The sequence below is a fragment of the Erithacus rubecula genome, assembly GCF_903797595.1.
Source record: "Erithacus rubecula genome assembly, chromosome: 1".
NCBI classification, from domain to species: domain Eukaryota; kingdom Metazoa; phylum Chordata; class Aves; order Passeriformes; family Muscicapidae; genus Erithacus; species Erithacus rubecula.
Window position 1 is genome coordinate 68,903,132 of NC_136658.1, and position 288,358 is coordinate 69,191,489.

The 288,358-nt window shown below is 39.8% G+C and overlaps 8 protein-coding genes across 15 annotated transcripts in view; 4 read left to right on the plus strand and 4 right to left on the minus strand.

The window, feature by feature from the left end:
• Positions 1-36,075: 36,075 nt before the first annotated feature.
• On the minus strand, positions 36,076-56,005 carry SUCLA2 (succinate-CoA ligase ADP-forming subunit beta). Its single transcript, XM_079318940.1, has 11 exons — positions 55,771-56,005; positions 54,344-54,527; positions 46,168-46,267; positions 45,809-45,971; positions 43,000-43,128; positions 42,431-42,569; positions 40,940-41,101; positions 40,716-40,858; positions 38,298-38,418; positions 37,907-37,995; positions 36,076-36,891 (listed from the first exon to the last, which is right to left on the minus strand). The coding sequence occupies exons 1-11, from the start codon at positions 55,855-55,857 to the stop codon at positions 36,817-36,819; spliced, it is 1,392 nt and encodes a 463-aa protein (XP_079175066.1). The 5' UTR covers positions 55,858-56,005; the 3' UTR covers positions 36,076-36,816.
• Positions 56,006-61,663: 5,658 nt separating this feature from the next.
• Positions 61,664-64,576, plus strand: NUDT15 (nudix hydrolase 15). Its single transcript, XM_079319037.1, has 3 exons — positions 61,664-61,887; positions 61,995-62,185; positions 62,709-64,576. Exons 1-3 carry the CDS (start codon positions 61,733-61,735, stop codon positions 62,852-62,854), a joined length of 492 nt encoding a protein of 163 aa, XP_079175163.1. The 5' UTR covers positions 61,664-61,732; the 3' UTR covers positions 62,855-64,576.
• A 2,059-nt stretch (positions 64,577-66,635) lies between these two features.
• MED4 (mediator complex subunit 4) lies at positions 66,636-74,614 on the minus strand. Its single transcript, XM_079318997.1, has 7 exons — positions 74,467-74,614; positions 72,274-72,340; positions 71,758-71,928; positions 71,332-71,389; positions 70,312-70,398; positions 69,428-69,559; positions 66,636-67,410 (listed from the first exon to the last, which is right to left on the minus strand). The coding sequence occupies exons 1-7, from the start codon at positions 74,586-74,588 to the stop codon at positions 67,238-67,240; spliced, it is 810 nt and encodes a 269-aa protein (XP_079175123.1). The 5' UTR covers positions 74,589-74,614; the 3' UTR covers positions 66,636-67,237.
• Positions 74,615-102,826: 28,212 nt separating this feature from the next.
• On the plus strand, positions 102,827-131,256 carry ITM2B (integral membrane protein 2B). 2 transcript variants are annotated; one of them, XM_079319014.1, is made up of 6 exons: positions 102,827-105,307; positions 121,846-121,974; positions 124,058-124,264; positions 126,221-126,331; positions 129,384-129,534; positions 130,535-131,256. In XM_079319014.1, exons 1-6 carry the CDS (start codon positions 105,209-105,211, stop codon positions 130,621-130,623), a joined length of 786 nt encoding a protein of 261 aa, XP_079175140.1. In that variant the 5' UTR covers positions 102,827-105,208; the 3' UTR covers positions 130,624-131,256. The 2 variants fall into 2 exon arrangements, with proteins under 2 accessions (XP_079175140.1, XP_079175141.1); XM_079319015.1 differs by having other exon boundaries at positions 105,040-105,307; positions 124,061-124,264.
• Positions 131,257-138,760: 7,504 nt separating this feature from the next.
• RB1 (RB transcriptional corepressor 1) lies at positions 138,761-209,338 on the plus strand. Of its 2 annotated transcripts, XM_079318883.1 has the most exons (27): positions 138,761-138,963; positions 139,102-139,219; positions 148,330-148,442; positions 150,373-150,507; positions 151,417-151,455; positions 152,017-152,084; positions 153,574-153,684; positions 155,880-156,028; positions 156,746-156,823; positions 160,398-160,507; positions 161,430-161,501; positions 164,086-164,173; positions 164,614-164,730; positions 165,420-165,476; positions 165,561-165,592; positions 165,671-165,747; positions 165,966-166,168; positions 201,964-202,082; positions 202,465-202,610; positions 203,285-203,430; positions 203,989-204,093; positions 205,114-205,227; positions 205,312-205,478; positions 206,353-206,383; positions 206,707-206,852; positions 207,092-207,141; positions 208,126-209,338. In XM_079318883.1, exons 1-27 carry the CDS (start codon positions 138,875-138,877, stop codon positions 208,197-208,199), a joined length of 2,754 nt encoding a protein of 917 aa, XP_079175009.1. In that variant the 5' UTR covers positions 138,761-138,874; the 3' UTR covers positions 208,200-209,338. The 2 variants fall into 2 exon arrangements, with proteins under 2 accessions (XP_079175009.1, XP_079175010.1); XM_079318884.1 differs by lacking the exons at positions 138,761-138,963; positions 139,102-139,219; positions 148,330-148,442; ... (13 more) ...; positions 165,966-166,168; positions 201,964-202,082 and having other exon boundaries at positions 202,469-202,609; positions 203,283-203,430.
• On the minus strand, positions 179,451-182,370 carry LPAR6 (lysophosphatidic acid receptor 6). 2 transcript variants are annotated; one of them, XM_079323789.1, is made up of 2 exons: positions 182,091-182,370; positions 179,451-181,978 (listed from the first exon to the last, which is right to left on the minus strand). In XM_079323789.1, exon 2 carries the CDS (start codon positions 181,731-181,733, stop codon positions 180,711-180,713), a length of 1,023 nt encoding a protein of 340 aa, XP_079179915.1. In that variant the 5' UTR covers positions 181,734-181,978; positions 182,091-182,370; the 3' UTR covers positions 179,451-180,710. The 2 variants fall into 2 exon arrangements, with proteins under 2 accessions (XP_079179915.1, XP_079179914.1); XM_079323788.1 differs by having other exon boundaries at positions 179,457-182,363.
• Positions 209,339-211,067: 1,729 nt separating the features above from the next.
• LOC306808368 (RCC1 and BTB domain-containing protein 2) lies at positions 211,068-243,151 on the minus strand. 5 transcript variants are annotated; one of them, XR_013776001.1, is made up of 14 exons: positions 242,968-243,151; positions 234,761-234,821; positions 232,671-232,829; positions 232,040-232,190; positions 230,351-230,517; positions 229,541-229,699; positions 228,462-228,569; positions 226,223-226,365; positions 224,300-224,490; positions 221,230-221,356; positions 218,662-218,798; positions 217,958-218,088; positions 212,585-214,747; positions 211,068-212,384 (listed from the first exon to the last, which is right to left on the minus strand). XR_013776001.1 is itself a non-coding variant. In XM_079318907.1 (13 exons), the coding sequence occupies exons 2-13, from the start codon at positions 234,797-234,799 to the stop codon at positions 214,607-214,609; spliced, it is 1,653 nt and encodes a 550-aa protein (XP_079175033.1). In that variant the 5' UTR covers positions 234,800-234,821; positions 242,968-243,151; the 3' UTR covers positions 211,068-214,606. The 5 variants fall into 5 exon arrangements, 4 of the variants coding, with proteins under 4 accessions (XP_079175033.1, XP_079175035.1, XP_079175034.1 ...); XM_079318907.1 differs by having other exon boundaries at positions 211,068-214,747; XM_079318909.1 differs by lacking the exon at positions 242,968-243,151 and adding an exon at positions 238,383-238,942 and having other exon boundaries at positions 211,068-214,747.
• A 40,849-nt stretch (positions 243,152-284,000) lies between these two features.
• CYSLTR2 (cysteinyl leukotriene receptor 2) overlaps positions 284,001-288,358 on the plus strand; it is an 8,188-nt gene continuing 3,830 nt past the window's right edge. Inside the window, exon 1 of the mRNA XM_079312144.1 lies at positions 284,001-284,250. Coding sequence (XP_079168270.1) covers positions 284,246-284,250 — 5 coding nt within the window. The 5' untranslated portion in view covers positions 284,001-284,245. The remainder of the gene's footprint in view (positions 284,251-288,358) is intronic.

Genomic DNA, 288,358 nt, shown 5'->3' on the forward strand with positions numbered 1-288,358 from the left:
CTGGTGGGGAGCTGATGAACTGTGAAGAACAGACTGATCCCCAAAGGCTGGCGACTAGTTTACTTGGACAAGGAGCAGGGAAGTGTCTGCTGGATGTGCAGTCAAGAAACAGAGCTCATTCACTAAAAGGCACAGAAAATGCTGATAAATATTTTTCTAAGTGTGATTTTAAAATACCTTTTAAAAAGAGGATATATATATATACATTAGTTAATTATATGAATAAAATACAGAAATGGAAGAAGAAATTTATCCTTTTCAATGGAATGGAGACAGTGCATTTTATTGTAACTAGAAGTATTATCCTGTAAAAAGGAAGATGAATATTTTGTTGAATGTTAAGAAGTAGTAAATGCATTAAACATTCAGAGCATTAAAAAGAAAAAGAGCAATACATTTCAAAATTAAAAGTCAGACAATTTGGCTTCTGCTTGTCCAGATTACATTTTTTTTTTGTGCTTTTTTGCAAGCTGCAATTTTTGCAGCAAGTGATTAGAATTGCTCCTCTCACACCAGCTGTGATCCGATCTCAGACAAAGCCCCTAGAACTCATGACTCTCCACATTGTACTCTATAGTGCAGTAAAAGAACCCCCAGCTTCCTCCACATGCAGATGAGTTTGTCACAGTCAGCCCAGTTGGCTGCCCCAGAGTGCTTGTGATCATACTTGACTGCTTTCTATATCACATTACATCCCATTTATAAAGCTATACATCATTGCAGCACTTTAACTGCTATCAGGGCCAGATGAAACCCATTTCTCCTTAAAGAGGGTGCTTACCTTGAAAAAAATTTTGAAGATGGAGCCTGTCATAGAAGAAAACTATAAAGGATTTTATAAAAGACATCGTATCTGCACACAAAGAATGCAAATGGCTGTATTATTAACATGGCTTTCCCCCTCCATAAAATAGCTTAAGACCTGCTGAACACTTTTAGGAGAGGGGAGGAGGCAGCTCTACTCACATATGAATGAAATTATGTCATTACATTGAGATAGGTTCCTTAATACCTCCCCACCCTCCAGGTTCTTTTCCATTGTTTTCCTTCTGCCAACAAAGAAACAAGTCACCTACACCCTCTTTTCAGGCTGTTTATCTCATTTATCCTCATCTTCCCACTATTCAAGTCCAGACTCCCTCCAGTCCTTGAGATAAGGCAAAGCCAGGTGTTTTTCCAGGCATAGGACAATAAATTCAAATGAAGAAAGAGGCCATTATAACTATTGCTTTCTAAAGTGCTTTCTCTTCCTTTTTCCCCTTGAAAATTTATGAACACAACATCCACTAAGAATTACTTTCACTGCTGGCTAACTCAAATCTGCAATGTTATTTTTAATTTAACTGGGATTTTTTTCCAGCTAGCCCTCTTTTTGAGCAGGAAAATGGACTTGATTCCTCCCAAAGTCACTTCCAAACTGAAGTATTCTGCAGTTCTGTTTGGGCTAGTGCTTGTCATGCTGAAGCCAGTGACTGTATTTCAGATGTGCCTTTTTTTGGATGAATTACGTAGAGAGAGGTGCTCATTCTAAGCAGGTCTGCATTAAGAAGAGCTGGGAAGAAGACAGCATTGAACAGCTGCAGCAGCTTGCAAGTATTTGTGCTAAACTTGTGTCAAGAAAGATAACATGCAACCTCCAAAGTGGGACTGTTACGAAATCTTTTCCAACCCAGTTAGCCTCTGCTTTAAATTCTTTTTGTTATAACACAATTACATTTCATCCATGGTGCTTTCATTTTATGTTTTTTGGTCTTCATGAAAAATTAGACACCAATCTTAGACATAAACTTTCTAATGAAACAAAGGACTTTCCTCTCAAATTGTCCACAATAAAAAGACAATGCAGATGTTGCAGCATATAATGAGATGGGAAACGAGATGGTATGTGTCCCTCATGAAATATCTAGTCTCAGTCCTTTTTAATAACTCTTGACTGGGCTGCATGATTGATAGTAGAAAGCATCATCCTGTCAGCTGCTGCTTTGCTCTCCATTCACAGGCCCAGGCTCTCCTGTTAAACTAACACTGTTCCCTCATCTTTGTCTTCCCTGTCCCTCCACATATATCCATCCCTACTCTAAATCTTTAGGCAGTGCAATGCCCAGCACGTTTTGGAACAGCTGTCCTAAGGCAGAGAGGTGTTTTGTGATGTATGCAGGCAGCACTGTGAGAAATGTGACACAGGTTGTGTGCCCCTCTGACAGACATCATCTGTCATTCAGCTGCAAAAAGCACCAGAGTAGCTGGAAGGGGAAGAATTGATGGACTCTACATGCTAGAAAGAGTATGCACCTGATGGTTCCTGCATTGAGCTTTTTCTCAACTTGGAAAATTCCATGGACCCTTGAAACAGTGGCCAGTAGTTTTTAAAGTCTTTTGTGCATACAATTTCTTTTCTGATGTGCCAGCATTCTTTCAAACCCACACTTGAAAGCTTTAATGAAAAGTGCTGTTGTGTTGGAAACCCCCAATGTGAGAAAGGTAAAGTTCATCAGACCCTCTCCCTTCCCTGCCTTAGTTATGCCTTTGGCTGTAAATGATGGCAGAGGAACTCAGGATTTCAAAAGCAAAGATTTCCAAATGCATTTCTGCTGCTTTTCTTATCATGCAACTCTGCAAAAATAGCAGATGGGAAGCAAGCCAGTAAATTGCTTTCCTGCTGTAGGTACAAGGAAGGGGGAAGAGCAGATTGACAGCAACCATCACTATTTGTGTCACCAAACAACCTCTGCAGATGCAGCCTTCACACCTGCTCCTACCCTGTTCAGAATTTATCCTGTTTAGGAGGTTCACAATTATTTTGTGATACAAAAACAGGTCAGTGCATTAATACAGACTCATCATAATTAATGACTTCAGCATGTGCTGCTTTTGGCTGGGATGGAGTGAATTTTTTTACTAGTAGCTGTTATGGAGTTGTGTTTTGGGTTTGTGGCCATCAGAGAGCGGATAGCACAGGAATGTGTTGGTTACAGCTGAGCAGGGCTGACACAGTCAGGGCCTTTTCTGCCTCTCACCACAACAGTGAGAGGGCTGGGAGTGTGCAAGGAGCTGGGAGGGGACAGCCTGGACAGCTGACCCCAACCAGACAAAGGGATCTCATCATAGTCAGCATATAGGAAGGGAAGAAGGAGAAAAGGGGAGGCTGTTTGGATTGATGGCATTTTATTTTCCAAAGACACTGTTACATGTTTTCCTGGAACACCTGCCTGTCCATGGGAAGTGTTTTGTTTTGCTTTGCTTGCGCTTGTGGATTTTGCTTCACCTGTTTTTATTTCAACTGTCTTTATTTCAACCACAGGTTTCCAGGCTTTTGCTGTTCCAGTTCTCTCTCCCAGTCCACCAGGAGAGGTGTGAGTGAGCAGCAGCATGCTGCTTAGCTGTCACCCAAGGCTGAAATCATGACAGGAGTACCAAAATCTTTCCCTCATTCTTCAGGGTGTCATCTCCAGCAGCATCCACAGGCTCTGCTAAGATGCAAAGTTCCAAGGACAGGGAGCTCTTGTTGTACCCTTGCAGAGGCCATAGGGCTGGGAGAGGTTTTAAAGTACAACATATACTATGTTCTGTTTACTGAAAACCAAATTATCCTCTCTTGTAAGGATGTAAACTCTTGAGGAAAAATATTTAAAAATTTTTTAAAACCCCAACAAACACAACTTTTTGCAGTCTAAAACTTTCCCCACACACATATTTACATGTTTATAGACAAATTTAACCGTTCACACCATAAAAGAAGTTATAAACTTTTGATGAAAACACAAAGTACTGAGTATCCAGTTGTATGAAATTCTTTCACTCCTCTACTTCTCCTGGAGGAAACTTGTGGACTATTCTATGTGGTTTCAGTATCACATATACAACACCATGGTATTTCTGCTTTCCCCTTTCAAGTTCCCAGGAAATAACCTACAGTTTTAGTATATCCAAAAAGCCTGGGAGAAGGCAAAACAGATGGAATGGGATTAGAATTGTTTATGAAATGAAGTGCTCAAAGATAAACCCTTGGCAAGGCAGAGCAATTTCTGCTATTTATTGGGTGAGTAAACTTAAAATTAAATGCTATATAAGTCCCAGTCCACAGAATGGTCTTTCACAGAAATGTCAGCAAATATATTCATGCCAGGTTTTTAGCAGTCGATTTAAAGTACACCACAGAGCAAAGGACATTTTAAGAGTTACTCTGAGTAATGTCATGCCTTTTACCTCATACTTTCACCTAAGCTATTTCATTTGTGAGTTGATGGCATGAGATAATAGAAAACATGTAATATAAATCTTGCAATTGTGCACTTGCTGCCTTCTGAATGTGAATGTCACTGAAATTTGCAAAGTAGACAAATGCTTTAAATAAAAGTGTGAAGGTCATAAAAGGCTAGAGAAGCAGAGCAACAACTTCAGTTGCTTCTAAAACCCTGAGACAGAAATGGCTAAGGTTGTAAAAATGCATTTGCAGTTACTGCTGATTATTCAGTAGGACAAACAACCGTGTAGAATCTGTTTATGCCAATAAAAAAGTGTCACTTCAGGGGAGGTCAGATCCTTGTGCTATTTCTAACACTGCATACTCCTGAGTCATCTTCTCTGCTGTCCTGTCTTTCTCATTTGCCCCTTACAAGCTCTTAATAGCTTCGCAGAATGCATTTCTTTCATCCAGTCAGAGGCTCTGCCATGCCTACCTGGGCATCAGCACTTGTTTCTCACTTCTGATGATTTTAGCAGTCCTCTTACTTGTATTTTGTTCCTGCTTCCAGCTGCCTTGCTCCAGCCTATGGTGGCATGGGGTGAGGCTAAGCAATAGTCTAATGTGCTTCATTAGAGACTTAACCCTCCTACTTTGCTCTGTGTTCAGCAGCTATCTGTGTGTATTACTTTAGGGCTTACATTCTAGATTTTAATCACTTCTGTGATGTCCAGATAACAATACTTTAAATTTATTCTCAATAGCATTTGAGTCAAAACCACTTCATCTCAAGTACAGCTATTATTAGTTGCCTATGCTATGCAACAACTTCAAACTATTTCAGTGAGCAGGGAGAAATAAATGGAGCTATCTAATCAATACAGCAGGCTGGACTTGAAGTACCTATCCTTTATTTAAGCTTCTTTGCTGACAGTCAGTGTTTTATTAATCTTAATCCTGAGAACTGGGATAAGTTGAAAGAAAGTAATTACTGACATTTGCTACACTTATCCAGGAAAGTATTTCCATACTGGGAGTTCTGCAGGAATATAGACACAATTTGAGGAACAAAGGGTCTTCATCAAAAGGTGTTTCTCATTTGAAAAAAACTAAAATACAAGCAATGAAAACCAACATCAGGCTGCAAATAACCATGGAGAACACAGCCCATGCTTGGTGACTGTGTACAGCCACATTAGTGTTTCCATACATACATAGCTCCCCATCTGGAAAATATTCTCAGGATCACACTGTGCAGGTGAAGAGAAAAATGCCAGGTGTTCAGATGTGTGACTTTTAGCCAGGTGTTATGTCAGTGCAATTTTCTCTGCAAAGGTATGAAACCACCACCCCCAGAGGTGGGCAATCCTAGGAGTAAGTATTTGTGCAGCTGTAATTGCCAAGCTTATGTTTGAACCTAAAAAGGCTTTGCATCATTTTCCCCCTTCTTTTCACCAGTGCAAAAGCAGAATCAGATCCTTATCCTGACATTTCAGCCCATGGAAACACAGCCCACTCTGTTGTGGCTCAGCCTTGAACATGATGTCTCTCATAACAGCGTGGAGGGATTGCTGTGTGTGGGTACAGAACATAATAATTCTGCTAAGTATCTGTTTGCAGATCAAATCACACTGTGATTTGTTCCTCCAGAATATTAGTTTAGAATGGTGTAACACAAATGCTTCCAAAATAACCAGTTACCTTCATAGTCATTTCCACATGTAGCTCAGACCCAGGGTTAGAAAAAAGCTGGAGCCTGCCTGACCAATGGTAGCTTTGCCATGAAAAAATAAGATGAAGTTGTCTATGAAACAGTATCACAAACAGATACAATTACTGCAGTTACAGCACCCCACCTCTGTCATGTCTGTTTGGGATAGTTGGCTTTTTTTCCTAGTGCTTCAGGGAACTGGTGCCAGACAATACCTTTCCCATCTGAGTGCAGGCTGAGCTTGTAATAGTTATGGATGTGTGGGGGTGGAATATAAATGAAATGCCTTAAAAAACTGCTTGAACTGCCTACAGTTGTGTTTGTCTCATGCCTTTACAAACGACCTGCTTTACTTTCATATCACTGATTTTCCAGAGAAGCTGGAAGTCAGCCAGGAAGGAAGGAAGGGTCCATCTTTGCACATCTGTAAGCACAAAGAAGCACTGGTGCCCATCCTCTTCACTGTGGTACTGTGTGTGTGACTGATGACAGCCTGAACAGAAAAAACACTGGATGACTCACATTCCAAAAGGATCTTGAGAACTTCCTTTTTGTGTGGATGTGTAACAACGAGCTGCTATCCAAGTGCTTGTTTCTCTGGTAGTACCACAGGCCACAGCTTGGTGATCATCTAGATATCTGGGACTGGGAACCAGCTGATTTGCAGAATTCAGTCCTAGCACCATGGCTGTCTCTGCAGCCCAGACAAGGCTGGAAAACAAGGAGCAAGATCATGAAAACTTAGACAAGCTCACTTTTATTCCCTTTTACTGGGAAAATCATGTTTATGCATTTAAATCTAATGGACCACTTCTTCCAGTCCCCTGTGATCAGGCAACACCTTGAATGACTAAGACATTGGAAAGATTTCCACCACACTGCAGCCAGCAGGATTCATAGAACCATAACACAATTTGAGTTGAAAAAGACCTTTAAGAGCATCAACCTAACACTGCCAAGTCCACCACTAAACCATGTCCCCACATCTTTATCCATCCAGAAAGTTCAGTCTACACCTATTATCTACATTTATCACGTTTATTACATCTACAGCAGGTTCTCATCTCATAACCTAGGACAGGTGGGATGTCTTCTCTCTGAAACTGCTCATCCCTGCTTTGGATTATGGAGGAGACTGAGAAAAGTGGTAGAAGGCAGCTGCCTGACCCTTATACAGAGCTGGCCAGCAAACTCTGGTCTTTACTTGTCATTAAGTAGCTGAATGTTTCCCCAGTTGAATGTTCCTCTCTTCCTGGCCATGCTGTTTATTGCCAGCTGTATACAGGAGCACAGCCTGAGCTGCTGCAAACTGAGAAATATGTGCTCATGCTGTGGGATAGGACTGGGAGAGAGGAGGTTTGTTGCCATATTGCGTTATGAATGTTGATAAAAGCAAATTGAACATTATCTTTGGCAAAAAAGGTCTTATTCAGTGTCCTGGATCTCCTGCCAGAGGCTGCTAAATAAACTTAAAGGATGTGTTGAAGCCATAGCCACCAGGAGCTCAGTCCTGCAGTACAGTGCCATACAGCTCTGTTTGTGGAAAGCCAAGTTCCTACCTTGTCTGTCTGCACACAGGGCTAGGAAAATCCATGGGATGCTGAAGACACCATTTTCTTCCTCTCCCTGCTCCAGCTCTCCACATGCTCCCACTCACATTTCACACATTGTCTCACCATCTCTTCCCCAGCTCACTGCTGCTGGCTCTCTCAGACCATTTCTAGTTTGCTGCCTGGTCACACCTGCAGGAAGAAAGAGTTAGGTTCTGCATGAGCACTTCCTGGGGCCAGATCTTTGTGTCACCATGGGTGTGAAGTTCCTCTTAGTTAGGATAGCACATCTGTGATCCTGGAAGGATGAGAACAGCAGCAAAGACAATTATCAGCCCTGCAACCCCATCCTTATGTCTGTTGCCTTCTGGACCAGAAAGCCAGAAACCAAATCCCTTTACCCATTGCCTAATCCCACAAGCTTCAAAGAGTAACAAGCCTCTCTCTCACTTCTGCTGTGTTAATAATTCTGTTTCTCCATATGCTGAATGTTTCACACTCATTCTGGGATCTAGGAACTAAAAAATGTTACACAGATATATAAAATTTCAGCCAAAAAAGGTTGGCATGCCACAGAAGCCAGAGCACAAAAGTACCCTGCTTTGACTGTTGTGGGAACCAGGAGGGAAATATGAAATTAATATTAAACTTTCCAAAGTCCCACATGGCACAAAGTGAGCCAGTTGCCCTACAGGGTAGCAAAGCTAAATTTAATTGCAAATTACATTACTTTCTGGAGGAGAATGCAAAGATACTTTACTGTACCCAGTGAATAAAACCTCCTGAAACACCCAACCTGATGCTTCATTTGATGCTGGCATCAAATGTTGCAGTTGAACTGGATTCCATGTTGCAGAACATCTGATATCCTAAGTCACAGGATTTACCAACTTCCATCTTATTTACCTTGTTTAAGTGAGAGTGCAAGGTGCAAGTTCATTCCAGAAAGCCTAAGTCGTCCCAACTAGGAGGCTAATGGAAAGGCATGAGGTTCTTTAGAGGACAATTCAGACCTCCACTGAAGTGAGCCACAGTCCCTAGAGGGGCAGAAACAGAACAAGCTTTTGTAAAAATTCCTGTGACAGATTAGGAGCTACTGTCTGGAAATGATCTAACAAATTTACCACCAAGAATTGTTGTCAGCATAAAATAGAAATGTGATATTTAGAAAAGCTACAATAGCATGTTTATGTTTATTTCTTACATCCCCACTTTCTGATTATGTTTTGTATTCTAAGAGTTCTTCTTTCACTCACCCTCTTTCCCTCCTTTCTAACACTCCTTTATTTCTGTCATCAGATGCCTCTTCAATTTCTCATGTTCTCATATTCCCTCTCCTCCCTTCTTTTTTCCTTTTGCTATGAAAGCTGAGGCTCTCAGCCTGGTTTGGTGCACCTGTTCCTTAACAGTGGTTTTTGGAGCAGTTTGTAGAAATGTGCTCTGGAGAGCACACAGTCCCCTTTCATAAAGCCTTCCATGGAGAAGGAATAGTCACAGGTAGAGCATCAGGATGAGAGGTAAGAAAATATTCTGCACAGCCATTGTCCCTAATGTGCAGAAATTCCCGAGCTGATCTCCACAGCAGTTCTTTTCATATACAAAATAATGAGACACCTACACAGAGTATTAAAAGAAATACAGAGAAATTCGATTTTTCTGTCATCCCATGAGGTCCAAGGCAGGGGACAAGACTCTCAGGATTTTTTTCCCACATTCCTGGGAATCATATTGAAACCAGCAGCCCTCCTCATAGACAGCAGCAGGGGCCATTGTCCTATCCACTCACTGCCATTCACTCTCAAGCATGAGCCCTCCACAGTGCAGGATGAGTCAGCTTCTACATCTTTCTCTCATTCACCACTTTTCTCATCTTCCTACTCAGACCATCACAGTCAAAGAATTCCTGCCATGGCATTACAGGCATGCATTTATGCAGTATCTATATAGGGCATACAGTGAATCCAGCTCTACCATTCATCACCAGCACCTGGCAAGCCTTGGATTTGTGTCACTACCATCAGCCCCTGTTTCTCTGTGACCTATGAAACTTAATCAGATGGGAAAGATCTTCAGTCTGAGGAATTTACAGACCACTTCAAGAAGTTGAAAGCAAAACAAAGCATCTGAGCAACAGTGCAGCAGTGCTGTGGAAAATTACATTTCCCATTTCAATAAGTGGGGTTTGATACCCACAGGCATCCTGGCAGCAAAGGAGCTGAGACTGGAAAGTGCTCTCACCGTTGTAAACAGATGAGACCATGCCACAGAGAAATAAGAGAAGCAAGGCAGAAAGGCTGGTCTTGTCAATGGTAAAAATGGACAAGTGTTAGGAGGAACAGGAAGAGGATGGAGAAGATAGAGAAAGGCATATTGGTGGGAAGCTCTCAAAATTGTGGCTTTCAAGGTCTGGAAGGAAGAGGAACTCTAGACTAGGTCTATCCCACAGGAAAAAGAGTACATCCACAATTCCACTGTGTTTTTGTGTTAAGTTACTGCATAACCTTGCAGAGTGGTGTGACCTTCTATCACCTCAATTACCACCCAGGTACTACTGCTTCCAGCGCAACAGAGAGAAGAGACAAGGGCTGGTGCTTGGTGGTGGAAATGTGACCATTTGCACTCACCTCACAATGAGAGAGCCACTGTGCTTGCCAGATGGATCAACACTTGCCTCTGCCCTCAGCTCTTAACAAGCCCATCCTGGGAAGAGGGCACAAAACCTCTGCTGACAATGTCCATGAACTCCCCAAGAGAACCTGCAGTGCCCAGCAGCTTTGTGCTCTGTGTTCCTCAGGAAAATCTCTAATCCAAGGAGGCAGAATCCAGAGGACAGGAAGCAGAGGAGAGGAGGCAGCACGTGATACAACAAGGCAGCACACCCATGGATGTGCCTTCAGCAAGGAAAAATGTCAGTGTGGGGAAACATTGGCTGAACTGGGTCCTTGCTGCCTCCACTGTAAAGACTTACCATGGCATTTGCTAAGGCTAAATGGAAATGAACAAAACAGAAAAGTTGGTGAAGCTAGCAAGGAATCATCTATCTGTATGCATTAAAAATGAATAACCATCTAAAAAGGTTCTCTCTTCAATGAGAAGATAATGATGGATGGTCAGATAAAAAATGAGTAAGAAGACAGAAAAGAAATTTTCAGTCCCTCCTGCAGCTCAGCAGTTTTAAGTCTTCCATTAATTTTAGTTACAGAGAGATGATGTATTAATTAGGTTTTGCCCAAGGCATGTCACTTTAATTAAATATCTATTCAAACTAGGAAAACAGGAAAATGGTTTATTTTCATTCCTAATTCCTCATCAAGAGCTTAATATTTTCTTACATAATTTCAAAGATTAACAAACAACTTTTATTAGAAATGAAGTCTGAAATCATTAATGAGGCACAGAAATTAAATCACAGCACAGAATTGTAGAATACGTGGTCTACAAAAATCGGTCACATATTTAATTGAGAAACTATCAGCTTGTTTGAATAGTTGTATATTTTATATGTGACATGAGCTGAAATCCACTACAGTATTTGAAATACCACAGTGCTTTCTGTGAGCCTGCAATTGCAGAATTGTGTAAATGACTGGTGCCATATAAATGCTTCCAGGAGGATCTGACCTGTTTCAAAATAATGAGATAGCCTGCCAGGTAGAAGCAGAGTTCAAATTGCTGGGATATGACTCAGCTCCTTCATTCCTGCTGCCCTTGGCTATAAAATACAGAAATTCAGAAGCAGTGGGATGAACTATTTCACATCTGAGTTGTAGGTGCTTGAACTAGCTCACCAAAACAGATGCCAGAGTTCCCTGCCTAGAGCACAGAGAAGGTGTCCTCCAAGGTCTTCAGAGGAAGAGGATGCTGCCTGCACATGTCTGTCTTACCAGTGACATCAGAGAGAGGGAATATCCCTGTGGAGATCCTCAAATTAAAATATTTTTTCGTCTTTGGGGCTTCCCCAATCATTTTACAAGAGCACTTTGCTATCATTCCTGTTCAGCAGAGAGCAGTGTCTCTGAACGAACAGTCTGCCCAAGAACCCTGTTCCTGCTCCCTTGCCCTATATACTATGAAATACTGTTAATCATCCAGAAATCATCTATAAGAGGAGGAGATGAAGGCTCCTATTTAGAGGAATAAAATTGAAACTAAGGTAATATGTGTACAAGGTGCCCAAAAGCCATACTGCTTTTTTGAGCTGTTCATTGATGGGGGGTGGGGGCAACCTGTAAAATAATAAAACTTTTTTACATAGAACCTTGTGTAATGGAGCCAGGAATCCTACAAAGGCATATACACAAGTCAAGGGGTGTAGTCCTGAACCTGAACTCTTACAGAAAGCTTCAGTTCATTTTTAACAGATTCCCACCAGCAGGAACATGAAAAAACTTTGAATAGAAAATAAATGTGGTTCTGGCTGTTCTGTTCTCGGGGGGGGAAAGGGAAGGACAAAAAAAGAAAAAAACATACATTATATGTAGAAAAATTACTGTCACTGATTAGAATAAAACTCTTTAGAATGAAAGCTGAAGAGGGCCTATCCAAGGAGCCTGGTTACAATGTCTATGATAAATTGCATCTTTTCATATTTTGCATTTATTTTTGTAGTCCAATGTCATTCATTTGGTTCTTGTGATTCATGCCCTTCAAAAAGTAGTTTGATTATTTGTGTTTATTCCTTAGTAGGGGGACTTCAGTAAAGTTCATGGAAAAGAAATAATATAGTGATCTGATCTTTTTGGATAACTTAATCAAAGCTGATTTTGAAAGCTGTGTGCAAAAAAAAACCTGGCAGCTCAAGGCTTATGAAGAAGATTAATACATTTTCCACAACACATCAACCACTGTCACTTTTCCCATGCATTTATCAGAAGGGAAGCAGTATAAAATCTTGTTGATTGTCAGTCTTATTAAACCACCTAACAAAGAAAGTCTCTTGCCAGCAATGCAGTTGAGCTCTGAAACACTCTGTGTCTTTCTCCAGCCATTGCAGTATTGTGAATTTGCGTGGGAAGTTTCCTCCTGAAGAATTATATATATACACACACACACATATATATACATATATATGTGTGTGTTTATGTTTATGTTTGCTCTCAATAGGGCTGGCCATATGCATCAAGAAAAGAGAAGAGAAGAGAAAATCAAGCAATGTCTTTTCTCAGACGATTTTACTGTATAAAGATACTATATGTGTGTATGGTGCACCTAGCCAGCAAGTTAGCCAGGGCTGCCCCCTACTCCTTCTTGCTTTTGGTTTTCTCCACTTCCCCTGAACTTCTGGCTTTTCACATTGGTAAGCAAGAAATCAACTTCATCTCGCTAGTACTGCACTTGTCTCCCTGACTCCAGGACTAGCTGGACTGACAGCAAGACCCTTCAGCTATTCCTCATCTTTATTCTCTCAACTACACTGCAAAGCATCAGTGATGAAAAATGCCATAAGACCTCAATAGCATTGCACATAGCTTCAAATGAAGCAGAAAAACTGAGAGCAATGCCCATGCAGGATATGTTGTGGTGCCATGACTAGGCAGTGACAGCCTGGAATTTTTTGGAACCTGCTGGAGGGACTTCTTTGGGGCACCTGAGAGAAATATTTATGTATGCATCCTGAAGTGTCACTTCCTAAAACCTACATGCCTGCAGACACAATAAGTCACTGGAGTTAAAAGAGATTGTGCCTACCTGAGATCACAGTGGGAACTCATGCCTGTGTGGCTTCGCTCAAAGCACCTCAGTTTTTAAAAACTGCTGTAAAACCACCATGGCTTTCCTGCAAGAGTGCTGTTTTGACCAGACAACTTTTCAGAAGTAGAAAGGACCTGGCCATCATAACAGGACATCAGCTAAATGCAAATCCAGATCTGTTCTGCACAGCAAGGTCAATCCAGAGGCTGAAAATCAGCACCAACAGCTGCACTCAGCTTCAGGGAGGATTTACTCACCTACTCACAAAATCACTATGTTTGTCCTCAGATATAATTGAGTAGGTAATCAATGCCACTGAAAACCCGACAAGATACCATGAGTACTTGAAATGGAGCCATCTCTGAGTGAAGAAAGAAGATTAGGCATCTTCATTTTAATCACTCTAATCTTTGAACCTCAGCAGATGTGGTGAGAAAAGAGTAAATTGAGTGTTGAGAGGTTTTAATTTTCAAAGCTGATTGATCAAGAAGCGTGGAATTGTCTTACATGGAGATTTTCATTATTTTTTGATCTAAAAGGAACATCCTTAGGAAACAACTCTGTTGGTTATTATTTGGTGCAAGGAATTGCATAGTTGGGGATGTGATTGTGGTCTCTGAAAAAGTTACAGGAAAGAGGGAGAGAGATAACTCTTTTCTTTTGCTTAGAATATCTATTTTTAAAATTATCTACTACCTATAATGAAACATCCCCAACACAGGCTAGCACAAGAGTCCCAGATGTAATAGTGCTTGCCTATTAAGTTAATCAAACCAGGAATGCTTGCTACTGAATGAAATATAGACTTGTGCAAAGGATTTTGTCAGATATTTGCAGAATTGTTAAGGTCATACATTTGGACATGACCTCATTACACAGATGTCCCAGAGTTATGATAAGAAATAGATTCCTTGCTATAAACCCCATAATGCTTCAAAACTGTTTTTTTTTTTTTTACTGGGCATTGCTGATGACTATATCTAATCAAAGCTGCTTCTCCTCACCAGTTGTACAAGAATCCTCTTCTTCAGATATATTATTTGTAAAGCATTAGGGATCCAGAATTAGATCAGCTGTTCTTGAAACAGGTACCATCTATACCCTTACCAATATGGACACAGTTTTCCCTCCATTCACCTTCCACCTCTGAACACTCTGTATGGAAGTAAAACAAACAAAATACCTGACACAGCCGGCAGCATTTTTCCTCTTGTAACTCAGAGGACAGGAGTTTTACTATAGAGAGGTACAAAACTTTCAAGAGTATGTAATTATCATGACTATCTTAGTTCTTTGTGGCCAACTTCAGATATTTCTTACAACTCTGATGCAAACATTTTGCCTTAGAAGCCAGACCCTCCAGGAGATCACAGAAAGAAATCCTAACTCACACAATAGAAATAGCTGCTGAATGGCAGCTTGTGCTTGTCCACACTCATGCAGGGGAGATGACCAGTCTTGACCTTAACAAAAATTTCCTTTTGAAAAATAATCAGTGAGGGGAGAAAAACAAAAACTAGCTAAATTGTGTATAATATGAAAGTGATGACCTTGCTTTGAGAAGGAGGTTGCACTAAAGAACTCCAGAAGTCCCTTCCAGCCTGCATCATCCATGATCCTGTGCACAGCTCCTAGTGATACCTCTGCTCGACTCTCATGGATACCAGATACAAAATCAAGGAAATTCACCTCCAGTCAGCTCAGAACAACAACTCTTGCTAGGCACAGTGTCTGCCAATGCAAATGAAGAACTGGAGGGAAACAGATGAAGCTAATTAGGCCAAGCTATGGCAAAGGACGTGGAGCTTTCATCACTTGGAACACATTTCCAAGTTAGGTCAGCTTGCAGCAGAGTCCCCTGACTGGCAAAAGGGTCAAGTGAGAGACAGAAGAAAAACTGCCCTAGACTTTGAGACTGCCCTAAGTGCTTCAAACTCTAACACCAGTTAGTGTTAAACTCTAACACTCACCTCTAGGTTTCCTAGTGAAGGCAGGTGCTTTGTCTTAATTTGGCACTGCTTAGTGACCTGCAGTGCTGACCTTGCCAAAGAGGGAGTTGCATTTCAGCTACAAACAGCTTATAAGGGAGAAAATAATAAAGCCACCTTTATTAGGACACAAATATCTTCCTGAACAAAAAAAAAAAGATGATTCCACAAAATTGGCATGGCTTTATTCCCACACTGCTCTTCTACTTCAAACTCTATTGTACTTGTTAAAGTTTGATCCACTGGGGAACAAATTGTGTTTTAAGTGAGGTGGAAATCAAAGTAATGATTCTTAAAGAGAAAGTGGCTTCTGCTTTGGTTCCAGGCAATGTAGAGAAAGATGAACACCTCTGCAAATACTGTTGCTAAGAAAGCTTTCAAAAGGAAATAACTGAAAACAAAAGTTGTGATTTAATCCAGTCTGGCATTTAAGTACCAAACAGCCATTCGTCATTCCTTCCATACCCTTCTCTCTGGTGGACAGAAGAATCTGAAAGAAAAGGTTGTGATGAAAACAATAACTGAATTAATATCTGACACTGAAGATAATAATTATAATAATTATTGTAATGATGAGGAGAAAGAGAGAGAGTAAGAAAAGCAAAACAAGTAATGCACAATGTAATTGCCTACTACCCACTGACCAATGCCCCAAACTGAGCCTGGCCCCAACCAGTGATCAAAACCCTTCAGGTAGCTCTCCCAGTTTGTGTGCTGGACATGATGTTCGGTGGTGTGATATTCTGATAGACATGATATTGTGTGGAATATCCCTTTTATCAATTCAGGCCACCTGTGCTGGCCATGTTCCCCCCCCAGTTTATTTGGCAGCTCCTCACTGGTCAAGCATGAGACACTGAAAACTCTTTGGCTTAGGATAAGCACTACTCAGCAACAGCCAAAACATCAGTGTGCTATTAGCATTATTCTAGTATTGAATCAAAATCACAGCACTGCAGCAGGTCCTAAGAAGAAAATGAACTCTGGCTGATCCCAAACCAGGATAGTAATCTAGGATAACAACCTTGCTTACATATGCCACAGGTGGCCTGAGAAAAACTTCTGTATTCTTTTCTTGGAAATATTTCTGTTGGACCTAGAATAGCTTTTTTAAAAATAACATTTTTAATTACTTCTCTTATTTTAGTAAATCCATCTTCGTGCCTGTGCCTGTAAGAGGCAGATGCTTTATGCTCTGCTCTGCCAGGGAATACAGAGAGAACACATGAGCAGGTTTCAGGAAGAATGAAAACAAGCACCCAAGGCTGGGGCCCACCAAGCAATGCAGGTGCCATGTGTCTGCAAAGTGAGGAACTGATTTGCAATTCTGTAAGCCTTCACAGAAATATACTAAAAGGGCAGAAGACAGAAAAGGACAGAAGATTAGAAAAACTTTAAGAAAAACTGAGATGTCATAAAAAGAGATGCATATTGGATTTCTCTTTTTTTTTTGCTAATTCTCTTCCCAGTCCCACCTCATTCGGGGAACTGAGCAGCTGCCAACAACTAAAAGTTAAATGTGTAACTAAAGAGTTATCTCAAGAACACAGCTGCAGTGGAAAGTGTGTTACTCTTGCAAAACGTTTGAGGAATACTAGTTTAGACCATAAAACTCATTTGGGTGCACACTTAGAAGCAGTGATGAATGCATTCACCTATGTGCTTTGTCACCACAGGCAACAGAGAGAGTTGGGAAAAGGTTAAGTCTTGTATTTTCTTAGCTGCCTTGATTACTGTTATTTTTCTAGGTTATTATTAGAGTTATGTTAGGAAAGTCCAATTTAGAGTTAGGTTAGGAAATTCCAATTTAAGTGTGGGTTTTCTGGACAGTCCAATCTACCCTTGGATTGGCCTGGCAGCAATCAGAGTTCACCTGTTACTAGTTAAGTGGACACCCTATGAAGAGACTTTTCTGATATCTTTTTCCAGCATCTTTGTGAAAAGATGTTGATTTCAGAATGGCACCTGGGATTCCAGTGTGTGCCTGACAGGTCAGGCACTGGTAATGACAAGTCCTGATCTGCTGGTGATTTCAAGGATTACCCAAATTCCCATCCCTCCCCTTACCCATGGATCATGATTGTTTAGAGCCAGGTTGTTTCTTTCCTAGAACAAATTGAAACTGTTCTTAAAGCGTCCACTTTTTAATAGTAGTAGTAGTATTCATTATTCTGAATTCTCTAGTAATGTTTGAAAAAAGCACTAAAACCAGAAAGAAAACTTTGTAATTTCCAAACTAGTCAAACTATGTCAGCATGTACTGCAGAGCATCATTTTGAAATGACAGCAGTCTATAAGGGTAAGGCATAGGGCCTTGTGGACTCCTCCACCCCATCCCTATTGAGGGACAAATCCTTATAAGTGCAACAATGTCATTTTTTTTTCAACTTTTCCTAAGGACACTCTGTAAAAGAAGTTTATTTCCTTCTCTTCAGCAGTGTTTCAGAGTGAACTGTAGCATAGTGCAGCTTTATAGGACAGCAATTTCAGTGAGAAGTTTACAACAGATGGAAACCATGAGCTCCTTACCCTTTTAATATCCTTATTTGAAGAATCAAGAGTCTTGCTTAAAATACAAAGAAAACAATAATCCAGAAGAAAGTAGTCATGTGCCATCAAGGATGAGTGGGAAAATGAAAGAGTAGCAAAACTCACCATGGTGAATAAATATAAAGTGTTTTTATTAAAAACAAAGAAAGAAATAAACAACAACCAAAAAAAAAAACAAAAACCACCAAACAAACCTTTCTGAACAGTTTTAGGGGAAAAAGACTTCAGATATAGATAGCAAAAAAAAAAAAAGTAAAAAAAGCCTACAAGCCTACAAGACAAATATACAGCCATGTACCAGTCTGTTTGCAACCATAAGAACCTAGATGAAGTCAACACAAAGTAAATAAACCCATAAACTAACTTCAGGACACACTTCACTTCCTCAAGCACCTTTTGCTGTCCTAAGGGAGAACAGCTGGGGAACACACAGCAGCATCCTGAGAAAGATGCACAGCCTCAAAAAATCTCCTGATCAAAGTTTCAGCTCTTAGCATGCTGACTCTGACCCACACTTCAGCTATATAGAAAATAAAGAGCATAAGAATAGGGCAAACTTGACTGAAATACATTCATATGTTGCATTTATGGCAGAGGCAGGGCCAGGATGCAGCTCTCCAAGGAAGCACTGGGGCTGTTGCTGCATGCTCCCTGTTTTGTCAATTGCACACCAGCCAACATTTCCCACAAAATGCAGTTTATAATCCCAACCTTATGGTCTTTTCATAAAGTATTGCAGAGATTTTGTCTTCAAGGTTTTATATGAGAAATCCTAGAAAGTATGTATAAAGCATTCCCTGCTGACTTTCACTGAATGCAAATATAGAGTTTCTGGCTAGAATTAAACTCTTAATGCACAGATAAAATGAGAATGGGGAAACACTTCTAAAATTTGGAGAATAGGGAAATAACTTGGAATAATTCTACCTCACAGAGCATTAGTCTCTGCCACTACTACACATACAGGTGGTTTTTGCATGCCATCTGTATTTTTATTTCTGTGGCAGACAAATATAAACATCTTCTGTCTTTCAGTGGTTTCTGGTCAGTTCTCACCATGAGATGATGCTCACTATATAGAGAAGGAAAGGATCCTAATTCCATCCTGAAGACACTTCAAAGGCCTCTCAGCAAACAGATGTTTGGCACCTCTGCATCCAGCATCTACCAGTGTTTGAGTTAAAAGAAACAAGGCAAGTGATCACACTTCAGCAATAACCCAAAATTTTACTCTTGCCTTTGCAACTGCAGGAGAGTGGAGGCTTTGCCTGGACTTCAGTGTATTTTTTTGTGCAGATATCCTGGGATTTGTGTGCTGTAGTAAACAGCTTCTTTGTTCATCCATTTGTGTGAATAATACATGAATGAAGGACACTAGAGGCTCCTTGTGCCATAATGAAAATATGTCCATTATAGCTTGCTGATTGATTCTTGAACTTCAGCCTGGCAACCCAAACAAACAGGACAAACAGAGCAAAAACAACACCAAAGCTGATCAGTTGGCACTCCTCCACTACCAGCCTTCCCAAAAGAGTGCTGACATATATTATTGCTGCAAGTCTCTCTCCAAGCCCAAATCCAAAGTTATTATGTAGACTTTGGAATGCTTTCAGTGATGCCTTATTATTCACAGACTTTACTACTGAATAGCATCCTCAAACACCATTGTATGAACTTTGCATCCAAAAGCATCTAATTATTCAGTCCAACAGCCCACTCAAGCACATAGCAACCTCTCTTCCAGTGTTTGCAACAAGAGAGGCACAGGAGAGCTACTTTGAACTGTCAGCCTTGGGTTTCCACGGCTGCTTTAAAGTCCTAATGGGAAAGCAGGGAGCTATATAATGCATGGCCATGGGCTGAATTTTCTCTGAGGACACTACTCAGACAACAATGAAAAAGGCAGAGCAGCTGTTGTTGCAAAAACTCGTCTCCAGGATGAAGAAGGTGCTGGTCTCCTTCAAAGGAATGAACACAAAGAAGTTGGGAGTGCTCAGTTCCTTCGATGAGCCACCTGCACCATGGGTCTTGTCAAAAAGAAAAAGAAGACCCACTTCCTTCCTAGTCATGTGATTTTTCTAACTACTTCACACTGATTGTGTCCTTTGGGGTGTTTGGCACCCAAAGCTGCATGTTGTAAATCAAGTCATGTTTCATGGCCAGTAAATCAAAAATGTCACTCTGATGAACGAGTCAGTGAGCCCACACAGCATGCTGTAAGCCAAACTAAGGTTTATAATCCTTTTCAATTGCAATTGTGTCTTATGCCTCTCATAAAGATAGGTCATGCAAACCTTGATCTGCATGCAAACTGTAAAGGTCAAGCAGAGGATGCTGATAAGCCATCCTCACTACAGAAGTGAATCATTAACTACACTCACCTTCCAATATTAAATTTTCTGCCTGTGAAAACCAAACCAGGATATGATTGCATGATGTGGCACATACTCCCTGTACTGCCCACAGCCAGGCTGCTGCTTTTCAGTCAAATATTCTTGCCACAGGATGCTCCTGCTGTTCTTTGTTAAAGGGAGCTCAGTACCTTAGAAGGACAAGAGTTGTCTTCTCTGTACATGGGAGCCTTGAACAACCAGCAACAGGAGCTACTAATGTGGGAGAACCTCCCTGCTCCTCCTCCTTCCTAACTCCAGCTGGCACCTGTGTCAGAATCAAGCCTTCCAAGCAGTTGTCAGCAGCATCTTCCTTCTGTGGAAGCATCCATCTTAGGGACAGTCATGGCAACAGCTCCTGCTCAAGCCCAGGGCAGCTCCTGAGCCAAGCCCTCATTCCAGCAGTGCACTCTGTGTCACATTTTGTGGCTTGGTCATCCTGTTCTACCCCTCTAGAACTGAGAGCAGTCAGGTTTTGGGTTAAATATCCTGATGGATGTAGATGTTGAAGAAGGTCTGATCTTTGCTGATAACACAGCAGCTCTCCTGAGGGTGGCTTCTGTCACCTGCTGTCACAAGTTTCCATCTCTTGAAATCTCTTTACAGTTGCAACGATATCAAAGTGTAGCCTTTGTAGACAGCTTTTCCATGGTATAAATGGATAGCCCTGAGTGGATGTTTTTTCAGTTCTTGGTGTCTGAAAGTTTTAGCAAAATATGAGAAAGGGGCAATATAGGTTCAAGTCTTCACAGGTTGAAGAGGATGTAGAAAACATCTCTTATTTCCTGACCAAGAACTTAAATAAACTTTACTAATATAATCTTTTCTCACAATCTCTCTTCTAAAGAGCAGAAGAGAAGGATCCAATTTATGCACATCAAAGACCAGGTGTAAATGCCACGGTAGCAGGTAGAGAGTTATTTCAGGAAGAGCTTCAGTTCTTTCTCATTTCCCCACTCAGACTGATGAAGGATGCTAATCCCACTTTGAGGCACCCAGCTCTCCCTCCTTCCCTGGTTAGGTGCCACTCAGCCTCGTGAATTCCCCTCCTGGAGACATCAGCTCTGTTCTGGGCACTGCAGCACTTGAATATCACACCATGAAAAGTCCGCTTTTCACACCTTTCTTCAGACAGCCACAGGAAGAGAGCTTTATTTTTGATGCTAAAGATGCTCTAAAGTCTTCTGGCTTGAAGAATGTTGGCAAGGTCTACCAACCTTCATGCTAGAGAGACACCAGAATAGAATATAAAAATTCATGAAATGGCTGAGAAATATAAAAGACTGCTTTAAAAGGAAGTAAAGCTGGTCTGGAAGAACACCACAAGCTCTTCTGGATAAGTAGGTTCTTGCTGCATTTTTTTGCAAAGTGCACTTTTTAAACACTGTTTCCAGCTATCAGGGAAATAATATTGTAAATGCAAAGACTTTGCCAAAGAAAAATGGGGCAGGTGACTAAAGGATCTAGAAGAGGGAAGAATCAACAATAAACTTTGTATTAACAATAACCTCTAATAAACATAGCAATTAAGCAAGAGAACTTCTAATATGTTTATATGAGCTGCCTTTCTCCCTTGTGCTGTGTCACAGCAATAGCTGCACATTTCCTGATGATTCCTTCCTTGTGCCTTCTTTCTTAATTATGCTGTCTCTGTGCCATGGTTTCAGTTTTCATTAATTTCCTTCCTTTCTCCAAGGGAAGTTACATTCCCACTGCCTCTTTTCAAAGCATGCATTAGGTTATTGTGCCCATAATCTCATTTTGCACTACTTCTTTTGGACTGTGATCCACAGTCCCCTTGGAATGGAAGAACTCTTTGAACCATGTTATTTAGCTCTTGCTTGATTGCACTTAAATGGGAAAAAACCTGAAGGAGCACACAGCCTCTCAGTCCTAAACTCATATCTCATGTAGTGCTCCACTGCATTATTCATAAATAATGACCTCCTGCAGTGTGGTCAGGAGCAGAGCTGTACATATAATGCTGGGATGTGCCACAGTGGAACAATGAGGCTCCAGCACAAAACCTTTAGAAAAAGGTGAACTGGAACCTCACTGATGGACAAAACTGATGGAGGGGAGAATAGTGGGGGTGCAAGAAAACAAGAGGAAGGGTAATGAATTAAAATGAATTCATTTAAATATACAGGAATTTAATCATCCATGTTTGACTATTTTCTTCCAAGAAACCAGAGACATGGGACTTCTCATTTCTTTTATTGATTGGGGATCTTTTATCACTTGAGTGAAAATTACATTGACTTTATATACAGAACCTGAGAAACCCTGTGTGCCACATAGCTCTAGCAGAGCAGAGTAGAAATCCTCCAGTAATACTAAAAGCATTAAAAATGGAGTTTTTTACTGAATAAAACATGACGATGAATAATGTAGTCTGCACAGTATTTCTTGTGTTATTAATTTGATGGTAAGTTTAATTAACTTAATGCTGCCCTAAATTTTAATTTTCATTCTGCTGCAGAATCTCAAGCTGGAAAAGCCAAAGGGCTTTACAGAAGTTTTAGAGAAAACACTGATTATTGGTGAGAGTGAAAAGAGGACAGCAGCAGTTTCTGGGGATGTAAGGCATGGGCAACTGTGCAGGAAAGTGGAGCACAGACTTTGGTACTGGGTCTTCCAAAATCACCAGTAATTAAGCAAAATGCAAGGTTAATGTTGGGAAGGCAGGGGGATGCACACCACAGAATTTATTTCTTACACCAGCTGCAGCAAGCTGAGGTAGACCAGAAGGATGTGGAGAGCCTCGTGAGCCTATGCTTTAGGAGGGTTGCCAACTGAGATGTGTGTTATTTGAGTCACATGAGGATTAATATTCCAAGGAAATTTACATTTCTGAGCCCAGTTTGGTGGCCAACTCATCATGAACCCAACAGAGATGACAGGTGTCAGCAGGCAGGAGGGCCTTTTTCATGAGGAGAATTGCCAAAAGGAAGCATGCTCTAGCAGCAGGGACTATCATTAATAAAATGTTCTCTTCCCAGTTGCTTGGATGTGAGTGTCCTGCTGATGGAGCTCTGAGCTCTTGGCAGTGCTGGATCTGACAGGTTCTACTCCTCAGAGGATTTACTCACAGGGCTGAAATTGTCCTCCTGTAGCTCACACTGGTGTCTTTGGGTACACACATCCAGGCTCTAAAGGTCTGCTGTGGAGATTTTTTCACTTGTTCTCTAAGCACTGAGATGCATCCCAGGAAGGAACATTCAGAAAATTACTTTTTTATCTGTATGTTTGTTTGGTAGGGCTCCAGCCATGTCAGGCTAGAGCCAGTCTACCCTTACACAAAGGGCAAGAGCCTGACTGCCTTTAATTCAAGGAGGCCCAAGGTGGTCCAAGAGCTGGCATTCAGAAGAGAAGGGCCTGAGGTAAATGCAGAATTGCTCTGTGTGCTCTATTCTAGCCATTAATTTTGATACAGTTCAGTAAATCTGAGTACACAAAACATATTTATGTGATCCTTCAAATCTTTCTTGGATTTTCTGCTGCAAGGAGAAACACAGCCTGCTGTATTGCAGACCTACTTTCTAGCAAACTTCCCCATTTCTTCAAAGTTTTCATTGGTAAATTAAGTAGCTCTGCTGCTGGCTGGCTGCCAAGCAGCTCTTTACATTCGCAGTTACAAAGCAGGATCTTCCTAAAAAGATCTTCACTGACAGCCAAGAAATAACTTCTATCTCAAAAACAGTACATTTGGCTTTTTGAAGAATCAACCCTTTTGGCCTGGTTTTCCAGGCCAGTGGAGCACAATTACAGCATGCTCATGCACATCTGTCTTGCAAGGTTTTGATTCCCAGCCTTCATCCTTTCAGCATCACATCAAAAATCACATCAGAAATGTTTGTTTGTCCCCATGTTCCGCCAGTTGGACTCTTTCAGGTCCTCCCAGAACTGGAGTATTACTCCAGTTTAGTGAGGGAGAAAAGCCACCACAGTTGTCTCCCTGTTCCTCTCTGTCATGGGATATATCCCTCTGAGACAGACATGGCCTGGTTGCTGCTTCCATGAGCAATGGGATAACCAACATGCCTGCTCTCAGCCAGAAAATAGTGAAAAGCCTCTTCTATTAATTCCTTGCATCCCATATGACTTATAGCTTGTACAGTAATAGGAAATGTAAGGTTAAAAGCTTAAAAAGTTTCATTTGCTATTTCCACTTTGCCTTCTCAGGAAAAGAAGAACCTTTCAGCTCTTGGTGGATTAATGATTTGTTTGTGATCTCATAGAGAATTTAAGAGATCTGACAAAGCACTGTGAGCATTTCCCTGTGAATGAGGCATGACATTCCCATGCTTAGAGATCTTTCAGGAATGGGGGTGAAAGGGGGACCTGAGGAAGATTAAAATCCAAAGGGGATCACACAAAGATCTTAAAGAAGGGTTTGAATACTAGTCTGTTTAATCTGTCTTGGAATGTGAAGTGTGAGCTAGATGAGCAAGCATGGCCAAGTACAGAGCAAGAAGGAAACATGACTTTGGAGTAAATCAGAAAAATTTAGTTTTCTCCTGTTTTAAATGTATTTCTATAAACCCATATGACAGATTTTTCTGGGTTGGGTCCATTAATTAGCTACTTTTATTTGCTGTAACTATAACCTGGCTTCACTTTTAGGGAATTTCATTTTCCACCAGCAGAGGAATTGACATTTTGAGAGTGTTCATGTAAAGCTCCCGAGGTCTCTCCCAGACATCCAAGGGCATCACATTACATTTCCACCTGGCCAGATCATTTGGAGTACTTACCTCTGCGCCAGGTATTTGGTGTTCCCTTCTCCCCCTAAGTACCAGAGTTGTCTCCAGTAAATGGGTGGAGTTCACAGTAAAACCAAAAAAGAGCAGAGGGCCTCCCTGTTAAAGACACTTAGCTCCCCAAATAAGCTGCCAGACTGGTGGTTGATGAAATCAAAGAGAAGCACTAAATCTGATGCTGACAGTCTCTCATATCACCAAGAGAGACAGGCTCCTCTTAAGCACAGATTAAGAACAGAGGCCTTTTGGAAACCCCAAAAGGAGGCTGCTGCTCCCCTTGATCAAGCTCAAACTTACCTGCTGATTATCAACAGGCACTGGCCTCCTGCTTCTGAAATTGCTTTTTGTCTCTTGCTCTTCCCAGTATGGCATCTTGCAGGTGCAGAGATATATGCTGTGTGCAAACAGCCCTCACACCTTGAAAGCAGACTTTCAAAATCTGCAATGAATATGTTTTAGCTCAATAACTTAAATAAACTTGTCATTTAGGGTCACTCTAGTATTAACTCCAGTGTGAGCAGGTTCCTTCCAGAGGAGATCTATCCATAGCAGTGCTTTGCATTTTGTATTTCAAGCCATTCTGTTTGCAGGGTTATCCTAGCACTGGCTTTCCCTAAAACTAATGACTGCTACTTCTTTTAAAATTTATAATTTTCATTTAATTCCTCTTTCATGAAGCTGATGGGTATTCCTTCTCCTCACCACTTGCACTGAAAGGTGAATAGCTCCCTCAAGTGCCCCATTCAGTCCTTCATCTGATGGAAAACTAGAGCTGACACTTTCCTTGGGAATCCTTCCCTCTGTTCTGCAATTCAAACTGCTTCTTATACTTCATCAGACAGAATATGAATAAAGAACATAGCCCAGGAGAGCAATTACCATTCAAGATGCAGCGTTTCCTTCTCTCCTGTTTACATGCAATAAAAATGGGGAAAACACTCATGCTAAAACCTGGAATTTTGAAGAAGGACACTTGGCCCCCAAGTAGGCAAAAAAACCCCAAAACAAACCACTGAGGTAATTTTTTTTTTTTTCACTGCACATAATTTTTTCTGTATCTTATTTTGCAAAATTTCATCTTGTGAAAATGACATTACAGACATCAGTGGTGTGCAAATCCCACACTTTAAGCTAAACACTCTTGGTTCAGTAGGAAATACTGGTAAAACAGGTATGGCAAATAACAAATACTTTAAAAAAAAATTTAAAATGCTATTTGTTTAATTGGAAAAGTATTCTTGATTTCAAGATTAACTTATCAGGGTGCCAATATGTTTTTACAATAAAATTCCTTTAACCCAACAACTTCAGAGGTTGCTCAGCATATGTCCTGGCAGGTTTTTAATACCTCCAAGACTGAACCTCTCTGAGCAACCTGTGACTGTGTTTGACCATTCTCACAGTAAAAATGTCTTCTGTTTAAACAGAATTTGCTGTTTTAAATAGAATTTGTGTCCGTTGTCTCTTGTTCTTTACCTAAGCACTAATTAGAACAGCCTGACTCTGTCTTCTTTATTCTTCCCATCAGGCATTCATCCACATGGATAAGACCCCTTGAGGCTTCTCTTCTCCAAGATGATGTGCCAGCTCTCCAGACCTCTTGTTAAATCAGAGATGTTCCAGTCCCTCTATCATCTTTGTGGCCCTGCTCCAGTATGTCCATGTTTCTCCTGTACTGGAGAGCTCAGTACTAACCACAGCCATTAAGGTGTGCAGTAGGGGAGTTTTCCTGGAGCAGGCACAGCTCAGATACCCCTCACTGCTGTTCAGATACCCCAAATAAGGAGACAAGATATGTCTCTGCTTTTTCAATTGCTGCCTAGCTGCTGTGTGAACTTGGGGCTTTTGGTTTATTTTCATTATCACTCTCAAATTGACTCCGTTTGCTCAGCATGTGCATGTGAATGTCTCTGAGGATCAGACTTGGTATAATACCAAGAAAAGGCAGTTGCTGACAAAAATCTGACTCTGGAATGTGATCAGAAGCTCAGTCTTGAATTCAGTCACGATTTCAGTTGTTTGAACAAGACGAAAAACGCAAAGGAGGCAAGTGTCAAAATTTCCTTCTGGACTTAGTCAGTTTGAACACTTATATTTGCAAGCACATTAAAAATTCATCTGAGCATCGTTGTGCTTTGAGTCACTCAGCATCATGTCATCTCAACTCCTGTCTTGGGGTCAGAGTCTCTCTCTTCACAGCTGTCATGGTTTCACCCCAGCTGGACACAAAGCAACACACAGCTGCTCACTCACTCCTCCCATGCCAGGATAGGGCAGAGAACTGGAAAAGTAAAAGTGAGAAAACCCATGGGTTGAGATCAAGGCAGTTTAATAGCTAAAGCAAGAGCCATGCTTGCAAGCAAAGCAAAACAAGGAATCCATTTACCATTTCCCAGGGGGTGGCAGGTGTTCAGCCATCTCTAGGAAAGCAGGGCTCCATCAGATGTAATGGTGACTTTGGAAGACAAACACCGTGATTCTGAATGTCCCCCCTTCCCATCTTCTTTCCCCAGCTTTATGTGTTGAGTATGGGATCCCTGTGGTCAGTTGGAATCAACTGTCCAGACTGTCCCTTCCCAGCTCCTTGTGCATCCCCAGCCCTGCTGCCAGGCATGCCACTGGAAGAAGGGAAACCTCAGCCCAGCAGCTGCTGTGTCCAGAGGGCTGCATGGACAGAGAGAACTGGAGCCAGAGAGAGAGTGCTCAGGAACAGCCAGTTGCTCTCAGACATGGTCACAGGTGCCTACACTGAAGAACAAGGTGGGCTGGGAAGATAGGAAAAAACTTCAGTAAAACATTTGGACAGTACAACCTGAATACGATACAGTTAAACCCAAGGGTCGTCCAGCTGCAGTTCCAGTCTGCTCACCTCAATTTTTTCTGTATAATTTTCTTTTTACATTACAGTGTTTCTCTCTCCCGCTAAATCCTCTGTGATTAGGGAGCGCAGACTGGGTTTTTAAGAGCAGCAGTCTCAGGGGACTTGAGGGAATTTAATTTCTGCTGTCAAAGATGCTGAAAACCTGAGGGAGAAAATGAGCTTTCCTGCCTGCTAGAAACAAGGAAGCTGAAGCATTTTTGAAGAAAGAGGGATGTGTGTCGGGGGGAAGCAAGATCTGATGTATATCTGCTCTGCTAAACCAAGTCAGGTTGAGAACCTCTCACTGCCCACCCTGATTACTTTTTAAGTTGCTGCCTTTCTGTTTTGGACTGCTCTGAACAGCTTCCTCCAAGATGTATCTGCCCTGAAGGAAAGCAGCCCTAAGAAGGGTCAGTGCAAAACTATCCCTGACTTTTAATAATAAGCATAGATATAAACATGGAGGTCAAACTGTCTTCAGCAATGCCCACTCTGGAAAATAAAGATAGTCTAGGATGAAATAAATGCAGTTTCATGAGGAGGTTGCTCAGAATCTCTCAGCCCTGAGCTACAGTCTTCATCTGGAGGATGGAGACAAATCCACCCCCACAGCTAGGAACATTCCATACATCCCTTAAAAAAATGGAGGTAAGGGATGGTTGTCTTATCAGCACCAGCAAGGAAACAGTTCCTCACTGCAGTTAAACACAGAAAAACAGGGATAGAGGAAATTTGGCAAGGTCTACCCCACCTCCTCTCTACCTGTTTTTATAGGTCTCTGCAGGAAAGACCCAGCAGAGCCCCAGTCAAGCTGTGCTTACCAGGAAAATCTCTTCCCAGTATCTATTCACAATCTGAGAGGTTATACTTTTAACCTGGTCTCCTCATTCCATCTACCACAAACATGGAGAACAGATTATTCCTTAACCCTCTTTCTAATAGTCTTCATAAACTTTGTATGGCCTCACATTTCTTCTCTAGCCTAAACAATTCCAGTGTTCTTCTCCCTCTCCTCCCAGGTCAGATTTGCCAGACCTTAGATCACTCATGCTGTCCTCCTCTTCACTCTTTCCCACAGAGCTACATCTTTCCAGATAATCTGGAAATTGCCTATGTTACCTCATTGAAGATTCTGAGTAGAGTAATACTTCTCTTTATTCATCCCTGCAGCTGCCATCTGGCCACTGCTTCTCTGGTGTTTGTCAGCACTGTTCAGTAGAAACAGCTTGTTTTGTCTCTCAAATTTCACCCTTTAAATTAATTTTGAATTTTGCTCTCATCTTCAAGTGCACATGTTTATGCCAGATTTATGCTATCTATGCATTTAATGTGAACATCCTCTCTTCACAAATGCAGGTAAAGTTAGCCCAGGATAGACCAGAGCATGACCTTGCTCCCTCTTGAGCAGGATGTTCCTCAGAGAATACACATCACAAACCACCTGGAGCAGTTACCCACCAGCAAGGGAAGCCAGAGGGATTTTGGGTGAGACAGCGTTTCAGAACCAAAGGTGAGTGACCTGGCTTCAGCTTTACTTTTAAGAAAGGACAAAGAAAGTGGTTGATAAACAAACAGAGTGTAGCTGGGAGATGCCTTGACTTGTGAGGATGAATGCTAAAAATTGAAGAAAAGTCATCTGCAATGAAACGTGAAGAGAGCAGGAACAGCTAAAACAAAGGGGCTGGGAAGAAGGCAGCATGTTCCTATTATTGTCCCCCATCACTCCCTGGCATATGTTTCTTTTGCTCCCTCTTTATTGTAGTTTAATTGAAAATAAATGAGCAGGAACTGTGTATTCCCATCTATGTGCTATGGTTAAGTAATACAGAGCCTTGATTCCAACTAGGACACCCAAGCAAGTTCATCACAAAGATATGAAACAAATGAATACATGATGGTGTGGTCAAGCATACAAAAAAGAAGAGAGAAAACACTCTTGATGCCATATCATCTAGCACAAAACTCAAGCACACAGTGAGATGGACAGGTCATGTTCAAGTGTGGGTCAATTGCTATAAAAATAAGCAATTCAGATCTCAATGACCCAGTCTGTGCCAAGTCTTAGGTCAGGGGAGTTAAGTAATCATTTTCCCTTGAAACATAGCTTGTGACTTCAAAACAAACGGAGAGCACTAGTGTCTAGAAGCTTAACCACTTACAAAAAGCTAGGTAGGAAACAGGCATTTTTCTTTTGACCTGAGAATCACACCAACAACTGCTGTGTAACCTAATAAATTTTTAAAAATCCAAAAAGCCAAATCAGGAACCTTTACTTTAAGGCACAGCTGTACATATTTAGGAGAAAGCCTTTTTTAACTTAAATGGGTCTTCACAACATACTTATTCCAAGTGAGCTTTGAAGAAACATGCTTTCTGATGGCTGGAGCAACACATTTCAAGCAGGATGTTTCCACATCTTCACAAGCATCCACACAGCTGCTCAGGCCCCCTCCCCAGTGGGAGGGGAGAAAGAACAGGGTGAAGAAAAGCAAAACATTTCATGAGGCAACACAGAGACAGTTTAATAAGTGCTGCAAAGACAGTCACTCACCACCTCCCACAAGCAGACTGATGCCCAGTCATGGAACAGTGGTCAGCTTGGGAGACAAAATCTTGACAGATGTGGGGGAAAAACAATCAACAAAGCAACACAGAGGTCACACAGAGCCAAGCTGCCAGAAAGCAGCAGGGAAGTCAAGGAAAAGAGCAAGCAAGGAGAGTAGTGTGCTTTAAACATACAGAACATGTAGTGGAGCCTCTATAAATGCAAGGAACTAAGACCAGAAAGCAGTCACACGGGAGGGGGTTGGGAGTAGACAGGTTTTTCCTGTTTTTCCTTTTAAAGTAGAACAGTATCTAGCTGTAACAGTGTCTGACAGAGATCTGTGCTGTACTGGCATTAGTTTCCTTACAAGAACACCGAGAACAGGAGCTGCGTTAAATCCATTTTCTTTGAAATGGATTTGTTCCAAGTGATTTTGTTTCAAGGACCCAGTCTGATTAGAGGTCATGACTGCAATTCTCTTGGAGGAAAGGAAATGGCAGGTGTCAGAGGTAATCATCTGTGATCTGCAGACACTGCTCCTGGGGCTCCAAACTGCAGCAGACCTGTCATGACAGTGATAGGTTGAGGTCATGCCAGGGAGACCAGGAGGGCAAAGGGTACATCAGTCTTGTGACAGTAATGAGGGCACCATTCAATATCCCACAGTTGCATGTTTCACTAGATTTAGCTCCTTTTCTTTTATTTTTTTTCTTATTTTTCTTGCTTCTATTGCAAGACACCACTGCAGATCACTTACCTTTGGGATCATGGTAAATAAAAGGGAATATAAGGAAAATATTAGAAGTGCTATCTTCCTGAACAAGTTACACGATTAGTTCAGAGAAAAGGGACAAACAGCTAAGTAAGTACTGAAAATCACTGCTGGAGTTTGGTAGCCAGGAGCTTTAGGTCTTTCATCATCACCCAACCTGGCAAAGACCATGAATGCTGCCCAGCCATAGTGGGTAGACCCAGCCAAGTCAAGCAACCAGATGACACCCCATACCTGGTGTGAGTCCTTTTAGTGAAAAGATTTGATGTTGCCTAGTTCAGGAAAGGTCAAAAGTGAAGAAAAACAAGATGAGAGCTCTCTCACTGCTAACTCATGGAACTGAGGACCTCCAAATCTGGCTTTGTCTTTCATGTATGATGTTATTTTCCAGTGAACTCCATTCTTGTTACAGCCTGGACTTCCCAAGTGCTGAGCACACTAAAAGCTACCAACAGCTCTGCCAACCCACATGCGCTGCAAGCAGCACTTAAACAGGTAACAAAGCCAGCAGGAGCAGAGATACACATGAAAACAGATAAACTGTTCACAAATTCACATGTGTTAATCTCAGCACCTTTATGCATACACATGCACAGACACATGCTCATATATGCACACAGACACACAATTATAAAACTACTGGCATGTTCTCACACTCAGAATCTGGGTGAAGTATAAAAACAGTACAAATACAAACAGTAGTTTTATGTTATTTGCAGTGAAGTCTTTTATTCAGGCTGTACCCACTCGGATCCCTTCTCATTTCCCTTGGACATTGCAGAGACTGGCCACCATTGCAAAGAAAAGGACAGGCTGGAAGATTTCAATCAGCAGCAGAAGCCACAGCAGGAAACTGCAGGCAAACAGGAACACAGATAAGGCCCCTCAGTGTTATTGAACTTGGGTGCAGATGGAGACCAAGTCCAGAAGAAAGTGAGAGTTAGAGAAAAAAAAAATACCTAAACAAAAATAATTCCAAAACAAACAAAAAAATCCAACACCGTGAATTTCCCTTTAGGAAACTGAATTATCAGAAATGTTGTAAAGTCTAGCACATAATGCCCTAGGCTCTCTTCCTGCACTCTGAATTTCTGCCTTCCTAGAGCCAAGGAGCTAATTACTGCCTGTGAAACCAAAGACACCATCCTGAAATAACCTGCCCTGCAGACACAAAAGACCACAACTCTTTATCAGGGAAAAACTATCCCTATTGCTGTGTATCTATTGCTTGCACACTTGCTCTGTCTCTTAGACAGCTATGAAGTTTCTTCTATTCTAAGACATTAAATTTGGAGTCAGGTAGAAACAAATAAATCAAAAAACCCTCTGTCAAAAATCAATCCACAGTAAGTTCTGTTCTTTAGATTTTATTTTGTGAGTAAAATTTTTTACTGGTCTCATGTCAGCCACCACAATTGAGCAACTTTACTCCTTTGTTCCTGTCCTTTATGATAAAAAACATGATTGCCTCAGGATTTCCTGCTCATTAAAGTAAGTTGCTCAGGTGTAAATGGAAGAGGAGGAAAAAGCAACAAACCAAGCAACAGAACTATGTGCATGAGCCCTTCACTAGCTTCTTGCACTTTACACATACTTGAAGAAAATCTTTCACTACATTTCAAGAAATTATGCTTAATTTTGACATACCATATCTTACAAAACGAATGATCCTGTCTTTTAAAAATGTAATTTGTTTTGCAGGGTGTTTCAGCTATTCACTGGAAATGAAAATAAACATTCTTGATGTGCTAAAGCTCACCTGCAGAATAGAAACTCCAGGGTGCAGCCAGTGCCAGTTTGAGTGGGTTTTGCCTCATCTGTTTCTATCTCTGACTAACAATACTCCAAACCCCAAACCACTGCTGAACGGGAGAGTGTGTTTGTGAGGCATCATTGTTACTTATCTAGATCTAACACCTTTCTGTGGCATCCCCTACTATGGCAGCATTTCACCTGACCCTTGAAGTCAGGCCCCGTGATGCAGAACAGCAGTAACTCAATTTCAGTGATATTTACAGTTCATATTAAGTTTTGCAGTCAGTATGCACCAAGTATGCACCAGGCAGGCTGGAACAGCCAGGCTTCAAATTAAATCTAGTGATGAACTCCTCCTTTCTCAGGTGTTTAGTACTGCAACCGCAGGCAACTTGCTGGGAAGAAGAGAACAGTGGATGGCTCCTCCTCCTTAGCCCCAAGCCACTGTTCATTAGGGAGGTCAAGCTGCACCTTTCTCTCTTCCCTATCTTCCCTCACAAGATGGAAACTATCTAACACATCTTTCTCAAAACCCCAGCCAGTACAGACATTTTCTTATACTTCAGCTTCCCTCAAGTGGGGTGCAGCAATTGAAGACACCACCTGCAGTGACAGCCTGTTAGGCAAAGAGGTTAGTCAGGCAGAAGGAAATCAGGATTTAGAAGCAAGCCTTGCTAGAGTGAGGCACAGGTTCCTCACCATAAAAGAGCAGCAATTCACTACTTTCTGCCTGCAGTCCCCACACAGCTCAAAGGTGAGCTGCTGCTTCATGCACATCCTACATTGACTTTCTCCTTTGTTTGTAACAGCTTGAAATTTGAATTTAAGTAGTTATTTTCCAATAGTGTAGTCTTAGCTTGCAATTAAGCCTCCATTAAATCCAGGGCTACTCTTTTATCTGCACATGGTAAGAAGCCAGCTAGCTACTTGAAGTTTAAGTTTCACTTCCATGAAACAGGAGTTTACATCCTTGCTGCAGGGAGTTTTTTTCAAGGTGTTATTATACAGCCCTTTCCCCACATTAAATGTATTAGACCCATTAGTAGTTTGAAATGCAGCTTTATTTCCCAACTCCTCCAGAGCTTCATTTTTTATACTTTTCTTCCCAGATGTTCAACACTGGAATCATAAGAATTGTTTTAACCAAATTTGACTACATCCCCCAACAGCATCTATACTACCACTGCTTAAAATCCTACTATCTGTTTTTCCATGAAGGTTAACTATTTCATCAAAGCATCACAGTAGAAAGTGAACTAATACATTAAATAAAAATTGGTGGAGTAGAAAACACACTAAAAAATATACTCAATATTTTAAGAAGTAATTTAATACATAATATTTAGGAAGTATGCTTGACCCTTAAGTTTCACCAGAGCTGTCTTCAAACACATTGGCCACAAAGTGCCCTGAGTCCAACACTTGGGGTTGCTGTGGAACATGAGACCAGCTAATTTTTGAATTTTAAGACTGGTAGTGGTTACATTACTCTTACGAAAAGATATTTGCTTTCATGGTATTTCACAAACAGTTACAAAAAGCCTGCACTAGTAACAACTGCATCAAAAGACAGCAAATCATGTAATATAAACTAGTGCCATTAAAATTCCTGCTCCTCTGAAGCTCTCATCTGTAAGAAGTTGTTTACACATTTTTCATGTTTTGATTATGTTGTTAGGAATTTTGCTTCTGGCTGTACAGACTAATTTTAGCAAGTCTCTGTTCCTACACACCTTTTGATTATTAACATTGCAATACAGTATGGGTAAGGAGGTTGTCTATAAGGCTTTAAATAGATTCTGATACATCAGCTTTGGGCCTTTAAATTATTAACCACACACCAAATCAACTAACATTGCTTGGTTGCAATGTGCTTTGATTTAGGCAAAACAGTCTGAAGAATGTTTAAAACGTATATGCAATTAAAAGGTCCCATAGCACCCTACGGTCACAGGTGTGTATGCTGATCACAGTCTTTCCTATTATTGGTCACACATTTCCCATGTCTCTCATTCTGTCTGTAACACCATCTGTAGTCCCTTACTACCAATTCCAAAGGGAAAAGCCTCTTTTTCCGGGTAGGAAGTATTTGGACTACAAATATCCCACAGCTATTCCATATCCATTGTTAAAGGAATACTATAGGCTTTATAAATATCCTAATTCTAAAATACTGCTTTGACAAGTCTGCTACTTGTAAACACATTACTGAGAATGTCAGTTATTTTACATTCCTCTCAAATCTGGACATGATTTGGCCATGGCTCCCTCTCCCCTACTCAACACATTTAACAAACAGGGTATAAGCAAATTCTGCATCAATAGCAGGATCTAGTTTTGCCTCCATTCCACCACAGATTTGTGTGAAAATATAATTTCCATTTAACATTAGCAGTTCACAGAGATTTCAAAGTAAATTTTAAAAAGCTAGAGGTAAACACACATGCTAAAAATTAATTATATTCTCTAAATTATTCAATGCTTAACAGATGTATTCAAACCAGTCATCTTTGCAATTCAATTCAAGGCTACTGAATAAAAGCAATTCCAAGCACATCCACAAGGCCCATTTAGCAGGCTGGATCAACAGCACACAGTATTTAGTTGTGAGAGAATAGTCAGGATCAAAAACAATCCAACCGAAATTTGGAGAGAGTTTAACTTCTGCTGATTTTCTTTACTACAGCCAAAACAAGATCACTGAAATACACCATGCTAGTATAAAGTTCTTATTTAATACCCCACTTTTTCATAACCACACAATTGATTTTCCCACATTTCATATAATCCTTTTTAGTCCTTAGTTCATAACTGTACAATTTCCCATTCTGAATTCCCACCAGAGGCGGCTTCATTATTTCCAGATAAAACTACACTACCATTAGCCAAGAAAATAACATTTCAAACAAAAAAGCCTAAATACAAACAAAAATGAGTGTTCATTTGGAAACTAAACAGTAAATGGATCATCATCCAAGTTCCAAAGCCAGTGTAACGTGGAAATGCAAAGTCACAAAACTAATGGGATATTTGTTAGTAGAAGCAGTACTTCCCCAAGAAGTAACATTTTTCTGCATATTTATTTGTGCAGAGATGAGTTATATTTTAGTAAGAGTTTATGTATGGTATCTGTCCAAGCTTTTCAACAAGAGTTCACATGGTTTTAATCACACAGTGCATTTCAGGGAGGAAAAACATTTACATGTGGCAATACAACTTTACTCCTAAAAAGGTGTTAGTTTGCTGTCTTAAATTGCATATAGTCAGGGATTAAACCATAATTTATCAAAATGGTAACATATGAAAGAAAGACAGTAAAAGTTTTTAGAGATATTTTATTCATGTACAATTTTATTAGCGATGTACAATAGACATTTTAATTCTCTATTTATCCTGTCTCCTTGAAGCTTGGTAAATGCTTGCTTGTATATAAAACTACACAATGCTCTTTCATGAGGACCAGAAATTGTGAAAATCTAAGTGCTACAGTATATTTTGTAGTGATTTAACACGTTGTCCAGAAGAGTTACCAGCCACTTCAATGAAGGACTTCCAAAAATATTTCTGATCAAGTTCAAATGCATCTGTTCATAAATAATGATTGGTTTGCTCATGTCCATTATACTGCTAAGTACAAATGTCTCCAACATAAAATACCGTTTCAATACATTTTTCCACATGGACAACTAGATAATCCAGTCATATTTACTTTTAAAGAAGGCTAATACAAATTTACAAGTAAAGTAACTTCAAAATTTATTCAGAATAATTATTTTTTTTCAACCAGAAGCTTTACTTTGGACAGCGCAGAAGTATATTGCAAGTGACATTCTGCAGCAGAAGCTGGAGGCTTGAGAATAACAACTAAGAAAGAGTAAATATCAGCAATACACACTTTTACAAGAATTCTGACCATTCTGAATGTTAACATGAAAGACCACATGCTTCAGTTTGTGCGCCTGTCAATCAAAACCTCCAAACAAAAGAAAAATTAAAAATTTCCCACAGAACACAGTATTTCAGAAAACGTGTTAGACACTGGCATGACATTTCCCAGATCAAATTGGCAACTGAAATTTAACATCCACATGAGCTTGTTTTGCTAAGCTTACTATTTCAGACAGCTTCACCACCTGAAAAACAGAAAATAAAGACTAAATTTCAAAACAATTCTAACTTGACTTAGCTGGATCAATCTTTTTAAACTAAATAATACCAGTAAGATACTAGAGGGAATTAGGGGTGGGATTACTATTTAGCTCAGTACTTCTTAATCGCTTTTAAATGAAAGATAATCAAGTCTTCTAAAAAAAATCTCATGGAGTTAAAAAAATCTGCTTCTCATTTATAACAAGGTATCTTGATAAAATGCTAAGTTTTAAATTTAGTGTTCCACCTTGTTATTTTGCAAGGTATTGAGGTGGTCACTCAAGAAATTATATATATCTAGAAGCCATTTCTCCCCTGAGCTTTTGTTGCAAGCATTTCTGTATCCTATTTTGATACCTTAAGGAGCCTCATCTTCTCCTGCATAATGACTCTAAATCTGTTGGAATTACTTCCTGCTTAGAATAAAATGTTATAACTGAGTAAGTGGTTCTTTGGGAAAAAAAAATCCTAAGCTTTCCCATGACACAAAATCCACCAGGTATCGTCTAATTTTTTTGCTATACATTTCTGGTACAACTTTCTTTTTCATAAACAAAGCAAAGCAACACACACACATACGAGACAGCATATCTGAACATCTGAATATCTAATTATCTTATGAGGCCACACAATGATCAACTATAATTCATGCACACTGAAATACAGTGGTTGATAAAAGAAAGTGCTACATTGCATTTCTCAGCCACCTCAATTTAAGTATTTTCTCCCAATTAATAAAGTTAAGCTCTAAGGGGAGTGGCTGACCTGATCATTGATCCAGTTTTGGTTTGTGAGGTTTAATAGCTTTTGACTGCATAGTTGCTCCCCTGACAAATAATGCACCTACTAACTTGTAAAATATTTGCTTCAGGCACTGGTGGCAATAGGCAATGGGATTTATCCTGAGCTATCTGTAGTTGATTGAATGGAGTTTTGACTTTCCAATCCTCTGCAACAGATGTTATGTTTGAAAGGAATAATCATAACCAGCTCTCTTACCATTTTTGCAGCTTCATCCAAGTCATCACACGCAAGGATTTTGAGGCCACTAGCTGTTATCAAAGCTTTGGCATCATCAACTCGTGTACCTACAGAAACAGGTAAAATGCCATTCTTACTGAACAGGAGATTACTACTGCTACTACCTACTAGTCTCATACTTCTATGAAGCCTGTTCCAGAAGTTAGTTAATAAATCTGGAAAACAACACTAGTAGTTAAAAAGCAGGAAGTCTCTTTATTAACTTTCCAATCCTCACCATCTAAATTCAAGGTTTGCTTTATTTCTCCATTGACTTCAACTCACAGGCAGCTTGCTATACAGTATGTAAGCTCAGTAACATCTGCCAATTAGAGAGAAATACATGAAAATATATATGAAGCACACTCACCTTGCAACCGTACCACAATAGGGACTTTCAGCTCCAAATCCTTTACTGCCGTAACGATGCCTTGTGCTATAACATCACATCTCATAATGCCACCAAAAATATTTACCAGAATAGCCAGTACCTACAGAATCAATGACAATATTCACATTAAAAATGGCCAGAGACACATCAGGTGAAAACAGCCCACAGCCTTCAGTCTAAGGATAATTCAAGATCTTTAACTGCATTAAGGAACTCTGCAAAAGACAGAACATTTCTGCTCTACAGAACACCATCAACCAAGTACAGTACTGTAGAGTGACATACAGCAGAGCAGGTACTTCAGGAAATGGTATTTGTCAACTCTATCTTTCCATTGTTAACAGTACTCTAACAGAGGCACCCCCACACTAGTAACTCCAAATACTGAAAACAGAAAATTTTTAAAACTCATACACAAGATCCTGTTTACACAGTTTACTTAAAAGCCAACATGTGTAGAGCTAAGATATTTGAAAAACATTTTATTCAGCAGGGTTTAGCCAGCAGTTAAGGGAACTGAAGTGGTGGAAAAGAAGGGTAAAAAGAACCATGGTCAAGAGATGGAAGACGAAACAAAGCAGGAATCAAAATGGGTAAAGAGCCTTAGATGACAAAACAAACTCAACAAAACATTCCTGTGCAACTGGTTCACGAACAGTAACTTGGTTCCCGTTATCTTGCAATTATATGAGATAGATCAGAGCATCTCATCTGTGTGACATTGTTCTTGCTCCTGCTACTAATGGGCAACTTAGACTGGCACCTCAGAAGGCTGTTCCAAAAAAGCCCTGCACTGATCCCTGAGTGCAGGCTGTGACACCAGTGGGCTGCACTGCTCTGAGTTTCAGCACCAGAATCCCAGCTATAGCTTTTTGTTGCTGTTTTGTTTCTGGTTTTTTTTGTAAAATAGTGTGTAACTGAAAGAAAGCAGAAAGGAAAAGTTGTCTTAAGAAGTCTTTTTTGGACACCCTCTGTCCATACATCAGCAGAGAATCTGCATTGCAAAAACTTTTCCCAAATCAGCAACCCTCAGAAGGCTTTTTGTTTCTTCTCTTCTCGCTGTAATTCGGGTGCTCTGTGACTGTGTCCCTCATTGCTCCCTCAATCTGCTGAAAAAACATGACGAAAGAACAAGGCTTATGAGGATGAGCTGATGGAGCTGGAGGTGTTTAGCCTGGAGAAAAGGAGGCTCACTCTCTACAACTGCCTGAAAGGATGTAGCAAGGTGGTGTTCTCTCTCCTCCCAAGTAACAAGCAGTAAGATAAGAGGAAATGGCTTCAAATTGCACCAGGAGAGTTTTAGATTAGATATTGGGAAAAATTTCTTCCCCAAAAGGGTTGTTAATCATTGGCACAGACTGCCAAGGAAGTGGCTGAGTCACCAACCTTGAAGGTATTTAAGACTTGTAGATGTGGTGCTTAAAGACATGGTTTAGTGCAGGACTGGGCAGTGTTAGACTTATGGTTGGACCCAATTTTAAAGGTCTTTTCCAAATGATTAAATGATTCTGTAACACTCTTGGAGTGTGTTTTAGACCCTGCACTTTATAATAAATCTTCCCACTGAGAAAGAGACTAATCTCCTCTGGAATATCATTCACTATTTGTTTCTGGCCCTTTCCAAAGATGAGCAAGTGGTACAAAAGCAGCATTATCATTAGCAGGTCTCACAAGTCATTCCCACCTTTTACAGTTACCCCTTTTAATATAATTTTCTTTATTTTCAAAAAGCCATAAATTGCCAAGTTCCCCAAGGATAAATATCTCTATGTAGACCATCAATCCAGCCTTCATATTATTTTCATGGGAAAGCCATTCTTCTAGTTGCAACTAATTTATTATTTTAATAATATTCAAGCACTTCTGATAAATTTTAATAGGATAAGTATTAAAGCCCTTCCAAGCCCCTTATGAAGTTATTTTATCTTACATTACATAGAACCAGTACCTTAGAAACTTGCTTGTGCACAGCACAGCAAATATTCATCTCTACAACTCTACACAAAACACAGACCCAGCTGTAAAACTGGTCCAAAAAAAAAAAAAAAAAAAAAAGTGCAAAACCAACTGAATTCTGATTTCTGTTTAAACAGCAGTGAGAGCTTCAGACTCCAAGGTTTCTGGGAAGATTCAAATACAGCTGCAATTTCAACCAGAAGATGTGAAACTGTCAACTCACAGCCAAAAACCCAATTACTTAAAAAGGTAAAAAAATTCAGTAGATCATTAGGCCTCCTTCATCTGCACCAAGATTAAGCTAAGATTTCCACCTTCTTTCTTTCTAGTTCTGTGCTTATAAAAACATGTTTTCTGGAGAACATGCACTAAGCATTGTCTTCCAGATCATTGCCTGTTTTAGCACTGTGTAGGACCTTGATATGCCAACTCTTCCCTCACCTTTTTATCAGAGGTAATAAGCTTAAAGGCTTCTGTCACTTGCTGCACTGTAGCACCACCACCAACATCAAGGAAGTTTGCTGGAGTTCCGCCGTGAAGTTTAATTATATCCATTGTGGCCATAGCCAAACCAGCACCATTGACTATATGAGAATAAAGATAACATTTAGGAATTCAGTTTATACATTCACTAGGCCATCTAAAATTCATTAAAAAGTACATACCTAAGCAGCCTATGTTTCCATCCAACCCTATATAGTTGAGATCTGCTTTTGCAGCATCCTTGTCTCTTTGGTCTTCCTGTGTCCAATCCTGCATATCAAAGATCTTCTTCTGACGATAAGCTGAATTGCTGTCAAAGTTTATCTTTGCATCCATACACATCACTGAAAGAGAAAAAACTTATCATTACTAACCATCACTTAATATTAGAATACATGAACATGTCGAAGTATGTTAAGTCAAACTTGGCATGCAGTCCAAACACAAAGTTTTGCTAAAAAGACACAGGTACCACTGTCAATAAATACAAGATTCTCTCCAGTTTCCCCATATAATCAGTGACTCAAAAAAAGGGAAGATAACTGTTTCCTGAGACACTCTAAACCCAAAAAGGCTTACAAGCTGTTTGTCAAATCTTGGCAAATTCTCTCACATTACACTGCAGCCTGGAAAAGAAGGGGGAAAATGCACTACCATAAGCAATTAGCATAAAACCAATCTTTACAGAAGGTCTCTAATTTTTTAATCCATCTTAGGTTTTTTCTTTTAGAATAAACATATGTAATGTGTGCATGACTGCAAGCACACAGAAACACAATGAAGAAGTGTCTGAGCTGGAAGAAAAAGTGTTAGCAAAAAGCACAGAGAAGTAAATTTACTTAAGATTTAGCAAGCAGAAAACCTACAGTATTCTTTACATCAGAACCAAGTTCCTGTCTGTACAAATGTATCACTTCATTTCTATCCCTCAGTGAAAATGATATAAAAACAACAGGGCATGAGAAACAGATGGGAAAGACTGGTCTGTACTGATCACTGAAGCATTATTAAAAAGAAAATTACTGTTACCCCAGTAACAGTAATAGCACATTTCCTTGAAAGAGATACTTTCATATTTAAATTTCAAACAGTTGTATCTGAATTCAAGTACCAATACTCTCTACAGGTTTATTTTTTGTACAGTGGAATTGGCTGTGATTGAACATTTAAATAACTTCTGCAACTGGATTGCTAAAATCTTGATAAACATCAAGATATTACTTAAAGCCCTACAGTCTTTCAATATATCACACTCCATCAGTTATTCAAACGCCTGAGTCATAAAGGCAGGAGATTTCTCATAGTTGCTGCTATTCTGGTTATCATCACAGTACCAATTTTGGATACATAAGATGGCTCAAGTTTCAATTTATGAATTTTGAAAACATCTGATTTCTAGGAATCCCTCATCCTGGGTAAATGCACTCTTTATTAAAAATTTAAAAATTAGAAAAGGAAGCTACTTACACTTACGATCATACTCATCAATTCAGAGCAGATTCCTACTATATTTAGATTTTTTAATTTATCTGTTTATTAAATTTGTCTTTTTACACATCATGTTAATGCTAACCCCTCTTGCTGTATACAGCTGAAGTTTCATCAATAAGAAGCAACCAAGATTTACAAAAATGTCAAGGTGTTACATGAAGAGTAGGAATAAGAAACATTACCAACTCCTGATGCATCTTCCACCATAGGATTTATTTCTATCATGGTAGCATCATATTTCAGAAAGAGATTATATAATTTGATCATATTTTCAGCTGCTTCATCCACCAGATTAGGAGGAAATCCCATTTTCTGGGCAAGCTGAAAGTAAATGAATGGTTATTGTTAACTCATGTTAGGGTGTCTCAGGTATCTCTTTAGGTATTATCTCAATGTCATTTGGCTTTTTTTCCCCCAAAAGACAAGGCAGGTTCTACATCTACAAATCCAAACTCACTTCCGTTTGAACAGATTGTTTTCAATACAGAATACTGCACTTATCCTAAAAATTGGCTAATAAAAATTTATCCTGATGTGCCTTTGCACAGCTGTACAAAAGCTAAATAAAGTACTGCCATGCAGTTGGATTTACACTGATTTAGCTCAAAACACTTAAATATCTCCTAGTTCAAATCTGTTTCAAACAAGGGTTTAAGACAACTCAGTAGTTGAATGCTCTCTACACCCTCTACAAAAATTAGAAGCAACCCTCCCATCCTCAGTAATGGGTACTTTCCCACTAAACAATTACCCTAACAGCTTGCTCCTTTTTTATGCCTTCTACTATATCGATGGGTTCCTTAATTATCGCCTCAGGATTCTCTGCAGCAACATCTTCAATATTAACACCACCCTGAGAACTGCCTATCAGCACAGGACCCTAGAACAAAAAGCAAAAAAAAGGCATAAGTACATTTATACCACACAATTGAAACACAGTTCTTCCCATTAGATACCATAGGATACTTCACAGCAATAAAACCTTTTTTGTTGGAAAAAAATTTATTTGAGCACTTTTGTTCTATGCTCTGAAGAGAGTGTTACTATCTATTCAATACCTCCATACAAAACCTTTTAATACTTTCCAAATGTAAAGTGTATGTGAGGTCCACTTTCTTTTAACAAGGAAAAATTTCCTCTATAAAGCATAGCAAAACAATTAACACCGACACACTATTTTCAAATTTTGATAGAAAGACTCAACTTCATAATCACACACATTTTATCTTTCAGGTGTCACCAGAGAAAGTGTCACTACCTTCTCACCTCCATCTTCTTTACTCACTCCTACACAAACACAGATTGAATACCAGGCATTCATTCATTCTTTCTGCCATGCTTCAACTCCAAGGACAAATGGAGGTCTGCAGAACTTAGTGATAAATTAATGTAAACCATATCTGCTCAGTAAGATCACAACGTCCAGTAACAAAAGTTACTGAACTGAAAGTAAGTCATAGCAAAACAAAATAGCTCTCAATTACCCATTAATAAAAAGAAATTAAGAAACCAGCACTGACAGCATTTGCAGCTGAGTTTATTTTTTAAAAAGCCAAATCTCAACAAAAACATGAAGGACTCACTACCATGGAACCTAAAATCTCTTCTCCAGTTCACAGTAAAGACATACTTGGATCCCTTGAATCAACCTTCCCTTATCACCACCCGTGCATGGATTATGACCATGGGTGTACTAAGGCAGCATTTCCTATCAGCTGAACTCAAAGACTAAAGTATAACTGCTAACAATTAATTATAGAAAATGTGACACCAGCTCAGAGAACATGCTTAATAACCATGCCACTCCTCTCCCACTACCATCCTTCCAAATGGAAATACATAGCTGGCATAAATATCCTGCATCTAATAACAAGCTTCAACTCAATGAACATTTTTGGATATTCTTATCTTGAACTATTAGTCAGCTACAAACTGACCATAAAGTAACTCATCGTTCCATGGAACTGACCAAAGTGAACAGTTTGGCTTAAAACACAAACCTCTACAGGTGAACAATATCCAAGTCATAGAGTCCCAGTTTCAGCTGACTATTTTAATCATTTTTCCCTCCTTAAAGGAAAAGGTTTTCAACAACATCAGGAATAAACACTATGTGCTATTCAACCTTCATACTTTCTTCTTTTGAAAGGCATTTCCTCATCCTAAGCATCCTATACAAGTTACAGTAAATACAAGCACATCTAAAAACATGACTTATAAAGTCAGCAGTAAAAACAAAGCACATCCCTATCAAAAGGCAACAACCCACACAGTATGATCAATATGTTCTAATAAGATTTCTTTTATACAAGAGCAAGAACAAGTCATGAAAACATGATTCCCTTCTTTACTTAATTTGCTTCAATCAGTTACAGTAAATTTTATTTCCATAAGCATCCTTGGTTATTGCTTACATAATTTTAATTCTAAAGTCTGTTCATTTACAGCATTTTAATGCCACCTGGTGGTGCATACGGTAACTTTTGAACCTTCCCTGCTCTATTCCAGCACACATCACAACAGAGGTGCTCAAGTCACATAATTCAACACAACTGATACTTCCCTATCAAAAAGAACACTACTGAGGAAGAAAAACGAACAAATATTAATTCCTAATATGGCTACCAAAAAAGAGTAAGACTAGATTTCTCATTCCTCCACAGGAAATTATTTCGTTCATACCTAAATATCCCCTAATTACCAAAACCACTGCCTCTGCAAACTCTTAAGCATCTGAACAGACCAAACCCAGTTTTTCTGAGCTTCAGCAAATAAAGTTCCAAGATCTGTTCCAAATCCAGGCTTCATTAAAGTTAGCAATTTATCTCCTATGCTCCAAATAGAACACTTGCCTGTCAGAACACAGACACATTTCAGTAACCACATTTGAACTGCAGCCTAAAAGACTATGCATCCACACATACAGCCCATACATGCAGAAAAGACTGACTTTCAATTTCCTAAAAGCTCTGAAGACAGACCTCTAGGCTCAAATCTCCTTAGCCATTTCCTGGACAGCATTAGTATAACAATTAGCTACTAACACTCTCAAAATCAAGGGACACATCACTGCACCTCTAGGAACCTTCACACATTGGAGAAAAAGTATGCTGGATTTATGCAGGACCATTTGCTCTTCCACAACACTGTCTCTGATCTTGTTTCTGACACTCCAAAATAGGGGGTACATGCACATGCACATGTATAGCTCTGTTTTTAAACTAAATTGCATAATCTGGTAGGCAAACGCACATTAAAACCAAAATGAAAATTATCCCCTTATTCTGCCCATCTCCCCTTTGGCCATGTGTCTCTGAATTTCAGTTGATGCTACCAATACCCATTTATTATTCTGTAAATTCAAATTGTAGTGTTACATCTTTATAACATTTAAAAACAAAGTCAGTCATATAGTCAGATACACTGGAAAACAAAATTTAGCTTGTATGCTTCTAATTTGCAAAAGCAAGTGAACAGTACAATAAACAGTTTTGCTTATTTTTTAAAAAATCCAGTTGTAACAAGTTCATTAGTTTAGTTCTATTTCTAATATTACTCACCTGAAAAGACCTTTCCATTGTTATTGCAAAATAGTATTCTCTCCTGGGATATCTGCGCTCACAGATAAATACTTGATTGCATATCCTGCCCTTCTCTCCTGTCTGCTTGGTAAACAACTTCTTTCCAATCATTTGGGAGGAGACAGCTTTTGCTTCTTCTGGACTAGAATAAAAGAAGGTCAGAATGTGACAAAGAAACTGCTGTAAAAACAGAAGTAGCAATAAAAAAGTCTTCTCTAATTTTTGTTATTTTAAGGTTAATTATTAAACACTAGTTTTAAAGAAAGCAATAGGTTCAATCCATAATGTGAAACATTGAAGTTTTTTCCACTGGATTGGATAATTTAGAAAGAACTTACGAAAAAACTATTTTCACTCCTCCTTTGAGGCCACCTTCAAATGTTCCTTTTCCTCTACCACCAGCTAAAACTTGTGCTTTTACCACAATATCTTTTGAACCTAGAATGAAAGAAAATCCAAAAATTTGTCATCTGACTACTAAAACAAATTACTTCAGGTAGAATAACAAAGGCAGCTTTAATTTTATCCCCCTTCTCCAAGCCCACCATTCAAAACATACACATGTGAATCGATGCCTATATTGTAATTCATATAGATTGTTCCAAAAATCTCAAACAATCCACAGTTTGCAGCTTTAGGCTGTTCTGTGAACAAACTTTGGTGAGTTAGTACCCAAAAATGCTGGTGTTCTGATCATCTTTAATACATGTTGGAGTCATGGATGATTAAGCACCTGGTAAGAAATAGTAAGCACCTCACAGATTTTTAACAAGATCAAATTGACTGTCTGACACACCATATGCAAGGTTTTCCTCAAACACCCTTACCTGTAAATCATAACCTTCCCAGCAATGGTATGTAACTATAGCACTTAGCCAAGCCTGCTTGCCAGGTCCACTCTGGCTTACATAGAGCATAGCACTAATGCATAGGCTTGAGAGCTTTGCAGAAGTCAGAGGCCTAAACAAACCCACTGGTTTCCCCAGAGAAGGGAAAGTAAGCCCTTTAGTTTGCTTTAACTGTTTAAAAATCCTTTACAAAATATTCTTCTAGTTAGGGGAAACTGGGCATTTGAGTTTAAACAGTAAAGTGTGAGAATATAACAAAAATCAACTGGAATATTCTGAATCGTCATTGAAGGACCAAAAAAAGCAAAGAAAAAGAGTTCATCAAGTCAAAAAAAACCAAACTAAACCTGAAGTTCTGAGTTATTATTCAAGTCTGCTTACACAGAGTACAGACAGCAGCTAGACTGCAAAATGTTTAAGAGCTTTCCCACTGACATTTGTTCAGCACATCCCATTTTTTCTCATTCCACCATCAGCTGAGCCACTCTGATATTCCCAAGCCAAAAACGAACTTGCTGTTCCTTTGGATGTTAAAAGGGAACCATGGAACTGCCTAAGAAAAATTAGAGTATTCAAGCAAAACTAGCACATAAACCAAGCACAGACCAAAAGTTGTGCTGGTTCCTATTTTGACCCATGTCCTGCCTGGACAGGTGAAACTGAACTCAAATCACAACATATGCTAGGGTGGCTATAAGCAGAAGACTCAAGTCACTCTTCCCAATTAGCTATCTGTTGATTTTACTTCTTGAACGTCTACCTAACAACAGATCTCTGAATTCACACATGATTTTAAAGCTCTTTTGCAAAGGAGGAATAAAGGTTATAAACACACAAGTACATACTGATTTACTACAATGTATGACTCTAATATTTAATTCAGTTCCTGAAGATAACTATTTTTTACTGACAATCAAGTTACAATACTTTGTAACAGTCACACAAGACAACTTTTATGCAATTACTTTAAGTACAAAGTTTGTTTTCCATCTCCTACACTAAGCTGAGAAGATAAAAAGGTGCATCTACAGAGTTTTCAGAAAAGCCATGAAGTTCACCCCCAGGCACCTTCTCTGCAGCAATTATTCCTCCTAGTAACAAACACCAGAATCTGAAAAAGTCAAATGAGATCCCAACTAAAGTTCTGGCAAGATCTCAGCTGGAACATATTTAGGTCTGGGCATAAAAGTAAATTAGTACCTAAGATGATCACTGAAATGAAGAGATTCCCTTACAAGATTATGAGTTTAGCACATCCTTAAATCTAACAAAGGAGAAGAAAGCAAGAACATGATTTTGGTCTTCAGCCATACCTGTGATGGACAGAGCAAGAACACACGACTACATGTAAATCATTCACTGGTTTCTGCTCTACACCATCCAAAAACAAACACTATCTACCAAGGAAGTCAGTTTTTTAAAAGTGCAAGCGTAAAAGACCCTTCTTTATATAAAATATAAGGAAGCCTGCCAGAGAGATGAACTGGGCGGAGGCATTCTCTCTGATATTCTTAAGACAAAAAAATACGAATGCTGAGGGAAAATGCAGAGTAATGGACTGCAAAAACAGGCAGGCTAAGAATTGCCTTAAATAGTACATTCTTTTGTTCTTAGGCAGAGTAGCAGGCTAAATGCATCAATTCTCTGATCCTGAAAAGTATCTCTTTAAAATGTTATTATTATGCATTATAGTATTTTGTCAACACACATCCAAAAGAGTGTGAGAAAAACAACTTTTAATTTTTCACAATCAGTTTTGGCTGTAACATCATTGGACTAACCCTTATGCAACAACTGAGTCATTAAATGAGCAGATTACTAATGATCTGCAAATTGTTTTCCTCCAGCACTGAAAACTAGCTGCTTGATTGCATAAACAAGTTAGAGGTTAATTTGAGCAGCTATGCTTACAAGCAATTAAGCTGCACAGATGTACCTGAAACAAATTTAAGATAGTCCCAAGAAAACCATAACCCATCACACAGAAAGTTCATTGTTCAATAAACATTTTTCCCCATAGCTCCACAATCGAAAAGTACTCTAAATGAAGAGGAAGTGTTTGGTCACAGACCTCATCTGCAGTGTTCCAGCAGCAGCACTGTCACACAATCTGACACAAGAAAGAAATGTTGATACACAGCAACCCAAGAAAAAAATTTGGAGACCAGCACCTACCATGGTTTTCTACTCAGTATCAACAGTTGTGTCCTTGTTTTTTGCTTATGTGGCTTTGAAATACTGCTAGGCTTGTGTTTCAATGAAAAATAGTGGTTTCTGCCCTAGAGCAGATACCTACACAGTTTATGCCAGCAAACACATCACTAGAAGTCCCATCCTGCCTCCAGCCCTCAGCTTTTCACTGCAGCCTCATTTCTTGTGCCAGCAGAAGCACTTGTGCTATCATGCCTTGAAGCATACCAGAACAGTGATTCCCTGAAGGCAAATGCTCATCCAGCAGACAGACAGTGCTTCTGCAGATTTGTGCACCATGTGACAGGCACACACACAGGAACTTCAGTGAGCAGGACTTCAGCTTTCAGCAGGAGTAACAAATTGTAAAGCCTTAACACAGGGCACAAGAATATCAGTAGAACTCATGTGAGCAACCAAGCTAAAGGCCACGATTCTCAGAACAAGCATCTGGTAAGCACCACATTTCCATGTAAATGGCAGTCAACCCTAAAAGCATATATAAGTACAATAGCCTGAAAAAACTAAGAAATACTTAGAAAATTAAGAGTAGATACCAATGAGAACAGCTGTCTGAAATCAGAACACTGATTTAGCATTCATCTGTTCAGGACAACAAAAATATATACATTTACTAATACTACAGGTTTCATCTTCAACAATCATTAACTAGACAGTGAGAGAGTTACACAGTCAGCAAACAAAACCATTTTCACTTCTAACAATACTATTACCTATTTTTTTGTAAGGAGAAATTCTATAACTTAACCTTTCAAACTGAGAGAAAGAAAGAATCCATGCAGGCAAGCAGAAAGACACCCATGAAAAATACAATATTCTAATAAACTTACTAAGAGGCAAGAAGGGTCATTGTCCTACTGTATCTCTGAAGTTTCCTGTGCAAGTAGAAAGTCCAATGATTACAGCAGATAGGCCTGATTAAAAGGTTCTGCTTTCAAGTTTCCATTTTGACTTTTGTCAAATGACATTAATTGTCACTTCTCTGCCCAATACTATCTGTAGCACAGGTACTGCTTTACACACATTACAGACACCTTCAGAAGAACCAGAGAAGCCTAATTTCTTCAACAGTAAAGGGCAGTGACAGATTAGCAACGCCAAGTGTCAATCGATGAAGTTCTCAACCACCATTCACCTGCAAACTTATCCTGAGAGACAGACCTGTAACTTCTGCTTCAGTCTGTTCTTTAAAGTTCTTGTATCAGAAAAGGTAATCCTCCATTTATAATACAAACTAATATTTTCTTGTTGCACAGATACAAAAATCTAAGTTTAAATAATACAGGTGTATTTATTGGCATTTAGGAAGAGAAAAAATGGATTTTTAACTAAAAATAGGAGTGTCAACATAAATAATATGCTGACCCTAATTCTGTCAACAGAGCAGAGAATCTCTTCAGAGTACACTCTCTGCATTTCCTTAGTAAGTACAGCTATGGGGAATTTTAATTTCAAAATCACGTTTTTTCAGCATTTTGAAACTTTGAGTGTTGGAAAACACACTGCATGGAAATCAAAAGCATAACTATTGAAATGATTATGTGCCAGGAACCATCATACTTTCACTGAAAGGGCCATACCAGTCAGGAGACTGAACAAGATGCTGTGCTATTACAAAATATCTTCTACACAAATACTTCCTGACATTAAACAACTGCAAAAAGCTTGTCATCAGCTCACAAGACAGGTTAGGTTTTGGCAACTCCTTAAGAGGAGCAATTAAAATACAGAGGTCAAAATTTGAATGTGCTGGTTATACAAGTTGATTTTAATTAGTGAATTATCATCGACCATATATTTTGATACTTTAACTTCAAAGGAGTGAAGTGCTACAGAAGAAAGCAAAGACTGAAGCAAAATGTAAGATTCAGGTGCCAAAAAAAATAAGATTTGCCAGAATGTAAGTAAATGTTTGGTTTCTAAACTATTAATGCTGTTTATCTAGAGATTTTGACCAGGTAAGTAGGAACATAATTGCATGGGTTTTTTAACACCTGGAGCATTTCTGTTTAAGTTTGCTGCCTTAGATCATCATCTATGTCCCAGAGCAACTGGGTGTTTCAGACAACCTAAAAGACATCAGGAACAGACAGATAATCACCAACAAGGAAAACTGATAATGGCAAAACAACACTATAAATAAAAATATGACAGACATGAGTTTTCATTATGACATAGACTAGAAAACCCCAAAAACTTAAATTAGACAGCCAAGGTGGGTGTGGCATACCCTAAGGAGAAAACCATCCCAGCTTTTTACCACAGTGCCTGGAATATGTCTTTTGAAGAGCTAATAAAGGAACAGCTAGCACTTCCCTAGAAAACAGTTGCACACATTCTACTAAGCTTTATTTCTGACTACATCAAGCCTAGGATCAAAAACTCTATTCATAAATGTAGCCAGGTTTACACATTACTTTTTAAAGTTTTTATAACAGATACAAGTTGTATGTTTAAGTAACAGGCGAAAAAATAAATAACACTGAAAAGTACTTAAATAATTTTGGTAACACTGAAAAAACCTAAGAGGACTGAAAAAAATCTATTAATCACATAATTGTCAGCAGGAACACAGCCAAACCATTTGCTGGAGCCATTCTGTAGAAAGCATACCAAAACAAAACATTGTTTATAAACCACAGAGACATGGAGTTGCACTGGACCTCAAACTCCAACAGCAACAGTAGCAGACTCGATTCCAGGAGCTTTCAGTCTTCTTTCAAGAACTCTGATGTAGAAAGGTGAAATATTTTGCACTCACTCTCTCAACTACTTTTATTTTATACAGCTTCATATTTTACTAAAATTTGACAGTCTGCCATGCACATAAAGCTGTGGGATTCATTACCTGAAAACCTGACAAAGCCACCAGCACATAAAAGCAACTTCAAGATATTAATGTCTTCAAAAGTCTTACTTCTCAAATCATTATGATTATTAAAAAAACCCAGACAAGCTCAAAATATGTCACTGCCTTCCACTCAACTGTTACCAGAGGAAGGTACCAGGAGGCATCAAAACTTGAATTACAACAATACATTGCATATGGACATATGGAAGTGTCTCTTAACAAACAGCAATATTCATTTCAAATAAGTGTGTGCTGCTTAGCTATCTGCCATCATCCTGATCAAGCATCTGTTCACCAAACAGTCTTCAACTTCATTAGTCATGTTCTTGATAACACACACATATGAGCTTCTCAACCAGAACTGGTCACAGTGCTAGCTGGAATGCACACATGGCTAAGAGCAAGCCATAAACCTGAAGGCAAACAAGGCATGCTGCAGTCTCTTATCAAAGCTTTGGAACAGAACTTAGCTCATTTTTTCAAAATTTAAGTGAGATGCTTATGTAACACTGATTTAGCTACAGCCACAGCTAACCAATGGTAATCTCTGTTAATGAAAAGTTTGCATTTGCTATACATTGGGATAAAAATTTGCCCATTTCTAAGGGAAGTATTTGGAAAAGGGAAGAAATCCAATGCCAAACTCAACCTTTAGTCAGAAATCTGCCCTGTGTAAATTTACCAGGAACATGTGAATCAACACTAGGGAAACTGAGCAGAGAGTATTACCAACTGTCATTGCTATGGTCCAGACAAATATTTGATAAAACAGTTAAGCATATAAAAAGAAACAAAGAATTTCATATATACTGGCAACTACTCCTACGCAACAAAAATAAACAATGAGTGGGTGGACCAAAAAAAGTTAATTTTTTCATTCTGACAGAGATTTGTTTGTTTTGGTCTGTATTTTGTTGATTTTTTTTTTTTTTTTTTTTAAGTAGTAAATGAAAGCCAGCAACTAAATGCCTACAAAAACAAAGAAATCCAAAACACCAGAGCAAAGAATAATATGTCACCACTCAGAATGAGTTCTGGACATGTTTGAGTAATGCCTCAAAACTTCAAGTGTGTGTTCTGCTTTCGGGAAGTTTTCCCTTCTTCATCTCAAGTACCAAAGAAAGCCACAGCGCTGACTACACATCAACTCCAACAAAGTATCTGGCTGACAACCAGAAGCCCTGAATTCCTTTACCAAATGATGTCAACTCACACGCTTCACAACTTCATCCTTTTGATCCCCAAGAAATTGCCCAGAGTCCCATACTCCAGATAAGAGGCATGCCTGTGATGTCACAGGGATGACACAGAGCTATAAACCAGCAGCCAGACATACCCACACTGCTGCAGGAGCCCCCTCTGAGCAAACACAAAACAAAGAAATCCTGACCTATGAATTTCTGGGCTGTTGATTAAAGAGCCATAGACAAAGGTTCTCCTCTTCTCCTCCACCAATACCCGTGAGATATTAAACCATTCTCAGAAGTATTTTAGCAACTTCCTTGCATATTAATGAAATGTTTACAATTTTGTATCACTTACTTTCTAATAGAAACAAGATAAAGAAGGTATCTGACAATACCTGGGACATCATGTCTGAAGTAAAAGCAGCTTTTCAAATCTTTTCTATATTACAAAGCAGCATAATTTGCTCTACAAAGAAAAATTACCATTTTTTCAGATCTCATTTCTCACATTAAATCTACATACAAAACTGAAGTGAATCCAACAAAACCTATGACTTCAGGAATCATTATGAATGTATCCATTTGGAGGTGAATAGAGATCTGAGCATTTGCATAGGAGAAAGTAATATGACAACCAATATCCTTCACTAAAACTTTGTGACATGCCTAATATGTTTTTCCAGGGAGGGAAAAAAATTCCCAGCCTTTAAACTAAGAAACCCCCCCCCAAACAAACAAATAAATCAACCAACCAAAAAAAAACCATTACCTTCTAAAGCCTGACTCAATAGAAGCTGACTTCCATATTAAATCCAAATTTAACAAGATTTAACTAGGACACATTGTAGGCAAAGTGGGAAATTAACGGGCAAAGTCAAATCCTAAATTAAAGCTCAATTCTAAATTAAGTATTTAAGAACCCAGCAAATGAAACTGGATACTTTTTCATCAACAAGCCAGGAATTTATCATATAAATACAAGCCATCAAAGTCCTCCCCTCCTGTATGAAGTAGATGCATTCTGCCAGAAAAGTACACTCACAAAGGAATACAATTTTACTCTTCTTTTGTAGTCTAAAGAAAAGTATGGTTTGCATCTTCTGTTCTACATAAGATCTTGTCCCCACCAATGAAATTATTCACACAAGATTTCCTCTAACCTTGCTGGAAGCAGAAAGAAATCCAGCATTTGTACAGAGTCTATTACTCACCTCAATGAAGTAGTTGTATTAGTCTAAGGTAACAGAACTCATACCTGACCTACTCCTTCTTAACAAAGAGGTTGCTTCACAGGGAAGGCTCTCTTAAAGAGAAGGCATATTCAGAACTCCAAGCAACATCTTACCAACAAACACAGAAAAAGTACAGCCTGTATCAATCCCATGTCTATGTCTATATGTTCTTTTTAATATTATACCTATTTCTTTTGCTATTTTGTAAGCTTCATCTGGTGTATTGGCAACCACTCCATGTGGAACAGAAATGCCAGCCTCCTTCAACAGTCCCATGCTCAGGTATTCATGGAGTGATAGCCTCCTCTGCTGCTGTTGTTGCACTTGAAACCCATGATTATTGAGTATTCCTGGACTTCCACCAAGTACCTGAAGGAAAATAACAAAAAGGAAAAAAAAACCAAAACAAAATGAATAATGTGACTGTTATGAAACACTACCCTCTTTGTTTAGGTTTTAAAAAAATCTATATATTAAACAAGTATACTATAGTGCACCAGTGCAAACACCTGAACATTTAATCCTACACTTCCACATTAGTCATTTATATCAGGCCCAGCATTTGATTTTGTGAGATTTTATTGGGCAGGGGAAAAGAGCTGGTGAAGCTACTAGCACTGACAAGGACTGTCACACAAAACAACAACAAATGCAAAAGTTTACTGCATCTTTTGTGCAATTTTATGCAAATAACACCTTAATTTTATACACAAGCAAAGCAAGAAACCTACTGAATGCAGCTAATTTATTAACATAGATGAAACCAAAAGATTCATGGTAAAAAGAATACAGAAGAAACTTACATACAAAACAAACTTTTTGCCTGTATGTCTGGCACAAGCACTGCAAAAATCAGCCTGTATTAGGAAGCTTCTAACAATCTGGAGTTTTCAAGGCTTCATTTCACTTCAAATAAAGGAAACAAGCAGACGACACACGAGCTTTACTACAGCATTCCAAGCCAGCGAAGCGACAGGGCCTGGGCAGCCTCCACAGGATTCCTTCTCCAAGCAGGACGCCCTTTCCCTGGCACGGCGCAGGGAAGGAGGCTCCGTGTAACAGGAGAGGGGCGCTCGGGGCGACCTTCCCGCTGCGCGGCCCGAGAGAAAGGGGCAGCGGCGCCACGACCGTGCCACACGCACCGCCGCCTCCCGAGCTCCCCCGTGCCACCGCTCCCCAGCGCCGCAGCCAAGAACAAGCCCGCGCCCACGAATGGCATCCACGGGAACCGAGAGCACAGGCTGGCGAGCTGCGAGCTGGAATTAGAGCTGAGCTGGCACAGCCCGACCCCTCCGAGGAGCAAGGTGACGGCGGAGGGGGAAACGCGGGGACTTCCGAGCAAAGCTGGGGACGGGGCCGCTGGAAAGGAAGGGACAAGGAACCACGCAGGGAAGACTTGCCACTAGCAAGAACAGCGGCTGCGGGGGGCCGCACAGCAGAGGTGACACAGGGCGGCCAGCCCCGGCGCAGGGCAGCGCAGGACGGCGGCGGCAGCGGGCTGAGACGGGCGCTGCTCTCGCCGGCGCTCCGCAGGGAGAGACCGCGACCGCGAGCCCGGCCGGCCCGGCCCCGCTCCAGCCCCGGCCCACCCCCGCTCCCGAGCGGCCGCTACCTTCCCCGCGGTGGAACCCAGCGAGGCGCGGAGGCCGCTGCCCCTCAGCCCGGCCGCCACCCGGCTGCAGATCATGGAGGCCGCCATGGCCGAGCCCCTTCGCCCTCGGGTGCCCCTGGCAGCGCGCACGCGCCGCTCCCGGCCGGGCCGGGGCAGGAAGCGCTGGCGCGGCCCCGCCCCCGCAGTGACGCCCGCGCGGCGCCAGGCGGGGCGGCCCTGAGGGGCGCTTCCCGGCCTCGCCTTATTCCCCGCTTTTGGTTCTAATAAAGGTTGGCTTTGCTCCGCGAGGATCCTACACGGGGTGTAATCCCCCCACACAAGCTTCCGACCGCGTCGGCCTCGGCTGGCACCACCTCTGTTAGAAGGGAGAAAAGGAGCACAGCTCCCTTACGCCACGCCCACCCTCCCGGCTCAGCCTCAGGATGGAAGAACTTTCAGTATTTTCAGTCTAAGGATTACATTTTTTGTTTTCATATCTCAGGGTGTTTCCGTGCAACAGCACAAACATACCCATTCTTCCACAAGACAAGGGAGAATTTTTTTAAGTGAAAGAGGGCAGGTTAAGATCAGATATGAGGAAGAAATTGCTGTGAGGATGGGAGGCAGTGGAACAGGTTTCCCAGAGAAGCTGTGGATGCCCCATCCCTGGCAGTGCTCCAGACCAGGCTGGATGGGGCTCTGAGCAACTTGATCTAGTGGAACGTGTCCCTGCCCACGGCAGGGGGGTTGGAATTAGATAATCTTTGGGTTTCTAACTATCACTGAACTCAGCACTAGTATATTTTGCAGCCCAATCCCTCCACTCATCCCAGGCCCCTTCCCCATGTCACAGCCCCCATTTCTACCTCACACAGCTCCAGGCTGTGCATCCCACTCTGCAGTTCAGGATTTGTACTTTTTCCTCACTGTCCTTGACTCAGGTCACTAAGGAACTGAAGCAGGGACAGGTGACCCTGCAGAAACTACTGACCAGACCTTGTGATTCACAAGGAGGCAAAGCTTTTTCCTTGAAAACAAAATGGTAATTAGGAAAATAGCACTGGCCAGGGAAATTGGAGCAAGAATGTCCTCTACCAATAATAAGGTTAAAATGCAGTTACTTGCAAACAGTATTAACATCAAAGCAACATCTGATGTGAAGAAAAACCTTGTTGGAGCTGTGATTCTTCTTGAGTCATGTAACTTGAATTATCCAATAAATTACTGGATGAGTTGCCTCTTTTTGTTCTGAAACTGAAAATGCATTATCATAACTTCTCCTTGGGTAAGTATTGCAAAAGATGGAGTCGTTTTGGTTCAGTTATTTTGACAGACCAATCAAGATTTCCCTCCACAGTTGATAAATATTTCTTCTTGCCAAGGGGAAGGGAAGGAAAAGCACTTGAACTCTCTGCTCTTTCTGTCCTCTGTACATACAGTGGCTCTTCACTAGTCACAGCACCTGCTGCAGTTCCATCACAGGACAGTACATGGATGCCATTTCCACATTCAAAGAAATCTAACTCCAGGAGACTCCCCAAAATGACCTCCGCCCTGGAAAGGATTTGCAACAATGTTTACAAGAGGATGTAATAAATCTTGGCAAAACTTTAAACCTTAAGCTTAAAAGCCCAAAGCTACTGTTCACAGAGTACTGGCTGCAGGTCAAGAAACCAGACTTATATCCTGACTCAGCTGCTTGCTGCTGCAGGGAAATTGGACAACTCTCTCTGGGCTTATAATTAATTCGTGGCTTAGCAAAAAGCTGTAAGACATTCAGATTACAACTACTACTGTATCTTCTTCTCACCAGGAGTGACTTATCCTTCCAGTTTCAAGACGAACACACTTTCTACCTTATACACCAAAAGAAGAAATGTCACATGGCTGGCAATATTGAAGGACTTCTAGAAACACTGAGAAAGCTGCTGCCATTATCTATAGTCTGATACATAGCTGTATGGAGAACTTTAATTTTCTGGATGCTGTATTGTCTGATTTCCTTCTTGGCTGTGAAAACTCTGACTGGGACAGACTGTAAAAATGCCTGGATTTCTGTCTGATCACCAGTGCCACCGTCTGGCTCGGACTATCAGCACAAGGTGGTTGTAAGCCCAAATCAAAACATCAGAAACAACAATTCTTGGAAATGACACACTCAGCTTTTCTTTACTTGGTTAGAGACACAAGAAAAGACAAAAAAATCTTGGCTACAACCAGGCAAATTCCTAGTAAGTCCAGTATAAACTCACTCAGTTTGGTATAGGCTCAGCCTTGTTCAATAGCTGACCTGCAATTGCAGAGACTGTACGAGGAATGCACTGTAGATTCCCACAGATATAGATGTTTTGCTAAATCTCCAGAAATAGATTCCATCCTATTCAAAGTTTAAAATTTTGAGATTTCTTGCTAAAATCAGAATTAGATTTTTAACACAGGATTGAGGCCCTCTCTGAAATGCTCTGTTTATAAAGAAGCAGGGGAAAGGTACCTTACAAATGATATAGAAAGAGCCAAGGAGTTTTAATGAAGAACAGACAAATGATAAAGTTTGAGGCCAAATACAGCATCCTGGAAGGCTCAGGCATTATGACTAGACATGAATTTGCTTTATTATGAATTTATCACGTTTATGTAGTGACAATGGTGAAGTCTCATTTATTTCCCAGATCTTGTAAGCTTCACTGGTTGATACTTTATGGTTGAAAAACAGAGTACAGTATGAACATTAATCACTACAGCACCATCTCTTCCCAACCAGGGAAGGCTGGTAGGTGAAAGGCTCAGTGAAAGCAAAAGGATTTGGTTTGCAAAAGTGATCTTTCACATAGTTAAGCTGTGGAGCACCTTGCCACAGATGCTGCAAATGATGAAAATTTACATGGGCTCGAGAGGGGTCTTGGTAGGTTAAGGAAGATAAACAAGAAGAGGGTTAGTTCATATACAGAAGCCATTTCTGCCTTGAGAGGTCACTAAGCCACAGATGGCTGTAGAATAGTAGTCAAAAACATGATTTCTTGCCTACTGTATTCCAGACATCCATTCTAGACCTCCAGGTGCTATCTTAGATGGACAAGGAACAGACACTTTTATATTCTGATTCAGGGTCCCCTGGGATTCAGTACACCCAGAAGTTTCATTGAAGTTGAAGCACAATCCATCTTCACCTGCCTATGAGTTGCCCAAGGTCACTTGAAGTGTTAATGACAAAGCTACAAATAAAACAGAATTGTCTCAGCATCTTCATTCATTTCAATGACTCAGTCCTGTCTGTACACAGCAAAGAAATAATTAACAAGCAATGAAGACAACACACCTGTAGTACAGCTCTAATTTTCCTGTTGCTCTTGCACACACTATTATTCACTCCATATGTAAATGTGATCAGAGGTTATTTACATTTCAACATAAAAACCACATATCACACTTTGCCTGCTTTCCACTAATAACACTTATGAAGCCATAATATTAGACCAAGCAATGATTTATGGTAAAAGACAGCCATTTAATGGAAGCTTGTGGTGTCATGGAAATAATTCTGCTAAAATAAAAGTGAGGAAACAGTTAACAATGTTACAATTTCAGTATCAGGGTTCAGGATAACAATCAGCTGCTTGAATGCAAGAGAAGAAAAATCTTTCAAGTTTCAGCCAGGGAGCTGGCAGGACTTTGGTGTCATGCACTGCTGTCACATTCCACCCAGCTTCTGAATGCCAGCTTTGCAATGTAAAATATTTAAATATAATCCTTACATCTTCCAGTTCATACTTCTGCTAAGCAAAAAGTGAGCATATAGTAAATTCCATAGCCAGAAAACCATGTGTGTGAAATTCTCATAGAAATTGATGTTTTCTGCTTGTGTAGCTTCTTTTCAGTAAGCTGTTCTACAAAGTATGCTTTTCTAACCTGCTTTCCCTATGTGTCCTCTTCTTAGGGAACAGCCATGCAATAATTTTAATCTGACATAAATCTGACCTGTCTCTAACATGGTTAGTCCCATCATTCTTGCTCCCAGCTGCTCTGACTCATTGCCTCCCTCATTTGTGTACCTGAGCTGTAATTTGTGTCAGGGAACACATCCTAATAAAATAATAATCTTTGTCTCAGTTTGCTGAGTCAGGTTTGGCTTTGTACTGTTTAATCTGATTGAACTCTGTCCTATCCCCTCCCATGCCACCCACAGCATGCAAGAAAGCAGATTAATGAAAAAGAAAAAATATTAAAAGGGGGTTTTTTGGGCCTAAAAAATATCTGCCTCTTTTCCAGCAGCTGCTGGACACATGCTGCTTTAAATACATTGTTTTGGCTGTTTGTCTGAAAGAAGCACTTTCTCAGATAAAATATTAATAAACAAGTTTACAAGCATATATAAATCATAGTCTTGCAAGCTTGTCAACATACTACTGTGGCAGAGGATTTTGCTACTTTCTCATTCTTAGTTTATTCCCGTATCTCTCTTCAGTGGATGTCTATTCAACATCAAACTCAGAAAATCAGCCTATATTTGCTTCATGATCTGCAAAATCTGGCTGCATAGGCATGTCCTAAATAAATCCTAGAATGAAACCAATAAGAACAGATTCAGACAACAAAATACTTCTTTTCATACAGTATTCTCTGTATTAACGATCACAAATGTACGGTGAAAAAATTGAAACAAATCTAAACATCTGTATACAAGCAGATTGTAAAACCTCAACAAAAAATTAGCCATTTTAAAGTTTTGTAAAAAGGTAAAACTTTGCATCCTTGTTGCGATCAAGAGGAAGGGAAAATCTTGGCGTACTAACTTTGATGTGGCTTTTGTAAGTTCATTGTCTTTTTAAAATGTAAATACAGAAGTGATATAACTCATATGTACGGTGTTTCATCTGGAGATTGGGGTACTCCAGCTGTACTGGGGAAACAGATACAAATGAATGAGCTTGGCTAATGAAAAATCTTGCTACCTTGGCAATTTGCCCAAGATTATTTATTATTATTTACTAATGTCAGTAATTCAGGGTATGGGCTGACATCACAGTTAAGCAGCACAGCCAAACACTGTCAAAGGGCAAGCTTGCTTCTAGCACACCCAGCAATTCACTCCCTTCATGCCAACACTGGGATCCATCTGATGCTGTAATGAGGCACTTCAGGCAGTTAAACCCCAGAAAAGTGATCTCAGAAAATGTGAATAAGCTTCAACCAGTCTGGCCCTGTGGCCTTCCTATATAAATAAAAGCATCTGTACATAGATATTTTAAAACCTTACGAAGAAAAAAACAACAATAACGAAAAAAAACAAAACCAAACAAACAAAAACAAAAAAAAAAAACAATTTGAAAGGTCTGCAAATAAAAAACGTCTTTGTTGTGATCAAGAGGCTAAAGAAGGGGAAAATCTGACAAACTTTACAGTTGTTTATAAAGAAAATGAAAGCTTGTATCTTGTATTCTACATATCTCTGTAATTTATAAAATGTGAGAATGAAGGTAAAGATTTGTCAGCAGAAACTTTTATTTCTTCTTTATCAGTCAGGAACTGTTATTCTGCCTGTGGAGCTCTGCTTGCAGTTCCCTTTGTAAATAATTCCAACGTGACACTTCAGCGCCAGACTCTTCACAGACCAGAAACGGAGGACTAACCAAAGAAGGGCCACTTTGTAAATTCTGAACAAATCTGCGGTCAGGGACCGACTGGCTCCCTGACCTTCAAAAACAGAGTCGTATCTTGTTTTCAGCTGCCCTCATTTGCACAACGCCTTTTCCCGGTGAGCTCACCAGTGGCTGCGCGCTCAGAGAAGAGAAACCCGAGGCAAAGAGCAGGACGGGGCACCGCTCCCCCTGCAGCCTGCCCTGGAACCTCGCCACCGTCCTCGCCCGCGACGTCAGCACCACGCGCATCCTGCGCGCTCCGCTCACCCGCGGCCGAAACGCGGATCCCAAGCCGTGATTGGCGGATCCGCGGCGGGACGCAGCCCCGCCGAGCGCCCGGCGCTGCCATGGGCGAGGAGGCGGCTCAGCCGCGGCGGCCCGGGGTCGGCGTGGGGGTGGTGGTGACCAGCGCCGCGCACCCCAACTGCGTCCTGCTGGGCAAGCGGAAAGGCGCGCTGGGCGCCGGCACCTATCAGCTCCCCGGAGGCCACCTGGAGTTCGGGTAGGAGCCCCGCGCCCTCTCTCCCTCCCTCCCCGCCCTGGCTTTACCGCACCGTGCCCTGCCTGAGGCGGCCGTGCCGTCCCCTCCCTTGCCTTGCCCGCCCGCAGGGAGAGCCTGGCGGAGTGCGCGGCGCGGGAGACGCTGGAGGAGGCGGCGCTGCGGCTGCGCCACGTGCGGTTCGCCTCGGCCGTGAACGCCGTGTGCGCGGCCCAGCGCTACCACTATGTCACCGTGCTCATGAAGGGCGAGGCCGAGCCGGGCGCCGAGCCGCGCAACCAGGAGCCCGACAAGAACGAGGGTCAGTAACCACCTAGCTCCGAGCCCGTGCCACGGGCAGGGACACCTCCCACTAGATGAGGTGGCTCCCAGCTCCATCCAGCCTAGCCCTGAACACTCCCAGGTATGGGGCATCCACAGCTTCTCTGGGAAACAAAACTTCTCAGGCAGAATGACTCTCTACGCAACGGAGAACTTGCCTTGGTAGTGGCAGTTTCTATATGATCTATCTAGGCTCGCAGAGTTGTATCACAGGCACAAAGAATATCCTGAGTTGGAAGGGACCCCGAGCATCATTAAATCCCATTCTTGACCCTGCGTGGGGCAACCCCAGCAATCCCACCTTGTGTCTGAGAAGGCTGTCCAAACACTCCTTGAGCTACAGAGCCTATTCCAGTGCCCCACCACCTTTTCCTCGAGGAGCATAAACCTCCCTTGCCACAGCTTCATGCTGTTTCCTTGGGTCCTGTCTTAACTCTATATAATCTGATTTTTCTTGGTTTTTGTTTGTTTGTTTTTGTTTTTGCTTTTTGTTTCCTCTACAGGCTGGGAATGGGTCAAATGGGATGAATTTCCTCCAGCAGATCAACTGTTCTGGGCCTTACGGTGTTTAAGAGAGCAAGGTTACAATCCCTTTTCAGAAGAGCTGGATCATCTAAAGGGGTACACGGGAAGTCACCAATTAGAGTAAAAACAAATTGTATGTTATGTAAACATAAAGGACATAAATCTAAAGGACTGACACACTTTTTTTGGCATAGAAGAAAAAATATATAAAGTGCCCTGCCCATATGAAAATACTATTTTTCCCAAAGAAGAAGATGCCAACTGTAACAGTGCTTTTCCCATATTTCACACAACAGTTGTCTCTCATTCCAGACCCATTTCTTGGTTTAGTAGTTAACAATTAACATTTGCTTTTACAAAAACTCAGTGGTTTTTATCTAGTTAATTTTTATATGGATGAACAGCCATTTGGAAGTTGGCACTAGCCAGGGAAGCTTATTGACTTAAAAGCAATTGCAACAAAACTTAATCGCTTAAACCCACTTTTCTGTAATTATTGGACCAATTTTAAAACTTAGCTTTGTCTCTTAGCCTCAGTTATGAAGCTACTGTCATGAACAAAAGTTACCTTTAACAGACAGTGCCTTTTTTTCTTGCAGGCAGCAGTATACACTTGAAACTCAGAAGAGTATTAGAAATGTGAAAAGATTGTCATGACTTATTGCAGGGAATGAAAATTCCCTGACCCTTCTGGCAGTTGCTTTCATAACAGAGTTCTGTTTAGAGCCTCAGTTACATTGAATTTATTGCAGAAATGTGTCAGATCTCTGCAACTGATCTCAATTTGTTATTGAACTATTGGAATGGAGAAGTGCCTACTCTACTAGGCTGACACAAATCTCATTTATAGGTGTAGCTCCATGGCAAAAATCATACTTTGTGGCTAATAAGAGTTGTCAGTATTAAACAGCACAGATTGATGTAATTCTGTATGGCTGGCTATTGAAACTTCGTAAAATTGTGAATTTTCAGTTTGACTGATTAAATGACTGGGTTGTTAGTGAATGAAATAACAGTACCCAACAGTACATACTAAACCAAGGAGTTCATATTTTTAATTTTTCTAGAATCTGTAACCAATTTTGATTCTTTTCCAGCTGTAGTTATTAAGATATCAGCAGTTGATTTTAGAATACAACTTTTAAAGCAATGACTACTTGGCTCATTTTTTTTCTTTTCTGGGTTCTTTTATGGCACATCTCTTGTCTATTTTCTTTAGATATATTCATTGTACAAAAATGTTGTAAGGTTTATTTAATTTCTTTTGAATAAAACGCAGGCACAATACTGAGAAATTTTAATTGCCTACAATTATGAATTGACTTCTCAGTTCTTAAATCAGCTTGAAAGGTTTAAAGCTCTTCCTTACTTTGTGCATACATTTTTTTAAATGGAGATGGCCCTTCTTGCTGCGAAACAGAGTGATGAGGTGTAAGGATGCTACTGCCCCTGGCAATCCTCCTGCTTAGTGTTTGAAGTATTAATTATGAGCAACTTCCCATAGGACAGACACCCATTCTCTGAAGTGAAGAAAGAAGCAATGTTACACAGCAGTCTTGTAACCAAAAAGTCCTTTGCTACTGTACCTTTGTAAAAAGCTTATTCTATTCAAAAGTGGAGATTTACTTCCTGAAAGCAATCTTATGTACACTGAAAATTATTCCGTTCAGCTGTCAACAAAGAAGCTGTAGGAAGAGTTGACAGATGTCCTGCCCATCTGTCACAAAGAATAATGAAGAAAAAAAATATTTAGTACAATTTGAAATTTTAGAAAATATCTAGGTCCTGGTGAGAGAACAAGGACCACTGTAAAATGCTCTGTCATGCAATAAATACTTTCTTGGCATATTTTGTTAATGGTTATATTCATTCTGTCTCTTGTAAATACACAAGCAGACACTGAAATGAGGACACAAACAGTATCTCCATATGTCAGCATTTCTGTATCCTTTCTAAATTGACTGATTAAAAGACTACAGTGCAGTACTGCAACCAGCTGTCAGCAATCCCCAACGTAAATAACTTTCTTTGTATGTATCACACATTCATATTTCCCACCCCTCCAGAAAATGTGGTTCTCAGTTGACTTTTGCTGCTAAGACTCAGTCTGTTCAACTAAGTCTTTACTCTGATTTTTGGTACTTTTGCTAAATAGGAAAATGTATTATGTACATACTTAAGCCACTGAATAACAGAACACTCAATTACCATATCATGGTTCACTAAATTGTTTGTAACTGACAGAATTCACCTAAAATGGCATTAGAGTTAGCTAGCATTGAGAAACATACTCCTGAACTGTACACAGGTTGTGGCACTGATGCAAGGAAACTGATTAGGATGCATCTAATACCCAGAGTCTGATTTTATGCTAAGCAGGCAGAGCTCTTGCCTTAGCTATTTCTTAGATGTAATACATTGGATGTAATACATTGGTCTCATTTAAATATTTTAACAGAGTAACTAACAACCCAGAAAAAGAAGTGGTCATTGCTTCAGTTCCCTCTAATGTCTAGAAACAGTTACTCACCTCCACAATATTTCATTTGGTGAATTACATGATACAGCCAAAGAAGAGTTTTGGGTAGACTGTAACACTACACTTCCCATGAGTATTAATTATATATTTTTGTATTTTGTTTCAAGCATGTCCTTGTAAGTTAGAAGATAGAAGAGACTGGTGAACTGTGTCTTTGTGATGTCTTAAGAGAGAGGCATTTATAAAGAAAATACCAATTCCATTATACAAAGCATTAAGAAACTCCACTTTGCAATATTGTGTATGATTCTGATCACACATGTTTTAAGATAAAAACTAATGTGAGCTAGGAAAGGAGTAGGTAAGGTTAACTAGGATGACTGAGACAGGACACATCTATTTGGATTAATGTGAATTAAAAAGGAAAAACTTTGGTGATAAGCACCCAAGAAGAAAACATGATACTGAATGAAGGTCACAATATGTATGTATATGAATAACTTCAGGCTGTGAAAGAGGTGACAGTTTAATAACTCTGAAAATACTTCTAAAAGGAACAGCTGAGGGAAAATCAAATTCCCCATTTCTCTGAAAACAAAACCCACTGCCTCATATTATGTGACTGAATGTGACTGAAGTCCTTCTCCTTTCTACATCCTTACGGGATTTGTGCACGTTGGTCCCAGGTGGCAGCATTACTGACAGCAATGCCTGAAAGAGTACTTGAGCAAAGGAGGAATTACCTGATTCATCAGATAGTTCCTGTGAGGAACCTACAAAATGGAAAAGGGAAAAGAATTGTGATCTCTACTGCAGGAAGCTGTGCTGCAGGACAGAAACCTGTAACTGCCAGGAGCAACAGTTCATATGAGCTTTGAAATTTTATCAGAGAGTTACCTAAGAGAAAAGCAGACTCCTTAAGCAAAACAGAACAAGGAAAGGAAAGCCAAGGCAAATGCTTTTGGAAAGACAAAATAACATTGCAGCTGATGTGGAAATGCAACTGCCAAAGTAAACAAATTAGCAGGTTCAAAGAAGTGAAAAAAATATAGATGACAAGAACAGAAAAATCCTTGAGCACTTTGATCTGAAAGGAGCTAAATCTGCAGCATGTCCCAAAGTTGTCACCTCCAGGGTCCCAGGACACTTGACCAGGTATTTGGGACAGCCTTGTGGGTGGGCACTCACTGCCTCAGGGTCTGCCCAGCTTTGTGTGTACCTGAAGGGCTCACCTGAGAAGGAAGGACAGGCTTTCCACTTCTGACTCCTCCTCAGCCGCTTCTAATGCTGACTGGGCATTTTGCACAGGGGAAAATGGAGTACAAACTTCTGAAGCTCAATCAGAATTCAACCACATACTGGGATAAAATGTGCTGAGTATTGAAGTGATATGGCAACTCATCTAAGATTCAGGTTTGGAAAACTGAAGTTAGATCAAAGCTGAGTTTATTTATGACAAATCATTCATTATATATTACAATAATTACAAACTCTTTTATTACACCTTATTGCCATTATTTTTGTTCTTGATACACAGATGATCAAGAACACGGATTTAGGCAGTAACAAAAAAAGATACTAAAATTACAAACTTCATGTTTCAATTCTGTGACATAGAAAAGGCTATCATCAAAAGAGTAAAGTTACTAACAAACATACAAGGGGATTCCCCTTACACCTTTTTTCCCAGGAACTTATGTTATCTAATGTATAGTAAATACATATATATAAATATATATTTACACATCTCTTGCAAACATACATTTACACAATCACTGAAAATCTGACATCTCTTCCCCCCAGCAGACAGCTCCCAGACATTTCTCCCAGCTCCCAGAATATCTAATAGGAAAAAACAAGACTATAGTCCATGGTTTTAAATTAGTCACCCCATTTCTGAGCCAGCTGTTATCTTCTCCCTACACAGGGCTGCTGGTGTAACAAAAGGATATTGCAGTTTGTGACAAACAGCATCTAACCTACCTTCTCCACAGGAAAGGTCTACTAGGAATACTGTCCCCCTTGTACCTAGTCTGAGTCACTGCTGCTGCTTGAGGAGTCTGTTGACATAACTTCTACATCATCTTCGTTCTCTTTATTGTGTCCTGGAGGCTCTAGCATGAAGTCATTACTATGATTAGGAGGTAGCATGTTCATTGACATATCACTTGACTGCCAAGGATACTGAGGAGCAAGCACATCTGCGAAAAAAAAAAAAAAAAAAAAAAAAAAAAAAGAGGCATAACCAAGAAAACTTTCAGTTTTGCATACTGACAAATTCCAGATCACCCAGAATTTCAATTTAAAATCAAAACAAATCTTGTAATCTTTTCTGAATTTTGGACAGATTAAACCCTCCAGTAACAGCTGGAAAACATCTCATGATGGAGCAATTCTGTAAGTGTGAAAGTCTGCTCTGCCAGAGAGGCCAATTTATGTAGGTGGCTCTTGATAACTCAGAGTCAATACAGAGCTTTTCACCTTCAAAGCACAGCTTGAACTGATTTAGCATTCACAACTACTGGGAGTAAGGAAAATTAGCACAGTCTGTCAATATGCAAAAATAGATTTAAATATTAGATTTAAAAAAAAATCAGGCAGACCATAAAAATTCAGAGAAAAAGTCTTTATCTGAACAAGCTCAGAATGGAAGCCAGTGTTTTACATTGTTTACACAGCTTCAATGCTAGAACCAGTCTGCTGTTAAACCAGGCTGAACGTGTGTGCTGAGCAACCTCAAAGTTTGGAGGCTACCAAGCAGTCCAGAAAGCCTGCACATTCACTAAGGACTCAGTAATTGGACATTTCTGCAGGAGTCTCCAAAAGGACTAGATCCCATAATAAACATTCTCAGAACATGCCTCCACACACTAATACATTAAGCATCCCTACTTAAAATGCAGTTTCAACTTTCTTGTAAATTGTTTCCCTCTTACCTTGACAGTCTAGTTATCTGAGGATTTAACCTGACAGAGGAGTCCAAGACTCAATTAAGAACTTTACTGGAGGAGTTTAAATCCACATTTTCCAGCTTCTCAAGGAAAATTCCTAAAATTCCTGAAAATTCCCTTCAGTTCTTAGAGAGACAGCACTCAAAAGTAAATGGATCGACTCTGAATCCTCTGAGGCAAAGGAGCAGCCAGAATGGCTCCACCAAAACATACACAAATACATGCTCAAACTCCATTAGGAAGTCACCACCTTAACATTTCTGACCACATTTCAAAAGGACAGAAAAGACATGTGGGCCAATCCTCAGCATTTCCCTGGTGGGTTGCTATGGACAGATGTCAGGGTCCTACTCCCATTCAGCTCACTGACCCATTTTATCCAAGGCCAGAGGTTTACAAAGTGAGATGATGCAGAATATCAAGTCACTTCCTAAGAGGTGACAACAGGAGTAGACAGATGATCAGAGACACAAAATCCAAATTTACTATTTCACCAATGGAGTCTCAAGAGGGGTTTTTTTAACAAATTCAGCACAATTTTTGAAAACAAGCTTTCTATAATGCCTGGTAGAGGCTTAAGAGATATGTAAAAACTGCTACAGATCTTCTGTGAAGCCAAACTAAGACTTTTTCCACCATTTAGTCTAACTATGGTACATCAATGCTGCACAGGTATAGAGCAGCTGAACTCTTGATTCAATTACTGGAATTTACTGCCAAATTCAATTTTTACATGAAGGAATGAATCCCACTGAAGTCAATGGAAGTGCCCATTTCACAGAGCAATTAAGGGATTAAAGCTTGATTCCTACACTCAATGTATTATGCCAGCAGTTGTCCCCTGCCATGTCTTTTAAATCCAGAACTTCTAAGCATAGACTCAAAGAAAGGTAGGGAATGACAATAAACTACCTTTCTTCCAAATACAGCTTCCACAATTCCATGCTTTGTCATCACCACTAAGCAAAAGCTGCTCTAAAAGTGCTTCTTTCTAATATATCTGAAAATCACTTAATTATTTATTCAAAATATATGAAGGTAACTGAGTTTTGTTTATATTGACTTAGCTGTAGTGTCTGCAGTTTAGCATGAAATTTTAAAAAACTGCAATTTCTAATTACCTCTCTTTACTAGGTCTTCACTTCTAGGGAAGAACATTAACCATAATTTTCATTGTTTTACCTCTCACTTGGCTTTGCTAAGCAAAATGTGTAACTGTTGTGAATCTATAAACAATAAAGAAAAAACAAAACTGAGATTTACTTACCTGGAAGTCTGCCTGCTGCAAGTGCATCCCCTGGTAAGTGTCCATTGACTCCATTGGTGGATGGGTTGTTCATCTGACCCAAGAGACCACTTCTCATTTCCAGATCTGTAGGATATGGCCTACGTGGGTCCCCTTTAAGAAGAAAAATAATGCTTTGAAATATTTAACAATTGTCTTGCAGGCAGTCTAGTTTAATGACCAAAAAACCACAGCTGTGGTTGCTTGAATAAGCAACAAGCATCACACCTGTTTCATTAAATTCCAAGTCTGTCTTTTACTTAAACTATTTACTTAAACATTCAGACTTGGCAGAAAAAGCATGTTAAAAATCCCCCCAGACAACCCAAAGCAACTAAAACAAAAACACCCATCATCTTTAAAAGTTATCTTTGCTCTCCCTGCTACTTCACAGCAAGGACAAGAATTGGATCAAACACATTTTCATTTTGGACAAAGAGGGTAGTACCCAAAATTGAAACATATCATAGTAAAATTTCTGCTTCTGAATCCACTGTTTACTAACATTCTCTGAAAGAATATTGCAAGGGGCAAGAGGGAACACAACCAATCACACAGAAAAGCCTTTAGCATACTTGGCTTTGACTTATATTCGAGGTAAACATTCAGGGGAAAAGGCAAACAAGGAGAACAGAGGACACCATTCTGTTAATTAAAGCAGACAGTTTCATAATCTTTTGGAGCTACATGTGAAGTCCACAGGACTTTGGATATCCATTTTTGTTGAAAATTAGATATAACAGCTGAAAACAATGTTGTTCTAATAAACTCCAGTGGTCATTGCTGTATAAAAACATTTTAAGACCAGGTATTAACCATGACTTGTTATTAAAAAAAAAATCTACTGTCATAAACACGATTGTTACCTGGCACCCATGTCAGAGGGGCACAAACAGCATTGCTAGCACTGATCCTATGGGCATATTTAATTATTTCTTCAGAGGAAATGGCACCTGGAAGAATGGAAAAAAAAAATGTTTCTGCATTCTCAAGAGATTGCATAATTTAAATATTACAGAATATTGGTCACCAATATCTAAAAGACTGGGAATGTGATTTTGCCAAACATTAAGAGCCTGGTTCAAATGCAATGACTGTTTATAAGATTCTCAGACTGTGCAAAGATGAGCTTTGAAGTGAACTGATTTTACACAAGTGTGAATGCAATATCAATGGTTCTTAACAAGTGTACTTGACAAGCACAAAAAAAATTGCTAAAACTTCAGCTCCAGCTTTATTATACAATTTTCTGTAGCAAAGAAGTTTTTTTGTTTATTTAGTAATTACAGACTGTACCCAGAGGAGTCCTTCCAAATATGTGCTGTACAAGATTAATAGAAACTTTATTAAATTCCTTGATTTTCTAGGTGAAAGAGACATAACAAAATGATGAAAGAAATTGTAAAAAAAAAAACCCAAAACAACCCGAAGATGCCTTCCCCCTCCAGAAAAAAAAAAAAAAAAAAAGTTTTAATTTGGTAGGTGCCACAGGATGGCAAGAATTGCTACAATTACAATCTAGTATCACCAGCTAGTCAGTCTTTCAAATACAGCACATATATATGCAAACATTTTCTTCCTTTCCTTAGCAAACTTCCTGAGACAAGGTGGTAAGGCACTTAGGTAATCAGATATACTATTATCAGTCCAAGAAGACTACTGAGACACTTTCATATTAAAATACGTTTGCCACAAAAACATAATTCAATCCTGCCTTTATTCTGAAGAAATTGTTAGTTTCATAATGAAATGGAAATTTGTTTACACACAAAGCATCTGAAATCTGTGATAGCAGAATTAAAAAAATTAAAAAGGCCCAATTTGAGCTCACTAACAACTTTCTTTAGAATAGCATTTACATAGTATGTACAATCATGGATACTCACCTTTTCGTGCTTTTTCAATTGATTTCAGTTTTTCCTTTGCTTGATAAACAGCTGTTGCCTAGTTGTAAAAAATAAAACCCCACAAAGTAAATCAAACCTTCAATGCATCTTTAATTTATAAACGTCTACATAAAGTCAGCTCTGTGAATAAACCCTTTCATTTAATTGCATTTTAAAAGAGAAATTTCCGTGAACATTTTCAAAATACACAGAAATGAAGTAGGTTTAAAAGAAAATTAGCATTTAAAAAAACTTAATACCATGATAACTAAACAGTGTTTGACTACTGAGAAAAAACCCAAACCCCTAAGCTCTTATGAAGTTTTAAATATTTAAATCTTCTCAAACTAACACAACACCACTTTGCCCAGAGCCACCTTTTCAACCAGAAGATGCTCAAAAGGAAACACATCATTAAGAACTTACCAGTATGTGCTCTGCTTCTTTCAGCTGTTTCTGCAGCTGCTGAATATCATTATCCCGCTTTTCTACTACCTTTTCTAAAAGCTGCATTTCATGATGGATTTTCCCCTGATCAACTGCCAACTTCATTAGCTCTTGAAACTCTCCATCTCTCTGAATCAGCAGTTCCAGGATCTATTGAACAACAGTTTTGTAGAACTTTTAATTTGGCTAGAGTAACACACTATCAGTCATGCTACAAAGAAGAGCAAATGGCATCCATAGGAGTATTTTTGTTTGAGTGAAAAATTAAATAAAATTTCTTCCTGTTTGCAGAAACAGTGTATGAAGCACATTAAAAATTTAATAAGCAACAGGAGAAGCAGCAATGCCTTTGCAGCAGGGCAAAAGCCCCATCAGGACCATTAGCTTGAATACTGGCAAGGACAAAGGGAGAAATTAAGAACAAACAAAAGAATGAAAAAAAAATTAGAAGCATTATACTTATCCAAAGAAACACAGTTTAGAAAGTCAGCTTACCTGGCTCTCCTCTCCTGGTTGTGGAAGCTTTTGGTTTCTTGAAATTGCCAGAATTTCAATTAGTTCCCTGAAAGGAGAACTCTGTTAGCACAATTTTCTAAGGCATTACCACATCAAGTCATCCCAAAATTACCAGGGTACTGGTATCATTCTGAAGGTATCTATGGACCTGAGTATTTTATTTTTTTATAGTACAGTGTGGGCAGGGATATTTCAACCAAGAAAGCACATTTTTAAATTTGTTATTTGAGCTCATGAAGCTCATGTATTTGAACTCAACGAAGGTGCTAAGTTCCTGTTAAATAACCAAACACATAAGCAGAAGCTGAGAGAAGAAGCAACATAATGAAGTTCACTCATCCCCTTCTTCTACTACCTTTGTTTGTTGCAAGAGGATCTTCACTGTTTTACTCATCTACTTTTCTCCATTTTTTCCCCAATATACTTCTAGTTTAGAGCAATTAAGTCTACACTTTCAAATTCCAACAGAGTCTGTTATGGAACTACTTTTACAACAAGTATTTCCACAATGGTGTATTAGCTGTGCAACAAACACACAAAAATAGAAAAAAAAATGGTAATATTCTGGTGCTAGGCTAGAAGTGCTTCTCATACAGACCTCTTGATCACTGTTCCCAATATCCAGATACTCTGCCACTGTTCTGAAAAGCCAGCAAGAACCTATGGGTACTACAATGCAAAAAGGCATTTTCTGCAAATTTAGCAAAGTTATTTGACTTCTAAGGCTATGAATGGCAGTTCAACCCCATGCATGAGTAACCACCTATCTGCAGACTCTGTCCTTAGAGGAATTGATTCTTTGCTTGGTCCAGTGTAAGCAACTCAGTGGGATGTGTGAGCAATACAGCAGTGGGGCCAGAAATGTCTAAGAAGAACCTCAGTAAAGCTCTAATCTTGGTCTATGTCTCTTGGTCACTCCTGAACACCATTAGGATTTAAGCAATTAGAAAATAAAGAAATTTGTCACTGTCACTAAAGCTATATTCTACCTGACCAACACTGAGCAGTAGCAAATAAAATCCATTTCAAGTAGGTCAGCTGCCACCATCAAGGGTGATATAATTCTACCCTGTGTCAGCCAGATAATGCACAGATGTAGGTTCAAAACTATAGAAATGCTACAGATTAGACATGTGGTTTAATTTTTACCCCTACCACCAAACCAGTATTGTGACTGAGAAAGGCCTAGCTCCAGGGTGCTGCAACACTGCTGATCAACACGAAGATTCACTAAATGCTGCTCTGGGTTCATTGTGGTAGAACATTAGTTCCAGCATAAAAAAAAAAAAAAAAAAACTAGTAACTTGGACAAAGAAGAAGATTGTTTTTATTTTTCTATAAACACATGTTCTCCGGCAACCTTTATGTCACAATAAAATCTGCGATTGAGGATAAAACTTAACCAGACACAAGAAGAGCAACTCACCAATAGCTTATCCTACTCTTGGTAATCACTGAGCAAGCAAGCCACATGGATAGCACAGGTTATTCCCTCTGAAAATATTTTCCTAAGCTCCTGCTCTCCTTGAGGTGTGGAAAATAATTGGGAACCATCTAAACTTCACTGCCAGCTGTGCCTCCACCACATGGTTGACTTGGATGGGGATCACCAGCCTGGACTCAAGACCGACCATGGACTGAGTATCCGAGCATGTCTGTCATCTGAAGATGAGCTCTGCAGCCTGCTTGGGGTGAATGCAGCACTAATACAGGCACTGACCACAACAGCTTATGGCACGCAACACCATCTACGCACTTCTCACTTAAGCATAATTTTTAGTGACTAATAAATGCTAAAATCGGCGTGTGACTGTGCAACACAGGTGTCAACCAAGCGAGGAAGGCAAGCGGGAGAGAAAGGAAGCGCTCCTTCTCTGCGCAGAGGGGAGGCGAGGCAGGGCGGATGCTTTCGCGGCGGGATGAGCGCCGGGCAGCGCTGCGCAGGGCCGGGCCGAGCCCCGGCGCAGCACCAGCCCCTCTCCCGCGGAAAGAGGGCAGGGAAACGCGTACCCGCGCCCGGCCGGGACAGCGGGCCCCTCCCATCCCATCCCAAGCTCAGGGGCTCCCGCTCCGCCGCCGCTCCCGCCGGAGGCGCCGCGCACGCACCGCGCCGGGAGCCCTCACCCCGCCCCCGGTGCCCCGCCGCCACCCCGCGCCGACGGGCCGTGGTACCTGGCCAAGAGCTCGAGATCCTCCAGCGCCGCCAGGAGCCGGTCCCGGGTGCTGCTCCGCTCCCCGCCTCCCCCGCCCGCAGTTGCCCCGGCCCCGGCCCCGGCTCCCGCCGCCGCCGCCATCGCGATCCGGGCGAGGCCCGAGCGGGAACCGCCCCCGGGAGGCGCGGCGGGCGCGCGGCAGCGCCCCCGGCGGCCGAGGGGCGCGCGGCAGGCGGCGCGCGCATGCGCGGGGCTCCGGGGCGGATCCTTCTCCCGGCTCCGGCGCCTGGCGGGGCTCGAGGGACGGGGGTGTGAGGGGAAAGGAGGTCATTTCTGTCTCGTCGGGGTAGATGCGCGTCTGTCAGCGCCCTGTCTTGAGGCCGGGTCGCTGTGCTTGTTGCTCTTTGAATCACAGGGTGGTTTAGGTTGGAAAAGACCTCTGCGATGGTTGGGTCTGAGCAGCACCTGTCAGCTAGACCACGTCCAGTCCTCCCTTAAGCACCTCAGGGATTGTGACTCCACCACCTCCCTGGGCAGTCCCTTCCAATGTTTAACCACCCTTTCTGTGAAGAAAATCTTCCTGATGTGTGACTTAAACCTTGCCCCACCTCGGTATACCATTCCAGCTGGAATGCATTTGTGGATTCCCTGGGTCGCCACAAGGAGCCTTCAGGTGACACTGATGTATGCAAAAGACACAAAAACAGGATGCAGGTGAAGTGTGTGCAACTGAGTTACGTTTTCAGGGGTTAACTCAGTTTTTGAGAGTCTTGGTGTCCAAAAATCAGGGTCCCACCTCCCTGCTCAAGCAGGGTCATCCTAGAGCACACTGCACAGATTGCATCCAGAGGGTTCTTGATAATCTCCACTGAGGGAGACTCCACAACCTCTCGAGGCAATCTGTTCTAGCTCATGATCACCCACACAGTAAAGAAATTCGTCCTCAGGTTCAGGTGGAGCTTCCTGTGCATCAGTTTTTGCCCATTGCCTCTTGTCCTGTTGTTTGACACCACTGAGGAGCTCCAGGCTCCATCCTCTGACACCTCCCCTTCAGACATTTATATATGGCATTTTACTGACAACCAGAGGTTAAGTGTCTGATACTGAATGCATAACAAAAACCTGAGCTTTAAATCAGACCAAGACCAGGGTTTTACCTGGGCTGGCTGTCCCACACAGGACTAGAGGCAGCACTGACCTCCTGACACTGCCCGTGCAGACCTGTGTGTCCATGAAGGCTTGGTGTACATCACCTCTACACACAGTGGCTGGGGCAGGTAATAGGCACAAATCCTGCCCACAACCCTGCCAGCAGTCGAATTGTAATTAAAAAGTCCTGCTGTGTTGTGGGGGTTTTTAAATGCTGCTCTGTATGGGCGAGTGAAACGGGCCTCTGCTTCTGGGTGGAGTCACAGTGAAACCAGTGGAATTTTTTTATATTCATTAAAGATTCAGTAATGGGGAAAGATCCTGAGAGACCAGGGTGGAGGGAAGATGAGGGAGTACAAAGTGAGAGTTAATCTGGGGCCAGAGTTTATTAACCAGGGCAAGCACTGCCACAGAACAACAGGGAGCCCCAGACCTCGTGTCCTTCTGCTGTCAGCAGGCAGCTGCCAGTAAACAGCAGTTTTCTTCTCCCCTGATTAGAGAAAGACCTACATGAACAATAACATCCCTGACTGCTCTGGTATCTATTCTGATTATCTGTTACCTTCTGCAATAAGAATGTTCCTGAGAAATTTACATTTCTTTAAAGAAGAAAAAAAAGGCAAGAAACTAATTAGTCAATAATTATTTGAATTGTGATTTAAATAAGCAATTCAACATAATGAGATTTGTGATAAAGCAATGAGATTTGGCAACTGATAAAAAAAACGTTGCCAACAGGAGTTATTTAAAATTCCTTTGCAATGCCCGACAACCCTCAACATTCCGATTGTAAATAGTTTGGGAATTCTATTTAAACTGCATAGCAGATAAAATCTCATCAAATAATTCTTCCTTTTGAATAACTTTTGCCTGCTTTTTTTCCCCTCCTCTATTTCCTTGCTTTTGTTCAGGGAAAGATGTAATCAGTGATGGTGTCTGGTTGTGCATCCACTTCACTGATTTGTTAGTGTCTGTATGGGTGCTTAAATAGAAAGAAATAGCAACCTCGAAAACAAAGCAGTCCTTCCACTAAATCATTTTCTTCCTCATACTCATTTTGACATGTGAATTATTTAGACTTGAAGTACTTCTGCTATTTTTCATGGCAATAATGCTGGTTTCACTTGAGCTAAAAGCTTGCGGCATTAACAGGACACCCAAAGTTGACAGATGTGCATATCGGCTGTAGGAGATTTCTGTAGCCTGATCTTTCATTCTCCTTGTGCCTGGGAGCTTGTTCCCTCCTTCCTCTTGACAGCAGCACTACTCCCACCAAACCAGGCCAATATCCCACATCTTTCACTTTCACCCTTTGCTCCCTACTCATCAAATTTCTATCCCTCTTCCAGGCAACACGGACAACTGTCTGCTTGCTACTGCCCAGTCCTTTCCTTCTCCTTGCCCTGGCGATGCAGCCATGGCTGGGGAGTGCACTGGAATAGGCAGAGACTTAATTGTGCTCATGCTTCTGAGTGGGAGGACAGGGTGAGACCAGAGGTATCAGGGAATGCCTGCCTGTGCCAAGACACAGAAAGTCATTCAGACCATGTCAGAGGGGTCATCTCCTTCAGGACAAAGGGAAAGACTGGATGAAATGGGCTCATGCCCCAAACTTGTCCTATGGGCTGATTACTTTAAGACTGAGTGAATAATTTGCTGAATAGACTTCTGAAGCATTTGCTTGTTAAAACAACAGAGCCTCTGTTCCCCCAGTGTTGGTTCCTCTGTTCTTCAGTGGTTTTTGCCTTCTTTCCCCTGGGTAAACTTTTTTCATAGTTGTGTTGGTTTTGAGCCAGACCTGCTTCTTTAAAGATCATGCCCCTCCTGAATAACTATGCATTGTTCTCAATTTTTTTCCAGTAGTCTGAGAACATTTTAGTTTGTGTGGCCATACATGGATCTTTGCACAGTGAGTTTACTAGACGTTTTAGAGGCCTTTCATTTCAGATTGTCTGTTCAATGGTATACTGAATGTATTGTTAAGAATCTGCTAGCACAAGTAAAAATGGCTTATTTTATCTTGTTCTATTGAATCTTGTCTCTTCCAGAGTGGGCCTTGATGATCTGCAGAGCAAACTTATTCCTCCAAGCAGGCCTCGGAGCAGCTGATCTGATCTAATAGTTCACCAAGGCCAAGAAGCTGAGATGTTGCTAACTTCTCATGTCATAACTGCAGATTTTCACCCACCCTTAGCTCCTCCTTGGTGCTTGCCATGTGGTCCATGAGACACTTCAACTCAATAACCAGACTGAAGAATATCTCATTTGGGAGAGGGTGTTCATTTCCTTCTGTGTTACAGAGTGAACTCTAACCTATCATAGGGAGCCATGCCTTCAGAGCTTGGCTTTAGTTACAACCAATTTCATGGCACTGTGGGCTAGTGCTGAAAAGTGAAGTCTTCCCCTTCTCTTATGCATAATTCAGTGCAATTCAGACCTAGGATTCCTCCAGTGCAAAGCCTTTTCTTCCAACATAATATTGTGATTCCTTAACTTCAGGTATTCCTATCTTTCTTTTCATAAACTAGAGGGTCACTTTAGAACATAAAGGCTGAGCTGCAGAGAATCTCACCAAGAAGCTCAAAGCAGGCCTGTGCTTCAGTTAAAATCTGTGTTTTTTCTGGGCTAAAGTGCTTTTCAGCTGTCTTCTAATTTAGACATTCCAGACACTAGACATCAAGTGTTCAGTTGGCAACAGCTGAGTTTACCACACCTTAAAATAATAAGGAAAAATACTGACTACAGAAGATACATAACTCCTGAAGGCTCTCACGACCATGCATAATAAAAGCATTGCAATCACTATAAATAAAAAGGCAGGAGGATAAGCAAGGAGAGCAAGAAGTAAAAAGGACAGAACAAATACCCATTTCCACTTCCCCTAGATAATGTAAAAATAAAATTCTTTCTGACAAATATCAACTAAAATAGAAATCAAACATCTTGAGCACTGTTTGGAAGGATTTCACAGCTGTACTTTAGTCTATGAAGATGAATAATCGTCCCTCATTTATCAAGATGTCTTTACACCATTAATATTTTGAAATGTGTCTGATAAATCATGCATTTCTTATTGCTATTTTAAAATAAATCTGTGTTTCTCTGCTCACTTATGTTGGATAGTGATTTTAGACCAATGAAAAAAGACAGGAAATGAAAAAGGTGGCTTTGCTTAACTGGTGTAATTTTAGAATAGGTTATAGATGAGATAAAAATAGATAATACTATGAGCCAAAACTTATTTTTGGGGGGGAAGGAGTGTGAAACACTAGTACATATGGCCAAAACCAGAGTTTGGTATGCCATTCCAGACTGTTTCAGCACAGAATTAGCTCTGCTTTGAGCTACATTAAACTTGAGTTACACTGATTTCTTCTGGTGTAAATTTGGGCATAGAGCCCTCAAGACAGGAAGTCACCCAGGCAGAAAGCAGTCCTTGCTTTCAATCTGCTGAAGGGCTTGTGGGGACCAGTGCTGCCTCTGAAGTAGGAGGTGTTGAGTGGGAAAGAGAACCAAAATTGGCCCTGGATAGTTAGGGGAGGGAAAATAAAGAAAGAAAGAAAGAAAAAAGAATGTCCTTTGAAAAGGAAAGCTTGGCCACTAGAGATATTCACAATCCTGCCAAGTCTTCCCAGGAATAAAGGAAAATTTGAAGGCAATTAAATATGAGATTTTTTCCTCACCAAGCTAAAAGTTAATGCTGACTACTTCATGAAATAAAACATCCAATTAGAGATAATGAGACTCCTGGGGTAATCCCCCAACACATAGTAATTTTGAGACTTCATTAAGTTAAACTTGTTTATTTTGGGGAAAAAGAATCTCATTTTCCTGGTGGCTCCTGCTGTAAACTGTTTACCAAAAACTACTGGGACACCCACACAAGCTTCTGTTGAAGCCAGGCTGAAATTTAGAGTTGTTTACTTCCCCTCACAAAAAATCCAAGGGCAATGATGACAGCTGCAGTCCCTGCTCTCCCACAAGCTGAATTCCAGCTAGGCTGATAGGAGTTGCAATTTACTTAGAATGAATCTCTTCCCACATCTTCCTCATCCTTTTATTGTGCCCCATTGCCTGCTAAAGATAAAGCTGTCATCTCTTCCCATTTAGACTAGATCACCCTCTTTTAACTGGGTGAGTTCATCTTCTAATCTCCAAGATGCCGCTCAGATTTTCACCTTCTTAATGCAACTTCCAGACAGGTTTTCAAGTACTTGCAGCTGACATCAGCATCAGCTTCTGTCCTGAGATTCAGAAAGAGCAGAACACCCACCAGAAATAGAGGTACCTGGCTTAAATTAGTTGTAAGGGCCAAGTTCTAGGGTAAAGATAAAATGGAAGATTTATTTAGAAACCTACATGAGCAAAAATGAAAAAAGTGGTTTCTTTCCTAGCAGTTGGAGATGGGCAGAGGTAAAACTCGTTATGAAAGAAAAGTCTTGGGAGAACTGAGGAAAGTTTTTACTGGCAGCTGAGAAAACAGTAAGATACACTTTTCCAAAAGCAATTACAGAATTACTTATAGTCAGCAGCTAAGTAGGATCCCACGGGACATTCTGAAATCTAACAAACTACTAACAGTGCTGGTTCCATGTGAATTGAGGGGAGAGTTCATAGCTATTAAGCCTGGGAAAGAATACAATCAGTAGTGGTCTGTCCTTTGTGAAACAGGCCTTTTGTGGATCTCTACTTCAGGCTTTGCCATTTATTTGGATATTAACATATGCAGAAAGAAACTGTGCTGTTATTTAAGTGCAGGCAGAGTTATTGTGTCTGTAGATGAGTTGTTCAAGGGTTAGTGGTAGGCCAAGTGAAGAGTTGTTTCTGTAGTTTTGATCATCCACAAGCATAGGTGCTGAAAGCTCATTGAAAAGACATTCTTCAGTAGTGACTCAGTTGAATGCTTTCAGGTAGCCAACAGAGCCCTTTGGAGAGTGCCTTATCTGCTTCCAGAAAGGATGAAGCCACTCAACAGCATTGTCATCGAAAAATCAGAGACCTGTCTCAAAGGCCAGATTGGGTGGGGCCCTGAGGCGCCTAATCCAGCTGTAGGTGTCCCTGCCTATGGCAGGGGGTTGGAGCTGGATGGTATCAAGAGTCCTCACCAACCCAAACCATTCTGATTTCTGAAATGATTACTATGTTAAATTCACACCAAACTCCCCTCCAGTGGAAAAATCCTAACTACAGCTCATGTTTACCCATATCACATCTTTTTAGCTCAAACTGCAACATAGTACTGACATAAGGTCTTTAAAAGCCATGCAGTCTTACCATGCCACCTTCTGCTAGATAGGTGGCAGCTAATGAAAGTAATCTGATACGAGTTCATACATGATTAAGATAAATGTATCCCTGATATCCAAGGTCTTTTGAAATTATTCTGAGTTTCTTACCTGCTTAATATAAACTTCTTGTGCTAGGACTTGTTTCTTGTGCCTTGTAAAGGCACAGAACCTTGCTCAGCTCCATGCTGCCTGTCAAAATTTCATATGTCATGCAAATGACAGTGCCAGCATTGGAAAATACTTCATTAAAAGCCGCTTTGTAGGCATGAGCTTGAGCACATAAGGCATATATGCTAAATGAACATTGGAATGCAGAATATGAAACCAACCTGTACAATCTGTCACATCTTTACAGACCTTGAAAAGTGTCATGACAGCAGAATAATTTGCATGTTTTCATTTCTCTTAACCTCACCGAATTTGTTTCATAATGCCTGCCTTTCCCTGCCCCCATCCCAGTAAGAGCTGTGTAGTCACTATGGTAGGGAGGGAATGTGGCCAGGCTGGGATCACAAGTATTCCATGTCCCCAGGTGCTTCATAAATGGCACTTAGGTTATCTGGTAATAAAGTTGGCAATTTAAAGAATGCCATAGGAGTGAGTTATAAGCATTTGCAGGTAGTGTGGCAAGGAGTTCACCTCAGAGAACCCTCTTACTCAGTCGCTTGCTTCTTCCCCCACAGTATCCCTTGCACTTCTAATTCTCACTTGTTTCTGATTTTGTTCTGATTACTCAGGGCCTGAGTCATACACCTTGAAATAACAGTCACCCTAATTTCCAAATTCAAGGCTCAAAGACACATGAACAATTATGGTACTTCGAGAAATTAAGGTCCAATTTTGCTAAGAGTTGACCTTGTGAAGTGCTGAGGGTTTTTTCCCTCCGTTCAATAGCATGGCGCTCCCTGTGTTTAACTTTGGGCTTTGGGCTTGTTGCTTGCATTAAGAATGTATTTAAGATGTTAGGTAGATTATGGCCTGAGTGTACAGTACCTGGCAGATTCCTCTGTCTTGCAGGACAGAGTAGCCGAGAACACATTTGTTCTAGGACTGCTCACGTACATTTATTCTAGATGCTGATAACTCTGCCAAGTGCTTCTGCCTTCCAAGCTGTGACATTTTGTCCTTTAAAATACAGTGTAGTTCTACTGTTCTTTGAGCATTTTCACAAGAATGGAAGTGCATTCAGCATGGATGCAGGCAGGATGTTTATAGAATTGTAGGCAGTTGTATGAACTTTTTGGGTAGCTTCTGATACGACCAGTGCTGTAGAAATCCTCCTGCAGTCACCCAACAGTTCCAACTCCCAACCTGGCCAGTGTAGGTGACAAGTTAGTGCTGGAGATGGCACTGTGCTGTGCCTTCTCTCACAGCCCCAGCTGTACCTTTTTGCTGCATGCCAGCAAAATCAAACAATCTCCTGGGGTAAATACCAGAACACAGGAGTGCCTCTGCAGTAGTCCCAAGTCCAAACATATATCTGGTATGTCAGGGTGAGTGAGCCTTGGGTGTGCACCAGTCTGTCCTTTTGCCTCACCCACCTCTTTGCACCTTTGGTTCATGGGAAATATACTCAGGCCAAAAGACAACCATGACACATTCCTCCAGACCCACAAGGAAAGAACACAATGTCAGTATTCCAGACATGATTCTGCATGCAGTCACTGGTCTTGTGTTGGTTTAGGGACCTTGGGCCTTCTTTATCTGTTAACTCGCAGTACCTGTCTTATATATTATACAAATATATATTATCACGTTTTAAAACTTATATTTTAGGAAGCATATTTCATAAACAGGCTTGCTTTTGTTTCTATGAAAAGGCTATCCTATCTCTATGGGATTTCTACTTCTCTCAGGCTGTCAGATGCCTGCAAAATTGTCCCTTGCTTATGAGAGACCCACACAAAGCTCCTGACTTGTGAATTCACATGTGCCACTGGTTCTGTCATCTTCCTAGACCAACAGTTGCCTCTCTCTCACCAAAACAGACAATTCAGGTACTAAGGTGCAGTCTCAAAACAAAAGACTATGCCAGACTCTGCAGAGATAAAATCCTAAATCCATAATACTCCGTTCTTGCCAAGCTTCTCTTCCTGGCCTGAACATTGGTGATGAGAGAAAAAAAAGAAATTATGAATTAAACAGTAGCCTAATGCTACAGAATTTTGTGAGCAAGAGCTCAACACAGATTTTTTAAGATTGCTGATGCAATTCTGTTCAGACACAAGCAACTAGAAAAGGTTTCAGAGTTTGATAAATTCTGCCTTTAAAACTTAAAAATCTTAAACCTTCAATTTCTTGCAGAGACTGTAGTTTTGCCCTTTTTTTTACTTTGATTTTAGTGCCTCTTTGTTGCAGTCCTTATTAAAAGTGTTTGCTGTTAATCTCATGTGCCTGATTACCTCAAGGTTTGTTTTTATGAAAACAAAATGCTGTGGTCTGTTTCTGTTTGTTTCTGTGTTGCTGCTGAACACCAGCAGCAGGTTAGCTGGAGAAGTCGTGCAATGTCCCTAGTTTCAGACTGACCTCTGGCAATTCTACCTCCTGCTGGAACAACATCATGTGTTCACTTCTGAACGCCTGATGGGCACTAACTTTCCAGAAGTAACAGTGTGTAGGAAGGGCCTCTAACTCTCAGTGACATCCCATTTCCTCTGTCTTTTGGAGAAATTACAAGCTTCCATTAAGAGGAGAATTGAAACAAGTCCTTTCCAATTTGGAGTTTCACACATATAGAAGAATATGCTAAGCAAAGTTTCCTGAAAATAAAATGGAAAGTGATGCGGAAGCTGAAGTAACTGCACGTGCTATATTCAAAGCCAGATTGTGAATGGGTTTCTTGAAATATAAAATTCTAACTGTAGAAAAGCTGTCAGAATGCATCACATATGAACACAGAAAGACATTACAGTCTGCAGACAGATGAATATCTGTTATGAGAAAAACAACCCAACTGGCATGTAGAGAAATGCTTGAAGCTTCCTTTGTTATGACTACAGTAAAAATACACATCTATTTTCCTAGAATAACAAAGCATTCATTCTCTCTTCTGCTTGGAGCAGTTGGGCATTTGCAGCATATTATTAGCACCAGTACTAATGTCTTGTGCTTTAAAAAAATCAAATAATTTAGTAAGTAAGGAGAATTAATACCTTACCTGTAGCCTTGCCTCAGGAATTATGTAGTTTTCTTTAAGGAGTCACTGGATTAAAAAACTGTAATCTATGCTGAAAGCAAGAACTGATACCCAAGACCTCAATTTCTCAAGAGAGCACCTCTATAATTAATGTAGAGAGTTGGGCTTCCCATTATTGCTTGTGCTTTTCCTGGCTTTCAACTCTTCATTGTTTTTTTTGTCTAGAAGTCTCTGCTCTAAGTGGGAATGGTCATGGACCTTAGCCTCGTGTCTCTGGCTTAAGAAGGTCTCCTTTTGGGAAGGGAACTGCAGGTTTGAATAGTGTCCCTCTCAGGAAAACCCTCTTTTTTCTTTGACTGGGTTATTTGGTCTGACTGAGATAGAGTTACGTTTTTTTTTTTCCTTAGCAGCCCTCACAGTCCTGTGCTTTGCATCGGTAGCTGGCCAGGTTTTGGTACCACACCAGTGTTTTAGCTACTGCTGAGCTGTGCTTTCCCTCTCACATTCCTTCCCCCATCCAGGGGCAGGGAATGGGGAAGATCCTGGGAAGGGACACAACCAGGCAGCTGACCCAAATTAACCAAAGGGATATTCCACACCATATGGCATCAATTCAGATAAAAGAGCTAAGGGAGAGAAAAAGAAGTGGGTCCATTTGTTATTCCTGAATGTTTGCCTTCCTGAGAAACCACTATGTGTGCTGAGGCAAAAACTTTCACCTGTTTGGTTTTCCTTGGCTTTAGTAAATTGTCTTATCTCAACCCGTCCTTTTTCTCTCACCTGTTTCACTGGGAAGGGGAGTGATAGAGCAGTTTAGTGGACACCTGCCACCCAGCCAACATCTAAACACTGCATCATTGTATTTCCTTTACTATCTATTCCTTTACCTTCATTTCTTGATGTCTCATTTGATTTCCTTTCATAAAATTTTCTTTTTCATGAAAGGAAATGAAATCTCAAAGTTTCAATCAGTGAAAATCATATCATGAAGTTTCTGCTCATTTCAATGCACTTTCTTCCTTTCAATTCCTTTTCATTAGTTCCACTTCCTTTTTTCCATTCCTTTTCATTAGTTTCACTTCCTTTCAGAATTTTTTGTTTTTTCAAATTTCATTTCATGTCATTATACTTCCTTCCATGTAATTCCATTACACTTCCTTTCTTGAGTTCTCATTTCATGAAATGAAATGAAGAACTTAATTTCATGAAGGGAAATAAAATCTCGCTATTTCAGTGAGGACTTCATGAAGGGAAATGAAATCTTGAAATCAGAAGGAAGTGAAATGGAAATACAGAGAAGCAAATATAATGACATGAAATGAAATTGGTAAACAGAAAATCCTGAACTTAAGTGAAGCCAATGAAAAGCAATGGAAAAACAAGAAGTGCATCAAAATAAGTGAAAACTTCATGACACAATTTTCAATGAAACCTTGAGATGTCATTTCATAAAAGAAATTGAGAAATCAAGGAATGGATGGAAAAAACAGGAAAGGTAATATAACAACATGAAATTGGAAAATGTGAAAATTCTGGATGGAAATGAAATCTCAAGGTTTCTTTGACAATAATTTCTTGAAGTTTCAGCTCAGTTTGATTGTCTTCCTTTCTCTTCAACTCCATTTTGTTGTTTTGACTTTACCTCAGAATTTTCCATATTTGACATTTCATTTAATGTCATTTGTTTTGATCTCACTTGGCATGGCTTTTGGTGTTGAGAGGCCACACAGGTGGCTTTTGTGAGAAGCTGCTGACCATGTCCTGCAGAGCCAATCCCTGCTGGCTCCAAAGATGGGCATGCTGGTGCTCAAATCTGGGCCAGTTAGAAATAGCAGCAACACTTCTGTGATAACATAATGGTTGTGACTAGAGAAGAGCAGAGAGAGAACGTGAGAGGACTACTCTGCAGACACCAACGCCAGGGAAGGAGGGGCAGGAGGTGCTCCAGGTGCCAGAGCAGAGATTCCCCTGCAGCCCCTGGTGCAGCCCATGGTAAGGCAGCTGTGACCCTGCAGCCCATGGAGGATCCATGGGGATGCAGAGATTCCCCTACAGCCCCTGGTGCAGCACATGGGGAGGCAGCTGTGCCCCTGCAGCCCATGGGGAATCCATGGGGATGCAGAGATTCACCTGAAGCCTGTGGAGGAGCCTATGCCACAGCATCCCAGGTGGATGCCTGGGAGGAGGCTGTGGTCCAGTGGGAGGCCCCTGGAGAAAGATGCCCAGCTCCCATGCTGCAGCAGCCTGTCCTTGGAGGTCTGAACCCCCTGGAAGAGTGACCCCACCACAGCAGTTTGAGGGGGCCTGTTGGTTGTGGGAAGGACTCACATTGCAGCAGGTCACAGGGAGCTGCTGCTTGTGAGATGGAGTCATGTCAGAGAGCTCACAGAGAACTGTCTCCTGTGGGAGGGACCCCACGATGCAGCAGGGGAACAATTCCTCTCCCTGAGCACTGAGAAAAACCACAGGTGATGAACTGGCCAAACCCCCCTTCCCTATCTCCCTGCTCAGTTGGTGGGAAAGAGGGAGAGGTTGGGGAGCTAAGGTGTTTTTTAAAGAGCTTATTTTACCTCTCATTATCCTGCTCTGATTTTATTAGTAACAAATTCACCTTATAACTCTAAGTCAAGCCTGTTTTGCCCTTGACAGTGTTTGATGAATGACCTCAACCTGTCCTTAATTCATGAAGCCTTGGTTAAATTTCTCCCCTCTATCCAGCTGCAGAGGGCAGTAAGTGAGCAGCATCCAGCCAGTGTCAACCCACGAAAACTAGATATTCAAACCATTGCCTATTTTTCCTTGGAAGCCACTTCTCAGCAGGACACATTTGTATATAACACAGGTTAGATTTTAGTTAGGTCAGCTGCCTGAGCATAGTTCATCTTCTGATTCCACTGGCACCAATGCTATGGAAAACATAAGACCAAAACATGCAGGAAAAGAAGAAATGTGTGAGTAAGGAGGGAGGTGAATTGGGCAGCAGTAGCCCAAATTTAGAGCAGCTTCTGCTGTGCTGGAATCATACTCCAAAGTACAGTTTGGCCTGTTATCTGCCCAGTGGGTTGCCATCATCCATACCTCCTGTAAAATAAATCTGCTTGAAATGCACGCTGAGTCCCAAAATAAATTAGATATCACCCACTGTAGGGTTTTGGAATTTAAAAAAAAAAAAGGACTTGGTAATCAGCAAGGCCCAAAGGTGGGGGTTCATGTGTTGCTAAATACAATTTAACAGTTTGCTGCTGCTGGAGGGGGGCTGCTCCTCCTTTTTTGTCCTGCATTTTCTCCCACACAGGCACATACCATTAATGCTTGCCTTGCACCACTGCCAACGTTTGTCTTGCACTTCGTTTTAAGAGTGGATAAGTTTATGTCACTATTTGCATTAGAAAACAAAGCCAGCAAAAAAGCAAGTGGTCTCCTGAGCTTAGGAGCTTTCTTGGTCACCTGGCATGTTTGGCTGAGTTCCACACCAAGCAATTTCATGGAAGGAACAGGAAGCTGTGATGGGAGCAAAAGGGTGAGGAGGAAGATGGGAATAGCATCACAGCCTGCTGGCAACACCAAGCTGTTAGGTTGGTCCAGTTTCCTGCCAAATTGCAGCCCAGCTCTTCCTGGGCTCTGCTATCCAAAACATATTATTAAATACATGCAACTCCTGTGTCAGAGCCCTGCCAGACTTTACTGCTATGCACTTGGGGCCAGCTGAGTTTGCAGATCCTTATGGATTCAAGAACCAGCCTTCTCCTTGGCTCTTGCTGGCAGCCTAGGCCAGTTGTGGAGCAGTGCTGCAATGTGCTTCCCCTCCAGGAAATTCTGCTTACTAAGGGAGCAATCTAATTATGTGCTTGAAACTTCTGGAGAAGTATCACCAGCCCCTGGAGGAGAGCAGCAGGAATCCAGATGCTAGGCAACAATAGTAGGAAATGCTGTGATGGAGCCTGCATTCAGTAGGGAAGAGTGTCACTTAAATGACAAAATACCTACTTGAGAACTTCCTCTCTTTGAGCAGCAGTCTAGTGATTCCTTTGTTAAGAGGACTTGACATTTTGTTCGCTGTCAGGTCACAGGCTGCTGTCATAAGGAGGCCAGCCCCTCTCTGCTGGGATTTTTAAACCAGCAGAGATTCACAGGTCGGTTTCATAGGTCACAGCTCTGGCCTTTTCCTGCTCCCCATACCAAAGGGATTTCATCTGGCCAATTGTCAAGCAGAGGGGAGAGCTCTTTCCCCCTGAGGAGCAGCAGGGTACAGTTTGAGTAATTATAATCTACAAAATCACATACACTCTTTTAAAAGAAAAGTAACAAACTGTCTCTGAACCCCAGATTTCCAGTTAATAGTATCCACTTAGAGCAGCTGAGACCCACTGGGATTTTGTGGAAGCTGTGGGTGGAGACACAGGGACACAGGAGCTTTCCAACATCCTTCACAGCAAAGTCGATTTGCTTCAGTGAAAATTCCTCTATGCAGTACATACACGAGTTCCTACCAACAGCATCTGTTCCTGAGTGTTGTGGAGAATGTAAGGAGCCATAGGAACCTGAGACCCCAGATTATTCCTCACAGAATCACTCAATTTATGCTGCCAAGGTCTTGAAAGAGGATGTGTGTACTTTCTGACAGAATTTGGAAAGAGCAGGTATTTCAGTAACATGGCCAGGGATTTCTGAATTTCTTGGTGGGGGTGAAAGAAGCAGGTCTGAGTCACTGGTGGTGCAGCAGAGTTTACATATTTTCCTTTGTGAGGGTGGTTTTATTTTCTTCTTCCCACACTTATGCTGCAGTGTGCATGGTTTTTACACCCTGTTTCAGGATCTAGATGTGCAAAGGGAGATGATTTGTTGTGGCTGCATTCAGTGCCTGGTGTGGAGCCTGCTATCTGAGAACACACTTGCCTTAGGCTTGCAGCATGAGTCTTCAGATATGCTTAGCATTAAAATGTGGTTAACTCGGTTTTCTAGCCCTGCTGAACTTTGACGATTAAAAAGGACATTGTGCAGCAAAATCAGACTTCTGTGTTTATTTCTTTTTAGCTTCTATGGAAATTATGATGATGCAGTCTTGCTCTGAGCGTATGTGCTCTTGTGTGTCTGTCTGTCCTCCCTCTGCAAACAACTTCTGGCCAGTCTGAGCCCAGCTTTATTCAGAGACAGCAGTTTCAAACATACTGGGTGCATACATATATCAGCAAAACAGTTGAAGATAGCAGAGGGAAAGCCTACTGCCTTTTATGCAAGAAAAGTACCATCTTAGGTAAAAGGAATCTACACAGCAGAGCAATATTATATATCCCAACCTCATCAAGAGTTTTACTCAGAGGTCATACCATTATCCGATGGTGGAAGATCCACCATAGATGAAAATGAGTTGGAAACCAAGTTTCAATTGCTGTAGGCACATGGAAATACTTGATTACTTAGGTGAGTAAAAAATAAATACCAATTTTGTCTTCCACTCTTTCCTGCTCTGTTGCTTTGCTTCTTTTGCTGCAGGCCTGTAATCTAGAACCAGATCCTGTGTGACTAGGAAGTGGGGGTTGATAACTATGCATACAAGGCTTAATTTTAAGAGAGTGTTCAATGAGTATTTTACTTCCCATAGTCTTGTACATCTCATCTTTTTACTACATGGGTTAGGGTTGAACAAGTCACTGTATGTTTGGTATGCCCTTTGCTGAAACAATAACATATATTATCCTTTTAGGAAATATATATCCTATATTCAGGAAATACATTATCCTACAGGAAATATTATTTCCTATAGGTGAATCCAAAGACTCTCTTGGTGAAAAGTACTCTGGATAAAACTCTGCTAGCTTTGAAATTCTGTTAGGATTCTAGCTACTTTCAACTATTCATGCATCTCCTGTCTTGTGGTGAGGACTTTACCTTCCCCAAATCAAATCATTTACAATACCAATTTTCTGAATGAGGACACAATGAAGAACTAACAGAAGTATAATATAGATTTCAGTTGCCAAAAGAAATAAACTGAATGTTGTAAAGTGCATTCCCAATGGGCTTTACTGTCTGTCTGTGTCTCAACCACAGTGTGTCAAACCCTGAAGTATGCAAGTAACTCTGGCCATATAAACAGCCACTAGATCTTCAGAGGTCTGTGGCTTCACAAAATAAATCCATATGACTATGCAGAGACTGCTGTTGTAATAATTCCTAATCATATTGTAGTTTTACATCAATGGTACACATACTAGATCTGTGCCATCATCAGTATGAGTTATTCTGATGACTTCAGCACATTTATTCATGTTAGTAGCCAAATGCACTGCTCTCCCTGTACTGGTGACGAAGATAGTAAATGTCCCTTGGAGCTAGAATTGAAGCATCCAGTCTATTAAGCTGGAAGAAGGATCCCAGCAAGGGCTCCTGTGAGAAGGCTCTCCTGGCACTTGTGCTAGGGTGTGCAGCCCTTGCCCAGACAGCCCCTGGATGATCTGTGGCAATCAGTCACAGACCATTTGCACTGTGCAGTCTGGATGCAGCCGCCCTGTTTGGGGAGATAAGAGAATTTAACAAAATGGGTAGTCACAGTGGCCCTCAGTGGGGTCATAAGCACATTTAATTTGCCAGCATAGGCATAGCCTTAACATCCTTCAATTGATAAAATGGATACAGCTAATGTAAATTAGTGAGGAAAAAAAAAAATCTTTTTTAAAGCCTGGCTATTTGCTACCTTGCTTATCCATTTTGTTCTTTGAAAGATGATTTTAACATCAGTTCCATCTTCACCTTTGAGGCCCAGCTGTCAGCATTTCCCATTTCCACAGCTCACCCTTAAATTAAGGTAGACTCCTTATGCTTGCCCAAGCAGCAGTGGTGTCAGCACGTACTGCAGAAGCAATGCAGAGCCAGAAAGAAAGTTCAGAACTCATCTTTGGCAGATTTAAAAGCCTGTCATCCTTCAGTGCAAGAACAAGTGGGGATTATCTCAGAATGCATTTTACATTAAAATTCAAACACTGTCATAAGAGCAATATGCTTTTCTTCTTTTCATTTTTTTTTTCTGAAAGGAAAAGATTCTTGTGCATATTTTGATTGCTGTTCATTCTGATTCTGATAAAAATCTGTGGAGGAAGACTCAAAATAACAATATATTATTTAAATGGGGCAAAACTTGAGTAATTAAGAAGCCAAAATATGTTTTTTATTAGTCAAGGATGATTTAATCAACAGTTTAAAACATGTTAAAACCTGCTATTTAGTCCTCAATTATTTTTCACTCCCTTTCTTTGTTGCTTTTGTTATATTGTCAAAGCCTAGAGGCCCAGTCCTGACTGAGGGCTAGGGTTCTCATTTGGTTCACATATAGAACTCATGCTTAATGGGTTTATCTTTCTTTCAAAATGTTTGCTCAACTATGGTTATTACTCAAATGATGCAAAACTATGATTATATATTTAGGATTATCAGGACAGATGGTCTTGAATCAGTTCACTGTGTTTTGTTGTTCTAATAAATTACATGCTTTAATTAACTAAAATCTCACACAGAGGTTTCCCTATCAATTTTCCATAGGCTTCCTTAGCCTTTTTAATTGCAATAGCAGCCATTTCACATTCAGACATTCAGAATATATATATTAACAGCATATTTCATGGATAATTTTGAAGCCAAATGCAAATCAAGTGCTAATAGACAAATAATTATTCTCCTGGTGCATTTATCTGATTATGAAAAAGAAAGCTGTCTTTGTCAGCATTCCTTGCTTTGCTGTAAAATATTATTACTCTTTTACAGTGGAAGGCAGTAAGAAACACGGTTTAATCTTTAATTTTTGAAATCTGATATCAGGCAACCTGTACTTTCCAGGTGTGTTTAAAACTGTGGGACCAGAGACATCAGTTCCCAAAATGTATCCTGGACACATTTTAAATATATATCTGAGGATAAGGTTCAGGTGTACCATTTTCTCCCCCTTCCTGCATCCTGTTTTTCACTGCAAGAAAGTTCAAGTGCATGGGAAAAGAAGGCTCTACAATGTGCTCCAGTTGGTCTCCATCTGAGCACAACAGAGTGAGGACAGGGATGGGGAAAGACAGAGGAGGGACACACTCTGAAGCCCTGAACATTGCCTCTTATGAATGACAGTACATATCCAGAGAGAAAAACTTCCATTAGTGCCAGGATAAAGGAATTTGCTGGCAAGTAGGGGACTGGGGAATTTTTCTTTTTTTATTCAGGGTTATGGTCTTACTCCAGTATCATTCTTTCCTTCATTACTGTTTAATTGCTGCTACAGAACTACTCTGGATATTATGATACTACATATCTATATTACAGTTACAAAATAATACTCTGTGCAACTTCAACTTTCATTTTTAGAAAGCACCTTGTGATATTAAATGTGAGAAACCAACAAATTTCCTTCCTATGATCAGTTAATCTGTAACCTCTTTCTACAGCCACATTTTCACTGTACCTGATACTCACCTATAGAGGTCTCTTTTTTCAGATTGTATTTGCATTATTAATCTTCCTTTATGAGAAATATTTCAGTTTCTTTGCAGCAGACTGGCATTTTTTCTGGGATGTTTCAAGGTAAGATAATTTATATGAGGAAATTGCTTCAAGGTGATCTATCTGGGACAGTAAAAAAGTTTGCATACTCTATATTTGCTTTGTAGACATATTTTCTACTTTAACACACCTGGCTCACGAGCATCTCACCTCCATGACCAGTCTTTGCCTTTTTCCTTGCGAGTGGGCAAGAAATTTGTGATTGCCAATTGTGTCATCCAAGAAAATTGGGAGGGAAAAGCCTATACAAACTTATCTGCTGGAGGCTAAAGGGGCCAAGGCTGGCTTACAGCTCTGAAGGAAAAAGTGCTAAGGGACAAAAACATGTCCCTTCTTTTCCTGGAGATACTGCAAAAGGACTGTTCAGAATGTATTTCCTTCCTGAACAAGGTCAGTCTTTTTCTAAGTAGATAACCTGTTTATTATCTGCCACATCCCAAGCTGGACATGCAAAATACTTCATTTATCACAGAGGTGCTCAGAATCAAGTCAAGGGACACCATGCAAAATTTGAAGTGGATTGAACAAAAGCAGTTCCAGCAAGGAATTTATTGACACATCCTACTGAGACATCCTACTCTGTTGGCTGACTCTCAGATTCAGAGCTACATATGTGCCTGGTCACAAGACAGGCAAAACATTGCATTTCTGCAAAAGCCCACTTCTCCCTTCCCATCCAGCCTTGATCTCAGGTAGAGATTTAGAAAACAGGATTGCATCAAAGTGGGGAGTATCGTGCTTGAAATGTTGCCATATTTCCACCTAGCCTATGGCATGGCTCTCATTACACAGTGGATGTGGCTTTTTCTCTTTCCTCTGTTTTGTCTCTATCCAATGGCTTTTTTGATAATTTGGACAGATTAGACTTACACAAAACCAGTTCGAGTGTTCTACACAGCCACGTCAAACATGTGCATTGAATCTGTTAATGCCAGAGCTCAGTTAGAGATCTCCAACCTTCCTGCCTCCCACATTTCTCTCACAGGAAGGTTTTCTCCATAAACTTGTCATTTTCTTTCAGTAAACTTGTCATTATATACTGTCCCTCAAGAACTTCATTACACTCCTTAAAACTACCCTTTTTGGAGAAGAGCAGACAACAGTGAGGAGCTGCCATGCAGGTCTGTCAGGATGCCTGAGTTGTCCTGTCTTGATTTGTCTGTTTTGATCTGTTGTCTTTGATTTTAGACTTAACTGCTTGGTCCCAAGAGGTAGAGACCTTATGCCCTGTGTCTGTACAGCACTCAGCACTACAGTGTCCTGTGTCCATCGTTTCAGGTTTCTAAAAATGGATGCATTGATTGATCCTAATTGCTCTTCTCCATTTCTAATGGTTTATCCTATTTTGTGTAATCCTACTCTCCCTGCCTGAGTATGAAATTATACTCAGAGCAGCAAAATCTGCAGGGATGGAGAACAAAAATCTATTTTCTTCACTTCTCAATAATTTTTGGGACTTCACTGTGTTTCCTCAAAGTCCTACAGAGGACATTGGTGCCCTAGGTCTATGCAAGTGCTATAATCACACTGTAACAGGCCACTCAAACTTACTAGTCCCAAGGATTTTTTGCCACTTCACCCCAAAATGGGCAGCCTCTGTCTGTAGCACATACTGGCAGCAGAGTTCCCAGCCAGCTCTGCCTTTCCTGTACCTGTTCCCAAACACAAGATAGACAGCTTGAGATGATACTGAGAGCATAGTCTTGCTCCAGTGCTGGTGCTTCCCGAGGCAGACATGAACCTGTCAGATGAAGTCAGCTATAACTACAGTGTTAAAAAAAGTTCCTGTGCTGCTGTGTGGTAGCAGCTCTGTGGTGGAGAGAAAGCTGTCTGAAGCTGTGCAGTTCTGGATGTGTTTCAGTAAGAATGCAAGTATATATCCAAACTGAAAGTGTCAGATTAGAAAAATATACAAACTGTAACAATAATGCAAAAGAATCTTGGAAAGATACTAATGCCTCTAGGTTTTCAGAGAGAAAAATGGGACATACATGGGGTATGGGTGGACAGGCCATACATGCAGGGTCACAGTTTTGTGGAGAAATTAGAAATTGCTCCCTGTAAACTGTCTCTTCAGCATCTGTTCATTCTGTTGTTGCATGAAGGTGCTCCCAAAGTGCTGGACAGACGGAATACAACTTGCCATCACTCATTAAAAAATTGCTGTCCAGCCATGAAGATGTGCTGCCCTAGCAGAGCCTGTCCTCAGTCCCTCTTTCCACAGTGACACATGGCTCCCCAGAGGACATGGACAGCCAGGAGGCAAGCAGACATTTGTGGTGGCTGTAGAAGTGTCAAGGGTTAACATTCCCACATGACAGCCTGCCCGGCAACTGTTTCCACCCCAGTGGCTGAAGAGTCCTTTGAGGACAGCAGGTTCCTGTCTCCAGTCTCCTTAAGGCAATGTGAGGGAATTTATGCAAAGGGAGTCCAGAGGAACTGATTCCTGAACACCCAGCTTAACTGGAATCCTATTTGTCTTACCTCACTCTGTGACTCTTAAGATTTTTTCGTTCCAAAGTCACCTTTCATACTGTATACAAAACACCCCCTGTGTAACACCTCCTGTTTCAGGGTCCCCTCAAGCCTCTGTTTCATACCTAAGGCACCACGTGGTCAATATTTTATTACTCTGCTGGTGGCTCAGAGTCCTTCTTCACCTGCTCCCCACTGAAAATATGCTGTAAACACTCCCATCTGAGATATGCACACCAGTGTACCCCAATTTTTCTGCCAGGATCTCAATTCTTTTCACACGCCAAATGCTCTCTGCCCATATAATTTTCCCTTGGTACCAGCCCTCCTACCCAGTGCAAGGATTTTGTCTTCCTCTCATTTGTCCCACTCTTAGGTTAATTGACCCCAAATTTCTTATGCTAAAGACTTCATGCCCTTTCTATCTGTGCTAAGGATTTGATGCTGTTTTTTCCTTTACAATTCAGGCTCCTCCCATTCCCTTCTCTCCCTAGTTCCATAGCTGGGTTCACACTCATTCCCCCACTACTATTGAGAGATTTTATTTCTGTCTGAGAGAGAAATTATCCCAAGTGTGGACGTGTCCCAGCTGTGTTGACAGAACAAAGAGGATGGATGAGCACTGTTACCTAGGAAGGTGTTAATGGATTTTTGGTTCACTGTACATTTAGAAAAGTGCCTGGGACTGTAGTTCTGATAAACATAAGGAAAAGGTCTTTTATCCTCTTAATGTTTTGTTTCTCCTTCATTATTAAGCAATTATTAAAATCAAGAGAGTTCTGCCCACTTGTGCCAAGAACACATCCTGAAACTTGAGAAATAAATGGAAACTGTGTTCAGAAGTTGTTGCATTGGAGAAGGCACAGGTATCTGATTGACTTGAGTAGTGCCCACAAACTCAGCCTGTGACTTGTACAAAACAGAGGAGAAAACACGGTGAAGCAAATATGATAATGTGTCTTATTCAAAGATGTTTTCACACTGACAGACATCTCTTTAGGTCTCATAAACTAAAACAAGCTGATAGCCCCCCATGCATACTGAGAAAATACAAAACAATTTTTAAATAAAATACTTATTGCCTTCTTTTTAATTTGGGTTTAAAACTAGCATGAAAATTGTCTTAATCTCCACACTCCCAGTCTCATTAAACTGTCTATTGCTCTTTTTTTCTCTGGATACTTATTTTTGGCTCTTCTGACATTCTTGGTTCATGATTAGTTATGTTTGTTCTTGTTTTTCAAATATGAGACCTGCTTCTATTATCTTTACTCAGGCAATTACTTATTGAAAGCAAATGACAATCTAACTGGGGAAAAGGCAATAGAAATGACCCATGGTTTTCATATTAGGATTGTTGTGGTTCCTGTGACAAACTGCATGATGGTAGAGATATTCACCAATACACAAGTAGTCTCAGATTTCCCCACAAATGACTGATTAATATTATGTTTCCATTAACAGTCTATGTAAAGAATCTATTGTTCATAAAATATACTACATTTAACATATTTTTAAAGCTTTCTATTCAGAAGGGCCAGTATTATTTAGGAATATGATTCTTGTGCTATGCAATATTGAAGACTGAAGGAAAACTAAGTGATTTGCTGGCAAGGTACATATGTTTTTACATATTTTACATTTTTTTGTGTACAAACTTTGTCTGATGACTTCTTCTTGTCAATCATTTGAGTGATGCAATTTCTGCGAAAAAACTATTCTTCATTGTTGCTCCCACAAATGGCCAGATGTTTCTTGGTATATACATTTTATTAATCCTGAAAGGGGACTGTAAAGTCCATTTTTATCAGAGTGAAGATGGATGGTTTACCTCTAAGGCAGTCAAGACTCATAATTGCACATCTTCAGTCAATGGGAATATTGCTCTTGACTTCAATAACTACAGAACAAAGTCATAGGCAGGAACACAGATTTTTTTTTTTTTTTTTTTTTTTTTTTTTTTTTTTTTTGTCTAAGCCTCCCCAGAGGAGATAGTTGAGAATTCTTAGATTGAGACTAGAGTTTTTTCTTTGAGTCTTGATTTTTTCATACAAATTACTATTACCTCTATATTTCCTGCACAATTTATCTCCCCAGGGCAGAGTCTGAGCCACCCTGCTGAGGAGGTAGGTAGTCACCTCACCACAGATTGTTTCTACCCTGTGCTGGTGCCATCAGTGCTGTGCTATGGCAGATAGAGGAGATTTTCCTGAGAAACCAAGAAATATTGCTTTCATTTCTTTCAGTTTTCATCCTTGTAATCATACCATTACCTCACTAATCAGCCTCAAAAATACAAAGGAAACTTGATTTGTTAGCTCTATAGTTTTAAATAATCCTGAAGAGAAAAGTGTCAGACAGAGACTGCATGTTATCTAATTTTTTGTCTCTATAATAAGGCAAACATTGAGGCTTTCTGGGGAGTAAACACATTTTCTCAAATACATTCAGGATTTGAGAAGGTGGTCCTTTATGAAATTTTCCTCAAGGAAATTTTAAAACAGGTTTAAATTATTGACAGATATCTCTCTCTGGCCCAGGGAAAACAATTAACAAGCAGTATGTTGCAGCCTGCTCCAAATTCTGCTGTGATTATAACCCATGATTTTAAATTCCTCTTCTTCTCTTCTCTTCTCTTCTCTTCTCTTCTCTTCTCTTCTCTTCTCTTCTCTTCTCTTCTCTTCTCTTCTCTTCTCTTCTCTTCTCTTCTCTTCTCTTCTCTTCTCTTCTCTTCTCTTCTCTTCTCTTCTCTTCTCTTCTCTTCTCTTCTCTTCTCTTCTCTTCTCTTCTCTCAAAATTGCGAGCAGTACTGAAAAGTCTGGGTTGCATGATGTGAATGAGTCGTAGTCTGGGGATGTATGCTTATTGCTATGCTTTACTAGAATTACAATATCATAAAGGAAACCTCCCTCATGCTGAACATTCCTGGGGACATAGGAATGTCCCTTGGATAGGGACATTAGGAATGTTCCTTGGTCATACTAAACCAAGTGACCTTATTGAACTTACGGTTGATTTAAAATATATATAAAATGGGGTGGGGTATTTTAAAAGTTTGCAAAGTGAGTAGAAAGGTAGTGTCCAAACATCTTAAAAATTTATCTCAAATGCAGAAGTAAAGACACCTCTGATTACTGCCATTGAACAACTGGTGGATCCCATCCTCTGTTAACTGTATTCTTCTGCCAGCTTCTCATAATTCATGTTCACTGCTCCTTCTGTATTGCCAGAGAAAAACAAAAACAAAACCCCCAAACTGCTGTACACATATATCCATCCCAGCATCACGGCCATTTTTGCACAGACACACACACACACACACACAGATACACATAGACACACAGACACAGACACACAGACACACAGACACACAGACACACACACACACACACACACACACACACACTTGCCCCCAGCATCTTAACTGCCAGACTGAGGATGTCAGTTGCAATAAGAACAAGGTTTTGTATTACATCCAAAGTGAAGTGACTGTGGCTGCTGCCTGCCAGGAGCCCTCCCACTGCTCCTTCCCCTTCCTCCCCCACCAGCCAGCTCTGGCTGCTTCCCTGGAGGCAGCTCTAGGGATGGTGCAGCTGAGCAGTGAGAGGCTCAGAACTGATCCACTGAGAGCTCATCCACCGAGCAAGGGCAGTCAAAAAAAAGCAGCATTTTGCCATGGATCCAGTTTATCCCTGATCATACCAGGGCCTAACTCATAGGAAGCAACAGGCCTGTCACTGTAGCAGATAGATGCAGTTATCCAAAATTTGGTGTAACATGAAACTTCTCCTGAAGATACCAGGTGATGTTTTAAGCAGGCACATCTGGGTGCAGCTAGGAAACCTTCCTGCTGCTTGACAAGGTTTATCTGAGGTGTGGCAGAGCAGCCACACCAGAGAAATTAACCCTCCAACACAAGCCATGGTTTAGTGTTCTCTGAGCAGCATCAAAAGCCAATCATATCAAAACCGGTTTAAACAGGATAGAACCATTCATGATTTGCAGTGTGCAACTTATGCAGCTTTGCAGAAGTTTATCTTAAAAACCAGTTGCAAGGTAGAATTAGTCTTACATTATTATCAGGCTGGAAAAGTCAACTCTTCTCTCCTTTGTGGAATGCACAGAAACACAGAAGAGATTTGAAAATCATCAAGGCCAACAAAAGTTGGAGGGAACAAAAAAAACCCAAACCAAACCAGAAAACAACAACAAAACCCCAAAACCAATTTTAAAAGGACCTTGGCTGATAGAAGTCTTAACAAAATTGGTAAACAAGAATTTTGTTGCAACACCACACCACTGACATTCCACCCCTGCTTACTTCAAATAAAGGTGCTATCCTTCAAGGATATCCTTCAAGCATCCTGCAAGGATGCTATCAGAATGGTTTGTACTACAGGAGTGCCTAGGGCAAGTTAACTGGTGTCAAAAAGCACAGTGTGCATGCTCACACTTCCATAGGGTCTATGAAAAAAGACAACCACAGGTCCAGAAAAGGCAGGGGAACATAGTGATATACAGCAAATGTGGAGAAAGGGATTAAAACAAGAGTGCAGAGCAATGCTAGGATCAGACTAGTCAGATGAGCAGCCCATCACTTCACCTCAGCAGGGCTGTCATTTTACCTGCACATCTGTGTAGAGGAGGCTTTATCCTGGGTCCTGGGACTGCAGAGGAACAGTAGCAGTAGGGTCTCACAGTGTGTGAGTCCATCCAGCACACTTGAGGCTTCAGGTGTAGTTTCTTCATCTTCTGTCCTGTAAAGCTACTATTTGCCCAAGGGAGAGCAATGCTATAATATAACATTAAATGCAAGTATGTGAGATTCTAGTGATTTGGCTGGGAAGTATGAGACAAGGTCAACTTTACAAACCTGTGGTGACCCACCTGACAGAAATAGTTTTAGCAGTGTTTGGGCTTTGATGAACAGGACAGTCCTTCCTTGTATGGGTGAGCCAAGGTCAAAGACAAGAAAGATTTGCACCAGTAGTGAAGTGTAGGAGCTGCCATAAGTACTAATAGCCAATATGGACAAGGCCACGTGCCAGCCAGAAAAGGCCTGGAAGGCCAAGTGAAGAAGTTTGCATTTGATGCAGCAGAAAAGGAGACAAAAAGACAGGTACAAAAAAATCCCCAGGCCTAAACAGAAATTTGAGACTATGACATTGTCTTCTAGGATATACTGTAATAGACCAAGCTGAATTTGTCCTTAATTTCCTAAATCTGGTGACCTAGGGTAAATTAGTGATGTGCACCCAACAGTCCTGGAAGTCTTGGGTGCTTATGGACAAAGTGAAAAAGAACGTTAGGATCAGCTCAATAAAGCCTAAAAGACAAAATACATTTACATTTACATGTATTAAAAATGTATTAAAAAGGGGGAATAGCATTTGCTGGGCTGAGAAGGAAAAGGAAGCAGCTGCTAGAATAGTAGAGGACAAGGGCTTCCACACAATTTTTATTTCTGTAAACAGAAATGAGAGAAGGAAAAGAGCTTAAGGGAAATGAGAGTGAAGCCTTCAAGGTTATTCCATGTCCTTAGCTTCCCCAAGAATTTTTTGTTTCTGTATCTGATTTAGATTATAAAGTCCCTAGGGCAGCAATGGTCTTTAATTTGAGTCTTTTGCAGTACTGGCCAAAGGATGCTTAATGAGCAAATAAAGTGTTGATAAATTTATATAAAGATTTCTTGTCGTCATTTAATAGATGACACCAGTTAAGACTGACAGGATCAGCTTCAAGGGAATCAGCTTTGACTGCCTTCAAACAAGGGAGGTTCTGGTTCATGTTGCAAACAATTCTTTGAAATTAAGAGCATGCAATTGGGTACTGTACACACAGGGACATTTCTGCATATTGCATATGGCAATTTCACACCAGACAAACTGCAGATGCAGTCAGGCAAGCTGCTGCATCTTGGTGGACCCCAGGGCTCCACGTGGGTGCAGAAGCTGGCCATGCAAAGCAGCTTGCTGGATTAAGGCATAATTCATTGCTGTGGTACAGCTTACTCACTCTAAAGGGCTTTATTCACAGCAGGGATGATTGAGGTGCCGGGAGGCACAAGCCAAGTTGAAATAGATTTGTCAGGCTTATTTCATGCTTTGTTGTGGTGGCTGCATTTTAGATAGATTGTGAAAATTATGCTATTTCTAAGATTCAGATTACAGCATTGCCTAGAGATTAATAAAAATTGGAGATTTGGCTGTAAAGGTTGGGTTCAAAATTCTGTGAAAACACCAACACTCTGCAATCCCAATCATCTGCAAGCTAAAGAATGGCAAAGATTTATGCACCATTTGGTTTGCCAACTTCAGCAGGCTCTGGCATAATTAGAAGAATATAGAGGCTGAGAAACAGACTTGCTCATGTGGCTTTTAGTATGTTCTCTTTCTTATCTCATTCTGTTTAAAATAGTAAGTGCCATCTTTTCCTTTCTGCTTTAGCCTTCAGGAATTTAGGTTGTTCTTTTTGTTTTGAGTTGTTGAAGAGAAGGTAGACTCGCAGGTGGTAGCAGATTTACCTTGAGACAAAGCTAAAAAAAAAATGCTACCGTGGCCATATTCCTCCATCTAACAAAAACATACAATCTGGAAAAGAATTCCCATATCAACACATTAAGAAATGGAAAACACCCCTCATTTCGCTGATAAAAATGGCTTTCCCATTTTGTCACTGGAATTATACAAATAAAACTGTGTTCTAATGTATCTAGGATTAACTACAAGTCCTTGTGAATTAATTCAAGGATTGCATAGAAGGGACATGGTGACAGCACGTTTGTTGTGGGCCATTTCTGTAAGTATCTGGCAAATGAGACTTCTCTCAGATGAAGCTGAGGGGGCTGTGCAGAGAAGACAGAGGGTGGAAGGGAGAATAAGGCAGAGAGGAAGAGCCAGCCACAGTGTGAAAAGCCTTGAAACAGTGCAAATGGATTTGAACTTCTGGCTAAGAATGCAAGCTGAATAAATGTCTGTCATAGGACCAACTTCTGCTTGTCTCCTCTCTTCCCCAAGAAATGAGAATGATATGCATATTTATACAGATAGATACATGGATATATATATAGAAAGATATAAAATTGGGAAGAGTGGTTGAGGGAAAAGTAAGACACACCATATCACAATGTTAGGCAGCTAACAAGAAACAAGGAGTAGCAGAAACAATTAAAAAATAACATGACACGATATGGAACTTTCCACTTTCAGTTGCATTGAAAAGCTTTATGAAAGAAACTTTAAATTAAACAACTACATTCTCTTCACCTCAAAACAGTGTCCTTTGTCGGCAGACTATCAATATTTAACACACCCTCCCCAGCAGTTTTACATGTTTAAATCTACAGATATCTAGTACAGGCATTAGAAATTAATAAACCTGGTGTAAGAGAGAGCATATAGGCTGATTTTGAATCAGAGCTGGGTAAGCAGAGGCACCACTAGAAGCATTGTGACATTTTATGAGGGACATCAGAAAGACAAAACAGTTTCCAGTCCTGATAGATGTAATAGCCATTTGCCACTCAGGGTAAACAAGGAATCAATGACTTGCCCCCTTTTTAGTGTCAGCTGAAATAATGGAAAGCATGTGCCCAAGGACACAGACAGATCCAAACAGCTTAGGTCATCTGTTCCTGGGAGGGGTCTCAATATCCAATACATGAATGAGGCAGGAGACTGAAGGAAATGAAGACTTGTATGTGAAAGAAAAGGGGCAGAAACAAGAAAGAATGAGAAAGACATCTGGATGTAAACCTACTTGTCTGAGAGAAAACAACACTGTAGTTTTGAGAGGTGTGGTGGGCTGATTTACCTCTTGCATCTATGCAGAAGTGGGAGATCTTCCTCCCCACTTCCCCTTTCCTCCTTGTTCTTAGTCTTGCAGGCACACTGTTGGTGCTGGTGCTGATATCTCTCTGAACTGATGTAACTCATCAACCAGGGAGAAAACAAATGCAGAAAAACACAGATATGCATGGGTTATACATCTAACACAGGCACTGGATGGAAGTGCTGATGAATGAAGGGATGTCTGAAAAGTGACATGAGGTGGATGATGAAGACGAGAAGGACGAGGTGAGACAAGATTTCTGTTTGGAGGAATGGAGCCATCCTACAGCTCAGCTACCTGTGAAACCACAGCCTGAAAACACATAGAAGCAAAGCACAGCCAGGAAGTTGGGAGGTCGTCCTCATACCTTGGTCTCTAATAGAACTAATCTTAATATCCTAAATTCTCACTAATAAAAAGGTCAGAACTGGCAACACACAAGGGTGCTGCTTTAATCCAGCTGAAGTCACCTCCATGGTTTGTAAACATGACTCAAGAGGCAGACAGAGTGTATTTGATCTGGAAAGATAGGAGTGTATGCTGCCTGGGGAAAGAGTTAGATGTACTTTGACACAGATAATAAGATGCCATGCTTTAGCCTTGACTGTCTTTTGCATACCCATCTCCCTGTGAGGAATATCTGAAGATGTCATTAAGGAGAACAAAGCAAAGCAAAATTCTGAACTACAGCCTTTGCATACTAAATATTGTCCTGTGCAGTGTGCCTGCACAGATTCCCTTTGAAATGGGAGCAGAGGTGCCACCTGGTGCTTTTCTCAATCTGGGAGTGAGACAATAAACTCCCACTTGTAAGAAAAAAAAAACTAAAAATCCATTGTAGTAGCCTGGGAAACCGTAGCTTATGATAGCTTTATTAAAGTACTTTATCGTTTTCATGAAGAATGCTGAAATACTTTTAATGAAAGTTCCTACTAAAGTAAAACCTCCAGGGTCATACCAAATATAGTCAGAAATGGTCTAGGGAAATCTCTGTATTTTGTCTTCCTTAGAGTCCATGATGTTTTCTACTTCAGTGAAATATCTGCAAATAATTCAGTCAACCTCTGCTGAATTTTGAGGTAGTTAGATCGAATTCTTGGAATATCTGGGCAATTTACAGACTTGGGTGCAAGCTGTGCCATCAGCTGTTTTATTTTGAGAGCATATAAAATTACTATGATTTGGTTCGTGGATTTTATATCTTCATTAGAAAAAATGCCCTTAAATTATCTGTAGATCTTTAAATAGTTTAGCATGATGGGATGTAGCACGTTAAGTTAGCTTTTCTGTTTGTCATTTTAAGTCAATAATTTCAAAGGACGTTGATGATGAGGTACAAAGCATAAGGACAATTCAGCCCTGGTGCCATCTAACGCTCTGTGGAGAAAGACCAGATTTTGACTAAGTCAGCAGCAGAGCACCCGCTGAATTGAAGGACGGCATTTTGCTTGCCTGGTGTCTCTCACAGAGTGACAGAAGCACTACTTTGCCAAGCTCTCGCCAGGAAATCAACTCTACCCAGATGAGTCACCAAAATTAACTTCTTGGAGTAGACTACGACCATATCCCGAGTGCAAATTCGAATATATGCTTCACACAGTTTGACTGGAGAGCACCCTGCTGGGATGGTGTGCTGAGTTCACCGAGTTCTTACCCCACTGCACAGGAGAGGAAGGGGAAGGTCACACCTCCACTTTCCCCGGCGCGCCTCGCGTCCTTTCCCAAGGGTTCGACAGCTGGTGGATTTCACCTCCACGCTACCTGTATAGCATTTTGGGGATTTCCTTCTCGACAAAAGGCCCAAACATTTTCTTTTCGCAAAACACCCCAAATTAAAAGGGCAACCAGGGAAACGCTGGCACTACCCGGGGTGAGCCGAGCCGCTGGTGCCAGCCGTGCCCCCGGGAGCGCAGCGCGTCAGCCCAGAGCTCCTGCATGCACAGGAGCCGTGCCCGGGGCTGGGGGGCACGGGGGTCACAGTGACACAATCCCCGGGGCACGGCCAGGCACCGACTGCGGCGGCCCCTCGGCTACGGAGCCCAGAGCTGTGACCCACCCGGCCGCAGCCCCCCGCCCGCCGCGCCGGGGCACGCCGTGTGCGGAGGGCGAGGCCCTGCTGCCACCACCTCCCCTCTCTCCGCCCGCCCTGTCAGGCACCGCCTCCTCCTCCTGCCGTCCTCCTTCTCCTCTCCTCCTTCTCAGCCGCCTGACGAGGGGACGGGGGTGGCAGCCGCGGCGAGGCAGCAGCGTGGGGGTGGCAAGGTAGGGGACAGCCCGCGAAGCTCCGCTGGTCCGGGCTGCTTCTCGTCCTCGTTCTCCTGCGTGCGGGGCGCTGAGAACCGGCCATGGTGAAGGTGTCGTTCAACTCCGCGTTGGCGCAGAAGGAGGCGGCGAAGAAGGAGGAGGAGAACAGCCAGGTGCTGATCGTGCCGCCGGACGCCAAGGTGAGGGCGGCGGGGGGCCGACCCTCCGGGGCCGGCCCGGCGGTGGCGGTGCCGGGCGCTTTGCTGCGCTGCGCTGCGCTCGGCGGGGCTGCCCGGGCAGGGGAGCGCGGCGGGGTCGCTGCCGGGCTCTGTGCGCCCCTTGCCCGCGGCGAGGGCCCGCGGGCGGGCCGGGGGAAGGCTGCGCGGCGGTGCGCCCTGCCGCCCCATCGCCTCTCGCTTCTAAAATGGCTGACAGGGAGCGAGCTTCTCGGCTCCGCTTCTCCCCACTCCGGGGATCTCTGGGGTGGTTCCGTTTTTCTGTTTGCTCGGTCGGCGGTGTTTGTCGGGGTTTTGTTGTGGAGGGTTTTTTGTTAGCCGCGTGGACCGCGGCCGCCTCGGCTTTCAGGGCCGGCAGCGCGCCCGCTCCCGCAGCCCCCCGGCGGTGTCGGGCCGGCGGTGGGAGCTGGTTTGTGTGGCGAGGGCGGGTCGTGGCTGCCGTTCCCCCGCCGCGATCCCCCCCGGCCGGCTGCTGGCGAGCTCCCGGAGCCCGGATGCTGCAGGGCAAGGGAGCGCTCGGGGGGTGAGGCTGGGGCTTCGGCCGCGCTTGTGCCGCAGCGTGTTCGCAGAGCCCGCTGGCTGTGCGGGTCGGGGAACTTCGCCTCGGATCCAGGGCTGGCTGGAGTAAAGGAACAAAGAGCTGCCTCCCCCCCGCCCCAAAACTGCACCCAAACTCCCGGCGCTGCTGCCGCCTCCCCTCTGCAAACAGCTACGAAGGAAAAAACACCAGCGGCTTGTAAAGTTTTTGAAGTGCAAAACTGCCTGGAATCTAGAGGTTTTTCGTTGCAATTTCAGTGCTCCAGTAATCAAAACCAGTTTTTAATTCGGAGTAATGTAGTTTGCTCTAAGCCCTTTCAGGGCTTCCCTTTCAGGGAATGAAAACTTGAAAAATGGCCAGCAGCACATAAACAGTGTCTTGCTGTTTTCATTTGCTTCACGGTCTCTTGTGCATCAGGCCTCTGGATTACCAGATTGACTCTTCAAAAGTGATAGTGTTTATTAATTTCTTAAATCTTTGTGATTAATTTCTGTGTGAAGTTGTGCCCTGGTGCAGGTTTTGCTGTGATTTTGCTGGGGCCATGTTCTTCACCTGCAGAACCCACTGTCATTTCGCAGCCGAGGGGAACCAGAAAGGTTCTTCTAATGACATCTCCCTGATACAGCAAATGGTTAAATTTCACACTTCTACTGAGCATACTGCGCTTCCAGATAAAACTCTCACCAGAGTATTTAAGTCGCTAGAACAGTGTGCCACAACAGACGAGACAGTATTGTTCCTCAGATTGCCTGCAATTATGGGAAATCCATTAGGAGCTCCGTGTTCCTAGAGGAGCTATTCTCTAGGAAGTAGTGGCTTCCCCTAAGCTGGAGAATTTCTTCCCGATCCCAGGTTTGGTGGTCAGTTTGACACCAGGCACATAAGCAAGACACAAGCAACATGTTCCAGAAAATGGGTATTCCTTATTAGCTTGGAATCCTGAACTGCCCTGGACGATGTTTGTTTCCAGATAGCCTACCAAATTTGGCTTGTTTTTCTGCTGCTAAACAAATAAAATACATCTGGCTAATTGTACACTGGGGAACAAATCCTCCTGACCCTGTCCAGATACTGTTGGAAGCATGTTATTTGACTATGATTTCCTTAATGTGGAACTGTAAATTCTAGCAGCTGAGGATGATATACAAAATCTGCCTCGACTTTGCTTTCCTTGTCTAGAAATGAGACTTGTAAATATTTATTAACCAGGTCAAAAGGCAGCCTGATCTCACAGTAGCTGCTTAAAAGTTCTTGCACTGCTGTCAGGGGATGAACATGCCTGAACAAAGCTTGAAACACTCCTAAAATAGCTTGCTAGGAGGGGATGCTCAGTACAGATGAAAATTCCAAAAACAAACGAGCACTCTTGAGGGACGAGTCTTTGACATTCTCCTTGACACATTTCTATCTTCTGTCTGCAGAACTGCAGACCTGCACCTAACAGTGTGCAAAATTCTCTTGAGTAAGCTTTTTTTTGAGCTTTTGTGTTTTAGAGCATCAATAAAAGCAGGTCTGGTACAGTAGCGTTGTCTGTAGTTTTTGTAGAACAGGCTGTGCAATCCATGCGGGATTAACAGTAGTGAAACAAACAATGCCACGTAGCTCTCGAGGTGCTGTGAATCTTCAAGTCTGGGAGCATTTTCTCAGATCTTGGGGTGGGGGGGGTGGGTGGAAAGGAACTGAGGGCCCTTGTAAAGCTTGATACTTTTGAGGTAAGTGCAAGATCCACTCTTTGAACTTTGCCTTCTGGAATACAACTGCATTAGAAACAGATCTTTCCCCACCCCTCCACAACTTGAATTGCCTATGCAGCTCTTTGGAGGAAAGGGGACAAAGTAAACCACATCTGACAAATGCATTATTCATATCACGTAGTTGCTGGAAAACCTTAGCTTCAAGTGAGGTTTGAAGGCAGTGTGGGAATGTATATTGGAAGAGAGAATTCTGGTAGACTGAAAAAGGTCACATCTCCAAAACAGCATATATGGGACATTTGTTTTCCCTTCTTCTACATTGTTTCTGTAGGAAAAGAAATAGATCTGGATCACAGGTGTAAACATGAAAAATATTACAACATTTTATGAAGCTATCTTTTATGAACAAAGTCCTGGGAGGTATTCTGGACTGAAGTAAAGGGAAAGCCCTAAGAAGAGGATCAACAGAATTGCACTAACACAATTTTATTACAAAAAAAAGAAAAACAAAAAACCTACTTAAAATATTTGAGCTAAAGATATCAGTAAACTAGTTGAGATTAATGAATAAAGCCAAATACTCTGAAATGTCGAGAAAATAAAAATTCATGGATGAGCTTTTGGGCTAATTCTTTGGCAGTCTTGTTCTGCTGCTTTTCCCAGCACAGTGCCTTGAAGACTGCCACTCTGCCATTGCAGGATTACTCTCAAATACATAATCTTCCAAGGACTTAGCAAAGAGCATTTGCAGCTAAAATATGCTGATGATACTGCATAGAAATACTCTGATCTTGCCAAAATTTGCCCAGTAACCTCTGATGCAGATACTAATCGGAAATTAATCAGGGAAGGTAAGACAGGAAGAGGCAAGAAGAGTAGGGGACGTGTCACAGAAACAGTCTTAAAAAAATAGTTTTGCAGAAGGCAATGGTCTTATGCTTTAGAGTACGTTACTTAAAAAGGAGTTGAAAAATCTAGAGTGCTAATCCTGTCTCTGCATAAATCACTGCTTGGTATTATGGCATGTAGTGAAAGTGTCTCCATAATTACTGTAGGCAGCCATTACAACTCTGTTTCTGTTGTTGTATGCCATAATTTTTGGCCAAAATACAGAATACTCCTAGTGAAGGGTCTTAGGCCACATTTCATTTTCCATTTTGCTCATTGTCTTTACAATAGGGTGTTTTATGACCCAGTTTCCCAACAGACAAACAATGTGTGGTATTTTAACATTTCTCCCTACAATAGGTCTGTGGAGAGCCAAAGATGCTTCTGAGCATAGCTGAAGTCTTCAGACATTTTATAAAGGCCATTCAGTAGATTAAGCCCTCCCAAAAATCTTTGTGCCCTCAGTGACTCGGGCTGTTGCTCCCTTCTGCCAGGCTCAGTGGCAACCTTTTAAATCTCTTTTTCTTTTTGGGGTGCTCAACATGGTGCATCTTTACCACATCCAGCTTTTTGCACAGAAGCTGTGGATTCACACATAAATATTGTGGCTGACCTTTGGCAGAGAGTTCGGTGTGAAAGTGTAAATGTTAAGAATTTTAAAAGCAGAAGCTTTCTGCATTTATTCCTTATAAGAAAATTATTACTGTGACCTTTAAAATTAACCTTCTTTTTTTCACTTTAGTTTAGCCTTGCCTAAAGCATATTACAACAGTCATTTTTAACACAGAGTGAAGGGATCCAACTAGGAAATACTGTTGAGCAAAAACTAGTGAGCACTGTTTTACTGTGTAGAAAAACCCTTGGATTTTGTGTAATTGGTGTTAAATGTTTCTGAAATAAAGGCATTGACTTTACAGGATTTTTAACATACATATATCCACTAAAAATATTTTTAAGTAATTTACTTATTATTTTGCTGACAGGAAAGCAGATTTTCCCACTTTATGGAATGTCTCTGGAACTGGGTGGTTTAGGATTATTTTGTTTGATTTTAATTTCTTTTTTTATTTCAGAAGTTTCCATATTTCCTTTATAGGCTTTCTCCAATCAAGTTTTTTTCTTTTACAGAAGATGCTGTTGGGGAAAGAGTAGTCTTTGCATTTTCCTTTATTTTCTGTGATGCAATTAGGTCATGAAATCAACCTGCTTCTGCTATCTGTCAGAGCATTGTGGAGATTAAGACGTGATTATTTAAAAGACCAGAAGTAAAAATCCTAACAAAGTAAATTCTCTCCCTCTTCTCCCAGATGTTGCTAAAATTTTAATGAAATTTCACCAAACCATAGATAAGGAAACTCTCCAGTTTTTTTCTTACACAAAGAGTACCCAGGGCTTGTTCTATTATTTTATTTGACTTAATGTGTACCCAAAAACATAAATTAGAGTAAATTGAGTTTTATTGAACAAAATTTGTGTAATGAGGGTCTTTTCTGAGGAAAAGAAGCCTTTTGGCTGATATCTCCCCCTGCATTCTTTTACATTATGAATTTGTGCTACTGGTTAAGTAGTGCATCTTCCTGAAAATAAGGTAACTGTGAGACTTTTGGCTCCTAAAGATATTCCTTAAAAGCTGCCAGCAATTGAGACAATACTAAAAAACTAAGATCTCTCAAAATTTGTGATTCCTCTGACAATTTCTTGCTATTTTTAAGAGAGTTTAGGGGTTTGGAATTCTGAAGTTCAAAATGTGATCTGGGGGAGCTTGTGTCATCCCCCAGCAATGGACATGAACCTGTGGGACAGAGGAGTTCTGTCAGTGCTCTGTATCTGACTTCCTTTTCTGTCTCTCATGACTTCCCGACCTGAATAACAAACACAAAGCTTTGGTTGAGAAATGCAAGCATTTCCCAGAAGAATGATATTTAATGTTTCAAACAGGATGTATTCTGCCAGACCTTTGTGATAACTGCTTCATCAGTTGTTTGTATCATTCACATTTTTGGCTGACTGAGCAAGAGCTGATGGCTGTACCATACAGCTCGTGTGAACTCAGTGCAGGGATGACCAGAGAGACAATGTTAATACTTTCTGCAGTTCTAAATAGTTTCTCTTCAGTTTCCCAGACTTTCACTTGGCTGAGACCCCTTGCCCTAAAAGTGTGTTTGGAAAACTTTCTTCCCCTTAATATAATCGTATGGAAAAATCTGTAATTAGGTGATGCTTTATTTAGTGCAGTATCTAGAAAAAGCAACCTGCACTATCATGTATCTTTACAGTAAATACCAGAAGTACTTCTGTTCACTCCTGTCTTTCTGTGCTGCAATGCTCTTGATAAGCTTCAAGAAACTAGTTTAGATAATAACATTGCATATTAGTATGAAGAATACCACTTAAACAGAGGCTGTTGAAATGAAAGTTCTGTTCAATGGGAAAGATCAAGTTAAATTAGTTAATTTCTGAAGATGTGGATCAAAATGAAATGCTGAGCTTTCCTGTGGAAATCGTTTGAAAGAAAATTTTCTTGGAATCAGCAGTATTTTCAAGGGAAATGCTTTCAACTCATTCCATTATAATGAATATTTAATCCAACATGTGAACATCTATTTCAAGGAAAGTTGAATTTCAAAATATAATGTGTATGTTTTTCTTCTGTTAAGCACTTGAATGAAATGTTTGCAGTTGCAAATGTAACCTAACAGTTGTGTTTTATAGACTATTTTCTATTTTCAAATCTATTTTCTTTGTTATTTGTGTAGGTGTTTTCCTTTTTTTTCCTTCTTATCAGCATTTTAGTATATGTTGATGCTAATAGTCTTGGAGGGGGTATTTAAGAAGGCTAAGCATACTTACCTTCAGTAATGTTTTCAGTTAACTGTTCTGCAGTTGTGATTTTGGAATATTTGTCAGCTTTTTATATACTTTCTCTCCAGTAGTCAGTAGCTACAGGCATCAGATAGCTCTTCATCAAAAGAGTGACTTTCCTGTGACTCTCTGGAAATACCTTCAAAAGTAAATACTGCATTTTTAAGTCCTAGTAATGTTAAATGTTCTTTATTCTGTACTTCCAAAAACATTATGACATTTTAAAAGCGTTTTAAAATGTAACTACAGCTGAAATAAGTAATTATGTGTTTTGTTACTTATTCCACAGATTCCTTTTTTTTTTCCCCTATTTTTTCTCTCCACTCTCCCCTTATGCTATGATTGACAAAGGTTAGCATTATCTGCTTTTAGTCTCTTGATCTGTATGAATAATACAACATTCATTTTCTAACTGTTTATGTACTGCTTTTTATCCTCAGTGGAAATTACTTTGAATCTACAGATGAAAACCATGCTAATTTCTAAAATTCGGATATCTGTCCTAATTTTACAGATGTGGTAAACCAGAGGAATGAGATAATTAATAAGATGGAGCTCTGCAATGAAGTCAGAAATGGTTTTGTGGCAGACTTCATGTGGCCTAGGTAGGGTTTGGGCCACATTGGACATACAGAAAAGCACCAGGTCATTTCTGAGTGATCCATGTGTCATCTACAGGCAATGGTGCTCTGTGCAACAGCTGTACAAAATTCATCATGACAAAATGCCAAAGTCATATTTGCCCAACCATTATTGTAGAGATCCTGGCAAAAAATAAATTGATGTCTTGTTTTTCCTTTCCATGTAGTGTCAGGGTGTGTGTTGTGTGTGTGTGTGTCCACAAATATTTTTTCTAAATTTTTCTAGAGTTTATATATTATTAAGTATGCAATACATATAATTTCACATGTATATGCACATAAAAATAAAACCCACAGGCATTTTAAGAGTAGAGTTCCTTGAATGCAAGTCCTTAGTTAATTTGTGGTTGTCTTTGTCCTAGGGTTCAGCAAACTCTTGCTTTGATGGCAGCTTTCTGTTCTTTTGTGGGTAGGATGAGATGGTGGAATGACTGTGGAAAAAAGAGCAGGCTGGGGAGATCATAACTGGGAGGGGTCAGTGATCTCTGGGGTGGATCTCACATAGCTGCTGAATCACTAAGGCCTGTTTATTTATTTATTTTAAAAGATTAAGCCTACACGGAAATAGAAAACCCTTGCATTTGCACATTTGAAAATGCAGCAGCCTTTGTAGGGTGTGAGGCCAAACACGACTCTTGGAGGCTGCTGCACAGTGCAGTGAGTTGTCTTGCCTAAGGTTTGCAGTTTTGGGGAGCTCCTGGGGAGGTGTTTGAACACTGCCAGGTCTGTGATCCTGCTGGGTGTGATGCTGCCAGGTACTGGGCACTGGAATGTGTGCTCCACTGCAGACTCTGAATACTCCCATTGCACTGAAGCCCCTTAGTTTGTTACAACACTTTTGCCTGGAAAAGGGCGTAATTAAACACCAGCCTTCCGAGGTCAGCTCTCCTGTGCTGATACTCATAACTGCTCCTCATTAAATGCTATTCTGTATTTGCATATAGAATGGTTTCCACTCAGAGAACTGTGCTTGCTGTGCAGGTACAATGCATTCTAATTCACTAATACATGCATTAGCAGAGTGTGTTTAAAGACAGGGCTGCCATTCACAAGAGCCTCACCAGGCTACAGTAATAGGCTGAACAAAATCTTACGATTTTCAGGAATAGCAAGTGCCAAGTCCTGTACCTGGAGCAGACTCATCCCAGCCTTCAGGATACACAGGGCACCACTTGGCTGAGAAGCTGCTCTGCTTGAAAAGGACCCAGGGCTTCTGGTGGACAGTCAGCTGGACACTGGTCACTGGAATCACTAAATGCTGAGAGCTCTTTGATCCAAAAAAAGACAGCAACAAACTGGTGCGAGTCCAGCAGGGGCCACCACAATAGTCAGGGGCTGGAGGTTACACCATATGAGGAGTGGCCAAGGGAGCAGGGCTTGTTCAGCCCAGCGATGAAACTGCTGCTGGGGGCACTTCACAGCAGCCTCCCAGTGCCTGGGGAAGTGACTGAAAAGACAGTGGTCGTAAACTTAAAAAGGAGAGCTTCTAACTGATAAAAGCTAAATATTTTTCAGTCTTGAGGAGAGCCGAGTGCTGCTGAGGAAATTACCCGGAGAAGCTTTGAAGTGTCAGTCTTAGTGGTTTTCAAACCTTGACTGGTCAAGAGCCCTGAGCAGCCTAGACAGGCTTCAGAGTCTACCCTCCTTTGAAGCAGGACTACAGACCTCAAAAGTGGGGTTTGTGATGCTGGATTCTACTTTAGAGAGAAACTGAGACACAGTCTTTGTAACTTGCTTGAGATGGCATACCATCTGTGGCTGAGCTGGGAATAGAGTTATTAAATTCCGAGGCTCAGTGGTGCATATGTGCATGCTAATGAGATCTCTTGGGTGAAAGAGCCAATGCCACTTGGGAAAATAGCCTTGAGAGAAATCTAGGTTAAATTCACATAGCGTTCCATCATACTGATGTCTGAGAATCAGGCAGTCATAGGAAGAAAGAAATTTCAGATATAAGGAGTAAGGGAGATACAGGGATTGGAACAATCAAGGTCAAAGAGATAATTTAGTATTGATCCATTTTAAGTGGAATAGGAACCTTCTAAGTTGCTGTTTTAAAACACTGATCTAATTCAGGATAAAGATGAAAGAAATACTTCATTAAAATTATAGATTGATATAGTGTAGTTTTTGCAAGTATGGTAGAATGTAAGTCAATTGTAAGTCAAAAAATGCAGGTGGGTAAAGGGTTTATTTTGCCAGTGTTAAAGTGAAGCGTTTTTCAAAATTTGACAGTTTAATGAAATGCCATGTTTGGTATGCTGTAACTATAAAGGGTGTGGTGATTTTGTTTTCAGAAAGCAAAATGCATTCTGAAGAATGTCCTGTATGACTTCTTAGGTTTAATGGGTTTTGTTTAAGAAATGAATCCTTCTTGCCAGATACCTGTACAAGCTTTCCACCTGCAGGTTTTGGTCTATGACTTGTAAACTTGCACTAGAACACTTCTCTTTTCTTTAAATATGTGAGAAAAGGTAAGTGTGGAATGCAGAACAAACTTCCATCATTCTAGTTTATGAAAATGTATAGATAAATTCATCAACATTAATATATTTTCTAAATAAACTTGATTTCCACCCTGAGCATCCAGACATTTAGAGCCAAGACATTTTCCAAATATTGTAGGTTTTGGTGAAGTTTTCATGGTGAGGAGTGGGGAGAAGGCAGAAAAATCATAAAATTCCCAAATAAAGGATATATGGAGCTGTACTTGTCTAGCACAGACCAAACACTCCTGGAAGTTTCTTGGTTTTTTTTTTTCTCATGTTAATGAAGCAAGTGGTTGGAGTTATTTGTTAGTTCTCACCCTATATAGTATTAGTGTTAGTGTATCACAGAATGGCTCACATTGGAGGTCATCTGGGCCAACTCCCCTGCTCTAGCAGGACCACCTGCAGCTGATTGCTTGAGACCACCTCCAACCAGCTTCTGAGTATCTCCAAGGATGGAAGACTCCACAACCTCCCTGGACAAGCTGTTCCAGTGTTTGGGGTCATGCAGTGAAAGAAGTGTTTCCTTGTGTTCAGTAGGAGTACAAGATGTATTGGGATCCTGTAGTGCTAATATCTGTAGAGAAAAAGATGCAGGAGGACAGTCCTTGCCCTGAGTGTTTGCAGTGAAAACGCAGGCCAGGAGGCACAGGAGTGCAGTGCTGGTTCATGTGGCAGGGCAAAGTCCAGAGCCGTTCTGTGGCCGTAGCCCAGCTCCTCTTCACCAGAGCGTGGTGATGAGTGGTTTATCTTGGGGCAACGGTGAAGGGAGGAAATGGAGATAAGGTGTGCCTAGTTACTCTGCGCATGGCAGATACCAGAGAACTCTGCTTTGGGTGGGGAAAGATACAGGGGGCATAGGCATGGGATAAGTGGCCAGAGAAGGAAATTGGTAGATCTTGAAACTGGACAGAGAAGAGAAACAATCTGGGGAGCACAATTTGAAAAAAACAGTCAAATACAGTGTGTGGGTAGTTGTACCCTTACTGTAGACAGCCTGGGCTGAGGATATAGCCTAAAGTGCAGGTGAATCTGAAAACCTGATAAAAGTCTTTGCCTGGTCTAAAAATACAACTTTCAGGCCATTTAAGTACTTTGTCATTTTCTAGTCCATGTAAGACCAAAGCTAATAATGACTCATCTTAGTGCTACTCCAAAATTTAACAAAACAGCAATTTGAATAGTTACAGGCTTTTTCCTTCTTTACCTATCCTCTTTAATTGTTGACTGCTATCAGGTTCTGCAGTCTCTTATCTCAGAAATGAAGACAGTGTTTAGGTAAATCAGGATTACTCATGTTGGTTAGGAGTTGCTGGATTACTCTTCAGGATATGCTTCTTTTGTTGTCGCTCTGTCACATAGCTGTGGATGAACTGCTGGTTCCTGTCCTTAACATTCACTTTGCAGTTGCAATTTTCCTTTACTTCTTGCAGAAAATTTGAGCTCTTCATGTTCCAACATGTTTCTGAGTTTTATTTCCTGCTCCCTTACTCTTTCCTGTTTTCCAGTTTTTGTTCTCTATTCACCTCTATCTCTCCCAGTACATGCAGCTGCAGCTACCCACCAGCACTCATTCCCCTTTTAAGATGATCTTGAGCTGACTGCTTATACTGATGTTTTTATTCTGTTTTAGTTACAATGTTTGAACAATGAAATGAGTCATTTGACAGACACTTTATGTTTTAATAAAACTCCCCCATTATTTCGTCAAAGATAACATTCAACCAATTAAAACAACCTTGGACTTTGAACTTGTGAAGCTCCTGGAATTTAGTTTCTTCTTACTTCTGGATTTCCTAGTGCTGTCTAAAAGATGTTGTATTTACAATACTATTTCAAAGACCATATACAGATACGAGAAATAGAAGAAGAGGTTAATAGTACCAACTGCACAATAGATAATTCTAATTGATTAATCTCCTTGGTTATTCAGGCTATGTGATTACAGTGAACAGCAGCACAATTTTAAGGTTGTGTTTTCATTTTTGTTCTTTAGGCAGAGAGCCTTTGGTCAGATGGACAAATCTCTGTCCATCATGACAGAAGATGGTCAGATATCAACTGTGTATAAAAAGCCATAGCTTGTTTTCCAGACAAGCGAGAAACCTCTGAAGTATCTATTGTATATAGAGTGTTTTTTTCAAACTAGCAAGTTGAAAGATGATTGTACTTAAAGTTAAAATTTAATTTTATTAGTAAGCATAAAATTGCTGTTTTAGAGGCAGATCAGTATGATCGCCTTGCAGATTCGCAGCATCTGCCAAGTGAGGAGTCTTGCAAAAGCCTGCCTTAATTTCCCATCTGCAGCAAGTAATAAATAGAATACCAGGCTTGGAGCAGTCTTCAGGCAGGAATACCATTGAAGGAATGCAGGGCTCTTTCTAAATTAGGTTTGTTTTAAATTGACTTTCTTTAGTGAGGATTTTCTACAGATGTCAGATTTACAAGTCAGAGCAGGCGAGCCTGACCAACAGAATTCAGTCTATACAGCCATTGGTCAGTATTTTATTTAAAGACTTTTTAGCCTCTCTCATTAAAAAGCACTTCTAGGGAGCCATCATTAACTTCCCTTCTTCCTGTTCCACTAATTAAAGCTGCAGTTGGTCAATATTTGCCTTCAGGAGGCTCAGTCTGTCCCACTGTGTTCTGTCCATCCATGTGAGCTAAGTGGCACACAGAGAACCTTGGAGGAAAACTGTTGTGGACAGCTTCCAGCCAGTTCTGCCCACATTAACTGTAAGCTTTTATATTTGTGTTTGTGTACATATATTAGATGTTATTCTCACATGCATAATTATGGACATTTTGTGTATTATGCTGCAGACATTTTTAGCAATGTTTGTAATACTTAGTAATGCTCTGCATCAGCTTTTTCTGTGGATCAAAGACTGTTCATTCCAAAATTATTTTTATTGCTATCATATCTATTTTTAAATTTGGGACATTATCTTTTACATAGCTGTCCAGCAGTCATACAGTATTCTGGACTTCTCACAGCATGTTGTCCATCATATCTGGTTGAGATAGATGTGTCCTTAATTTCTGCAAATGAACAAGGTCTGATAATCTTCTCACTCATTTTAATACGAACTAGACATATGCCTCATAAGATTATAGACTGCTTTACTTTTATAATGTTAAAGCAATTATATTCCACTATGTACAAAGAGCCACAAGGGGAAAATCTAAGTAATTATCAAGTCTAATTATACACATTTGTGGCTCAGTATTGGAGCTTCTTAGAATACATTTATGATATTATCCCAAACATGAATTTGGCCATTCTGAAATTCAGCATTTATTAAAAACAAAAAAAAGTTAGCATTAAAATTGAACTGAGAAGAGCAAGAGAATATATATCCACTAGCCATTAATAACTGTTAGTGTTTGCGGGTTTATGGAGTTATTAACTTTTTTTAATTTAATTTACTGCAGAACAGTTAATACTAATTGTCATAAAGATGTTCTTGTGAAGATCTCTCTGCAGTTGAGAGATGTTCTGGTAAGTAGTTCATGGTATGATGTACCCATTTCAGGAGTGGTTTTAGTAAAAAGGCAGAGAGCAGCTTTTCCACTCACTGCTGTGGTTACCAATGAAGGGACCTGTTCTGGAAACTGCAGTCAAATTGTCACTTCTTTGTGAGAAGACTCTAGATTTGAATCTTGCTAGTCTCAAATAATAGAGAATTTAATACTTGCTTTCTATCTGAAAGGAAAATTGTTACTGCAGAGCTTGAAGTTATTCAGGTTGGGAAGTTCTGAACCATTTCATTTCAACACTGTAGGATTTACTGTACAAGTGGCAGAGAGATGCTTCTGTTTCATGTCTTATCCATGGGAAATAGGCTAATCAAATGTTTTCCAATTAGAACAATCAGCTCATCAAGGGAAACAAGCTAGTTTTGGGCCTGCATCCAGTTCCTCCTAAGGCATTTTTGCATCAGAGATTAACTTTGTGGCATCATCTTAAGGCTGAGGATTCACAAGGGAGTTGAAAGTACATGGGGCAGTGATGAAGAAGAGAGGAAAGAAAGGGACCAGGACAGTAATGATTATTTATTACAGAAGTAGAGAGGTGTATTTTTAGAGGTCAGTCTTCACCTCAAGTACATGATGCTTTCTTTTGTGAGGTACCTCTGGCAGTGGAAAGCTGGCCTAGAGAAAAATTAGTCATTGAGGCTGCAGTCTCATGTTGTGCTCTGGCTTCAGAAGTCAGTGCTGCTGCCGGGGAACAAAGTGCAGTTGTAACCGTGTGGGGAGAAGCGCTAATTCAGCACTGTCCCTCTTAGTGGGGATCTGCTTTCACTTAATGGGGTTTTTTTCCAGAGCATGAGTCACCTGGAAGGAGGGTGAGCATCCATTGCACTTTCTTCTCTTGCAGTGCAGAGGGTCAGATTTATATAGCAAGAGACAAATTATTCTTTTGGGTGAATACAGCCCAAACTAAGCTGTCATGGCAACAATACAAAAGCTTAGAGAGCTTAGCCCTAGGTCAGCTGCATATATAATTTGGCTTCAGTGCATTATTTATATTTTAATTTAAGCTGGTTTTAAACTGCTTCATAATATACTTAGTTTTCAGGCTAGGAAGTCAATTCTTTGTTCTGTTTCAACAGCATAAAATCTTTTCAGTGTTGTCAGTTTTGGGTTCTGCCTGTGCTCAGGGGCTGTGCTTTCATTCATTCTCCTAAGCAGGAGCCTAAACTGAGCTTGAACTCCTGCTCTGAATTTGGTGGGCTGTTTTTGGTAGGCAGGGGACAAATCAATGATAGGCAACTACAAATACAAAACAGCTTAATGTGCCACCACAAGGAACACCTTGAGAAATAATAATGATAGCCTTTACCTGGTGGAAAAGGATGAAAGAGTTACATTAAACTTATTGTTTACATCTGTCATCTCATATATCAAAGCAAAATTATTTAAGGTGGAATACTAATGAACTTGTCCTTCAGGTTCCTCCTAGCATCATAGAAGTGTAAAAGTTTTTTTTTTCTGATTATTTTTGTGGTTTGTGGAAAATTGATCTGACATTAACCCCCATTTCCAGATAGGTATTCATACTCTGTATGCCTTCTTCATAATTTCCCAGATGCGTGTTTTCTTAGTCTCTGGACTTTAAAAATAATGAAAATTGCACTAATGGACATTTCTGGTTGAAGTTAAAAAGGTGTGGGAGTTGAAAGCAGCACTAGGAAAGAATAAAGATACTCTTTATATTCTTCACTAGGCAATATTTTGATATTGTATCCCAAAGGCAGTTTGCTATCCCTTTTTTCTGGCCTTAACTTGGAAAAGTTAAGTGACAACAGTTATAAAAAGTTTCAATCAGGTGTCCTGTATGCTTTGAAATATCTAGGGAAATAGTTACCTAATGATACAGGGCAACATAAAAATAAAAATCCTTGGTTTACCTAGTTTAGATCTGTAATTGAGATGATTTATAGAAGAATCCACAGTGACTCTCAGCCTGACCCAAGAGTTAATTAGATTAGCATGGATATTATGTCCTATTCTCAGTCTTTGCAAAGAGCCAGGTTAAAAATCAGGCAGCTAGTAATCCTGTCATTTTTTACACTGAATTCCTTAAATAATTGGTATTCTAAAAGTGTTATAAATTGTTTCTTGTCTTTACATTGTGCCTTTTCAGTCCACAGCAAATGCTATTTTTCTGGTTTCACTTTGCCTTGCAATGTATCCCAGAAATGTTGGTTTCAGGGGGCTTCTGGAAGTCATCTGCTGCAGCCTCCCTTTAGAAACAGGATGGTTGCCAAAGCAAGATTAGCCATGGCTTTCTCTATTTGAGTCTTGAAAACCTCCAAAGATGGAGATTTTGCAATCTGATTTACTGTGGTATTTAGCAAGGTAAAGCAAAATAAAATGTGTGAAATATCTTCAGTTTGACTCTAAATATTTCTGAATCAGATTTTGGGAGCTGTTGCCTGGCAAAGAAGCTGCATTGCCACTTCTGTATGAAAGGTAATTGAAGTATACTGTAAAGGTGGATTTTACATCACTTAATTTTAGCTGCATATGAATTAGGTACCTACTTTGTTAGCCAAGGAATTTCCCCTCTATAATGAGAGAAAAGAAGTTAGTAGCTCCAAAATGCTGCTTATCCTTCTCAGGGATGGCTGAGTCATTCCCAGGAAATGCCACTTTCTCCCACTGTTTACAGGGAGGGTCCCCTTTCCATTTGGTGTAGGACTTGCTTTAGCCAGATGAGGGGAATTCCTTAATTGGGCCAAGGCAGCTGGGTACTATACCCATACCTTTGTTCGAGTGGGGTATCATCTCAATTAGCAAATGCAACAAAAAGACCTAACACATCAGGCAGAACACTGACTAACAACCATAGTTGTCAAAGCCTTCTCCAGCGCTTCTGTCCTGCTCTTCCTCAGTTTTCTGGTTTGGTGTTTTTTTGTTCATTCAGTCATAATGATTTTGCCCTGGTCGTCATTCTATGTTACTGTTGTATGGTTGCAAAGGGGTAATGAATTTCTTTGTTTTTATTCAAATTCAGATGTTTTCCCAGGATTATCCCGGCTTGGAACAGGGTAGAACAAAGTTGGATTTTTTTTTTTCTTTTTTACTTTGTGTTTGAGTTATGCAAACATTTGAGAGAGGAAAGAGCATTGTAATGTGCTGATAGAGGAAAGATTTTGCAAGCAGCAGTTTATTGCTTAGGATGCCTGTGGGGATTGCATGGTTATGCAAACTAGTGCCCTAAAGGGGAAACATCCTGTCATTCCTTCAGTATTACATGAACAGCAGATAAAGGCATGGCAAATGCTGTCTTAGAGCAGAAAGCTTCCTTAACAACAACTTACAAAGCATCTTTATAGTTTTTTCATTCCCACCCTCACTATTATGCCAGCCAAGTTGTGGTAAAGGCTGTTTTGTTCTGATGGAACAACATAGGAAAGGATGTATTTTGCTTCTCTTACTACCTTTGGTCTTTTGTTGGTTCTTCAGGTTCACTTATATTGCATATACTGAGGTAAAAAGGAATCTGACCTTTCTGAGTTGACTTCTTGCTCTGCTGTTGTTGCATGGAGGTTGCCTGAGAATGCATATTTTTCTGTCTGCAACCTGGGAAGTGGCTCACTGTGTATTATTAGGTATCTTGGGATATTTTGTTATATTTTTCTCTTAAGTCTGCTAATTTAGTCAGTGATGATGGCATTAAAAGTACAAGTTTTAGTAAATCTCAACTTAAATAGACTTGTTTTAAATTTTACCAAATAAGGTAAGTTTCTAAACACTTGTGCTGAAGTGTGTACAGCCTTTTCTGGCAGATGCAATGTTTGTATTTGCTGGGCCTGAAGTATCTGCTGTCTTCCCTGCCTTGGGAACAGTGTGTTGAAGGTCCCTCTCTGATGCCTTGCAGGACCCTGAGGATGCTGTGCCTGTTGGACAGAGAAGGGCCTGGTGCTGGTGCATGTGCTTTGGATTGGCCTTTATGCTGGCTGGTGTGTTCCTGGGTGGTGCCTATCTGTACAAATATTTTGCATTCCAGGTAAGTCACATATTCATTAGAGGAGGGCTGTTTTTCTCTGTGGGAAGAGGAGCAACAGACTGTTCTTTTTGTGTTACATTTAGAAGAGGAGGAACAGACTAAACCAAAGAAAATAAACTATTTTTTTTCTTTCCAAAACTTCGTGTTTTCTAAAGGCCAGAGTTTTGCCTTCTCTGAAGTTACCTATCAGCAGAGGAGGGCAGAAGTGAAGCTGGCAAATAAAAGAGAGAAACACTTTTGAAAAACCTCACTTTGCAGAGGAAAGATTGTATCTAAATAGGACTTGAGTTTAGGAACCCTAGTGGTGTCCCAGATTTTTATCTGCTCTCTTTTCTCTTTTGTAGTGCCAAATATTGGAGGTGGATTAACCCGTTGAAAGCCTCCTTGTTTGATCCCAGGTTTCCTAACACGGGGCACTGCTAATGTGCAGGAAGGGGACTGCTTGTGAAAGCCACACGGAGGCTCTCCCCTTCCCTAGCCTCCAATGGATAAGAAATATGGGCCCTGCAGGGGACTTGGGAAAAGCACAGTCAGTGTGGTTTCAACATGCTCCATCAAGTCTAATCCACACTGACAAGATTAGAGCTCTAACAAAATGTATTTTCAGTCTTTTAACAAATGGCACTGCTGCAAGAGGAGCTGTGTGAAGGCAGCAGTGCCAGGGAAATGGAGCATTTACCTGAAAAATGGAGATCTGAGTTAAATATTGTCTCCCTTGGGGAGAGTTGTCACTGGGCAGTGCTGCATGTGCTGGGCTGTTGCCCAAGTGGTGTGAGCACACCCTCCCTGCTTCAGAAACTGCTGGGGTTGCAAGATCACGGAGCCAGAAAGCGAGAGGGTAGGCAAAATATGAATCTCTCTAGCCCACTGGTTAGTACACCTAATTATAAGGTAAAAATTCGTGTTCCTGTCCCTAATAGTGGGACCGTTGCTTTTCCGCCATTTTAGTAGCTGCTAATGTGGAAAGCCAAATGTTTAAACGTGAGAAATTCTAGCTGAAGTTGCAGTTTGTAGTCTATTTGGCTATCACATTACCGAAATTTACAGAGGAGCAGTAGTGCTGCAAACGATGACGCTTGAACAGCACAGCTTATCCCGGTGGGTGGATTAAGGAGCTGAGGCCGGTTGCATTTCTAATGCGCATTTCACCCGTGCTTAGCACTGCCTGCTCCACCTTTCACCTGCCAGTGAGATGAAACTGAAAGTGCCATTCAATTCAAACCTGTGCTGCTTGTTTAAGAGTCAGATCTGCCTTGAAGGAAACAGTCAGGAATTGAGCTGACATTGCACTGAAAAGACATTTTCAATGTAAAAGTTTAAACTGATGCCCTGTACATATATGCAGAGTTCTATATTTCTAAAACTAACTGGAATGTAAATTTGGTACATGACTTCCTCTGACTTAGAACTGTATTTTACACTTCACTTAGATAGTCTGTCATATGTACTGTGGCAAAAGGACACAAATTAGTTATTTCAATTGCTCTTTATACCTTTTTGTCTCTTAAAACTATTAAAAAATTATTTTAGAAACTGACTTTCCAGACTCTTGAAGTCTTGTAAATCTAAGCAACTTCACAGAGTAATTGAGTTTGGAAGGAAAGTCTTGATGTCATCTAGTCCAGCCCTCTGCTGCAAGCAGGACCAAATTTGGAGTTAGGCTTGCTTTTAAAAAGTGATTTGAATGACCAGTTTTAATATTTTTAATTGTAATTTTATCTACAGTTAGATCATAATTAATGATAATAATGATAATAATAATAAGAAGAACAACAATAGTAAATATAGATGTAGGAACTTCATTGTCTTTCTAAAAGTACATGGAAGATTGGATTTTAAGAACCTGTTTATGGGATCCTTGAATTCAAGGGAAGAACTCCCTCTGAATTGAGTGTAATTGAGATTTTAGCCATGGTCCTGTTGTAGATAGCAACCAGCTCCTGCTTTGGTGTACAAATTAAATTAAAGGCAAAAAATTTAATTTAGTCTGACAAGGTTTTCTTCTCTTTGGTGCTCAGAGAATATTACTTTTAAACTTCTGTGTTACTGATGTGCTTGTTGCTGGGATGTTTACTATTTTTAGCAGGGTGGCGTGTATTTCTGTGGAATAAAGTACATTGAAGATGGCTTACGTTTACCTGAGCCTGGGGCAGAGGCTCAGAGTGCTCGCTACCACACAATTGAGCAAAATATTCAGATCCTGGAGGAGGAAGATGTTGAGTTTATCAGTGTGCCAGTCCCTGAATTTGCTGATAGTGATCCTGCTGATATTGTCCATGACTTCCACCGGGTAAGAAATATGTCTGAAGAAGCTGAAAGCATTCAAAACGTGAAAAATGTTCCCCCTCGGTCATCCTGATGAATATACTCCTTATTTATTGTGGTGGGGGAAAGCAGAAGGGTGGAGGAGGCAGCAGAAATGTTTTGATCAGCAGCAGGCTGCAAGCAGTTATTAACTGGACATAAAGTACAGCATGATACAGTCATCATGAGATACTGTGTAAACCACCATTGGCAAATACAGTTCTGTTTTTAGAAAGGGAAACATCTTGGATCTGTTTGCTTTCCTTAGTATGAGAAACTGAAGAGAATGTTGTTCTTGCTCTGCTGAGTCCACTGGGCCAGAATTTGACCAACTGCTGCGGTGCCAAGGGAAATTTGGCAGGGCCTGAGGTAGCTTTGACATCAGCTTGGAGGGGCTGATTGCATCTGATGTCACTGGGTGTGTTCAAGCACTCCCAGAGGTGCTTTCCTAGCATGGCTCAAACCCCCAAAGCAGCATCCGAAGGGAAAGGACCATGGAAGACAGCTCATTTTCCAGATGCCACAGGAAGCCAAAGTTTAATTTCTTTGTGCACCACAGGCTACTACAATTCCTAGAGGCATTGAACTAGGGTTTCAAAGCTGTCTTTCTTTTTTTGAGAAATAACCTTGATTGATAGCAGTCATGGTAATAAATTTCTGTTAAGGCAGTTGACAAGCCTACGGCTCTCAGAGTTGAGAGCAGCTGTAAAACAATTAAAAGCCTTCCTTTTCTGTGTATGGTTGGAGCTGTCTGATGGCAATGAAATGTTGTACAGCTGGTTTTCAGGAAGCTGAATCTCTGTGAAGATTTGAAGACTTCGCTGAACAGCTTTTTTTTAAGCTAAGCTGAAAAAGAATAGGGAAGTGTCCTATTTTTTTATGCAAACTTCAGAGTTTAAAGTGCTATCTATCAAATATTCATAGCCAGATTTGGAGGAAAACATTGCTTGCACAAGCTATGTGATTTAAATAATATTGCAGAATTTATTTAGGGAGCTTCTGTTAAGAGTTAGAATAAAGATTCTAAAGAAAGAAAACTAGAAAAAAGAAAGCAGCATCTAAGAAGCAAGTAAGAACAATGTAATATTGGAAATTTACTTTTTGATTTAATAAGTTAAAGGCTTTGCTCTAAAGGTCAGAGCAAGGGTCATTTGCCATAGATACAGCACTTGCTCCATGTAATGAGATTAGCTGCACTGATGATTGCTGTCCTGGCATTATTTTGAGTGCTAGGCTCCTGGTGCTCAGTATTTTATATACGTGCACAGCCTCAGAGCTTTCAGCAGCTAGAGATAATGTCTTCTTTAGCAAGAACAGGTGCAGTAAAATACAGCTCAGTGAACAAAGCTACAGGATTCATCAGGGTAATTCCCTGAGCCTTTTATCAAACGATGGCAAATACTGCAGTTCAGGTACTGTATAAAGATAATCATTCAACAATGAATAATCATTAACCTTGCAAGTCCAGTAGTATTTTTGAAACTAAAACTACTTTCATTGCATTATCTGAAGCAATATTTTTTCCTTCTGTGTTTTGTTCTTACAGCAGCATTTCCTCTTTAGAGTATTTCAAAATATAAAAGCATGAAGATTAGAGCTAGGTTTTTGCCCCATTGTTTCACAGTGAAGGCACTAGGCATAAATGAATGCTGTACTTGTTTCCATAACAGCTCAGGTACACCTTTGTAGTTTCCTTGCTTAGGGCATTTGAGCTCCTCACTGCCTGCTGCCTTGCCCAAATCCTTGTCAAAAATATAAACTATCATCAAGGCTGCCCTTTGTTTGTGCATTTACTTGCCCTAAGATTGGAGTTTGTTGGACAGACTTTACAGTGAACAAAAGAACAATTTGAAGAACAGCACAAAGCAATAGCAGTTCAGCAATGTCCATCAATTTTCTGATCTTCTTGTTATTTTGATTAAAATAAATGTTTTCTCAACAGAGACTCACCGCCTATCTTGACCTTAGCCTGGATAAGTGCTACGTGATTCCTCTGAACACTTCAGTTGTTATGCCACCAAAAAATTTCCTGGAGCTGCTCATCAATATCAAGGTATGATTAAATCAAAACAATTTGTTCTTAAGAGTGGAAGTTCTTCTTTTTTTTCCCCTTCTGCAGAACTCTGACATTCACACAAGGCACATGATCCCTAGAGGCTCTTGCAAAGAGAAAAAAAAATCTATAACCTGCTTAGACAATGATCTACAATCATGAAGGAATCATTAATTCAGAGGAAGGCAAAAAAATGCAATTTTCTACAGTGCTATAAATGTGGCAGACAAAGCCATGTAAATGTGGTGTAGCTGGACTCTTTGGCAGTAGTCTGTGTTTTTTAATTCACAATCCATTGTGACTAAAGTTTCTATGAAGCATGTGTGCACTGGAATAAGACTGGTTAGCTGAGAGGCATGAAATAGATAAGACTGGGAAATCCTTTTAACAGGGGCATTGTTTAAAGTGTTGATCCCTTGGGTTGGCCACTTCGATCCAGTGGTTTGAGGGTGATGCACATGGGATGTGTTGGATCTGCTGTGCACTTTACATAATGTGTGCTTTCAGTTGCAGATTTAAATAGAATTTACCTTGGGTTCTGGCCTTCTGGTTTCTTCACAGAACAGCAAAACAGTCCAGTGGGAAGAGAGCTGATGAAATGTCTCTAAGATTTGGGGAGAATATTTTAATATTTTACTGGGCTTTTGTAATTTTAGAACAGTTACTTCATCTTTGGGTTTCCATCTTTCAAAAAAGGCTTTGGAATTAGGACTCCAGGCACCATTTTAGCCATTTCTGAGTGGTTAGTATGTATAAATAAATTTCATGTGAAGTTACCACAAGTAAGTACTATGCTGCTTTTTTGCTTCCTATTTTGAGAACTCGCTATTTAACCACACTTTCATTCCCTGTATATAAGGATGATGTGGTGTCTGTAAAACTCAGTGACCCCATTTTTTCAGACTGTCTGTACTGTTTTCTTTCCATTTTTAGATCACACAAATTTCACTATTAAAATCTGTTAATTTCCTAGTTTGACATTAGGACTGAATCAAATATTCTTGGTTCACAAGTAAGAGGATAACCAGGCACCACACATTTAACTGAAAATCTGTGCAAAAGCAAACAGTTTTGATTGTTGTCCCCAGCAGTGGGTGCCCTAATTTTATGAGACATCTGTTTAATTCTCATTGTATTAACAAAAAGCTGTGGGCATTTGATGTCACAGAAAATCAGGCTAAACATTTGTAACTGGAATTTGGAAAACTGTGCTGCAGATACGCAAAGTGAGTAAATACTGTCCTACAAGTCACACCGGTTGCACCAGCAAATAAATGTATGAAATTGATGTGCTAGTTTCATTAAAATGAGCTCTGAATACATGCAGAGGGCATTTTATGAAAATGGAGGAGGCTCTGGGCTGTTCTGGTGTTTAAGAAACACCTAAATTTTAGCCTGAAGATTCACATTTCTATATATTGATACAGTTTGCTTCAATGTGCAGACATGAAAGACCTCCTCTGTTTCTTTGGGAAACAAAACTGAAATCCAGATGTATTTGCTCATCCACCTCGTTTCTGCTGCTGAGCCAACTGGCTAATTTTAACTGTACACAGCGCACAGGATGTCTCAAAAATGATATTTGTGGCTGTGCTGGATCCCAGCACTGGATAATTGCTCCTGCAGCAAATGGGCAGAGGAGATTCCTGCGTTGAGTTCCCACCCAGGGAAGACTGAGAAGGCTGGGTTTGGAGGTAGGCTAGAAGGTCCTGTAGTTTGGAGGGCATGAGCCCAGGAGTGTCCTTGCAGGCTGCTCCCCAAGTCCTCAGCACTGCTGCCCACCCTGCCAGTGCCCTGCCTGCTGCTGTGCTCTGGCACTCCCTCAGGGCTCCCTCCTGAGATTGGAGAGACCAGGAGTTAATACGCAGTAATTTACAGAGGTTTAATTACAAAATAGTGAGTAGGATAATTTGGGAGAGTGATGTTTGCTAAACTGTTACTTAAAGAAAAAAAACTTGCTGTTTTCCTCATAGTATATATTGAAGAAAATATTCATAGTTTATTCGTTCATGCAAAATTTAAAGTGAATTCTATACAGTTCCTTCTTTCTGTACTGGGAGGAATAGCATTTAATCAGCTTCTCAACATGTCACTGAAGCTGAAAAGATGATCTTCTTTCACAGCAAAAATTTCAAGTTGTTTATTGTCACTAAAAAATGTAGAGATCTTTCACAATAGAAAGTGAATTTGTTTTCACAATAAGTGATAATTCTATTTTTAAAAGAAAGGAACACCTTCTACCCTGCTATAAATTAAAACCACTCTTAACAGGATTTCTTAGTATTTTTAAAAATGGATGATTATTTAATAGTTAAATTAAAAAGCTGGCTGGCAGCTAAGTTTGTGTATCTTCATGTACAGTGAGGTGTGCACAGAGCCAAATTCCTCCTTCATTTCATCTGTGGCAGAATAATACTGGAGGGACTAGAGAGGGCTTGGGAAGCCTTTGCATGCCATTGTGGCTCTTCCCTTTTTCAGTATATTGCCTTGAAACACCTGATGTCCCACTTTGGCTTTGTGATACCTTTCCATATAAACAATTGTGGAAGTCACAATAATAATCTACAGGGATGGATGATCTCGTCTTGGCTTTGGTTTGAGAGCAGTGACCCAGGCTCTTAAATAAATTTAAGGCTTCCCAAACCCATGGACTGCAGCTGGACTATACTGCAGCTGGCCTGCTTCATCAACAGGAGTATCTCCATGTAGATCAGGTTTCTGCCAACTCCTGCTTGGGAGTTGTTCCCACTGAGGTCTGGTGGGCTGTTATTAATGTGTGCAGAACCGACCTGTGACAGTGGGTACCCCTAGGAAAAAAACCTGCAGAGAGCTGATGTTACTGTAGCAGGAAGGCAGCACCAATGGAAAATCTGTGACCTTTTTGAAAGTAATTGTTACATGTTTTCTGTAGTGAAATTTGCACATTTACAATGAAAATCTGTGGATAATATGTATTTTGAAATAATTTGAAGATACATGGAAGTGGAACATTGCAGTACCCAGACCATGAAGAGATGGCTTTTGACTGAGCTGCTGTGTTTTTGTTCAACAGGCTGGGACATACTTGCCTCAGTCCTATTTGATTCACGAGCAGATGATTGTTACTGATCGCATTGAAAACGTGGATCAGCTGGGATTCTTTATTTACCGCCTGTGCCGCGGCAAGGAGACCTATAAACTGCAGCGCAAAGAGGCCATGAAAGGTAAATGCTCCCCCCTGTCTTGTGTGTTGGCAAAAGCTGCAGTGATGCCTGAGTGTGTTCAAAGAAAAAAGCCTCTAATTAAAGCAAGGGCTGCTTACTGCACTAACCAGCTCTCTGGGCCTCACTGGGTCTGATATTTTCCTGTGTAGCTGCGGAAATAAGTCATGTCACGGTGCGGAAATGCTCAAGGCCCCAGTGACCTAGGAGTGCCAAAATGTCTGTTTGTGTGTGTGTGCATGGTGTGTTTTCTGGAGCTCAGGCATTCATTGATGCTCTTCTTTAACCTTGAGCCCTAAACCACCCACCCCAAACCAAATAAAAATCTTTAAAGTAGGAGAAGCTTTAGCCTTGTAGTCCAAGTACAGAATTGTAGGTTCTTATTGTTATTAAAGCCATCTATACATTGCTACATGTCTTCCTATTTGTGTCAGTGAAATGCGAGTAAGAGCTTGTCTTCACAGGAAAATTGTAGTGCTTGGTACTTTTTTTAATGGAAAAATGGTTGAAAAAGATTATTTGGAAGAGTCTTGAAAAGCTATTAAATACTGCCTTAAAATTTGCATTCAGATGTTACTCGGATTTGCTTTTTGGTTGTTGGATTTATTGTTGTGTAATCTGCATGTGGTGCACAAGTGCACACCAAAGTAGTTTAATTGCTTCTGTCATATTGTGAGACCAGACTGCTTGGGAAAACAAAGAGAAGAAGTATATTTTGTAAAAGCAATTAAGATTGACGTTTGAAAATTAAAAGGTTTTAAATAGCAAAATGAAAAATTCAGTATGTTTATCCTGTAGTAATAAATGGCGAGCACAGGTGGGCAGTGAACATGTTTGCCTATGATTTGGTTAAATTCTGTCTTTCTGTTTTGTTGGAGGGGAGGATTGGAGAGGAGTAGTTCTGATTTCTGGTGACATCTTACCTTAGCAAACATAAAACTTCTGTCTGTGATGTACCTCAGCCCTCTTTCTCTTGACACTCTGTTCTTTACCAATTGAACAGGAATTCAGAAGCGTGAAGCCCTCAACTGCCGAAAGATTCGACACTTTGAGAACAAGTTTGCTATGGAAACACTCATCTGTGAACAGTAATGAGAAATAATACTGTTACAGGAGACTTAAAAAGTACAGTATGACCCCACCCTTTGTATTGTGTGCAGTGATTATTTTTTAAAATCTTATTTTATGTAAGTAGTGGACAGGGCTTTCTTGCTGAACACCTTTCATACTTCTCATCTCATGATACATGTAAAATCAATACATTTTAGTTTTCTCCTTATTTTCAGGTGTGGTGTTCTTCTTATATTTGAATAGCAATTGTATAAAGACTTAGTTGCTAGTGCATTTCATGTGAATCTCAAATACTAGGAAGAAGAAGAAATCTTTGAAATATCCAACAGTTTTTAAATAAGTAAAATTGAAAAACTTTATTAATGTACAAAGACTGCAAGAGCTACTTCTAACTGTAATATTACCTGCTATATAGTTTGTTACAGCTATAGACAAACCTGTATTTGACTCTCCTAAGCAAGTGCAATTTGTTTTGTTTTTAAAATATTGTCATATTTACCTTTTTGAGATTGATTTCTGACTTGATGTTTTAAAATGGCAAGTGTTTGCTGTAACAATCTTTTAGAGAATTAAGAAGTAACTTATGTTACTAACTTGTATATAATCCATGTATGTGCAATGGAAAATAAACCTTATAAACCTGTTTGTCTAAAAGTCTTGTGTTTTCTTCTGCTACTACTGGATTAGTTAAAAATAATCCAGAGGGGCCTACGGTTAAAATTAATGCTTTTCACTTGAAGTGCTGTTTCTAAAGATAGAATGGATGGCTGAGAAATGAAATATGAACAGAGAAGCATGCTTTTCTGTCCCTTTTCAATTAAAGGCTGTGCTGCTTGTTGAAATTCTGGATGGATATTTCCACAATACATATGATCAGAGTGGAGGCCCAAAGCTGATCTAACATGTTAATGCCTGAAATCCCTGTCCTGAATATTTGTCAAATGATGGGCATCATCCAGCATGGTGCCATGAGTCAGGCTGACCAAGCTGAGAGCCAGGAGTGTTCACTACCTGCAGGATTTTGCCATTCCCTTTGTTCCCCATCGTGGTGTTCCTGCCAGCCTGTGCCACTGAGCTTTGCCAGGTAAATGGCAAATATCACCAGTACCATTCTGTATCATGCCATTTACACTTTAAACTGCTATTCTTCAAGCAAGATGGATTTTATTTTCTTCTAATAGTTTGGATCCTTGTAATGCCAACTCTTCTAAGGGAGAGTGCAGAATAAGATGTATAAGGTGAATAAGATGTACTTGCTGTTTTGCAGCTGTTTGCAAGAAAAAATACAGGACAGAGAAAAAAGGGAGTAACATTGAAACAACAATGCTGGAAAATCTCCCCCTAGATCCACAGGAGAGCTTCCATGACATGGGAACTGACTTGTCTTCTGGCCAAATTTTGAGCATTTATTCATCAGAAAAGTAGGAATGTTTATAGAATAATTGCATATTTGAAAAAACCCCTGAAACAATAACTGTTTAAACCAGATTTTAAATAATATATACCATAGGTGTCCAAATCATTTGTCTTAGTTTAATTCAGCCAAGAGACTTTTTACTAATCTTATTTTCATCTTTTAAAGGATCTTTTCTTAATACAGCAGGAGGATGCTTTACTGTTTTTAGAGCTATTATACAATTGTAAATGTGCTATGATCCAGCTTCCTGCTATTGTGAATATTTGGACTAAGATAAAATAATTTGTTTTAAAGGAAGCTTCCTTAATACACAATACTTTTTTTTGTCATCTGCATGTGGCTTAATTTACAGATTGGTCCTGGTATAAGTGCATTATATGTAAAAGTATAACTGCTGTATTCCAAAGCTGGACTTTGTAAATCCATTTTTTGATATGTCTGGCAATCATGAACATCAAATAAGGCTTCACATGCATACAGTCTAGATGTTAATGTATAAATTGTATGTACATAGCTGCACTTCAGTATTTGTGCAAGCAAGCTGGAAAATCTGCTGGGAAAACTTTAGCTACAGACATTCAGGATGTTGCAACTGTGTGCTTGCAACAAAGGTCAAGAATATGTCAGCACAAGGCTGCTGGTGCATTCTTTGGAGCCCTGGATGACGCAAAATCCATGCTAAAGTACTTTAAGGATGTTCTCTACCTTTTCAGGAGCATTCTGTTCCTATGTTCCCTAAGTTAAACATGAAACTTGTTAATTTGTAAGCAAGCTTCATCTGGTCTTTAACTTGTTTTCAAAATAAAACTGAGTAGCCAAACCTGGTGATCTGTGGTGTGCCCTTTAATGGAAACACCAGCAAATGAGGCTGATGAAGGGGTGGTGGAGCAGGGGGAGAAATAGATTTGTTCTTACAGACAGGAGGTTTCTATGATAATGCTGTATGCCCTCCTCAATAGCTTTTCAGCCCATTGGAAGGAAATTTACTTGGATGAGCAGTGTGAAAATTAAGTGCAGGGAAGGAGGGAGAAACTTGTGTGCATGGAGGAAAAGCTTCCAGCATGCGCTCATGTGTTAGTAAGCATGAGGCAGTTTGTGTAAGACAACCTAAAACACCCAGAATGCAGCTCATGTTGGAACTTCTGCCCTCTTAGACCAAGTCGATGAAGCGTGGCTTACAAATCCATGGAAAGAAAGAGCTCTTGGAGATGCTTGAGCTTTTTTCCTCTTTAAATAATGAAGCATAATAAATACAAGTTTAATAATATTTAAGAGTCTAATAAACAAAGCTGTGCTGCACTGAAGAAACCACATTTCCAGCCCAGTGAATTCCAGAAAAGGGTTAGTGTAAAAATGACCTCATAGGACAATTATCTTTTCAAATAGTTTTAAAACCCCCTCATAAAAAACAAAATCAGTCCTCATGCTGAGACATACTTTATTACTGAAGCAGCAAAATCGGTATCCTGTGCCATCATGTTTAGTTGGTGGAGGGGGCTGTGTTGCTCTCAAAGACCCTCTGATGTTCAGCTGGTCTTTGCATGAGTAAAGTTGTTGTGAGCAGTCAATGTGATCGATGTAATTTGGGTTTGCAAAGCACAATAAAAGCTCCAAGGCCTCTCCTTCAGCTAAAGTCTTGCAGCTTTAGTAAAGAGGCACAGGGCAAGTTTTGGCATGAAGAAAATCCTTTGGGTCTGCAAGACTGAAAATGCAGGAGTTTGGTTACCTGTTGCCTGTCAGGGTGTGTACATGCGATTGTTCATATGGGTTGGGTGGGAGGATGGAGATCTGACACATCAGTGTTAGCAAAAGCTTGAGGTTTAGAGACATCAACAGAGCTGCACTCTCACTGGCATTGCTTGTTCCAGTGGTAGGAGGAGATTTTATTGCTATGGAGGAAGAAACAGAAGAGCCTATAGCACTATTGTCACACCAGGAGTTTTTCTGGAATGCTATACACAAATGTTTTCACCTAATTAGGGTATTTTACTGCCATGGATTAGTAATGAATGTCTTTCTCTTAGATCCACTCAGAGCAAAAAGAAACAAGGTCACGGGTTGGTTGGTTTAGTTCAGAGAAATTCCTATGCTCACTCACTACAGGCTATGGTTGCTAATTTTCAATTGGTTTTCAGGTTGTTGCTTAAGATTAATTTGATTCCTAAGAACTGCTTCCAGGAGGGTTCATTCTGCTTCTTGTGGGCTTAGGAAATCTTGGAAGTGGAGGCATGGGAAGCATCCTCTGTGGGGAGATGGCCAGCAGCAGACAGGGTGTTGCCTGTATCAGAGCACACTTTCTCATGTGGTGAGAGGAAGCAGAACTTGGGACTGAGAAGGACAGGAAGGGAGGAATTTCTGCAGAGTCTTTAAATGTGGCTAAAACCAGCTGAAATGAACTGCCCTGCAGAGGGGATGCAGGATGCCCTCCCTGCACCCTCCCAGGCAGAATGTATCCAGGGCTTGAAGGGCTTTGCCTGCCGAGGACACAGGGTGGTACCTGTGTGACAAAGCACAGGGTGTGATGCAGCTGTGCATGCAAGGGCATGATTTATCCTGATACCCAGAAACCTTTGTAAGCAAGGAAAGCCAGATCAGGAATTATCATTTTTGCCTGATGTAATTGCACTGTCACTGGGACTTAATCTGATAAATTGCATCAGTCAGGGATTGTATTTTTTAGTACTCTGGTTCTCAGTATTGATGCAAATCTGTTAAAACAGACACAGCTCTGACAGCCATTCTCACAGAGAACAAGAAATGTGGAAGGTCCATATAAGTAGTTATGATTCTTCTACAAATAGATAAATACAACTGCATAAAAAGAGAAAGAAGTAATACTCAAATCTAAAAGCTTTGATCAATGCAAAACCTTTCTGATGTCCAAGCAAAATAACTAGAAGTATCTGTGAAGGGTTGAGGTTTTGCACATAGGAATCATTTACATGCAGCCATTTCCCTACCCAGTAACAACAGTGGTGTCCTTTCAGATCCCACAGGCAGTTTGGCCAAATGCTTTATTGGTGGAGATCCCTACCTTAAACTCATCACTGCAGTCCTGTGAGTCCAGCAGGGCCCTGTGTAGTGCTCTGAGAAGAGCAAGCCACAGATGTGTGTAACTGTGGAGGGAAAAATACTCTTTTTATTAATAATGTCAATGTATAGAGAGAGACTTTGAGCTGTTAGAAGTGGCAACATCTGACAGATACCTCTCATCTTAAAGAAAAACTGGTAGATAATAAACACAGTCCCCATGGATTTTACATCCTTGTAGAAATACTAATTTACAGAAATGGATTTTACTCTTCATATCTTGAGCTGTAGGAAACAACGTAGGAAAATGTGTAGGCAACAATGACACAGGGGTCAGGCTCACCGCAGCCAAGAGGCACAACCAGTCAGTTTCACCCCATCACCCCAGTAAACCCTTTCCAGCTTCAAAGGCAGAGCTGATGCCAACACAATCACAGTGAGGTGACACTGGGGAGTGCAAATGGCCTGTTCAAGCCATGGCCTGAGTGTGCCTGAGGCTCTCCTGCAGGGAGATTTTTCATTTGGGTCTGTCTGCTGCACCAGGTGCTGCTCCAGAGAGGCTCTGCTTAAGGCCTGGGGTCTGTAGGGCAGCAGCTGGTGAAGAGTTGGCCTGCAGGTCTGTCACCTCCTTGCTCCTGTTAGCACTTGTGCTGGGGCTTGAGAGGGACAGCTGGGCTCCAGGTGACACTGATGGCCGAGGGCTGGCAGCTGCTGCACCGTGCAAGGAATGTCAATGCACAGAAAAGGCTGGCCAGGAGAGCCTATGTCCCCTCCCTGGTTAACCCTGCCTGTTACATGCAGGAAAATGGGTGTGATACATGCAGATTTCTTTATAATCCTTGAGTTTCACAGCCTATGGGCTTTATTCAAGAAGAAATTCTGCCAATATTTAGCATTTGGACTAATATCCAGAAGCTCTCAATTTAGTGGGTTTTTAAATGCCTATGTTTTGGTCATGCAGCTTCAGAAAACTGTTTTTACTATAATTGAAATAATGGCTTTTATTCCTACTGGCAATGACCATGGAACTACAGCAACAGTTTTGAGTGAAAAAAATTAAGATACTAAAATTACCTAAGGTTGTGTAGCAGCTGGAAACAAGAGTCAGGACTGCTTGACTTCACATATGTCCATGATCTATGCTCTAAAAGCAGTTGTAGCAAGATGTTTAGAATAGTCAGGTCATATGCAAAAATTATCATTAATACTTTATTTGACATTGCAGTGTTCCCTTTGCTTCTTTTTTTTCCCCCAGTAGGAGCTGATTTTTTTTATTTCCTTTGTAATTTTATTGAAAAGTCTAAAGGCTTCATTTAGAAAATGTTTTAGAATACAGGATTAAAACATTCAAATCAGTACATCTTAAAAGGAGAAGAGGAAAAAAGTGCAGCAACTTAAATATGGTTTTACACAAGGATGTGTCTTCCTTTGGATGTAAATACATGTCAACTCTTCTTACTTCAGTTTGGATGTAGTTGCTACATCCAAGGTTTTTGGATGGATTATTACAAGATTTTGTTGCTTGATTCATCTGCTCCCTCCAGCTGTAACTGGAAGCATTCTGAGATTATATTTTGGTTTTACCTGTTTATGGAGGGGAGCCCTAAGAGCCTTGCTTGATTAAAAAGTGCGCAAAATTTGACATGAGAACTTGACTTTGGTGAACTAACAAATAAAAAAATTAGTATTTACACTGAGGCTGGTTTGTGAACTCTTTAAAAGAAGCAATGCACAGAGGGCCATGACACAAATTCTTTGCCTGCCATCTGGCCCTTGCAGGGCCTGGCTCTAACAGCATGTTACAGCAGCTGGGAGGGAAACCACCCAGGAGGGTGTGTTTCCTTCTTGCTGACAGCTGGCGTGGCCTCCACTGGCTGTGACCAAGGTTTCTGAGATGCTTTGCTCTCAATTTAAATTCTTTTGTGCTCTTAAAGCCAGTTGTGAGGAGAGGGAGGTGGACTCAGCTGTGGTTTAGGGGTTCAGCTTACTTTTCCAAGCTGGTCTGTCTACTTGTCTGTGGTTCAGTGGTCGATGACAGACAGTCCTAAACCCCAAACTTTGCACAGCATCTGGTACTATCTGTATACAAAAAGTATTTAAATGTGCTTAGAAGCAGGGTAAGGTTACTGCAACAGTTTTACTTGAATCATAATCAGGAATGTCCAAATGCCACTGCAGTCTACAACTGAAACATTTAATTTGGAGTTTATGTGCTTTGACTTGCTCTGCATTCACTTTGCTGTAACTGGTTTAATTCTAATTATAAAGCAGAAAGCCAGACACTGTTCTCCTGTTTTAAGTTAATGGATATAAAGGAAAAGCCTGCACAAATTACTGGAATGTATGAATGTAAAAATACTAGTGGATTTTAATTGTATAACATATTAATGCTCATGCTGGTTTTTGTTTGGGTTTTTCTTAAATCCAGAGTTTTGACAGCAGTCTCACTAAAAGTAGTTGCTTTTTTACAAGCAAATGACAGGAATGTGCAGGTAGTAAGAACACTTACGTACAAATATTTTTCCTTTTCTAAGAAGTTGTCATCATGTAAGTCTGAAAATAAATGTGCTTGTTTGGAGAAGAGATTGGCCTTCTAAATATGAGTATGCAATTGCAGACAACAAAGTAGATTTTTAAGATCATTGAATCAGGACTGGTGATTTGAATCTCATTGATTTAAAATCCAGATGCTCACAGCCTGAACTTCTTACATTAAGTGTAATTTTACTGCACTGTGTTAGAAGTAACATGGATGAATGTCAATGAGGACTTGGATGAAGGTCAGATTGAGAGATCACTGAATCATTTAGGTTGGAAAAGACCTCTGAGATCATTGAGTCCAACCTTCTACTGGTCACCCACCACCTTGTCAACTAGACCGTGGCACCAAATGCCATCACATCTAGTTGTTTCTCGATCACCTCCTGGGATGGAGACTTCACTGCTGCCTGTGAGGCAGCCCATTCCAATGTTTAACAACCCTTTCCATCATGAAATTCCTCTTGATGCCCAACCTAAACCTGCCCTGCTGCATGTCCACTCATTACCTGGGAGAAGACGCCCACCCTCACCTCACTACAGCCCCTGCCCAGGCAGCTGTAGGGAGCAGGGAAGCCTCCCAAGCCTGCTTTTCCCAGATTAAACACCCCTAGCTCCCTCAGCCGCTCCTCTCAGGTGCTCCAGACCCTTCCCCAGCTCCTTGCCCTTCCCTGGACTTTCTTGTAGTGATGAACAGGACACGGGTGAGATGTAACTGCACCAGTGCTGAGTGCAGGGGACAATCCCTGCCCTGCTCCTGCCGGCCACACTGTGGCTGATCCAGGCCAGGATGCCCTTGTCCTTCCTGGCCACCTGGGCACAGCTGGCTCACGTTCAGCTGCTGCTGGCCAGCATTCCTGGGTCCCTTTCCCCTGGGCCACCTTCCAGCCATTCTGTCCCCAGGCTGTAGCGTGCCTGGGGTTGTTGTGGCCAAAGTGGCCACAACACTTGGTCTGGGTGAACCAGCGGTCCGAAAGGATCTGCAATTCCTGCCCTGCCCTGCACCTGTAAGGTTATACACATGCCTGGATTTCCTCCCACCTCACGGAACAATGTCTGGCTGCCGCCCTCGCTGAGCACCTGAGCTGCCGGGCACGGCGGGGCCCGGGCGGGTCGGTGAGGCCGGGCCGCGGCGCCGCCTCAGCGCTCGGTCCCGCCCCCCGGAAGTGACGGCAGGTGTCGGTGACGCCGTTTTCCCGCGGTTCGGGCGGCGGGCGGGGGCCGGGAGCGGGAGCCGGCGGCCCCTGGTCAGTGCGGCGGCGGGCGCTGCCGGCAGCCGCTCCCGCCATGCCGCCCAAGCCCCCGCGCAGGGCGGGCTCCGCCAGGACGCAGCGCCCCAGCCCCGACGGCGGCTCCGCGCCGCCCGCCGCCCCCCGGTAAGCGCCGCCGGGCCGGCAGCGGGCGGGGGCAGCTCTCGGTTCCGGGGGTCCGGGCTGGGGCCGGTGGCACCCCGGGGCGGCTCCGGCACTCCGCGGTCCGCTGTCCCCGCTGGCGATGTGTGGTGCTTTTCCTAGGCTCGAGGTCGGCGAGGCGGACTTTGTCGTGCTGTGTGATGCGCTGAAGGTGTCGGAGAGTGTGAGGGAGAAAGCGTGGAAGACGTACGAGGGCTTGTCGGCAGCGGATGGAGCTCTGGTGAGTGTCTGCTGCCCGTAGCGTCCATCGCTCGGCAGCAGTGTCTGTCTGTCCGTCCTGTGCCCAGCTGCGGTACTGAGCCGTAACTTCGCTGCCGCGGCGGCCGAGCGTCCCACAGCCAATGCTCAGTGAGACTTTGCTTTTCCCACACTGAAGTGGGATGTGTTCACCTCTGTGTGAACTAGCTGCTGTAGGCTGCCCTTTTTTTGTTATTATTTTGTAATAAAGGTACGTTGCTCAGGAGTCCTTTTAGAGTACTCACAAATGACAGAAAGCAGCACCATGCAATCAGGTAATTCGTGGAACTGCAAGTTATTTCGAATATGTCTTAGTCAGCTTTTTACATGTAGTCTTGTGTGTTTCTGTGTATTTTTTTCTCCTCTGCATCCTTTATGAGGCTGCAGAAAGGGTATGCAGATTACTATTGCAGAAACGGGAACTTTTTTTCCCCTATTGCATAATGTTAACCTATGCTTACCATTGAGGCATTTCCGTTCAAAGTTAGTCATTGGGCATGTGTAAACAGATTATTAAAATGTTGGGCCCTTTCTTGATTTTTGCTTTTCCTTCTCCACAATGTGGCTGCTGTGTCAACAAGCTATCTCAGAGAATAGCTATAATACAGCTAAATCATGGCAGAAGCTTTGTTATAATGTCCAGATGCAGTTTTATAATACCTTGCTGGGGTATTATTCCCACTGTGTGGACTTGCATTGATGTACATGTGCTGACTTCTGCTTACCCTTCTGCAGCTTCAGCTGACCTGCCACAGCTATGCTGTCACTGCTAATAATTTGTTATCTGTGTTTTTCAAACTGCAGTGTGGATATACCAGATCTTGATGTATTCACATCACAGAGTAATTATGGCATGGAAGAGAGACTGTGCACAGCTCTTTCAATAACAGATACAATTTCTGGTCATGAATGTTCATGGGAAGCACTTACCTAAAAGCGTAGTCAAGTTCCCTTATAAGAATTAAAAGGGATCAGTCCCCTGTCTGAAACAAAAACATGGCAGGTTTCAGTATAATCCTGTAAATGTCATTTACAGGTAAAGTTTTGTTTTCACTGATCATTCCTTAGCAGTGCCCAGGTAAAATACATAGTGTTTGAAACCTTTCAGCATCTGAAGATTGCTTCCTTTACCTGTTCAGAACCAGACCTTCATTATAATATATAGCTAATATCTGTTTTGCACTTAAAACTGATTGCTGAGAGCCTTTCAATGTACAGAGGAAAAAAAAAATCTATATTATACTGTGTTTCAATCCAAGGCCTTTTCCTCAAACTTGCAGATGTATCTGCAGGGTGTTGAAATGAGTGAGCTGTCTAGTGTGTGCTTCCATGGGAACCTGGAGGGCATTGGAGTTGCTACTTCTAGCTGAGAGCAGCCTTCATCTGACTCTGAAGTTCAAGCAAATTAACAGCCTGGCTAATTGCTGCTTCTTTTCCCAAGTCAAGCTGTTATGGTGAGCCTGGCTTCTCAGCAAGACTCTAGTTCAAGTTGCAGGGATTCAGGAGGAGGCTGCTCTTTTCTTCCCTCTGGTAAAGGTATTATGTTGGTATTATGCTGCTCCCTGGAATGAATGCCAATGCCCACTGGAGTCACTGCTTTTTTTCCTTCAGGATGTCACACCTTTCCACATTGATATTTTTTCTTTTGAGCATTTGAACTACTAGTGATGATGCTGTGAAATTTCAGCTTTCTTATCTTGCACTTTCTTTCCGTGCACTGTAGCTTTCCTTGCAGTGCTCTCCAGTTATCTGTTTCCACAGCATGTGAGTCAAGGATATACAGCTGCACCCTATTACAGCTGGGCTTTGAGTCCTTGAAATAGCTGAACCTCTGTGAGAGGTGTAGAGGAGCAGACAGGTAACAAGAGAAAGATGGTAACACAACTTTTCTGGAATATGTGGCTAACCTGTAGTTGTAAAAACTAGATCTGCAGAGAGAGATTGTTCAAAAGCAGCTGTCTGCTAAATATGGTGGTGTTTTCCTTCATGGTGGGAACACATTAAAACTTTCCTCTGTGACAGCCAAGTTTAATGATGTTCTTCTACAATAAAATGGTAACTCAAAATCTCTTAGAACCCCTAATGCTGAATCAGCACTCTTGGTGTGTGGGGAGGAGGAAAGTGTCTGATATGTAATAAGAGAGATGTTTCTTTTTAAATTCTTTTGATATCTGATGAACTCCCACACAAGCTTATTGTGAACATGGAAGTGTTTATCTAAACAAGAGCTTTTCACTGGTGTCATACAAATATTTTTGTTCTCTCTATTATTTCTTTTCTTTATCAAACCAAGCTGAACAGATAAACACAGTCTTCTAGAGTTGTAGTTTTTACAGTCTTAGTTTCAAAACTTTTACATGCTAATTGTTGTTGGCTTGACATTGGCTCTGATCCTTGCTTCTCTTGTACTCTTAATTTTTTGTAACTCTCCTGGAATCTGTATTATGAACCAATAATGCTTGTAAATTCTAGATGGTATGAATAGATTTAGTGGAATTGCTAATGTATTTTTGTGAGCAGCATGTGATTATTGGTGTAAGGGATATTAGAAGTAGTCCAGGAAGCCATACTAATACTGCTATGAAAAAGCTCAGGGTGTTTATCTTCTGCTACTGTTTATTTTGGTAGAGAACAACAAAATGAGAATCTGAAGTAGAATATGGGGTGATATAAGCAGGAAAAAAAACCTTGAGCTGAATTGGTGCTGAATACATTGGAAAGAACCTGTGTGAGGAACAGATGATATGGTGACTAAATTGGAACCAAACTTCTGGAAGGAAAATTGAAGTGGTTTAGGAAATGGATAGAATTTGGAGTCTGCCAAGGACCTTAAGGCGTAGGGTCTGGTATGCTTCGAGCTCGTCGTCTTGGTTGGCTGTAATATGTATTGCGTGGGTAGGAGCTCCTAGGAGCTTTTTTTTGTTGGCTGTTCATAGCACTGTTTGGGAAATGTAGCTCACTGTTCTCCTGCTGCAGCTCAGCTGTCCAGACTCAGGAATTCCTGAGCCGTTTTTATCAAGTATTTGTCTAACTCGCTATTAAAACACTGTCGTGGTAAAAGATCTGCAGTCTGCATAGTTAGGTTTTCCTACTTTAGCTTTATTTGCCCCTGTATTCCCCCCCCCAAGTACTGTACTGCTTCTGTTAAAATTCAAGCCAGTGGCATAAAATTCTTTACCAGCTAATTCTGTACCCCATGAGAAATGCATTATTGCTGCCTTTTCCCTCAGAAAGTCTCTAGCATATTAAGATGTTTTAGACATTTTTCTTGGCTCTAATTACTTATCTTACATCCTGAAATTCTCCCCCACTGGTGACTTACACTGGTACACAGATGCTGCAGAGCACTTCATTTGTGCAGGAGTTGAACTGCTTTCTTAGTGAAGAAAATGTACAAGGTAAACTGTAGCTTATGTTGAGCAATGAAATAAAGATGACTTAAATATGGAAGGTTGGTCTGTATAGACCAAAGAGTTCATGTTCAGCAGGCTAAGTGTCCCCAGTCCATAAAATTTGACATTTAAATTAAATCAATTTCTTTTGGTTGTGGTTTCTTATTAAAAAGAGAGTATTTTAATTGGCAAGCCACCTCATCCTCATGTTAAAAGACAGAGAAGCCTCTTGCTTTTGGCAAAAACATGAAACACATATGAGCTAATAAAGTGTTTTCTGTCTAGACTTTGTCTCTAATTTGTAGAACTGGAGCTGAACTGAATCTGAATCCATTGAAGCTTTGGATGGATGAGCAAAATTACAGATATTTTAGGATCCTCTGTAATTAAAAAAAAGAACAGCAACTGAAAGTCCCAAAACAAACAAATCATCACCATGGCCTCTTGCTGATGATATTCAGTATCTTAGCAGCAGATGCATTGCTTGTATGTGCCCTTGCACTTTAAAAGCTCAGGCAACTGGTACAGAGTTTCTTTTTTTACTCTTCTTCTGCCTATCCTGGGGGGAGAGGTTGATGACCCCTCCAGTCTCATTACATGCAAAAGTGTAATGGGAACTTTGCATGTCAGATGAACTGTTTTAACTAGTTCAGTTCTTTCCATTGACTTCACTACTTTTAGTTAGTATTTTAATTTTATCTCATCTGTTTAGAACTAATAATAATCTTCCATCCCAGACAACGTTCAATAGAAAAACTAAAACTGGTACAGCTGAAAAATGGAGGATCTGCTTTACGTAAAACTTCTTATATGTAGACAGGGGTTATAATGGTCACAGTTTTCTTTTCCCTGGGATATTTTTCCTGCAGGTTTTTATTCTGAACAGTTTTCTATTATGACAGCTTCTTGAGTCTATTCTCCATTCATCTTCTCTGTACTGTACTCATAAACATGTAAAGTCAGAATGGTTTGGGTTGGAAGGAACCTTTAAAGGTCATCTTATTCCTAACTCCCTGCCATGGGCAGGAACACCTTCCACTAGATCAGTTTGCTCAGGGTCCCATCCTGCCTGGCCTTGAACACTTTCAGGGAAGGGGCATCCACAACTTTTCTGGTCAGCCTGTGCCAGTGTCTCAACACCCTGATAGTAAAGAATTTCTTCCTGGTACCTGGTCTAAACCTGCTCTCTTTCAGTTTGAAGCCATTTCCCCTTTTTGTATCACTACATGTCCTTGCAAAAAGTCCCTCTGCACCTCTCTTGTGGCTCTCTTTAGGTACTGGAAGATGCTGTAAGATCTCTCTGAAGCCTCCTTTTCTCCAGGCTGAACAATCTCAACTCTCTCCAGCCCCCTGATCATCTCTGTAGTTTCCTTTGGACTCTCTAACAAATGTTGTACCATCAAGCTAGTTCTCTATATTGATTGGAATGTAGTAATTGAGATTTTATTTTAGGAAGTTCTGCATCTTCCTCTTCAAAAATCAGGTGCCTGGTATTTACAGTGAGACATCCTATATCCCATTTGATTCAAGTATCCATCTGTGTTTACATGTTTCTCATGTGCATTTCCCTTGACCTTCTTTTACACAGCATCATTTGAAGTTTCTATTCCTGGATCACTTTTGTAGGCTGTTATCAAAATTGTTATCAGTGTTGGCAGAAGAGTAAACATCTCTATCTGCATACATTGAGCTGAGACTTCCTGATGGAAGACCATCTCTTCCTCAGGATTGGTTTAGCACTGTAGAGCCTCTGGAGGCAAAGAACAGAAGTTATTTCTCTTAGTGCCTTTAACACCTTTCAGCTATATCTAGAAAGAAGAGAGGCAAGAATCCCATTTCGTAATAGTTAAGTGTTGGATGAGCATTTTAAGCCAATGACTCCTCCCAGGCTGTTTTCAGTACATTTAAATAAACTAGTCATCTGGTAAAAATCAAATCTAATAAAAGAAATGGTAAGTCCAGAATGAGAAATATTTTGAAAGATTTTTGTAAGAGTTTCAGATCTTTTCCTGCAGAAAACTATGTTGAGTCAACAGAGCTGACCTACGTTTCCCAAAGTTATAGCATTGGTTCCTTGGAATCCTAAAAAAAAGATGATCAAAAGAGAAATAAATCTATGTAGACTACTAGGTGTTAAATAATCTTAGGGCTGATGATTGATGATGAAAAGGTAGGTTTTTCTTCATGATGAGTTGAATTAAGGTCACTGGAAGCCGTCTTACTGAAACTGAAGGACAGCCAAGGGCAGATGCTGAGCTGTTGTCCTGCCCATTTTCTGTAGTGATGCTGTATCAATAAAGATCTTGAGTCAGACTGGTGAAGAAGAAAACCCTCAGAAATTAATTCCTGGCTATGAATTTGTCTTCATTTCATTCCCATGCATTCAGGTCCATCTGAGATGAATCATCTGCTTTGGCTGTAAACAAAGCAGAACAGTTGGAAGGAGTGATGCTGCTGTGTTTTTTTGTTCAGCAGTCAACTTCATTTATGTAGGAAAGAAGTGAACTTGGGAAGGGAAGGGGTGTGAAGAGGCAAGTACTTATGAATGTGACTTGCCAGGAAGACATCTCCTTATCTCTTTTCCCCTTCTCCTACCCCATGATGTTTTTGTGTTCTGGTTTCAGCTGGTATAAAGCTGATTTTGTTCCCAGTAGCTGGTATAGTGCTGGTTTGGATTTAGTGTGAGAATGTTGACAACACTGGTGTTTTATTTGTTGCTAAGTAGTACTTGCCCCAAATCAAGGACTTTTCAGCTTCCCATGCTCTGCCTGTGGGCATGCACACAAAGATCTGGAGGGAGCATGGCCAAAGGGGTATTCCCTACCACAGAACATCTTGCCCACTGTATAAATTACTGGAGTTTTGCTGGGATGCTGATAGCTGCTCAGGGATGGGCTGGACATTGTTCAGATTGTGGTGAGCAGATATATTGATCATCACTTGTTTATATTGGGTTTTATGCCTCTCTCTATCTTTCATTTCCATTGCAATTATTATTAACGTTGTTTTGTTGTTGCATTTTATTTTGTTCCAGTTATTAAACTGTTATTTCCTCAAGCTGTGATGGCTAGTTTCTCATACTCCTCCCCACTGCAGGGATGGGAAATGAGCAAGCATCTGTGTGGTACTTATTTGCTAGCTGGAGTTAAACCATGAAAATATTTATGGATTAAAGTCACTGAAATCTTCATGCATGGCTATGGCAGATACCTTATTTTCTGAGAAAACTGCAGTTTACCTGTGTCTTTGATTGTTTTAACCAGTAGTAGCTGGTGGGGTAGTCCCAGTCTGGTGTTCTTTTACTCTCCTTCCTCTCTCAGCTGTGTTGTAAGGCAGGCATGCTCACCTTTTCTTTGCTACTAGAAAAAAACCCCAACTTGTGATCTATTTATCTAGGGTTGTGTGTAATTTTTCTTGTTAGGCCAGCAGTCATCCAGCATCTTGTGTTGAGGAGAAGGTGTCCAAAGCATCCTGTACCATCAGTGATTGGTGTGGGAGTAGTCCTAATTCTGGAGTTTGGTTCACTCTAATGTGAGAATCTCCTGGGTTGCTAGGCTGCCTCTGAGACTGCCTTCTAGTGTAATGGTAGAAACAAATGAGTTGTTGCCCCCAACCATGCTGGACAAGGAGTTTAAAGGTCATTCTTGCAAAACCAGACCTTGCTCCTATCAAATAAACCATTGCTATGGCCTTCTAGCATTCATCCTGCCAGAGCTGAGCTAGGCTGCCCAGGAAAGCTAGGCTTGTTTGGATAAGCAACAAACCAGGAGCAATTTTACCACTTGGTAGCACTCAGTCCTCCTGCCCTACAAGATGTTGTATTTACTGGACAACATCATGGTCTGAGTTTGCAGGAGCACGGAGTGAAAGGAGCTTATTTATTAAACAAGGTCAGCTGACTCCAGGTCAGGGGTGTGCTCAGTGTGAGTAGTCATTCTTCTTGGTAGTTCAGTAGCTAGCTCTAACCTTCACAATTTTTATATCCCTATATATATATATATATATATATATATATATATATATATATATATTAGTAAATGCATCTCAGTCTGTTAATAGCTTATTTTAAAATAGGTTTCCCTTGTGCAAGGAGTCATGATTTGTAGAAACACTCAAATAGGAATGCAGGAAGAAAATAGTGACTCAAATAATTGTCAGTAGCCACACTGTTGAAGGTGACTGGTTAGTTTTGCATTGAAGCCTGTTCTATAACTCTTAACAATTGCACTAGCCAGTGAAAATTTTTGTTCTTGGAGAAGGCCCCCAGCCAGTTGTCTCTGATGTATACTGTTCCCAAGAAAGACACAGAGCAATTGCAAAAAACCAAAATGTTGGCAGTGTTAGTGAAATTGTATCATTTATGGGTACAGTGCCATTATTGGATGTGGTTACAATGCTGACTAAGCAAGGACATGAGTGGATGCTGGAGGTGCAGATGATTTTGGAGCAGGTTTGGAAGACCACATAAGATGGAGTGAACTAGGCCTGGTGCAGTCTTGCTGCCTTTGGAGAACATTTTCTAGAGTGAACAGGCACCTGCAACTCACGGTGTTGTCTAGGAGTCAGCTAGGTGGAGAGATCAGGGAAAGGATGAAAACGTCGAGTGGGATAAAGCTGAGTGGTGTAGAAGAGCAGGAATGCAGTGTTTCTGTTCACTTGCTCCTGGTGCTCCATTTCCTCTGTCCTACAGATGTCCTGTCCAACCTAGAGCTGTGGAGAATGCCTTCAGATCCTGCTCTTTTGTTGTGGGCCTGGGTGGTGTTGCAGTTTAATTTACAAGGATGCTGGATGTCTGAAAAGGATTTTACAAGTTGGCTGTTTCTGCATTTTTGACCTGCACCCGTGCCTGGTTCTGCTTTCAAGATATTTTTGTTTCCAAAACTTGGTATATACCTGCTTAAGGGGTGTTCTTCCATGCTTCTAAAAGTCATTGTTCTGGGTTTTCCATTGAGTTGCTGTTTTGGTGGATGGGTATTGGAATCTCAAGTGATACCTGTCTGGCTCCAAGTGAATGGTTTGTGAACCATCATCAGGATTTCTGCTCCGTGTGGATGCTGTGTCTGTCATTGTGGGTTGGCTTCTTTTTGATGAAGGATGGCTGGTTATAACTTGAACCTTCTCCATAGCAGAAGGCAGACCTTAAATGTATGGTAGGAAAATGGCTGGAAGTGCTTGTTACTGTCACACTTTACTGAGCAGAGATGGGTTTGTGGTTCAGCAGTGATGAGTGTTTGACACAGCTGTACTCATTTTGGAGTGTTTATTGCCTGTCATTGTAAAGATTTCATTTATGTTTTTATGGCTTGGCTTCTTATTCCTTAACTTTCAGTGTTTTGCTATGGTCAAATATGGTAATTTAGGGGGAAAAAAAAGGAACCATGACTTCTGCTTTGCATAAACATTCTATGGAACTAAAGCTTGTATTTCAAAGCTTTGCTGAATTAAATGGGTAAAATTTATCTTGTATTGTAGGAGTAAGAATTGAAATGCTTGGTCTTTTACCTGTATTGTAAAACCTGGAATGGTTTTCTACTATCTAATAATTGGCTGTCCTAGTCAAATGTTTGTTTAAGGATGTGTTGTTTAACCATTTCTAATCATGTTTGGCCAAATTATTGCCCTCCATGTTTTATTGTTTTTATTCATGTTTTACCTGTTTTTATTCATGAATAAAAACTTTTTCCTCTCTTTTTTCATGCAGGCTTGTAACAAAAAGAAAAAGGAAACATGGGGAGTATGTATCTTTATTGTAGCAATTGATCTGGATGAAGTGACATTTACTTTCACTGAGCTTTTGAAAAGTATAAACATGAGGTAAGTTAGTTTAAGTATGTGAATTTAGATTTCAGCAATTAACTTGTCAGCATTTTTATAAAGACAATGTTTTTAAAGTATAGTGAATCTTTGTGTATCTCAGACTAGTTGATTTGACAGTGAAGGTTACTTATGGAAATTCTGATTATATTGGTAACCTAGAAGTTCTGCTGTCATATTTTAGTTTAGGGAGCAGTGATACTTGTTTGATTCATCTGTGGTTGGCTTTGGTTGTATCACTCATCTCATTCTTGTTCTTGTTCTCCCTAAAGTATTCCTCAGTTTAGGTTGGTGTAAATTGCATTTAAAATATTTCTTTCTTTCCTTCTATGATGATTTTCCAGAAAACCTTTTTCCCAACATTACACTTAGGCTAAATCAAGAAATAGGGGAAAAAAATGTTACTCTTCAAACAGTTTATCAGCATGCTGTTCTTTCTTAAACATTTCAATGCCAGGCTAAATTCTGTACTTTCATACACCCTTTTTGCTAGGAGAATGTTACTGTTATATTGTATATTAATTAAGTTCATAATGCAGAAATTAAGATTATAGTATCTGCTGTTAAGGTAAATTTAGGTGGGAACAGCAACCTTGTGTTAAATTCATCCAAGGAAAGAATTCCAGTGCCATCTGCCTTGGAGCTGTGCTGTGTGTGGAAGCATGCACAGGAGCAGAGCCTTTTGATGCTCTAGGGCAGGAGGCTGAGTCCTGGCAGTAACCTCAGGCCTGGGCCAGAATATCCATTTCCTTGAAGTCATCTGTTGTGGTTAGACTTCTCCTTGCTCCCTTCTGCCTTACATCATCTCCCAGAGCAGAGTCAGGTCCAGTGTTTTGACTTAATCTCTCCACTGTTGACTGTCTTGGAAGCACATGGCCAAAAGCCAGCTGCATTTGTGCAGTGACAGTTCAGCATGTTCCACCCAAATTCCGCAGACCAACTTGTGCTGAAAGCTGAGGGACTTTCTCCTTTACAGTTTCAAAGAGTAAGCTGTTACTCTGCTGATTGTGATGCAATACTCAATTGCTTGTTAGCCCTGGGCTTTTTCTCAGCTATAAGGTCAAATTGGCAGAGATTTCTACTAGTCATCCTCTAGAGCCTTCAGATATATTGGAAAGATCTTTCATTCCATGATAAGAGTTCTTAAATGAGCTTCTGACTGGTTTTGTATCTTGTATGTTTAATCTGACAAAGATCAAAAAGTCACTCAGAATATTATATTCTGATAAAGAATCAAAATATATTTGATACAGTTGAAACAGTTGAAAATATTCAATAGCTTCCTCCTTTCATTTTTAGCAATCTTATCATTTTAGTTATGAACATAACAAAATGTTTCCTTGATGGCCACAATATTACATGGATGAGTAGGGAGAACTTTGATCCCTGGTGTAATAATATTTCCAAAGGGTGGAGATGTCCTGTTGAAAGGCCTGAAATTCTATATAATTTAAAACATTCATCACCTAGGTCTTTCTTTAGCATGGATGGAGCCAAGGTTCTTGTTGTTAGATTAGTAAGGGTATTTCTAAAGCAGAACAGGAGACCTGAGAGGTGTATGTTGGTATTTGTGGTATTAGCAGCAGCACAAGAACAAAGGTGTGTCTGGTTAGCAAATTCTGACTTTCAGAGATATCATCTGTGCTAGGCAAGAAAATTTTCCTTCTGTAGTAGAGCCTGTATCATGAGATACCTCTGCTGCCAGGTTGAACAGTGTTCCTGTGTCTGGAAGATGTAAAGGTGAAGCTTAAGGTAAACAAGTAATGTTTCCCAGGGCAAGGCTTCAATCACTGGTAATAGGAGGCTAGGTTGGAGTCTAGTGAAGTAAGGCAGTGGGTTTTCATGGAAATGTGTTTTTATCTTCTCTTTTACAAGAGCTATTTTAGAATACATGTTTTCACAAGATATGATAATGTCATCTTTTTTTCAGTGTATGCACATTTTTTCAGTTTCTGAAAGAGGTGGATGTTAACATGGATACTGTAAGCACTAAAGTTGATAGCACTGTATCAAGGCTGAAAAAGAAATATGATGTATTATTTGCACTATACCACAAGTTTGAAAGGTAGTGTATGCTTTTTCATTTTGAAATTGATTTCTTTGTCTGTCAACATTTAAGTATTTGAATTTTTCAGACTGTGTTATAGGAGCCCATTTAAACTGTGTGTGCTAATATTTGCAGAACAGTGAAACTGAGCTGTTTACTTGCATTAAATAAATACCTCTCACATTTTACTCCATAACTATCACAGTGCTGTGTTAAGCAACCCCCTTGTTGCAATACAAACAGTAGTAAGAGTAGCATGACAAGTGATTGCTACTCACTATAAGCTTTTTACAGGTATAAAGAGGATTGGTTTACTATATAAATATTTTATTTTTGTTAAACATTCTGCCTTCTGAATCACAAAAGACTTTCAAATCTCTTAACCTTTGAAAGGGGTAGGAGATCACTCTTTGGTAGTTTATAGAATGGAGACAAATATATCCTAGTTTGTTTTTGCATGAACTGATTTTTTTTCTTCAAATGGTATGTACCTAAAATAATTGGGAAGCAACATTGCACCACAAGGTTTGCAGTGACACTGAAGAACTTCTAAAGACTTTAAAATGCCCTTTTATAGAGTGTTTTGTGCAGCTGCAGCACACTTTGCTGTGTTGTCCAAAACACTGGATAGTAATGTATGTACAAATCTTGTCTTTCTGGAAGAAAGCAATTTTATTATACCAAGGTAAAATAGTTTTGCTGTCTTAAGCTTTGACATAAATATGCAACACAACAGCATTATTTCAGGCTTGTCAGGGCTACAGTTGATCTGTTCTTTATCTGTTCTTTGAGTCAGCTTTTGTTTTTTAAAGTTAGAAAAATGTTTTGTGAGCTGGTGTATTTTTTTAAACTAAATTGAAGTCAAAGATATTGCATAGTTTTCTTGCAGAAGCATGTTCAAAAATAAGAATCTATTTTATTTTCTAGGACTTGTGGCCTTATTTATCTGGAACAACCTAGTAGTGAGTAAGTTTGATTTTCCTAAATCGTGTTTGTCAAGATATGATGTAAAACACAATGGCATGTTGTCTTTTAACCCTTCAGGACTGACCTAAGTAATAGTATGCTGAGTGTTTACTTTAGATTCAGTGTGGGCTTTGAATTTCAGTGAGATGATGGGAAATGCAGAAATGGTGTTATGTATATATCTCTATAAATGTGATCTGTACATGTTATGTGTATTATACGAGTGTATTTGTATAAAAATATATATAGCATGTGTATGTATATATAAGTAGATATGTATCATATTAGATATATAAAATTATATATAAATACATCCCTCCTCCATGAAGTGCTGCCACCCAATGGGAAGCCAATTCTTCAATGGCTTTACAGGAGCTTAAGTTTTTTCAAATGTGTAGTCATAATTACAGAGGGAATGGAATGAGATTTTTAGTAAACATAACTCTATGTGAAATAAAGTTAAGCATGTTGTTAAATAGTTCCATAGACTGAAGCATGTTTTCAGACGTAGTTTAAATTGTTACAGAGCTATCAATGCAAAGTATTTTTGTTTCCCTGCAGGATTTCTGCTGAACTCAGTTCTGTATTAGTCCTAAAAAATTACTGGATTACTTTTTTGCTGGCAAAAGGTGAGTTTTGGTTAAAACACAGCAATTTTGCTGAATATTTTAAAAGTGAGTGAGTTTTTTTTATATGTCCAACAAGATACTGGGATCCTTAATACAACTAAGTATTGTACAGACCCAGAATGTTTCAATTGTCTGGCTTTTTTAACTGCTAAATAATATTTTTTTAAATGCAGTTTGGCTGTTTTTCTCACTGATATACTTTCTATATATAAAGATACGGATTAAAGCTGTCTAAAATTTGTATAATTTATTTTTTCTTTTACTGTAAGCATTGCTATTCTGTATTTGTCTATTCTGAGGTGCTTTGTAGTCTGTCAGCATTTTAATAATGAATAATTAACTTAAAAAACTGGCATTTTTTAAAATAAGTTTATATATATTATAAATATATATAATTTAATAAAACAAAATTAATAATGAGGTATTATAGTAAGTTCCTGAAAGCATGTCCTTTGAATGTTACAAATCTTTCTTGAAAAGGTGGAAGTTACTGTTAATGTTGAGTGATGAAATGTTCCTGTCCATGGAGTTCCTGTCTCATTGAACTCCTACTAAAAGGAATAAATTACATATCTCAAGTGCTGCTTACTGCAAGTGTGTGCTATCAATGGAGTGTATACATCTCTGATATAAAAATCAGAATTGGGTAGGCTGAATTTTGTGGAGCTTTGTCACTAGAATTCTCCAAGCATAGGCATAAAGCAAAACCCACAAAAAATTTTCTAGCCTGCCTTTTCTTGAGAACAAAAAAAACAAAATTTTCTAGAAAATAGTTGGAGCTTCAGAAGAGCCTGGGTAATGCTTGCTACTTCTGATGGAAAATAAATACAAACATTGCAACTGTAAGTAGAGCACAGGTAGGTCTGTAGTTGTTCAAAATCACTATCAACTTCCTAAATTTTTCATGGCAATGCACCCTGTCTTGAGATCTTCTCTCTTGGCTCTCTAGATCTTCTCTGGCATATGAGTCATAATTTGGGAAAAACTGGAATAATGCAGCTCTAAAAGTGCTCTTACTTTTGTGACTTTTAAGTAATTTCATAAAAATCTGACAGACTGAGCCTACAGTGTGATAGCATGTTTTGAATTTCTCTTCATTGTATGTTAGTGACTCCTGCTTTCTGAGTGTTTAGTAGCTTTCAAAGAGCTTGCATAAGACCATAAAAAAAGAAAGCAGGGAGGAATTACACAGAAGCAAGAGGTTATTCCTCTACAGTAGAAAGGAAAAGAAATCAGGAGTGAGCACTGAGGGCAGGATTTTGTACACAGTAATTTTATTTTGTGTGTATGCTATCTCCAAAGCCGTGAACTGAAGTGCCATGAGTTTTAAAATCAATACCCTTTAAAGAACATTGGCATTCTGTATGACTCTTCCTGAATTTTAGTGTTCTACTATATGAACTTCCAAATCTTTGTTTTGCAAAATTGCTTCTAAAATTAAGTCAAACATTCTCAAAAAGGTTTTCTTTACCTTTTTAAATATTTGCAGGTAAAGTGTTGCAAGTGGAAGATGACCTGGTGATTTCTTTCCAGTTGTTGCTGTGTGTCTTAGATTATTTTATCAAACTGTCACCTCCTGCTATGCTCAAGGAACCATACAGTAAGAATTTTTTGGTTTTTTCCATTGAAGTAGAAAGTAAATTTATTAAATTTCTATTAGCCATGTTACCATTCATTATTAACATAATAACACTTTTTGAGCTTATTGAAATGCATTTTTTCTGTGTTAGTAAAATTTACATGATAGTAAACTTTGAATTAAATTTCCTGAATGTGGCAGTATGTTTAATATAATTTTAGCTATGTCCTCTCCCCTTACTAGTTGTTTAGGAACTTGTTAAAACAGCAAGTTTAATTTGGTAAAATGATTCTGGTTCTGGATAGATTATAACTGAGAACTATTATTTAACTTTTATTTTATTGATATACAGTATAGCAGTATGATATACAGTGTAACAGCATAACAGAAGAAATGTACAAGATACTGGACTGTACAGATATTTAAAACAAATATACAGTGCATAGCAACTCAAAAGATTAGAGGTAAAATGTAGACAGCTTTGCTTTTATTACATCCTGTTTGCAAATGTCACTATTTTAAGTAAAAATATAATGGGTCTTCTCTATAAAAACTTCTATTCATCAGTGAGTTTTTATTTGTTAGGTTTTTATACCTAAAACTTGGAAAACCTCGCTAGAAAGGTAGAAAAAGTAAGTATTTATAGCAACTTTGAAAGATAGAATTCAATTTGAGTTAAATGTTTTCTTCAGCAAGCTATGGAATTAATGTACTGAAATATTTGAGGCCATAGGATGTGACTCACACTTTTTGTACTAATTAGTTTACCCTCTGATGGGTTAAGATGCAACCCTGTATATTGACCCTAAATCTATTTGCTTTATTTCTTTCTTTGGCAACTAAACGTCCACCTAGGTTGTAATGCCATAGAACAGATAAGGTATTCACTACTGTGTTCTTTAAATTCTATGTTTTGGAGGATATTTATCTGATCTAGTGAATATTTGTTGCAGGTAAGTACAAATAACCTTGCTCTTTTTCTAATGTGAATGAAGGGGGAAAGGATGGACTTAGGACAGCAAATCCTGCTTTCCCCCAGTACAATTTTGAATTTAAATTTGTCCTTCCTAGTAGGATGGGCATATATGCTGCTGCTTATTTCAGGTGTTATAAAGCAGATCCTTTTCAAAAACTACTGAATTTAAACTACCTGGTTTTGAATTCCATGTTCACACTGATTTATTTTTTTTCAGTGAAACCATGCAGAATAGGGGCTCATTTTTAGAAACAGTTTGGTTCTGTGCATCATATCTTCAAAAAAAATTCTGCTACTTGAGACTAAATTGCAGATGTGAGTGTCACTGTCCTAAGTGCAAAGCAGTGGGTTTCTGATGTGAACTGTCAAACAGCTCTGCATTCTTTGAGAGAATAACACAAAGCATTGTTCAAACCCTCGTGACCAAGAGGCTTCATGCTGTGATAAATGATGTCAAGCTTTATGATCTGAATAAGGCTGAGGGAATTAAGATGCACCCACCTCTGCAGTGTAGTTTGTCAGAGTTTCTCAGAGCAGTTGTCAAATGAAAATGAAATTACAGGTGTGAGCAGCATGCTGATTGTGCTGTCAGGTTTAAATCAACAATATTTAATCATATTAATATATGTTACTAATATAATTCACATATTTCAGACATTTAAGTCATCTATTTTGAGTTTAACAAAATGAAACATTTTTACCTTGCTGTATTAAGGTTTTTTGATACTTTCTTTTAAGTGGACTTGTTTGTTTCTGTTTGTGTGTCTAGGGATATTTGGGGAAAGGAGGAATTCCCTCCAGGACCATATTCCAGGTTCCCACTATCACTTAAGTCCTGCATTGATTTATTGTCCTTCAGGTTCTTGTTTTATACTTCTTTAAAAATAGAAAAAATAGTTACTCATCTGTGAAAAGATAAGGCTTTCCTAGCTTTGCAAAACAGATTCTCAGTAAAAGCTACTTGCAGGAAGTGCTGTTACAATTACATTTTGTGTAGAGTAGCTTCTTAAAAACAGAATGTCCAAATACTGATACAGGAATTTAAAGATTAACTTCCCTTTTGTATAGATTTTCTGTAGTGAGGGTTTCTTGCCTGGCTGAACGGATGAAAAAGAAAATATATTTAAGGTGGAGATGTGAAAAAATATATAAGAAGTAGAATCTTCTAGGTTTAATAACTTAAATTTCTTCTTTCTTAAGATGTCCCTAACCTTGTTCTGATGGTTCTGAATCTTTGCAGAGTCTTCTGTGTCTGCAGTGACTGTAAATGGTTCAGCTCGCACTCCAAGAAGAGGTCAGAGCAGGAGTTCACGTACTGCAAAGCAGCTTGATACTGACACAAAAATTATCGAAATCCTTTGTAAAGAGCATGACTGTAATTTAGATGAGGTAATGCCTGCACTTTAAAGTCTGATAGATCTTCCTGCTAGACTCCATCTGGAATATGTATTTATTTAAATGGTCTTTTTAAAAAATGTCGTTATTTTGTCAAGTAGTTACCTTCAGTAGTGAAGTTATTTTACTATTCTATAGTTTTTCTAGTCAGTAGTTTAAAAAACAAACAAAACTCACCCAAAACAAGCACTTTGATATGGGTGATAGTTTTGCCAGGGTAACTGAATTGTGAATAATACAATATGAAGTTATAGACTGATTGCAGCGTGTAGCATATGGATGCAGGGCTGCTCTGAAGGAGTTTCACAGCTGCATCCCATGATGAGAAAATGTATGCAAAAAGCACATTGCTTCTGTGGGAGATCTTAAAAGACCCCATTCACCTTTTCCTCTGCTGTTAAATCTATTTCTGTGTAAAAAGGACTGATTTTTTGAATATCCAGATGGATGAAGGAAGCAGAAATGTGAGAGGGCTTGCAAGAGTGCAGTTCTTTTCCAGTTTAATCACTTAGTATTCCAGCAAAGGATTATATTTGCATGCTTACATATCACTATGTTTTGGATGTATAACAAGTTTTGTTCTTGCTTTATTGTAAACAAACCACAGTGCACTACAGAAATGTCTCAGTTTCTTGATTTAAAGATGTGAAAGCAGTGTATGCATAGGTGTCTCTCTTCCTTGCTAATGTTACATTTTTTCCCTTTTTTTAGGTAAAAAATGTGTATTTCACAAGCTTCATTCCTTTCTTGAATTCTGCTGGTATTGTAGCTTCAAATGGACTACCAGAGGTAAGTGGAGGAATTTAAGATATTTTGGTGAGCAGATGCTGGCTGGGTGCCAGCCACTCTTTTAACTCCTCTCTGCAGCAAAATCGGGAGAGAAAATATAACAAAGGGCTCATGAGTTTAGAAAAGGATGGGAGAGAGATTGCTCACCAAATACCATCACTGGCAAAACAGACTCAGCTTAGAATGTTAGTTGAATTTATTGCCCACAAAATCAGAACAGGACAATAAGAAGTAAAATAAACGTTAAAAACATCTTCCCCCCACCCCTGCCTCTTTCCCAGGCTCTATGTGCTCCCCATCAGCAGTGCCAGGAGATGGGGAGTCAGTTTATCACATGTTCCTGCCACTGCACAGGGAGTGGAGTCCTTCCCCTGCTCCAGTGGGGTGTTCTTCCTACAGAGCATCCTCCATGAACTTCTCCAACAATGAGTCCATCCCATGAACAGCAGTTCTTCACCAGTTGCTCCAGTGTGGGTCACTTTTCCATAGGATGCAGTGATTCAAGCACAGCCTGCTCCAATGTGGGTTCATTCTCCCTAGGGTCCCAAGTTCTCCAGGGAATCTGCTCCAGCGTGGGCTCCCTCTCCATGGGTCTGCAGGTCCCTGCCAGGACCCTGCCCCAGCGTGGGCCTCCCACAGGCTCAGAGCCTCCTCTCAGGCATCCACCTCCTCCACAGGCTGCAGGTGGATCTTTGCATCCCCATGGATCCTCCATGGGCTGCAGGGTCACAGCTGCCTCACCATGGGCTGCACCAGGGGCTGCAGGGGAATCCCAGCTCTGGCAGCTGGAGCACCTCCTGCCCCTCCTTCCCCACTGACATTGGTGACTGCAGAGGTGCTCCTTTCACATACTTTACATCTCTTTTCTCAGACAGCAGTTGTTTCTGTGTAATAACTTTTTCTCTTCTTAAATACATTATCACAGAGGCATTGTTATAATTACTGATTGGCCCAGACTTGACCAGTAGAAAGGGTCAGTCCTGGAGCCATCAGGATTGGCCCTGCTGGACATGAGCAAAGCTTCTAGCAGCTTCTCACAGAAGCCACCCCTGTAATCCCCCCAGCTACCAAAGCCTTCCCATGCAAACCCAAAACAGACAGTTCAACAACTGTGTTGTACTTCATGCCAAATTGCTTTACCCATTGGTGGAGTTTTAATAGGTTCTTCTAAAATCATCTAGCAAAATGAACTGTTTTTTAGGAATGTGGGTTAACAGGGATTCCAGTATTCATAAAGTATATTTAGCTTATACATTTGAATTTAATAAATTAATCTCCTGAGGCTAAGCCAGGCTTTGCTCAAAGCAAAAAGCTTTTGCTCCAAGCAAAAAGTCAGTGTTGCATATCCATGACCTTGGTAAGGCCATTCATCTAAAGTACAACTATTACAATATTAGGTCTCTGAAGTCACTCTATAAATGCTTGAAGTCTTAAATTACACACCTCAATTTAAATACAAATGAGACATGTTATTGTAGTGTTGTTGGAAAGATATCCAGAAGATTAGTCTCAGTTTCACAACTTGGCTGAGTTTGGACTGCTGTGTCTGTGCAGAATTACTTTCATCTTGCTGAGCTGTTGCCTGGATGCAGCAGATTCTGCCCCTATGCAATTGCATCCAGAGTGCATTTTAATAGGCAACTTCTTGCAGTGTGTTTACATTCATCATTCTTAAAAGTGTCAGTTCAGCTGTGTGTCACCAATAGATGTGGTAACCTGAAAATAAGCAGCTCTGACACTGATCAGAGCAATGAGTCTGCAGGGTTCAACCAGGTTTATCCTCTGTTCAGTGTCATAGTGTATTGGGTGGGGAACAAAGTAGAGGACTCACTGAAGATCTTAATCTCTTCCTAAATTAATTTCAGGGTATCAGTAGCCTGTTTAGACTTTTTAATTTGTGTATATGCATAGTTGGGAAACCCTAAATGAACTTCCAGGGAAAGGCATTATACAGCTTATTCTCAAATCAGAGGGTTTCATCCAAGGTTGCTCAACTTAAGCAAAATATCAAAATTATTAGCATAAGACTTGCTAGTGAAAATACTACAAAATGAAGGATTAGAAGAAAAGTCCAGTCACATGATCTTTGCTCCTTAACCTTGAGTGCCAGAGCAGAAAGTTAGAGCTGTGCTTCAGAGGTTCTTGGTTCATACATGTAATCAACTAACCAATAATCATGGATGACATCATCAGTATAATAGCTAGTTATGTGGTACATTTAAATTGATTTTCATAAAAAACCACTGAGCTTTTGAGGAACTTCAATGTTTCTTCCAAATCAAGAAAAGCTTTTGAGGCTTGATGTTGGTATTTTGTTTGACTTTCCCATGTGTTTACTGGTCAGGCTTTATGCACTGATGAATAGATTGATACAGAACTCTTATTTTTGACTGAAGGTTTCTTCCAAGTTGACCCAGTACACCCATCTTGTCCAAGAGCTGCTGGTTTTTTTAGAAATTTATGAAATACTGAAATGTTTTAGATGAAAAGAATGCATGAGCCATTAAGAAGATAATGAAAAAACAAAATACAAGTTTCTAAGTTTTTAAATAAAAAAATAGCGATAATGAGAATTGAAATATAATCTTTGGTTTGATAGACCTAATCTGAAGGTTTTAATTGTGAGATCAGTTTGGAGCAAATCCATTTGGCAAAGGTAAAGAAGAGGGTAAGGAGCAAAGCTCTCTAGGAGGTATTTGCAGCTTTCTCTCTTGAGACTGAGAGGGTACTAATTTGGGTTCATATGCATTGTTGCCTATTTCTCTAGCAGGAATTTGCCACAGCACAGCATTGTTTAATAAGTTTAAGGGCTCAGGGAGCAGATAATTGAGGTGGCTGCCTACTTTAGGAGGAAAGCAGCAGATTTGGAGGGCCAGGTAAAAAAATTGCAGACTTCCTGTTAATGTTAGTCACTCAAAGTAAATATGAAAAGAAGTAATTAAAAAAAAATCCGATAAACTATTCCATGCAGAGTGAAGTAATATCAATCTGGGATTTAGTCAATTAAGAAACATTTAACAGTTACTAAAAAATCTACAGTGTGGCTATGAAATAACAAGTCTATTTTTGTAGCAATAGGCATGTCTCTTAAGAGCTACTCCAGCACAAACATACTAATATAAAATGAGGAAACTCCTACTGAGAAAAAGTTGATTTGAGTTTAGGCCTTGTTGTCCAAACCAGCAAAGACAGGGACTGAGCCAGTTGCTCAACAGCTGTTCTAAGAACAAGCATTTTACATTTCCTGCTCTTGAAGACACCCCTTTTTCTGGAAGGAAAGATTTAAAAATGTGGAAATGTTAGTTTGGTTTGAAGGCCTATTTCCTAATCTAACTATTTGTACAGTGTCAAGACCTACATTTCATCAAAAAGTTCTTATGATCTTGGATTGTTTTCTCTTATAAACAGTAATTTTCCTCTGGCTATGCTTCAGCTGTTGTATGAGAAACAACAAGGTCATTCTTTTAGCATTTCAGCATTGTAATCATGAAGTAGGAATAGCTTATGTTATTCACTAGATTGTCAAACTTGTTCCTGTACAATAAACTTGGGTTTCTTTCGCTGTCTTTTTGAGGTTGAAGTTATCTTGAAACAGTATGACGAGCTCTATCTCAAAAACCAAGACATAGACGCGAGACTGTTTCTGAATCACGACGAGACTCTGCAGCCTGATGTCATAGCCTGGTAATATTTCCATTTATTGCTTTCATTCCCTGACAGAGAATGTGAGCTTGTGGTGCTCTCTGCCCCCTTGTGTTACAAATGGAGATCTCTCTATCCTGTTGACCTAGCTTTGTAGTTCAGCTAAGGTATTTCTGGCATCACCAGCCTTGCTTTATGTCATCACTTAAATAATAAGGGAACGTATGACTAATTGCCTAAAATGATTTGGAGGCTGTGCTCTAACTCTTACTCTGTGCAAGGCCCTGTCATCCAGGGAAAGCTGAGGAATCAAGAGGAGGAGGAATGTCATGCCAGCTGATTGGGTGAGCCAGAGATGGTGTTATGGCTCTGAACCAGCTGGCACTGAATGGTTTGGGTGGTGGATGCCCCATTCCTGGAAACATTCTAGGTTAGGCTGGTTAGGGCTCTAAGGACCCCCATTTAGTTGAAGATGTCTCTGGTTGAAGGTGGATGGAACTAGATGGCCTTCAAAGGTCCCTTCCAACCCAAACCATTCTATGATTGTTTGATTTTATTTTTTCTTTCAGTCCTATACTTACATGCTTACATTTCTGACAATTCAACATCTCTATAATTTAATGTGAGCTTACCACATGAATCTGAATTTATCTATGCCATGAAAATACACTAATTTAAAATTGGATTAAAATGCAACATACCATCTCTATATATGAGTTGAGCTGTTTGTAAATAGAATTCTAGAACATGAAAAAAGCTTGGAAGGATACCTTAGAGCTTGTCTAGTCCAAAATCCTGCTCAAAGCAGATCTACTTGGGAATTTAAACAACTGAGGTAATTGGGCATCTAGGTCTTCTAAAAATCTGTTACACATTTTTTTTCTTCAGATTAATAAGTCTTTATAGAAAACACTGTCTTTTGAATTGTATTAGTCTTTCATAAGTTTGTTTTCCATTTCTGTAGCTCACAGTTGGAGAGGACACCACTAAAAAACAATCCTGATGAGGAAATCACTATTCCACAGACTCCTGTTCGGTATGAGTTCTCTTGAATGTATTCTTTTTTTTAATATTGTAGCTAGAGATATTAATCTTTAGAGTAGTCTTTTTTTAATTTTCAAGGAATTGTGGCCTTAATTTTGTTGTTTTTTTTCTCATAAACTATACTGTAGTTCTGATCACTGATACTTTTTATTTGTAGTAGATATAAAGCCCTCTAACAGTGGCAAAGATGCTTCCTTAAACTTCTTGACATTAAGAAAGTCCATGAGTATGAAGTTTCTGCATTGCTAAAAATTTGAAATGTTCTAAACCAACTTTGATCTTGAGAGAAAGTATAGTGATATTTAGATTTTCTTCATCCACACTTGGGATTTGCTTCGATTTTTTCAAAACTGATTCTATTTAAGGTAATTCATGTGAAGGTCTGTTTCACCAGCCCTGATTCTGAGCTGTAGTAAATGTTTTTCATGAAGCCACAGAAGTGTCAGTAGATGGCAGCAAAGGTTTGATCACCAGCTTAGAGTGGAAAGTGTATCCTTTTCTCTCCCTGAATAAACAGGACCCTGTATAGTATGTGTTAAAAGCACCATGCTTAGTCCTTTGAGTTATCTTAGTGTCATATTTCTGAGCCTAGATTCATAGAATCTGCTTTAAATCCCCTGAAACTGGAGAGAATTTAATATTTTTTATCAGTGGATTCATATCTGGTCATTTATGTAGAAATTAGTATATAGAAAGGGTGTAAGTACTAGTCATGAGGATAATAAGATTGCATTGTATGTTTTCATTTTGTTTTTCCAGTGTCCTTACACTTTTCTTTATCATTAGGAATGTTGTGGCAGAAGTGATTTTTACCAATACTTTGTAAAAAGTAGATTAAAGAAAAATGCATCTTATTGCTGTTGTTGCAATGATTGAACACATTTTTTGTTGGGTTTGCACTTATTTGACTGGTGATATGAGCCAAATTGAGGTTAAATGATGCAGAAATTTAAAACAGACCAACTGTAGTGGGTCTAGCACTGGCCAAATGACAGTGCACCCACTAGAATTATTTACTCATTTTCTGCTGTGAGATAAGGATTAGGAGGAGAGCAAAGCAGGCTTAAAACTTTAAAGGGTATGAGAAAACTTTATTAACAGAACTGAAAAAAAATCAGAATAAAACTTCAGAACACTTCTACCCCAACCCTTCTTTCCTTTCATCCTAACAACATAGAAACAAAACCTGGAACTTTCAGTGAGTTTACCACCTCTAAATTAGTCTTTTTTGGCTCACATAGTGAGAGGAGTCTCTCTTGCCATGCCATGGAGACTTTTCCACAAGAAACTGTTCTCTCATGGTTTTAATTTTCACAAAGAGCAACCACACAGAAAATCTGCAATTGTGAATGAAGTCCCTCCCACGGTTTGGTAGTTGTCCCACAACTACTGTCATGAGTCATTTCAGCTTATTGGGGTACAATTTTAAGGATGAGCTGTTCTAGTATAGAAACAAAAATTCTCTTCTTTTGTCTCTGGGAACAGAGGTTTTCTTCTTCCATCCTAATACAAGGTTTTTCATCAGTTTCATCTCTCTCTGTTCAAGCTTCTCACTGGAGCACAGCTACTTCAATATTTGCTTGCTTCAACACAGGTGCCTCTGTTCATGGCTGTGGCTAGAGCACTGCATCCCCCAATGCATTCAATGAGTTACAGGAAAAAAAAATTTAATGCATCATTTATATCTTCACCATAGCCTTACAAGAGAATTTCAGCCCAAAGACTAAGGCTTCTCCTTGCTCTCCTCTCATCTGGGATTTAACTCCTTCACTGACCTCGGTGTCTCCATGTTGTTTTCTTTGTGTCTTCACCCTTTCTCTGTCACTTGAGAGAGGATTGATGTCTGCAAGTTTCTTCTGTGTATTGAAGGAGTTAATATCTCACCTGGGCCTGTGGATGGCCATGTCATCTCTGCCAGGTGTGGCTGCTCTGACTGCACAGCTGTTTTCTGGCCCATGCCATGTTCAATTTCAGCCTCTGTTCTCAGCCACATGATTTTTCCACATTGCCAGAAGGATGGCACAAGGCTGGAAGCAAGAGAATTTCTCCTGGGGCTTGTTCATCTTTAAATGTGACTTCATAGAGGTGTATTCAGCTCTCTTAAATGGTATAATAGGGTGTCAGTATCCAAAACTAGCCAGCCAGTTGGTTCTGTCAGGTCCAAAGGAAGCTGCCAAGGTCCTTGCAGGGAATCACTTCTGTAACTCATGGTTTTTTTGTTTTTTTTCTGTAACAAAAACCTAAACTTAACTCACAAAATTCTACTTAAAACCAAAAACCACAATGAAAAATTCAGGAAGTAACAATACCAGAGAAGAATCAAACTGTTTCTTAGGTATTAAGGCATTCTTTTGGTTATTAAAATTATCACAATCCATGTGTACATAATTAGATAAATTGTATTGTTAGAATTCAGCGTAGTTAGCACAATGCATTAGATTTTCCCAAGCAGCTTGTTTGATAACTGGAGTGAGAACTGAAATCATAATTCTTTTTTGTGTGGATTTGCTGTTCAGTTTCTGGCAACTGTCGAGCCAACCTTAATGCTTCTTATGCATTTGATTGTGTTTTTCCAGAGCGGCAATGAACAACATTCAGCAGTTGATCATGATTTTAAACTCAGCAACTGATAAACCATCAGATACTCTCATCATGTACTTCAATGTAAGTGACTATGAAGAAGATTTGTGGAGGACTCTTGGAATTATCACTCAATCAAAATATACACCTGTAGATCTGATGCACATGTTTTTGAAAAAGTACATTTTAATTGCGTTGGTCTAAATGTAATGACTCATTTTAGCACTTCTCTAACTGTTGTGTACTGGAACCTTTTAAGTGCTTAAGTACTTTAGTTACTGAGCTACATATTAAAATACTTTTATGTATGTATTGAATGGAGAGAAAGGCAGTGTAAAAGGGAAACAAAAAAGAGAAAAAGATGTACAGCACTCTTTTAAATACTCCATTTTTATCTATGCTGATGACCTTATTGAGAAGTGTTACAAAGGGAAGCAGAAACCATTTAAATGATTGAAATGTTTTTGAAATAATGTGTTTTCTTTGCCTTTCCTTCCCCTAATTTACTTCCTGTACTTTTTTAGAATTGCACAGTGAACCCTAAGGATAGTATCCTGAAAAGAGTGGAAAGTTTTGACCACATCTTCAAAAAGAAATTTGCTGAAGCAGTTGGGCAGGGATGGGCTGAAATTGGCTCACAGGTAAGTATTTGGGTTGAATATCACTCACTTGAGCTCTGTTAGCACTAGCTGGTGTGAGACCTGACTTCTGACTGTCCTCATTCAGTGTAGATCAGTAAAGGTAAAAAGTAACAGCATGCTTTTCAAATTGAGGAAGGACTGTAAAGATAGCATTTAAGAAATTCCTCTTAATATGTAAGAAGCAATAGGAATTGGGTGGAAATATGTTGGAAGTACTTTACTGAGGAATGGAAATTTTTTGAGGGGGAGAACACTTTAGGTGAAACATATATTTACATTCATTAGGCTAACTTGGCCTAAAACTGCCAAAGGTGACTCACTTCCTTATAAAGTCAGGAGAGCAGCTGTGCTTTCAACAAGGATTTTGGAAAATAAATCCAACCAAGTTTGTACTCGACAGTCTCCTTCCTGTCTGTCAGCCCTGCTTTTTATCCTGTTAGCTGTGAATCAGTGTGAACACAATTCATGTTGTTGCACTTGGTTAAATCTTCACGTGGTTGGGGCAGTCACACACCTTTGTAGCTCTTGAGGCCTCTCCAGTGTTACTGACCAGTGGAACTGGGGACAGTAACTTGTTTATAGTGGCTCTGTCAAAAACTGGAACGTTCTGCATTATTAAAACACTGGAGTCTGCCTGTTATATTCTGTTAAAACTTTTTGTAATATTCCTGAATTTCTCATTCTAACAGAGGTACAAGCTTGGAGTGTGTCTCTATTACAGAGTAATGGAGTCCATGCTGAAGTCTGTAAGTTTAGTACCCCTATTTTAATACTGGCAACACCTCTAGAAATACAAAGCATATTTACAAGTCTCATCTGATTTATTTCAGGAGGAAGAGCGCCTGTCAGTGCAGAATTTCAGGTACTTGTCCCTAGTTTGTTTTTGAAGTCTGCTATTTGAAGTCTTAGGTCAAGTACTGATAACTTCCTTTCTCTTCAGCAAACTTCTGAATGATAACGTCTTCCACACAAGTCTTCTGGCATGTGCTCTTGAGGTTGTTGTGGCTACATATGGCAGTAAGTTAAATCTGAAGTCCTTAATTGCCTTTTACTTATTGATAATTATTATCATCTATTCTAATATAGAGTAAATAGCAAAAAAACCTGCCCAAAACACAAAAAACAACTCACTGAAATGTCTGACCTAGCAATGATTCAATAAATACAAAAAGGAAAAAAACATCAAAGGTGGAAGAATGTAGAATGTGTGATAATTTAGTCTGTTTTCCCTTCAGGAAATGCTTCACAAAGTGACAGCACTGGTGCTGAAACAGACTTGTCTTTCCCATGGATTCTCAATGTATTTGATTTAAAAGCTTTTGACTTCTACAAGGTGATTGAAAGCTTTATTAGAGCAGAACCCAGCCTAACCCGGGAAATGATAAAGCATCTGGAGCACTGTGAACATCGAATTATGGAGTCTCTTGCTTGGCAATCTGTAAGTAACACTTGAAAGTAGAAATTGCCTTTGTATCATGTGCTTATCTAGAAAAAAGAAGTAACACTCAACTCTGTAAAATAAGTTGTGGTCTTGCTGAGATTTGGTTATAGAAAAATAAATTAAAAGAGGAAAGCAGGATTAGTTTGGGCATGTCTTCTGGTTTTAGAAAAAGGGAACGTATCAGAGGAAGAAGTCAACATAGGTCTGCTGATTTACATGATTGTAAGATAGCATCATTTTACTAGTCTTGAACAAATCATAAGGGTAATACCCTTAACTATGTTTTGGTACCAAAGTCAGCAATAAATTGCATGCTTTTATTTGAAAGTTAATTTTATCCAGTTGTTATTCCTACTTGGCAATAGGGTCTCAGTTCTGGGCATCTGATATGTTTGCTAATACTACTTAAAATATTGTTTTGTGTTGTCCTTTGCTTTTCAGTCACTTTGGTATTTTTGGATGCCATTAAAATAAAATGCTGGAAGGTTGCATTGTTTTTTTTAGGCTGTATTTCAGTATATCAAGCATTTTTTTTTTCTTTTCATTGTTTGTTATTTATAAACCAGAAATAGGCTATTTATGCCACAAAGCAGGAGACTATAGAGGCTGGTAATTTTGAGCAGAGAGACATAAAGCAACTGTTTTAGAACTGAACCCATATCTTTTAGTTCTGGAGAGGAAGGGGTATTTTAAGAGGCAGAGAGGCAGACTCTATTTTAGGAAACTTGCAATTATGCAAAAAGTATTTGAGACCTTAAGAGGACCCAAGTTAGAGGTACAGAGCTATCTGTGTTTTACTCTCTACAAGCAAGAAGTGGCTCCTTCTCCAAAGCAGCTTGAAGCAATTTTACTGATCAGCAGTACACCATATCCATCAGTTTCTACCCAAAAACTCAAACAAGGCATGCAGGATAATCTAATTTAGACTGGACTTTCTGGAAATAATCTGCACTTTCAGACTGGAAAATCCAGAGGGTTGTGTTTTCAAAAATTAGGGGCGCTGCAGGCTTTTGTGAAACAAACTATAATGTCATCAAGCACAGGATTACCTCTTTTTTTATTTTTTTTTTATTTGAATGCTTTAATGTTTTGACTCTTGAGTTTCTAGAGGGATGTGTTTGGTACTATTTTGGGGTGGCTGATTTGAGTGTTATGGAATAGCTCAGTTGGAAGGAACCTACAAAGATCACCTAGTGCCATGGAAGGATGTGGAGTGGAGCCCAGTGGAGGGGATGTAGAGATATGTGCATGAGGTATCCAGGGGCCCTGCTGTTCACCAGCCTCCACATCACCAGGCCTGGGTCTCCCCAGGCTTCAGACAGTGAGTTGAGGTCTGGTTGGAGGCTTGGCCCCAGAGGGCACAGCAGGTTTCCCTTAAAAGCTGAGGGCTGCTGTGGCAGCCAGGACAGGCACCCCAAGATTCTGTGCTGGCTTCCATTGCCTGCTCTGGCTGCCCATGAGGGGAGGAAGGGCTGTGAACTGTACATGGCAGAGTGCTCAGGGGAGGAGGAGAAGTGAAACTTTATCTGTGCCAAAATGTCTTGCTGAGTCTTTGGGTCACTGCAGCAAGGGACCTGAAGCCTCACACAGAAATGTACAGACATGAGTTCTCTAGTGCAGAAAATCTTCCCCTTCACACCTGAATATTGGCTGGTTTTGTCTGAAAAGTTTAGCTTATTAGAAAAAGGAGAAAATATTGACATGGCTGACTCAGGAGGCTGTTGAGGTATCCCAGAAAGGCTTAGTTGGTGAACAAAATAATGGTTTGACTCTATTCTTCTTCTGGGTATTGCCTCCATGCAATGGTGTACAAGGTTTGCAAGTGTCTGCTTAATTAGCAATTCCCTCAAGAATAAGCAGGCAATTAGAGAATAGTATTTCATACCAGTAAATACCTCTGAACCTCCAAATACTTGATAAAGGAGTAGAGAAAAGCCAGATGCCTTCTTACTCCTAAAGAATGTCTCACCATGAGTGGTTTCTTTGGGTTTGTTGTAAACAGTCCAAGAAGGATGGAATCTTGAGAAAGTTCAAGTGTCCTCATATGGTTAGAGGGGTTTTGGTTTTTGGGGTTTTTTTTGCTGCTGTTTTTTCCCCCCTAAAAAGTGTTAAAATGAAGAAGAAAAGCATGGAATGAGTACAGCTTATGCAGAGAAAGCCCAAAAACATCTAGCTTAGTAAATAAGAGTATAAATTTCCAAAAAACATTTATTTACAAGTATTTCCTTAATGCAACTTTGATTTCCCCACTTACTTGCTATGTGTTTTTGTTTAGTTCTTGTGCCCTCCAAGCTCCCAGGTAGTGCATACACAAGGTTTGCCTGCTTCAGTTGTTGCTCATTCTCCTGTCTGCTTTAAAAAGCAGGACTTCAATGAGAGATTTAAAAGGATTGAGCAATTTAATACTGAATAGCTTGAATTTATTGCAGTTTTACTTGTCACAGAGCTTTTGTGAGGAGAAATGCCTTGTGTAATTTCTCGAAGAAAAAGTCTCAAATGCATCTGACCTTTACCTGACTTGGGAAGCTGCATCAAGTGAATGTTTTTTACTGTTTTCTGAAGATAATATACTACTCCTTAGCTCCTCATTGTGAATATGTTTATTGCTTTTGCATAGCTAGCTGATTTAGTAATCTGTGCTTTAGGAAGGAAATGAAACTTTTCTAGGTCATCCTTTCTTTTTAACAAAAAAAAAAAAACAGGCAAAAAAAAGCATAGCTAGACAAAATAAAGGGTGGAAACCAGTTGAAGGTTCTTCTCAGTAATTCTTGATTTTTAAAAGGGGGCAAGTACATACTGACTAAATTATGTGAAAAGTACTTCCTTTTTCTTCAATCCTTATCAAACCCTGAAAGGAGAAGTCCCATATAACCACTCAGATATTTACCAGTGAGGTTATCATGCTTTCAGATGAAGATTGTGGAGATCAGCTTAGAATATGTTAATAATGCTGCATAATTTTTATTTGCAAAATAGAAATACACTGTACAGTATTCTTTCTTTACTATGAATTTGTGCTCACAGTATTTTGAGCACTATTTTGATTTCGTAACTTTAAAGGGAACTGAAATTACTTTGGACTCAAGGATGCTGAATAGCCTTTGCTTCATTTTTATCATACTTGTAGAAATATGATTTAAACTCTTCCATAGTTAAAATCTGTTTCCTATGAAAGGGATAGCTTGTTACCTGCCAGTCTGGGAGTTCATGTTCAGCCTTTTCCATAATTCTATCAAAATTTGAACTCCCTTGTGGCCACCCAAAAAAGCAATTGTTTTGAATGACTCAAATGAATGTTATGTGAACAAATTCCAGAATATCTGAATCTCCCTTGGAGAAAGCCCTGTCAACTGCCATGTCACATCTTTGACTGATGTATTGTTGCTCTTTGCTGCAGTTTGTTAGGAATAAACAAGAAATAACAGGTTTTCAGGCAAGCAAATCAAACACAAAGTCTGTCAGTTTTCAGTCTGTTTTGAGTGAAATACCTGTAGGATGTTTTTGTTGTGTCATTCAAGGAAGTAAATGCCTGTGGAGTATCTTTGTTGTATCTGAAAGGCAATCCAGCTGTATTTCCCTGCCTCTCAGCTTCCATTCTGCTCACAAGCTCTGTCTGAATGGGGAGGTACCAGCAAGGTACTATGTTTTTCATGCTGCTGCTTAGAGAATGTGCTCCTTGCAAATGCCCTTTTGCATGTACAGTGTTGGGGCAGTGAAAGGGTCTTGTTCTTCTGCCCTGGAGTTGCAGGCCACCTGCAGCCTTGTCTGAAGGTAAAGCAAGTTAGAGACAGAAGCACTCCACACTCCTGGTTAGCCCTAGAGACCATTGTGTTAACTTGTTGGCTTGTCCATGTGAGCACTAGGAGTATTCCAAGGGGTATTTCTCTTAGGACTGGAGTTTTAAAAGGTTATGTGGTAACTCTTGCTGTTAACAGGGATGAGGGTCAGCTGCATCACCACCTGCAACCCTCCCAAAGCTCAGGACAGAATGTGATGGTTCATTGTGGCAGGCTAAAGGGAATTCATTCACAGCCTGCTTTGGTCTGGTAGCTTCAGCTGTGGTTTTCATGTTTGTCTTTGTGTGAATAACAAACAGATGTGAAATTAAAGCAGTGCATTGCACTGCAGCAGTTGACACTGGCACTTTCTTTGCCTGTGTGGTGTCCTAATTAGTGTTTTTATTTTTCTAAGGAAGGAGGAACACCAGTATTGATATATGTTGTGATTTGGAGTTGTAGTATGTTTTGGAGTTTTAATGACTGATGCAAGATAAAGACGGCTTCAGGAAGTTACTCCTCTTAATGGTTAAAATATGAGTAGAAGTAGACAAGTGTGCTTTGCTTTATTTATAACTTCTTTCATGTAGGATTGCCTAAACTGTGCTCCATAATGTTTCTCCTTTTTTAAGCTTCTTCTTTTTTGTGGTTTCTATTGTCAATTCCACATTTGCAGTGAAATCTACAGTATTGTTTTATCACGCAGCATTGATTTAATATAACTCAATGTTTGCAATAAGTATTTGTCAACTGTGTAGTCAGTGTTTATACTTAAATACCTCATCCCACACCAAAGACTTCTGTTGGATTTAAATTATGCAGCTCACTGTGGCAGAAGTGCCTTCGTGCTCAAAACCATGTGTTCCCAAAGAATATATTATTGCATTAATATGACAAACTCACTGAGCTGGAATAACAGCAGACCTACTTTGATCATTCATTAAAGAAAAAAATGTTAAATAATATGTTTAAGGTTTGTGTAAAAAGCATTAGACAAATCCAGGTCAGGGTAAACCTGCAAGCAGTTACAGGTCTGCAAGTGCTCCTTAGTACTTTGGAATAGCACAGGTTTAGCTGTGCAACCTCCTGGTCTTTGATTGTACAAGGACACAGTTATTGTGGAGTTCACTGTTCTCAAGTGCTTGGTGCCTTTCTTTGGATGTACAATTTCAAATTAGGTTTCTGTGCTCCTTATAAGGAGGAGTTGAGTATCTAGAGTATCTTGTGGTTTGTATCCTTCTCAGTAGGTGTGTCTGAAATCCTACAGCTCCTCTGGAAGTAAGTTAACAGCATATGAAACATGCTGTTTAAAATCCTCTTTGGTTTTGATATCTTAAGTGATTCCTTTTCAGTGGAAGAAGTAGGAATGGTCATACTGTTAACATTTGATACATTAGGTTACTGGATAAGTGGTTTACTGTTGTATTAAAATAGTGAATCTAAAATCTTTTTGATAGGCAGCAAGGCTGGGTGTTTGGGGCTAATTTGTATTACTGGACTCAAAGAGACAATAGTTTGGGCTTAAGTATTGTCCCACAGTCATCAGGAGTATCCTTGGTAATGTGTTCCCTGGCCTGTTCTGGCATTTGTCAGCTCTCTTCTGGACAATGCCTAGGCAAGATTTGGGGCATGATGCAGCTCAGGGACTATTTTCAGCTGCTGGTATGGATTAACAGTGGAGAAGTGTAGTTATGTGGGTGCAAGCTGTGCTTTGCCACTTGCCCTTGAGGCCTCAGGACAGGCTGTGGCTCGCTGTGTTACCAGCCCCACATGTCTCGTGGGTTGAACCACGGGTGACTCCAGTGCTGGCAAATGAGTCACTTGTGTTCCTGTGCTCTCTTCCCTCTGGGCTGCAGGACTCCTGTGCACCTCTGCACAGCAGCTGGCTTCTCTTGGGACAGCTAGTCATGTCAGGCATACTCCTTTCATGCCTGCTAAACTCTGCCTTTACTCAGATACAGGAATACCTCATTTGTCAATGGGGGACAGCCTTAGGCACAAAGAAAGTGCTGAGCATGTCCAGGGTGACAACATCTGCAAGCATACTCACTGGCAGGATGCAGTCTACCAGGGGAGTTTCACTGGTGTAAAGGCAGGCACCTGAGGAATTGCAGGCATCAGATTGCTCATGCAGACATCACTCATGTCTTGGGGGTTTCTGGGTTTTTGGCACCTAGTATCTTGTCTCAACTTGGAAGCTGTGATGGGCAGTGATTTTTCATATGGAATTTTCTAGGGTTTTTCTTGCAGGAGATAAAACATGGTAAGGTTCACCAAAGGATGGCTTGTCATGTGTTCACCATGCTTCTTTTGACAAAGTTACACTAGGAGTATGCAGCTTTAACCTTCAAAAAGGAACTGAGAACATATTTGAGCTTTTCTGTCTGTACATACTAAATATATTTCTGCTTGCATCATGAGTGTGTTCCAGAAGCATGTGGGATGAGGGAGGTCACGACCACCACTGCTGCTCGGCGTGATGGTGCTAAAGGCTCATACTGATTCTGCTGCATATGCTTTAAATTTTTTTAAGGTTAGGATGTTTCAGTTGTTCCAGCTGTGACTGGAAAACCTGTGATTTTGAGTTTATCATACAGGGCATGTTTCTAGGAGTCTGTAAGTGTTTGTGAAAATACCATATAGTGTAATAAAAATATATGAATACATTTATGTTTATATGCTTTTTTATTTTGGCTATATGCATATAAACACACTCTTAATAAATGCCTAAATAAAATATGCAAGTGTGTTTATTCCATGCCTTTCTAGTACTCCTGAAGAGTTTCCTTTAATGAAAACCAGGCAGTGCTTTTTGAGGGTTGAAACTTTTATCTGCCTTAACAGCTGAAGGCAAACTGAGAAACCAGGAAGAATAGCGAATTAGTCTTCCCTGTCTCTCCCATCACTTTGAAAATCTTCCCTGCCACTCCTTTTTATCATGAAGATGACTCAGGCTGTTATTCATGCTTGGGTGTTACCATTTGAGCAAATCCTCTAGGCTACTGGAAGAGAAGCCGGAATATTTAAAGCTGAGGTCCTGTGTTTCCTGCTTTTGTCTGTGTTGACAGTGTTCACTTCTTGGTAGGCACTCACAAAGTGTGTAAAGCACTCGGTAGAACTGAAGGATTTTGGTTGTGTTAGCAGTGTTAACAGGTTTATCTGTTGCAGGTATACCAAGTCTGCCCAACCCTTAAGATGCTCTTGCTTCAAGTACAAACACGACTAAAGGGATTACTAAGACATGGCAACTATGCAGAGTTTTCATTCTGTGACATTTAGATGCCATTCTTGATTAAGAATTTTAAGCTTTTTCCTAATACATCTACTGCTTTAAGGTATAGAGTTTCTCTAGTTAGGGGAATATAAATCCTACCTCTATAAATTAGATATTTAGGTATCCACTGTACTTGAGACAGAGCTGTACTTCCAGGAAGCAGTTCATTCTGTTTTAAACAGGTATTTTACAATGAGATCATTCACTTTCCACTGTCATCTGTCTCGATGACAAACCTAAGCTAAGTCCATAGTTTTTGTCTGTTAAGGTTAGTAGGAGCAAATCATATGATTAATTCTGCTTTTCATAACTGCGTTTATCCCTTCCTTAAAGCATGAAAGGGAGATTAGCAAGAGGTGGTTGTGTAATTGTGCCTGGGTTTGCTTTAAGTGACTGCTTGTGCTGTGTATCTTGCCTGTAACCACTGCTGTGTTTCACATGGGGGTCATGTACCCAGGCTGTGTCAGGATCTCTCTGGTTATAGATTTACAGCTGTGACAGGGAGCTGGGCTTTATAGGCTGTGCTCATTGGAGCTGCCAGCTCTGTTGGTGCATCATAAAGATATCTTACTTGCCTGTACACCAGTACCAAGTACACGTTTAGTCACAGAAATAATACACATGATACATTTTTCTTTAGCCTGTTTTACTTTAAGGTTGCTTTATTATAAGTAGCAAGGAATAGTAAAATAGTTTTCTAGGAGTCCTTGCTTTTGAAGTTGTTGGGATTTTAAAATTTAGATTTTTTTTTTTAAGTTATTTTAAACTTTTCAGTGTTTTGGTGATCATATCACAGCTGTAGGAATTTGATTTTAGTTCTGCTATGATTCTAGGTAGTTTGGACTTCAGCTTTTTATCCTGCAACACTGCTGTATCTGCATTGTAAATACCTAGTAGGAATGTTTAAAGGTTGCCTATGAGGGAAAAATATGTTAGAAGTCAGAGAGGTATCTTGTCAGTGCTTCAGTTTTGTAAAATCTTGCTGAATTGTTGCAAAGTTGGCGTGGCTCTCCTTAAATACAGAAGTAAATAAAGCTTGAGGTAAAATCTGTGACTCCTTGGAGTCTTTGTTCCTTCCTTGAGTGGGACTATGCTCTCTAACTTTGTAGTTTTACAAATCTGTAGTGAAACTAGTAAAATGAGTAGAATAAAGTTCCATTTTGGTTTTTGGAGTTTTGTTGTTGGTTGATTCATTTTGTTTTTATTTTGATCTGGCCTTTTTTATCTGAGCCAAAGTCCTGAATAACTGTCACAACCTTTTATTACTCTTTCTTTCCTTATTGCTGTGTCCTGTGACTCACTCTCTTGATAACTTTTCTATGGAAGGAAAAACTATTTCATTATAAGAAGCAAAGTGGGTGCCAAAAAATAATGAGGAGGTTTTTTGTTTTTTTTTTTTTTCCCCAGCTGGATGCTCAATTTGTAAGCTCTTGAGGTGATACTAGTATGTCAAACTGTTAAATTATATATTATTGGAAGAATTTTTTTTTCTATTCTTGCTGCACTTTAAGTTATTGCATGCATAAAAGCACAGGGTTTGAGTTGCTTTTTTGTGGGTCAAATAAATGCTTTTGGGCCTGCTTTTGTACTCGTCAGTTATGTGTTTGTGCCACTATCTTACAGTAACTTTCCAGTAATAAGAAGCCCTTGTGGGGGATGTGGATGCCCCTGTTCACAGCTGTTGAGTTCCTCATCCTCCAGAAGGGTAATCCCTCTAGCTTTAGTGGAAGCATTTCCTCTGGTTGGCTTTGCCTGTCAGAATGAGGTAGGTGCAAGCCAGTAAATGCCTGTGGCACAGCTGAGTGTGGAGCCTCTGCAGCTGCATCCCTGGTGTTCTCCTGAGCCCCTGAGCAGAGGCTGGAGCTCACCCAGGTAGACTCTGCTGGTCTGAACTTGGCTCGGGTGCATCCCTGGGCTGCCAGCGCCCTGTGCCTTCCCTTTGGGAGTCACCCTGCCCACAGCAGAGCCCGTGCTTGGCATGCTCTCTGCCTGCCTCTTGCACCTTCCAGCAGCTGGGAGGAACTCAGATCTTATCTGAGCAGCAGCCAGTACTGACTTTTTTTTTTTTTTTTTTTTTTTAATGTGCTACCCAGGGGAATGTATGAAATACAATAACATGCAGTATGTGTGGTAAACTGTCTTTCACATGTGGGAAGTGTGAAATGACTCAAGTAGACAGCAGTTTTCAGATTTGATTTCATTAATGAAACATGTTTTTGTTAGGTTGAAAAGGTACTTGTTTCACCATTGGTATTCTCAATTTTGTCCATGCTTTGCTATGTACTAAATAAACTTTTCCAATTGACTTCCTTTCATAAACCAGCTGTATTTCCAGAATTGGTCTGAAAGGCAGAGTTAACCTAGCCACAGTTGTTTTCATGTGAGGTAGACTTAATATTATTCTCAAAATGGTTGCATTAATTTTGGTTGCCTCCTGTTGCTAACATTTTTAAAGAATTTTATTCTTTAAGGCAGGAACTCACTGTTTAAAAAGGATAGAGCTAGGGGAAATATTAAAGCTATGTATGTGCAAAAATATTCTTTTTATCTTATCATGAAGGGGTTAGAACTTCTTTCTAGAGGCCTTCCTTTTTCATGGCTTGTGGTTTGATTCTGAGGTTTAAACTACAGAAATTTTATCCTTTCTTATTGCTGGACAGCTTTTAGTCCTAATAGAACTAGAGAGGGCATTCTCTAGTAGAGAGAGTAGAAAAAAACTCTTCTTAAGTGAATTTTTAGTTTTCCAACAATGTGGTAAGTTTTATAAAAAAAGACCTGAAAAATGTGTGAAGGGTTCTTTTTGTTGGTTTTAAATTTGTGGTAAGTTCAGTTTTCTTACGGGAAGAGCTGGACTTGCTTTGTGAGCAGCTGAATGACAGGAACTGGATGTGTGTGAGGTGATAAATATGAAAGGCTTCAGTATCAAACCAGAATTGTCAGAGCAGAACTTTTCCATCCAGCTTCTTGCAGAAGTATTAGACAGTGCCAGCTAGGCTTCCTGAATTTGCCTCATCTTAAATGAGCCCTATTGAGAGTGTTCTGTAAATGTGCTAATGCAGTGATAGTTGTGTTTAAACAGTGTCTTCAATATTCTGGTAATTGGATAACAAATGCAGCCCAGGCATTTCTGTCTTCTAGATTTAAAGTCATTCTGGTCAACATTTTGCCTTAGCTTTTGAAATGTATTTTCTTTCATTTTGTCAGTGGTGCTCAAATGCCAGGAAACGAACCCTGAGGTCTAAATTATAATAGTCTAGCAAAAAAGGGAACTTGTCAGGATTCACAGGTCTGCCTAGATGCAGGAACCTTGTAATATTACATTTACTGCTGGAAAAGTATGAACAAATTGATTTTTATTGATAAAACTTTTAGAAAATAACTTGAAAGAATAATTAAGGCTAGAGGATACTATGCTCAGGTGGGATTTTTCAAAATTACCAGTCTGAAAGTGAACCTCACTGGGTTCTCTTTATTTCAGCTGAGTTCTTTATGTAATTCTAGAACTCTCATCTTTGATTATTATGGTGCTTGAAAGTACAAGTGAAAATTTCTTTCTCATTTACAAGAGATGGCAGAAGACTATCTGATCAGGAGTGATATGGAGAGACTGAATGACAATCTAGTGCTCCCTTCCTCTTTCCATTGCACAAATGAATCCATTATGATGTTTGGGTTTCTTAGTTTTGTTCCCCCTATGCACACACCACACAGTGTGAATTTTTTACTGCTGTGAACATTAAAAAAATTTACATAGTTTACAGGAAGTCAGAACAAGCTCATAGAAGAAAATGTTTGCTGAACACACAAATATATCTGTTATATCAAAAAGTCCTGAGATATGAATGATGAAGCACTTGAGAAAGGCTTGTGTGCATCTCCTATTGTTATCTTGTTCCCCAGACATCCAGCCTTGTCTTCCACTGGAGTCAGGATTGTAGATTAGCCACATGTTTGTGGTCTGATCAGTACAGCTATTCTTATCTTTTACCTGGTCTCAAGAGCTCTTTTTCAATTTCTGGATTTCTGTGACTGAGGTTGCTTCCTTAAGAAACAAAAGCTTAGAGGTTGGTTTCATTTAAGGATTCCTTATCTGCCTGAAGTATTTTCTATAGGGTTTTTTTAACACAGTTAGATGAAAAATATAAAGGCATATTTGACTCGGTATTGGTATTTCTTTGAATGTGAAATATTTGTTGCTGACATGAAAAAAAATTGCCTGGCATTCTGTTCCTGCAAAAGCCAGGATTAAAACTTCAAGCTGAATACAGAAAGTATAAAACAGGACATCTTTTGATTTTGAAGTAATGATTTTGAAGTAATTTGAGGTTTATAGCAAATTTTTTTCTTTGTCTTTTGAAAGTGCTGATTAATTAACTAGTTACCAGTATCTACCTGCCTTTAGATCAAAAACATGTTTGGAATCAATTAAATTTGCCCTGCTTCTATTTTTATAGGAAGTGTGCATTTTCTGCACTCTGTAGATGAAGGAACCAGACTACAAAGAAAAAGTTTTCAAGTTTTGATCTTAAAACTGATCTCCTGGGTAGGCATATGAGTAAAAATAATGCACTTTTAGGAAGTACTGATTTTAACACATTCAGATCCTCAGGAGCTGTGACAATGTAAGCTTTTTTTAATTTGAAATGTCTTGGCATGACTTAGGAACGTAATTTCCCATCTAGATTTTAAATTTAAATTTTGTCACAAGACAGAATTCCCAGACACAGAAGAGTTGTTATCAAAGTCAAGAGCAGAGAGAGGGAGTGCATCTGTTGAGGAATGTACCAGCAAAAGCATTGCTCCATCCACAGCTCTCTAGGATAATCTTGTTGTAGAACCAGAAAAGGCAGAAAAAAAACCTCATCCAGTCTGAATAGCTGGTACTCTGTCTTTATATCAGCTTGTGGGAGGTACAGTTGTACTCCCCTTCTTCTGAATCAGTCAGATCAGGAATTTTTTAAGTAATGGTCTGATTCTCAGCATTACAGATGATGCTTTTTCTTTGTGTTGTTTTGGTTTTGTTTTTTGTTTTCCCTTAGGGTATTTGTTATATTTTGTTTGGATGTTTTTTTTCCTGTGAAAAAGTGAAATAATGAAAAAATTACAAAGTTTCCTTAAGTAGCTTCTGGACACTGAGCTATTAACTGATCAGAAGGCTATTGTACTGTGTTGCACTATGCTCTTTCAAAAAACAGAAGCTGCTGCCCTGAAGAGTGATTGCAAAGAAGACAGGGCTACTGTCTGTGCTTCTGCAGGCTGCTTGAGGTAATAAACCAAGGAAAGTTTAGTTTAAAGGGGAGCACTCGTATCTGTGGCTTTGTCTGCTTGTTCTGCTTTTAAGTCAGTGGTGAGTTTTTGTAATCTCAGAAAGAGTAGGTTCTGTTTATCAGGGTGAGGCTCTGGGGTGCTCACTGCTGTAAGGCACAGGGGTGTTGCTGAAAAAGTTGTCACTCAATTGAGTAACAGCCTTAACAAACTCAGGGGAGTAGTGCCCTGGAAACATAGTCCAGCAGTGATAGTCCAGGGGCTTTTGTTTCACATTTCTTGGAGGCAGTCTAATATTAAACACATCCTCTTAGAGAGAGACAGAAAGGCATTGAGATTTTAGAGATGCATATGTGGTTTTGGACTTTGGATTTGTCAGTGACATATGGAAAACAGAGAATTTCTACTCATGCCAAGATTTTTGTGCATTTTTTGGAAGTTGGATAGGAATCAGAGTTTAGGATTCCCAACAAAGATAATTGCTTATTTCAGCTGTTATGCAGACATTTATATCTAAGCTATCTTTGTAGCTCAAACCCATGCTATTTGAATTTTTCTTTCATAAATTATAAGTGGATAAAGATTGAAAATGCTGTTAAATTTAAAATTCAGTCAACACTGGTTCCTAGCAGTCGTTGAGTAAGTACTGGTTTCCCAGTAGTATGAGGCAATGTATGCTTGATTTACAACAACTGAACAGAAGCTTTGCATAGGGAGATAAGCTCATCCAGATAACAGCATATCATAGAGTTTGATGGCTCAATATGCATTTTTTCCAACATTGATTCACTCCACTGTATACAGCCCTGGTGTAAAAATGTCTCAGTGCTGTATGTGTGTTGTAGCTGACTGCCCTAAATCTTAAATGCAAATTCACTGAGACTCAGTTCTTACTCTTGACTCCATTGTTTTTGGGAAGGAAAAAACAACAGTTGTTTTACCTTTTAAATTTTATTTTATTTTGCAGTGATGTTAAATTAATTCTGAGGAAAATGTACACAGTGTCCTAGTAGCTGAGAAGCATATATAGCAGGATGTTTTAAAGCAGTTTTGTCTATGTATTCCTGTTTGCAACAGTATATATGTAGATACTTCCTTTTACGTGGTGTTGACATTTCAAAGTGTCTTGGTTAATTTTGCCAGCACATAGCCCAAGTACTTTACTTTTATACTTTAAGTTTGAAAGAAAATATAATTTGAAGTTTTAAATGCTCATGTTAAAATGATTTCTAGGATGCAAAAATTGAGAAGAAGTTGCTCTCCAAAATTACTCTATCTTGAATTTCTTTATGGGACACCAAATAGTTTCCTGGAAGCAATAATCAACTTGATGCACATGTTTATTTCTAGTTAGAAAAGGTCTTGCTTTTCTAAGAAACTATACTTTGAGATAATATTAACTTATTCAGAGGATGTTATTTTCCTCAGAAGTCATACTGAGTTTAAGAACTCCTTACAAAAGAGTTCAATAAAATGGTACTGTGTACCTAAAGCATTAACTTCAGTCATCACAAGTTACTTTGTTTTAATCACACAGGCTTCTGAGAGAGACGTGAGAAGAAAAACCAGTTTGTCTGAGACATTTCCAAGTGTTCTAAACTACCAGGAGACTTAATTGCTTTATGGGGGCCAGGCTTGTAGAGAGAGCATGTATTTTTATCAGATAAACCTGGGAGAAGCAAAGTTCTATAACCCACTGATTGAAGCCTCCTGTGAACATAATGGTCCCTGAGAAGGAAGGTGTAGGGAAAAAGACAGTTGGGGAGGAATAAGAGAGACAAGAGGAAACTGGAAAAGACACAGTAGCTGAAGATATGACAAAAAGGGGGCAATTTTCCTGCAGTGTGTAGAGCAGGTAGCTTCACCCCCATTCTCAGTAACTTGGAAACTGATATCATTACTAAATTGAGCAACTGTTTTAACTTCAGGAAGAAAACAACCTACTTTTTCATTTGTGTTTGACTTGACAAATACTCTTTGGACTTTGGTTAACCTCTAAACCCAAAAGTTCATTTCTAACATACAATCTGTCAGAACAGACCTTTGACATAATTTTTTTTTAAATACTTCTGTGTGCTACTATGCTTAACACTTTTACAGCCTTGTAATAAACTTCTAAGCTGTGAAGGAAGCACAGCCTTTACATATAAGAATATATGTCCACAGCTGAAGAAATGTGTAGGCTTCTAATTCCAGTTTAGTCCCAATAGTCTTTCAATATAGTTTATATTGTAGAGTCACTGTCAAATATTTTCATTTTTATGGTCTGAAGGCTGTGTTGAATGAAGCTTTCTGAAACTGGCCTTTCAGAGAATCTGACATCCCGTGGTCTGGTGGATCTGTTCTTTTTTATGGAATTTTGGATGGTGTCTGATGTGAAGTAATAGACAATGGGGTCAAAGCAGCAGTTTGAAACAGCGATGCACAGAGTGATGGGGTACATAGTCCTGACTGCAGTCACCACTGAGCAGTTGACCCAGGTCTGTGTTCTCATAAGGGAGTAAAGTATTAAGGTAACGTTATAAGGCACAAAGCAGAAGCAGAATATCACCAAATGGACAAAAATCATTTTGAGTACCTTTTTCTTGCTTACTTTATTCCGGCTTAACGTGAGCGGTTTATTCAGAGTCCGAAGGACCATAGTGGAGCAGGTGACGTTCAGGATGAGCGGGATAAAGAACCCCACAGTTTCAATGAAGATGACAATCCGGGATAGGTAGGTTTTCCATGTGTCCTCTGAGAAGTTTTCGAAGCACGTCCTTTGCTCCGTATTGTTCCGGCGGTTTGTGGACTGGAAGAAGCTTGCTGGTGTGCTGCCTGCTAGCACGGTTATCCACACTGCAACACACACAATCTTTGCATTCCTTTTGGTCCGGAGAGTCTTGGATCGGAAGGGGTGTACTATGGCTAAGAAGCGATCCACGCTGATGCAAGTCAGAAACAAAATGCTCCCGTACATATTTGTATAAAAGAGGGTGACAGAAATCTTGCAGAGAATGTCTCCAAACGGCCAGTTTCTGGTTACAAAGTAATAAATCCTGAAGGGTAACGTAAACACGAAAAGCAGATCTGATATGGCTAAGTTAAGCATGTAAGTTGTAGTCTCGTTTCGCACTTTTAAAGTACAAGAGAAAATGTAGATCGCTACACAGTTTGCTATGAGGCCCAGAACAAACACCATGCTAAAGATACACCCATACAAAGTATATTTAAAGGAGTCCTCAGTGGAACAATTAGAGCTTACCATTATAATGGTATGTCAAAAATTCCTGTGATTTGGTGTTTTCTCTGGTATTTTTATTGCAACTTTTTTGAAATTCCAGCAGAACTTGCAGGTCAGATGTATTTGAACGGTGTGCTTTGGCAGGTTTGTTATGCTGTGAAGCTTCAGGGAAGGAAGATGAGCTCTGTGGCAGGGGAGTACATCTCCAGCAGAAATCACCGGGAAGTCTCTCTTCTCTGCCGAGTGCTATTTGTAATCACATAGCCAGTCTGCAAAAGTCAGAAAATGCATCATTTGTGGCAGATGAGGTCACCCCACAGCTTGCTTAGTTCCATTTCCCGCCTCAATTCAATGAAGCCATTGTAGGACTTTCTGCCTTACTCTTGGCTGCAGATTGTGAGGGCAAAGCCTCATCCATCCGAATTCTCTGGGAGCGTGTGCTTTAGGAAACGATTTCCTGGCCGCCGCGAAGTGTCGGCACTTGCGATTCCCCCTCTCCCTCCTTTCTGTACAACAAATCTGTCGGCTGGCTGGCCGGCCCCATGGGGCGGGAAGCAGGAGCAGGAGGGAGCTGCCTGCCAGGGCAGAAACCAAATTCCAGAGCGTGTTTGTTCCTGCAGCCCACAGCCCTCGGCGGCTCCTGCCAGCCCAGCTCCTTCTGGAGAGCGGAGCAGAGCGCCCGGGCGATTTGTGGCGTGACATCACAGGAAGAAGAGGCCGGGCGCGGAAGAATGGTTTCAGTTTGGTTTGTTTGCCTTCCCCTGTCTCTGCTGTACCTTGCAGATGGAGCTGCTGGAGTGCTGCAGCTGCTTCTTAACTCTTTCCATGCTCCCTGAGAGGTCCTTTGTCAATGTTGCTGGGGTCTGGAAACCTTTCCCTTCAGTTATGACGAGACTTTGCAGTGTCTAAGCAACTCTCGTGCCCTTAAGTTCCTGTTTTTCTTTGGAGATAGCTCAATCCTATATAAAATCCCACAGTTATTACTAACATTGTGCCTTTTGTTAATAGCTTTGCTTGTAATGGAGAACACGTTAATCACCAGAAATCAACTGAGTAGTTCTGTCTAAATTCCCCCAATACACTGGTACAAACCTCAAGCGGGACAAAGTAACACTGATAGGTAATTAAACAATTGCACCTAATAATTACTAAAAAAGAGAGGGTTACTCTTGGATATTCACAGGACTGAGATGTGTCGCAGTGGGAGGGGAGATTTTTTTAACTTGTTGCATATTAGAAATCTCACCCCAGGCTTTATTCTAATTAGAAAGGTAGTTCTTAAAAAAAAAATTACTGCAGTGTTTTTGTTTTTTTTTTTTTTAATGTTGTGATGCAAAAAGCATTTTCTTGAATATGTAAGCAGAACTAATACAACAAAATGCATGTAGTGTACTGTGCAATTGGTTCTGGTAATTTTAAGGGAGACAGTTACCACATATGCACAAAATACTCCCGTTAGTCACTGATAATTGAAACGAAAACATGTTGTAACTAATTACATTGTTAAGTAAATATTAAAAAAAAAGCAGCTCTTACTGCCTTTAGGGACAGCTATGAGATAAATCTCAGTTTAGACAGACTCATTTATTAAACAACAACTTGGATAGACTCACTTCTGGCATCAAACCCAGTCTATTTCTAAGTCTTAGAATAACAAATCTCTTCATATCTGGCTGGGTGGTATGGTTCTTTTGAACTGTATTTTATTCAGTTGCACCTAAGCAAGGCTCTGGGCAAAACCTTTCTAGTCTGCTGTGAAGGAGAGTAAATAATAGCACTTCACAGGATTTTGGCAGAGTTTCTTCATGTAAGGTATGTCAGATGAAATTCAGAAACATGCAAAAGTGGGTCTTGCTTATTTTATTTCAAGTTATTATTTAATTTCAAGTTTTCTTTATAGTTGTCTGTGAAACATTTTCACATTGATTTTGAGGTGAAATTAAGCAGTTTAACTTCAATAGGCTATAAGCACAAGAAATCTTTATGACTACTGAAATTAATGCTTAAATGTAAATCATAGTGCAACTTGGGCTTCTAAGTCAGTCAGAAATGAAAATGTGAGCTTGGCAGAGTCTCTCATGTCCAGCTTAACATGTAGCATAAAGGTTTTTCCTGGCTTTTCTCACAAAAGCAGTCATCACACACTAAATTTTGTTTCTGTTGCTGGCAACCTTGCGTGGTAAAAGAAGGGTTTTCCTGCAAATGTTCTGCATCAGGTCACAGGAGCTCTGCTCTCAGTTTTACTGTTCAACTTTGCACAGGAAACCTCTGTGGGGCAAGCTCAGTTACTGGAATGAAAATCACTGCAGTACAGAAATTTAGTGTCACAGGTCAAATCCTCAAGCAATAATTAATATTTAGAGAGAAACTAATGGCAGTGAGTGTGTATCTCTGATTAGAACTTGATTTGGCATTTGGACAAAGGCGTGGGTGCACAGAGCCAGGGTGTGATGTCTGGTCCATTTTCCCACTGTAAATGTGCTTTAAAGCAGTGGAGAAGGTGCATCCTCAGCCCTTGCTCAATCTGTCAGAGCTGCTGACTTGCTGTGGCTCCTTGTTGCTGCTCCTGTTACAAGTGTGGATGCTACTCAGAACTGTATTTTAGGGCTTTATGGTTGGGTATGGGCCATTAGGATTCTGCTGCCCTGAATTCTTCTGGTGCAGTACAGTACATGCACCTTGTGCTAATTGATGACCTAAGTGATACTTGTGTATGTCCAGAAACAGCATTCAGCTGCAGAGTTTTTCCACCTGCAGATGGAAATGTGAAACCCCCGAATTGACAGGTTTTTCCTTCCCTCCTTGTTTCAGTGAGGGGAGTTAGGACTGAGTGGGCAGGCTGAGTCTTTTCAGTGTAGAAGTGTGAACGGCAGAGGCAGATTGTTTACCCACCTTCTTAATTTAGATGCAGCTGATGGTTACCAAGCAGTGTGTTAATTTGTGTGAGCTTGTCCAAGCTGAAGAACCCGTGTTAGTGTGCTGGGAGCAGCTGGGAGTCAGGAGTGGCCTCCCTTCTGGCCAGGCTCCAGCAGGAGCAGGGGGAAGCCTCATTTCGCACTCTCCTTTCGTTGGATCTTGTTTTAAGATGCTGGGCTTTGTGCTGACAGGTTCAGAAAAGACTTCAGTAGCCCCCAACACCTTAAATTTTAAGAAGTTTAACAATTATGGAGGAAGAATTGTCAGGGTAATGGCCTTGCTCATACTCCTTCACCACGGGCCATTTTCCTCTGGGATGGGAAGGAGGGGGGAGGCAGGAGGAAGCAGCTGCAGGGTGAGCCTTGTGCTCTGAGGGTGTTTTTGTCTCCAAAGGAAACAATGCTGTTGCTGCAGGGAAATGCATATGTGAATCTGTCTGCCTTTCTGCATCAGACATTGGAATGAGTTAGGACCTGTCATTTGTTGTAGTGCTGTGTGAGCAAAGCCTGCATTTCCATCAACAGGCTTCCTGTGGCTCTTGAAAAGGCACCAAAGGCAGAGTAAGAATTGGTTCCTTAGAGCCAGGAGCTGGTGAGATGCTTGAAATCATCTCTCACTTCAGCAGCAAGCAAGTTTTTTCCACTGCTTCAGGCAGTTACCACATAACTCTGCTTCTCTGAGTTTAGATACCTGTTTAAGCAATTCTGGATTTGTGTGGTAAACCTGCTCCACCACAAGGGATCAGAAGGAAAAGTGATTACAACCTTAGTAGTGTGCTGGGAGAGCAGGACACTGTTCCTCCCTCCCCATGATGCCACAGAGTTGATTACTTGCTGTCAATTAGGACATGGGGAGATAAGGTCCCTTAAATTCAGAAGTCCAAGTTGAGTGGTAAAAAACCATTTCACTGAAGCAAAACAAGTATTTGAAGGCATTCCAGGCTTTTGGAGTTATGCTAACCAGTGTTGTATGTTCCTCTGGTGGTACCCTCACATTCAGAGCTGGAATTAAACGGAAGTTGTGGTCAAAAGTGAAATGCATTTGAGCTTATCTAATGTACTGCATTCAGTTTGTGCTGATGCTAAAATACTGAAAGCTCTTTAGGGGGGGAAAAAAAGCAACTTCAAGATTAATAATATTGTAATAAATTCTTCCAGTATTTCCAAGGCCAGAGAATGCTCTGTTAAATGAGGGTTGTCAGGTGCACAAAATGCTCTGTGTAAGACCATTCTTCAATAACTGCTGTTACTGATTTTGGAGGCACACCTGTGTTGTGGTGCAGGCATTTGTTCTCACTTTGATTAAGCAGTCTTATGCAGAAGAACTGTCTGGTGCAGGGAAGACAAACCCTGGCAGGACAATATTTTCTTTGACCTAAGTATTGTTATTTATCTATTTTTTTATGGAATTTAGCTGTTTTTTTGGGGTTTTGTGGGTTTTTTTTTTTTTCCTGTTTACTGGAGTTTCTCTTCGAGCATGTACGGGAAGGAATTAATTATAGTTGAGAAGTAGGGCTAAAAGCCAGGAGATCTTTTCGGCTGTGCCACAGATTTTCTGTTCCAATCCTGGCAAAGTTTTCTATGACTTGGTCCTCAAGCTTCCCTCCACGTAAGAGCTCGTTCACTTTCACATTGGGATGTGAGGCTGTCTTGATCTGAGCCAAATAAAGTTTGAATGCCTTGGATGGAAAACTCTCTATTAAATATCATCTTGAGATAATTACAGTGGCTACTGAATGTGACAAAAATGTAGATAGATTAAAATTCTATATTTTTAGATTGGATTCTAGCCAAGCAAGAGGATCCATTAAAAGGCTTCATTTGTCTCATCTCCAGAAGTTGCTGGAAAAATAGGTATAGAAAAAGCAGGGCTGGGCATTTTGACCTTCTCAGCTGTTTTGGGGCTGCCTGCTCAGCCACCCTGAAGTCACTCTAAGACTGTTTCTGAGAAATGGCTCACTACTGTCTTAAAATGCAGTGATGGTCCCTACCTAGGGAAATAGTGTGAAACAGTTATGGCATTGAAAATTCCCTTTTTTTCCTGTATTGGAAAAATAGAGTGGCAGGCAAGTCTTCAAATGGGCATTATAAAACTTAAGATGAACAGAATATTTTTTTCTGGCCAGCTTAATCTCTTGTGACTGCTGCAGAGGCTGTTAAAGGCTCCTCCATGTCAGGTAACTTGTTAGCTTAATGCATAAGAAATCACACATGCAAATTACAAGTAAAAGTTGGTTGTGTAATTGCTTAAAAAGGGAAAAAGATGCTCAGAATGAGATTCCAGACATTTTCCTTCTCTTTCCTCTTTGTAATTGTTTCAGTTTCCTTTACGAGAGACATAACTGCTCCTCTCTGGCTTGTAGATAGAAGAAACAATTTCTCTCCTCCTATATCAGTTTTTGGCTGCTAGAGCACTTTTTTCCCCCCTGTAGTATTGGGTTGATGGTGTAAGTTTAGTTGATTTCATGGTAGGCTAGTAAGGTTAGATCATGTGAAATCTTTTTGAGCTTTAATCTGTAGTTTAATTGGTTTAAAAGGGATGGACTAAACAGCAAAAGAAAGGATCACAGAGATTAAAAGCTTGAAAAGTGGATATTGATGTTCTTCAGAGGGAAGAAAAATGGAAAAAAGACTATAAACAATCTTAACAATACGATTTTCAGTGGATGGGAATAGAATGAAAGGAATCTCTAAGATGTCAGGTAGGAAGAGAAATGCCATAACTAGAACAAAATACCTGAGTTCCTAAACTCTTATTTGCATTTTTTTCTAACTTAAAAAAGTGTTTGTTCAGTTACTCTGCAAACGTGATTGAAATGACATCAATACTTGAAATTTCTGCCTGCTCTAGATGCAGGAAATAAGTTAAATGCCTTTCCCAAACACTCTGGCAAGTTCTGGCTCTCTTCATTCTTATACATTCTAAGTCCCAGGATTAAAAATTCAAAGTTTGAGTTGGCAGAAATTTGCCAGATGTTCCATGGCTAAATTTTTTTTACACTGAATACTTTTCAAGTGCAGATCATGACTGTTGTAAGAAAATCTAAAATAAATTTTAAAATCACTTGCTATAGTAAGCAAATATTAGAAATTATAGGAAAGAAGCAGCCTCATTAATTATTTTGAAACTCTTCCAAGCATATGGGATGAAATGGTTGGGGTAACAGAACTTGTAGAACAACATCTGTAATTTGTGTAGTTCTAAAGCAATGATTATTTTTCGTATCTTTAGTGTAAGTTTTTGCCCAACATATGTTCTCTGGGCAGGATTAATTAAGGTAGTGTGGTTTTGTGTCAGGATTACTGGTGTTGCTGCACTGATTCTTGAGGATATATTTTATTTTCATGCCAAATTACTTGCAAATACTGCATCCAGTGTTTACAGCTTCTTTCAGTTTTGGCCAAATGGAGGCCTCTGACTTTTTATACAGAGGTTTTTAACCTCTACTTGTCAGAGGCAGCACAAAGCCCACAGTCACATTTCTATACTGCTCTTTATAATGTATAACATTACGAACTTATTGAAAGAATTTGCCATAGTCATTCAGGAAGATTTATATGAGTTCATATTGTTTAAAAAAAAACAAAACCAATGATATTAATTTGGTTTCCTTCACAAAACCAAAGAAGTAACGTAAGTAGTTAAGGGGAGGGAGAAAAGTTTCATAAGAATTATTTAAGCTGATGAGCTAATTAGTTTAGATAAATACTGACATGAAAATGCTTGTCAGGGAAAACTGCTGCCAAAAAGCAGAACTTGGGCTTGATTAGTGTGAAGAACTATTACTTTCTAAATGTGCAAGTCAGCAAATAACCTCTTTAAATTCTGCATGATAAGATTACTTAAATGATTATTTAGCATATCATTAGTACTGGTAAACAGCAATTACAAATACTTCAGCTGACTCTCCCTTACAACTGCTCTTTCCTTCCAGCCCACATCCTGAAGTTTTATGGAACCAATTTGGTACTTTATGAGCCATTTTACTGCACTGTTGACCACATTTAGCATTTGTTTTTTCAATGTGGTAATCAACTAATACCTAGAGCATAAGAAAGGAAGTGTCAAAACTTTAAAGGCTGAACAATGGTCATGCTTCTCATGTGATAATTAATTTTTTTTCTGCTGCAATCTTGGAGAAATGGAGTGATGCTCTGAAATGCAAAACATAAATGGTTCATTTTCATTGTATCTCTGTTAATAACCTTCCTGGAAGTGGCAAGGTGTTTTTCTGGGAGACATTAGTTTGACCCTGGCAGGAGAATGGAAGCTGGAACCCACATCTCATGCCCTGAGAAAGTGCTCTTGTTATGAGGGATTCTCATCTTCTACTGTAAGGAAATGAGTCCTCTGAAGAAAGGTGCTCCATCTGGAAGTATTCAAGCCCATGGGGGGTTGGGGCTATGAGCCACCTGGTCTAGGCAAAGGTGTCCCTTCCTCTGGTGAGACTTTTGGAACCAGTTGATCTTTAAAGTCCTTTTCAACCCAAACCATTCTGTGATAATATATTTATCAGAAAAAAGTGCTACACTGAGAACAGGAACTGCAATTCCTTGTATCCATGATGCCAGGTACCATGGATATCCTGGTATCCATAAGATATCCATGCAGTCGTATTTTCTTCCTCCAATGGAGGAGGTAGAGGAAGCTCCAGGTAGGGTTGTGCAGCCTACAATGTCCTGCACACCCCTTGCTCAAGTCTCTGGTTTTGCCAAACCCCCTCAGCTGTTGTCTGTGGTAGTTCAGTAGATAAGAGATACTTATTGCTGTCAAAAGATCACAAACGTCCTACTTCTGCTCACAAATATTCCCTTAACTTTCTCTATTTTTTTAATTCTTTGGGTTCTGACACTGTTTTTTATGGTTGATTTAAACAGTTTAAATGTGGGCTGTTGTTCAAAGTAATCCTACTGCTGTCCATTTAAGCCTCTCTGCTTCTTCTCTTGTGCTGTGTGTACATACACAGTCAGCAAATGAGGACAACTGTTTGGTTTAAAACTAATCCTAACAAATACATAATTTGCAGTCATAGCTGTGCTAATGCTCAAGCAAGGGATAAGACAAAAAGTGCAGATGTGTAACTTGGAGAAGCACCAGCATGCTTACACTGATTTAAGTCAGTGGTGAAACTGTGCTGAAAGTGTTGTGGCAGTGTTCAGCTTTGAGGCTTTCAAATCTGTGTTGTTTTGACTCTTGGCCAGACGTTAGCCTAGTGTTTGGTGGTGTGAGGTTTAAAAGCCTCAGCTAAGCTCAAAGTGAGATCTATGCACCTTGTCTACTACCCTATAATTTATTTTCATGTAAACTGTTTGGAATAATGATATTTATAATGTAATAAAATAAAGCCATCTATGCCTAATTGATTTTTCCACAAAGGAGGATAAAAATGAGCAGTGTTGCAGACATAGTATGCATAGTCATGCTTTCTTATATAAGATTGATGTGGGTGATAAAGGAGGACAGCTTTCTAGGCAAATAATTGATCCAGAGTGCATTGAAGATGCTCTAAGTTTTCTTTCTGACTTCAGGGTGTTCGATGCTTTGGACCAATTGTCTTCACTCTTGATACTGTTTTTTGTTTTCATTGTCTCAGACCAACCAGTCTAGAGAGTTAAAAATCACAGATTGCTACAGGTGCCTCATAGAAGCTGTAGTTAAAATAGACAAAATAAAAAGTGAGGTAGTAGGGAGATGGATTCAGGCTGAGATTGTCATTTATGGGTCCAGCCTCAGAAATGCATTAATTTGTAGCCTCTTATTTCCTTGGAAGTAAATGATAAAACCTGTTTTGATTTTGCTGTAGTTCAGTCATTGGATTCTGTGCTTCAGAGTAGCTGTAGAAAATGCCCTCTGAATGACAAATAAAGTACCTGTTAGATATTTAAGAAAAAAAAATAGAGAAGTTTACTCAGCAGAATTCCTACTGGATTGAAGTATCTTAGTTGAGGTGCTTTGTTTGAGCTTTTCTTAAGTCATGTATATCTAAGGCTTCTGGCTGCTGCCCTGCTGTGCTTGTAGCACACTTTGGGTTTTGGTTTCTATGAGTTTGGTACCAGTATGTTTGTGGTGAAGGCAGTGGAGCTACCCATAACAGATCCCACACTGACCAAAAGCATTTTCCTTAAAGATAGCAGAGTAAAAGTGCATTCAAATCAAAGTAACTCCTTTAAATTTGACAACTGTTTCCATGGGTTTTGTCCATCTTTCTCTGAAGTATCAGGAGTGTATATATAGATGCACAGAGTAACTTAAGTGTATATACCTAAGTCAGTGTGAAAATGGTTTCTTTCTTTACCAGAAGCAATGTGGTGAAATTGCAAGATCAGCTTGTGTTTTTAAGCCTTCCTTTTATTCTTTATACTTTTTGAGGCAGGCAGGTTATCCTGATTAAAATGCTACCTAAATCTATGAGAGTCATGACTTCTTAATCTCATGTGAAACTATGTGAGAGGCAAGTTTAGGAGAAATGGCTGAGCTCAGTTCAGGTTTGTTTTTTCTAGAGCAAATATGGGAAGCAAAAATTCAACAGGAATTGCATTATTGTGTAAGTAATTGAGACCTTTACACACTCTGGAGCTTGAGAGCTAAAGAGAAACATTTTGGGGGGTTTCTATTAGTTCAGCACTTTAGAATCCCTTCTCAAGAGAGAAAATCTTCCCTGTCCTCCCAGTCTTCCTGCATTTGCTTACCCCATGGGAAGTAAACAGTAACAAGTTCAATGTGGTAGTTTGTAACTTCAGTATAACAGAGGTGAAATATTTCAATTAAATCATGCACAGTGGCAGTTCATGGAGTGATCAAGATTTAAAATGAGCATATGATGCTTTTTAAAACACTGCTTGGTGTGCTCCTATTTTGGAATGCCAGAAGAGATGCTACAACCCTATTGGTAGTACTAGCAGAGTTTGAAATGCTTTTGTTGGAAAACATTTGCAAAATGTAGGGTTTCTGCAGGAATATGTGTCATTGAAATTTCTTCCAAAAAGGCCAACTGAAATAAAAGTTTTAAGAAGCTGATTAAGCTTTCCTCAAACTTAAGGGAGAAAAACTAGGATCAAAAGACTTGAATTTTCTCACATTAGGATGCAGAGCATAGTGGTTGCCTCAGAAATATTGAACTTGGGTTTTGCTTTGTTTACAAATGACCAAGAGTTTCTCACAACACGAATGTTGAGCTTTGTTAGAAAAGCAATCGTTATTGATGGATTTCATATTTTTCATTTGTATTTTCTAGCAGGATATTTGTAATTCAGTGAGATCAGGGAAACATGTTTTGATCATTTGTCAGTTTTACTGCTTTATTGATATGTACTCTTCATGTATTGCCTCATGCAGTATTGCTTCATTGATTTATTGATTCAGGGAGAGTCTCATAAGTTCTTTCTATGTACATGGTACAGTTTTTAATTCTATGCCAAGGTCATATAATTAAAAGGAGCAAGCACAGAGGAAGGAGGGATTAGAGCCCATGAAACTTTCTTAATTTGTAAATCCATTCCCTACTCAGGAGAATCTGAGCACCAGGGGAAAAAAAAAAAAAAAAAAAAAAAGGCAAGGGGACATCATGAGTCTTGATAGTCTTTCAAATCCTTTCTTTTGAAGTGTTGTAATTTTAAAAGGAGACTTGGCTTCCTCATTATCTTTATGAAGGTCCAATACTCACATGCCTGTGCCTTGACTGGGCAAGATTTACCTTTTTTAGTCCCCAGCTGGGTGTGTGCTCCTCAGCTTGGCTTTTGTAGAGCCTCTCTGAGGCAAATGGTTGCCCTCATGGGTTTTGCACAAAACCTTCCAAGCCAATTTCTGGCTTCAGGTTCCACAGTGGGTGAGCAAAGGGGCTGCAGGTGGGATGTTGAGTATGGGCTCTTCACTGCATAGATGTGCACAAAGGGTTCCTGTGGGGAGGGAGGTTTCTGTGTTGGTGCTACTCAAATGTGAAATGGTGGGTGGTGGATCTGGTTTGTGGTGTTTTGGTAAAAAACAACCAAACATGATATTTCTCTTTTTATAGCTGTAGATTTTAAACCTTGAAGAAGTGTTGTTTTCCTAGATTCCTGCAGATGCATCCAGATAGAAATTTAAACACTGCTGGAGCAGGGAGGTTGGACCAGATGCCACACTATGTTCCCTTCCAACCTTAACCATTCTGTGGTTTTCTAATATCCCCCATGATTTTGCTCTGAATATCCAAGGGGGAAATGTTAACCTCCCAGTGTGTATCCCCAGAGCCTGAGCTGGCCATCACTGACCAGTCTTCATTAAAGATTCTGGTGTGGCCATGAGGAAAGGCACTGAATATCACATCTTACACTATTTTCTGAAAAATAATACTGGCCTAGTTTGCAGAAAGGTGAGCTCAGACTTGTTGCAGGTGTTGATGTGGTGCAAGTGTGGTCTTCATTTACCACATCCGTACACTCACTTAGATCTTAGATAAATAGTTTAGATTTATTTGTACCTCTTTATTGTTTTTGCCCTTCTCTGCTGGTTCAACTACATTTTTTGGTCTTATAAAAAATTAAAGCAGGTATATTGTATTGTTTTGAGGTTTCTTTAGTCTTCTTTTTAAGGATCCTAGAATAATTTAATGGATATTCTACATTTTAGTGTAAGATACTTCTGACCCTCATAATTTGCTAGGGGATACTGTTACATTCCATAATAATAGTTACAATTGTTTCTGTGCTTCAGATCTGTAAAAGCTAATGCTGGCCCAGTGGTTCTGCTGACACAATTCCTGCCTTATTTCTCCTGTGGTTATACAGATTTACAGTTTGCAGTTATGGAAGTCAACTGATGCTGTAGATCAGTGAAATTACCCTCAAGATGGGTGGTGGGAAGTGAAGGAATGACCACAAAAAAGCTGGGGTGGGAAGAAGATCAGCACTCTGTTCTTTCCTTCTTTTGTTCTTCTTTTTCTTTCTTACTCGTTCTTTTGTTTTCTTTCTTTTTCTTCCTTTCTTGTTCTTTCTTTCTCATGCTTTTGTCCTTTCTTCCTCGTTCTTTCATTATTTCTTCTTTTTCTCATTCTTTCTTCTTTTTCTTTCTTACTCGTTCTTTTGTTCTTTCTTTTTCTTTCTCATTCTTTCTTTCTTCTTTTTCTTTCTTCCTTGTTCTTTCATTCTTTCTTTTTCTTCTTTTTTCTTTCTTCCTTGTTATTTTGTTCTCTTTTTTTGATTTCTTTTTCTTTCTCGTTCTCTCTTTTCTTTCTTCCTCGTTCTATCATTCTTTTTTCCTTCTTTTTTTCTTCCTTGTTCATTCGTTCTTTCTTTTTCTTTCACATTCTTTCATTCTTTTTCTTTTATCCTCATTCATTCATTCTTTCTTTTCCATTCTTTCATTCTTTTTCTTTTTTCTTTCTCATTCTTTTGTTTTTTCTTTCTCCTTTTTTCTTTCTTCCTCATTCTTTCATTCTTTCATTTTCTTCTTTCTTTCTTCCTCATTCTTTTTGTTTTTTTCATTCTTTCTCTTTTTCTTCCTCGTTCTTTCATTCTTTCTTTTACTTTTTCCTCGTTCTATCGTTCTTTCATTCATTCTTTTCATTTCTTTCTCATTCTGTTGTTCTTTCATTCTTTCTTTTCCTTTCTTTCTCGTTCTGTTGTTCCTGCATTCATTCTTTGCCTTCCTTTCTCGTTCCAGTTTTCCTGCAGATTTGAAAACATTTATTAATTGATAAAATAGTAGATTTATACTATTACTAAAAAGTAAAAATTAAATAGGTGTAATATAAAAATAGTAGGTACCAGTGCCTTCCATGTTTTTTGTTTCAGGTGTGGTAAGACAAGTTATTGGAAAGTTTGGGTGTTTCTAGTGGGTTTTGTACTATTTTGTATCACTCTGTTGAAATTCAATTATTTATTTTCAGCTTGGGAAGAAAGTTTTTGGTTGTTTTTTTTTTTTTCTTATTTTTTTGTTTGTTTGTTTCTTTGTTTGTTTTTTGGTTTTTTTTAATGAACTCTTAAATAATAGTCCAAGACCAACATTCTCTTATTAATTTGATTTCCAGTGCAGTCTTCCTTGCCTCTATCATGCTGCATTTTGACTGATTGTTAAATAACTGCTTGTAAGCAGAAATGTTTAATTGGAAATATCTCCTTAAATTTTTCCAGCTGAGCACTCAGCAGCTCTGCATGTGCTTCTGCTTCAAAAGCCAAGCACAGCAGGGTGGCTGCCAGGTCTTGTCTGCCTCAAGCTCAATTGAGCTTGAGATAATGATAGTCATAAAAGTATTGGCTTAATTGAGATCAAAACTCTTCTCAAAGGGTTGGGTTTCTACCCAAAATGGTGTGACACAGATAATTTGATTTCAGCTTCAGGTTTTTCTTCTTTGTCATGTCTAATTATCTTCATATTGAAATTGATAAATCCGTCACATAAAATGGTTTTCACGTTCATATTGTCATGTTTTGTTACAAAACATGGCATATTGGTTTTGGACCTCCAATTCTTGCCATTTTTCTCTTCTAGATTATATGAGTGCAATGCAAGATATTTATAGTCCTTTTTTCTTTGAAATATCACAAGCAGTCTGCTCATATGGTTTCAAGACATGAAACAACCCCCACTTAGTATTAGTCAGCTTAGTCACATCCTCTGCAGATTATCTGTTAGATCTTTTTTTGCTCAGTCCATGATTGGTTGACTCCTTGGTTATGTTGCTAGAAGATATCCTCCTGCTCTTTCAAAAATTGCTGTCTGCAAAGTTTCCTGGCACACTTACTGCTTTTAGGTTGATAAGAGAATTGTTTATGGTACGTTGTACCTAAATTTGTCCAGCTAATGAGAAATTGGAAAGAACACAAAACTTGAAACTGAATCATGGGCTTTAAGCAAAAGTCTCAGAGGCACTTTATTGACCTGTTTCCATTTGTACTTGTGAAAGTATTTCCCAGAATCACTCTTAATTGTTGTTCTGAGTACTGGGACTATGTAAATGAAACTGATGGAAAGTGCAATGCAGTACTATGTCAATTTGATTGTTACAGTAGTAATGACATAAATAAATAGTCTTTACCAAGAAAGGCATTTTGTGACCCAAAAAGTTCCTCTGAAGAAAATAAGTGTTTGAGTGCTATTTTGCTAACCCCAGAGTAAGAATTTTTCCTGCATAGAAATAACTATAAAATTGTTATTTCTAGTATTGTGTGATGTTAGTTAACATAATGGTCCCTTAAAGCATCTCTCCTCTACTTCCTGTGCTGAAAATCTTTACACTCTAGTTTTTTCACAACTTAAAGCTGTTGCAAAAACTTTCAACCTCAAGATTTTTTTGTTGATATATTGTCATTTTGAATGGTCAAATGGTTCACATCAGGTGGGTTTTGATTTGTTGTACAATTTCCTATGTGGATAGTGGCAGGAAACTGGTATTGATTCAGTTATCCTTGGGACCTTTGGCTCTTGCCTAAAAGTCTTGAGATTTGTCCAAGAATTAGTCTTACTGAAGCCTGGCTGCCCTGTGAGCTAGGTAATAAACTTGCTATTTACTTCTGATGCAGATTGTTCCTGCAGCAGCACTGACAGTGCAAAACACAGATCCCTCTGGGACATGCTTGCAGCAGTTACTATGGGGAAAAAACAAGTGGCAAATGAGTCTAAAATCATATTTTTTTGGATAAAGTTCAGCAAAAAAAAGCAAGGGTTATTGTATTTTGTAGTGCTTTGTGTACCTGTATGATCATTTGTGTGAGTTGAGCAGAAAAACTGCTGAAGGAGATGGTGCAAGAGCTGCAAACTGTGTAGTAGCAGCCTGCCCAGGGTCATCTTGAGCAGTTCAAACAAAACAGTTGAATAAAAACATAGTTTTACTTCTAGACTGTCTTTCAAAATTCCTTTCTAAGTGATATTTAAAAGTTAATCTCACAGGCTTGGCAAACATGAGCAGTCCTAATGACCAGGATTTGTTTTTTCTCTTCAGTATTCAACTGGTGATTGGTTGCAAGCCACAAACCAGTAACTGTGTCAGGAGTTCCCTATTTGCCAAGCATTATCACTGATCTGTGTAATTAATGTTTTTGAACATAACTAATGGTTTTAGTCACTATGTTGACAGAGAAGGTCAATCATCCTTATGGTAAAAAAGTGTTTTCACAGAATTGCTAGGAAAGGTACTTTCTGATGCTCTTGTACTGCTCTTGTAAGGTGAGGTGGGTCCCATGGGCCTTTGCTAAGAGATGCTCTAAATCATAGACAATTGATTAATTGGTCTTCAGTTGGTGAAGAGTAATTTCAGGAGTGGAGGGGCTGAAAAGTATGGTATTGGTTGTTCTGAAATAATATCTTATTTCTAACAAGATTTGCCAGAGGTCTTTCCAGAGACTTCTGAGGAAGAGTAGATTATCACAAAGCTGTGAGGAGAATGGATTTGCAATGTAATTTAAAGCAACAAAGTGTAAGATGTATATTTAGTCTGTGGCAGCATGGCTTTCCTTTTCTGGAAAAATTTGAACTCCTTTATTGCTAGATAAAAAAAGTTCTATGACTCTTAAATGTTTGAGATGAGTGGTGTGGGAATAGGACTTGCATTCAACAGACACACATTGTAAGGAGTTAAAAGCAAATCTGTCAGTATTCTTAAAAGAATTAAAGTGTTAACCCTGTAGTTTTTAATGTTTTTCTTTATAAATTTTGTAAGAACAAGTCCCAGTACAAACATAACTTATATAAAACAACTTGTGTGAAATTAGGACACGATCCTTAATTTTGTTGATTTTTAAATTTTTTTTTTCCATGATCAATAGTATTTCCATTTAGACTGTGAAGTCTACTTTGTTTTAGCAGGTCTGAATTATTTCAGAATTCTGATAACTAATTGTCATGTGAAACTTCTGAAAACACAGTTGCAAGCAAAAGCCAACTTTCTGGACATGAAATTGCCCCTTGGGAAAGAGGGCTGGAAATAGCTTGTGCTGATCCAAGTCTTGCACTTCCATTCCAAAGCTGTCAGTTCTAAACTGGCTTTGTTTTGCCTTGCAAAATCACTGCCATCTTTTATGACATTATGAAGAAGAACATAATGTCTTAACATTATGTGTTGTATTGACTGGTTTAATAATTTGAAAACAAGCAAAAAAAAAAAAAAAAAGCCTGAGGCAAAGAAACTCCCAGCATCCAAGGGACCTTGGCATTGAGACATATTTAAATGCTAAACACTGCATTAAAATTTAATATGAATAGATAACTACAGCCTGGAAATATATTAGGAAATTATTGCCAAGAACAAAAACATAAAGCATATAGAAAACAAAGACAAAAGCAGGGGTTTTTTTTTATTAGTGGACTGTTTAGCACTGCTTACAGTAAAGCTGCTCAGGGCTCTTCTTTTGTGGCCAGTGGAGTACACCCAAACCCCAGGGTGGCTCTTCCCCATTTATAAGTATTTAAGGTTTTTTTAAAATCTTTTAATGGAAAACAAAGGCCAATTAAACATGTAGTTGGGATAGAGCCAATACAAAGATTGAGAAGCTGGGAAGCACCTGTGTGTCCTGTAGTTTCATTGTAGCCAAATAAAGAATAGAAAATAAGAAATCCTGCCTGTTTTTTTCCATAAAAGGAGCTTTCAGATGGGGAAAAATCACTGCAGATGCTTGTGGTGGAGGCGTTGCTGCAGGGAAGCATCCTGCAGAGCCACTCTGAACAAAGCCCCACTTAATTCACAGAGTTTAGCCTTGGAGAGTTAGTTAGCCCTGGGTGTTTTGAGAGGGAACCGAGTCAAATTTCAGTCTTATTCTTCATTCTGATGTCAGTGGCCTTCTGACTCTGAGAAATTTTAAGTCTTCATTGTGCTTTCTTGCTTTTTGCACCAATAAAATGGGGTTTCTGTAGACATCACAGGAAGGTGTCAAATGAAAAGCAACATTTTACTTTCATTGGTGAAATTTTTTCAGTGGCTGCATCTAGTAACATTAATCACTTACTGAGCATTAAATTTAAGCAAAAACTGCAAATCTCCTTTCATGTTAAAGGAATGCATTGTAGGTCATCACCTTATGTGGTCATCATCTTAAGTGCTGCTTTAAAGCTTTAAAAAGCAATATGAAATTTGTAAAAGATAGCATGAATAACATTACTTTAGAAATGAGTTCCTGATAAGCATTCCTATTCAATTAAGCTGGACCCAGGGGTTAAAGTCCTTTTGTGATGATTACTTAGAGGAATGGTAATTGCCTGGTTAATATGATGTTGTATTTCTCTCATTTGAGTGTTGAGTATCCAATTGTGGGACTGAAGCTGGAGTTTGCCCTGATAAGCTTGGAAACGCCCTGCAAGCTGCAGAATGTGCTTTGAATTCACAGAATAGAAATGTTTTTAATGTTTAAGTACAAAGAAGAAGACATGGCTGTAATTAAACCCATCAGTTTTGTGGCGTGGGGGGTAGTTGCATTTGAGAAAACTCATCTCTGTGTTTCTGCATTGTGAGGCATCAGTCTTGTCAGTGCAGCACCTGCTTCTCCAGCTACGTGGCCATGCACTTGGAAAGGTACCCATGAGAGTGGTGGGATCCCTGGGGAAAGAGCAGAGGGGCTGCACCTAAAGTCTGAGAGGAAGGTGGAAATTGTGATCAGCAAAACACCCACTTTAAATGTCACCAGGTCTGAAAGCTAAGTAAACACTTTCTGCTCGTGCAGCCACAGGGCTGACAAGTTTGTGCAGCCAGCCTGAGTGACAAGGCTGTGGTTTGCTGGGGGACATGGAATGGGGCTTTCTCACACCCTGCTGGCAGCTCTGCACTGCTGGGGCCAGTAGCACTCTCTTTGTCTTGCCACCTTTTTAACCACAGCATCTGTTAGTATTTGTGGGAACCAAGAAAGTGTACTGGACTCACTGCATCTTGCTGGTCAGGCTCTATGGGTCGATGTCTCCACACAAAGAATGTCCTCTTGCTGAATGTAACCCATCTAACAGTCAGGTCTGTACAGTCCTGTCAGATGAAATTCCACATGCCAGTCAGTTTATGGAATAGATTGTTGTCAATAAATGCACAGCACCCTGTACTTTGTGTTGTGCTCTGCTCCCAGCCTTCGTGCTGTGGCTGCCCTGTTCTTATTGCTTGTTCTGACTCTGTGATTCTCTGCAGAGCAGACTTTAATCTGGGTTTGCTTTCTCTGTTAGCTTTCTGATGGTTTAGTTGACTTATGTGGGGGTTGACCGAGTCTCCAAGTAGAAGAGGAGTGGAAATGATGCAGAAATAGGCAGATCCCTTCCATGTGTAGCAGTCCCCATTCCTTACCTAATAGAATCACACTTGGCATAGGGTGAGCAAAATTGGAGCAGGACCTGGAACTGCTGGTCTCAAGTGCTAACTCAATAATAGTAACATTTGCCTCTCTTTCTAGACCTCTGATTCCCTTTTATCAACCCCTTTTCCTCCTTCATTAAAAGCAATACTTTTCCAGGCATTAATCACTAAAATGTGAAATTAATGAAGTAGGATTCACTCTTAGTCAAGATTTCTCAGCAATGATTGCTCTGGGAAAGAAATTTGGATTCCTCAGACCAAAGTGAAGTGCTTGTGGGAATAATAAAAGAGGAAGGGGCCAAGTAGCCAGAAGAATAAGAAATAGAGGTCATGTGTCTCTGCTTCCAGCAAAGGCAATGCTAGAAGAGAGACACAAGTGAGAAGTGTGTACACTCATAAATGAAGGGGAAAATGATGCAGACCAGCCCAAGAGCTGAAGTGGTTGAAAAATGATGGAGAAACAGCTATGTGGTTATGAATCAGTAACTGATGTTTTTTCTGCTATGGCTGAAATGGCTCCAGTATTGCCAAAATCATAATTTAAAAATTGCAGTGTGAAAAATTGTAAATCTCATCACTCTCCTCTTGTTACTCTGAATTTTTATTTGGTATACTTAAAAAAAAAGTTATTTCTTTAGAAATTGGTCTAAATGAGGAATGTCTTCATGCTAGTTCTAATTCTGGTAAATCTAGTCTAATTATACTAGGTGATTTCTTATTGCCCTAGGCAGGTGATGCTGCATGCTTTATATGCATGCTGTGCTCATGTTCATAGCTACAGATTTGTCATCTCTGCAGTGCATTTTAATACTAAAAATTTGGAGGATCAAACAGACCAGGAACCATTAGACAGTGCATTGTGTACAAAGCAATGAGCTGACAGGTTTTGCTGCTGTCTTTTGATTATTTGAGGAAAATGCTGCATGTCTGGTTTTGCCCACTTCATCCTGAGTCTTGTGGACACTGCTTCCTCTGCCTCCCACTCTCAAGGCACATATTTGCTACTCACAAGTTCCTCTCTGGCTTAGGGAGCTCTGATGCTGCATTGCTGAGAGGCAACATTGTACTCACGGATGTGTCTCCTGTTTAAAGAAAATAAACAGAAGCCATCCACCCTGTGCTTTCAAATTTATTTATAAATATGGTGTAAAAATATTTTCCCATGTACTCTTGCTGTCTCAGCATAATTCTGCTCTGTGTGTGACACTCAAGCAGGCAGAGATTTTGTTTCTGCAGGACTGCTGTTTATTACTAACATCAGCAGAAAGCCTGATGTGGTTTCAGCCAGAACCTCCTCCATTCCACTTACATTCTCTCTGCATCACCTCCTACCTTGAGCTCAGTTTCAGATGTATTGCAGAGGCCTTGGTTAAAGTACTGATAGTTACCCTCAAATCAAAATAGGGTTTGCTTTGGGCCATAAGGGCAGAGACTGAATGTATCCAGAGTCACTCTAACTCTTTCCAGAGGTGGCTCTGGAACATGATACTGCAGAGACTAAATAGTCCTCAGTGCAGTTAAGTGACTGTGGTATATATAATACCAAATGTAAAATATTGGGTAGATGTAGCAGAAATGGATTGACAGTAGGTACACCAGTAACTTTCAGTCACCAGTGGGCTGAAGTTTCCTTTAGCTGTTTTTTGGGGGTTTTGGGGGTTGATTGGTTGGTTTGGTTTTGGATTTTATCAGGGGGTTGGGAGGATTTTTTGTTTATATTGTTCAGTGTTTTTTGAAATGTGACTTTTTATGTATTTTCTTGTATTGATTACTCTGCAGAAATGGCTTTAATAGGAAATAGTAAGGGACTCTAGAATACAACTTATACAACTGGTTCACATCTTCAGTTAACCTATATCTAATGGACTCTGTTGAAACAGGTACAAAAGCATTTGATGTATTAAATAGCTCAAAGTTAAATGGCTGAAAATTTTCTTGTGAAGTATGAGTGTTCTGAAGTACTTCAAAGCTTTAATCTTCTATCAAGGTTCACATTTTGGTGGCTGGTTTTAGAGAAGGAACAAAATTCATTCAGAGTGGTTGTCTATTCTTAGTGTGATGTGGGATTACACTGCACTAAGAATCCTGTGATTTTTCCAGGGGTCGCCTCTGTTTGATCTTATCAAGCAGTCCAAAGAGCGAGAAGGCCAAAGTGATCAGCCTGAACCCACTTCTTCTCTCAATATGCCTCTCCAGCATAACCACACTGCTGCAGACCTGTAAGTGAGTGCCTGAGGTCTAGAAAAATGTGAAGTTGGTATCACCCTTAATATTCAAATCCACTTGTATTCTGCTTTCCTACTTCTTAGGCGTGGTACTTAAGTCTTGTTAAACCATTTTATTGGCAGATATTTCTTATACATAAAAAAAATAAATTAAATGCTGAAATACTTTTCCCCAGCCCTATCAAATTTGTAATTTTAAACTGTTGCATTAGTTGCCTAGCAATAAATAAGTCTGTGTCAGGTGTTGGGGGTAACAGGTCACATTAACAATTTGTTTCTTCTAATGGGGAAGAGTTCCTGCAATTATTATTCATATAGAATAATATTCTTCTTTCATCCTGTGATGTTAAATGCATAATATATGTTGAACCTCCAGCTACCTTTCTCCTGTGAAATCTCCTAAGAAGAAGGCATCTGGACCTCCTCTAAGTGCTACTTCCACTCCAGATGTTCAACCTGCTGTGAACCCTCAAACACAGAAACCACAGAAATCTACCTCCCTCTCTTTGTTCTACAAAAAAGGTTTGTTCCTTCTGCATGTGTTGACATTGCAAAGTTATCTCTTGTTTTATATATTTTTTTGGGTTTTGGCACTCAGCATTTCTGAAAAGTTTATTGTAGAATCTGTTGTGAACACCAGGCAAACCTGTGGAAGAAAGGGCAGAATGGTGCTGGCAGGTGGTTACTGTGTACACGTGGCACTCTATGAGTTCAAACTGAAAACTTACCTGTCCTGGCTGTAAGAATGTCCCCATGGGCTCAGAGGGTTCTTCTGTCATAGCATTCTTTTCCCAGCAGTGGCCATAAAGAGAAGTCATGTGAAGCTGAACAACTGGGCAGACATGGATGTTGCTTTCCCAGGCTTGATTTTTGTCCAGTTTGAGGGTTTTCTGAACCTTTTGTGCTATGTCTGCTTAGTAACTCTCAGCAGGTTCACATTCCAGGTGCTTGTTCAGGCTCTTTTTGAAGTGACATAGACACATGTGTGCATCATTGTTTGGTGTGGCTTCCATGTCTCTTGTGTGAAAACCTTCTCCATTTATTTTGATCTTGGCTTTTACTACCTTCACTTAATGTCTGGTAGATTTTTTTGTTGGAGACAGTGAACAGTCCAATGTTGTCCCCTCTCCACTGCATTCCTTTATTTTGTATGCTGCTGTTACTGCAATATCAGTTTATTTTTCTCTGTTTCTCAGTGTATCTACTGGCCTATCGTCGACTCCATACCCTGTTCCTTCACCTTCTCTCTGAACATCCTGACCTGGAACCCTTGATCTGGACCCTCTTCCAGCACACACTACAAAATGAGTATGAGCTAATGAGAGACAGGCACCTGGACCAGGTAACATGAACAAAAATGTTTTAAAAAGTTTAAAAATACTCTCCTGAACAAAATGTTCCTTTTACGTTCTTTAGCCATTAGGAATTGTACTATGAGGTTTTCATTGATCTACTGATCACTGAAAGGAGAACTTAGTTTAGACTGAATCCTGTCATCTCAGTTTTTTAAACACTGGCAATTACTTAATATGGCACCTTCAAATACCATTTTCAGCTATTTTCAAAATAATGAAGACAGACCTCAATTTCTAATAATTTACATTAAAATATAGTGATTTTCTTTGTGAAGACAACATGCATGGCTGATAAGTTTTTTGTTATTCTACTCTAAAATTGCAGTATGTGGTATGAGTTTGAGAAGGTGCTATCAGTAGGTTGTTGGTCACATAAAAATGGAGGTAGCATTATGTTGACTTATGTTCTGGAAGTTTTTTCTAAGTTGAGTTGCCTGCTAGTTTGTAAAACACAATCAGTAATAGGAAGTTATTTCTTAATTTGAAATAAAGAAGCTGAATTAATTTTCTGCATTTTCAGTTGTCTTGTCTTGTTTCTTCAATAGATCATGATGTGTTCCATGTATGGCATATGCAAAGTAAAGAACGTAGATCTCCGATTTAAAATAATAGTTTCAGCATATAAGGAGCTTTGCAACACAAATCAAGAGGTATGGAAGTTCTTAAATGTTATTCCTCTGTAAAAATCTTTAAAACTAATTATTTTTCCCTGAAACTAAAAGAAACTAAATTTGAACATACAAGAGAAAACAACTGTTTCACTGCATCTTTATTTTGTGGAGGAGAAAATTGACTCTAATGCTAAATATCTCTTTTAAACATCTTGCATAAATAGTTTAGTAATTCTCCTTAGAAAAGAAATTTAATTCCATCTTTTGAAAGATACTGAATAATACTTTATGATCCTGTTTGGAGTTTAAATGAAAAATTTATGTCTAGAGATAACAGAATTTTCAGAAACAACACAAATTCCTTTTTGAGTTGTCTTACTTCCATGGAACATTAAGGGAAGAGATTTCCACAGAAACTTCAACAGAAACATTGATACCAAATAGAGATGTATGGCTTTATATCAAGCAGTTGTGTATGTATTAAAATTTCATTAACATGAAGAAGTTCCTTTCTTCATAGGAGCTTTAATGTACTGAAATTTCTGCACAGCACAGTAATGAAATCAATAGAAAAACCCTCACCAGTTAATGGAGCTGTAGCATCCTCTCAGTTGCAGAATTTCTCATAGTGTATTTGTGGATCTTGGCTAAACTCCAGACTTTTGTCTCCAAGCCCATAGAACTGTTTTATCCCCATCAGGTCAGTAACGAGTTTTTTAGCCTTCCAAGACATGCACAGTAGTCTAGACTTTTTGACACATATGTGTGAAAGCAAATCGTTCTTAAATTTGGAAAATGTTAGAACTGTGTTCACACCAAGGGGCTGTTCCAGTTAATGAAGTAGGTGCTTGTAATGGTGTTCAAACACATTTGGAAAAATCCCCAGCAGTTCAGGGATGTTACAGTGGTTTGTATACAACCCATGTACCATCCTGTTCTTAATCTTACACAGACTTTGAGTCTTTATGAGACTTTAGACTTTATGAATTTGTGAAGTGTAAAATTTTCATTCCTTTAACTTTTTTTTTAATCTGTGTATGATTTTCTCACCCTATGCAGACTTTCAAACGTGTTCTTATCCGGGAAGAACAATATGACTCGATCATAGTCTTTTACAACTTAGTGTTTATGCAGAAGCTGAAAACAAACATTTTGCAGTATGCTTCCAGCAGGGTAAGCCATTAGCTCTGTTCATTATTCAATAGACTAGAAATATATAGGCAATAAAACCTTATGATTATTTTATTATTTTTATAGCCTCCCACCCTGTCACCTATCCCACACGTTCCTCGCAGTCCTTACCAGTTTTCCAACTCTCCTCGGCGTGTCCCTGCTGGCAATAACATCTACATCTCACCTCTGAAGAGCCCATACAAATTCTCTGATGGGTTTCAGTCACCCACAAAGATGACTCCAAGGTCTAGGTATGTTGTTGACAAGCATTTCTTTCACTAAGATATTTGGGGGATTTCAGTGGAAGCAAATTGGAAAACTGCACAGCCTGGTTTGTCAGTAGTCTGTTGCTGTCGTATCATTTCTGGTTAAGAGTTTTTGTCCTGTATTTGGAATATTTATTCATCATTGAATGCTTTTCTGTTGTGCTCAAGGAGGTTTTTTGTTGGTTTTTTTTCCCCTTTTTGTTTCCCTCCCACCAAAGAGAGGAGTTTCCTGACCTGGTTGCTTAAATATTGTTGGCTATGACACTGCATCACACTCCTGAAAACACAGATGAACTTTGTAAGCTTCTTTAAAGGGAAAATACTTTTTTGCAACAAAAAAAAGTTTGTTTAGCTGGCTGAACAGACTATTTCAAGCTGTTGGTTAGTAGTTCTTAGCAGATGAGGATGAGAGTAAATGTACCAGTTTCTAGTGGCTTTTCAGACTAGAATCAAGTGAGTCCCACTGTACATGAAAGTTTAAATGTTATTGTGTATTTTTGGTTGAACTCCCGCATGATTTTGACTAGCAGACACCTAAAGAGAGAGGACAACACCTAGAGATGAGAGGATGATTGTCTGGGTACCCAGCACTGTCTTTCTGCTGATACAGGCTAGACTATGGGGGCCTCTGATTCTTTGAAGTCACAATTTCATTTCTCTCTGAGATTCAGTTCATTTGGTCATTCAGCATTCACTGGCTGAAAGAGAAATGTCTCAACATAGTAAAGTACAGTATGGATTTGCACTGTTAATGCAGAGAGAAAGAGACCTTGTTAATGCCTTGTGTTAACCTGTGCAAATCAGTCAATGCTTTTATCATTGCTAAATGTAGCTTAAACTTCTCTTCTTCATTTGGCAGAATTTTGGTGTCAATTGGAGAATCATTTGGGGTGAGTTTTAACATCTTTGATGTCTGGTCTTAAATGCATGTAACTTTTGGAGGAATGGAATAGCCTGCTCACATCTCTAGAGCAGGCCAATGATGTATCTAATTTAATATAGTAATTATAGGGAAGTTCTGTTAACTCCTTTCAAATATCCAGACTTCACCTTCAAAATGTGCCTGCATTTTACTTCAGTTGCTTTGGCACAAGATAAGGGTCCTTAAAACTCCAGAGTTTTAGACCTCCTAATTTTTTTGTGGATAAACTGGAAAGTTGGAGTGGTTTCAGATTTTGTTGGCAATTCTTTCCCTATTTTCTTGTCACTTCAGACTTCTGAAAAGTTTCAGAAGATAAACCAGATGTTGTGCAACAGCGAGTGCCAGCTGAAGCGCAGTGCAGAAGCAGGTGCTGCTGCCCCGAAGCCCCTGAAGAGGCTGCGCTTCGATATTGAGGGGCAAGACGAGGCAGATGGAAGGTGAGAGATTGTCCTGGGCTCTCAGAGATCTGGCACGTATTGGGCTCTCATCCTAACTTCTTCCTTACATCCCATCTTGTGTTAATTCATGAGCTTTAGCAGCTGTATCAAGAGATGGAAGCATGAAGCTCCTCAGTTACGTGCTTTGATGTCAGGAGCAACTCCCCTTGATTTAAAGTTTAGGTTATGAAAGTAAAAAGTTGTTTTTATTAACTTAACCTTATGCTTTCTTTCTGCAGCAAACACTTACCCCAGGAATCCAAGTTCCAACAAAAGCTTGCAGAAATGAGTGAGTATTGCTTGTCTCATAATCTGCACAGCACTGAGTGCCTTGGATAAAGCACTTTGGGCCCACTCAAATGAAAACATTGTTCAACATCAATGTGATTTGGGTAGCTTGCTTAGCTTTTGTACTTGCTGCAATTAATCTTGAAAATGCAGATTACAAAATGGAAATTTATGTACACAGGAAAACCGTACGTAGGTTTTTTGTTGCTTTGCTTTTATAGGCAAATGTCTGAGACTGCTTTTTCTTCTACTGTGGGTCAGCATTTCTTTCAGATCTTACGGGATCACTTTTCTGTTTTGAAATGAAACTCAAATCTGGCTCATGAAAAGCAAAACGGCCCCAACCCAACATCTGAGTTGTTGTATTTTCCACTCAGGAGAAGGAGCACACTTGGCCTGGCCATGCATTCTCACTCTCTGAGAATCTGAGCTCTGCAGCTGAGCAGATTTGCCCATTAAAAACTCCTAATGTTGTTCATCAAGATAGGATGAGTGTGGATCCAGACACCTCTCCTTTTTAAGGCAGGGAAGATGTTTCAGTGTTTCCTTGTGGCAGAGGTTAAGGAGGAGAGCTCTGTCTCATGTCCAGTGGTGTTGGTATGTGCCACTGAGGGGAAAAGGCATTCCTGGGCAGGCTCTCTCTGGGATGTGGGCACTGCTCAGCCCACAGCCTCTGCCTCCCTACCAGGGGAGATTCCTGATGTGACACAGACCTTCTGCCTGCCTGCAGGATGGAAATGGACACAGTGAGGGGACAGACACAATGAGAACTGGAGTGAACAGGTGGAAGGAATTTCCTAAAATTTGTAAGATGGAGCAGGACTGGCTGAAACAATGCAAAATTAGGTGTTCATCCTATAATGAGGGATTTGATTTGTTTACAATAGAATAATGTACTTCTGTTCCTTGTGTCATTGCAAATTTTTCTAATAATCAGTCCAAAGTAAAACATTTCATTCTTTTTGTTTGTTGGGTTTTCTTGTAGCATCTACTCGAACAAGAATGCAAAAGCAGAAGCTGAATGATGGAAATGATACCTCAGCCAGTGAAGAAAAGTGAGATTCTTCTCAGGACCAGGGGCTGCACTGCTGGCCCTCTTAAGATTGTTTTTGCTTTACAGTCTTCATTAATAGAGTTGCTTCTTTAGTTGCTTTTTATTCCAAACTGCTAGTTGAAAGCATTTGTACTTTTTAAATTGTTAAATGTTTTCCATGATACTTTGCCTTATGATGTAGCATATATACAATTAAGCCACTGAATTTAATTTATATATTTGGAGGATTTTTAAGAAGTCTTGGAAAGTGTCTGAATTCCTGTTTCAGCATTACTGATTTAAGTCAATTCAGTCTCGTTGGATTGAATTTTTTTTTCCTAAAGATAAAATGTTAGCTAGAATGATTTTTTAAATGCACTAATTTTGTTTCTTAGATTTGATTTTTAGATTTTCATTACTTGCAAATTTTGAAAATGGTGGGCCAAGTAGTGCAAAGATTTCTGTCTCTGTTCATAACTAGCACATCAAATTCCCATTAAATTAAACTGGACAGCAGCTGGGGTCTTGCAGAGAATGGGCCTTGCCTCAGGAGTACAACCCGAATTCAAAGTGAACTTATTTTGTAGCCTTACTACTGAAACCAACACTTTTTGTAGCATTTTGTAGTTTTGTTTCCCCAGCTCTCACCCCAGTGTCAATTCAGAGGGCAGTTGCACTGTCCCTCAGTTTGAATTTCCTGGAGTATAAATCCCATAGAGATTCATCCCAGAATCCCACACTGAATCTTTCCAGAAGCTGAAGCTTCTTCCATATGCAGTCTTTGATGTACCCTTTCTTATCTTGGGAAATCTCAAGTATTAAAAGGGAAAAAAACCAAACGAAACAACAAACCTAAACCATACCTGGTACACATGATATTTCAAAATTCTAATGATGTAGAATTTTATTGATTTCTTTAAATTTTCACCTAATTGCAGCCAAGCCAAACAGCTTGAGAAACAGCTGGAAGCTGAGTGTCTGCAGCTGGGTTGCAGGTAAGAGCAGCCTGGTCTCTAAAAGCACAGGGCATCTCCCATTGGCCTTACTACAGCATCTGCAAAAACCCAAATGTGGTGAACCCACGTTGGGAAAATCCATCTGCCTTTACTGAAAAGGCAGTTAATTGGGCAACTTGTGAATAGTTGCAACTAGCAAAAAATCCAAACAAACCATCCAGTACTTTCTTCATCTTTTGTATTTGTAAGTTTCTGATTCAGATACCGGAATTTTTCTTGCAACAACAAGTTTTGTTAAAACAGCTGATTAACAAAAGCATGTTTTATTTCCAGTGGATTAAAATATAAGGAAATAAATTGTCTTGCTTTAAAATTACCCATTTTAATGAAATTTTGCTTTTGCAGCTACTTAAATTCAGAACAGGTACAGTAGAAAAGCATGGTATTCATGATACAAATGTTTTAAACCAATGCCTTCTAGGCAGCTTATTAACAGATTGTTTAGCTGATTGTAGAGTACTTACAGTAGGAAGCTTTGTAAAGATCCATTCTTGTGTTGATTCAAAGCTAACCCTAGAACTACTAAAAATTCTACAAGCATCAAAAACTGTAAATTAATTTTAAAACAATATTTGAGGGTTTTTTTAGACTCAGTATGGCTTCAACTTTCTTACTGTAAAATGCACAGAACTTTCCAGAGTACCTTACATTTATTTTCTCACTTTTTGCAGTTTTACAGACAGGATATATGTTAACTTTGGGGTGCACTGACTGTAAGCTCTGTTAGAACAGTCCTTTGGCTACAGGGATGATACAGAGTCCAGTATCAAAACAGATTCATTCTTTCTTTACTGTGACAATGTATTTTTTTTTTATTCAGACTGAAGGCTTTACATCAAATGCACAATATTATTTTATACAACTAATCAGTTTCTTGCCTTTCAAGATAAATAAAATAGCTTTTAAAGAATTTATAGTCAGTGATTTTCTTATATTAGGTGATTTCACATGGTACCTATCCAAATAAATGTGTATTGAAGCATACGGCATTTTGTTAGATATGGAAATTTTACTGTGTTTAATAGTGCTTTTCTTAGAGTGAGACCTTGCTGTACTAAAAATGGCCTGGAATATTGAAACTGTTCCAGGAAAAAAGAAAATTTGGAATCACAGAAGAAGCTGGGCACAAAATCTGATGGCCATTTTAGATGCTTAACACCAAGCATCAATTACTGTAGAAAGCTGAAGCCCCAGGTGTAAGATGAGGTCAGGTAAATTGCATCCTTTAAAGGCCTTTTTCAGTTTGGTGCTTAAGGGAATTGAATCTACTGGCTTGGCTGGGAAGCCATCTCAAGGTGGATGAGCTGACTCTCAGCCTCTCCATTTGATGTTTATACCTTAATCTCTTCCTGCTGTCCACTGTTTCCAAATGCTGTTTCTTCTTAGATGTCATAGGAGCTTATTTCTTCCTCCCTGCTTTGGACTTGCAAGTGAAGAGTTTTGTGCTTAGGCAGTGCTCGTGCAGAGGGGCTGTACTAAACAGCAAGCTCCTCACAGGTACCAGAACAGCCACAGGGAATGTGGAAGTGCACACTTTCAGCACAGGAGTGGCTGCAGGAAGGCACCTCTATCAAATGTGAAGCAGCTGGAGAAAGATAATGTCTGTGTGATACCAGTACACAGTATGAGCTGAAATATTTTAAAATGTAACAAGCTGGTTATAACATACATTTGCTTAAGAAACAATGATCTGTATTCTGAGGACCATTTTATTAACCATAGTTTACTAAGTCACCAGGGCACTGATTTCTTTGAAAGGTAGAAATACACTTGAAGAAATTTTCCAGCTTACAAATGTGTTATTTGGTCACAGTGATTTTCTGAAGAACACAAATAGCCTTCAAGGTACCTCTGTGAAATATTATCTGGTTTCCTTCCCCCCCGCCCACAGTCAGTTCAGTCTATGAGCATTGTACTTTCTTCATTTTTGCTGAAAAGAAAGGAAAAAATCCCACTCAAACTGTTTTAAATATTACGGCATTTTTATTAATGGTAAGTTTGTATAGAAACAAAAGAATCATTTATGTTCAGGCTGTAAACTTTCTACATCACTGGGTGATGGCCAATGAATCCTGTCTCTATTGGGGCAAATAAATGCTTTGTTTTAAAGGAAAACCCGTGGAAAGTGTTCAGGTCATATAAAAACAGCAGTTTACATAGTTACCAAGCATTGTAACAAAACTCTACAGCTGGGTACTAGGTGACAATGCAGTGGTGGCTTTTAGCTTCACTAACTTGGGAGAACCTTCAAATGACCCTACCCATGTAATTTCTTTTTCTTTCCAGACTCCTTTCTGGAAAGTGGAACACTGCTATTTATTTAAACCCTAGATACAGTTTCTACTTGACCAGACTTTTGCTTTTTAATAAATGCCTTTTGTCTGTGGTATCCTAAAACAGAATAATACTTTATTAAGTATTTAATCTGCAAGATCCACAAACACAAGGTTGTTGCAGACTATCTCACAACAGTAAAATGTATCCCTTAATTCATCTGAAATTTCCCATGGTTGGGTTTCGAGCATATTTACATCCATGCACCCACATTTGACCACATAAGCCAGTAAGAGTGGTTTTTTTGAACACAAGCAACAAAAAATAAAAAATTAAATAAATAAATGTTTCTATGAATGTAACACTATCACATCCAGGTCAGATGATACAGAATAAAAGCCAATGTTCACACATCAGATCTTTAGAATCACTCTCATTCAGTCCAGAGCTGCTTTTTCTCAAAATTACAGGCTTTGTCAATTATTTTGAAATTGCAAGTAGGCTTTAATGTGTATGGTTGGTTGGAAATAATGAGCAGGTACAAGGTAAATTGGAAAAAAAATGACACTTGGTTCTATTAATCCAAAAATGTCTTGTTCCAAGCAGCATGCTATTTCAGCTGAATCTTTGTTGAACTACTTTGTTATTGACTTGAGCTAATGGAGGAGAGTGGTGTCCCTCTCCAGTGCTATCATTCCATGCAGTTGTGTCCCCAGAGAGCCAGAGAAGGCTTCTGATCAGATGTGGAGTCCAAAACTCCTCATCATTTCACATTTATAGTTCTTTGTTTGATTCTTCTGAGTAAAACAACAGAAACATGTGGAGAGACCTTTCATAATACACAGCTTAGGAAAGCTGGAGTGACCCCTGAGAAGCCAGTAGCAGGGATGGAGGTGCCCAGCTGGTTCCATTTCCCAGTGACTGGATGTGTGCCAGTGTGATGCTATGGGGCAGGTGGGACAGGGGCTGGTGCCAGCTGCTATCCCAAGGCTGGGATGTGGTTGTACACCCTCATTCCATGCACTGCTACCCTTAAGGAAGTGCTGGGAGGCAAAGCTGGCATTTTAGGCTTAACTAGGGATATGCAGCCTTGGCTTACATGGAAGCCCTTGTGTCCATGCTTTGGTATGATCAATGCTGGACTAGAGCACACAGGGGTGGCAGTAAAGTTGTGCCCTACCATGACACTGTTTCACTGTCTGCAGTAACCTCTAGTTAGTGTTAAGTGCTTTTCAACACAAATTTAACTAAACTGATCTCCCCCAGCAAAGTTGTGTTTTTGATGAATCTGCATTATGTACTGGAAAGGTTTTGACCACTTCTGTTTGAATACAAAATACTGACACAGCTGCTAAGAATGGACTTAACACTGCTGGAGGAAGTCATACTCATCACTGAGGGGGTGGCAGAATGTGCTTGTTAGCAGTAGATGACCCAATATATTTCTAGTAAGAGTCTGAGGCAAATGTCTCAAACACAAATAAATATTTACCACAGCATTTTCTAAAATACTTGCTCATCACCCTCTTCCCAAGTAAATTCTGCTACCTGCATACTTCACCTTTCACTCACACCCACAGGGCCTGAGGTGAAGGGGTACTACTCATATTCCTTTCTGAGTACGTGCTGCTCTTCTTCCTCCTACTCTTCCTCAAAGAACAGGATTGTTTGAGAAATGAGCTTCCATTATAGTAAAGAACAGCTATTTCCAGCTTAGATGTGAGAATGTGTTAATTTAAGGAAATTAAGTTCTTAGAAACCACATTTGAGGATTAGAAAAGGTCATTGTAAGGATGCTGTGGCACAGCAGGGATCTGCAGGAAGGCTGCATGACTACTTTTATTGGTGTACTGAGCGTGGTAATCCAGCTTTTTGTCTTCCCTAATCATAATTTACTGCAAAAGGCACTTGAAGTCATTTCACTCAAAATCTTAATTTCTCAGGGTTAATTCAGTTACCTGTTAGAAAATTCAAGTAAATGCTCCATGATCTCCACATCTTCTTTAACGGGGCAAACTTCCCTCTGTGCAGCACTGGGTGGGCTTTTCACCTTAGCTCACCTTCAGCCAGCTAGGAATGAAGCATCTACTCTACCTTAGCCACTGATGATCATGTTGGGAGAGAGGTGTTCAGAGGGCAGATCCTCTCTCCTGAACTGCCCTGAAAGGAAAGTGGTGTGGTCACCTTGCAGCTCTGACCACAAGAGAATCTGAAATGCCATAATTGGACAATATACCTTTATCACCATCTGGAATATAGAGTCAGTTCACTCTTACAATTTAATTAATTTGAAGTTACCACTTCAAAATCACCTTTTTCTCCATTTTTCTGAAGTTGACCTGTCTGAGGAGAGACAGTAACACAGGAATAAATAAGCCTCAAGAGGAACTTCCTTTTCTTGACATCTTATTCTAACTAGGTGGTTTTCTTAGCGGTAAATCTCATAGCATGACAATTCACATCCAGACATACTTGATGGGTGCTTCCATTGGGGTGCCAGGGACCATGCCCAGTGTAATGGAAAGGGAGATCCTTTTTATTCTGGCTAAATATTGAGATGTGCTGGGAACTCAGAACTGTAATATCCTGCTGAAGCTCCTCATAAATAAACACCAAGTGAGACATACCCTCCTACAAATCAGGAAGCCTTTCATCCTAAAGAACTTAACGTTATTTTACCATATAAAACAAGTTTATATCTTCACTGGATTATAAAAAGAAGCCCACTATGGCATATTAACTGAGTTTTGAGACAAAAGTACACTACAGAAGTTTTAGCAGCAAACAGGTCACTGTCCCATAAAATCTAAACAAAGACTGTTTAAAAAAATATTTAACTTAGACAAACTAGATAATGAGAAGCTTAGTTTGCTTGACTTCGAGTGGGAAAGGGTAGTTACTACATCAGATTTTTTGTATTAAATTGTGGCTGTTGGCAATGAACAGTCACCACACAGCTACCCTGCAGCCATCCTTACAACAAAGCCTACATGTCAGTGGACTTCTACACACTGCCTAAGCTGATGGACACCGAGACTTTCCTTACAAACCATTGCACATTCTGACCATGGAGAAGTTCTCCAAAGGAAAAGTATTTCCAGAAGGGAAGAGGACGTGCTCTTCAGCTTGGTAGTAGTCAGACCTCAATTTCGGAATGCTCCCACTCTGCTGGCTTTGCTAATGAAGTTTTTCAGGAGGTCATGGTCCATGTCTGCAAAGCCTTGAGTTTGTGTAACAACAGTCAAATGGTTTATGCAAAACCTGAAGCAAAATTCTTCCAAGTCCTAGAAAAAGAATTTGAGTAATTTGTAATGTGAACGACTGATAAAATTATTAACGTTATTATTTTATTTCCAATTTCTCATTTAATTAGCAGAGAATATACCAGATTGCTCCTATTATCAGTCCCTTTTCTGATTCTTTTGATGAGATCACAAATGATAGGATGAAATTTGCTCATACAAACTATTCAATAAACCCACTTTGAGAAAACAGGAGTAGCCACCTAAATCAACTCTAGCACTCCATCACATTTACTAGAATTTACTACACATTCATTAGAAAAGTTACCAACAGGTGAAACCATCAAATTGCCCCAAACAGAACTAATAGAGCATCAATAACTCCTTTCTTGTCCTCCCTGCACTGCAATCAGTAGAGGTCCTGTGAAAAACAGCAGATATGGAAGTTACGCTGGAAATAAAAGCAAAATAGGATGAAAAATGTGATGATGCTTTTGAACACAAAGTGCATGTTAGGATACTTGTGTCTTTCATGGGAAACTAGGAATTGTATCTCTGTGTAATGGGATTCCCAGATAGCACAACAGGTTCTGTCTTGTCCTGGTCTCGCTGTAAGAGGATGATACTCAGCTGTTCAGCACAGGATGGGTACAAGCCCTCAAGCCATACAACTAGGACTGCATGCAGCAAATTCTTCCCAAACTCCTCAAGCAGTGGCAATCCTCTCCATGCACTGGCTCAGTTGGGACTTATGCAACAATTTGCTGTGAAGAAAAATTACCTTCTGCAGGCAGAGCTGGAGCCAGCAGCAAAGAAGTCAGAATTGATCCATAAACTATAAACTTTTCAGGGGTTACAGCAAAAAGAGTAACCCATACCAAATTGATTCTATGTTAACTACACAAACATTGCAGCCTGGGATTAATAGTAGAAAGATACTCAGCAGACTACCAGTGCATTTCCTTTTGAAAACTTCTCCATAGGTTCCATGTTTCAAGATGTAACTAAAGAGTAAACTGAAGCACAAAATATCCTTAAAGAAGAAATATGGTGGAGCAACTATCTCTCATCAACAACTATTGGGAAAGTAGAAAAGGAATGAGAATAGAAGAAGCAAAAAACCAGAGGAAATAAAAAAAGGAAAAAATCAAAGACAGTGCCACCTTTAGTTCCAGCAGACTTCTGAAATGGTACTGTCAGAACCTGAGCTGCTCTACAGTCAATATGTGAACTTTTATGCCAGTTAAAATTATCAGCAGCTAATTTTTCTGGTACTGGTATGAAGAGGACTATAGATTATAGAGAATCCTGGTCACTCATTTTGCAGTTTCAAAAGATACTGGCTTTTTTATTCAGTTTTATAGAAGATGATTAGTCTAGACTTTGCTACAGTGTATATGAAAAATATGCTTTAAAATAGCCTGTAGCAGAAGCTCTTTGTATTTTCTGAGGATAAGTAACATATTTTCACACATCATAATACTAACAGGTGCATACAATAATTAAGTCAGTCTTCATTTAATTTGCAATGTGAATGGTATGTCACACACCAATATAATCTTTCATTTGCAATGCTCACATTTAATTTTAAAAAAATGGAATTCTATCTTTTCAAACATCCAAAATAAGACGCCTCTTTCATAATGCTTCTTTTGGCAGTTTTCTACTGAAGTCCTGACACGCTGCACATGGTTCCCAAACTATATTAATGTAGTACACTAGAAGATCCTGGTTTATTCCATGATTCCTTAGACAGAGGACACCCCCATGTCTTTGATAAAGAAATCTTTGCTGCACTTCCATCACTTTCTGAGCTATGGGTGTAGGGAGGAGAGCAACAATACATTCCAGAGTTTGGCCCATGCTGCAGCCAGGACAGGGGAACCAATTTATCATCTGACAACTGTGTTAAACTGTTACATGTTTTGAACACTGAATCATAGAAGAAGAGGAGAATAACATGTATTTAGTTATCCAGCCAATCCCTTTTATTGTGTCTCAGATGTTTTGAACTCTGGTACTTTGTCCAGGCTAGTTTTACTACTTCACAACACACTTACATGTATCTTTCACTACTCTTTAACTACTTCACTAGATACAGACCAACCAAAAATACTTCTGCTTTGAAGACATTAAAAATGTTGAAAATCTTGTAAGAGGAGAAAATACAGAATAAAATTTCAATGAAAAATCTGCCGTTAAGTGAATCAAACCATTGGGTGATGCCTTCCTGTAGAGTTTTCCCTACTATGCTGAGCTTGTATCAGCCCAGCTTTACACTGAAAGCACAACTCCAAATGCCTTGTAAATGGCAGCTCATGATCTTACTATCTACTAACCTCTTGTTATCCCTTTTTGATGCACAGAGCTCAGACTTCCATCCTCCTCTTTGCAACTCCTATCCAAATAAATCTCCTGTAGTTTCCCATCTCCATACAGCACTGACTGCTGCAACATTTTAAATTCAGTGTTTGTTTCAGTCTCTTCTTTCTACTTGCCTCCCATACCTGAAAGGTATTTACAGCAATATCCTCTACATCTAAAATACATAAGGAGACTTTTTGAATAATAAAACCCACCACAGTTATTTCCACAATTATCACAGAGCTAAGAAGATGAGAAAAGGAAGACATCTTTGAAATTATTTGTTTACCAAAAGAGCATGGATAACAGGTTGAATGCTAGTGACTCATTCCAGAACCAAGGGCAGACCAGATGACAGGATATGGGGGGAGTATTAACAATAAATAATTTGTTGTATGTCAGCATAATTAATTTTAAACAGTACTGCCAAAGTGAATTTTTTTATAAAAGCACAAGTGTAAGTATGCAGGGACTTTACAGGTAACTTCTTCCACTGCCTGTAAAAGTCAGCACCATAATGACTGTACCAGACACTGGCAGACAACATGATCAGGTGGAGAACTCAGGGAGTGAAAGGGCAAAATCCAAAGGCAGAGATGTAAATGGCAGTGAGAAATTTCTATGTCATGCCCTGCCATGCCACATGACAAGGAAGGAAGCAGATTAAAAACCCTGACTCACAAGGGCAAGCTAAAAGGGCAGGAAGAAAACAATAAAGTGGGGATTTTTTAGTTTTTATTTTACACCTTAAAAACGGGAAAACAAACATTAGTTAAGCCCGAAAGGGAAATTACAGTAATCATGCCTCATCAGTTAAATACAGTAATGTTTACATTAGGCAGCTTCATTTCTCAGAAAACAACTGCTTACCTGAAAAGAAGTTCTTACCTGAGCTTCGTACTTGACAGCAGCAGAAAGAAGAGCAATGGCATTCTCTTCACAAATGCCTTGTTTGATCGTTTGCTGGCAAAGCTTTTTCAGTCTGTTTTCTCTGTACAGTGTTGCCAAATCTAGCAGCCCTGTGAAAATTTATCCAGCTTTAACTATTCTGGTACAAAATATACTAGTGTCTTTTCAAATTAATCAAAGACTTGCTCTTTTTTTTTTTCCCTAGATGATGTGTGCATTTTTAAGGTCCCCTACAGACCTTTCAAAAAAAGAACCATTTTATTACTATGCAAGTGTTCTGTTTTCCTGTTCTCATTCTAGACATCAATTACTGATTTATATCCTCTTAAATTCATGCAGGGAAGAGCTCTCTTTTCATTCAGAATCAAAAATCACTACAGCTACTCAAACAAGTAAAGTTTCAGGATGGCATTAGTGCCTTTCTAAATAAAAGAAAGTTCTTAATAAGAGTAACAATGAGTTCTTTCTGAAAACTTTTCACCTTTGATCTCATTGCATGCCCATCACTTCTTGGGCATGTTTCCTGCTACTGCATCCTTTCTTCCTGACACCTGCCAAACTCAAGAGTTAAGTGCTAATGAAACTAAAATTAACAAGCCCTGCTTTCCTTACTCTATAATGACACGTAGATTGAACTTCTCAAAAAACAATAATCTGGAGTAATTTCCATTTGTGGCAAATACCTATTGCATCTTCAGGAGGAAGCCTAATGTTGTCTGTATACAGATATTCCAGGAAGGCTCGGTAAACAGGATAAGAAAATTCACTCATTTCTATAATTTCATCATCATTATTGAGTATGGAGCGAAAATGTTCACACCTACAAAACATGAACAAAGATTGTACACTGTAAAGAGTTAAGCTTGAAAGATGAGCTGCAGCAAGAAGTTGGTAAAAAAATCAGATCAGTCCTAACAGAATAAATATACAAGCAAATGATTTCTTGCTTTGAACATATTAATTTCTTCAAGCCTTATAAGTCTCATACATATAATTCAGAATTTTATTTCTGTTGTTAATATTTTATGGCAGGCTCCATTTCTACTTACAGTATCTATAAGGATTACCCACCTGGCTTTGATGCCATTTTCTTAAATACATTATACATTAACAATTTATTTTATTACCTGTCTTGTAGCAGATAAAATTTACAATTAACTTAGACATTTCTGAGATTTGGCCCTGATTTATCCAGCATTTCCTAATGAAGAGGGAAATTACTAATAATTTTAGGTATAATTTTAGATATAATTTATTCCAGTGTCAGAGTCCATACACAATTTAGCATTAATCATTATATTCAAGGATTAAATTACTGAAAATGAAGACACTTTCACTCAGATCTTTCATCATCTTTTTCTTACAAATCTGAATACTTTTGTGACACAAAACAAGATACACACAAGGACAAAGCACTGCCTTTGGTAGCTGTAATCTGCAACTTCCAGGTCACAGTAATTTATAACTTACTGTTCCCTAAAGAGCATCCTAATATGTGCATTGTTTTCAAAATTTTTGTTGATAAAAATGAACATCTCAATTTCTGATAACTTTTCCTACAATAACCACAATTTAATAGTACTTCTTTGTACTACACTAATTTGCAACCCTCTGACATCTGAATTTTCTCTTCTTTTACTCAAACTTTCCTGTAAGAAGTAGGATGGGTTCCCTTTAATGCCTCTGAGAAAAACTACAACATAAAGACAGTATCACTTAAATTAAAATGAAAAATAATTATTTAAATAATTACTTAAGTTCTTCACATTTTACTGGCTATGGGCTGCTCCCACTGAGCCAGCCAGTAACCATCAACAATGGGCTCCAGGTCAAGAACAGGAATAGAAGGAATGGAGAGAAGCCCTCATGAACTGTAAAGAAATGACTACACAATGAAAACGACTGCTTTCATGACAATGCTCCAGATGTTGGAAAACATTTTAAATACTTTGATCCAGTTACATCATGACAGTAAAGAAAAGATTAATTTTACAGATTGTGCCTGATGCTTTATTATTCCTTCATAGTATTTTGGTAACACCATATATGTAAACCCATTTTAGAATTAGACATATTTCCTTCACAGAATGCCATATAATCTGAGAAAAGTAGAGCAAGAAAAAGAAATCAAGAGAAAGCTACATATAATCTGATTATCAGGAAAACAAACCTCAGGAACATTTTGAGCATACACAAGATTTGGTGTGGTATCTGATGGAGAACACATGGCATGCCAAATGAAGAGGGTGGACTATAGGTACAAGTGTAATGCACAAGCAATCAAACCAGTAAAGCAAAGACAAAAGTTACACAAGTGATCAGAGTAGTAGCAGGAGAGCAGGAAAAAAAAACAATAAAACAAGGACAGGGAAGAATTAACAGGGAATTTTAATTTTACGTAGTAATATACAAGAAATCACTAACAGGACTTAGGAGCAAAAGTAGGAAGATGAAAGTGGTGATAAACTGAGTGTGATAGCCAAGCAAAGAGAAAAAAAAATATCATAACAATGAGGAGGATGAAGCAGAAGCAGTTGGCAAGACAGAAGAGATACCAAGCAGTGTCTCTAGAATATCACAGAAGAAACCACATCAGCAGTAACAAATTAATCTCTCTGCATGTTAATAACAATGAGATCATTCTGTGGATCTGCTTACATCAAATCTCACCCTAAAGTGGTCTAAACCTGTAAAAAGTTGCAAGAAGAGAAAAAAAAAAGCCAGCTTAAAAGTCAGACTCACTGGTAAGAATGTCTGAAACGCATAGAACAAGGAATCTGTCATAAAAGGGGAAAAAAGATCATCTGGATAGCACCTACAGAAGTTGCTGAAACAACTGAAGGGTCCTGTGAAAGGAAAGAGTGCCAAGAATAAATATAACCCCTCAAATAATTCTGGTGGAGGAAATCAAGCATATAAAGGAGGAAAAAACAGATTATAACTACTGAGAAGACAGCAGAAGGAAGTGAGCCTTTTCCTTGGCAGAAAAAGGTTATTGGAAATCAAGGTCAATGTCATTCAGGAGCACAAAGGAAGATAAATGTCAGATGGAGGGAAGTGATTGAAAGGCAGGTAGGAGAGCAATGTTTGATAATTACAAAAAGAGAAACAGAGAAGAACAGCAGATGAATCCTTGGCTCAGGAAAAAGGGAATTTTTAAGAATAAGTCAAGAATTTTTTTCAGTGATGACTCAGCACAGTGGACTACACTACACAGTTAAGTTTATACAATTTATATGTTTGTTCCTTACCTAATTTTGAGAAGAACTTTATGAACATGAATGTATTTTCCATCCACTAGGAACTTCAGGTCTGCAGTTTCAGGGTTGTCAAATTCCTTCTTTAGTGACTGGGCTACTGTTAGATGGTCATCAGGCTCTAGAATAAATAGGGGACTTACTATAAAGTAGTAAGCAATACAAATCTCTCCCATTACAATATTCTGGGTATCTGTCAGCAATTAACACTCTTAATAAATACATCTCCTTAAGGCTAGTAAAACCCCCCAGGAGCCTATGTGTTCTGTATGGGCCAGAAAAGCAAAGAAAAGACAGCTTTCTTCTTTCCTTTCTAGTTTCCTGCTCCAAGCAAATGCTTCTATTAAAAAACCAATGAATCCCACTTTTCTAACTCATCTGTATAAGGCCAGGAAAAAAAAAAAAAGTTAACAGTCTCAGAAGTTACACTGCTCCATATGGTAGAAAATGTTATCAACCGTTACTGAGTAAATGATATCAAATTTAAATTGTTACTTATTATAAGATCCTCAAAAGATCAATATAAAAATAATAATATAATTTTCTGAAATGCTGCTATGAGGAGACATTATATTACAGCAAAAATGAAACGATTACAGAAACAACATATTGGTTTGCAGTGAAACTGCCCAGTGCAATGTCCCTAAAAGTAAATACCAACACTTACAAGTTTATTCTAAAATAATAGCTTTCCCTAGACTCAAGACTCTGTGTTAGAAGCAGTGTGTTCAATGTCTGCATATTCCTGTTTGTGTTGTATGTCTGTATATACCACTGTGCACATGATATTTGCACTATAAAATTACCAAACAACTTTAAAATTCATCCATTATCTGCAGACAAAAATTTTTACCTCCTGAACTGATCCAAATCTCCATCACACAGCCTCAGATAATAATCTTCTTTAATACCACTAAAAAAATCAACAACCCACTCCAGCCCCAAACCTCATTTTTAATTGTGACAACATTTTATCTTCTTACCATATAAACACACATTATGGGTTTACATAGATCTTGTAGGTCAGCAATTAGTTGCTCTCTACTGAAAATTATATAAATGCTAGGTCCTGTAACCTATGAAACTAGAAATTAGAATAGTATTCTGCTGGAAATGGAAATACCCTCTCCACAAGCTCTAGCACAGGCTTAACACACACATACACTTTGATACTGTTACACTTTGTTTAGCACAGTCATTTTGCATTTCATTTAGAGAATGTCAGGTATACACAATTTAGGTAGGTACAGATAAAATGGATTGTGGAAAGAAATCAAATATAGTGATGATAAAAAAAAAGTTCTGAAACAATGCTACTGTAAAACACTCTGTTAGTTCTTATTTTGTACAGTGTGTGGTTTATTTATTCTGACCTCTGCTAGCTAAACAAGTAAGCATTATAACAACTATGCAAAGCTGAAACTCTTCTTCAAAATTAACTGGCAATCCAGATGTCCACCAAGACACATCTCCAGTTGATTTCTATAGAGGAAAACTGAATATAGTGGGGCTCAGCTCTGAAACTCTTAGAGGGAAACCAGATGCTTTTATTTGTTACAGCAGTGAAAGGGGAACTGGAGGAAGGAAATGAAGAGGCAGTTCCCACTGACAAGGCATAAAGCCAAGAAAATTCCTTAGCAGCCAGTGCTAAGAACTGTAACAGAAATGTTAGAACTGCCACAAACATGGAGAGAATGGGAATGCCTGGGTGTGGAAGCACCAGAATAAAAAGGACAGAGAAGGGCTGTAAGCATGGCAGATGTCCATGGCATATAGTTCAGCAGATGTAGGATCCAGGACACAGCTGCCTGAGGACTCTCACCAAGCATACATCAGATGACAAACAACAGTGAGTCAGTCCTGATTGCTTGCCAGGGTGGGACAGGATGAAGAGGCCAGTCAGCCTCAGCTCCTGGAGTGCGCAAAAAGGCACAACTGAAACCAGCACAGTGTCACCCAACTAAAAACAACAGGAGACATGACAAGGGCCTGATAGCCAGCATCCTTTATCCTGTGTCATCACAAGGAACCCTGCTTGAACCTCCTGAATAGTGCCAGGATGCTGGAGAGACTACTTGACACATAAGAAAAAGTGGCTTTGAAAATGCATCTGAAATTTGTTTTGTTTAGAAGTAAAGTAACCTTCTCCTGCTGTAAGGTTTCACTTTATGCTTTGGTACAACGTTGCTACAGTGTTAAAGTGCTATTTCCAAAGGGACCAGGAAGTCAAGGTCAAAAACCCACAAAATAAACAAACATACAAACTCCCCAAGAACAACAATAAACAAAACCCCAAAACCCACAACAAGCCAAAACAAACAAAAAACCCAAATGACATAAAAACCCCAACAAACCAAACAAAAAAAAAAACAACACCTGAGCAACTTTATTAGAAATCATTATGGGACTAAACTGCAGTTGAAGAATAAGCTCTCTGGTGTGTACATATATATACATACACACACACAGATATATACAGTATATAGCCAATGCTGTATACTTAGCTCTTTCTAGTCAAGGCCAGCAAGAGAGATCTCAATGCTTATCAAACACCCGAGGTCAAATTTGTCTCTTCAGAAGACCAAGTCATGATCACTTGTGACAAGACTGAGCACTTGTGGCCAATTCAGAACATGGGAATTTGGATCCCTCAATTTTTAGGAGTCTACTTAAGGGCATCAAAGCTTCAGAGTTCCTAAACTTCAATCTCCAGATTCAAACTCTGAATCTCCAAATCTCACAAATTCAGCTTTTCTACCCAGAGCCACTGGACAGTCACATACAGAGGTTACACAACAAAAATCCCTCCCAAACCTGAGGCATTTCCCCATAGAAATAAGCCACATCAATAAACCAGTCAATTATTTAGCCCTGCCATCAGGCTTTAGCAATTTTTTACAATTCCACATTACCACTTACACATATGCAACATTTTCATTACGACAACGCTTCCCAGTGTAAATTATTGTGAGAAACTATGTTTAGGCTTCAAATACACGCAACAGTTTTATGAACCAATGATTCCACCTAGAAGGTGTCAGAATAAAGAAAGATTCCAGCTCACCTACGGAGAGCAGGCGCCACATGACAGCGGGGGTGGCGAAGCAGGCGAACACGTCGTCGGTGCAGGCAAAGTGGGTGAGGTGGGGGAAGGTGACGGACTGGCCCCGGCACTGGCCCCACATGTACACCTGGCCGCTCTGCGTCTTGGCCGCCGACGTGTGCGCCGAGTGGCAGGCGGCGATCTCGATAACTCTGGATTTGCAAGGAAAACAAACCAAAGGGAAACAGCAAGTCACTCCCATCGAGAACAAAATGCAGTGAATAAGCTCACTGCCTTTCTCTAAGCACTGTCTTTCTCTAGTGCATGCATATTTTAAGCATGCATGTGAGACAAGAATGCTTTCTGGGCCGGCATTAAAATTAAAAGGGCCGGCAGTGATTCTGCAAGCAGCAACACACTCCAAGTTTCCCTTTGGAAAAGCATCTGGGAAGTGAGCAGCCAGTGCTGCAGCAGAGCCCTGGATCTGCCACAGCACATGCTCTGCTGACCCCTTGGCTCTCTCAAGCAAAGCTATGATGAGTTTCAAGTCTCTGAATGTCCTTGGTGGTGCTGGGCAGTGAGATGAGTGGCTGTATTAAGTGCAGAGAACAAATACTTGGAGAAGATGAAGCAGGAAATGAGGAGGCATTAAAAAAATATAACTTGCATTTTGGTTAATAATTCAAAGATCATAAAGGTATTCTTCCTGTTTGCTAATTGGTAACAGTTATAAACCAACAAGTTAAACATACTTCTTACTCAGATAATTATTATTACTTATGCTTAAAGGACTTCTACTTTTGAAAACTAAAATTTAGAACCAAACAGCACTTAAATCTGTTTCTAAGTGTCTTTTAGCTAGGCTATGTCTCTAATCCTGAGGTTGATTTAGGACTTCAAAACTCCCACTGTGTACAGCATTACACAATCCACTGTTTTGCAGTCTGAACTACTGCTTGTTTACTTGTGTTCTCAGCTGCCTGGGGATAATGGCAGGGAAACAACTTGTTTAAAGCTGTATGCACAAATCTTACAGGCTTTTGTGAGGCAATATTTTCACTGACACCAAGAATTTATATTCTGACCAACAAAAGAGTGGAACATTAAGAATTGTATAAAATTTTTATTGTAACATTTTAACTGTGGCTAAAGTGTCTGGGGAAAAAAAATCAGTGACATTTGAAGCAAAAACACAAGTACATGCAAAGTAATAGCAATGTTCAAGATCAGACCATGTCTCATTGCCAGAGCAGCAATGCCACTTCCTCACAATGATGTACTCAGACACAGGGTTAAGAAGGGCATCTCACTTTCCTTCTTATTCACAAGAGGAGCCCAAAATCAAGACTTCTGATCACATACATGGCTTTAGAATAGCAACAGAAATAACTGCCCCACTATCTTTCAAGGATCTAGAAGAAAATATTTAACTAGCGGAATTTGAAGCTTAATTTTTAGGCAACAATACCAAGGAAGAACTCCTCCCTTTCTCTCTCTCCTGGGTTATGAGCCAGATTCAATAGCAGAAATAACACAAATTGCAGATGTCCACCCTTCACTTTTTCTGAGTACACTTCTTGTCAAAAGTAGCATATTAAAATACAATTTCTATTCACAGACAATAAAGCCTTTATTGTTGATTTCAAGCAATGAAACTACACCACTGAAGGGAAACTGCATTTAAGGCCTGTAAAGTACAGTGTGAGCTGAAGCAGAAAATAGCATATTCAGTCTCAGAATGTTCAGTTTCTCTTTCACAGGGATGGTTATGGGGCAGATTCAAGCACTTTCAGTGAAAATTCTGTTCACATTTAACAGATGAACCGCTGCAAAAAATCATAGGCTCCTTCTCCCCCCCAAATATAGATTAAAAATACCATAATTTTATGTAGTTCTTCTGTGACTATGTCAACCAATGTCTGATTGCAAGACTGCAAGTATTACCTGTCCTTATCCACAATAACTGTTGTAGGGTAAGACTGGTTACTTTTATTCCCAGTACCTAACTGGCCGTATGAATTGGCTCCCCAGGCATATATCTGACCTTCATCTGTTAGCACTAATGTATGTGCATAGCCACAGGCAACCTGTAAGGAATAATAAAAAGAAGAAAATCTCATTTTTATGTAAAAATAAGTTAATACAGATAGATGCATCTTATGCTATGGGTTAATGCCATTGATTCTATACTAGTGTAAAAATTACAAATATAGGTAAGTTTATTTAAAAATGAAAGGAAAGTAGATGAGGTGACTTTGGGGAAAAAACTATCAATGAGAAAGCCTGATAGATAATCTCAAAAGCAGAGCAAAAAGAATAGCTGGAAATTTAGAAAGAAGGAAAACTATATGACAAATTTGACCAATATGCAGAAAACTGAAGATTGTCTTGCATTGACCTTGCTCCATGGGCAAGTGCACCAATATGAACAGCTAATGTCTCCTTTTCTGATCCTCTCATCCCTGACTGACAGCCACACAAAACTGCCTGCTGCCTGTGCCAGCTCTAGTGCTCTGCTGGGATAACTCCCTGGATGTGTTCAAGGCCAGGTTCACTGGGGCTCTGAGCAACCCAGTCCAGTGGAAGGTGTCTCTGTCCTTGGCAGGGGGTGGATTTTTAGGGTGCTGTTCAACCCAGGCCATTCTGAGATTCTCTAGACTTACATCACCGGAAGAAAACTCTCACAGTACAGTCTGAGAATTACACAAGATAACCAACAAGAACAATCAGCAAGGACAGAGAGGGAAGAGACAAAATTCTCCATTCTGATGGCAGCACACAACTGTATCAATTTATAACCTCCCCTGGAAACCCCCTCAGTCCTGCTGAGCTGCCTCCTCACATCAGATTGTTCAAAAAATCCATTTAATATATGCAGCACATGCCCCTCATACTGACAGATACAGTGGCAACACTACTAGCAACATTCTTGCTCTGTAGGAGTTAATGTAACTTAGTAGAGATAGACTGCTACCAAAAACCAATTTACATTGTTCCTAACTAGCTCACCTGTCTTTGTATGGTTTGCAAAGAGACACCATGAATACATATTCCACTGACATCCATGAAGCATGTGATGTAATTTAAATGAAATAAACCATCAAGTTATTTACTGAGTGGAGATCTATGATACAGTATTAATCAATATCAAGTAAATGAAGTGGATGGAAATAGAATCTAAGCCAAAGTTGCTGGAGCATCCACTCTCTAAATAGAAGAATAAATACAGGGGAATATAATACTCACTTTATTATGTTACTATCCAACAGTAGTTGCTACCAACAAAGCTACTTTCTACATCCTAGGCCCTGAATGTAAAATTATGTCATTAAATGAGTTTATTTTAAAAGATTTTTAAAATCCATAGCTTTCCTGAGTAAATGTAATATATAGCATCCAAAGTTCAGAATGCTCTTGCAAATTTTCACTAGGTTACAAAACCTACGGTTCCTAACAGCTTGTATCACTTTCCTGACAGCATCTTCTATTTTGCATGAATCAATGAAAAACTTATATAGTGGCAGCATAAGTCCTGCAGTCACTTTAAATACTTCTTATTAGCTAAGAGAAGTTACCAGTTTGCTATTTACACTGGTGGCAGCCCCACTATTTGGTGGAGTGCAACAACCTCCAAATGTCAAGACTAACTGTGGAATCATCCCAAATGTTTGCGAAATGCAGTGGGAGGCAATTTGTTCAGACTCCAACACCAGTAAGTCACTGTGGCTGGAGTGCAGTTCTAAAACAAAAATTAGCCTGCAAGACAGACAAAATGCTAAACTGCAGCATTTTCCCAGAAAAAAAAAAAAAAAAAAAAAAAAAAAAAAAAAAAAAGGAGGGATTAATGAAGAATGGAATATCCTAGAAAGACTGTTATTTATTAAAATAACAGAAATAATTTTTAATTAACTTTCACAGGAAAAGAAAGAAAATAAACATTTCTAATGGTCTAGTCCTCTTTAAGTAAAATCCTGACCTCGCTGAAGCCAATGGCAAAATTCCCACTGAACTCCACAGGGTCACAGTTTCTCCCCTGTTGGCAGAGGCCCATTTTAGGACACAGGTTTTTTACTCTGATGCCACTTCAAACAAGTCTCACTATCTCCTCCAAAGGCAGCATGTGCTGCCTGTGGGGCTCTTGCAGAGGCTCCTGGAGGGCTGGGGAGGAGCAGCACAGACGTACCCGCTGCACACGAATGCCCTGCAGGGCTGCGATCCGGCACGGCGTGGGCTGGTTGCCGCTGCTGCCCAGCCCCAGCTGGCCATTCCCATTGTACCCCCAGACATAGACCTTGAAACAGAGACAGAGACCTTTAGCTCTTTGCTACTATTCACTTACCTTTTTGTTTGTTTTAGGTAAACACAAACATATTCTCACACATACCTACCTATATCAACACATATACACACACGTTTTTCTTTAAAACGCCAGTTACATTCTCATCTAGAATTCTTAACTTCCACATTCATGCTCTTTAGGAGCTAGACTACATAGGACTATATTTTAATATTATCATATGAAGAACAGAAAATCAATGATTCATATGGCTGCTTGCCAGAACAGAGTAAATCCAGCATAATACTTCCCATTTCCAAAGAGCTGATTTCTCATTCCAAAATCTTCTAACAGAAAACACACTAGAATAGGTATTGAATGGAAGCTATGCACAACGGTTTGAGTAGGCAGCTTTATGCTAAATATAAGAAAAAGGGAAAATACTGAGCTCTGATAATTTCAGTGATGTATGTTTTACTGCAGTCAATAGCTACTTAGCTCTAAACTTAAGTGTTTGGAAATACAGAGCTAGCAAAATGTATACTGCCCAATATCCTCAGCTAATATGAACAAAATTAAGAACTCTACAACCTCTTTGTATCTTTGTGGATAAAAAAAAGTATGAGAGAGATTCAAGAGGTACTCCAGTACAACAAATATATACAACATACTTTTGTTTTCTCTTAAGATGTACGAATATGAGCACTAAAAATTCACTCAGCACTCATATTCATTGATTATTCTCACACACAATACTTCAGATTCTAGTACAGACAATAATTTATTTGTTTATGAATGCTGAAGACAGCAGTGGTATAATAACAAAAGTTTTTATAAGCAGTATAAGTAGCTAGACTCGAGGGAGTCTGGAAATGTAAACTTCCTTTCTGAATAATAGCTCTTTACTACCAGGTTTGAAATTATCTACATGCCAAGTTATTACATGAAGTAAAATTCAGTCCAAATATTCACTTGAAATTTCTTACCTCTCCATTTTCCACCACAGCCATAGAGCACATCTGTCCACAAGCTATATTCACCACTATTTTATTTTGTAGGCAGCTGGTAACTCTTCGAGGAATTGGCTGATTTGCTGTTGAACCAGATCCAACCTGGCCCGAGTTATTATAACCCCATGTGTATACCTGTTGCAAAAGAATTGTCATCAAAGATGTCTTTATAACATACAGTTAAAAATATATATTCAAGAGACAAAAAAGCTGTACGAATAAAAAATTTTATTTTTATGTGAAAGTGGGTATATTGTTTTACAGACCTAGGAAGACACAGAGGTTTACAACTGCACCATTTCTAACAAAAATATGCTGATCTCAGTATTTATATATTCCATTCTTTTATGTTTCTTCACTCGAAGGTAAGAGGAAACATGATGCCTGCAGTCAATGCTGGAAGAACCCATTGCTACTTTTCTAGAACCCAAACTTTAACAGCTAAGTGACACAAATGGCACCTCAAGGCAAATTCCGGGAAACTTTTTACTTTGGCAGGCAGAATTCCTTACAGTGAATGTTATTTACATTAACATCAGTTTTAATGCCATTAAGCATTTAGAGTACAGCATAGGAAGGAACTACATAACTTGTTACAAGCAGATGTGGCACAAAATCAGTGTTCTGCACACACTCCAAAACAGCTACACCCTCACAAGTTTCAATTTTTTAGAAATATTTGTGTTACATCAGCACTGTGAGGATTGCAGGAAGCAAGGTCTTCCTGTTTCTCCCATACATGAATTTCATTGAGAGAAAAGAGATTTTGGTTCCCACTATACTCACCTCTCCATCAGAGGTTAACACCATAGAATGGTGAGAGCCACAGGCAACCTCAATGACTTTCTTGTTCACCAAGTTGGTAGAGACTTGACAGGGAACAAAACCATGATTTGTTGTACCATTGCCCAGCTGACTATAAGCATTATGACCCCACGTGTACACTTCTCCTTCTAAAACAAAAATGTAAAGAGCAGGTTGAAAAATCTCTACTTTTCCAATGAGTACACAACATCAAATTATTAACCAGAAAGTCAAATTCAGTAACAACATGCATACTGAAATGTATAAATACATATATGACTTACGGGGCTGTTCACCCCATGGATGTACCAATGCTACCTGGCTCACACAGTGTTGACCACAAATACAAAAGGATAGCATCACCATAATCATAATAAAGGAAAACATACTGCTGCAAGAAAAGGGATGGTGAAATACAGAAGAAAAAATGATGAAATGACAGCCAGAGTCTAAATTTCAATTTCTTTGTTACTGACAATCAATCAGAATTTCATGTCTTAGCCTGGCACTGTTTCCCACTTTGGAAAATGCAAATAATAAGCATTGACTCCCTTACAATATACATATTCCCCAAGAAGGGTTCACTCAGAACTACAGAAGCAAAACATGCTATATTAAACCAATACTTCTCTATAATAACTGGTTATATTTAATTATTTTATCCTATCAGAAGTGAATAACAGTTTCTTCAGTTCACCTAAATGTGAATGTAAATTTCCGTAAACGTGAAACATGCAGCACAGAAACATACAGGAAAGTGGAAATGATAATAATTAACTGTGTAACATACAACAGTCCTCTAAAAGGTAGGTTAAAAAAGGCTGTGCTGAAGAAAAGCTATTAATGCAAATGGAGTTATGAGTAAAAATCATCAAGATGAGTTCTGGACCTGTTTTTTGGCAGTACTTCATCATCAGGTTAAGGAGTATGAGTGTGTCAGTGGGATCTGCCAGTAATGAAGCTCAGAGGAATACAGATGCATACATAAAAGAAGCATGCAGAATGGTCTGCCATGGAGACTGGAGAAAATGATGGAACACAATTGAATGTAAAAAACCACAAAATTCCCTTCACCTACTTTTAGTCATAATCCAGAATACTGAAAAACATTTCCTCTCATTAACAGAATAAGTGTGAATATCATCAATTAGGCTCTAACAGAACCACACTAGGAACATAATGTTAATCATTTTTCCTCAAGAGTAACGTACTTAATTATGAACATAAAAGCCACTACCACAATGCAGATAATAGAGTGTTGCTGCAGGAAGCATGAAGGCTGGGAGGCAACATAATGGGTTTTTAAAGCACATCCAAAAGTAGGTACTGGAGGGAAAAGATGCATTTTAGCTGAAGAAGGCACTAGAACACAGGAGCATAATGTAGCCACTAATACATTTCAAGAGCAATCAGAAGTTTCAAACTTAAATGAGAAGTGAAAGAAAAAACCCTTCCAAAAGTAGTAACAAGATCAAAGTAGGGCTTGAAAAACTTTTGAAAATTACAAGCTAGATGAATGACATGTCGTATTTGCCAATTAAAATGCTTTTGACTTAGCAGCCCAGAATACTCAACTCTCTTATGTTACCAGCCCAGACCTTTCACACCTAATGCATGAATTTCAGTGGACTCTCTGAAAAAGCAGTATTTTTCATTCAGATCACACTTTACCTTCGGTAGCAAGAACAACGTGAGGGCCACTTCCATAACTCAGGCAGGCTATCTTTTTGCCACATAGGGAATCTAACCTCCTTGGCTCTATAGTGCTCTGCATGTCTCCTGTTCCCAAACAGCCACTGCAGTTCATGCCAAGCACAAAAACCTGTAATAAAAGAATCATACTCATAATTTAGGATGCAAAAGAGAACCTCCTCCAAAAGTCAACTAGTGCACCCTCATGCTCAACAAACGTCTAAACAGATCAGCTGACTCAAGGCCACATACAAAAGATTCTTGAACATGTCCAAACAAAACAAATCTCACAACTGCATCAGGATTTAAACCCTGTTATGGCAATTTTTTCCTAGTACTGAATCAGAACTTCCCATCCTGCAGTTTGTGTCCACTGCTTCTCATCCTGTCATTATGCACATGCAACAAATATCCAACTCCATCTTTTCTTTGTTCTCTCATTGTGATGAGAAGCCTTAAATTTAAACTGAAAATGTTTCAGTAGCAAACAAAACAATCAGACATTTTTGCATGCAACTTTCTCTAGCTGTACTATTATACTGGGCTTTCAGAAAAACATAAACATAACTGATTAAATATGTCATGTTCATACACACTCTTGGACCATTACCTCATCATTTTCAGTTGTATACAACACTTCATTACCAGCACTACCAAAGACACAGGCTTGACGAATTAACTTGATCTCTTCTGAGGAACAGAGAGAAAAAATTGGCCATTTCCCAACATCCAGCATCTTCAGGGCTGACAACAGTGTTGCCTCCAAGGCCTAGCATTATTAAAAAATACTATGAAATACCTGCATAGAGAGAAATATATGTCTTTGCATAATAAAAAATTAGGTAAACACCATCATCTTCTTTTTCAGCCACATACCAGAATTTTAATTCTACAATACTTGAAAGGAAGACATGAAATAAACATATAAAATATATAATGATGTAGAAATAAAGGATCTATATTTGTGGAGAAAAGTACCATGTACAAGGTTAAATGGTAAGGTTGTATTTAAATTACATTCATATATTTCATTATATTAATATACTATATTCATTGTATTACAGAAAATACAAGTGCTGTCTTACAGAGTTAAATATAATTACAGAATTCTGTAAGACAGCATTCCAATATAAAGTGTAAAATGTATATTCAAACATTTAAATCTGTATATTTTCCCTTAATGCTAAAATTGCTGTTAAAATAAGAAGCCATAAAAGAAGTCTGCCCAAGAACACACTTATCTTTGAGAAATATACATATTTGTTTTCATGTATGTATTTTTTCTACCTCTAAATTATACAAAGATGTGAATACATTCTAGTTTGGAGTCTGAAGCATGTTATATCAGCTATAAGCATATCTCTTTTTCAATTAGTATCACTGACTATGAAAAAATATACACAGAAATATACAGAACATTAGAAAATCAAAACCAAACCTCTAAATTAATCCTAAATTAAATTATTTAGACAAATACCAGCTAATCACACATTTCTTTATTATATACTTCTGAGGAGGAGAAGGCATGGCCATCTTCACAGAAAAAAAAGTTGTGGTTTTGATCACACCAGTTCTTTCCCCATCTCCTTGCAGCAACTAACTGACCAACTTCAGCCAAATTTGCAAGTGAAAGGGAAGTAAGATTCTGCTGACACAATCAGCTTGGCAGCAGGCAGCTGGACAAACAGACATTATGTTATGAAATAAGTCAGTGAGTAAGTAGGTCCAAGCTAATCTTGGCAAACACTGTTCCCTGTGACACATAGCAGGGTTATCAGGGATGAAGGACTAGAATCCATATGGAATCGGTCTTGGTTCATCTGCTGTTTGCAGAATAATTTCTTTTATGTCAAGAGGTTACCATTTATTCCACAGAGAATTTTAGGCCCTCTTAAGATATGATAATAAATACTAAAAGCATCAGAGACTGTTCTTCCAACTTCATCAACAATACTGCATCCCACTTTTGCTCAAGACTGAAGAAGCCTTGAATTCAGAAGGACAGCCAGAGTGTCCTTCAATTTTATAGATTCTTTTATTGGAATAATGTATCAGTTTCTTTATAATGTGGGCTCTAAATTACAAGTGTTTAGTGGGTCAGAACACAGCTGCTTTTTCTGTAATTTCATTCTATAAAGCTCTCTTGTCCCATCCTCACAATTAGCAGGTTAAAAAACCAAACTGTAGCATTTGTTAACACTAAAATAACATACTGAAACAAAAAAATCACCAACTACTCTTATAAGAAGCACCCAAGGAAATACTTATAATACTGATCAAAAAAAGAGAAAAAAATCCATAATCTCATAATCTAAATCCTGTCTCTGGTATTATTAGTTACACTCAACTCAGTAAGAGATATTCTTCCACTTTTCAAGCCTTTGTCACCTCACCCAGTTCCACATTATATTTTGTTTCAAAAATACAAAAACCAGCTTCAACTCTTAGCCTACGAATATTTATATCCCATAAGTGATCAGTTCCCTCATTATATTGTACAAAGTCATGAAAGGCAGACGTAGACAGGAATCTCAGATGTTATATGAATAAGCAAGACTTCTTCAGCTAGTATAATTTCTTCTACTTCCAGCTTTTGTTTTCTGTCTACCTTGAAAAGTACTTGTACGCACTAAGCTACTGCTAAAAGGAACATTTAGAGCAGAGCAGTACAGAATTCCCAATACAAATCAATATTCTGACCTTGGCACTGACTCCTTGAGGAGGAGGTTCATCCTCCATATGGATTTGTGCTTGTGTCACCCTGCAGAGACAGAACTGTGGTTAAAGTCATCATATCATATTGCTGCAACAATTCTTTCTGAAACAATGCACACTTAATATTAAGCCCGAACTGTCTTCTTCTGTATGCAGGGGGTTGGGGAACAAGAAATGTTCTCTCAATTTTGCTTTTATATACAAGTGTACTTGTATATAAAGTGTACTGTGATCAGTTAGACTCTGCTCTTCTGTATTCTTACCTAAAATATTCATTCTAGACAAAACATTGTTTTAAAACAAGCAGGAAAATTAATCAGATTGTGATTGGAAAGAGAGATGTTTTATGAGCACCATAGTCCAATGTCTTTTCATTGCAGAATAAATAAATTGAGAACCTTCCTGACATAATGCTTTATGACATTTCTTTCAGCAAAGAAAAAGCACACTGCTCAGAGAATTAAATTTCTGGCTTAAGCCTTCAAATGCAATTATTTCAGTTCTATTCTGAAACCAATGTTAGAAAAACATTTGTGTCTTTTCAGGTTTACTGAGAGCTGCTAAAAATTTCAATCTGCTTCAGAAAATATTATCAGCCCTGTAAATTACCTGTATAATTTCTATGACATACATTATTAATAGAAACAGATTTTCAAACCAGATGTTTCTTCACAAATATGCACAACTTTGCTATCCTAAAATTATTTCCTAACCTAAAGCCACGCAACTCTGTTTTCAATAAAACTACAAAAACAAGAAGCAGCTCTGAATCTGTACAAGCCTCTTACACTATAACAATGACAAAAGTTTTGCACATCATTTTCTTTGAGGCACATTGGTTCAGACATAGCTAAAAATCTGTTTACTTCTCACATAAAATTACATGTCTGTAAAATTCTAACTGTAGGCAGAATAGCATCCAACAAACAAATTACCATTTCACCGAGTTAATTTTCACAGTAATACACATTAAAACAGGTATCAAATGTAACTGCATAAAACTACCTAACTTTCTATTAGACATGTCTCTTATGTAAGACTTCATGCCATAAGACCTAATCAGATTACATAAAATAGATTAAATTAGTATGACTTAAGTATTATAAATGTTAATGATTAAACATGTAATCTACGGAATAAACAGACAAAAATTATTTTCATGAAACAAATAAAAACCTGAACAACTGCTGCATCTTGTCCACACTGAATATGCACAACTGTTAAGTTTAAGCTTCAACAAAACCCACAAATCTGCACACACAAAGTGTATTTTATACACCTAGTCTGAGACATTAAATGAAGAATTCAGCTTATGTGTGAAAGTCCATGGTGAGTTTAAAGCTCAAACACACAAACTGAAACAACTGGAAGTTAAATTATATTCCCTTTCAACTAGAACAGACTAAAGGGCTGGCTCATTCACCTGCACATCAATACTGCTATTTGAGATGACCTTGGGGATCCCTAACACCAAACTGTGCTGGCAGACACGATACAGGACCCATGGGATCTCCACATATCCATGCCAAGCTGGAGCAGCAGCCAAGAGCTAAATGGCACCAGACAGTTCTGCCTGTGCAGCTGAGCAGAGCCCTGAATAAGCACACACAGCCATTTCCCAAGCTTTACACCTTCAGGGGAATGCAGGAACATGCTAAGCTCTTGTGGTTATGCAATTTCTTATTTTCTTCAACATACTTGTTCAAACAACAAGAATGCAACCAGTTGATTTTGTGTACATCATCTCCATTTAAAATAGAAATAAATCCCCAAATCAAGGTCTTTGCCTGTACTACTGAACTGTTCTGAAACATTTAATTTCAAGTATGCCAGTGGTCCTGCTGTGAAGCTGATTATCGAGGCCATCCAATATTTTGCAGCATCAATTTCCAGCACTGCCTGGCAATGCTGACATATGCTACCCACTTCTTGATCATCCTCAGCCTACACTCAGACCCCAAGGGAATAATTACTAATTGAATTTTCCAGCTTAAACAAATGTAGAATTCCATATTTCCTTCCTTGAGCCATTTGCTACAAATCTGATACCCATGATTCTTCAGATCCTAGTATTTCACTTCAATTGTATCTGTGTAGACAAAAGCATAGTTTCATTTAAAAAGCAGTTGATTTGGTAGTATAAAGATTCATTGTGATCTAACCACCTCAGTTAACTAATAAAAAGTGATCCACTTCATTACTTTTCAGATGGCTTTGCCCTGACTTTTCAATAACTAAGATCAGTTACATGTCCTCCCAACTCAAAAGTTAGAATGTGTTTTAACTTACATATAATCATGATAAAATTACCCTACAGCTTCATTTTCAGTTTGCTCTGCAAATATAGACGCCTCATTTCTGAGCAACCCCCACAGGAGTACACAGAGTGACTCAAATTATGCCAGTTTATTCTTTTATTCAAATTAATCTCTTCTAATAAAACTACATATTGAGTGACACATAACTGTATCTGCAAAGTCGTTCTTCCTAGAAACCTATCATTGAATTAAGAGTATATATTCACCTGGGGATCCCAAAAATAATGACAAAAAAATTATTCCTATTTAAGAACCATTCTTGTCCATATACTTTTAACATATTAGCCATGATTGATATTTGCCTACTTGCAAGAATTTTCCTCCAGAAAAATAACCATTGGCAATGCAGTCAAGCAAAGAAAAAGCAGTATTTTCATCAAAAATGAAAAGACAAAAACCTGTATATTTGAGTAAATCAGGTACAGGAGAAAAGCATATCCTACTTTTCCAGACAAATTACTGGGTTTATCTGCTAAATCTAATATGTACATAATTGCTACAACCCCTTAGTTTTAAGTAGCTAGTCACTACATTTTTAAAAAATTCAATACTTAAGAAAGTAAAAAGGTAACGAGAACTATTTCTCATGCATTGAAACTTTTTTATAATTTTCACTAGCTTTGTTTCCCCTAAAAAATTCCTAAGTGCAGATCTAAAGGAGAAAACATCATTATTATAAACATCCATTTCTTAAGGACATGCACTGCTTCTGGATACAAAAATATTTATACTAAATCTCTTATCTGGAATCCAAGTACAATTAAGAATCTGGACAGCATACTCTGGCAGTCTGAGTTCAGGTCTTGGCAGCTAAAAGTTCTGGCCCTTGCTTTGGTCCAGCCACCACAGATCTTCAAGTAAGACATGTTTCTGCAGTATACATAAGATTGAGTTAAAGAACATAAATACTAATTCTAGTAGCCAAGCTTCATTAGCAGTCCAAGACCATTTAACCCTAAATATTTAAACAGGTTCACTGACTCATTTGAATGTAAACATTCTTGTAGCTTCTCTCTCTAGGAACTTGGCAAGCAAACAAAAATTTTCAGAACTCCATTTAGTACTTCCTCCCACTTAACTTGAGCATTTATGAATCTTATCTGCTGATTCAAAGGTCTGTCTGCAGCTTCTTCCCCAAGGACTCTAACCACAGGCTTAGGAAAGATTACAAAGAAAAAGACGCAGAGAAAAGGGACACGATGAGACTTTTAGAAAGGGAACCTAACCTCTTCTGATATTCCTGATTTCTCAGCAGTTTCCAACCAGAGAAGTCATTACATGATGCTAACCTGTCCAAGCAACTTTGCAGGAGAGATCAGGTCAGCAATATTGCCAACATGTACTCCTATTGAACGGGTCACTTTCCTTTCTAGGAAGACTATTTTCAAAATTATCTTCCTTCTTCGAGTACACTGAAATGCCAGTACTACATCCAGTGCTGACAATAAATTGACAGAACTCAGCTTGTCATTCTTTCTTCCACTGAGGTGGCATTTTCCACTACCAAGAAATTGCAGACCTTGACAAACAGTGAGTGATTGTCTTTCTAACTCCAGCTGAAGTATAATCTTCCTTTCTTGTTTCACGACACCAGACTGTGAATTCTTTGCTCCTAACGCAAGTTCACTGTTCCACTCATTACACAAGCACATCAACACACAGTTTAGAGGCTACATCCAAGAAACTCTTTATTGGCTCCACCTCCAGAGACAGAACTTCAGCCAAAAGTATCTTGTCTAACACCATCTCTCTTTTGGGATGACACTCAGATCCACCTGTTGGCTCCAAGGATGGACCTCTAGCACGACCCCAGTGAAGTTTCCAGAGGTTCATATGCAGAATGCATATCCTAAGTGATGGCAAGATAAGTGCTCATGTTAAGTTTCTTCATTTTTCTCATTCCTGTGCCAGTTACTTTTTCCCCTTTAGAAATGTCTATCAGCATCATTGATGTAGAATAGTGGATTGTTGACCAGCCCTCAACAAGAGAGGAATCAACTGAAAAAAAAAATCATCATCACCCACAAGAAGGAAAATATTGACAGCAGAAATAAAAAAATATTCCCAAATTCTGTTCTCATTTTACAAACCCTAAAATCAATCTGAAAAAAATAAAACCACACCTTTGGCTATCCATCTACTTGACTTTAAAAAAAGAAGATTTGAAGAAAGTGGCTGGCAACTAGTGAGAAGCTATATAACAAACAAATGAAAGACAGAAATGCAAAGGCAAGAATTTATTAAGAAATTAAGCCTCCAGTAGACTTACTGAAATGTCAAAGTCAGCAGCTAAAAAAGCCTGATAAAGAAAATGTCAATCAAAACACATTTCCACTTAAAAGTATTTACACTTCCTTCTACACATGCAAAAATACCTTTTCAAGGCAAACAAGTGTTTCAGATCATGGAAACAATGCAAGAACTACTACAGGTGCTGAAAAGTATTATAGAAAGATTCTGGAGTCACTTTGACATAATTACTGGTTTACTTCTCCAGTAAAAGGAAAAAAAACCATAATGAGCATTATCTCTAGATCTTGAGATGTGTTAAAATAATCAAGCACTTTGTCAGACAGACTCTTGAGAACAAGATGTCATTCCTGCACTGCAATCTAACCTAATGTAATCTAATGTAACCTAAATCTACCCTGACGTGCTAAAGAAAAACATCTGCCCACAATTTTGCTACGACTAATCCAAGATTTTCAGAAAATTAACTTGAAAAGCTCCTTCTCTTTGGTGAATTGTTATCCAAACTTCAGTTCCTGCAATCTATACAGAAACACAAACATAATAAAATACAACTGATGCAATTGTTGGCTCTTGCCTACTTTATATTCTACATAAAATTTCATTTACCACACAGCTGATTTGGTAGAATTGAAAACTTATCTTCATTTTGACCTTCCAATATGAGAGGTCACAGAACCAGCCTTAGGGAAACAAAACTAATCCAAAGATTCAGTTTAGGAAAAAAAAAAAACTTTCTTAAAAATATGGACCAGGCAACAGAACAAAACCATTCAGAATTGTGCAGAAATATGCAAAAGAAACAGCTTTTTTATTATTTTTAACAAAGTTAAGGAATTGTAGTACAGAAAATATTAAAGCTTTAAGAAGCACTAGCAGGTCAGTTGTCCAGGATAAACCATGTAGCAGCCTCAGATGTCAGGTGGCATTGTATCTGTATGTGGGAGACTGACAAAGTCAGAATTTACCTAGGTACACACATCAAACAGGTATCATACACCTGGAGCTAAGAATTCTGATGGTTAAAACTCCTAATCTTGGCTGCATATGAAGATACTGCATGTCATAGGAGAGAGATAAAACAGTAAACAGAATGTGTATGAGAAAGAAAAGTTATCCCACGACCTCTACCAATAAATTATACTGCTAAATACCCAAATGTACTGTTCCAGTCTTCTGATGCTGAACATCAAGTGGCAAGAGCATTAGATCTAACACACAGAGGTTTCCCAACCCTTAAAAAATAATTAAGAGACATGTTATTCTTTTAAGGTAAAAGTTTGAGCATCTAACATTAAATCTACTCACTGCAGTAACCCACTCCAAACTGCAACATGTGATATGCATCATGATGCCAAGGCCATTTTACCTCAACTTTACCACTCCCTGGTCTTATTTCTATTATTGTTTTCACTTACATGATTAAAGAATGTTAAAAAAAAAAAAATTCTCTGTAACAAACTCAGAATTACTTTTGCCAGTTCTTACTCTTGAATTGACACTTTACCTCTTCATTTTCCCTTTGCTTAAATATGCTCTTTCTAGTCCTTATTTCTAAAATCCTTGTGGATGGTTAGAAGTTGTTCTCAATACACTTTTAAAAATATTTTTGAATGCAAATTCCAAATGGATTCTACCTTTGGAACAAAACAGCTTTTTACCTTCTTTACTTTCTAGGGGCTCTCAGGACTCCTGTACAAGCAACATCACGAATTAATCCTCTTGATTTTTCCAAGTTTGCCCTTCTAAAACTAAGAATTTCAAACCTGTTTAGTCACCTATTCTGTTTTTATTTATTTAATCTAATTAAAAATGCAATCCAAGACCACAAGCTGACTGATGAACCACCTTTTTCCCAGAATTTTCACACTGCTTACCTGAGAGCAAGTCTAAGGCAATTCAGTTTTGCATATTTGGCAAGCTGACAGCAGTTGTATGTAAGATCCTCTGAATCACTGTATGTCTAAATGATGCCATCATCTGTATCTCTCAGTTGTTCAGCCTGGACATGAAGAGGCTCCAGGGAGACCTCATTGTGGCCTTTCACTACTTAAAGGGGACTTAGAAAGAGAGGGAGAGTAACTTTTTACACAGGCAGATATTGACCGGACAAGGGGGAATGGATTTAAACAACAAGAGGACAGATCAGATCAGATTCCAGGAAGAAATTCTTTACTCAGGTGGTGGTAAGAGCGTAAGCAGTTTGCTGAAAGAAGTTGTGGATACCTCATCTCTGGCAGTGTTCAAGGCCACTGGATGGGGCCAGGGGCAACCTGGTGTAGAGAATGGCATTCCTGCCCATGGCAGGGGGCGTTGGAACCAGAGGATCTTTAAGGTCCCTTCCAACCCAAACCATTCTGTGATTCTACAGTTTAAGAAAGAAATCCATCTGTGACATAATTCCTGACAGTATCTCAGTAAGTGATTCTTATACAAATCCAACTCTTGTGGACCATAGCATACACCATCAAAAGCTCTTATAATTCTCTTGTCTCAAAGCAATGACATACTTGACTCTTTTTCTTTATCCACACAGTCTCTTCCTGCTACTCTATGGCCCATCACATCATTCACATCCTGCATAATTCTGTCACATTTATTTCCTATATCTGGACAGTATTATCTCTTCTATCAACGCTAAGCAGAACGATTGCTTCTAAACGTTTCCTTTACCCTGTGTTTGCTTTCACATCCTCCAACATGGAATCACAGAATGATCCGGGTTGGAAGGGACCATAAATACAATTTTGTTTCAACCCCTGCCATGGGCAGGGACACCTTGCACTAGACCAGGTTGCTCAGAGCCCCATCAACCCAGCCTTGAACCACTCTAAGGATGGGGATCCTCAGCTCTCTGGGCAACCTGTTCCAGTACCTCAACAACACAGTGAGGATATTTTTCCTAACATCTAATCTAAATGTACTCCCTTGCAATTTGAACTTGTTCTCCATTGTGCTATCATGACACTCTCTTGTAAATAGTCTCGCTCCATCTTTCCTGTAAGCTCCCTTCACCTATTGGATCCTTTCATCAACCCAAATGGTTTCTGATGGTGCACAAGCATCGCTCCCTACAGACCTCACCCCACTCCTAACCCGAGTAAAACCTCTTTGCTGACCGTGCCTGATACTAGAAACTTCACTCGCCCAAGGAAACGCCATGAAACCCTCCCATCGCCCACACAATAAATAAACAGTGTTTGATTTCCAAAGTATCCTTTCTTTTCCTTTAAACCATGACGGGTCGCCAACCTCGGTCCGCCCGTAGTGCCGCCACCACCATCACACCTCGGCGCACCTGAGGGCAGCGCGCTCCGGCACCGCACCGAGGGGACTCCAGATAGAGAGACAGATAGACAGACACACAAAGACACACACAGAGACACACACAGAGACACACAGACACCGCCATCCCCGCTATCGGCCATGTACAGACCGGCAGCCTGAGAGCGAGGCCCCGGGGAGCGCAGCCCAGCCCGGCCCAGCACACGCAGCCCGGGCGGCCTCGCCCTGCCCCAGCCCCGCTGCCCACCGCGGGCCGCCCGGGGCAGGGAAGCGCAGGCAAGGGGGGGAGCCAGCCCGTTCCCTTCCCTCCCCTTCCCACCCCCGCGCTCCGCTGCTCACCTTCCTTCCCCGCAGGCGGCCGCGGCTCCTCCCCCGGCCCGGGAAGATGCTGCCGCGCTCGGGCGCCTCCTCAGCGCCGAGCCGGGAGGGCGAGGGGAAGGGGAGGGAAGCGGCTGGCACCTCCCAGGGATCCACCCACTGCAGCAGGAGCCTGGGGAGCCGCTGTGCTCGGAGCCCGGCCGGCAAGGGCCCCGCGGCAGAGCTCTGCCCACAGGGAGAGGCAGGAGCTCTCCTCTATCGCAGGGCCTGCTTGGGAAGAGCCGTGCCCAGGGCGAGCACGGCAGCCGGGGAGACACCGCCGCTTTCCCCTCCGAATCGCAGAATCAATCCGCTTGGGAAAGAGCTCTGGGCTCCTGAGCCCAAGCTGTCACCCAGCACCACCATGGCAGCTAGACCGGGGCACTGAGCGCCACATCCAGTCTTTCCTTAAACTCCTCCAGGGACGGTGACTCCGCAGATCCCGGGGCAGCCCGTTCCAGGCTGTGGCCTGGGCCAAAATACCCGTGTCAGCCACACACTGAGAGACGCATGGTCAAAGGGGAATGACAAATACTGCTCTTCCAACCTGCAAGCGTACATATTTTTTTCCCCCTAAGGAAATGAGAGAATATTAAGTATTCTATTTCTCCCATGGCTAATGTTTAAAATTAAGCACCACCAAAGAGCATGGACTTGATAAGTTTCCCTAAAAGCAACAACCCAGCTGTTTTGCCTGGTTGTGTCTCTTGCCTTGAGTGTGTCAATTGCCTGCTGTTTTGCTGTGGGAAATACTCAGAGGCCCTTGCTGCCATACCCAATGATATTGTTACATAATTGCGGTGGAAACCTTATACAGAAGGAGGAAAATGGCTCTGGAGCTAAGGAACTGACATCCTATAAAAAATTCCTTCATTCCTCCTTTTATTCCTCCCTAGGGAGGATCTCAGTTTCTCTTGTGGGAATAACAGCTTTACAAGGATGTTTTGACATTTTAAAGATTGATGCAAGCCTTTGGCTGTCGATAAATGAGGTCTGTGTAGGTACCTAAAGTTGCAGAAGCCCTGCCCTTGGAGTTACCATAGGAGCAGAGGTTCCATAGGTGTGTGTTCTCTATACTTGCTATGCTGCATGGCAGTCTCAGTCTGTGGGCTACACATGGCTTTCATCCCATTCTTCACCTATATCACACATGAAGTGCCTGCAGCACTGTGCCTGCTACCAGTGCTCTTCCCTGATGTGCTCCCCAGTGCATGGAATCAAAGAATCACAGAATGGTTTGGGCTGGAAGGAGCCTTAAGGATCATCCACCGTGGGCAGGGCTGTCCTCCACTGGACCAAGTGGCTCAGAGCCCCATCCAGGCTGGCCTTGCTGGATCTCAGGTGTAATAAAACACCTGATGATCTCAGCCAAACAGAGAGTGGGAGCAAAACCCAGTGGAAGCTGAAGCTGTTACTATTCAGACTGGCAGTAAAGCAAAGAGTAATTGTCCCTTAAAACAACTCTGCGTGCTGATTCTTCAGTGCATATTTTAAAACAATATTGGATATTTTTCTAGAAATTATTGCTATTTGACTCATGGAAGTGCTGTGTACTGCTGAAAATCACACTTAGGAGCAGTGGAACAAGTTTTGATCCTCTGGAACAAAATACAGTTTGATACAGTGAAGTCTCTAAACCTAGAAGGAATAATGTGGATCTACAAGCAGAGAAACTGCTGTCTGAAACATTTAGCTAAAGGATTCAGTGAACAACAGCTGAATGCCAGAGGATGTAGAAGTGAAAAAGACTAATTTCATTCATGAATGCACCAAGACAGGAATCAACAGTAATTGAAAGGTATTTTTTATTCAGTAATTAGTATTTTAGACCAGCTATTAGGATGCTGCATATAACTCTATTATACATTTTGATAGGGACGTTGAAAATGGGATAGGCTGCATGAAGATGATCAATGGTTTAAAATGAGACATAGCTAAAGGAATTATTTGTTTAGCTTATTGGAAAGACTTTAAAGGTAATTGCAGTTTATAGCTTAGAAAATATTAGGTAGGTACTGAGTGGCATTTTAATATAGTGGAAAAAAGAAAGCCATAATAAGAAGCAGTAGAGATATATTAAAGCCTCAGGAGTTCAAACTAGAAATGGTACACAAATTTCTGACAGTGAAAGTGGAAAGTTGTCTCCATTATTTATGCCTTCAAGTAAAAACCTCATCCAGTTATTTCTTCCTTTCCTTACATGCCATTTGTTGAACTCCTGTCTTGTTTTCTTCCTTTCATTCAAACTATCCCTAGGTTGTTTTTCTTCTTTCCTAAATGTGATGCCAAATTTAGAACTCAGCAGCAATGAATGGAAGGGAATTGGAATGGAAAGGAATGCTCATTGCAGGGGGGTTGGTCTAGATGACCTTTAAAGGTCTCTTCCAACCCACAACTATTCTATGATTGTATGATTCTGATATGTGCCTGTCTCACAAGCAGTTTGTAGTTCCTTCCAATATTTCAATTAATGCCTAGGATGATGCTCATTCCGTTTCTGTTTGACATAAAGCTGGGAAGGACTGATGGTGCACTGCAAGGCAGTCCAATTTTATCTTATATAGTAGCATCACATCATTACAAAAAAGGTAAACCTCATACTGGGATGTCCAAAAATAGGATCTTGGGACAGAAAATAAATATTGCCAGGTTGTGAGAAAATGCTGCTCCAAAGAGCAAGAGAATTTTTTATCACTGCATGATCAGCAAAAATATTGAAGCAAAGCAGTTTCATATTTGGCAATAAGGAAAATTGCTTTCACAGTGATAAGAAAGTTGGGAATTAACTTTCCAGTGAAGTTGTAGTTTCCATGATTTGAGCTTGTAGATCAAAATTAATCCTAATTCAGGTCATGAAAATTTATCATATCTGTTGAAGTCCTTTCCATTTTTAGGATTCTATCATTGGTTGCATTGTACAAGAAATTAGTTCCATTGTAGTTTCCATGTACAGGGGGGAAAAGCAATAAAAGGTATAGAACCTACTGTTAAAATAGGAACAAATTAGTTTTTAATCAAAGCAAAAAGTCAAAGATTACTTCACAATAACCTAATTTTTCCAAGTACTCAAGAAGTTTTAGTGGCTGAGTTCCCTTCAAAAAGCCATCAAAGTTCACTGTTCTTTTTTTGGGAGGATGGAATATTTTAAGAATAGAATAACAGACTACAAGTTAAATGTCATATGGCTGATAGAACAAATCTAGGAAGAATCCTGTATTATGCTTTTATATTCAGCAAACTCTTATAGGTTGATCCTGCATATATTCAAATGCCAGCTCTGTTGTGATTTTGTGATACTACCCATAAGTTTGCAACAAATCAGAATTTTCCTAATTTTGAAAAGTCATGATTATGGAAATATAATTCTTCATGATTTTTATTTTGAGGAAGTATTTCAACAGATAATCCCTAGCTTCTCTTCCCCTTGAGTATCATCTTTTGTTGCCTTCAGTGGTACTGTTTTTCAGACTAATTGATATCTTTTGATCTTTTCCAGATATTTAATAGAAATATTGTTTCACTATCTGTCTCAGTGAGCAAAGGATCAAGGTTCCACTACCTCCATGATTATATTGCTTAGATATTACAAATGAAACATTTACTTTGAATTATTAAATCTGTGAAGTACAAACTTCAGTGATGTCTGTGTAACTTCTGAGAACAGTTTTCTTTCAGAGTTACATCATATTATGTACAAAGAAAGAAACAGGAAAGAAGCTAGATCTGTGACTATTGCTATTTTCTATAAGCAGTGTCATTTAATTCCTTGCAAAGATGCTATTTCTAGCAGCACAAATATTCTTTTTCCCACAAAAAAAAAATGTTGCAGACAGGAAATGTTTTGGATAGTGTAAAAACATTTCCTGATAAACATTTTATCACAGCTTGATAACCATTTCCTGTTGGTAGGATTTGTTTTAACTATTGACATTTTGTTTGCTTTCTTGCTATAATTAACACGCATATGGGATCTGGCTAAGTGTGCTTATCCTGGTAAACAAAGGTTTTGACAAGTCACACATTTAATTATAATGTCAAACAAGATTTTATATTGTCCATTTCCCTTCATTTCAATTTCATCTGGAGCAATAAATGAAAGGGCAATACACATTCAGTATTCTGGGAATGGGGAATTCCCAGAAGGGTGGAGGTTCCTCAATATTCCAAATAGAGCATTGTCTGCTGTGAGCTCAGTGGTTTCAGTAAGCTTCCAAAATAACTTTAGATGAGAATGTGGGACTTCATCTAGGATCTTGTTTTTTTAATATAGACTTGGACTTGAACCGACCTGAAGAATACCAGAAGAAATTTGTCACTTTCTAGGCAGCTTTGAAATCTTGTCCTTGCAAGCTAATATTAAAAGAAGACTTCATTCAAGAATTGTAAAATTAATCACATTTTGTAGCTGCCAGAATATATTTTCAGTCAGCAGAACTACTTTTGCCATTTCTGTACCTACTTTTGTGCTTCCTTTGTAACTGGTAAGAGTATCACTTGCATACAGCTCAGTCTGGTTCTCAGTCACACAAAGATTGGAGGCATTTTTGGCTATGCCTCTGCTAAACTGCAGATGGCCAGGACACATCCTCTTCCTGCCTAGACACAGCCTAGCTCATGTCCATATTATTTAGTGCTGTATTCCCCTTAAAATCAGATTGGCCGAACAACACTACATATCAAATTGCTCTGGAGCTCCCCTGTGCTGTTTCTCATCCTGTGTCCTTCTAACATAACTTGCTTATGTCTGCAAGGTTCTTTTATCTAGTTTGTTGTATTTGAAAGTGACTTTTTATTACCTATTGTTTAAAAGTTTTACTGCCACAATTTTCTTCCCCATAGTTTTGTTTTTTTTTTTTTTTTTAACAACCTAAATTTTTTAGGTCACTTTTGTGAAAGCATGTAGTATTTGAGGGTGCAACACCTGCTGAGAGAGCATTGAGGGAGTCTGAGGCTATCATAGAGGGCAGACTTGGAGCAGGGTTATCCACAAAGCCCATTGGAAATGGTGTTTAAGTGCACTACCCTTGAACTGTTCTAGCTGGCACAGGCCAAGTCTGCTAACCAGCAGCCTGGGTGATCAGAACTCAAGTCATCAAGCATGAGGAGTTCATGGAGTCTCAATAACATTTTGTCTTAAGCCTTATGTCTGTTGGAAAGGCCTGAGGAAGGAAGAATCTGAAGATCAAGGCTTTGGGAAAAACCTACATGAGAAAAAATTATCGGTTTGTTATCTGTAACTAGTTTTGCATGCTCATCCTGAATGTATTCTTGGAAAAATATCCAAGGAAACAGAATCTGAAAGGTGGTGTCTGAGGGGTTGTTTGTTTGTTTTAATTAGACTAGAGGAGAGTAAACTAAGTATTCTTACAAAGAGTTGACCCCAGTCATGCACTGTGCTGATTGCACAATCTCTTCAGGCGTCTGAAAAAAGGTGACACTGATGTAATCATATGTGTTACTCACTGAGGATGAGTGTAAAAATATGAAGTGTTTGTGGAACAGGAAAATGAACTCACAACCTCAATTTATAATTCCAAAAGGAAACAAGATTGGTTGCACTGAATCCAGTAATGGTGAGGCTAAAGTAGTTTGATTTTCTATTATTGGACTCTAGCAATAAATAATGAGTAAGGCAAAGTGAATGCTATTTATGGACAGTGTATTGTATCCATTGTCATCATCTGCTCTCTGGGGAGCAAACATCTTAGCAGACATTGCCTTTGACCCTCATGAATAAAGCAGTTTCCTGTACTAAAAATGTAAAATTTAGGGTAGCATGTATTTGATGAGGTGTAACATTTTGCGCTAAATTGCCTTTAGTTGTGTAACTGTGTTGTTGAAAGACAAAGTAATTGCTAATTTTAAGCAAATGCTTTATCATTGCTCTCAAATATCTTTCTGGCAATGAATGTACACAGTAGCCTTGTAAGAGGTAATGACATATCTCAGGTTTTGTGGGATTTATATTACTTGGTGCAAGCAATTTAAAAACAGCCTGCATTCTTTTTGTTGGAAATAATTTGCAAGTCACTCTATGGGCTGTTGAAAAGCTAAATAAAATCAAGTAATTGCTTTTTGGATATGTATTAGAAAGAATGTTATAGATGATAGAAGCATCCCATTTGACCAGAAGCCAAGAGCAGGTGTTATATTATTTGAGATTGCTATCAAAATGTGAAAAACTTATAAAATTAATTGTCAGAAGAAGACTTTTTTTTTTCCTTTTCAATGAACAGCATTAATCCTAACAGTTAAAAAAAAAAAAAAAAAAAGAAAAGAAAAAAGAAAAAAAAAATAGCTTTCCTCCTGCAATTCAACTTTCAGAACTTTCTATTTTAAGATTCTGGAAGTGCTTAAACTTTACACGAACACGTCCAGGGAGAGCACTTGACTGAGATTGCTCACGAGGGTCTCCTGCTGAGAAATCTCTGAGCTATGAATGTTCAAAGCCTAGGATAATATTTAAAGGAAGTTTCATATTTACTTACCCTGTTCTTTTCTAACTCATTGCCAGAGAACAGATTTTGTTAGAAGGCCTGACCCTTTATGGCACTTCTCCCATTATGTGTCCTTATGTAGAGCATGTTTAATTATGTGTCTAGCTTTTGACATTGCATAACACTGACATGCACTTTTTATTTCCTGTGAGGAAATGCTCAGTGCTTTCTGGGATTGGAGTCTTTTTTTTTGTGTTTTGTTTTTGATGGAAGCATTGTTGCTGTTTGTTGATGTAAGGATTATTCTCTGTTAAGGTCAGAGGGACTGGAGATTTTGGACTAAGAAACTCCATGTATGACAAGTTGGGCAGCCAGACATGCCCAAACACACACTGAATCTAAAATGGAAGTGTCTTATATACTACTATACTAAAGCATACAGAAATTAATAGCTTTAAAAATAAAGCATATAAAATGTTCTGTATAAATGTTTATCAGCATTGTAGTATTATACCATATGCCCATTATGAAGTCTACTCCATATATAGATCTTGATACACTCAAAATGCTACACTAATCTGTGACACAACAGCTCTAAAGATGATTTACAGAGCACCACACATGAGGGGAGGAGATTATCATGTTTATCATACAGCAACATCAAAAATTAACTGAAAATTATAAATGTAGACCAGTCAATTAAGCAACAAATCTGGGTCTGCTTGAGGAAGTGATCATGTTTTGTTTTCCCCAAAGTGATGTGTAACCATTAGTTCTTGAAATACATGGGGAAAAGGAAAATAAACAAGTTGCTCAGGGGAAAAAGCTGGAACTATAAACTGGGCACGGACAATTTGAGTTTTCAGCTTCATTTGAAATATTCCTGAAACACTTAATCTTTGCCAGTGACAGGAGTCTTTGGATCACCACAAGGTTTCAATGTTCTATTTTGCAGCCTAGGAAATTGTTCACACTGTGCTTCACAGCTTTTTCATATGTTTCTCTAAGTGCAAGTCATGGTGTGTGACAATCCATCAGTCATCCTGTCAGTTTCTCTTCCAATGGAAAAATGAACTTGGTTCTGAAAAACGTGATGGAAACTCTGCCATTCAGGGAAGCTTTTGCTTTTGAGAGAGAAGTTAGAAAAATAAAGAAGCCTTGCCAAAATGATAATTTTGTCCTAATTCTAATGTCAAAAACCTCTAATCTAAGTAAAATCAATTTATTGGAGTAATAGATACAAATAGTGCTTTACAGTTTAGCAATGGAACAGAATAGCTAATCTCAAATTCTTGATTTGCATGGAAAGGGAATTACACATCTTTTTTGTTCCACTTACCTTGTTTGTCTTTAAGGGCTATGGTTTTTCTCTTTTAGTACTACACATTTGTACACCACATGTTCAACAGTATTCCTTCTCTTCTCCTTCCTCAACCCCCTAACTTTCCTGTATTGTAGTCTTCTTCAAAAGCTCACAAATTGGGTGAAATTACTTCGTTTGAATCTTGCCTCTGGCCTGATCATTAAATGGCCAAAGCAGGGCTCTGACTACCCTACTGTAATACAAAACCCACTTGTTAAAACAATAGATGCAGAAGTCTAGGAAGCACTTCTGATATGTAAATCACATTATTCAGTGGAGCCCAGACCTGTAATTAAGCACCAAAACAGAATTACCATTTCAGATGTGACTCCTCTTTACTACTTCCTCTGGGTCTGGGCATTATGCATAAGCACTGATGTGTGGTATAAACAAGTCTTGGGGTCAAGCTTGGGGCACATAACTCTCCTAGGCCAGTGTTCAAGGAATACAAGTGATGGTAAATTCCACTTCTTTCAGTAGTGGAGGTCACATGATTTTGTGTTCACCCCAACTTTACTTGTGATTATGGTGTTCTCTCATTCACTATATTGAGATAAAGACAGGAGGGTCCCAACTGGTCCTGACTATCCAAGAAATGTGTTGGAGCTGGGATTCTCTGGAAGAACTCTAATCACCATAAGTTGAGTAACTAACTTATTTTCCAAGATCTTGTAAGATCCTACAATGTTAAACATCCTTGCTGTGAACTATGTCCTCTCTCTTCCTTTTCAAATCCAATACAGAGTCTAAATTAGAAAATGCATTGATCAAAATCACAAAGGGTTTCAGGTGCAGCCAGGAATGTAAGCAGCAGAGCTATGCTCCACTTTAGCTGCTTGGTCTAACCAGTGCCACCAGGCTTTTCTGGGCCCTATCCTTGTAGCAGATGGAAAGGATGTGAAGAGAAAGGCTCCCTTGGACAATGACTACCAGCCAGGAGAGGCTGGTACTTTGTGTATCCAGCTAGAGAAACTCTCTAATGAGACTGGTTTCCTCCCTGAGGAGCCTTCTCTTTCCCCAGGCAAGGAGAAGAATGAATATTTGAATTTTGCTAACTTCTGAAAGAGCGCAAAAGCCTAGTTTCTCAAGAACTTGACTGTATTTCCCAAACTGAGTCCAAATGCCATTTCCAGACCTGTTTGTTCATTCAATGGCTTTCTCTCACCTGGCATCTGGGCCAATGCAGATTCCATACCTGACCTGTGTGATTGCACCTGAGAGAAGGAGATCTGACTGAGATCACTGTAGGCAGTACAGGCTGGAAGCCTCATTCCTGATGTCAGAAAGCCAGATTTTGTTCATCTTTCCTGTGCATTGCTACTTCCCTTTTGGGATAAGATGGACCAAGCAAACCCAAAGAATCCCTGAAATGACCATCTGGAATGTGTCCAGCACACCAGTCTCTCCTTGTCCCTGTGAGTGCTGGTCAGGATGAAGAACAAATGAGAACCCCAGCCTTTCATCAGGGCCAGTATCCAGCTGGGCTCACTTCCCCAGGACACTCATGTCTGAGGCTGGACAGTGGCTTTTTGCAGGTTTCATAACAATGTGGAATCAGAAACTGGCATTCCATCCATATCTCAGCTTCAGTACATAAGTTCTCCAAGTGAAGTTCTTGTCACTCCTTCCCATGCATCCTTAATGGAAGCACTGCAGGTTTATGTTTCTGACACAATAGTTGAATCAGTCAAGAGAATAAAACAAGATTACATCAGCATTGCAGGATTTGCTAAGTAAACAAAAAAATATTAAGATGCCATCTATTTTGCTAGACAGATTTAAGGGAGCACATCAGTAACTAGAGAATAGACTTAGCACATTTAAAAAAAGAATTTTTTTTGTCTTGAAGCTGCTTATCCATAAAAATTCAACAACTTCCCCATACACACCTTTCAAAAAAACCCCTCACCTGAATTAGAAAAAAGGAATGTGCTGTTGATGGGCATAGTAACATTACAAGTTGTGATTAGTATTGTTGCTGTAAGAGAAGTTCACACTGGAATATCACATATTAAATATTATTCCAACTACATAAAAATTTCAAAACATCGCTATATGGTTAATCAGATCCCTGACATGCTGGGTACCATTGGTTGCCAGATAATAACAACTCCTCAGAGTTGTGGCCCATCTAATGTTTTAGGGGACATAGGTAGAATATGTCCAAGAATAAATTTGGATTAAGAGGCTTAGGCACAATGTATTTCTGGTACCTAATGCTCAAGGTTCAGGGGTGCACACCAAACCACAGCCTCTCAGTCTTAAAAAAACTTCCGAAGATATCTTTATATTTCTGCTGCAAACCCAAAGCTTCAAGCATTTCTTAAACCTCTCCCTGAACATCTACACTTCTCTCATCCCAATTTAGGCTGCTTATATTTCCCATCTGCCTTCCCTGATAGCAGGGCCAGTGTTCCTCCAGGAAACACCATGGAGTGATTTGTCATTCATCTGTGTGTTCTTAAATAGTTTGGAGAGGTCAGGCACAGCAGGGCTGGTCTGTAGGGTTGAAAACACCATGAGAACCCCCTGACAAAACAGTATGTTTATCTCTGGACATACAGTTTAGGCTGCCTCAGAAAACTTCCACAGGTTTTTTTGTGAACAAACAGAAAGTCTGGTCCCAAGGCAATTCAAGTGTGCTTTTGCAGAACAGTGCTGAATAATGAGGCAGGATGCAATTCCCCTCATTATTTTGCTGATGCTCACACTGGACTCCAGAGTGCTTTGCTATATCTCTCCCTGCACCCATCATATTTAACATACCTTTGAATCACCCCAGTGCTTATCAGTTTGCAATACAAATGCAATTGCATGAGTGCTACTGGAGTTATGTAGCTACAGGCAGCACAAATGAAACATGAGGGTACTTAGGTTGAATACTGAAGTTTATTTTAATGCTTTGTGTTCAGACCATGAACAGTATTGTATAACCTCATTGCCAACATTTTCAAGATGATTTAGTGATCAAGGAGTGCTTTAGGGCTTCAGCCCTGGTTGTAGGATCACCTAACTTCAGGCATGACTGTGACATAAAGGGTGGCTACTCTGCAGCTGCAGGTGGTGCTCCAGTGTAGCATTCTACACACTGTACACAGACACCATGGAGCAGCCAGCCAAGAGGAACAGTGCTGAATGTGGCTCAGTCCTACTTAATTACATTCCTTATTGCCCTGACCTGTGTGTTATTTCTTCCAGATGGAGCCAGTCAGGCTGCTTCAGCCACAGAAAACAACAATAGCAATCAGGAGAATTTGAAAGACAGAAGTTATCATGAGCAAATTGCACTGAATAAACAAAGAAAACATCAGCTTTACTTAGAGTGTATAACCTGATGTCTATGTTTGTCTTGTCTCTACCACAGCCTACTTTTCACATCTTCTAAGTACTTCCACAGAGGCAATTTCCAAAAAACCCTTTTGGCAAGTGGAGCCATGTACAGTTTTCTATAAAAGCACAAAAAAAGGAAGGAAGAATGAAACCCAGTGGTCTCTTTTACCTTGTAATGACAGCAAATCAACCATAGAAGACAGTCCACATATCTCAGTCCTTCCTGGTAACCACCATTTAGATTAAAAGTCCCCTGTGTTCCTCCCCTTACAGAAATTGTTAGGGGGAAGGAAAATTTGCCCTCTGGTTCAGTGCTTTAGTGTTGCCAGGACACAGGTCCATGCAAACAAACTTCAAGCTCTTTAGGGCTAAGCAGTAATTATCCGGCTTTGCCAGCTGACTGGTTGACTTGCTGCCAGGGGACTGAAGCAAGCCTGGAGACTTCTAAGCATATTGCCTGACAAGAGGCAGAACAGGCAGCAGGGATAAGGGTACAGATTAGCACGGTTCAGTGGACAGTAAAAGAAGCAAAATGGGGCTAAATGGGGTTTGGTCAAAATAAAAAAGTCACTGGGTGCAAGCTTCATATAGAGAATCCTGAGGTGGAGCTATTCAAATTTCAAGAGAGGTTTCTCCCAGCTGCAGTTTGCCAAAATTATTCTCTCAGTGCAATTTTGTTCCCCTCAGGGGCTTCATGTATAGGGAATTGCTCTTCAGAATCTCTTTCTTTGGCTTTTATTCCCCCTTAGTGGAATTTCTTTCTAAGACCTATTGTTATAATCCTATCTAAACCAGTTCTCTTCTATCCTCTACCCAATCTTATAAAAGAAAACTTTAACTTCTTCTACCTGATGGTAGCCTGATATGGCTAATCAAAGCTGAAATTTGACTGAGAAAAATCAGTTACAGTGAAGCAAAAAACCAAACTAATACTTGTTTGCCTTTGTAAGTACTAAATTAGGGATGAAGCTTAACTTCAGTATCACAACCTAAATTTCAGAATCTTTAAATCATATTTGAAGCTTCAGTTTGTTCATTGCTCTGCTTGAGCAACAGGAAACTTGATAGGATTGAGTTCTATCAAACAAGATAATTAGGAATTAAAAATATGAACCAAAAAGTGCTGTTCAAATCTTAACCTTAATCTTCTCAGATCTTTACAAGTACCCATGAATCCCTTCTAATCAGTGAGGAACAATGCCCATTTTGAGGGGTGATTTAGTTTACTTTAGATGTCTCCTGTAGGACAAGGTGAATTAATTCCTGACAGTGGCTTTTATCCACTGATAATGTAGCTGGAATTTGGGATGGTGACTGGCACAGAAGTCCTTGTTTGATGGGGTAAATCCATCACTGGTACTGGGCTTCATGGGAACATGGCTGTTTACAAGGCAACAGCATGACAACCTGCCGAAATGCACTGAGATTTTGGGAAATCTTTTGATAATTAGAACTTGAGGTTGTCACTTTGGTGTTGTATGCAACACTGCAGTAAACTACAAATGGTATCTGATGCTTTTGGTTGATTTTCAACAGGGCAAGTAACTTCATGTCATACCTTTTTTACTCTGATATGCACAAAGAATTAAAAATAACTGTTCTCTTGCTCCATCAAGAAAAGCTGAACATAATCTTTGAACCCACAGATTTAATGTTAAATTGATAACATATCTAGGCATTTAAATTTCAGTTAAGATATTAAACAACATAATTTTAAAAAATCTTGATATCTGTTTAGAACATTGACATCAAAAATAAAAAAAGACATTGGATATTATTGGTTTCACTATTTACTGGGTTACTTAAAATGCAAATTGCTTTCTGAAAATTCCCAGACCTGAAGGCTTAATTATTGATATCTATTCTAGTCACTGACTAGCTCTCTCTTTTTTGGTCATGCTAATAATAATCCTAGTACCGTTTCTCTCTCTTCCTATTTTGTGGGTGCTCCTCACTGTCTAAATCTTTCCTGGAGTTTTAAACCAGCTTTTCTAAAAAAAATAAAGTCCATGTGGTCACTTCATTTGCTGATGTCTTCCCATCCCATCCCCTCAGCAAATGACTTCTACATTTCTTGTGCTGTTTCAACCAAATGAAAGAGAGGGAGAGAGGTTTTCAGAATAATTACATCCTTCCAGATCTGTGGCCACTGACAGCTAGGAAGAGGAAAGAGCTGAACAAAAGGCTCTGCTGATGGCAAACAAGCAGACCTCAGTCATGGCACTGCCTTGGCCTCAGTATGCAGTTATTTTTGTGGTCCTTGGAGGACTCTCAGGCAACATGGGGAGAATTTGGGGAACTGTAGGATGAGCACTTAAGTGCACATAAAAGGAGTGAAATCAAGAAGTCTATTTTATCTATTACTTGTGTCTTTCATGAATCATGTTCTTTGATTTCCCTGCCTTTTTTGCCCCCTGGTTTTTCTTTACTTTACCCTGTTTAAATTAACTGATAAGAGCTTTCTAAGCTTGTGCAAATATGCAAACAGACTGAAAACAGAGTCCATTTGACCTTGGTTCACTGCCTCAGAATAAGCTTTTCAGGGTGTTTTTAAGAAAACTATGTAAAATTCCAGGAAAAGTGATCAGTGATCTCAAAGTTTTAAGCTGAACTCCTTGAACTCAGAAGCAGGGCTGCTATTTCTGTGCCAGAGAATGACACACACTGTGGATACACTGCAATTAGCATTACATTTACTCACTACTTGTGGAAGCCTCAAATGGGATTGTGACCTCTGAGCTTGATGTTTTACAAGTGCATGTGTGCAAGAGGCAGAATGAGACACAAACCAGAAGCAAAGAACATTCAGTAAAGTTTTCTATGTATATTAGACATGGCCAAGAACTTTTCAGCAAGGTGACAATCAACACAAAATGCCAGCTATCTGAAATGAAAACTCCTTTTTGTACAAATGCTTGTGTTTCAATTTTGCTTTTAGCATGTGATAAGAAGAACTCCTGGACTTGGTCTGCCCTGTGCAGAAACCTGTTGCTGTCTGAAGAAAGAAACCTGTCTGGAATTTCAGATACTGGGTGATGAAGCTCAGTCCTGAAACTCTTACCATGACCCCCTGCCCAGATGTCCTGCTCATGGATGGATTCATGTGAGCCTGGTCATGGCAGCTTCTCCTTGGCAAAGCATGGGGTGAGCTACCCACAGCCCTAAAATGGGCAGAGCAGCACCTCCACTCTGGGGCTCGGGCTCTAACTCTAACTGGGATCTCACTGTAAGAAAGAATTATCACTTTGTGAGGAGGAGGTCATGATGCATCTGGCATGCTCATGATTTGGTACTGACTGGGTAAAACCCTAAACCTTGTAAAGTTTTTAAGACTCTAGCACAGAAGAGACATTATCCCACCTTGGCTGTGAAAATTAGATATTTTGAAATTCCTACTACATTACATCTTGAAGAAATTGAAAGAGAAAAATAATATTAATAATAATTTTTTTTTTTTTTTTTTTTTTTTTTTTTTTTTTTTTTTTTTTTACTCCTTATCACATATAGGCCCTGAAATTTATCTCTTAAAAATTCATAATCTGTTATGGGGGTGGATTGGGTAATTTGCTCAGTAGCATAGACTCAAAGAAACATAGAATTATTTAGGGTGGAAAAGTCTTCTGAGAACATTGAGTTCAGCCATAAACACTGCATTGCCAATTCCATCACTAAATCATGTCCCCATGTGCCACACCTACACATCTTTTAAATACCTCCAGGGATGGTCACTAGGATTGGTGGGATCAACACCATCTACTGGTGTTACTGGATTTTGAAGCCTAAATACCTTTTTCCTGTTGTTTTTTCTAGGAGTACTTACAGTATTTTTAAACTTAAAAACTTGCCTTTCCCCAAAAAATGGAAGTAAGCTTTTTTTTTTTCCAACAGTTTCATAGATTGTAATTACTTCACCCATCACACAATTTTATGTTTAGAACCACAAATTTTAAGGTAGACCATTGTGTTTGGACTGATGGACACCCAGACTTGCAGTGAACCAAGAGAGATGATGTGATAAATGAGTTTCTGACCTCAAAATTTACATCTGGGTTGGAAAATAAAGTCTGAGGCAAAATTTGGAGAAGGAGTTAGTGTGGATTAGCCTGCTTAAAATAGAGGGAAGATTATGGAGAAAACTTCCTAGTTCAACTCCTCTTTGTGCTGGCAATTTTATTTCAAGGAGTGGCAGAATTATGTCCCACTCCTGCAATGTACAGCTGACATTGGCTGATTACTGCAAATTAAGACAATCTGCAGACTAATTTTAGATGTGTTGGAAGAGAACCAAAGAATCAGGAAGTTGTTGCTTTCAATTTTGTTGTGAGCCTGTTCTCTCTTGGGGAGAATCACATGATATGCATGCATTTGTTCATAGCAAAGTACATCAGCCACATGGTATTTCATCATCTCTGGTCTCACAGGCCACATGCCAGTGAAAAATAATTACAGACATTGGGTTTGATGGCATTTTTGCCCAATATGCTAGGCCCAGCACCTAGTGTTTCTGAAAAAACAGGCAGGGAGGGATGGAAAAGCATAACTCATGGGATGTAAACAAATGTGGCACACAGGAGAGAAGAGGGAGCTCATCATGTCCTTGCAGTCAGAAGCAATTCTACTGACAGCATCCAATTCCTCTTCCTTGGGCTCTACACCACACTCTACCTTTGCTCTCAGCAGCTTGTATAAGCACAATCAAGCTCTTATTTTCATGTAGGTATAAGCTTTTGATATACTGACTTTTTAAGCTAAAGCTTTTGTGTTGGGTCCTTCTGGGCAAATTGGAGGCTATTGTGTCAATGTCTGTGCCTGAGCTGGTTGTGAGTCACTAGAGAGGGACAGTGATGTTGGGGCTTAATTCCTTCTCAAATATCTGACTAGGTCAGATGCACTGCCTCAGACATGCCTGCTCACTTCCTTTTACTGCAAAGAAAGCATGGGATATAAAGAAAACTACACAGATTGTAACTTGTGTATGATTTGGCACTAATAGGAATTCTACTTCAGAAACAGTGTCACTTTAAAACCAAATTTTAATTTTCCATATTACTATAATAGTGTCTTCCAGCTTGCTTGGAATTTACAGTAAGACACTGTTTAGATTGGAATTGCCACTCAGAATTAAAAGGCACATTGAACATTTCCTGTGACCCTAGCCAATGCTGTATGAATTGAATCAGATCATGGATGTAATAGGATATTCAGTCTGAAATAACTGAAAACAAGAGAGCAGTGCCAACACTTAGAGCTACTGCAGAGGGAGAAATTACTGAATTGAAGCAAAATGGTTTTGAAGTTTGACTCCTGGCCACAAATCAGCCAGTAATTAGATCGTGGAGAAAAATTCTGACAGATAGATGTAAATACCATAGATAGATGTAGATTCAGAAAATAAATAGAGGAAGAGGTCAGCTTCAATTTTACTGAAGTCTATAACTGGTTCTAGATTTTATTCTAGATTGTCTCTAATTTGATAATTCCTGTTGTGTTCCTGCAAAAGAACAAGAAAGAGTAGGACAGGTATGTTGCATGACACTGTGCAGCTGTGTTTGCTTTGTGAACCACAGCACTGTTTGCTGTGCCAGTCTGTCATGTGTCAATAGCTATAACTTGTCACTGCTTGCTCATATCTGGTGGCAGATATTGGAAATGGAAGCAATGGAAGCAAAATCCTCTTTCCTAAAATATCTTTTATTTCAGTGAAACTTCACCAAAATAGCTTGCTATGCCATGGCTGTTTTCCTAACATAACATTAGTAACCAAAGGTTTAAGTCAAATATTCCTACTCAAGTGTGTAAATCATTGCAGCAGCTAATTCCCTTAGTAGGGAGAACCATAGGAAGAAAGATACTGTATGCAATTCAACTCAAAGACAGTGATACTTCCACAATTATACTCTATAAATAAGGTTTCCATATACAATGGCGTATGTTCCAGATATGCAGTGATGTGGCTTTTCCACCCAGAGCTACAGGAAAAGGGGGAGATGAGAAGTGGCACCTCACCAGCACTTCTGGCCAAAGGCATTTTGCTGGTGGTGCTGCTGCAGGTTGAAATGTTCTGTGGCTCCTGGAAAGCTCCCTTTGAAGCTGCTCAACACAGCTTTTTAGAAATGAACTCTACATCCTCTCTGGAAACATCTGTACTTGAATTAGGTGACTTGTTTGTAACCTCTTTTTCAGCCTCACAAAGGGAATATCTCTGTTGCCTTTGACAGGTACAGAAGAGGGGGCTGTCAAAGCCACATTTCTTCCTCTCAGAAAAGCTAAGGAAAACCAGAATCCAGCAGTCATCAATGAGATGTTATTTCCTCTTAAAAATCCTCTTAATTCAGGCATGTTTTTATTACCTAATGCTACTCCTAAATATATTGTGCATTATAATACACCTCAGCATATTGTGTTTGAAACAAGAGATTGCATGATCTAAAACCCGGCTCACACTTTCACAGAGCAATTCTGAAGTTTAAACAAATCCTGTATCCAACTGAAAACTGAAGATTTAAAGGTAAAAAAAGAAGAAAGGCCAAGTATTATGACTGGTCTTTGGCCAATAAGTTGAGACTGACATATTTAGAGCTGGCAACAGAGACAGCCTGAATGCATGAGAGCGACCTGAACGTCTGGCACACCAAGTTATGCTAAAAGAGCATGAATGCTTTGGACCCAATCTCTAAAATGTTAGGAAATGCCAGGAAAAAAAACCAAACTGCACAGGCAACCATAATTTTTCCCCTTTGTACAGACATGTTATAATATGAACTTTAGCTGTTACATTTCCTCCAAAGAATTTCTGCCTTGATCTGCACAAAGAGGAAGAGTGCTGATAGTTCAAGATCTGCTCCTCAGTTTGTTTTATCCTGCTTTAGCCTTCAGCCTTTGGCCTGCTTTACTGGCAATGGAATTAGAGGGCAGTTGTCCAAAGCTCCCTCTGGAGTCAGTGGAGAGACTTCAGTGCTTCCTCAGAGTTTTTCAGTTCAGCATAGGTTTTGAGTTACTTTCTGGAAGTATTTCTTTGTCACCTTTCTCCAGCAGGGAGCCTAGGGTGAATAAGTGCTTGCATCATGCACTTTAAATCAACATTTATTTAGGTGAAAAAAAGCTGTTCCATACGCCTTGTTTACAGAAAATGTTCTGTTCCTTTTCTCCAAACAATGGCTAATTTCCCTATGTGCTTTGCCACTATACATATTGGTTCAATATCCCAGTGCTTTCCAAATTATAACATTTTTTCAAGGTCCTCTAAAATGAGGGGATGACACAACTCCCATTTGTCTGTTGAGAGCTGATATCCTGAATAACAATAAAAAGCCCTGTTAATTTTGGCTTCCGTGTACCCTGCATTAAATTAAGAGAGAGTTCTCATTGCCTTTGGCTGTAGCTCTGTGTTGATACATGAAGTCCAGATCACCTCACAATATTCAAGGCAAGCCCAGAAAATACACTCTGTGAGTGGTCCTGAGTAGACCATCTGCTCAGCATCGTTCAGGATGCTGTCTCCTGGAAATGGTAGAGTTTCCTTCTCCACAACGTATTTCTGTTGAACTGCTGAACTGCATGGTTTTCTTCTCCTTCCCTTACCTCATTCATCAGCTGTCTTACAATTTCTGTTAGTTCAGGTCTTCCTGCTCCAGTTCTGCCTTCCTCTTGGCCCTCTTCACTTCTCCAGCTAACTCAGTCTGGGCTTTTATTCCTCTGAGCCACATCAGGAAATTTCCTCAGCTACCTCAGTACAGTGGAAGGGTCTCCTGGGAAAAGCTCTTTACAGGAATCTTCTTGTAAAAGTTGTCTTGGCATTAAGTAACTGTCTTGGCTCTGGTTTGAAGCTACATGTGAAATAGAGAATATCCAGCAGTGCATAGGTCAGCTCCAGCACTGAGTTGAGACTCTGGTTCAGATAAATTATCTTCCACTTGCAGTAGTTTTTCTTGTCACATTTTGGCTTTGCTTGTAGGTTTCTCATCCAAAGAAAAGCCTGACCTCATTAAAATATTGGCCCTATGGACTTTGTGTCATGTCATGACTGCTATTACTTTATGCTTACCACAGGGGAAAAAGACATGCCAGCCTTCAAAGTTCAGAGGTAGAATCAAGCACGACTGACAACTTTCCTACATTTCAGGTTTTCCATATCGACATCTCGAACCAAGTCTGAACATTTTGAAAATTCAGAGACCATAAAGTCTGGAGTCCACTTGTGGGTTTTAATTTAATCCCAGTTTTCTTGGAATTAAACACACAGAATTCCATCTGATTAGATTGAGTTTGGGCATAGTGCCAACAGAACACTTATTTTAGCTGGGAATGACTTGGATAGCTCATTCCAAGAGTGTAACACTGAAGTTAAGAACTTAGTTAAACAGAAATCAGGAGGTAGAGCTAATGTTTATAATTGTTACAATATATTAAAATAAAATCACAAGGAATAACTTTATATTAGCTTATTATGTTTTTCATGCTCACAAGATGCTTTTCAGACCAAACAAAGAGAAAGAGCAGATGTAGGGGCAATGAGCTTGGGGATAATTTCCAAGAGCATTCCTCAGTCATTGCCCAAATCATCTAATTTTCTGGATATTTTGTGGCTGCTCCCACAGGTCAAGCATCAGTTAATTTGTGTCTATGTCACTATGGCTGTATTAGGATCTTGAAAGCTCTCAGCAACCTTACCCATGTCTCATGAGAGCTGCTGCTCCAAAGGCAGATGTTTGATTCTTCCCTCACAACTCCTCCAGCAGGGCCTCTGGAGCTCCCTGTGCCCTGCAGCACTGACCAACTGACAATGCCAGCAGTGGGCAGCTCAAAACCACAGCCCTGCCAAGCCAGTTTTTTGGCAGCCACAGAGGCAGATGCATCACACTCCCAAACTTTCATTCAGCTGCTCTGAGGCTGCTGGTGATGCTGTCCCTGGTGTTTCAAGTAGCCAACTCTGTGAACCTACGTGACCCAGTAATATGACTCCCTTTAAAGGCTCCTGCCCTGGGTTTTGCTGAGTGAATGAATGCATGAGGCACATAAATAAATGGTAATAGGCATTTAAAGCTCTCCTTGTTTAGTATCATCTTGTCTAAATGGTCTGTACTGGAACCACAAATTACAATTCTTTTATGTGTTCTTTCTCCCTTTTTAAAGCTGATTTATGGACTGAACACACTGTCTGAGCAGCATGGATGTGTAGGCAGGTTTTGAACTCAGAAATTATGGCCTGTCTAGTCTCATGGAAACACGCTAGAGACTTTCTACCACAGTTATGAAATTTGTTGACTCAAACACACAAAAGAAACAATCAAAGTCATTTGAACCCAGGTGGATGTCAGATGGAATTTAAACCTGAAAGAGGGCATCTGCTAAAGTTCTTGACTTATCCCTTGTAAGTGAAAGGACAGAACAGTTTCTTAATGGATAGTGGAGCTAATAAGAGCAGTCAGTTCTTGTCTTTAGTACAACAACACGTGAAGAAGAAGACAGGATTTCAAAATCAGAGATGTGTGTATAAAAACACAGCCCAAGTAGATGCTTTCAAGAGATGGCAGTTGCAAATGGAAGTTCCCAGTTAGTGGGGTATCCTGGATAGCTGATGCTCTGGTTCCTGGTGATCAGGCTGGTTTGAGCTATGTTATGGCTCATCTGGTCTGGTCTTTCTCCTGTATTGCTCTATTAGCAGGGAGGACAAGCTACACCTGCTAGACCTCTTTGTTGCAGGATTGTAGTGAACATCTTCATGAGAGGAGGGGAGAAACTCCTCATATCCATTATATATCTGAGCGGTGACTGTTGTGTCATATTCAATAATGTCCAAAATGTTTGTGAATACCATAAAGGCAGCACAAAGAATTAATTTTCAACATACTCTCCCATCTGGAAATGGTTCCTTATCTATCCTAAACTGTCTGCTGAGGCAAAAAAAGATAAAAGTTGTAATTCCTGCCCTAAGATTCTCCAGCAGTAAGCCACAGTCACACAGACCACTGCAATTCACAGTGCTTCTGTCAGCCTTGCTGTGGCCTGCCCAGGGACAGGAAAGGTAGGGACAGGAGCTGTCTAAGTCTTCCCTGAAAATTCCTCCTTCATGGGCAGAAACATCCAGGGTCTAAGTAATATGAAAAACGTGTAAAAACAGGATTAAGACACTTTTAAGTATTTTTAGAATCACTGAGAGTTGTAAAAATGAAGAACTCTTTACACTGAAATGTGTCCTTGTAATTCATAAAAATACTGTGGTTCTGAAATGCCTTCTACATTCTGTAAATCAGGCTGAGCTGCTTTTTATGCTCCACTTCACTTTTTTTTTTGGTGTGTGTTTTATTCCTCTTCTAGATGGCGCCAGTGTCTCATGACTGAGATGGCTCCTTGCTCTCCTTGTATCTTATTTTTACATTTTATTTTAATGACTGCTTATGTAAAGGACTGAAATAGGTATTTGCCAAGAACCAGGTATGCATCCTGTTCTGCTAACTTTTGCCAGTGGCTATTATTTTTCACACAGTCTTGACTTTATGATATGGAATATTTTCTGGTGTTCATGTTTTTAGTATTTCTTTTACACCTCTTTCATGCCTTATTGTTGTTAAATGGAACTTGCCAGTTAACCTGAAATATGAAAGAAGATTAATGATATTAGTCCAATTCTTCCATGCTCCTGGACCTTCATGAGAGCAGCCCTACAGGAAGAGACATTTTCTAAGAGCAGAACAGAGGCTGTTTGTGCTGAGGCATTGCAGTTCACATGTAAGGAGGAAATCAGGGGGTTTGTGGTGTCCTTTCACATGTAGCTGGTACAGTTCATTTTGTATTCTCTATGTCACTGTAGTTTTAAATGCTTTATCACCTAATGTAATTGGTTCTTCCTGCAGGATGCATGTCTCTAGTTACAAAGAAATATGATTTTCCACACTCACTTGTTTCAAGAAAAGCTGATGCCTTTTACTTTCAGATGAATCATACAAAGACCCTAGAAAAGGAGCTGTTAGGTATAAAGAGCTATTCCTTAAAGGAATGCTTTTTGTTGCAAGGGTGATGTTGCTTTCTGAAGTCTGGACTAGCTTTTTTTTTTGTTACCATTTTTTGTTACTACTGTTCCTATCAGATATCTTATTATATTGCTCAGGGAGTCAAAATCCATACCTGTCACAAGATTTTCTACATCATGTGTCATCCAAAACGTCAAATGCCCTCAGTGGAACTGGGATTTTCTGGCTTTTCTAGCAGGAATGTTGAAAGAAGAAGGAGGATTTTTTGTGGCATACCTGAAGGTTAATAACAGTTTTTATCATTTTGATTTCCTTCAGGATTTTATTCCCCATTGGAAATCTTGAACTGAAAGCATCTGTCTGTGACTCACTGCTTTGATGCTGAGATTTGTTTCAGCAGCCAGCAGCAGCCTGGGTGGCACAGGGAAGAGGTAGCCCTGCTGCAGCAGATGTCTGTGCCTGGACCTGGTGCATTTCTGCCCAGTGTCTAGGATGGGTGTTGCACCTTCAATACCTCAATACCCCTGCCTTGGTTGTGCTGGGGTCCTGCTATTTGCAGCCCTGCAGCCTGCATTCTACTGCCAGCTCTACAGCCACTCACCACAGCTGTTGTGATGGCAGATTTCAGAGCTTCTGAAGTGGTGTCTTTTCCCTGTTGGGCTCATCCTCTTATTTTTCATGCTCTTTTCATGATTATAATGTATTTTTACAGGAGACAACTACCACTGGCATGAGTGTGCTGCCTTATTTTCCCTTTTCCCTTATCTCTCATTTTGTAGTTTGAATTAGAGAACACCAAAATACAGTTTTTAGTAAAGTAGATAGAAATAATTTAAATACTCAATAAATATTGTTTGATAATTTTCATGCAATGCTTGCACATAAGGGGCAACCAAAGGAGGAGTCTCACCTGGGTCCCCATCACTGCTCTTCCTGGTTCTGACTGTTCACTCAGACAGTTCTTCCTTTCTCCCTCCTCTCTTGGTGTTTTTTTGTTTCTTCCAAAAATGAACTTTCAGCATTAGAGTGGATGTCAGCTATCAGCTGCAGAACCTACAAACAGAACTGCATGTGCACCTCTCTGAACATTCCTTGTGCATCACAAGCACAAAGATGGCAGTCCTCTGCCATCCTGCAGTGACACTGTGCTGTTCCTAAAAATAGCCCACGTGCTTCAACTATATGAAAGAACAAGACTCCCTGGTCTCTTTTTTGACATGCAAGGAACAGAGAGAGAGAGAATACAATTGTATATAAAAGCAAGTTTTGAGTTCAGACTGAAAAAGGCTTAATTGAGGAATTTTAATCCTAAAGCCACTTCAGCAAAAAAAAAAAAAAAAAAAAAAAAAAAGCACTGTTTTTAATCCAGATGATTGCAAAGTGTCATATGAACCACTCTACACGTAAGAACTTGCTTTCTTCCTTTAACAGGAACTGGCAGGGACTTTTGCTAACTCTGTAGATATAAATGGAGATCAAAGAATGCTCACACCCACGGATCACACATAATTCAGCAGATTACTGGAAAAGTTAAAAACCCCTTAATCAAATAGCAAATGGCAAAATTATATGACAAATAGGCATCCCTTAAGAGACTGCAAGAACCAGCATGCCTGAAATTCTGCTCTCCCTATTCACACCAATTCTCCCTATTCAGACAAATTCACTTAGTAAGCAGATTGACACCTCTTTGAGAAATAATTCCAAGTCAGTTTTTAGGTATTTTTAGTATTTCTATAACACAATTGCTCTTTTTTCCAAACACACAAGCGAGAAGTCTGACCTTTTCAAAGATGAACTGAAGCTTCACTGTGAACAGCTCTGGCTAATAGAGGCTTTGCCATCCCATGTCTTGAATCACATCAAATCTGTTAGAAGAAGCTAATAAAGTCAGTTACAAGAAGGGGCAAGAGGCTTGTGGCTCACAAATTATCCAATTTTATGTGAGATATTTAAGCTTGTGGGCACTGTGGCTGCGTGTTCTGGCATTTGCCTATATTTACACTGGTACCACCTTGTCAGCAGTAGCCCAGACCAAATCCTGCATCCTTCCAGTACTGCTGTCCAAATGCTCACACCAGGATAGCTGAGCTCCTCTCTTCTGCTGTCAAGGACAGATTTTCCCAGTAGGACACAGCTGGCACATCTGGCCTTGCTCAGACCTTGCACCACCCCTCAATGGCATCTCCTGCCTCAGTGCTGCCCCTCTGCCAAGGGACTCAAATTTACCTCATAGCAGGTATGTGCCTGAAGAGATTTTATGCTTGAGTAGCTGCTGTTTGCAGCCACAGCCTGTCCTGGCTTGAACATGTGTCATCACCCTCCCAACACCTTGACAGAGACAGCACAGATAGACAGGCCTTTAGGGCACAGAGCAATGCAGCACATGGCCAGATCTGAATAACAGATGGAGATAGAAAACACAAACAGCAGAACTGAAACCTGATTTTGCCTTGGTGATTTCCCCTGGAATGTGGGTTGTGGGTACATGTGTCTGACTTCTCCCACAGGCTCCACTTGGGCACACAGGCCAGTGAGCATCTTTGTTTGGGGAGCCTCACTGTGCCAGTGACTCAGGATACAGTAAGATACATGAAAAACAATGTTTTCATGTGCTGAGGCACAACAGGAGCTAATAGGCATGAAGTAAATCCTTCCCAGCACTTCCAAAATAAGTTAGGGCTTAGAATTTTGTACAGCATGGACTGCTTGGACTAAATTTACTTCCAAACATTACCATTATAAAGTTCTTCAGAAAGTGCATGGAGATAACAATCTATTCCTAAAATCAAGAAAGAAGAAAGTGACAAGTGACCAGTGACAAGATGAGGAAGGTTTGAATCTTTCAAGACAACATATTTTCTGAGATATAAACAAGACATGTAATAGCTTCTAGGATATAACACACTTATTAATCTGGTCAGGAGAATGAGAGTTCCAAGACTGGTTGAGTAACCTAAAATAATTTTAGTATTTTTGTTAAATTTTTACAGAATTAACTGCAGGTATAAATTACTTGCTTTTTCATTCCTGGTTCCTGTAGAGGGTGTTGAAGTACTTCTTAATGCAGTGTCTGCCTATGCTTGTTTTGGTGGTTCATAAAACTGCAGATACATTAAAATGTGTCTTCTGAAATCACAACTCTGCTTTCAGTTCTTTGCTCAGGCTTGTTTTTCAGATTTTTTTTTCCTCTGTCTACATGGAGATATTATTGAGCTGGAGACCTGATATGCAAGGAGCACTGTATTGAGGAGGTGACTATCCACATTTTGGCCCTTTAAAATGTGACTTCCACTGTCCAATTTCTTTGGAGCTCTCCAGCTCTGCTGGAGTACTCAGTTCAGGGGCTGCAGCACCCCTGGGATCCTTGAAGACTCTCTGTCCCTTCTGACAGTCAGAGATTTGTCACCTCTCAGATCATTCTGGCATCTCATCTCTCACCCACAATAAACCCAACAAAGCCCATCACTGTTCATAAGCACCTGGCAAGGAAAGAGATCAAGCACAAAATGAACTCAGTGCACTTTATGACGTTGTCCTCAAGCCTTGGCTTGGGAGCTGACTGCTGGGCACAGTACAACCATTACTTGCAGCAGAACAGTACCAGAAGGGCTATTTTAAATGCCATATAATTTACCCATAGTTAGAAACCAGAAACACATACAATTGAAAATAAAATACTGCATTTGAGAATCAGTCTTGCTATACCTTAAGTAACACTTCTGTATTTTGCAGTCTTCATCTTCCTGGACATTTTGGGTAGGCAGTGCAGTTACCAATATACCAGAGTGTGGGAAGGAAGAGCTCTAAGTGAAATCACTTACAGATATTTCCTTAAATAGATATAATTTAGCTGTTCCTTGGTGTTTTCTATACTTATTTTGTATACTTTTATGAAGGTGGTTTCTTAGTAGAAGTTCCTCCCACAGGTAGGCTGGAAAGGTGAGATCTACAAAGTGCCTTGAACATTACTTTCTTCTGGCATACAATCATAATGAAACAGCCCAAACTTATTTCAAAATTAATAACCTTGCCTTTTATTCATTGTCATGATTTTCTCACTGATGAAGCCATGATTTTAATGTGTATCAGAAATGAATACATATTGATTCACTTCAAAGAACCTTTCTTACTTCAGAGGTAAGTAATTTTGCTATTGAAAAGACCCTTTCCTATTAGTCCGTTCATGCACTAGACATCTGCAGTTTAAGCTTGCTGACTGCTTAGATCAAAGTCCTTAAGCCGTTTTCTGAAAGGTTTTTGTTGCTTTAGCTAATAAGTTGCCAGGAACAATCAGTCTTTAAACAAAAATATATTCAAGTGAATTTCAGTAGACAAAGACTTGGTTTAGCATAAGTAGTCCAGCTCCTCAGTCAGATGCACTCTAAAATAACTCAGACTCCTTCAGCTTATTTTGGGAGTTTTACAATAGTTTATATAAGAAAGCCATCTGCATCTAGTAAACTTAGTGCACATACCCTGCTTAGTGAAATATCACTGCATCACCTGTCAGAGGCACAGTCACAAAGACGAGACACCAAAACATCAGTTCAAGATTTGCTCTGGAGTCAAAGAAGGTTACATTAATAGAATACCTGGTCTTTTGGACAGAAAAAACACGGATGGGTGGGTTGTAAGACTAGTCATCGTTTTCCTTTGAGCACATTTTGCTCGTACTTCTGCAAGGCTTTGCACACTCCATCTCCATGGATTACCTTGGCTCAGGCAAATAATTCTTTAATCAGACTTCAAGCAGCATCCTATGCCAATAGACAAGTGTTTGTGCATCACCAGAAACAAAGTAAAAACAGGCACCCTTTAAATTAACTGGAATACTGTCTATCAGTATTCTAATATTTTCTCTGCTGCAGTGGAATAAAACATTTTAATACCCCAGTGTGCTCTGCAGGTTTGTTGCACTGAGGAAAGGGGAATAGGGGCTCACTGGCTCATTCATTCATCATCATGGACTTGAGGTACAATTTAGTAATGTCTCCCAAAAAAGCAACACCTCTGGCAAAGTCTTTCTTCTCCTGGGCATCTCCACGTAGGTTTTTCTCTTTTTTGCCTCTAATGGGAAATGTTTCAAGTCCTGTAACTGCTGAATCAGTATGCATGCCTGCCAAGTGGCAGTGGTTTTGTAAAATCTCCTTGTAATCTACTCCATGGACAAGATATTTATATTAAAAATAGGAATGCTCAGTTCAAATTAGTGTTGGTGCCTTTGCATGGCACCAAATTGTTAGTTTATTTCTCAATGTCTTTTCCCTGCTTTGAGAGCCACTCTAAATTGTTTTTGCAGCCAAGGTTCCTCTCCCTCAATTCAGATCTGTCTGTTTTCTTATAAACTCATTTTTTATTTACTCAGAAATCTGCTGTTTCCCAAGCAGATCGTGCCTCAACTCTTGTCCTGAATCTCTGAATTATCAAAGAAGATGAGTCTGCTCAGATAGGTTTTAGTCATTCCTATTTTTCAGCTCACTTCCCAGACCTACCGCAATTCCCATGGCTCTGGCTATACTAATAAGTGTGCTGAGCCATCCTCTAACACTGAACTGAGTGGCCCAGACACACACTGCAAAACTGTGACAGCTTCAGTCTTTATGACCCTCTGTTTTCCAAATGACCCACTGTAATGACCCTGGTAACTTCCAAAACATACATGGAAGTTGGAAGATCCGAGGCTGCTATTCCCAGTACTAGACTGTTTTAACCATTTAGCACTGTAGACTATCTGGGAACATTTTTGACATCTGAGAACATCTCTGGGCATGTATCATTTCATTCTTAGCTGTTTCATAGACTCATGGTCTTCCTAGGAATAATCCATTTATGAGATTTCCCAGTGGGGGGTTTTCCAGGAATAACATCTAAAGTTAGCATTTTTCCTACAAATGCTGCTAGTGTTTGCTGTTCATCTCAAGTCTTAGATACACAGTCATTGGTAATTGCTGCCAGAACCTCCTCATCTCTATATGAGGGCATCCAAGGAACAGCTTCCAGTGGACACAGTACAACTGGTCACCCTGTTGACAATCTTCCCCTGCCTCACAAGCTGAGGATATTTCTTTTCTCACTATATTTCCCTGGTGTATCCAGTCCTTTCTATCTGTTGCAGAGTTTCTTTGATATCCTTTTTACAGCTGAATGAAATCTGTTAACAAAACTATTCTTTCCTTGGTTTCTTGATTTAAGAAGTCACCCTCAACAAATTGCATACCTCCATTCTTGTCCTCCTGCAGGGCTGAATTTTAGCCATGCAGCAATTGGACACTCAAACCCAAGACAACCTTCAAAGGATCTTTAGGAGCTTGTGCTCCTAATGAATAAATCTGGGTGCCAGAGGCCACAATCTCTCACAAAACTCTTTTGAATGACAGTATTCAAAGTTCCATTAAACCCAGCTTTGCCAGCCCATCCTGGGAGAGAAGCAAGAATTTGCAATATCAATATTCTTTCATAGCTGTGTTAGCAACAATCTATCTCATTCTATTGCTATCCACATTTTATTAATACTTTTCCAAGTATAAGCAGACATCATTGCTATGAACAAACCATAATTCCCATGAGACAATTCCTTGTCTCTGTCAGTTCAGGTCGTAGCGTTGATCTGTGTGCTGTGCTCTTCAGCCTGTCTTTATCTATTGATTAGTGATGCCACAGGGAGAGATGGAGACATCTCTGCCCACTTTCTGAGCCCTTCCAGTCACGGTCTGACAAGTACTAAAAATGTCTGAGTTAGTCATCTTGTGCTATTAAAATGGAAAAAAAATCCACCCTTTCCCCTTGATTGCTTTTAGCTCTTCCTGTGCTTCAAGAAGGCCCCTAACAGCTTTTCAGTTAAATCTTCAGTCTTAAAACCTTGCCCTTTTTTGCCATGGAGTTTTAATGTCACTTAGGAAGTCATTTCATTTCCAGAATGACCCAAGTGTGGCCTACTAGCTGGCCTACTGGCTTCTATAAAAAAAGATTCTCCTGCATCAGATGTATACTTTTCAGGCTAAAATTAATCCCCTGATCTTTAATTTGAGGAATGAAGTCCTTTATTAAGTCCTTAAATAACTCTTTCAGGAGTAACTTAATACTGAAGTATTTCTACCTTTCAGTGGAAACCACAAGAAGATGAATTTTTTCCCAGGGGTGCCCTGATATTGCTATATTTCCCTTACTAATCAAAATGAAGTAGCTGCCATCACTCCCTTCTTTCCCCCAAGTCTTATATATCAGAATTAAGCTGCTTGCATAAGGTTAACCTGGAAGGTTCTCTCTGGAAGCAGAGATACCCATGGAAGGGAGGAAAAGCTGTAGCAGTGGCCAGTTTGATCATCACCTGAATAAATTACTGAGCTCATAGCAGTGGCTTGCCAAGTGAACCTCAAAGTGCATCTGAACCAGCTTCTAGGGAATACTGGAGAGGTGTTGGAGCTTGTGACCTGTGTTCAGCAGGAATCTGAGTATCAAGATCTCTCTGGCTCAGTGGCTGCACAGGAACTGCCTGAGTATTGGTCAGTGGGCAGTAAGTAAATATATTGAGAATTGTTTTATTACTTTCTCATTTTTGCAATCTCCCTTTTCATTACAATTGCTATTAGTAGTAGTACCATATTTAACTTTATTTCAGTTATTGTACTGTTCTTAGCCAACAACATCATGGTTAAATCACAGCATCATATTACATTATTTTGAGGTACATTATTGTTATTAAATAATATTACTTAATAATATCACAGAACAGTTGTAGGCACCTACTGGATACTCTCTAGTCCAGTCACTGCCTCAGCTGGAGTAGGTTAGCTGGGACTTCGTGAAGGAACAATGTTAGCATTTAGCAACTTACTGTGGAAGAGCCATTTGGTAGTTGTGACTGATGTACGTGAATTTACAGCATTTTCAGGATCAAAAGAAGCAAGAACTCTCAAAGAAACAACAACTGCCTTACAGCTTTTAAATTTTGCAGAGGGGAGCTATATAAAGGAGAGGGTGCTTATTAAGTGTTTGCAAGGGCATTGAATCTCTGCACACAATTTCAGTGCCAGGTAAGAGTTCCACAGTGAGGGAAAAAAGCAAATGCTTTCAAAAAAGATTTGAGAAAACACAGAAGAAAGGCAGCATCCATAGTCACCATTGAAAGGAATGCTGTTACACACAAGAAGACTTCCTTTGAGCAGCTGAAGTTGTGCCCAAATAGGGTGAATGGGAAGATCTGTTTGCTGTAATTAAGAGCAAAAGTGCAGCAAGGCAGGCCAAAGAACTTCCTCCTAAATATTCTTTCCAAATTCAAATAATCCAGGGAATTATTTATTAAATCAATTAATAAATCCTAAAACCAGGAAAGCCTAACAGAGATTTGTTTCAGTAGCTCAATTGGAGTGTGAAACATGCAGGGAAGAAAAAGCCACAGGCAGGAAAAAATAAGTTTTCATACTTTTTGGATGCATCCACTGAAGAAGAGTCTGGATAGCCCTTCTTGCAGAGAATTATCAGTGGACATCTCAATTTTAACTAAAAGTGTCTTTGGAACAAGCAGACAGTATTAACATTAATGAGTCCCCATTACTTGATGGTTTTTATCCAACGTGCACCCAAGACAGAAAGTGCTGCATTTCTCACTGTAATGTATAATATTGCACTTAGAGCTGTCTGACTATCAAAGGAATGGAAGAGAGTTAATGTGAAAAATTAAGCCACTAATTTGGAAACCTGGCATGTGTACTGGGCAAATTATTAGTAATGCTCTTAAAGAACTAGAGAGAATTAGTGGGTACATGCATAAACCAGAGAGTGTGAGGAAGAACTTTTTTCCTAGTGAGGAAGAAATTTTATAGTGGTAAATTGTGTCACAAAAAAATACTGGGTTCCTCTGAATGAAAAGTTATGAGAATTAAGGAGGTCTGGATTCAGCATATCTGATCATATCTAAATAATTGTTGAAGAATCAAAATGTAAACCTTTCAAACAATTGAGCAGCTGGTGCATAGAAGGGAAGGTTCTTGTGTTCATAATCAGGAGGAAGGGTAGAAGAAAATAATAAATTTTTAGGGCAAAAAGGGGTTGCTACTGGTGTGTTCCAGAAATCTTTTCTGTGTCTTAGCTGTTCCACATAATGCAGAATACTTTGTTAGTCTGCAAAATAGCAAAGATGAGGATTGACTTTGAAGAACTGCAAAAGCACCATGTGAGTATGAATAATGGAGCAATTAAATGACACACAAAATTTAGCAGAGATGGATACAAAATGATGCTCATCAGAAGCCTTGTGTTTGGCAGTTTTACCTTTATCCCTAAGATGGGGTGCCCTGAGCTCACAGCTGCCTCTCAAATACAAAAGCTCATTGTGTGAAGACCTAGGAGTTCATGAGAAGACAAAATCCCCAAGTTACTGCACCACTGGGCAAATACAGAGTTTTAAACATTCTATGCAACATCAAGGGCCCCTGCTCAGTCATTATTAACTCCAACAAGGTTTATAGCTAAAAATGACCAAGGTGAGCAACCTGGCTTCCATACATGGAATAAATGTGTAGGCTGGGACCCTTCAGCCTGCCAGAAATGACCTGGAGTTGTGCCAAAGGACTACAGCCTGGAAGGGGTGGTTACAATTTGACTGCATCATACTAAGTTTGGAAATCAAAGAAAATCTTTCACCTATGTAAATGCCAGAAAGATGCATGGTTTCCTTCAAATGCACCATGGTTTTCTGTACTGGCTCAAGGGGCCAAAAATAATTCAGATTAAACAAACAAAATTGTCCATGCTAAAAATATAATTGCAAGGTGGGAGAATACTAAGGGGAAGTAGTACATAAGTTTGCCTTGTTCCTGTACTTCTTTGTCACGCACACAGAAGACTGGATGCTGCCCTAGCTACATCCTCATTCTGAACCAGACAATGTTTCCTTCATATGTAGGAGGGAACAATTTTTTCCTCTCCTTTTTCAGTGGAAGAAGCAAAGAGCCTCAAAGAAAGGTGACAGTAGGTTCAATAAAGATGAAAGAATGTGATTTTCATTCAGGTAGTTCTAATGTACGTGTGTCTAATGTAGGTGATCTAATTCTGCAGCATTTTTTACCATGGTCTGTACTCATTCAAAGGAATTCTTCTGTGCAAGATGTTGTGTTGCCAAAGGCTGACATCCATTGAAGGAAAACCCATCAAGGGTTATTAAATCTCCAGATTTTTCTCCTGCAGCAAATCTTTAAGCAAGAATTGTAGACAGCTGAAAGACTGTTCTAGGAAAACATCACTACATACTTTTTTTTTTTTTTTATTGAACTGCTCCGCAGGCATCCTTGATTTGTCCCTGTTACAATCAGGGTGCCAGGCAAAGTGAACATCTTGACTGATTTTGTGTGGCCTTTCTTGACATTTGGCTTGCTCTTGCAGTGATGTGAAGAATGTGTGTGTGCACATCCATAGGTTTGATCTTCCAAAATCTGTCTTCAGGATAAAGCTTGGGGTTTTTTAACAGTCAGCTGGCAGTATTATGTTGGGTATATAATCTCTTTTATTTCCATCACTGACACCAGAAAGAGCTTTTTCCCAGGAAAACACAAATGCTGAGATACAAGGCTAATTTTTATTGTATTGCTTACCATTCTGAATAGTTTAAAGAAGGCTAGTGTTGTGCACTACCAAAGCAGTCCCTGCTTTCTAGCTACAATCTCTCCTGTTGCTAGTGAACACAAGCATGGCCTGATGGTCACCCAGGAAGAAGTGAGTTCATACATATAGACCAGCTCTTCTTCACTAGTTTGATTTCTTTCTCCTTTCCATTGAATAGGGAAGGAAAATATTTATGTTTCTATGGCTATGGCCTGCAGATATTGTATAATGTTTCTCAAGAAAGAACTAAACATAATTTGGATGTTTTCTTTATTGATGAGAATTCTAGCTGTGGCTAAGATTTCTTGTGCTGAAGCAAAGGAAGTTATCATTTTAAAATATTTTAAATTGTGTTAGGTTTATTACAGTTTGCCATTTTGAATAGAAAAGAGCCTCTATCGCCCATTTGCAAACTCTTGACATAGCAAAATTGTGCTTTCATCTTTTGGATAATTCTAGCACTTTAGTGTTACAATTCCTGTTCTAATATGTGTCAGCAATACAAGTGATGGATCTATGCACTAGAGAGATGAAAAATGAACAGAAAACATTCCTAAAGTGGGAGCATGCAGTTTCCTCAGCCAATTTGCTTACACTAGCAGATGTTTTCAGTATTGCCTGTCAAAGGGAAGCAGAATTTTCCAGTGTTGTATTTGGTGGATAGTGTACATAATGCTGCTCTGCAGAGATGCAAGCAGAGGACATTAGACCTAGGAATTTCACTTGATAAAAGACAAATGTTGTTGATATGTAGAAGCTACTCTATTACCTACAGAGGCTATAGTGACCATCCTTAATTATTGAAAAAGAAAGTAAAATGTGATACTGTAGGCAAATTAGAAGATTTGGCTTATTTGCAAAAATTGTCTTTGATTAGTGGTGAAATGAAAGATTTAAATTATGATGTAATGATGCTAATACAATATAAGTGCTGATACAAATTTACTAGAAGTAATTTAGCTAGCTCATAGGAATTATACTTACTATCCTACTGAATGCACTTAGGCGATGCTTAGGAAATTAAACTGTAGAATGAAGCAAATGAAGTGCAAAAGACATATTAAAGGTCTTGTTTTTTGGAGCCTTCCTCAGTGATGTTTTTTACAGTCTGCATCATGTAGTTCTATCAAGTCATTATCAGATACAAAAGGTAAGTTTCTACCTTGATTTTAAAGTGTATTAATTTCATCTTGTTTCTTCTTTATATAAGCATTTGGCTTTCTGTCATAACTTTAGTGTCACAAAATAACCTAGCAAAGTTTGAGCATCTCAACCAGATATGATGGGCCTCATTCCCACACTTGTCCTGTGGATGGGTACTTGTGATTGCGGCAAGAAAGAAAAATTGCATTGTTCAGCACTAAGAAATGCAAAACATCAGTTTGTCAGTCAGAGACACAATTTACACTGGTAAGAGCTTTCCTTAGCCCAGCACAGTGCCACACACTCACAGCATGAGTGGCTCAGAGGTCCCAGCAGATTTGGGAGAGGACCTCTGAGTTTACTGGATATCTCCCCTTTCTGCTTGGCAAATGATGTTCTGATCCCAGGGAAACCAATTGAGCTTGTGAGAGATTCCTGCAGCAGCACTGGTTGTCTGATGCATATGAGGGTCTCACTGGGACAAAGCACAAAATCTGTGTGACAAAAGCCATGAGATTTCATCTGAACTGGAAATCTACTGACAGCCTGCTGTGTGTTTTTCCTCTTGTCTCTCAGCCAGGCAAGATGTTGTTAAAACCAGTCTAGCATGCTGAAAGCAAGAGCGGGGATAAATGTGCTAGGCAAACACAGCCTTCACCTGGGAATCCAGGATCAGCCTGGCTGCCAGCAGAGTACAACATGACAACATGGAAAAGGAATGGTTACAGAAGATGGCACCAGCAGACCTTTCCTATGGGACCATTTAATTTGCCTGGGGATATGGCTTTTATGGTGTTGCAACACAGATTCAAGACCTGAGTGAGCTGAGTGGGCAGAGGTTTTGGCCAATGTTCACACTCCAGAGTGGCTTCTGCTCTGCAGCCATGAGAGTGTGTTTAGCTGAGCTTACAAGATGCCTGAGTAGAGAGAAGACTGTTTATAGACTCTGCTAACACTTAGTCCCCTTGTGCCTCCTCCTTGTCCTAGAATTAGCTATACCAAAGCTTCATGTAGCTGCTCCTGAGAAGAGCCAAGAAGAGCTGTTTGTGCCACGGACAGTGAGTCCTGCTGCAGCTAACTAGGGCTACAAAGAGTACATTTTCATTGTGTCATTCTCTTTAATGAGAAATAGAATATGAGCTAATGCAGGAGATCCTGGGCAAGAGAAAGCTTTATTACATATGAAAACTTCTCAACTTTCCACCCAGTCTATTATGTGAAAAATGAGTCATATTTTTGAATGTGGCTGATAAGAAAAGTTGTGGCTGAGGGACTGTGAGTACAAAGGGAAGCAGATGGACGGGTGTTGGAACATGCTGAACAAACAGCTTACTTCATTTTGTTTATTCTCTTCTAAATGATCAGTCCCTGGATGTTGAGAAAGTTGCATAAAACTAAAACCATTGTGCTAATTCTTCTCTGGTGGCATGCTCTGTATTTCCAGAGAATTACAGCTCTGGTCTTGTAGCAACAGCAACAAAGTGGAAGAAACATCTCTGCCAAACAAAACTGAATAAAACTGTGTATTTCTCTTTAGTTCTTCCTCCAGCAAAAGACCAGTCAGCCTCTGCCCAGCTTCTCCACATTGCACTGAGGGCTCTGAAAGCAATGAGGTTGTTTAGTCATCACTGAAAAACCCTATGCAAGACAGACTGACTGTTACCCAGCTTTGTAGCCAGCCCATGCCAGGCAGCTCAGAGCTGCCCAGATCGGTCCCCAGCACTACTTGAGCAGGTGAACAGTCACCTGATAACAACCAAAAGACAAAGAGTGGTGCTGATATCGGAAATTATCAAACTTTCCCAACCAATTTTAAATTTATTGTTCAATTATTCGTAAGCAGTGCCCATTTGTAGCCAGCACAAATTAAGTTTCCTTTTCACAGACTCTTATTGTTACTTTGATCATTAAATTACCAAAACCTGAAGTTTGCTAAACTTACCCTGGTAAGCTTCAATAAACAAAGCTTGAAAGTCTGAATATCTGGGATCTTGAATTTATGGCCCTTCAAGGACATGTTGGAGTAACCAACAGAAGATACAGAGGAGATTACAACCTGGAGAGTTGGAGATTCCCTGTCTGAAAAAAAAAAAAGATGACAAGAGGGATTAAAAAATGTGGACTCATTACTATGAGGAGTGAGAGACCATGTCACAAAAACATGTAGCCTGTGACAAAGATGATCTTAAATTAATTCTCATTTTTACCTGGGGGAACACTAGTTGGAAACTAATTACAAAAGAAATATGTAATCCTAGCAATTTTCAAGGCTAGAAATTTCATTTATAAATGGACTTTTTTTTTCAATGTATTTATTGCCCATCACAGACACATGGATATTGTCCTGAAATTCTGAGCCAAAAAGAAAAGGGACTAAAGGTCATGCTATGATCTTTTTGAAAATCACATCTACAGGTAACTTTAAATGGCATTATAAAATACAGTTTAAAAAACATCAAACACCACACAAGAAACCATTTCCAAAAGTCAGTAGAATAGAAAATGCATCTACTGAGATCTAATCCCAACTGAGTTTCATCTGAAGAAACATCATTAAAATCCGTACTGAGGACAAAAATTTTAACTTGCTTGGTGTTGGCAGCAGCCAATGCCTGGAAGTAGAAGTTCCCACAAGCCCCAGAGAGAGAGACCTCTGGCAAGTGGAACCCATCAGCCTCAGAGAGAAAGATTGGGAGACCTATGTCCTACATTGTGCAGAGAGGGACACTGTGGTCTCTCTTAAAGTTTCTGCTGACTGTCATTAATGAGTATATTGATATGAAAGTGGTAGAGGGTTATGTGGAAGGACTTGCAGGTTGTATCTTACAGTGGTGTTTGGCCATTGGAAGCAGAGCACCTACATCTGGTCATTCTGATTTTAGAAGGCTGGGGTTGGATTTTATCCAGCTCTTGGGTCAGGGATATTGTAAAAGTATCACCAAAGACAGAAATAGAAGCTTGTTTTGCTTTGAGTTTCTATATCTGTGAGGAAGTAGAGTTCAGCAGAATTCTCAGGATTCACAGAACATTTAATATGTGGTAAACAAAGACCAAAACACAGCACTGTGTGCATGCATGCATACACATGCCAATATATATAAATAACAAGTCTTTGGGAGGCCAAATCTTAAGAGAGAGGTAACCAGATTCATTGGCAAATCCTTCAAATTCTGCACTTTGCCAGTTTGCAATCCTGCAATATCTAACACACAAACCAGAAATAATAACACAAGCAGAAAGCAGCTTCAGCACCATGGTGATTGGTAGGTAGAGAAATGTCTGCAGAAAGGTTTTGAGAAGTACATTACATGGAGAAGACAGAATATACCTGACATGCTGACAAGCTTGCACATGTTAGATCTGAAACACTTTTAGCTATCTGAAGAAAAAAGAAAAAAAAGAGTGGTTTTTTTTTTTTTTTACAGTCACAGTTTCTGAGTGTGTCTTCCTTCGGTTTTAAGCCAGAAAGACACTATTCTTTCCAGTGCCTTCCATGGCTTTTAGATGAAGGCCTTAGAAGGTGTTTGGTGTTTTATCCTGTTCCAGTTCAGTCTTTTCAGAATCAAGAATTGGACCAATTATTCTCTGGGAAGAGCATTAATGCTCCCAGCTGCCATCAGCTCCACAGCTTTTGGAGACAATCAATTTTTCCCAAGGCCTACAGCCACCTTTGAAGGAGCTGGCAAAAACATTACCAGTTTACTGATTCATAGTTAAAAAATAAGAGTTTATTTTACTTAAAGACAGCATTAGATGTCTTTTTCCATTCCAACTATATATTAATTCTCCTCCATTCTCATCTGTATTTTAATGAGGAACTGCAAACAAAGAAGAAAGGACCACAGGCAATTAAAAAAGATGTCATTACTAATTTGCAAAAAAAACCAGCTTGAAAACCATCTGTGCTTCTCCTTTCTTTATAATTCCTTTTAAAATTGCCCCTGCCTCTTCCCCTTCTTCATGCTGCTGTCATTTTTTTCTTCCCATCCATCCAGCCTTATGGCTGACAACACATGAGCTACTAACACTGGATGCTGTTTTATTCTGGATTGCACAGAAAATGAATGTAGGCTTGTAATTTTGGTCTCTGGAAATAGATATGTGTTAGTAGGCTAAGCTGCCGTGTTGAAATCATGCAGTGCTAAAATCTTCAATGGAGGTAATCCCTTCTAGTTTTTTGACAGATCCATTTTTACCAAAAATCTTTTGGCATGAAAAAGAGTGAAATTCTGCCACTAGAAGTTTGTGCCTCCAGACAGCAAAACATTGACTGAGCAACTGGAAAAATCTGCAGGCTCCTTCACCTGGGTTGCCTGGGAGACCTGGTATCTCTCCCAGCTCTCCTGGTGCTGGGAATCGCTGTGTCTCCCGTGCACAGTCCTTGTGTCTGTGGGAAGCTGAAATGCTGGAGCTGCTGTGAAAGGGTGTCCATGCTCTGTGAGCTGAGGAGCTTCCAGGACTCTGTTGGGCTTTGTGCATCCAGCAGGACCCACCTAGGCTCAGGTGTTCTCAGCACCTCTGCTGAGTGTGAATCAGGTGCCAGCTGCCCAGTGGGACTGCACCAGAAAAGGGAGTAGGGATGGACCATTCTGAGATGCACCTCACCTGACTTTAGGGTGGCTGGAGGGGGAGGCCTGGCCTATGGAGCACATGATGGCATGATGTGTATTTGGGAGGTCCAAGCTGTCCTATACAGCGAGTGTGGCACATAGGCTCCTCAACTGGAACCCCCAGCAGATAGTGCTCAGCCCATAAGGACACCTGAACTAGCCTACAGGAAACTTTGGAAAAGGGAAGGAAAACCTAAATTTTTGCTTCTACTTACATGAAGTACTTATTTCAGGCCCAAAATCTGGATTCTTCACACATTTGGGGCCCTCCCCTGTGGGCAGTACCCCTGTGCAGGGCTGGAGGACGTGTGGTTTTGTGAGCAAGGGAAAGGAATACGATGAGTAACCCCCTCCTGCATTTCTGTACTGAAACTGGGCTGTTGTGGAGCCAGAAATGCAAAAGGAGGCAGAGACAGAGGCAGGATGGAGACTGCAGCCCAGAGGGGTTGTTTGCACTCTGCTCTGTCCCCAAACATCTATGCATTTTACCAACACAAAATTCAGAAATAGTCTAGGCTATTAACTGTTAAATATGTGATATGCAGGCAGCATCTTGTGATGAAAGTCTTTGATTCTTCATGATATTCTGAGATGTCTTCTCCAGAATTACTGAAGTTTTTATTAGTAAGAAATGTAATAAACTCCCCTCGGAAGCTGAGTCATACAGTGAATGTTTCTAAAAAATTCCAAGCAGTCACTCCGGATCTAGCTCATCAGGTGCAGGGTGAGTTGGCAGCCAACCTCATTTATTCAAAGCCAGGCTAAAAGCAAAACATAGAATTACTTTATAAAAGGGAGGAAGCAGTACTCTCCAGAAAGCAGGGCGTTTAAGAAGGTGAATGTGGGAAATTACCCAGGCAATGAAGATATTCATATCACATGGTGAAAAAGATGTTCTCAAAATATCTCAGGAAAATAAAATGTGATCAATGTCTTAACTTTTCTGCATGTTTCAGTCTCTGATTTTGTATCTGAGAACAGCCTGCCTATCAGTCCCAAAGTGATTATTGCCACATGCCTTGTGATGGGGATGTCATCAGACTGCTACTGCAATGCCTAAATTAGCCTCTGCCAGTTGCAGATAAGATGCAGTCTGAGTAACTGGGGCAATGCCCAAGTGAAGACAGGACAGAGATGCCTTTTGGCAGTGGTCTCACTGGCTGAAGTGACCTCAGTCCCTGATGCATGTCATGTCTCTTTCCCAAAGGACTCTGCCCACAAAGATGCTAACAAGATCATTCCCTCCCTGCTTTAGTCCATGTGACCTGGGTGAGGAGACACATTCTCTTTCAGGTGTCTACAGTGCCAGCCTCAAAGAATGGGTGGGGTTAGGGAGCACCCAGGAGCCACTCTGCAGGCAGACCTTGGCAGACAAGGAAACAACTGGGACAGAAACCAAAGCAGCCAGCACAAGCACAGCTGGAAGAGAACACTTATCCATGGGCTTAGGTACCACAATGGCTTCAAGAGGGTCCTAATTCATTGTTGTGCAGCACCTTGAAAATTGGTTGGGTCTCTGTTGGGAAGTTTTTTAAGCTGACTTTGTTCTGTCAACTCAAATGCAGGCAAAACCCCAGCTTTTTGTGCCCACCTTGGAGGGCAAGAGAGCTAGACTAGTCTTAGCTAAGCTGGTTTTCTATGTCCTTTTTCAGCTCCATGCTAAAAAAGAGGACACACAGAGCTGTTTGCAGGTCTAAGGATTTGTGAGCTCTGGTGACACAAGTCTTTGTAGCCACTGCACATTGCCACCATGATCCCACATGGGCAGCACACCCAAAGGACTCTTTTGGCTGTTCTCAAGTTGACATGTACAAATGGTAAATAGAAGAGAGATAGAGGAGAAGATCTTTATCCAAAGCACTCGGGGTGTAGATAACTACACATGTGGGTGGAAGAAGGTTGGGGTTTTTTGGAGACTCTCCATCTGCTGTGTGAAGCAGCCATGTGTGGACTCCTGACCTGCTGCCAATATGAAATACAGCACAGCAGCCAGAAAGCACTTGGATATGTCTGGTCCATCTGCACATGCTGACAGCACATACAAGAACAGATATAATCAAGCTTTTGCACCTACAGTGTGTATAGAAACCTATTTCACAACAGCAGTGGGCTCATAGCACCCAGATGTGCAGTCTGCATTGCTCCACTAAGAAGTGGTGAAACTTCAGAGGGGGTTTTCACTGCAGCCATTTGCTCATGGCCTAACAGAGCTCTATCTGCTCCTATAAAAATTCAAGAAAAATTAGTCCCTCAGCTTCTTAACTCAGCCTTGAGATTAACTCAGCTGAATGAGATTATGCACCAAATCTCAGCAGCCTATTTACAATTTTGCAATTTACATCTTTTCTGGGAAGGAAACAAAACAAAGTATCCTCTCCCTAATTCCAAAACATCTTTCACGATTCATGTGAAGATTATTTGGGCATCTCCACTACTACTTTGGGCAACTCTGACTAATGGAAGGTCATATAGAAGTATGGGCCCAAACACAGAAATTCAGAATGCTTCTCAAGACAATGTAGTTGTAAAGCCTCTTTCAGTGAGTGAAAATAATGAAAGACTGCCCTGTGATTGCTAGCACCACTCCTTGAGCTGAGAACATTTCTCTTTTAGGAATATGTAAGATCTTTTAATCAGGATTTACTTCCCTTTACCCTGGTCATGGTTTTTCTTTGGCTTCTGCATTAATAGCACTTAGTTTCTGCATCAAGTTTTTTTGGGTTTCCTTTCCATTAGAAATCCTGAAGTCTGTAAGCAACAGCAAGCAAAAGAAGGAAATACTGAACACACCAGAAGGCTCATGAGATGAGGTAAGACAAGATTTGTCTACCCTCTCTGCTGTAGATAAAATGGTTGCAATGATTAAAATACAACCCACTTTTCTTTCTCATTATTTACAGTTAGGGTATTATTTGCCAGAAACAGTGATAGTTGACCAAACTTCTCTATAACAAAGCTGATGTTGAGAAATTTTTTTGGCAGAAAAAGAGGGTAGGTTTATGTAACTAGGATTGTTTGCCAGATGGAAGATAACAATGAAATTGTGGAGCTGATTAAATGAGCCTTGTTTTTTAACCAGATGAAAACCATGTATTTGGCTTATGGCAAACTTTAAAAATAAAAGGTGCTAAATGTCAGAATATTGTTTTTTTTCTTTATTGTGCATTTAGAAAGGTTAATAATATGCCATGTTTTGATGAATTGAGTGTTAATTCCAAATATTGCATTTTTTTCATTTATTCTTGGTAATGCTGCGCTTGAAACACAAACTGAATATTAGCAAGAAAGCCAGTAGGAACTTTAAAAAAACATGAGAACTTCTGTTTTTCTTGGAAGTGCAGTAGCAAATGCGACTGATCTCTTCTATAGCAGCAATATTGTAATTGCCTTCCTATTTAGGTAACAAACAACAGAGTCAGGTGTCTGGGGTCTTCTTCAGACAAAAGGTTACTGTGAGGGATGCAAAGATCATCTTTTTTTCCTGGCATACAAGAGGTTCTATATAGTTTTCACTTTACATAGCAAAGTAGTATATTTTGATATAACAGCCTGATTTCTCTATTTAACTTTGCATATAGAGAACATCTCATTAAAATTAAGGTGCTGTTTTGCCATTCCTCACATTACAGTGTATGCACTATTTCAGAGCAGCAGATCACTGACCAGCAGTTTGGAAATGGTGAGTTCATTTGCCCCTTTAGAGAGAGTGGAGCTCATGTTTAGCCCTTTAGCAGCAGCACCCCTCCACCACACATCTTCAGAAAGGACTGTGCCCTTCTGTCCAGGCATGGCACAGAAATCCATCCCATTCTCTGCTGAGATGCCTTGATTGAGTGCCCTCTCTAAGAACAGGGCTAGCCCAGGGCTGCTGACTGCTTTATTTGCCTCTCTCTGCACATTCTCGAGCTCCATAACTCTGTCCTCAGTGTAAAGATAAGAACTGTCCACTATGGGAATGCATCAGGATTTTATACATGGTGATACCCTACTTGATGTGCCCCTCATTCTACTGATAATTTTGGTTGCTTCTGCTGTGGTAGCCAACTCAGAACTGACTTCAGCAAATGATCAGTGATGCCTTTCCTGAACGCAACAGCCAGTTTGAAGTTCGTGTAGTTAGGCAAGACAGATTATTTTTTCCCCAGCATGTATCACCTTACATTAAAATATACTAATTATATACTAATTACACCCTTCCAGCATGGCATTTACCAACATGGAGAACTGTCATCTCCAGGTTGCTTAAAACCTCATCCAACTTGGCCTTGAACACTTCCAGGGATTCCATTCCCCCTTGTCCTATCACTACATGTCCTTGTGAAAAGTCCATCTCAAGCTCTCTTGTAGGGCCCCTTTAGGTATTGGAAGGTGCTCTGAGGTCTCTCTGGGGTTTTCTCTTCTCCAGGCTGAACATTCCCAGCTCCCTCAGCCTGTCTTCACAGAAGATGTGGTCCAGGCCTCCTGTCATCTTCATGGTCCTGCTCTGGGTCACCTCCAGCAGGTCCATGAGGTTCTTATGCCAGGGTTTCAGACCTGAATGCAGTGCTCAGGCAGGGTCTCATGAAAGTGGAGGGGAAAATCTCCTCCCTCAGCCATATATGTACACCCATATGTGTACATATAAATATATATATGTGTGTGTATAACATGACCACTGGGTCCCCTTCATCCATTGTCATGACAGCCCTTCAGTGGGTAAGCCATACAGGATCTGCCTCTTCAGAAGACATAATGACATTTTCCTGGAAGACTGGCATTTCAATGAGCTCAGTGCCTTCATTCTTCATTACAGATGCCCCCAAAATGTCCCAGAGGAGGAGATTGGTCCTAGTGGTCAGTAGGTGCCAGGACTGATGACCAGCTCTTGGCCTTGAGCTGCCTTATCAAGGCTTTCTGGTAAAGGAGAGCTGCACTGATGGCACAGCAGTGCCCTGGCACAGTGCCTGATTGCAGTGGTGGGTTACATGCCTTGGCCAGCAGTGCCATGCTTGAGATGCTTTGGGATACTGATATGAGTGCCATCTGGTCACAATTACTTGTTGGACTCTCACTTATCTTGTTGGTTTAATACTTCCTGCCCACATCTGTAGACTGGAGCAGACTCCTCTGTCCCTTTTACTGCACCAGCCATGAAAATATCCCAGCATCTTTGGTTGGGAAGAGTGAATTCCCTGAGTTTTCCTGCTATGACCTTGTTCCCAAGAAATCTTTTGCCACCAAACTCCCCTGAAAGTTCCCAAGCAGCTTTTTCATCATTCTGTAGGTTTACTAAACTTACTGCCAACCCAGACAGCCTTTACCAGAAGCTATTCACTATTTCTTTTTTCTTTAATGCTCTGGTTTCCTCTCCACGTTTGATCTGCCATCACACAGACTTTCCTGCTGTCCCCATTTTGACAAGCCTTCTGCTTTCCAAATGCAGATCCTTTCCTTAGTCTTGGTAACTATTTTACTGATTACTTAAAATGTCTATTTCTTTGGGAATGTAGGCTTGTTGAATTTTCTGTTTGTTTTCCAAAACAGCCCACAAATTTATGTAGGCTTCTTCCTTCTGGGACTGCTTCCCTGCCCCACAATGCTGCTGAGCTCAGCTCTGCTGTGATTGATAGTACAGAGCTCCCTCCACCAAAACCTGCTTGGATGAGGGCCTGTGCAGCACTAAAGATCAAATGGCCTCTTGTAGAGGTAGAATGCCAAGGCAGAATGGCATCTTGTGCTGCAGATTTTTTTTGCAGGCTAATTATTCTAGGAGTCAGGAAGGTGTTGCACATGGACATAACATCTCGTCCTGCTGCAGCACTGCATCTTTCTGAAGACACCCAAACCCTCCCACCATTGCTACCTGCTTTCGTCTTCCTACACTCACTTAATGCTTTCTGGCACCTTTCCTGATCACAATAAGGAATCTGGTACTGCATTCCTACTACTATATTTTTATTTTTAGAGTCTGCCTACAAGAACCCCGTTGTGCTTCTCGTTAGCCACAATATTTTTACAGAGTTGCGAGTTACGCAGTCCCTCCTGCACAGCGCCACTCCTCCAGCCCAGCATCCTACAGCATCATTACCATAAACTGGTCGCATGGCAACACAGGCTCCTATTGATTATCCTTTCTCCTGCAGGTCTCTGAGGTTTCCTTTGCACCAGGGTTTTGGTCTCATGCCAAGCCTGGTGGGTGCCCTGTCTCTTTTTCAGGTTTGAGATCAGTGCAGAATTACCCGTAAGGTTTGGTTTTGATCAGACATTCGAGATAACATGTGCCAGTCTATTGGATTTGTGGGCAGTTGGATCCTGAGCTTAAAATATGACAGGTTTGGGGCATTTCTATTAGTTTAGTGTCTCCTTCAATTAAACAAATCCTCTCTTACTTTGGCTCTATCAGCCCCCTACCTGTCTTGCACACCCATCCATTTGTTAAGGGTGTAAAATTCACCCTAGGCAGGGAATGTCTTTCTCCTATAATCTTACCTAAAATTGCACTCAAACCAGGCTAAGATAAAAGGAAAAAATATAGTCATAATAAATATGTATCATTTATAACATAGATGTAATTTCTAATGAAAGGTAAATACTTATCTACAAACCCCATGCTAATCAAGATGTAAATATTTTTTAAAGATTTCACAGAGATGAAGAAAAAATGAAATTCCCACTCAAACTCTACATCTAATCTACTCATGCAGCAATTATTTCAGGAAAGGCTCTCTTTTTCTTTCTCAGCTGATCTTTTCTTTCTTATGCCAGGGAAATTTTCAGAGCCTCAGGACATGTGTCAGCTGCTTCCATTTGATAGCTTCCATCAGTGAAACTTGCATATAGAAAAAATTTCCTGTTAGAGAATTTCTATCAGAGGAGTCTTGCAGTACCACTAAAGAGAGAATCCCATTTCAGTTTGTCATTTTCTCTCTTTTTTTTTTT

Coding starts and splice junctions, on each gene's coding strand:
- SUCLA2 (XM_079318940.1), bottom strand. CDS start 55,857: ATGGCGGCCTCCATGATCTGCAGCCGGGTGGCGGCCGGGCTGAGGGGC. Junction 54,528..55,770: donor TGGGTTCCACCGCGGGGAAG/GTAGCGGCCGCT, acceptor ATTTTCCTTCAG/GTACTTGGTGGAAGTCCAGG. Junction 36,892..37,906: donor TGGATGAAGCTGCAAAAATG/GTAAGAGAGCTG, acceptor TCTGTTTTTCAG/GTGGTGAAGCTGTCTGAAAT.
- NUDT15 (XM_079319037.1), top strand. CDS start 61,733: ATGGGCGAGGAGGCGGCTCAGCCGCGGCGGCCCGGGGTCGGCGTGGGG. Junction 61,888..61,994: donor GGAGGCCACCTGGAGTTCGG/GTAGGAGCCCCG, acceptor GCCCGCCCGCAG/GGAGAGCCTGGCGGAGTGCG. Junction 62,186..62,708: donor GGAGCCCGACAAGAACGAGG/GTCAGTAACCAC, acceptor TTTCCTCTACAG/GCTGGGAATGGGTCAAATGG.
- MED4 (XM_079318997.1), bottom strand. CDS start 74,588: ATGGCGGCGGCGGCGGGAGCCGGGGCCGGGGCCGGGGCAACTGCGGGC. Junction 72,341..74,466: donor GATCTCGAGCTCTTGGCCAG/GTACCACGGCCC, acceptor TTCTCCTTTCAG/GGAACTAATTGAAATTCTGG. Junction 69,560..70,311: donor CCCTCTGACATGGGTGCCAG/GTAACAATCGTG, acceptor TTCTTCTTAAAG/GGGACCCACGTAGGCCATAT.
- ITM2B (XM_079319014.1), top strand. CDS start 105,209: ATGGTGAAGGTGTCGTTCAACTCCGCGTTGGCGCAGAAGGAGGCGGCG. Junction 105,308..121,845: donor TCGTGCCGCCGGACGCCAAG/GTGAGGGCGGCG, acceptor GATGCCTTGCAG/GACCCTGAGGATGCTGTGCC. Junction 121,975..124,057: donor ACAAATATTTTGCATTCCAG/GTAAGTCACATA, acceptor TACTATTTTTAG/CAGGGTGGCGTGTATTTCTG.
- RB1 (XM_079318883.1), top strand. CDS start 138,875: ATGCCGCCCAAGCCCCCGCGCAGGGCGGGCTCCGCCAGGACGCAGCGC. Junction 203,431..203,988: donor GAGACAGGCACCTGGACCAG/GTAACATGAACA, acceptor TTTCTTCAATAG/ATCATGATGTGTTCCATGTA. Junction 204,094..205,113: donor TTTGCAACACAAATCAAGAG/GTATGGAAGTTC, acceptor CACCCTATGCAG/ACTTTCAAACGTGTTCTTAT.
- LPAR6 (XM_079323789.1), bottom strand. CDS start 181,733: ATGGTAAGCTCTAATTGTTCCACTGAGGACTCCTTTAAATATACTTTG.
- LOC306808368 (XM_079318907.1), bottom strand. CDS start 234,799: ATGGAGGATGAACCTCCTCCTCAAGGAGTCAGTGCCAAG. Junction 228,570..229,540: donor CTGTGGTGGAAAATGGAGAG/GTAAGAAATTTC, acceptor CTCTGTTTCAAG/GTCTATGTCTGGGGGTACAA. Junction 214,748..217,957: donor CTGTCAAGTACGAAGCTCAG/GTAAGAACTTCT, acceptor TTCTTTTTCTAG/GACTTGGAAGAATTTTGCTT.